We start from the raw sequence: 228107 nt of genomic DNA on the forward strand, positions 1-228107 counted from the left end.
ATATGTACAGGTACACACAGGCAAATATGTGAGTTTCAAAGTGGAAAGTGAGAGAAATCTGAGATGGGCTACTTGGTATAGAAATAGACAGCCTTTTGGGATAGGATTTCCGGAGAAGCAGCTGGATAGACAGTAATCCCTTTTGTGATTTTTAAGAATGTGGAGAGGGCTGGAGGTCAGTTTCTACACTGGTGTTTGGTGGAGGTATCCAGTGTAAAGAGTTCCCATTCCAATTCTGATAATGAGGAAAGCTTTGGAATGTGAGGATTAAAAGGACATTTAGTGTAATTTGCATGCTGAAAAATTGATACTGAGGATTGTAATTGGAAGACTGTTGGTGTGAGGTAATGACTACTCATGGGTTGTGATCAGTTCGGAACAATAACAGAAAAGTCGACTCAGGTTGCCACAGTGGTGATGAGCACTAAGATAGTAATAAAGCTTAGATAAAACCAGAGACCTGTTTCTACTCACAGGGCTTTTCATGGATTACTTGAAACTTGGGCATTCTTAGGAAAGTTGATGCCTAGTATGGATATGGCTCAGACAACATAAAAGTGAGGTTGGCCGTAATGAGCAGTCATAGGAAGCGACTAGAGGAGTCATGTAATATTCTTGGGCAGAGATATTGAACAAGATCAGGGATAATACATTACGAAAGGATGGTTGACTTGCCACCTGTTAAAACTTGAATGTGCTGTATTCTGCTTCCCAATCCAATTAGTTCCCAACTATCACCATTTGTGGCATTGAATGATATTTATTTTGATAGTGATATTTACTGGGTATTTGGAAAATATTTTCAATGCTTCGTACTTCTTAAACTCATTTTGCACCGGGGAACACGTTAAGTTACGAGAATATGTTAAAAGCGAACGCTTCGTTGGGTATCCGAAATAAAAGCATGTTTAAGGCTGTAATGAGTACCATTTTAATTGGCAAGACTCATTGATTGACTTGGCTTTTTTTGCCAGTATTTTTATATGATTTTCTGTCATCAGAGGTTATTTTAAATCACGTGGTAGTGTGATAAAGATTCATTACAATTATTCTCTTACTTCTTGCCAGCAATGATGAGAAATCATCCGTATTGTGTCGCAAATTCACCAAAAAAACTGAAAAATTGCATCTGAAGATTAAATGTACTTCTGTTGCTGTATATATCTGTAAAAATATTTCCAAGTCAGCTGATAAACAATTATTAAAATTACAAGCTGTGGAAATTGATTTAGAGTTGTGTAAAAACTCCAAGCGAGAATAGCAGATAACTTAAGAGATCAATTTAATCTGTCATGTACTGCTTTTTACATGATGCATGTATGTCACTGAAGATACACTACCTAACGAAATCATGGAATGAAAACCTCTTCTTTGTGATCACGAAGTTACGTCCTCACTGGCGAATTCATTATGTAATTAGAATTGGCAAGGGTTATTCTCCTTATAATGAATTAGTTGTCTGTGAAGGTACCTTTGAAGTTGCAATGAGAGGTGGGAAAAAAGTCTGGTTGTTCAACCATGTGTAAAAATTAATGTGTTCAACCTTGTTGGAGATGATGTGAAGAGATGGCCTGCATGAAAACCTTAAATTTTAATTCCTATAATTCTTCCATTATGAGTATAAAATATTGTGCCCTATAGTGAGTCTGCCACTTGTTTGAATCACTTGCCTGACAGATCCATAACCCTGGAGCTCGGAGGCACAGTACTTATGTAGCACCTTGTGTTTTAAGGTCCAAGGCAGTAGGCAGATAAAGCACTTTGAGAGGAAAAGAAAGGTCAAATCATCTCAATCTAAACATGTGGCTACATTGAAATTGTACAAGATAAAAAATAAATGTTTGGTGCCACAGGTATTGATTGCCATTTTCATATATGTAACATTTAACATTAGCTCATGCCTGGTAAACTGATTTTCATGGTTAAAATTTCATCATTTAATGGTACCAACGAAGTGTTTACATTTTCAGATCCAGCTAATCAGTTCAAAGATACTCTCTCTTCAAGAGAAATGCTATAAAGATTCTGGAGATGATATCAGAAATAAAATTGTCAGATTGCCTGCTACTCTGCAAGAGAATGTGTAAGTGTTTTGTTGGCTCCAAGTTAAGAGCCGCAAGGGTTAGCAATACACACTTAACAGGGTTTGAGAATGCCTTCTGCTTAGGATCAAGAGCAGGAAGGCCTATGGACTCCTTTGATTCCACAAGATCTTAACCCTACCCAGAGTAAATACTCTTAGCAGATACATTCGAGGTATGAATTCAAGAGGGCAATTTTCAACTGTTTTAAGAAGTTCCAGGACATAGTCCTCAAAGACACAAGGGATAAAGCAGTGGTAGTAATATGTTCTGTCCATTTTTTGTTGTTGCATACTTTTTTCCTAATATGTGAATTTAATTTTGGTAGGCACTTTTCTTCTTGATGAAATGAGGCTATGTATGTTTTGTTTGACAGGAGCACTGTGGAAGTTAATAGCTTCATAGATATGGGTGACCACACTCCACTGCACCAGAAAAATCAGCAAGGAGACCATGACGTTTCAGCCCATCTGAGGACAAAGGGTGCAAGTCAAGAATTTCGTTCCGGGGGTCCAAACCAGAGGGAAAAATTTATGGAAAATGGGGTACAAAGAGGAGGGTTTTTAACTAATTTTAACACTTTTCATAATCGAAAGGTTTCATTTGTGAAAGAAATCTTTTGTAAATTCATGATTTCTAAGTATTTCCTTTTCTAGTATGAAGGAAAGTAATTATGTTTTTATATTTCTGAGGGGGCTCCAGACCTCCCCCTTTGCTGCGCCACTGGTCAAGGAATTGTCTCAGCCAGGGCCGTAGTCCGAGGGTCGGATGAAAATTCTTCTAGGTTGTGCACTTCCCCATCTGGGAAAATTTCCGTCTCACCCAGACAACTTGAACTGTATGCATTTTACAATTATACATATTCATTATGTCTCCCCTCCAGTAACATATACTTGTTGCCCGACCAGACAATCTGTCTTCCCCCCCTGACCAATAGTATGGCTATGGCTGTGGTCCCTGGAGACCCTGTTGGATTTCAAAAATACCTCCATGTTCTTTGAGAAAGGGATCCGAGGAATGGATGGTAAAGAAGAGCTTACTTAGCCCTTATTAAATCCGAGTAAAAGATAATGTAACACGTTCACCCTTATGTTCTCACAAGCTCTCTCATGAGATTCCTACTTTGCCTCCTCATTCGGATTTCTCCACCTCGTCCATCGTGAAATTATTAGGTCTACAGCTTGATGACACTCTTGACCGGTCAACTCATGTTTTTGAAATGAATAAGAAACTTTCAGTAGGTATTTATATGATAAGGAAACTCTCTCCTCTTGTTTCTATATATGTTCTAAAAGCTGTGTACTTTGCCAAAGTACACTCACTATTGTCATATGGTATCATGTTTTGGGGTAACTCCCCTACTGCAGCTAAAGCCTTCTCTTTACAGAAACAAGCCATTAAGGCCATCTGTAAAGTTCCAATACGAACAAGTGGTCGGCCACTGTTTGTGTCCCTCAAGATCCTCACACTTCCATGTGTTTACATTCTCTCATGTGCCATGTTTGTGAAGTGCTATCCGTATTACTTCCGTGTTAACTCTGATTTTCACAGTCACAACACTAGATCAAAAAGTGACATTCACAGTTATCTGTATTCATTTAGACAATGCCAGAAGGGACCATATCACTCTATTGCTGCAATCTACAATAGGCTTCCCTCTGATATGAAATCCCTTTCCTCAAAAAAGGTTTTTAAGAATAGATTGAGAACTTGCTATGTAACAAAGGTTATTATAGCGTCCAAGAATTTTTTAATGATATTTTATAAATGTTATTAGTGTTCAAGAATTTTTTTTAGATATTTTGTAAGCTGTGTTTTGTGATTCTTTTATGTCTCTCTGTATCTTGACGAAACCCATGGATAATTGTATCCCAACGGAGTTAATAAATATATTATTATTATGTTAAATATTAATAGGCAAACTCCAAGACACTAATCAACGTTAAAAATTGAGGTCAAGAGAAAGGAAAAACTCTAACTATCGGTAGTCTGACCATTTGAAAAAGTGTGGTAGTCCAGGAGACAGCAGGACGATTTGCTAGGTTAAGGTTCGCTACACTTTATATCATATAGCATAATGGTCAATGCGAAACTGTAATTTAGTTTTCTGTTGGTCCCTACTCCCTTCAAAATTATTAGCTCACCCACGTAACCCAGTTAAGTTGTTGAGACTGATAAGGAGGCTCTTGAACTTAAAAATTCAGGAATTAAATTGGTATACTCGACGATTCAGTCATTTATTTTCACTGATGACCACGATTTGATTACTCAAGCAGCGAAGGGTCCTTGGCACCGGTAGAGCTAGGTAAACAGGAGCATTACGGCATGTATAGAGCGATGGCAATAAATCGAAGAAACATGTTTTTTTCCCCCGCATCAAAAGTGAAGACTGTTAGGCTTCATGTTGAGTTGTAGATGACCACAAAATACCGTAATCAATACTATATACCACAGGCGCGGATCCAGGATTTCTCTCTGGGGGGGCACAAGTAAGGCCGTATCCAGAATTTTGTTCTGGGGGGGGGGCACAAGTATACCTCGTAATACAAAACGAACGCAATGATAATGGGACCTCATTAACAATCTTGAATAATTTTTAAGGGTCTGGGGGGGGGGGGGGGGGGGGGCACGTGCCCCCTAGGATATACCATGATTTTGATGATAGATAGTGATAGCAGCTGGCTGTCAGCAATTAACGTTTTCACACTTGATAACCGGTAATTACTCCATGAGCTACCGGCCGTTGCTAATACATCACAAAATTAATTAAATAAGCAGATTATATTGGCATTAAAATACGGGCATGAATCTTAACTTTAGGAAGGTTCGAAAGTTAACATAGCCGCCAAAAAACTGGGTTGATAGTTTTCCCGCCTAACCACTGAAGTTGATCTGGGTTGATAATCCAGGTAATTGGCGACTGCCGGCCGCGATGATTTACTTCAAAGACTTAGAGGGATGTTTATACTGATGAAATCAATATCTTAATGGTATATGACGGTGTAATTCTACAAAAACTCACTTTTTAGTATTATTTCATGCATTATAACGTAGTTTTGACTACAGTTGCCCTCTTTTCCTGTTTCAAGTCACAAAAAATGTGCATGGTAGTGTGGTGGGGTGGTGGTGTGGAAGTGTTTTAGTTCGCGGACTATAGGTGGCAAGTCAACCACACTGCTGCGAAATCGTGGAATGGTACGGAAAGGTGACATGCCATGTGCATGGAATTGTGGCAAAATTGATATTGCGGTCAGTGTTCTCACAATTTTCATTCGTGGTGTTATAATGTAAGCTGTTAAACAATTTCAGCTCGAGTTTTCAGTGTACTTGTTTTATCATGGCAGTCAATAGTTTTAACATGCATCTTACAGTAGTGGAGAAGGAAGGGCCTCTTATTAAGTTATGGGCTCAACTAAATAAGAGTGCAGTTGAATATATTGATAAATGTATAATTGAGTTGGATGAGACTTTTTCAAAGGGATATGGAAAACCACATCCTTCAACGGTTGTCGTAGGATTAATTTGCTGCGCCCAGTACAACGACATATTTTACCGAGCACGAGTTTTGAGCGTGGCGAGTATATCAGTGGGACACGTTGTTGTTCGCTTTATTGATTATGGGAACAGCACTGTTACATCGGTGGAAAATTTGAGATTGCTTGAAGAACAAGTGGCGAGAATACCACCTCAGGCAAGCGAATTCTACCTGCATGGTGTCACTCCATTAACAGGAACTGACTTAGAGGACGTTACTACAGACTACATGAGGCAGCAACTATGTTACAAAGATTTTGATGCCGTTCTTGTGGGTAATAGTAGTGAGAAGAGGTTGATAAAACTATTTCAAAACGGTGTCGATGTTGGGGAGATGATGATAGCTCACAAATTTGCTCTTGCCATTGATCACCAGCACCAGGAGACATTACTTAGAGGAAATGTCAACCCTTCGTTGCACCCATCCGCAGGACAGCCCCAGCGATGGCATGCGCAAGGCAATGCTCCTCCAGCGAAAGTTATGCATAAGACAGCACCCGTTCATAGTTCTATCTATGACGCCCATGGAATTCCTGCAGGAAGAGAATCTCCGATGGCTTACGGCGTTTCTCACAATTCTGTGCTATCACCTGGAGAATTGACCGTGAAAAACTTTACTTCTCCCATTTTGGAGCCTAATTCTCAACATAATATTTACGTGTCAAATGTTGAAGATGGCCCGTTGGCATTTGCTGTTCAGCTCCAGGCAGCCGAGCAAACGCTTATCGCTGTCACTGCTGATATTGCTGCCCACAGGCCTATACCATTGAGAGAACCTCCTGTGCCAGGATCGGTGTGCCTTGCTCGGTGAGTATGAATTTAATTCTATTCCTTAAAACTTTATTGAAGCTCTAGAGAAAAATCAAAGCCAATCATACCATCATACTAAGTTCTATATTAGCTTGATAATCCCTTTTTGATTTCAAATATCGCTTGAAAATGGTTTGCTGGCTGCTTGCTAATGTTCAGGGTCGTGTGTTAACCACGTTACTATTTTCGGTGAATTTTTCTCCCTCCTCAACCTTCGTTATGTAATTCTGTTGTATCCCCATGCCCATACGTGCAGTAATCCTGCCAGCACATCCTTTTACATGTAACATTGACCTTCAATTCATGTATATCATGGAAATTGTTGAAGATCTTTGGATCGGTGGATATTTATCTGTCGAAGAAGTGGAAATGGACGCAATGGAATAAATTTAGTTGTAGGTAATATTGATGGCAGTGTATTTATTCATTTATGGTTAGATACCTTAAGGAACTCATTATAACAGCTACCTTTCATAATGGACGTCCCTCCTCGTCACCCACCGTGGATTTTTTGCAAATTAATGCAGTGAGATTAATTCCCTACTCAGGGATTTGCTCCTGCATTCTCACACCCATTCTTACGATGTGGACATTTTCCTTCGCATGTATGTTCACATTGGGTAGTGCAGCTGAATGTGGGTGCAGTGTGTAATGAACTTAATGGCCAACAAGGTTTTTGTTTGCAACTCTTTCCTGACACATTTCAGTCCCTTCCTTCTGACACACATTAATTCCATTTTTTTTATTTCTTCAAGATTCCCTGATGACACGAAGTTGAGCAGAGCAACCATAATGGAAGTAATGGACAGTACATGTCGACTCTACTATGTAGATTTTGGCAATGTGAGTGACGTACCTTATACAGACATTTTTGAATTACCTGCAAAACTGATAAACCCTAAAGCGATGGCCCTGAGATTTTGTCTTGCTGGTCTTAAAAGAGGTCCGCCACCTACCAACATTGCCAAAGAAGCGTTCAAGGATGTTGTGAGAGGTGTTCTGTTGCAATTACGTGTAGCTCCTAGCCCAGAAGGACCCCCATTAAAGCAGTATGGATATTTATTTAGGGATGGAAGAGATGTTCGTGTATTGTATGAGGAACTTGCTAGAGAAAGATCCAGAAGTATAGCTAGTGTGCCTGCTGTTGTTAACTATCAAGTCCCAGTAACCTATGAACCTCCCAAGGCTGATGCAGTTGTAGATAGAACTTGGGTTATGATATCCCATCTCAACTCTCCGGATGAATTTTGGGTTCAATTGGAAAGTGATCACTCTCATCTAGAGCAAGTTATGGCTCTCCTGGATGAGTACTGCAATCAATGTAACAAAATCCCTACGTCATCTGATATTAGGGTAAAAAATCCAGTGTTTGCTAGATTTTCTGAAGATGACAGGTGGTATCGTGCATCAATTGTTAAGCTTGAGCCTGTAGCAGAAGGGTTGTCAGTACATGTTGATTTTGTTGATTATGGCAACGAGGAAGCCATTACCGATATGAATCGGCTGAGGGTCGCTGAACCATCCATTGTGTTAGCCTTATCAGCTCAAGCTATTAGGTGTCGTTTAAATGGAGCAGCAAGTGTGCGTTGTAAGGTGGAAGCAGAAGTATGGGATCAGATATCAAACAAGTTCTCCGACTTGACCTTGGAAAGCAGGGGTATGGTGAAGCTTGGACCTCGTGGAGTTGGTGATCCTGTTGTTGTGATCGAAGAATTGCGGGATGACTCTCTGTCGCCTCCAGTGGTTATCACAATTGATGCCCTCTACAAGGCTGTTGTGGAACCAGCAAGTCCACCTATCATCAAATCTGTTGCTCCTGCTGTCTACTCAAACTCAACTGCAGGTAATGTATTCTATTCAATCAAGCCTGGATTATAGTTGTTTTTTTTAATAGCTGTGGTTTCATGGCCTTGTTATATCTAATGGAACTATAGTTTTCTGTTATGGAACATGCTGCTTGGAGGAATAATTTTCTGCAACAGGATGGCATTTGGAGCGAATAAGAAAAGTTGGGAATATTTCAGTAGGGAATATTTGTTAGTTGGGTGGTGCTGTCATGCTGGGAATAGTATAGTCAAAGTAGTTGTGGTTTGAAGATGTGCTTCGAAAAAATCACCCATCTTAGTCTTGACACAAACTCGAGCTGAAGCACTTGTTTGCATGAAAAGTAGAGGCAACTGCTAGATTCCTCTACCACTAAAAGTTCCTAAGTTTCCAAATAGAAATTTCATTTTCGGACTTCATTTTCATGAAGTGAAAAAAGGTGTGATATCTGCATTTGCAATCAGTTCACAAAGACATTTTTATGATTTATAATACAGATTTTTTTGTATGAATTTAAAAGTGATGTATTTTTAAGGACGTTATTGTGGGTTGTAATTTTCATTATTATACTTTTGGACACTTTTTTTTCTCCAGGAAGTGTATGCCATGTTCGCACCAGGGGTAAATATTAGAGATGTGCGAATAGTATCCGCGAATACTCGAATACTAGAAAGTATTCGATATTCGAGGTCTCGAATAGTTATGCGAAAAGTACCGCCTCGAATACTCTGAATTTTGCGTCGTACACTGTCACACGCACGTCGTTGGTCGTTGACTCGGAAGAATGTAGAGAACTCTAGTCTTTTAGTGCATGCAGCGCCGTTTTAGGCAAGTTGACGAACTACATCAAATTCGCGGGTTAGAGCGGTGAAAAGAGTTCGACGTGGGGAACCTAAATTGATCCGGGTGAAAAAATCCGAAAATCCCTGGTTTCCCCCACCAGGAAAACCTCAGTGCCGTGGGATAGTAACTACGTAGCACAATTCCCAAAATCCGCTTCCCCCTCCATCCATCAGCCCTCAGCCCCTCCTCCGACGCTTTCTTCCTCTTCGAAATCAAACAAAAGGCCCCAGCTCACGCAGGTTTCGTATGAATGAGACAAAGTGTTTACCATGTGTCATTTATGGCTAATAAGGACAGTCACTTAGTTTGAATCTTTTACAGGAGATGAAACTACCATAGGGAGAAACTCAGTGCCGTGGGACAGTAACATTGGCGCATTTCCCACGATCTGTTATCCCCCTCAATTCAGCACTCGCCTCAACCACTCTGACCCTTTCCCCTTCTCCGAAATCAAACTAAAGGTCCCAGTTTGCGTAGGGATCATATTCTGAAGACCATAGTTTCGAAAAAAATATCAAGTTACACGAGAACAAAGAAACGTGTTTCACGCCCACCCCCCTTTTCTCACCCACTGACCTTTTTCTGGCTACCTGCTTCGAAGTTCTCCATTTCTGGAGGTCAACTGCTGCATGAGTACCGTGGGATAGTTACATTAGCGCATTTCCCAAGATCTATCCCGCTCTATTCAGCACTAGCCCCCCCTCTGAGGCTTTCCTCTTCTTCGAAATAAAAAAAAGGTCCCAGCTCGCGCAGGGATCATATTACAAAGACTCTAGCTTCGAAAAAAATATCAAGTTACACGAGTACAAAAGAAATTGTTTTGCGCCCTCCCCCCTTTTCTCACACTCTGACCTTTTTCGGTCTACCTGCTTCTAAGTTACCAGTTTCTGGGGGTCAACTGCTGCATGAATCACCTATTAGCTCAAAAGGTGTCTAACAATGACTTTCCGCAATTGATATTACACCTTTGTTGGATTGAAATATTAGTTATGTGCGCGTAATTTAAAAAAGAACAAGACCAAACGCGACTCATTTCTGACTTTATTTAAGCATTTTACGCGAGGAAATAAATATCAAAATAGGATGGAGACTTTGCATTCTGGCGAGACTCGATATGAGCAGCAGAGCTTCTCGGAAGTTGATGCCAGACTGTCAGCTAGCACTTGGCAGCAGGAGTGGGGGTAAAGCGATGTTAGTTGAATTAATGATATGCCCAATTGTTTCCATGAAATTAAAATATTCCATTAATCGGCTAAATTCCTGTTCGAATCCTTTTAAGGAAATCAAAATGACTCCCCAAAATCTTGTGTTGCCTGCTGCATAGGCAGCCGAGTCAAACATTCCAGCATTCATTGTTTAGTATTCGAGGTATTCGAAATTCGAGGTATTAGAATATTCGAGCAATGATTTAATATTCGAATTCGATATTAGAGTTCGAGAAATCTGCTATTCGACCCATCTCTAGTAAATATGTACGGGCCATATCATCTCAAATCAGGCAGATAGTGCAAAATCATGACAGGTGGCCATAATCGATTTCTATGAAAGTTGTATATGTGAAATCAGTATCCTTATGATGAATAATGATCACTTTATCTCAGCTCAAAACTGAACCATTTTAAAGTTATCCGTTGAACATTGCCGAGCCAGGCTTCGGAGTAAAACATGAAAAATCACATAAATGCTGATTACTAAGGAACCATGGCCCATTTAGCATTTGTTGTTGTTTCATTTTGAAGAAAATTCATTTCTGCACGTTCTGACAAAACTTGCAATTCGTTTGAAGCACTAATAAACAAATAGGACTTGTTTAAACAATAATAATAATTAGTCATTATTTAACAATTTATGTATTACTAAAAAAGGTCACCTTTTATTTTCTATAAAATTTCTCAGTGGGTATTTTAAATGTTCTGCTATCAATTAAAAAAATTAAAAAGGTATTTTAATGCTTTTTGTTTTGAGGAATGTCAAAGTTAGGCATGTTTTCGACTCCTGTACACCAAGATTGCAAATCTTGGTGGGAGAATGAAGTTTCATTCTACTTAGCATGCATAATGGATAAAAAGTTCATATATGAATGATTGGTTACATCCATTGACTGAAAGCAAGTTCAATCTTGTTTACTTCCACAACATCCAGTGTTTCAAACACCTACTGGTACTGGCTGGAAACTGTGAATGAGTCACAATTTGTACAGAGTATTTTTCAATGGCTTTTCTCATAAGTCTTCTACTTTGGGCAATGTGGAACATGTGAATGCATAAACGAGATACTGTCATTCTCTTTTAAACGCTCTGCAGTGATTTTAGAAATCCACCAGGTTTTTCTGAAACACTATGAAGTCAGTCATGGTGAGATCTTGAGTACTATATGTACGTCTTTATATCTGAACTTGTTAGTGTCACAGCCTGTTTACATGTGTAGTTGGCAGAGCGAGCAATAGTTGTCACCTCCGAGGAAGGAATAGGAATGGAAGGGCAGGATATGGTATACCCTCGCAGCTGTGCAAGTGACCAGGGCCCACTATTAGCGAAACCATAATTGGTTGTGCCAAGAGATCAAATTGTTGGGTTATACATGTGGAGAGTGGAATCCGAAATCCAGCGCAGGCCTGCAAGGGGCACACTCTCAAGGAACGGGAACCAAGTCAGAGACTTAAATTTCCTATGAGGAAGGAAATTTCTATGATTTTCTGTAGATTGTGCATGTGGACATATCATCTACAAATGCCATTGCAATGCGTAATACATTCAGCAGCAAGTAAAACTAATATCCATATATTACAGCCAATTTATCAGATAGCTAGGAGAGTCAAATCATGTTATAAGGTTTTTAATGATTTTGCGTTAACCCTCTTACTGCCAGCCCATTTCAGGTGGGATGTAGGAAGACTGCCAACGTTATTTTCTGGAATTAGCAACGTTTCAGATTAAAAAATTTTCAGCTACTTAATTTTATTTAATAAGTGTATATTTTTTCCCCAATTCTTAAGATTTATTTATATCTTATCACCTAGGATAGATTATGGGGGTTTACATAAATTACAGCCGTTGAAAAGGCCACTATCATGAAAAAAAGTGAAATTATCCGGGCAGAAAATATCTGGAAGGGGTACTGGTGTACGCTGACTGTTTAGAAGGCAGCTTATCTTCGTTGATTTCCGTCCAGAAAAAAATTTAAAAAATAAATGCAGAGCGAAGCACATGGCCCCTTCGCTCAGGACGCTTAGAACTAACGAGGCGAACCAAACACACTTGGGGCTTGAGGTGACGACACACAAGGAGAATATGGAGAAGGCAGTGAGCTTAGAAGATACCGTATCTCAAGCTAAAGTAGCAGACCCTTCTTGATGTCCCACAAGCAGAATAGGTGGCAGTTTTCAAGATAGTACAGTTGAAGGAAGGCGTCGAGTATTTGGACCGAATTCGTCAACGTGCTGGTTAAAAACAGAATTTCATCGAAACATTTAAAAAAATATCTTGAAGGCATAAAGTCGCTATGAATATTTTATTGGAGAGGAAAAAAATTTCTTCAAAAGACTGAGTAATTAGTTGTAATTTAAAATTCAATGTCTGGCGAAGAAAAAATATTATATACAGTAGGTCAGGAAGCGTACTGGGTACGCTTGACGGCGGCATACGAAATTTAAAGGGCGTGTACTGGGTACGCATGACGGCTTTGAGGGGTTAATCAGCGTGTCTTTTTCAAGGGGCTCGGTGGATGGCTAAATAAACATTATACAGTGGAACCTCGTTAAAGCGAGTACGGGCTATAGCGACACTCCCGCTATAACGAGAGATAGCCGATGCACCGTCAATTGACCCTACAATAAGCGTGTTAAAAAATTCGTTTTTACGAGACCCTTTTGGTGTTGGCTCTCGCCATAGCGAGGGTTTCACCGCCGGAAGACTTTCATCAAGACTCCTTAACCTCTGTAATTGCTAGCGATCTGTTAGAAATGAAGTTAATGGAGTGCTCAGTCTCAAATTAATGTGGTAAACTGTCGTTCGATAAATAAGTAGTTAATTTTGGTGAAAATATTGTGGCATTAGCATTCGCGAATGCTTCATCTTCTTTTGCTCCTCGGGCGGCAGAAAGCAGTCGGCAGCATACCCGCACGTCCGTGAGTTGCGTGAATAGTCACCATGGCCAAAAAAACACCAAATACGTCTAAGCGAGAAAATAAAAATAAAGGAGTAATATGAGTGTCGAAATTAATTTATCTTCCTATTCGCTCTGCAAAATTAAAAAAAAAAACAAAAGCGCCCAAGGAATGCAGACGATGAAGAGTTATAAGGAGCTTTGTTCGGGTGGTTTTGCCCATTCAAATCTGCGGGAACTTCTGAGAAAGGGGCTACGCCCAAGCCTGAAGCGGAGTATTTTAGGGATAGATTGCGAATCGAGAATTTTAAGAGTGCGGAAGGTTGATTATACTAATGCGAAGCACCAAAGCGTTATCTCCCCTCACAACTCCCCTGGTGATGCCTGCGGTGTGAACCTGAAGTCGTGGAAGAGAGGACTCCGATCATAAGTATCTTTAGAAGTATTCCCCGCGTCATATAACATAGACGAAACGGAACTTTTTTTTACATACAACTCCCCGACAAAACCCTTGCAGTATGAGGTATTTCTTGCAATGATGCCTCTAAAGGTAGGTAGTGCGCCTTAGCGATGATGTAGGATGTACGAAGCAATGATACTCAGCGTGAATTGTCCGGATGGACATATTTATTCTCCGCTGCGGATTTACAAGGGTGAACTATTCGGGTCATTGGTCGGAGTCGTACTGGCGCTCTCTTTTGTTACGTGGGTAGCCGAGCATCCCCTGGTGGCCGCTGGAAGAACTCACAGAACAACTAACTCTCGTTTGAAGTGCCATGGTAAACTCGGTGTATCATTTCAAATACGTCGCGAGCGTAACACTCAAAAAGAAACTTTTTTTCAACAACGGTAATTTTAATCACGTCATTTTTCAAGCTTAGCAAACTTTTTACCGTAGATGATGAAGATATTACATTATCTGATAGAAAAAGTCTTCCAAGGCGGGAACGTTATACAACCTTCCACCGCTAGAAACAAATGTAATGCGTTATTTCACTTCACTGCCGGTTAACGTACAGAAACAATAAACATACACCAATGGAAACCTTTGAGGCATTAAATAACCGCGATACTGTTTTGTCAGTTAATTTTTGACTTTTCAGTAGAAAATACCAAAATAATAGAATGATCACGTAAATGAACTAATTAAGTGCATAGAAAAATGACTTCGTCGGTTGTGCATTAGCATAATGATTGACGAAACAATGCTTTCCATGATTTTTATTCAGTGCGGCACTTATAAATTGTTTGAATAGTTAGTCGTTGTTCGAGTAAGGAAATTTAGTGATGCAAAAAACATCGCCTTTCGGCTGGATTTATGCTTACGTTTATCGGATAGATGTTTATCTGTCGCCGCACTACTCCTGTTCCTGTATATCTGTCCGCAACAGGTATATTGGCTATTATTTGCTCCACCGCCGGTAAAGCGACAATTCGCTATAGCGAGTGTTTATTAGTGCACCGTGGGGTGTCGTTATATCGAGGTTGCACTGTATGTCTGTAATCAGAGTATTATTTCCTGCGCTGCTGATAAATTAGGGGACCCTGTATACCTTTTAGTTGAATAATTATGCTTGGCACTGAAGAGAGATTTCTTGTAATAACGAGCATATGCCAAGGTTGGGACATCTTGGCGCCTCTATATCTTTATGTTTTTCCAAGTTAATCCTAGTCCTAGGCCTTACGCTTGTAATAATGGTATTCTTTGTATATGCTCTTCTCACTGCAATGGGCTTCCACTGTACCAGTTTTTGTCAAAGTATAAGCTTTGTTGCCTGAATCTTAGTAATCTAACATTTTCTTATATAAACTGCTGTTTGGCTCAGTCTGCTGCGATAAACTAGTTCTTAATTTACTTATTTGTATTACAGGTGATTGGCAAGAGGAGAAGGTCTTCAAAGATCATAATGCTAATCCGTCATCCAGCCAAGATGATTATTCTGGGCGCAACAGGTAAAATATGTATCCATTTTAATATTTGATTGCCTTTCATTAACTACATATATGTTTGGTTGTAAAATAGAATCTAGTGGAAAAAATACAGATATTATAATTAGCCCATCTTCGTAGTTGTATAAAAGTGACTTAAAAATTGAAAATATTGAGTTGACTGTCCTTTGCTTAGTGCCTTTGTATATGTGCAAATATAAGGTCTCATGGTTAGTTTAAAAAATTGTGTAAAGTTGGATTCAGAATAAATATTACAGCAGACTCCAGATTATCCGACTGCGGTTTATCCGTGTTGCGGCTGATCCATGCGTAAGTTTTTTGCTTATTCAATGTTTTCCACCATCTTTATAAAAAATAAATCTGATGCAAAAGCACTTATTATATTTGCATTATAAGGCAAGGCTTCTCCGGGCTTTGTATTTCCATTACAATCCTCTTCGTAAAAGGGAATTATGTTATTTACTTTTTGGCAAGGAATGTTTCAAGTGTACTTCGGACGTCTGCTCTGTCATGCAGGTGACGATTAGGGGTGGGGAAATAAACACTTGATTAATTTTAGAAGATTCTTCAATGGTTTTTACCAATGGCAAATTGAGGGAAATGTTGTCTGCGGCTGATCTCATCGCACTCGATCATATTTATCCTGAGACTATTCAAGGTCAAACTGGAGAGGAAGGGAACAGAAGAAGTGAAGGCAGTGGGGGAAGTGGAAGCAGAGAAAGCATGAGTCATAGCCAGGCACTCGCATGCGTAGAAAAATTGCCAAAAGTCCCGGTCACAGAAGGTCCTTGTTCATGTTATCTGAACATTGCAGTATGCGATTGTGTTCAGTGATTGCGGAACTGCATCCCGCATCAATTGCATACCGGGCAGCTTACGCGAGATGCGAGTATGCAGTGTGGTGCCTGACAGTGTAGTTTCCGACGTTGCGCAGTGGTTTTGAAGCATTCATGCAAGCCAGTTTTCTGAATCCATGATCTTATAGGCACAAGTGCGAGGTTTTCCGAAACCAGGTATTTCATGGAGCAGTAGGAATACGAGTACAATCACGTTTTTGCTGCTAAAAAGATCACGGTCCGGAGAAGATAACTGTGAATGATTCCTGAAAGCAACCTAAAATAACAAACACTGTGCATAAATAATAATAAATTGTTTGATTTACATGAGTTATGAAAAATACTTGGAATTAAAGTGAAATTTTGGATCATTCATGTTTTCCAATTATTCTTGCCGCCTCTCGTTATCATTAGCCCGGATAATCTGGAGTATGCTGTATATAAATATCTATATTCAACACATATCCATGTTTAGCATTGGATTTTTAATTATGAAATTATCTTCAGATTGATGAGTTAGAATCACTCATGAAGTTTTGATAATACTTTTGTTGAAAGAATTTGAGGACAGCTTTTCAAATTGAATTTAGAAGGGCTAAAGAGATCATTTTAATATTTGCAGCCTTCTTAGTATTCTTACAAAGGTAATTTGCATTTCAGGTCTTATGATTTTAACAAAAGAGAAGATGGTGGATCCAAGGGGTGGCAAAGTTCATTTAACAAGAATGATATGAAAGGCCGAAGGGTTGCTGGAAGGAACGGCAATCAGGAGATAGGCAACTGGGGTGATGGAGGAGCCACCATGAAGGAAAGTGATGATGCAGCCCCTCCTTACGGTGGAGGAAGAAAATCGAACACGTCAGATGATGAATGGGACCACAAGGAAGGGAGGGGTGGCCGAAGGAACCAGGATTCTGATGGCTGGGGTGGTGGGAGGCAGGGTGATGGCGGGGAGGGCCGTTACGGTGACCGTGGGGGCCGTCGTGGGGGACGGGGTGGACACGACTCCTATGGCAGGGGAGGCGACAGTGGAGGAGGATACAGAGGGGGCAGTCGTGGGGGCGGCTATGGTGGAAGGAGTCCGAAGAGGGACAGTGGAGATTGGGACAATAAAGATTCCCACGGGCAAAGTGATGGTGAAGGCAGCACTGGTGGCTGGGGAGGTAACCGTGGAGGAAGAGGCGGTCGCAGCTATGGTGGTGATGATAGAGGCGGTCGCAGCTATGGTGGTGATGATAGAGGCAGTCGCAGCTATGGTGGTGATGATAGAGGCAGTCGCAGCTATGGTGGTGGTGATAGAGGCGGTCGCAGCTATGGTGGTGGTGATAGAGGCGGTCGAAGCTGGGGCGGAAGTGATGAGAATGATAGAGGCTCTTGGGGCAGTTACCGTGGGAGTCGCGGAGGTGGTGGTGACTCCTTCCGAAAGAAGGATGATGATGGAGATGGAGGGTACCGAGGAGGTGGAGGGTACCGTGGGGACCGCGATAATGATGGTGGTGATTGGGACAGTGGTAGCCGCTCTGGCAGGGGAGGAAGGGGAGGCAGGCGTGGTGGTGGACGTTTTGGCTCTGATGGTAATGATGATGAGAATTCCTCCTCTGGCTTTGGAGGTGGTTCTGGATGGGATAGGAAGAGGTCGGACAGTGGTGGGGATGGTGACTTCCGAGGTGGTAGAGGAGGGAGAGGCGGAAGAGGTGGTGGACGAGGTGGGGGCAGAGGTGGTCGAGATGGCGGCTTTGGTGGTCGGGATGGCGGCTTTGGTGGTCGGGATGGCGGATTTGGTGGTCGAGATGGTGGCTTTGGAGGCAACTGGAAAAACAAAAGTGGTAAGCTACAATTCTTAGTGAGGTAACACTTTCTCTGCCATTTCGGTCATAATGACCGAAGAATGAGTCACTTTTTTGGCCTCTCATAGCATGCCATTGGTCACAGCGACTTCGGTGCCGCTTATATGATGTGACCAACGTACATAGTGGAATGTACGCAAAAACTGAAATGGGAAGGATCCATGTATGTGAGTGAAAGGTAAAAGAAAAACACGGAATGGGTGAATTCGTCTAAAAATCTTTGGCGGGGAACAAGTTAAGAGTGTAACCCTTTTAACGCTGTACTTCACATGTAGGTCCTAGTGTCATGAAGCAATTGTCTAGAAAGTAATGGGATGTCAGGGAAAAAGGCTGCAAAAGCTGAAAAAGTCTCAACAGTTTCGAAAAATCTTTTTCTTATAAAATTTGACTGACGATTTGTCTTCTTCCTTTTACTCATTGATACATCTTCAAATTTGAACATTCCATTTCCAAAGCAACCTTCAGATTGTGCTCCACAAGTGTTACTATGCATTTTAATGCTGTGAATTTACTTAATTTTCTTTTACAAATAGAAGAAGAAAAATATGTGAAATCATTGATGGTCCAATTGTTTGAACACAATTATGTATAAATGCTATTTTTTGCAAAAAAATTGGTCAATATAATTTTATCCCACTTCTTGGAAGCCTTCTCTTCTAGGTACAATGCTTTTTGATGTAATACTAATATAGTAATAGGTATAATTTATCCATACTCTCATTGCTGAGAATACCAAGAGAAGTCGTGGTGAACCAACTTCCTCCATGTTTTGAGACAAGGTTATTTCCTACTAAAAATGTTCTCATTCCCGACATAAATGATATTTACCTAAAACTATACGTTCATTAATTTCTGCGATAGTTAAAAATGCATAATATGTAACTTCAGATTTATGTATGCATCATTGGAAATATTTGCATGTTTGATATATGTAATGGGGTCACAAAAAAACTTTCAGATTAGAATTCAGTTTTCGATGTTAATGGTCTTTACTTTTTTCCATTTTCAGATGATGATTCCAGCAATAACTTCCAGAATACTTTTTCAGCAGTAAGTATTTTGTTTGCACTTGTGTTTTTAATGTGGTTATTTTTAAGTTATTGTTGTATTAAAGTTTGGATTTGAAAATGTTTTTTGAAAAGGGTATGTGAAAAATATTAACTGTGATTTTCTGAATTAACTACGTATTTTGATAAAACCAAGGGAAGATGATAGACTTATGCACAAAAATATACCATGAATTTATAATGGTATTTATCAACCCACCTCATGTTTTCTTTTAAATGTTGGTGTTAAGATTTTTGAGTCTGTATTTTTCTATTTACTGCTGATATTATGCTCAACCATTGAACACAAAATTAGAAATTTTGATAATAATATTTGATATATAAAATAAATTGAAAAGCTCGGCAGTTACTAAGAGTTTCTGGGGCACTTGATGCAGCTTAATTAACAATACAGCGAAGAATCGGAAGCCTTTCGTTATCATCTAATCGTAATGGGTAAACGTAATTTAAAAAAGAATAAGACCAAACACGGCGTGTTTCTGACTTAATTTAAGAATTTTAACGCAAAGAAATAAATGTCAAAATACGACGGAGACTTAGTATTCTGGCGAAACTCAATATCCTCGCAGCTGAGCTTCTCGGAAGTCGATGCGGTATTATTTTCCAAAAACATATATCAAGTTACAATATTTGAGTTACGCTATAAATCTCTATTGTTACATTCACAGACGAAGGGATATTTTCTCAGGATATTTGGTTTCTCCCTGCTAGCAATTTGAATTCATCTGCTTATCTTGTGAGAACTTCCAAATATGGACTGAAAATAATTGAAGAAAATCCGGTGGAGAAGTGCGGGTATTTTGCAAAATGCCTCAGATTGTCTGCGAGCACTTGTCAGTAGGAGTGGGGGTGAAGCGAGCTACCTCTTGAAAATAAGAAGTTGGATGAAGCCAAGTAGCAGATGAGCGTGCCGCTGAAATGGCGTTTGGTAGATAAGAATGTATACATCAGACAAATCCATCGTAGCAGTGTAAATGCTGAGATGGCATGCAATATTTTTTTCGCAAGGTGGTGTGTCCCCTTACGATATTTGAAAGAGATGCTAGTTGAATCAACTTTATGCCCAAATTGTTTCCATAAAATTAAAATATTCCATTAATCAGCTAAATTCCTGTTTGAATCCTTTAAAGGAAATCACAATGAGGAACTTGCATGGGTCGTAGATTGCTCTAAAAACTATTTTGAATAAGTGAAATGGATACATTAGCTCGCAAAAATACCTTCAGTTTCTCCATTCAACATCAATAGAAATAAAAAAATTGCATTTAAAATCGAGAAAAATTTCTCTGAGCCGACCACTGCGCGAAGACACCCGAGCGTTGCCGAGGCCAGGCGTGACGTCATAGGTGCCTAAACAACCGTAGGGAGTAGGGAAATACGCTGAGCGCATGGTGTAAAATTTGTTTTGAGGGAGTATTAACCCGCTCATCGTCACTTTATTTTGTTGTTATTCTTGGGCAAGTTCTCCTATTGCTATTGTGCCTAGATTATTACTTGGGATATTAATAATGCGGCATCGGGATGATGAAGTACAAGCGTTTCACTTCGTGTGTTTTGGTTATCAGAAAAATGGATGATAACGTTGCCACTCGTTCGAATAGTACACCTGAAATTCATCTACGTCTACATAATACCCCGCAAGTCGCCTAAAAGGCGTGTGGCATGGGGTGTTAGGACACCAGCCTTTTTTTAGGACACCAAAAATTGATGCCACGACCCTCATGGAATTTGTTAAGACAAATTATTGCTATACGTCGGCGGCAAATCGAGTTGTAAAAGAAACTTGTAATACTGGAGGATACAGATCGTAAGCTGTGCTGTTGACATTAGAGTAAGCTGTGCTGTTGAATTTGGCAACGCCGGATTAACGGAGAAGGTAGTCCTATCCGTCCTACGGTACGAATTCACAGCAAAACAGTCTGCACACAATCCACATGTGAGATCGCGAATCGGTTCCGCTGCCAACACACACACAAGCTACAACCTATTTAAATAATGTAGGTAAATCCATAAACAATATACTAGCATATACCATAAAAATATAATGGGAAATAGGCAAATACTCTTATCAAAAACTGGATGTCACTATCACATTCTTATATTCATCACGTACAACTTACAATAACAGAACTCGTTATGATGAATACAACTATTTATTCACTGATTTAAACCCTTAAATTAGCCCACACAGGTGACATTTCTCACTACTATTCGTTGAAATAATGGAATAAGATACTTCACACACAGTTTTTATTTCAATAGCGTGATCGTGAAATGTCATATCTACGGTGAACAACGGAGATTAGCATGCCACTGACAATTTTTACACTACTGTTAGACATTTATCGATAGCGTAATAGCACTTTTTACAATTCAATCACGATGGAACACTGATAACTCTTGGCCGATATTTTTCAACCTTGCCAAACTTTGTGCATTACAACCACTGGCACTGTGATTATTAGCAGTAGCTTAACGGGAGATGTCACGTTGAAAATAACACTATTTTGGTGCAAAAATGTTTCTAGATGTCTCCAATCAGCGAGCAAAAGTTGCATTGACTGGAATTCACACCATAATACAAGCACAGACAGTCCTAAACGACGAATTCTCCGGTACCTACGAATAAACGGATGAAGTTATTGTATATAAAAGCTAAGCGGACATTAGTAAACATCAAAATCGTTCTAATTACATACTTAAATGAATGATATGCCGTCGATAACATCAACTTACAATTAACGTATCCCCCTTCCAATGGCCGTGGCTCAGACTCCTACAACGATGTTATTTAGGTATTATCAAATTTTTGGTTTAACTGCTCCAGTTTTATATTTTATGCCCTTACTCAGATATTAATATTATAAATAATGCAAAATACGAGGGCTTCCAAGCCTCTATCGTCGGATATTTATCTTTAAATATAAAATAATCAACACGTCTAACATACGTAGCACTCACAACTGCTGGAAACTATTACAAACAATCACAACAATAGCTTCGCGTGATGTTTAGGCACCTTTGACGTCATCGAGGCTTCGTCGGCAGTGGCTTGGGGGGTGAGGGAGTTTTTCCCGCGCTTTAAAAATCGTTATATTTATCATTAAATATCTCGCGAAGGAAAACTGAGATTTAAATGCGGTTTTCTTTGTTGTATTCAGAAAATAATTTTCTGTCCGCCTATGAAATAAAAAAAATTCATGCAAGTTCCCCATTACTCGTCAAAATCTTGGGTTTCCTGCTGCATAGGCAACCCAGTAAAACATTCCCGCATTCATCGTTTTTTTTTTTTTTCACCCATCCCCTTGCAAAACGATAGATCAAGATTCTATTACATACCTTTTTATTTATACATTCATCAAGTGAAATAGAAGAAGAATTGTACGTATGCTAGAAGGCAGGTCATAAGTGAGGCATGAGTGGAAGGACATTCGGTTTTAAAGATCGAGATTTGTTGGGAAGACAGTGGGTGGGCTGTGAAGGAAAACCTAATGGAGGGAGTGCCTAGTGGAAATGATATTTTGAATAAAAAACGTTGAAGCCGGAAAATACTGGTGCTTCAGAAATGGAAAAAAGACATTGAAAGTGGATGCACACGCGTCAAAAACCGGGGAACAATTCATGAATAGATGTACAGTCAGTTAATTGATGCGAAGCAGAAGTGTGCATCAGTGCACATTACACGGAAATTCACGTGCAAGTAATTATATGCGTCCTCTAACTCACGTGGTAAGGCACAATTCAGAGTTTCGTTTAAAATCCATAAATTGATATTAAATTTAAAAATTCGCGAACTAACTAAATAAAACTAATGGGGATAAAATGTAATGGCTATTTCAAAAATTAGAAGGGAGAAAAATATTGCCGACACTGGGACTCGAACCCACGAAAGCGACTACAGGTTAGGGGACTAACGCCCTAGACCACACCGCCACGGCCGTAGTTCAGAGGGAGAGCTTACTCAAGGGATGTCATGCTGCACGAAATCTTTACATGCGAATATCTCTCGAACCAGGGCCTATGTGGAAGAATGCCGTGACACTTTTTCTGCCTTACCTAGATATAGTTTTAGAAAATAACATCCGCATCCAGATCCCGAACATCACTTTGGCGATGTCTCCTTGTCAGTAAAAATGAAATGTGGAGAAACTTCAGGGAAAATGTTTTTTATAATCAGGATCTTAAAATATCTATCACTTCATAGAGAAGATGCCCTATTATCATGTCATGATCATCAGTTTTTTATTGATTTTGCTATCTTTTACTTGCGAAATTGAAATTTTATTTGAGATTAAGTTAAACAATATTCATATTTTTTTCAGCAATAACAAACACCCTTCTGAGGGCTTAGAATAATTAGCTTAGATACCTTTTTTACATTAGAAATCACATTCTTTATGCAGCAAAAAACTCTGTAAAACAAAATTTATCTTCTCAAGAAGTTTGTCATAAAAGATATTTCACTTATTACTAACTACAAAGTTAATTATTTCTGTTAGAGAAATCCCGTATGAGGAATAAAAATTTTGAAGGGAGGAGGGTTTCTGCAATTATAGAGAAAAGAAAATTATTCTGTCATTATAAAGATTTATATGTATGTAAATTAAATATTTTATTCCCCTGCTGGACGTATGCGCCCACTGTTTTACCAAAGAGAATATAGGTATGCAGGCAGTAGCTAACCAAAGAATGGGAATTCATTGCAAACAAAAACAAAATCCTCTGACAAGCTCCTTCCCATGCTGAGTAGCACACTACTGCTGCGTAGTGTTTTTGGCTTCGTGAAATATAGTGAAGTGTTGTCAATAGTAACATAGTGGAGGCACTAAGACATTCATACTATGTGGCAATAAGGAATAAAATATAGATGGAATGAGCAGATGAACCTCTGATGAAAGAGAGATCTTTTTGCAGATGAGCCGTCACTAAAGCCAAATTGTTAGTCCTGAAATGGCTGTTAAGTGTGTAAGGAGATAACCTTGACATCCAACGGGATGTAATTTTGTATTTTCTGAGGCTAACAGTGACTTTGAGTAAGCAACATCAACACAAAGTAACTCATGATGTCAATTGGCATCTGGTAGCTTTGCAAATGATAATGGTAGGACGTCAATTGATATCCACAGCAGCGAATGTGTTTATATATGTAATGTAATTTATGATTAAGAAATGCTTTCTAACTGGGTTTTGAGAAAATAATTTCAGTGCCAATTATTTTTGTCTTGGGTATGGGGTGAACCAAAAACTGAATATCCGAATCAACCCATCCCTATCTTCAAGTATGATTGCCTACTTGATACTGTGCTTTTGTATCCAAAAATCTAGGTGGCTGATTCTGGTGATAATTGGGATGATGGTGCTCCGTCAGTGATCCCTGCGCCTAGTATTATCCCCGAGGAGGAAGCTGTCCCCACCACCTCTACTACTGCTCCGTCAGGCCAGATTGAACCGCTCAATATTGAAGTTGGGTCTGCTGAAGAAGTTAGTGTGGTCTTTGTTGAGAGCCGGATTAATTTCTTTGTTCAACTCACAAAACAAACGGAAATAGTGGACACAATATCCCTGCTTTTGTCTGAAAATTATGTTGTTCCTGATGTGGCTGCTGAGGAAAAAGGTACGTGGAGAAATAGGTGCAACATAGCTGCCAAAGCAGCACTTCTTCTTTTCCATAAAATGTCAAATGAATCAATTTTGAGCTCTAGTTTGTGATTAATATTTGATTTAGCTTAAGTTTAGAGAAACAAGTTTAATTTTTATTAATTACCCAATTGTGGCCAACAAGATTCTTTTTTATTCATGGACATCTAAAGCCTCTCCCCAACATTTTGTGTAGGTTTTTGGCTGATGGCACTCCTAAGGGGAGTATAAGTGGCTAACTCAACATACTGATATAATGATGTAGAATATTTATTTAGATTTCAAATAATCCAGATTACATTAGCAAGTGCAATTATGACTTAAGGCTCTAAGTCCCTCCGTTGTGTCCTCTGATTTATTTGTTTTTTGTTTGAGTATTTAACTCTCAGCAGTCACATTTTTTCACCGTCATCTGTAGCCCACTCAGAATATAATTTTCATCAAAAGAAAACCATAAATCATTTATTGCAATATATCAAGGAAGTAATGGCAACATGCATCCACCACACCATTATTTACCAATACACAGCAACTGCTTGGTAGACGACTTGACTCAACAGTTATTACATATTCTGTAAGTGCTGGCTAATACGATCATTAACATTTACTAAAAAAACAATCATAGCAGAAGGCATTGAAAGAGAATAGCCTCCGGCCATTACAGTAAAACTTTGATGATATGTAGTTGGGTAATATTCACACTCATATGTCATATTTCAAACTCAATTCTTGAATGACCTTCAATTTACATGTTTTCTCTGTGCTTATTGTATTTTATTTCAGCTGTTGAAAAGGAAATCGCCCCTGCTAGTGTGGAGACTGAAGCAGCACCCCTCGTCAGTTTATCAGAATTGCATGTTGGCATGCCATGTGCAGCTCTTTATTCAGAAGATGGTGTCTGGTACAGAGCCTGTGTGGACACCGAGGCTACTGAAGATGGGTTGGCTGTGAGTTTCGTGGACTATGGCAACAAGTCTGAGGTGACTGCAGGGAATGTGAGGCAATTGCCGAAGGAGTTATGCTCGCTGCCTGCTCAGGCAATATGCTGCTCTCTGGTGGGGTTGGGAGAAGGCGAGGATGAAGAGAAGGATATGGAATTTGAGACGGAGGTGACGTCTGGGGAGGCGACTTACAGTGTGACCTTTGTGAGGAGGTCTGTGAATGGTGGAGATGAATGTGTGGAAGTGCTGCTGAAGAACAAGGAGACGGAAGAAATTGTGAACAGCCGTTTTGGTGGCTCTGACGAGGAGGTAATCATCTGTGGTGATAGTGATGCGATTAAAGCTTGTGAAATTAATTCTGTAAATATTTCTTGGAAATTCATCAAGTTACATGTTAAAAATTTATGTTTTTGATGTCATCAAATCAAAATTCTTGTCCCTATCAATGATTAGATTATGGCATGCAATCTAATTTTTTTTATTGATTGTGGGATAGCTGTAAGATAACTGCATATACCTGGACTAACTTACTCCCAGTGTAAGAAGGTTAAATGTGATTATGAATTTGGCTATTATTTCAAAGGAAATAGAAAATTTTTTCATGATAAATAGTTTCTTTCAAAAATTCAGTTCTCTGTACATCTTACTTCATAAATTTAATGGGTTGGTTAGCTGTTTTTCTTAAAAAAACATAGTGTATGATTGAACCATGAAAGTGAAAACAATGTCAAAACTACCTATCAAGTGACCATGTGTTGATAAGTTATCCTCCTATTGCCCTTTGTTTCCCCACCCAAAGAAAATTTTTTAAGCTTTGTTAAATCCTTTGATGTGAGTCGAATAATTTCATTAATTGATTTCAATCTTATTTTTTATGGAAGTAGTAGTTATTTTGGTGGAGATATCCAAAAAAAAGTCTAGATAGTGCAAATATGTGTTACAAGTTTCTTTCTACTAACTGCGGCTAACTAGCCTGTGGCATACTTACATCTAGCCTTCCTTTCATTTGCATTTTCCTCTGTTTTTATTAGGTTCCTGTTTTGGCTGGTCACGATGATGGGAACAGCTCTGAATCTCAGGGAGTGGAGACCATACCAAAGCCTGCCATTGAAATAGGTGGTAGCATGGATGTCGATGTCGTGTTTGTGTCTAGCCGTAAAGAGTTCTATTGCCAACCTCGGGGCACAGCTGAGCAACTCACGGCTCTTATGGAGAAATTGGCTTCAATTTGTGCCTCTGGAGGTAATGAAACTTTCTCCATTTCTCAATAATATTACATTCTCTTGTTAAGGGTATAAATTGTGTATACATTTGAGCACCCCAAATCTAGAATTCCTTAATCCCGGAGCACATATAATCCAGCAATATTTCTGTGGCGTTCTTCGTCAATGTCTTGGAAAACACAACTTTTACTGAATAATTGCACACGTCCTCACCTGCTGAAACTGTTTCCTACTTTCAACGTAATTACTCCTTGTTTTATCTGTGGAAAATGGGACCCAAATTGGCAATGTAGATAAAAGTTATCTCAGTGAACTATAGTATATCTGACATGAAATAGATTGTAAAGTAATGATGGAGACTTTTGCGGAGTGGTGTAGCATGTGTATCAAGGTTTTCAGGTTGACTTCTGCATCGATTTATCTTCATGACGACAGTTTCGCCGGCATTGCAGCTGGCATCTTCAGGTTCAAAGTGAAAACGCCAGCTGCAATGGTGGTGAAACTGTCGTCATGAAGATGAATCGACGCAAAGGTCACCTCGAAAACCTTGCTACACAGGATTGCAAGGGACTTTTAATGCTTTAAAAATGTTTTATTAATTTTTTTTACTAATATTAAATATTCGATATTCTGTTATAAATTTATTTATACGCAGCATGTGCATTCTTTTCACTCAGCAGATTTGTGTTACTGTTAGTGGTTGAATAAGGCCGCTTGTAAAATTAGAAACTATTATTTTCCTGTTAGCCGTAAATTATTGGCAAATTAATATCATATTTAAATTTCACGTCATTTTATTGTAACTTATCGATTTCCCCTAAAAAAAGTTGCTGGCCCTCTGATTATACTGGTTACTACCTCGGTTACCACGGAAGTCTGGTGAAATCCAAAATGCGTCATGACCCAATTCCTGAGTCTAGATTTGGTGTGCTCCACTGTAATGGGTCATTCCATGTCAGTTCATCCAGGCATGACACCCACCGACTCGGATTTTGATGAAACTTGCCAATTTTCATCCTTCCATGCTGGAATGAAACAGTGTAAAATATTTCTTGGCTATCTCTAATAGTTTTTTTTTCACGACCATTTGAAGTTTGGGTGAAACTGCAGTTTTTCAATGGATGCGGTCTCCAGAGGCACTTGTGCCTCCAGAGGGAAATAATTTGTCTTAGCCATAGTTTTCATCCGATACTTATGAAAATTTGCAGGTTTACTATAGAAGTCATGAGGATTCCAAAATCTTATTGAAAAATATCCTAAGGAATATTGGAAATTCTCTAAACTCATATGTTTCATAAGATTTTAGAAAATTTTACATCAAAAACATGGTTCTATAAAACATCAAATTTTGACCTGAGGCAATATCTGAATCAAGCTAAATTATTTTTTCTAATATTCCTTAAGGTATGACCCACCACCTGTAAAAATAAAATTCATGGCTTTTTGCTTGCTTTGTTGTTAAAAAAAATTTTATGCAAAAAAAATCCTTTTTCACGACTCTGGTCGTCAGTGTTGGGTCCTCCTCCAAGTGTGATGAAATGCTTGTGTTAACTGCTTTCTATATCTAAGAAAATATTTACAACATGTATCTAGTGCATAATACATTCAAAAATTAAAACATTTTTTTATGTGCAGGTTGTTTTTCTCCCAATACGAAAAATATATTTTTGAAATAGAATATTTTAAGGAATTCATAGCACTTACCCATCATTGCTGGGGATAACTTGATTGTTGCTATATAAAACACATCAAAATACAGGATGCATGTCAATACAAGTCACCTTTCTTCATTTTGTATTGACAAAAAACTTCACGAATGTTTTTTACCTCATTAATGTTGTTCTACTTTGAACAAAAAGGTTTTCAAAGTACTGGATAAAGATTTCCTTCCAGAGCATGATTCAGAAGTTCTTGATAAAGCGAGTGATATGGATGTGCTAGTTGGGTTACTAAAAGAAAAACTGGTGACAGCAGGCATTCAGCGAGAGATAATTCAGCTACTAACACTAGCTCCGACTTCATGGAGTAGGAAAAAAGTAGCCACCAAAATTAATGTTAGTGAATATACAATTCAGCATACTACGGAATTCTAAGAATGAAAGGCATCATATCCATACCAGATCCAAGGAGGGGGAAAAACATAGAACAAACTGCAGTGGACTTAGTTCAGTCATTTTACCAAAATTACGAGTATTCACGCCTTATGCCAGGAATGAAAGATAAGGTGAGTGTGTCCAAAAATGTCCACAAGCAAAAGAGGTTACTTCCAAGTAACCTAAACGAGCTGTATGCAGCTTTTTAATTTGAATTCCCACATGTAAAAATAGGGTTTTCAAAATTTTGTCTGTTGCGGCCTAAATGGTGCGTGTTGGCAGGCTCCTCTGCAACCCATTGTGTGTGTCTGTGCTATCCATCAGAATGCATCACTTCTTCTCCATGGATGGTCTATAGAGGAGACCTACAACGACCTATTTGACTACTTGGTATGTTCCAAAGATAACAGGGATTGCATGGTACGGCACTGTTCAGAATGTATGTATGACAAACGCCTGAAGGAACATCTGAAAAGTAAATATGACGAATAGGACCCTGAAGATGAAGTGACATACAGTGCATGGGTGACAACGTATCGAACCCAACAAATTAGATTAACAGTGACTCTGGATGAATACATCAATAGTCTGGTGAACAATCTGGAAAAACTTCTCCCACATTCCTTCATAAACAAATCCCAGGCGAGATACCTAAAAGAACTAAAAAATAACCTACAGCCAGATGAAGCCATTGTTTTGCTGGATTTCGGTGAAAACTACCATTATGTAATACAAGATGAGGTTCAGGGTCATCACTGGAATCAGGATGGTTGTTCCCTACATCCAGTGGTAATTTATACTCGTGGACAGCTGAAGAAAGATCTGTGTGTGTCAAGTTTGTGTGTATTTTGTGACGATCTAGAACATGATGTAGCTTTCGTATTTGAAACGCAAAAAATAGTCACTCAGTTTTTAAAGGAAAAGTTCCTTGAAATAAAGGAAGTGCAATATTTCAGTGATGGTTGTGCTGGTCAATATAAGTACTGTAAAAACTTTATAAACCTGTGCCATCATCACCAGGACTTTGACTTGCATGCTTCTTGGTCTTTTTTTCAACTAGTCATGGGAAATCTCCATGTGATGGGATAGGTGGAACAGTTAAGTGCATTCTTACAAGAGAAAGCCTTCAGCGGGATCTGGGTAATACCATGACTTCCATTAAAAAGGTGTTTTGAGTTCTGCAAGTACAAAGTGGACAAAATTTCATTTTACGTTTTAAAAAAAGAACAATTATCAATGATTCGGCAACAATAAAAAAACTCGCTGGTACCTTGTAAAAACAATCCCAGGTACTCGTAGCTACCATTCTTCTATACATTATTGCGACAAAAAATTAGCTTTGATACCACATACAGTTCTGTCCACAATTTCTTGATAAAGCCAAGTAGGGAAGAAATTTTGACAAAAACTTGTACTAATTCTTTTGTGGCCTGCTTGTATGAGAATCACTGGTTTTTTGGGCTACTTATGTCGATGTTGATCCATTTGATATAAAAGTGAAATTCTTTATCATTTTACTGGCCAAAAGAGAAAGAAGATATTTACAATGTTCCTGTAAATAATGTCATTTGTTATGAGGAAACTCCTACCACAAGAGGCTCAGGACGAATTTATTACTTCTCAGAGAAAGACATTAAACGTGTGAACCGACGGCTGTTGGATTTAAAAGGAAAACTGGAATTACCAAATGTAACTCTAGTGTAACTGAAATATTAGCTTTCTCAGAGATAGGCCTCAGTGAAGACCTTGGATACTATCATATTTAACTACAAACTGATGCACAGACAAAAGTGACTATATATTGTAATTGTTCATTTATAAGTTGTGCAACATTATTGAAGTAAAACACATTCGTGAAGTTTTTTTGTCAATACAAAATGGAGAAAGGTGACTTGTATTGACATGCATCCTTTATTTTGATGTGTTTTATATAGCAACAATCAAGTTATCCCCAGCAATGATGGGTAAGTGCTATGAATTCCTTAAAATATTCTATTTCAAAAATATATTTTTCGTATTGGGAGAAAAACAACCTGCACATAAAAAAATGTTTTAATTTTTGAATGTATTATGCACTAGATACATGTTGTAAATATTTTTTTAGATATAGAAAGCAGTTAACACAAGCATTTCATCACACTTGGAGGAGGACCCAACACTGACGACCAGAGTCGTGAAAAAGGATTTTTTTTGCATAAAATTTTTTTTAACAACAAAGCAAGCAAAAAGCCATGAATTTTATTTTTACAGGTGGTGGGTCATACCTTAAGGAATATTAGAAAAAATAATTTAGCTTGATTCAGATATTGCCTCAGGTCAAAATTTGATGTTTTTATAGAACCATGTTTTTGACGCAAAATTTTCTAAAATCTTATGAAACATACGAGTTTAGAGAATTTCCAATATTCCTTAGGATATTTTTCAATAAGATTTTGGAATCCTCATGACTTCTATAGTAAACATGCAAATTTTCATAAGAATCGGATGAAAACTATGGCTAAGACAAATTATTTCCCTCTGGAGGCACAAGTGCCTCTGGAGACCGCATCCATTGAAAAACTGCAGTTTCACCCAAACTTCAAATGGTCGTGAAAAAAAACCATTAGAGATAGCCAAGAAATATTTTACACTGTTTCATTCCAGCATGGAAGGATGAAAATTGGCAAGTTTCATCAAAATCCGAGTCGGTGGGTGTCGTGCCTGGATGAACTGACATGGAATGACCCTAATTGGAAAAACTCCTGACAATAATTCTCCTTTTTAATAATTCCAAGATCTATTTAAGAAGTCCAAAATGCTGAATCTTTATTTTTGATGATAATCTCCACAGTCCCAGAAAGATTATTTTTATCACATATCCTTTCTTTTTTAGTTCCATGCAAATCTTTAACGGCTTGAGTTACAAGTTCCAAGCCCCTTACACTTGGGCACAGGCAGTGACAATAGGAATGTGGAAACTTTCTATGGCCAGTGCTAGCACCAAAGCCAGTTATTGTTCTGGCTCTAGTGTTGTGTACAGTAATGGCCTGACAGATTTGCTGGCATGTCTAGTAACTTAATTCTGCGAGTGAAAACACTTATCCCTTGAGTGGAAGTAACTCACTCCACTCAGCCTTGGATATTTTCGTCATATTTCAAACTCAATTCTTGAATGACCTTCAATGTACGTGCTTTCTATGTGCTTATTGTATTTTCTTTCAGCTGTTGAAAAGGAAATCGCCCCTGCTAGTGTGGAGACTGAAGCAGCACCCCTCGTCAGTTTATCAGAATTGCATGTTGGCATGCCATGTGCAGCTCTTTATTCAGAAGATGGTGTCTGGTACAGAGCCTGTGTGGACACCGAGGCTACTGAAGATGGGTTGGCTGTGAGTTTCGTGGACTATGGCAACAAGTCTGAGGTGACTGCAGGGAATGTGAGGCAATTGCCGAAGGAGTTATGCTCGCTGCCTGCTCAGGCAATATGCTGCTCTCTGGTGGGGTTGGGAGAAGGCGAGGATGAAGAGAAGGATGTGGAATTTGAGACGGAGGTGACGTCTGGGGAGGCGACTTACAGTGTGACCTTTGTGAGGAGGTCTGTGAATGGTGGAGATGAATGTGTGGAAGTGCTGCTGAAGAACAAGGAGACGGAAGAAATTGTGAACAGCCGTTTTGGTGGATCTGACGAGGTAATTAATTGCAGGATAGTTATAGATTCATTCATAATAAACACCAGAGGATTTCCTATTTCTCACCACTTGCAGTCTACAGCTGAAAGGTTGCAAATAGCTTGTTATGCGTCAGGAAGTGCCATATGAATTTGAAAAGTAAATACAACTTTGTTTATACCTATTGACATTTCTTTCTGTATTCACAGCCTTAATAAACCAGTAGGAATAGCTGTATAGGTGTAATATTACAATCATAGCTTTGTAGCTAAAAGGCGATTTTTCATCCATGAGATTCTGAAAGTTTGATTGTTTCGCTATAATTGAATGTGAGTTGGTGGCAATTGTGGGCCATAACCTCTTCTTGGCATTGAGAGATTGTGCTCATTGTTCTTTTCACTGCCATCTCAGTGCACTACAGATTGTAGAAATAGCTACCCTAGGTAATTCTACTGAGAACAAACTATTAGAACTCTTGAGAAATCTCCTACTTAGTGTACCTCACTCCTGTTGTAAGGCCTGTAACTGGTGGAGGCTTTTATTCCATACTGTTATGTCTGTAATGAAGTTTTACTAATGTTCAGGTATAATTGCAAAAGGCGTCCAAAAACTGTAGCTGCTTTCATATCTAATGCTATCCCCTGTATTTGCATGTGTTATCAGTGCGAAATCTAGGTGAAGGTTTTCTAGGAAATTTAGGATGACTCTACGAAGGTAGGATCATTGTGAAGTTGGATTGTATTAACATATCCATCCAGGATTTTATTTAAAATTTGGGATAGCTCCAAAGTGCATAGTGGAGAACAATTATTCTTCTTTACTTTAGTAAAAGTATGAATATGACCGCCAAGCGTGATAGAAGCACAGTTACGATTCCTGTATAAAATGTAATATTTTGTGGAGGCTGCAACAAAGACAATTCTAAATGTTATTGCTTACTTTTCTGCAACAGTCGTGCTGGCAGTTATGTTCAGGCTACGTAACTTGAAACATAGGCTTTTGCATCAAGATTCATTAGTATCGGAGGCTTTCGGGAGCAGCTGTGCATAAAGTGCAATATGCAGATGCTCTTGAAAGCCTCCAAAACTAATCCGGGTATATGTATAAGTCTTTTGCCCTTGCCTTTCTTTATCCCTATCAGTTTTCTCATGAAGATTTTTAAAATTGATACTTTCTTAGACTATATTTTGTTATTTAATGGTAGCCATTGGCCAACATAACAAGATCATTGTGTTTAGTTATTTTTAATCCTTTAACCAGTCACCACTTTCATTGAGCTATTAAGTTGATCATAGAAAAAGTGGTTGGCTAGAGTTATTTATTTCAGCGTGACTCAGTTTTGGTGTTTTTTGCATGCCCCCTCCTTATGAGTAGACATTTTGTTCCTCTCTATTTTATTACACCCTCAAAATTTGGAAAATTATTTCATGTCTGTTGAGGGTTTGTATGTCATACTCAAGTGTTTAATTATGTAATTTACGTATTATTACAGCTTCCTGCCTCATCTGACTCTTGTATTTCTGGCGATACTGTACCTGATGGTGCAGAAACCATACCAAAGCCTCTGGTTGAAATTGGCAGCAGTATGGACGTTGATGTTGTGTATGTCGCTAGCCGCAAAGAGTTCTATTGCCAGCCTCGAGGCACAGCTGATCAACTAACATCTCTTATGGAAAAATTAGCTTTGATCTGTGAAGCTGAGGTGGAGAAAGGTTTGTGATTGTTATAAGAGTAGCTGGTAGCATGAAATATTTATTTTTTTTAAAATAACATTGGTCTAATTTCTTTTGGTTTGATTGCTTTCAGCTAAAGGAACCAGTAAAGCAAAGATACCAAAAGCCAGCCAAATAAGTATTACCTCTGTGGAGCCAGGAATGCCCTGTTCTGCACTGTTTTCAGAGGATGGGGTTTGGTATAGGGCTTTGGTAGATGGTGAACCCAGTGAAGCAGGGTTGCCAGTGAAATTTGTGGACTATGGTAACAAGAGTACAGTGGCTGAAGGTTCCTTAAGAGAGCTTCCTGGAGATATGCGTATGCTGCCTTCACAGGCAATTTTCTGTTGTCTTATGGGTGTTGGTAACGATACTGGTGAAGAAGCAGAAGCAATGGATGTAGAGTTCGAAATTCAAGTGACCTCTGGTGAGAACTCGTACACAGCTATGTTTGTGAAGAAGTCATCGGAGCAGAACGAATGCTATGAGGTTATTTTGAAGAACAAGGACACCGGGGAGTGTATAAATTCACTGTTTGGTGGCTCCGATGAGGTGAGAAACATAATAATCATCCTGAGCCTATAATTTATGAATTCCTAACTTTACCTCATGTAATTTACTTTTGAGTTTAATGGAGCATTTTTCTCATTGATAACTATTTTTTTTTATTCGAGAAGAGAAAATTATTGTTTCTTTTCATTATAATTTTATTCTTGCATTATTTTTGCATTCATTGTTCAGCCATTCAATGGAATTCCTATTGTTTGTGTTTTATTGTCCAAGATTTTTGAGTGTTGAAAAAAATCACGTTTTCAGATTTTATAAATCTTAGCTGTTGACATTTCCTTAGATCTTATAATCTTTCTGAACTTAATGTTTTATGTTTTCTTAATACATTCCATTAATTGAAGTAATCTTCATTTCTCAGTGTGCTAAAACTCTTCCTTCCCATACCATATTGTTTTTTCCATTATTCCATCATATTATAATATAATAATTTTTCTAGGCTACCGAGACAGATGCTAATGCATGTAATCAGGATCAATCATCTGCCATTCCCAACCCTGAAATAATTTTGGGCTCAACAATGGATGTGGAGATAGTGTACGTTGCCAGTCGGAAAGAATTTTATTGCCAACCCAAAGATTCAACTGAAGAACTTCAAGCGCTGATGAACAAACTAGCTATAATGTGTACGGAAGAGGAGGAAGAAGAGGAGGGTATGTAGAGTTCTTGGAACTAATGCTTTTTGTGTTAAAGTTAAAGAATTTCGAGGATATAGAGAAATGAATTTGTGAGTACATGGTGGCAACTGCATGGATGAATTTTTATGTCCATTACTAAACAAATATTCTGCACTTTGCCTTAAAAATCTTAGCATTTTATCACCTGAGTTTTCATAGTTCAGTTTTCTTTTTATTGATACAGTAGATTCCGGTTAATTGGCACATATCGTGACTTGTGCACTTTGCCCCAATTAAGCGGCTGCCCCAATTAGGCGAACTATCCTGTATATGGGCATAAACAAACGTTGAAATTATAGAAAGAAGACTAAAGAATGTTTATAATGCAATAGTTTATTAAAATATTGATTTGATTAATAAATCAGTGAGTTTAGTTAATTTATTATAATTTTTAAAAATTAAAACAATTTTGTTAAAAATATTTTTCACAGCCTCGGGCGACGCTGAATGAATGTCTTTTACTAAGTCCTTTTAAATAAAAGTCCTATCCTCTTGCAGATAGTATAACAACAAGATCTTTCAAAAAAGGGCAAGAATAGGAACATTTGTGAAAAATAAGAGTAAATCAAAGGAGGAAAATTAAAAAAAATAGTATTCTGAAAACAAAAAATTTTAATTTCGTCGCTAGTATAGGGTCTTTGTCACCGACTCATGGCTCAATAAAGCGGCATGCTGTCCCAATTAAGCGGAGAATACTCAGGGATATTCCTCTATTGGGTTCTGTTCTTTAAGATCTGCCCCAATTAAGCGGCTGCCCCAAGTAACCGGTGGACCCATTAAACGGAATCTACTGTATCTGGATCGTATAATTCTGTACTTAGTAAGTTCAAGTTAATAATAGTGTAATAATTAGTCATAGCCTGGGAAGATCAAAGCCATCATGTTACATATTTTGTTGATTTGCTACATTTTGGCTAAACTCTGGTTTTTCTAACTTCCCCCTTTTGTCCCCCACTAGTTGCTCCGCCATGCGAAAGCACCCTGAGGATGCTTGGGTTGAGACCAGGCATGTTCTGTGCTGCCCTCTACTCAGAAGATTCAGTGTGGTATAGAGCACAAGTTCTGGATGAACCCAAGGTCAAGGAAACTGGCTCAGGATTTGTGGTTAATGTGAAATTTATTGACTATGGGAATGAAGCTGAAGTGGAAGAGAGTGGTATCAAGGAGTTGATTCCTGCTCTGTTGGAATATCCTGCTCAAGCTATTCCGTGCTCTCTCTTAGGGATGAAAGATGGTTTTGTTCTTGATCCAGATAAAGAGGTTGAATTTGAAACTGCTGTGTCTGAACCAGAGGTGTTGTTGGAAGCTCTGTTTGTTTGCAAAGCAACTGAAAGTGACCACATGGAAATTTTACTGAGGCACAGTGGCAGCCAAGAAAGTATTAACCCACAATTTGGAGGCATTGGCGAGGTTAGTTTCTGCCTCCATTTAGTCATTCTTCAGGCCGTTTTACACGGGGCACGGAATTGCGCTGGTTAGCGCTGCATTAATTTCTAAAATGGCACGGAATTGCGCGAATGCATGAATGAAATTAGAACGGGCTATTTTGACGTCTTGCATCCACGCATTCTCGCATGTGTTCTAGCAATTCACCGCTTTACACGACCCAATTTTGATTGCGCCTTCACACATACGTCAGACTGCGCAATTCCATGTACCGTGTAAAGCAGCCTTTACACTTTCATCTTATAGTTTTCAATGTAAGATTTTATATTTTTAACTTAGTTTTAGTGGAATTCGCAGTGAAACCCATATTTTACGCTCTGAAAAGACTTCTTCTACAATTTTATATTTCAAACTCAGCAAAGTATTTAGGAGCATTGCTCCTTTAAGGTATTTACTCTTGACCAGGAATTAAAAAAAATGCTATATCTGGGAAAACCTAGATCAAAGGAGTGTAAAACAAAAGTTTCGCTGTTTCCAATGTTCCATTTTTTTTATTCTCTCACCAACCTATCAGATTGAAGGTTAGTGATTATGAATTGTGGAAATGAAGACTAAGTATTGTATTACACATGTATTAAGGGAGTATTTTACCCATTATTTTCTTATTATTTCATCTTCAGGTTGTTGGTGGTAATGGTTTTGGTTTAAGAGCTGCAATGTCTGCTGACCAGAGCCTTGATGTGTCAGTGATTTGGTTTGTGAGCCCTTTCCGATTTTATGTACAACCTATTGAGTGGGCGAAAGACCTAATACCATACATGGAATCTCTTCAAAAAGTGAAGAAGCAACCTCTTTCTCCATGGCCACCTGCCATTGGGACACCAGTACTTGCACGATTTGTTCAAGATGGTGGCCTCTACCGAGCAGTTGTTGAGGAAATGTGTGCAAACTCAATGGTGAGTCTTGTATTTTTCTCTTACATTGAATGAGATAATCTTTACTTTTTGCGTTAATAATTACACTATGATATTTCCTCTGTTATCGTGATGCGAGGTAGTTTTTAAATAAAAGATACTTTGTAGAGAAGACTTGAGCAAAGGATTCTTGCGTTCAATTTCTGTTATCACATTGATAACCATTATTCCCTTTATATTATTTGTGAGTCAGCTTGGCATCTTTGTTATTGCTGAATTTATTCTGAAATTATTATCTTATTATTTAACTGAAAGTCAACAGTGTTAAACAAGTTAAATTCCTGTGGGTTAGATGAAATCCATGTTGTAATTCATGTAATATCCTGTCATGGCATAATACGCAATGCAGATGGAATTAAGAAATGTTTAATCTTTCTTTTTGAATTTGATCGAGGGTCATGCTTTGTATTTTTGCACACTTTTCTAAGGACGTGTGTTCTGTAAACAGAGCGTTGGGAAAGGAGAAGCAATAATGGAAAGAATGAGGATTTTTTTAGCACATAATCTCAGATAATTCTTTTTGGGTTTGCCTTTGAGTCAGAGTTAATATTTCTGCCAATGTTTTGTTATGTGTCTCCAGTTGTAACATAATCATATTCTGGGAAGAGGAATTGATTGCAAGAGAGAAGATATTAATCTTTCCAGACATAGCAAGACGAGTGTCTGTTTCAAGTTTTCCCACGGGGTTACACTGCTGATGTTTGCCCCTATCTGTCTTGGGCAGTATTTTTTGTACATCTGCTGCATTGGTGACAATGTAAGATTTATGCCACAAATGCTGAGTGACCAGTGGAAAGTCCTACTAGAAGTCATGAATGTAGAAATGAGTTTTGAAGTCTAGTAACTTGAAGAAATCATTTATGGAGAAGAGGTACTTTCTTGGGTTTTGTGTCGTGAGGATGGAAACTTTATTCTGGGGTTTCCCACCAGGTGAAAGGATGAATGTATGCTAGGTTTGTTTGAGCAGGGATTTTTTTAGTCGAGTCATAATTTGAAAAAATCTACTGCTGCAAGCAATATTCAAGCTCTAGATTCCATATTGTCTCCCTGATTTAAGTTTTTTATCCCCCTGGGGTTTTTGTCTCTTCTATTTTACAATAAAAATATTTTATCCGCTGCGAGTTATTAGTGAATTTATTGCTGAAAACAAGGTGTGAATTATATTTAAGTATATCAACTGCCATGAAGAATGCAATCTAGATAATGTTATCTGGATTAATAAGTACAGATTATGGTAAATAAATGACCAATTAATTTCCCTGTATTTAAGGAATTAAAAGGATTGGAAATGTGAGATACAATTTTTCAAAACATATTTTATGTGAACAATGACTACGGAACTGGGTGACTAACTATAGAATGAGTGCATAATTTTAGGCTGAAAATTTTTATCACCGTATCCTCTATGAGAGGCATGAATTGGAAGCATGGCAAAATAGTTACTATTCTCTTGGGAAATAAATTTGTTTATCATATTTATCTCTTACAGGTCCGAGTGCAATACGTTGACTATGGAAATCGTGAATCTTTGAAGCAGTCTCAAGTTTGGAAGGCTGACCCTTGCTTCAAGACCAAATCTCCTCAAGCAATAGCATGTGCCTTGAAGGGCATAACCCCTGTAGATGGGATATGGCCCTTACCAGGATCCCCAGAGAGCTCTTTGGACAAGTATTTTGCCTATGAAAAATGCACGTGCATCTTCCACTACCGCATTGCTGATGAGTCTAAGGTCATAGATGGAGTGGATGGTGAATCACGTCTTTGGGTTTCACTATTGAAGGCAGATGGAACCAGTATTGCAGATGAATTGGTGGCCGCTGGCCTTGCTATCCATGATGATTCCTTGGCTATCTGCCCAGAAACCATATCTTCTGGTGTTACAGGAGTACCTGAAACAGTGGGAGAGGAAGGTATTAAAGTTGAAGAAGAGGCCCTTCAATCCGGTGTTGTGTTGCACTCCAATCTGATTTCTGGTCCATCTGAAGATTTACCGGAGACTTGTGATGATGAAGTTCTGAGATTAGAAGAAAATGATGTGGCCATTCCTGTTGATAATTGTGTGGAAGGTGAGTCATCATTGAAAGAAGAGATGTTAATGGAGACGAAAGAAAATGGGATTTTGGAGTCAGGAGAAAAACAGGAATCATTAGTATCCCCTGATTCTGATTTAACTGAAGACAAAGAGACTGAGGAAAGTGCCCAGGTAGATGGAGTGGTTGAGAGTGCCGATGTGTTAGTGGAAAAAATGAATGAATTACCGAGCGAGGCTGATGCAGAAGAGTTAAGTAAGCCGTCTCTTGACATTGAGATGGTCGTGGAGAAGCTTGGTGAAATGCACATGGACATCTTGAACCAGCAAAAGACCAGTGATAAGTTAGTTGATGAACAAAGTGAAGGTGGTGAAAGCAGACTAGTCAATGGTGAGGTTTCGGATATCGTTGACTTAGAAGTGTCCAGGCTTAGGAAAGATGAAGAAATTGTAGAGACTGATAGTTTAGTGCATGGTTTAGACAATGGGCCAGAGAGTTTGGACCTAGTAATGGATGAACTTCTACCCTGCAGTGACGTGGGTGAACCATTGAGCCTTGAAGTCGGCCTTGAGCTGTCCACATCAGAAGTCTCCACTGTTGGCCAGAAAGGTTAGTTGATAGATTAACATCTGTATTTTACCGTGCCTTATTATCTTAGTTCAATGTTAATAGGTACATGGACGTAAGATGCATAGGGGTAATGAAGTATTTCTTTCAAACCTTGCATGTATACCCTGATCCCCAATTCTCAGAAGAAAAAAATATTTTCCCAGAAACATTCGCCTTGAGCTCCCAGATCCATAAAACTCCGCATTTTAACAATATGAAAACACTTCAAGGACTTACTTAAATGAAAAATGACAATTTGACAGATTTTTATAAAAATTGACCTCCGCAGCCCTGCCTGGGTAACCACACACATTTGATTCAATTATTAATTTTTAACTGATATTACTTAAATTATTGATGATTTTACCATAGTTATAACAATGGATATTACCGTATTTCTCCGAATATATTCCCCCTCTGAATATAGTCCCCCACCTAATTTTGAGGCCTCAGTTTCGGGAAAAATTAAAAGAATATGCTTGAATATTGCCCCTTCTTTACTTTTCCCACAGGCACTTTTGGAAAAAAAGGGGGGGCTATATTCAGATAAGTACGGTAGTTAAGTTAAATATTTTTTGTATGACGTAAAACAAAAAAATTGTACTGGTGATTTTTTTTTCTTACTTTTGTAAACATGCATTTGCTGTATCAATACACTTGCAGCTGTTTATATGCTGCCTGTTACATTTCTCTTTATTAGGCAATTTGAAGTTAATTTTTAACCTTATCTGGTATTCATCACTGCTTAACAGATGTATCTAAATCATTAAGAATCAAATTATTTCCTATTGCATGGAAATGGAATTCGGATTCATAGTATGAATATTCAATCCTTCAATATTCTTGTTATAGGTAAGGATAGGATTTGAACTATTCAAAATTTGATGGAACCCTTCCAAATCCTTGGAGATGAGGTTCTGCCCATGCCTGATATATTTTTCTTAAACTCCCGCAGTAAGATATGAAAGGGAAATAATTCGATTCTCATATTGCGGCAGGAAAGAAGGCGACCTCCTCCCTAAGGGTGTGGTTTACTTTTTTCTGGTATTTATTTTTAACCTTTTAAAATGTGCGAAAGGGATATCAATAAATATCCTTTTGAAAGTCAGTGAATGTGTAATATTTGTAGTTGCTCAATATGCCTAAAGCAATGACAATAAATTTTCTGTGATAGAGAAAAAAATGCTCCATTTAAAGGGATGAAACTTACATATCTCTTGAGCTATTGTTTTCCTGGGAAATAAATTTAGCATGAAATGCCATCTCTTAGCTCTTGGCATCATACTAGGTTCTTCCAGGCTGAAGTTGGGGTCCTCTAAGGTCCTGAGCCCTGTTCTACATCAGCGTTAGTGAAATCCCAAAAGCAAGAGTCGAGGGAGCTATTAACCTGGAGTAACATTTTCCGGCCTATTGGTCAATACGAACTTAAGGGCCATACCAGCTCAAAATTAGCTCTTTGTTGTATGTTCATATATAAGTCATGCATTGTAACGGTTCGAACCGCGAGAGCCGCCCACTCGACTCCCGTTCGATCTCCACCGGACATGTGATAATAAATTTCTCCAATCCCCAAAATATAATAATGCCCCTACTTTGACTTACCTTTTCAGGGCCCCAAATCAGATCCCCCACTCGAACGCGCCCACGCGCACACTCACTTACAAATGGATTGAAGGCACTTGTGGCAATGGCAAATAATAGCAAATTCCATAAAATCTTTTTTACAACTGATTTTATTGAACTAAATGGCATCGATCCAAAATTTTACACAAGAAAAAATATTACCCCAATCACAACTGACAACTCTTTGTCAATAATTCAACGGCGTCACCTCCGACATGAAATTTAACCACACGTCTTCTCCTTCAAAATATCAATAGCACTTCACAAATAATTATTACACAAAACAATTCTCTTTTCCAATGAACAAATGTGATGGTGTTGCATGAACCTCACAAGAGTTGCGTTTCATGGCAATTATAAAATCAAATACGTTAATTCAAATGGCCACCCGTCTCAATTAGGGCTCAATGATACGCCAAGTAACTACCAAAGATTCACAATTATTGCTCAATCTTCTTAAAGCGAGCACTCGAATCTTGCAGGGCCGTGACGAAAGACCAGTCGTTCGCCCGTCATTTACGGAGCGAAGGTCAACAGCGCATTCACTAGGGCCTTTAGTGGAGAGTTCACTAGGACTTTCGGAGGGGGACAATCTGGATTGCAAAGGAATTTTAGGGCGTTGGGAAATTCCAAGCTTACGTCCTTCCTTGATGTCCAAGCCACCCCTCGCCAGCCGTCCATGTGCGTGCAACTCCGTCCACCTGCCGAAGTTGGGCTGCCACTGCTTGTCACTGCACTCACAATTCAACTTGATTAGTGCCAGCGCGTATGAGAGAGAGAGCTAGACCTCGTGTCTTCGCCTTTTATCACTTCTCTTCTACCCATGAACACCTCCGATTCACCTACTAACACCCTCTTTCACACAATTCAGAGGTGGGTTTTCGAATGCTTTCCGGGAGAGAACCACAACGTCGCCTCTCCCGGAAATCCAACTTAACACTTTTTCACTGCATTTCACTTTTGTAACACAAATATTATGCATTTAAACATAAAATTAACACTCCACACAGATATTTAGTGCCGCATTTCACTCCCGATGCCAAAATGCGAGTGTGCGCGCGGACGTAACCCAGCCGCGATTATATTAATTTGCGCGTCGGGCCGACTCCGATCCGTACCGTTACAGCATTCACTGCATTTTCATTTGCCTGACATTAGGTTCTCATAACTGGGGAATGACAACAAGAAGCATGGTATACTTAATAGAAAAATTTTCTTTGCTCCCTATTGTCAAGAGGGGGGTACTGCCGTTCTACATGACTTGGTGCCAATGCCGAGTCAGCTGAAAAATAGATAATGAATCTCCCAGGGTGTACTCAATACTTGATTGAATAATCAATATTTCATCTTAGTTTTGCATTTTTAATATTTGGAACAATATTTAACTGTGCGTAACCAGTTTGTGCCGTAGAAACCAATCCTGGCTGCGTGCCGCAAAAAATAATCTCTGATGTCAACGCTGTTGGATTTATTAAGTGCACACATCTAATATTTTCGTACTGTTGTAGTTCATCACTCTTTGCTGCTTTGAGTATTAACACAGGTGATCCATGTTTCTTTTGCCAGTTTGGTGGTTAAAATTTTTCTTTCCCAATGTAGTTAGAGGTAACTCGAAGTTAGTATCAACTCTACCCATTCCCCAAATTTTCTGTTACAGGAAAGGTCTCTCATTACCTGTTTTACAACTGAGAGGTCACTTAATATTATATTTCTATTGAATGCAGAACTTGAAGATTGATCAGGTTTACTGTGGTTACTTAATAACATTTTATCAGACTTAAATTTATTAACTTGTTTCAGTGTTCATATAAACATCACGATATTCCCAAAGTCCGGTGGTTTCATTGCTCATGTCAGGTTTCTACTTTGTAACAGCCACTTTGACCACTCTGTTAATATTTTCTCCTAATTCAAACCAACATGTTTTAATTGACTTGAATGCACTCAGTTTGCAGACTCGTCAAATACTGGCCTTAGTTTGGGAAGTTATATTTGCCTAACATCTTTGAACTCAGTTGTGAAATTGATTTCTTCCACTGTTGTTAGATAATGCCCTGATGTGATTTATTGCTTTTCATGAAGATGCATCTTCAGAATTGGAAGTTTTTGAAGATGCTGAAGACACAACGTCTGAACTCGCCAAAGATGTCCTCAAGTCGTCTGTCGATGGTGACAAAGATGCTGCAGCCCGAGTGCAACAAGTGGTTGAGAAATATTACCAGGTTAATTTCCCTTCCTATATTTTAAAGATTAAATTTTTATTTATCATGTTTCTCAGATCATGGTCCGTATGTTATCTGTTTTGTGACTGATCCATTGAACTTCTAAATTCAATGTTATGGTTTTTGCCAGCATTTTGGTTTAACTTAACAAGTTTGGCTGCAGGATGTAAGATTATTATTTTAATAACTTGGTTATCCCATGTGAAGAATTAAAGCTTTTAGGGACAAAGTAAATTCATTAGAAATGGTAATTTATTATATCAGTTAGACTGTTCTCTCTTTAGCAAATTATTTTTTGCTCTTTCTTGTTATAATGACGTCAATTCATTGCATTAATATTTTATGTATGTATATTTTTTATTCGTTAAGTTGAACATAATTTATTATAACTACTCAAGAAATATTTATGCGCTATAATCTGTATTAGCTGATTTGTTAGTGGACTCTATAATGACTGTTGAATGAGTATCCTATGAGGGTCTTGGGCTTCATCACCTGTGCACACTTGTATTTGCTTATATATCTTAGGTCAAGTATATTTGCCAGGATGCAAAATTACTAAGGTAATTTCTATCCTATGTACAGGCTTTTGCAAAATGCTAGATTGCATTCTTGCTGTTTTACGTTGTTTACTTTTGTGATAATTATTTCATTGGCAATGCAAAAAATAATTTCTTTTGTCTTTCACTAATCCCACTACCTTGAACAGCTAATGCAGTACTAACTTTCTAACAAACAATCATAATATTATCTGTCCTTATTAAATCGCATACGTGCAGTTTCCTCTTCCAAATGCTATTCTTGCGGCAGCATGTTTGTAAATATAGCTTTATTTTTTAAACTGCTTTTAATGCTTGGCTATTTTTAATGCTAGTCATAGTGTGCAGCTTTAATGCTTCCTCCATGCTTTATATGAATATTTTGATGTACAACTTTAAAGCTATTTGCAGTATTTTTTATCTGATAATCTTGATTGTTTAAAGATATTGAGGTCTGGATCTTCTCTTGTATATCAGACTTTTATCTGCAGACGTGTTTCAATTTTTTTTTTTTAAACGTTCCGGCAGATTCTTAAGCCTGAACTGCGTATCAAAAAGAAAAAGGTGATTATTTCCCATTGAAGCTATTGGCTTTTCATAATATGTTGAATATTACTTAAAATAATTGTCTAAAAATATTTGGATTGCGAATAGGTAGGCCACCTCTCTCCCTTATATGTTTCTGTGAAATATTACTTGAGGAAACAAACTCATTGTATTCACTGGTCTTAAGTTACTAGTTAGGTTAGTGCAGATTTTGAAATCTTTCTTATAGTCCAAATTTACGCTATTTCATCATGTCTAGCATGAAAGATGGTAGCCATTGGAGTGGAGCAACAATTACATCCATGATCATATAGGTAGAAGGATTAAGAAAAATAGATGGTAAATCTATAATGATCATTTTCGTAGTACACAGTTTCTACCTTGACTTCAGTGTCATGACTTGTGACTTCTGCTCCTATTCTCTATTAGTTGTTATTCTTTTGTATAATTTGGGAAGTTTCTTATTCATTGAAGAGAAAAACCTATCAAGTTGACAAAATGGTGTCAAAATTAGTCTATGGGCAAAATTAACAACTGGGTTGGAGTTTGCTGACAGTCTGGTCAGCAGAAGTTTTTGTGGGCTACAATCCAGTGATCAGTAAATAGAATGCCAGATAATCAGGCTACCACTGTATTCTCAGAGTGGCTATCTGCAGGTTTTCAGCAGTAGGCTCAAATAACCAGGTTGGCATTTGAAAGATAGTCACTCTTGCTATGAAGTAAATTAATTGGTGCTTATTATGTTTAGGATCATCTATTTGTAAAACACTTATTTTGGGACTTGTTAAAGTAGAATGCTTATTAGGCCACTTCTTCGACTTGACATTTTGCCAGCATTCAGGTGACTTTGCAGGATTTTAACCACAAAATATTTTCTGGGAGGAGGTGGTCTCAAGAAAAGGAGTTCTTGATTCTTTTGGATAGTGTTAAGACTTGAAACCCGAAAACATTTTGCAGGTTTTTAACTTGGCTTGACTTTATGCAGGGTAGTATTAAACTCAACTCCTATTTGAAATTTATATTTTTACATGCACAGTTTTTGTGGTATTAAACTGCCCTCTACATTCCAATTCAATGTCTATGTCTTCAGCGTCAAATTGAGTGATATTTATTTTTTAGATAACTATGCTTAGGTGTTCACTTCATGTATAAGAAATTCTGAGTAGCATGGAGAAAGTATCTTGCTGCACATATAGAATTTTTACTTGCTCTAAGTGATAGTCATAATAGCAATATTATATTGGTGTTCATGTCACTTCACAATGCTTAACTAGCTTGCGACTCCATATTAGTAACAAATGCTTTCCTTTCTGTATTATTTCATTCTCCCGAAACTTGCCTCAAACTATTTCAGGAGTCTGCCAAGCCTTTGCCTATTGAAAATATACGAATAGGTGGAGATTACTTTGCGCAGAGCCCTGCTGACTGTGGTCAAGTGGTGCCGGTGAAGGTGTTGGACGTGTCGGGTACTTTGGGTGCTGTGGTGGAGTTTAGAGAAGGATTTGTGGATGAGGTTCCTCTAGACAAGGCAAGGGGAAGATCCCACTGGCAATTACTCTAATAATTTTCTTGAAATCTATCATCCATTTTTCAAATATGCTCCTCTTTGTCTTACTAATGTTTCTTTCAACATTTTCAAGGTATTTTTTAGGTTAGTAAATTACTGTCATTCTCCTTCACTCTTCAATTCTACCCAGCTAATGATTCACATCTTGAATTAATAATTCTTCCATCAGTATTCCCATTTTGCTTTGTTAATGGTTATTAAATAATTGATTTTAAACTCAACCTGTACTAATGTGATCAAGATATGATCAGAATTGCATTGATGGCAATCATTGATCATGTCTATTTGATAAATAGCATTATAAATTTAAATTCTTTGTTCAGGATGGTACATACTTGTACACTTCCGTACATAAAAAGGCAAATATGATGAGAACACAAAGAAATGCCTAAAATAAGGCTTACCTGTTGTGAGCTAATTTTAAAATGTCACAGCCTATATATCTGGTTTAGCAATGCAGAAAAAGTATCTCCATTCTATTTTAGTGTACATATTTTTACCCTACTTACTGAAGTAATCATAAGAAAAATTAGTAACTTTTTGGGTCGGGAGTACTACATGAAGTCAAATTATGTGTAAAAAGAGGTGCAGGTAGCAAAAATAATTTCACCAAAAACTATAAATATTAGATCTTTTTCAGTATTCAATTTGTTCCTCTGTTCTTAAAATCTATTGGCAGTGGTTTCATGCTTAGTCTTTTGGGCACATAGTGGCAGTTTATGTGCTGTGTCTTCATTTTATGTCTATCTTTTTTGCATTTTGAAAAATTCAATGGGGAGCCAGTTACATTATTAGCATAGTAGATGAGATCACATTTCGGGGTGTGGTTTTGGATCCCAGCTTAGGGAAATTGATTTTTTAGCCTAGTTTACATTTTCCAACTTAATGGGCACATCTTCTTTGGATTACTTGGTTAAAGTTATGGTTGTGGTAGTTCCATAGTTTTTTAGTCCTTTTTTCTGGGTTATGGAAAATTTTATGAAAAATATACTTATTAAATTAAAACCTACTGCAGGATATTATCATGATATAGGGTCCAGAAATATTTTTATTTCATCATGTAAATCAGTAAAATTCACTTATATCTTTACTAATCCTGACTGAGTTATAGTTCTGGTGAGGGAAACCTCAATTTTCAATTTTGTCATTCATTTATGGAAATGAGCAAACTTAGGGAAGTTGGGACAGGTCATGAACTCTTCTGGTACAATTTTTCTGATCATAATCTGATAACTACTAAGCTATGAAGAAACCTTTGGATTCTTTTAGTTTATTTAATTTGAAAAATTATCTCTTAAATTTTCCACATCTCTTTTTAAGATCAAGTACCTTACTCACAGACTGACAGGTTATTGATTAAGTCTGTTTTCATTGTTTGTAATCACTCTTCAAGTGAGCTTTGGTAGTCTAGTTTGATAATTAGTACTGTTCGCACTTTAATTTCTGGAGACATGCATTTTTCCACTGAATCCCATTGTCTTTGTCATGCCTGTCTTAGCATTTCCTCATTCAGACCGAAACGGTATTTCTATTTACATCCCTAGTATTCTGCGTGTTTCATTAACCTTTACATACACATCTTATGGCATGATCAGTTCATTCACAGTAGTTTACCTGGTAGTATATCATTTTTTTTATTCATCTGTGTCATTTCTTCACAACAAATATCAACGTAAATACCTAACAAAAAAAAGACTGCAATTATATTCCAAATAATAGACATTAAACGTCTGACAATATGCAGATAGTGAAGTAATGATAGACTATTTCTGATCATGAATTTATTTTGAAGGGCCATTCATGGAAAGGAAACGGTGTAGTGTAAATGTTGAGGAAATAGCTTAGTGTTTCATCAAAATTCGTTGTATAAGGTAAAGGCTCTGCCATCACTGGCTAGAGTAATTCTGCCTCACTCATCTCTCACGGCCCACTATTAGTTGCAGAGTCAGTTTCTGGGACATTAAACTGGCCATTTTGGGCAGTCGTAAACCAACCTTTTTTGAAATGAAAAAATTGGTGCTTAACAAACTTCACCATTTACCAAGTGAGCAACAGGGATGAAAAGACTGCTTAGTTACCTTCTTAAAAAAGCAAATGCAATCTGTTTTCTCTTCAAATGCAATTTGTTTTGTTTTACAGCATCCTCAACAGCCTAAGCCTTCATAAAACCTTTTCTCTTAAATCAAGGGTGAACATAATATTAAGTAAAACTTACTTGCCTCAATCATGCATGGTTAGAGTTAATACCCTTCATAATTAACAGCTTTTGTGAGGTTGTACTTATAGCCAAGAAAGAATTGAACTTGTTGCACATGAAAAATGTTTGAGTGTCACGCGTGTATGATGCATGATTTCTCTGCTAAGTACAGGTTGAAACCTCTCTAGTGTGGCACCCTTGGGACTGGTCCGTTGCCAGATTATGGAAAATTCTGGTTCATAAAATGCATCTCTGATGAATATGAACTTTGATAACATGCTCACTTCCTAGTCGTAGCAGGTCGTACTAAATACTTCAAGGGCTACTTAAATAACATCCAATGCTGAGTGGTATTATCGCAAAGGACATAGCGTTTCAAGTGATATATTCATCAGAGGTTTGTAGGAAAATTCAGAGCTTCAGCTGTATATTGTTTTGATAATTCCTCCACTTTCCCTCTGAAACTTAAAGCCAGGTCAGAGCTTGTGCTTGCCACCCCTCTGTGTGGTTCTATTAGCATTGTCCCAAGCAAAGGAAAGGGACCAGAGTAAGTCTTATAGGGTAAATCCTTACATGAGAGCACATTGTCACAGGGTTGAATTAATGAAGTACAAATGGGAGAGAGGTGCCCTCAACATTACTTTTTAATGAACAATTTGGCTTTGGGTTGAGCTGGAGAACCACGAACAGAACTATTTTGCGTGTTGGATCTAATATAACAGAGTTAGTGTGCCCTAGCCTCTGGCATAAAATAATTCTCAAACCATTCCAGGAACAATTAGAAAGTCATCCATCCCTTCTTATTTCCCCGATAGATCACTAGGAAATTTCCACTCTCTTGAAAGCCCTAAGGTATACACTCTTATCAATGACATTAGCTAATGCCGATGAGTGCCAGCTGCATCACTGCACCCTAGAGGTGTTACTTATTCATTCGACTCCCTCATGCACTTTGCTGCATACTCTGAATCCTAAGCAAGTGTTTTCTGGGGCATTCAATACCAATACTCAGCACTTTCATCTACGTGGTGCTCATGTTCTGGCTATGAATTTTCAGAGGCCACTATTTGGGCAAATTCACCAGTGAAACTGTGGACTCCCTATCAGCACTTCCATTTTCACTACACACACTAGAAATCCCATCCCTGTCGTTAAACATCTGCAGCTAACCTGTGCTTGCTCAATTTGCATCTATGTGGAAATGCTCGCACCATCACTTTGCCATAACTTAAACCACTGAATTAGTTCACTGCCTAAGTCCTTATTTTTCTACTTTTGAAAGTTATGTACTTCTGCAATCTTTTCTGGCTTTATTTCTCCAAAGAAATTTAAAATATTCTCCTTGTATTTCTTCAAGTTGTACACTGCTGAAGTCACAATGCCATAACTTTTGCTTAAAGCTCTGACTGAAAATTGGAATCAAGGAAATAAAACTTTGTAAGGTTCACTGATTGTTTAATTAAGGGCACCAATATGGAGAGGTTTCACAAAGTAAAGCCTGAAGTTATTAGTTATATTCTGACTGAAAAGTTAAGTTTCCCCTTTTTAGCACAATTATTCACACTGCTTGGCATCATGAATACTTGGACATGATCAAATAAATTAGCGGGAAACTTTTTAACTAGGGACGAGTTGGCATGGGTAAATTTTAGCTTCCATGCAATTCCTTGCTGCTAGTCGATATGATCCAAACAGCACCACAGCATGGAAAACCACAAATTAAAAAGCTTGTATTCAAGGTGCACCATATAATAGGGATGCAGGACCATAGAATACTGGACTAAAGAGGTTCAACCTGTGCATACAGTAGAAGATCCAGAACACATTGAAACAGGGATATTTGGGAAGTACGATTTTTCTACTTTCTAGATCACTCTCATTTCAGTGACCAATTCAATTTACATTGTAACTGCCGTCACACCTGGGTTGATGATGAATAAAAATAGCTTCATTCCTGGGACAACCTTTCTTCTTTTTTTTTAGCTCATCAACTAGAATATTCTCATGAAAGTTTTGCAAGAGTAAATTGAATATGCTGGGTTGTGCTTCTTCATCATCATTCGGCAAATGCAGTGCCAGGAGCTTCGGCTCACGAGTGGGGTGACTTATCTTCATGTAACATTTGGCTCCCTCCTTCTGATCCCAACATTGGACACTTTTTTATAAAAATGTATCTAATGGTTCTAAGTCATTACTGAATTACCATAGATTATCTTAGTTTTCACTTTTGAAGTTGGACTTAAAGGATTACGTGACTACTCATGGCATGAGTTATTCTCTGAGAGTAGCTACTACGATGGTTTTCTAGGAATGGTTTTCATTGATGGCTCACCAACCCCTCCCTTTCAATTCTCCTCTTGGTAGGCAGTCCATTGTTAGCCCAACGTCTACCTATGCCACTATTTTCCCTTTTCAAAAGAGAAGGCCCGATATTTTCTGTGTAGTTCACCCAAATATCCTTTCTTAAATCCATTTCAAGTTCAGTTTTATGGATGTTTATTTGATTCGTGAACGAGAATATTCTTTCTCTGCAGGACAACATTATGAGAAAATATTGTCCACATCACTTTTTCCGTATAACACCATGCAGATGGCTATCAGAATCAGTGTTGATCAAAGGATATTTTTTTCTTGTTAGCCTGGTTGTGCTCTTCAAATCCCTCCTTGGCTAATATTTAATGGAATCAAAATCTTCATTTGTTGTGTAATACTCTGAGAGTCGATTAAAATGCCCCAAACCAAACATTAGGAACAAATATGCTTGGTGAGTGCTTGCTAGTTTTTATTTTCATTCCGATGTGCTGCGTAGCTATTACTGAAGAAAAAGATTGCTTTTACAGCATTAGATGGTATTGGCTTAATCTCTTTTACCAAGGCGTCAACTCATCGTTATGAGGCCTACTTTCACTGGCTTGAAAGGAATCCCATTCACTCCCATGGAATGCCCCTCCACGTTGATTATCCACCATTAGCTTAAATGTGCTTGTGGAATTCCCATTTTCACTTGATTGAATTCTTTAAAATATCAGCCTGCAGTGTGTGCAACCAGCAACCCGTACTTTCTCTAAACTGTGAATTTACTAGTCTGAATTTATATTAGTTCTTAATTTGGTATAAGGTAATCCACATTTTGCTTGGAAGGTGTGCAAGAGTGAAGAATTTGTGTTCAAAGGATAAAATCATGTAAATTCCAAGGTTTCATGAATTGGTGTGCACGAATGAATGGTTTCAGATGCACGTATGCCTTTTACCAACATGTATTATAAAAGCTTAGATTCTTCAAGGCTTGTAAGATTGAATTAACTGTTAGATATGGTTGTGAAGATTTCTCGCGCTTCACAGTGGATAAGATTTTCCATATCTCCTTTGAATGTTTCGACGAGCGACTTGCCCATCATCCTCGGGGATCCAATGCCATTCTGTTCGTACATTGAGTTAATATACAATTAACTGCTCCTAATAGTGGTTGATCTTTCACTTTCTCTTGATTGGCTTCCAGTTCCCTTTGAACTTCCAGGAGGTGGGCCCATATTCTGCTTCTGTTGTTGCCGCTCAATTTTTTTATTGTGTTGCCATGCTATGGGACCTTAATAGATTATTTCGCTATGCAATTCCAGTACCCATAGGATCAACAGAAGAGCTTCATTTCTTCCCAGTGAATCTTATGGTTGTGATGTATGCTGTGCTAGGCTACAGCTGATCTTTTAGGCTGCCATAGTTGAAGGTGTCTGCGATGTTTTGTCAGCCTCTTTCCTATTGGCTCCTCTCTCCAGTGTTAGATGTGTAAAATTTGTAGGACTATTTTCTGATCCCATGGATAGTGGGAACTCTGAGTGATAGAATCTATTCACACCTGACGGCATTGCAACATGGTAAAGACAGCGGCTACAACACAAGCAGAATATGAAACATTCTCCTAAAATTCCGAGGGGACTGGCAGCCAGTCAGGAGACATATGCATACATTTAAACCCAATGCACCAACGGAATGACATTGGATTCCCGAATCCCTGAGCAAGAGGGGCCAGTTGCTCATGGAAACGTTGGGAGGAGAAAAGGAAAATATTAGCCGGTGTGAAACCAGAGAAACTTTTATATCCATAAATCTGTGGGAAAAAATCTGGCATTGCTTTACTGTTGGACCTATTTTCCATTTGTGCAGATTGGATGAAAAACACGTCATCCCTATTTCTCTCATGTCAACTAGTAGGTAAAGGCATGATTATATTTTTTTTCCTTAAAATTGGTTTTCATCGAGTAGACTTAGGTAGAGCCAAGATCACTTATAATGGAATCTATAGTTACTGAACCCTTTAAATTGCAATAAAAGAAAATGGACATATATGACTGGATATGCTATCAAGATTAATTACTTTTGACCCTCCGTCGGACGCAATGGATCTGAGAGGCATAGTGCAAGTTTTTTTCATTTCTCCATGTCAATTGGTGGCATGAAGCCTTGATGTTTATAGTAGCTTTTTGTTTTGACAATCTCTATGCAGCCTTTAACTTTTCGCATTTATGCCGACAGATCAGTGGTGTATTATTCAACATAGTTAAGAGAAGTAATGGCACAGTAAAGCAAAATAAAAGCATTAGTAGATGAATAAGATACTGATCTTATAGAATTCACATGCTAAAATACATTACTTATTATAATACTTATCAGCCTAATGAGTGCATTAAATCGCTCCTTGCTGGATTGGTCCGGGGCCGTATGATGGCATCTAAAGGGGTCTATGCTTAGCTCTAAAGACATCATATAAGTGTTCGAGTACACTAATAATGGTGCTTTAAACGTTAAAGGTATTCCACTGAGCTATTCTAAGAGTAAATAATGGTTTTCAAATCTGTGCCTATCACATTCATTCACATTGCACCTGACGAAAGGTTAATGGAGTTATCTTATGTGAGCAAAAGAGTTTCACTGATGGTCACTGATAATGTTTTACATCTCTAGTAATATCTTAGTTCATGTTGCAGTGTTGAATGTCATTTCACTATATCAACTAGAATCTTATATTACCTTTTTTATATTAATCATTACCATAGCTTCAGGAAGATGTCACACTAATCAATTGGTTTTTATAAAAATTTTTGTAGTTTTCTTTGATGGGCTGACACAATTTTCATTGTTGCATGGTTGGTTGTTACAAATTTGATATTATTTTTGTGTGGCATTGGATGTTGTGGCATAAATTCTTGCAAAGAGTAAATGATGGTCGTAAAACCGAACTGCTTGTCAATTCTTACTGGCAATTGATAGAGCGTGTGATTAAGTGTTTGGAATGAATGCTGATTGTAAATTGAGGAGTACCTGTATGTAGGCCTGGGTGATGTTGATAATTCAGTATTGGAATATGATAATTTTTTAATTTCATTAATTTAAATTGCTAATTAATGAATAATTATTGAACAATACTGTATATAGTCTTATAGGACAAAATAAATTGTTGCTCTAGAATGTCATGATATCCTGATAAAATATTTCCTTTTTATGAAAGAGGGCGTTAAATAGTATTTTGTCAGAATATCTTGATATATTTGATGTATCACTCTGGCCTTTACTTATTATATTTTCTCAACTTGGGTTCAACATCAATAGGGCACATAATTGTTGAAGATACAAACTTTTGCTATTTTTAAGCATAATTTGTTTTTACATGATAGTGAGTTTGGCTATTGTGATGATTTTTTCGTGATTTGAAAAGGTGTTTCGACCATCATGGTGCTTAATTAATTTCAAACCACAAATAACCATCACTTTTACCTTTTCTGCGAAGTAAGTTCAAACCACAGAAAAACAAACCTGCGATAAAACTCTAAATCTTGATGCTGCCACATTATGTCATCTTAAAATGTCCATTAAATGAAGAAGCAAAGGCTATAGTTATGCTGTAGTTAGTTATGCCTAGTTTATGCTGCCAATAATGGGTTCAATTTTCTGTACTGAACTTCATGAAGTCGATAAGAATACTCATAGAAATGACTCAGCATTCACTTGGAATACTTGGGGGTGAACACATTCACGATGTAACTGTGCAGCTACCGCTGTAAAGCTCTTTGGGGAATTTCTCATGTCCTCTTGTCTCTGACCTAGGTGCATGTATTTTATCAAATGTTGTGCCCTATTTCTACGATTATTCTGTTTTTAAATTTGCTATTCTATGGAGCCAGCCAGGGATTCTATCGCTATTTTAAACAAGCCAGGGATTGATTAAATTTGATTTTTCACGATGGCCACCATGCTCTACACTTTTCGTTGCTTCCTTTCTGCTGTGCCAGTGATACCTGTCAGGCCTATTCGTGATGTTTTAGCAATCCGTGGGATATTTAGTGGGTTTCAAATGAAAGTTGAACCACAAAGCAAGTATTTTTGTCAGCTGGAATGCTGAAAATCGGTAACATTTTACTTGCCTTGACTGGTGTGTTTGCAATGTGTTGTATGTATTTGGTAAGGAGTAATTTCTGCAATGCTGAGATAGACTGGATTCATAATTGTTCTTTTCTAGCAAAAAAGCCTGTTCGTAGCTATAAACACAAGCAAGAAAGATTCATAAGAAGCTGGACCATGTTATAACAGATGCGATCTTTACAAAAATAAAAAAAATAAACTGTTTCAATAGCAGTAAAACTACAAAATACATGATGTATTTATTTTGGCCAGTATACCACTTGAAAACATAGAAAACCATGCATTAATATGCTTTCTCAAATATTCGTGATGGTGATTTAAAAATCTCATTTTGTTCACAGAAATGTTTTAACATAAGATTATATTTACGGCTTTTATTACGAACTGGTTCTTTATATCATTTTTTATTCTAATTTTTGGCTCTTTTTATATTGCTTTGTGAAGGTTTTATTCACTACAAACCAGGAGCGATAATTGTCAGCCATCAATTTTTATTTGTGCAGAGAGAATTAGTGTTACATTAGAACATAAATTTAAAAGTGTTCTTCGGTTGAAACTTCTAGTGTTTATTTAATTTTTGTCTTTGTATTCTTCAGATTTATGAATGCCCTCCAGATATGGCTGTTTTGCCAAGTCCAGATGCTTCGCCAATGGCCAGCTTGACAGTTGTGGAAGATAAAGTGATCTCTGCATTGGATGATGGGCAGGTGAAATCGCTGAATGACCATGAACCGAAAAGGTTAGACATGTGTTGTTGTGATGATTTTTCACTTTGTTACGGAGCAGTCATTTACATAGTGAAATAAATTAGTTAAAAGTCTTCTCAATGAAACTGGTTTTCCAAATTAAGATTATTTCTGTTCAGATTTTTTCATATTGTTGCCTAAAAGTGTTGTCAAATTTATTGTGATTTTAAAATTTTCATCATACACAATTTTTTCTGTGTCAAGATTGATTTTTCAAAATCACGACACATTTTAAGTCTGAATAATAAAGCCTATGAAAATACATATTTTTACCTATTTGAATGTTTATTTTGGTCCCTATGTATTCGTATACCTGGGTATTCACATCCCAAGCCATTATGATTTGATAAAGATTTTAGTTGACTACAACTTGTAGTTATACATTTAATGAAAAATAAGTCACGTCAAATTGCTTAAGCCAGTCATGCATTGTGACAATGTGGTCACGTTTGTTTTATTTAATCTTTTGTGGAATAATTTAGTGCACATCTGAATACTTAGTATCGATTGATAATTTTCCTTTATTTTTTCAGCGAGTTAGAAGCTAAAAAGAATGATGCTGAGAAAACTTCAGAATCAGATAAACCAGCCATTCCAACTACAAACGAGTAGGATGACCCAGGATATTAAAGTTTCATTCCTAAAGCAACAGAATTAAGGTAATGGTATTATTTTCTACCTGTGTTCTTAGCTTACAAATTTCCCTTAAGAATGTTGCATTTTTGGCAGATTAATTTAACACGAAATGTTGGTCTTAAATTTTTAATGCTTGCATGGAGCATTAACAAAATGTGGCTGATAGATTTCAGCGGAGCTTGGCTGCATGTCAGATAACATACGGACAGTAAATGCTGTGAAATTTTATGTGCCCTAGTTACCCATGAGTCACATACAGTAAAAAAATGTAAAAATGCAACCTGTATTATACAGTTGCTGCCATCACTATGAAATGTGGGAAGCATTTACTGTTTCTGCATAAGACTCTCTCTTTTGGGGGAGAGCCTCTCCTGGTTGATGCCGTTGTGTGGACAGTGCAGTGCGAAGTTTCATTGATAGCTCAATGGGAAGAGTATGAGCTAAATTCTATCTCCTTATTTTAGATATTATTTTGGGCTCTCATCTGGAGACTCAATTATCAGACGGGTAGTTAGTTTGCCAAAGAGTGAACCATGTGAAAGGATTCTTTTCTCCGGCCTCAATGACATACTTGTCAAGCATAATTATCAATGTAAATTCCTCTGCAATGGGCTATCATAGCACCTTCCTTCTCTTGTTTCTGCACTTTTTCTGTTATTAGTGTGTTTGTAATAAATTCTCTCTTTTATTTCTTTAAAATATTAATTTTTAGTTGTGAAGCATTAAAATAGGGTGACATCTTGACTTCCTAAAAATAAATATTTTGGTATGTTTTCCTGAGATTCTCATTTTCCCCTCACTTGTGTGAAGGAGAAATAGTTAAGTGTTCCCGGAATAATTTGTAGGATTGGATATGGCTGGATTAGACTATTGTTAAAATAATTTTCAATTGCTATTTTTGTTAATCTCTATAGTCCTCGGCTCAACTTTGTGGAAGTTCATTCTAACAAATGAAAAGAGAACTATGTACTTATCCACCAATTTATTCTCGTGGTAAAACTAGTTTCGACCCACTGGCGTCATCATCAGGTACTTATCATTAGTACGAGTTGTGATGAGTCACGAGTACCTGATGATGATGCCGCTGCATTGAAACTAGTTGTACCAAGAGAATAAATTGGTGAATAAGTACATGGTTTTCATTTGTTGGTATTATTATCTTATTTGTCCATATGACAAACTACTCTGTGGTTCATACCCACCTCTAAGGTGTGCAAACCCTGACTTGGGCTAAGTTTTGACATTTAACGTACATGCTCAAAATTAAATCAAGAGCTGACTGAGTATCATTATTTTTGTGTAAAAATTGTGTTGTTAGACATGAGATTTTAAAAAAATGTAAAATTTATCAACTGTCTACTAAGCTAAAATATTCCAATTGCCCATTATTTCATTTACAGGTTGAGTTGCCAAGGAGTCCAGAGAAATATGGTGTCTTAAAGAAGATGTTAAAATTAGTAGTTTAGTACAGAGAATTTATTTTGATTACAATACGCTTAGTTTTTTTAAGAGACTATAATGAAGGGAAAGGCTGGTGCTTCTGAAGGATTGGTGTTCTCAATTCTTGGCTGTGGCATAACATTTTTAGCCTTGAGTTCTATTTGTGTTTATTATGTTAGTCCTTCAGTAGTGCTGTTCTCATTTCCTAATTTTTACTGATGTTGAAGTAGTAAGTCATGATAAAAATTTCTTTTAAAGCATACTAAGGCGTCTATTGGTCTCCTAGCTTTTTTGATGGAAAGGGTTCCATTTATTTATCTCTTGTCCATTGAAAGATCATATTTTTGTGAATTATATTTTAATTGGCCTTATGTTGTGATTTTCATGCATTTGAAATGTATTCTCTTTCTCTAGTGCTTGCACTTTCCATAGGTGCTTGTTATTAAGATTGCAGGCTACATCCAAGTGTAATGATTAAATATTTGTTTCTTAGAATGTGTTTGTATTTATTTTTTAAGGTTCTGTTCCTAGTCTTTACGTGTCCTCCTCAGAGAAATTGAAAGATACTCAGCCTTATCATGCTTCATCTTTTTCACAGTTAAAAAAAAATACGAATGATCAGTGATTTTTCAAATTTCAATTTTCAATATGAAGTGAATTAAAATCTTTCTGGTGTTAAAGTCCTGGAGTAAATCTAGGTTGAGGGTAATTTACTTCTATTGTAGTTACTATTTGAGCCCTGAGCTTGGCAGTATTAAACTCCAAAAAGTAATCTGATGGAAATAATTGAAATGATTCACTATTTTTCAATTTCCTAAGTTCTTTAGCAAGTTTTTTTTACATATTCAAGTCATTTTAGTATGTAAACCTCAAATAATTTCAGAGAAAGCTCTTTAAATCAATATTGTACCTATGCATTAGCTCTTTCTTGTCAATACTAGGTATTCAAAATATAAGGCTTTAGTGATGTGTTGGCAAACCACTCACAAATATTTGAGGCTCTATCAGATGAGTTACAAAATGTCAATCCTTAATAAAATCTTGCTGGATGCACATTATTGGAAAGGGCTTATTGAAGTATACTTCAAAAATTAATCTAACCAAATTTTTTTAATCTGTGCGAATTCGTTAAAATGTGAAACAATTTTATGAGGCCTAAAGTTCATCTTGGGGGGTATGGATATTACAATCATGATCTTGGTCGTTGTCATGTACTTGGTTGTAATTGTTCACTAATTATAGCTGAGGTGCATGTTGAAATTCATGTAATTGCATAGATGGAGATTGTATTTAAAGTGGGAGCTTTGAAAGAAAGACCAATGGATGGAATGAGAACTATCACAAACTAGTTAAGATCCTCTTTGACACCATTTATCAATGAGAATTTCTGGCTGCACGACAACTATTTGGTGGATGGAATAGGAGGAGAATTTCAGTTGTGATTCCTCTAATTCTGAAAACCTTTGAGCCAGTTGAGTGCAATGCTCTCAACTGCTTATGAAATTCTTGTGTTGCTGTGGTACATCTTTCATGTTCACAATTAAAGTACTTAATTCCAAAGTCACATTTTGCTGTCACAGCTAGTTGGTGGAATAGAATGGATAACGCATCTTAATTCGGTTGGAAATATCCATTTTTGTGCTTTTAATGGTCACCTATATTTTGAATGATTATGAGCATTTGGAAGATAAAGTTTTGTTTACACAAAAGTCTGCATGTTAAGGAAATTGGTTCGTGATGTAACCCTCAATAATTAATGCCCACACAAAGTAATTAATAGCCCTTACCCAACTTCATGTTTCTTGCTTTTGTTGAAATTTTGAAGGTGTAAGGCTCTTTATGTCAGAAAGTAGCCCGCCTCAAAATGGCCATCTTAATCCATCCCTGTTGAAGAAGAGAAGGCGTATTTGGTGTAGCTAAAGGCTGTTTTACATGGGGCACGTAATTGCACAATCTGACGTGTACGAAAGCGCAGTCAAAATTGCATCGTGTAAATCGGTGAATTGCTAGAACACATGCATGGACGTGAGATGGCAAAATAGCCCCTGTTCTAATTTCGTTCATGCATTCGCGCGATTCCACGCCATTTAAGAAATCAATGCAGTTCTAACCTGCGGAATTCTGTGCCCTGTGTAAAACGGCCTTTAAGATTGGAACCCTGATTTCTCTAATTGCTGATCACGTATTGCTTTGAGTTAAACCCAAGGAGGTTGTAAATATAAAACCTCCTTTGTTAAACCCCTAAGCCAAGTGCTGTAACTGGTGGTATACCTTGTCGGCAATCTGAAGATCTGGCCTCGATTCCTGATAATTTTTTTCTCATGCCAAATTTCATTCCTGAATAACTTTGCACTAATAGTGCGCGTGACTGCGTTCAAATTAACCTGTTTTCACGTAGTGCTTCCTTTTTACCTATAATATAATGCATCGCCAGTGCCGGCAGCCAGTTTTATTTTGAATGTAATCGATGTGATTTATATGCGTCGTGATGGTCTAATGCAGAGAGTCGTCTCGTCTGAAAGCGGCCCGAATTGCACGGCGCCCGGCGAAAAGTCTTTTCGCCTGAAACCGGCCTCAATGTAGCACTGTGACCACTATATTTCGTGAAGTAGACGGCGTACCGTTGGGCTGGATTGAAATGGGCGCCGTGGTGACGTCGCGTCGGCGCCGAGCCACAAAAGATGTGGCGATTCGACTCATTGAAGACATCCAGAGAGAACTTCGGTTGAAAGCATGGCGCCGTGCCCTGGACGGCGGCCGCCCGGCGTCAAGTCGGCTCGTCTGATGGCGGCCGTAGTTGTAGTACGCTTGTGAAAGCATGCATTGTAAAACATTGTAATCCCCAGCCGGTGGTGTTGCCGGCATCCAACTTGCCTATTTTATCGCCGGCTGTCATTGTGGTGTCGCGCTGGACAGTTCGAAATATTCCATTTGATTCCGTTGCATAAGTCGTTAATGCCTACCTCCTGTTAATCTTCCTGTAAACCTTTCTTGCCTGCCAAATTGGGTTGTCCCTTCTGACTCAGGTCTGTAAATTAATGCACAATTTCGTGGCATCCGTGAGAAATAGATTTGGTGAAATGCGCGGCACTCCTCTGCATGAGGTTAATCGCGTGGATAAAAAATGATTCGCATAAAACGAGCGCGATTGACAAGTTCTAAAAACGGAGAACTTAGGAGCAGGGAGGGTCATGCTGCGCAAAGCCCATGCTAATTTAAGGTAATTTTGAAGAGGACAGCTAGTGACGTAGACGGCTCCTTGTAAGGGTTAGACCACGAATATTACAGAGGATCTTCAAGGCGGCTTCATGATGTCGCCTCATGATATAGAAGTCGCTGACGGACAAATTGATCCCGAGTTTCACGGGGCAATTAGGTATAATTAGAGGCGTTAACCAATATTTATTTATATATAATTATGTTATTTATCAACTTCATAGCTCTTCAATGCCATTCCTCGCAATATTAAATATACTACAAAATATTGAAAAAAAAGATGATCGCATTGCACTCATCGACGCACCGTGGTCATTTTTGTAAGCCGATTAAATTACGACCGAAGGGGCAACAGAAATCAACCTTCTGTGGGATGAAAGTGGGCCTCCTCGAATGTAGTCCCCTTGGATTAGACCTTCAACATTTTGACGCAAATAATCAGAGAGGTGAAAGTAATTGGAACCAGGGCCGCCCAGAGATTTCTTGTGGCCCGGGGTAGAGTTTGGGTGTGAGGCCCACCACCCCGAAGAGAAATAGCCCCTTTAACTTTGTGATCCGGGGCAGTCCGCGGGCGGCCCTGCCTGGAACCTGTTGTAGTACCAGTTGATAGATGGGAAGTAAGACCCTAAGCTGATGACGGTATGCCGCTTTTGATCGAAAAATTTTCCTCATTTTGAGGGGGGCATCCCTGACCTAAACGGTGGAGCTCAAAGTCGTGGCGAGTAAAGTTGTGAGGTTTAGGGGCTCAAATCTTATGTTGTAGGCACGTTCATAAGTATAACCTCTGGCACAACTCTCCGATGTTAATATCCTCTCCAAATGATACACCACGAATTTTTTTTCTTGCTACGGCCTTGGTGGAGCTCTTCGCTTGACGGAAGTGATTAACCTATCTTCTATATTATTTCTACTGTATAGATACCTTTTTCTCAACTTATACGCTACCAAACTCTACAAATGAGGTACCAAAATGCACAGAATTCATAAGAGAACATGCGACGGCATATCTTACTTCCTAAATATTGCTATTGTTCCCTAAAATTGGTTTTTAAATAATAAAAGAACTGTAAATATTCCTGACGTTAACGGCGCACTAACTGATGCATTTGTTCATTTGCAACAATATCTTGCATTCTTTAAATAACTTTTATCAAAATGCGGCTACATTCAAGTCTCCTGTTGATACGTAAGTATGAGTCATCATGTGCGTTTAACAGAGGATAATGTAATTACTTCCAATGTTGTGTTTAAAGAGGTCCTCTGACCTCAATTTGTACATGAACATTCCAGTTAAATTTGTACATAAGACCCTGCCTTTTTTTTCTACATTTTAAAATTAGAAACGCGCCAATCCCTCTGTGGACCTGCATTGAAAAGAGCGGGGGAAGCCCGCTGGGAGCGGGCGTAGCACGCTCGTATCTCCTTATTTATCCTCTGCTTAGATGTCAGCTACAACGTCTGAGTGCTTGGTTCATCGGATCCAATTAATAGTAATATAATATTTTTTAATATACTACTGCGCTCTTAACTGAAAAAAATAAAAATATTTTTGGGTGTTAGGAATCTAACTAGTAATGATCATAACGAATTGTAAGCCAAAGTTACACCCTACCAATTGTGATCTGTAACTTTGAATTATTAATTCATCAATTCGTCTTCAATTTAATTGTTGTACTTGGATGCCGTTTAAATACTGAGAAACCGAGTTGCTGTTCTTAATCAACCGATGAAAACATGACAAGGTTTAAGAAAGTGAATAGGGATTGCAAATTTAAATAGATGATTTACGCGAGAAAGGTTCATTATTTAAAGTTAAATTAGTTGTATCTGACTGTCATTAACTGGAGAGTTAAAAATATTACATGACCAAAGGAACGTTGAAGAGATGGGTCCAAGGATCAGGTGTTCCAATGATCAGGTGTCTCATGAGACGTCTGTACAAATTTCATTTGTACAGACCTCTTGAGCTGTAATATATGGATCTATGGATGAAATTAAATCCCTCCTCATCTTATCATTCAGTTCAAAATTTTCTTATTGCCGTACATGGCCGCGTATTTGATTTCAATACGCTTTGTGATTAAACGTCTTCCAGTATGATTTCTCAAATTTACGTTTAATTATGATTGAAATTAAAACTTCCAATAAAATCTGAATTTTTACCTGCGCTTCTTCCGGGGAAATGGTCAATGGCTTTATTAACATATTTCCGTACAATAGTGAGTATATACTTGATGACTGATACAAGACATTTACTCGAACAAATAAATTCTGATAGTTTCCCGGATTTTATTTTACACGTCTCGCATGGAATAAAAAAGCATGCATTTTTTTGCCCTATTACGCCGGTAGTGGGTTTTAACATTGACTTCCTGGTTGTTCTCATCTTCCGGACATTTTTCCAATCTTGTGACATTTCCAGCTGTGTTGGTTAGTTAGTGACGTAAATGTCCTTCTCCCTCGCAGGAAGGTAAATGTTATAGGCTCTTTTGAAATTCCGTTCTGGCGGGGGATGCGGGGGCATTTGTGGCGTGGAATCCCAGGGCACTGGAAGGGACGCGTAAGGGCACATTGTGGGCCAATAGTCTCTGTTGCTCTCCAACACTATCTTCTTAAACCGGTCAATGTAGATCTCTCTCATTTTTTCACCCTGTGGAGAAAGATGGAACGTAGTATAGAGATATTAATGGCAAATCGGGTTAGCGTTATATTGCAGTGGGGTTAGTGGACGAGACGAAGGGAAAAGACGATTTTAGTCCTTAATTGGTCGCATCGGGTCGTATTGACCCGACTGGATTTTCTTAGATATTTTTTTAAATAAAATGATAATAGGAATTTTTTTCTAGTCTATTAATGTATGTAATTCTACCGCTGGGTAAAGTTGGATTTTCAAAGTAATGCTTTGTTTCGCTGCAACCAATGTTTATAGCCGACGCGACCGAGAGCGCATCAGATTTTTTCCGCCTTTTAACCGACGCTTTATTCTGTTTTAGTCTTATATTAGTCTGTTTTATGTAGCAGGCTGATTTCTTGAAATGTTGTAAAGCTCAAACATTTCCCTCTTTTTATTAAATTCATGTTTCTATATATGTTCTCTGTATAAATCTTTATACCGTTTTCTGTGCATCGGCCATAGTTTATGTAATGTTTATTGTGTATCAAACTTCAAATTTTTCAAAAAAATGTATAAAATTTATTCGAACAACTTACTTAGTGAATAGTAGTAAAATGATACCAATATTTTGACAAAAACGTTTTGCAAAAACGCAATGAACTCAACTCGGGTCACAATGATCCGAAAGTTTTTTCGCGTAAGTTTTGGGGTGCGACCGATTAAGGGTTAAGGGCAGTTGCGGTGCGCGACTGGAATAACATGGAAGAAATTCTCTTCAAAGAATGCGCATTTTCCCGTAATTAGAAGCACACCAAAAATGGTTTTAAATAATATGGGTCTAATATAAGGACCTTTATCTCACTTAGGTCCATCTTAAGGAACCTTTCATCGGTGCACAATCCTAGGGCTAAGGACCGTGGAAAAGGACCATTAGGGAAATAAAAATGGGTTTTTCAAGTTCATTCAATGCGTAAATTTTAAAAGCCGTTTTACTCGGGGAACGTACCTACTTGCACAATCTGACGTGTGTACGAACAAGGGCGTACCCAGGATCTTAACTAGAGGGGGGCAAGCCAAGTTGTGACATTTTAGTGTGGAAAAGGTGAATGAAACTAATTAATAAAACTAACTAATGAAACTAAGAAAATTAAGGCAGCGCTTTATTAGTTTGTGAGATTATTTCTTTCAAAAAATAGTTTTAGCTTAGTTACATATCTAATACTAAAACACATCAATTTTCGTGGGTTTATGGAAAATTTGTTGAATACTTTCAATTCAGTACAGATATTGCTGAAAGACTCGTGCGATTTCTGCTTCTAGGGGGGGGGCAGCCCCCCCCCTGCCCCTCGCTGAGCACGCCCATGTGTACGAAGGCGCAGTCAAAATTCCGTCGTGTAAAGCGGTGAATTGCCCCTGTTCTAATTTCGTTCACGCATGCCATTTTAGAAATTAATGCAGTTCTAACCTGCGCAATTCCCTGCCCCGCGTAAAAAGGCCTTAAATGCGGCAGTTGCCTCCCGTACAACTTGTGCGCGACTGCGTGGCGTGGTGCCTGACAAAGTAGTTTCCGACGTCGAACTGTGTTTCTGACGTATCCTTGCAAACCACTTTCCTGGATCCGTGATCACGCCGCCGAGAATCGCGCATCACGCAGTCACGGATGCGTGGTTCATGGAAACTCTCGCCTCATCACCACCTTTCCCAATAATTTACCCTCACCGCAGGGGTGACTGGGGGCCCTCGGCTGGAGATCATGATGATGCCCTTTGTTTAGATGTCACGGCAGTTACAAGGAACGAATTCACTAAACAGATAATAGAACCATTATACTTAAATTTCATATTATAAATTTTATGAGCTGTGAAATTCTTACTTTTCATAGTATTTTTTCTTGCGAAATTGATATTTTATTAACTTCAAATGTCGCAACTTGGCTTGTCCTCCCCTAGACCATGGCTTGCCCCCCAAGACCATGGCTTGCCCCCACCCTAGTTATGATCCTGGGTACGCCCTTGTATCCTGGTTCTATTATCTATTTAGTGGATAAGGTCCTTGAAACTGCACTGAAACCAATAAACACCTTGAGAATTTCATTTTTAATTAACCTTTCAAAAAAGCATCAGGTTATCTTTTATCTTCCTACTCCTTTATTTAATTTATTTCTTTTTGTAATCTTTTTGCACTGAGTATGTTGTAAGCATATCAGCTACTGAAAAGCTTTTTTTTTTTTTTTTTGAATTTTATGATTAAAAAAAAGCTTTCGTTCAAGTAATCTGAGACTTTTAATTGTTACACCTTTCATATGCGCTTCACGATAGACGTGAGCGTTGTGAGGACCCCCTACTAATGTTTGTACGAACGAAAATGTTTAAACTCTATCTAGTCCTACATTTTATCCCCACAGAAAAAATAAAGTTGATAGAAACACTTCCTAATTTATTTGAAAATTTTCTATGATCCGAAAATAAATGATTTTTATGCAGTGTAGATTATATATGGACATTAAAAAATACGCCGAAGCGAACGAATGCTGCGTTGCCACGTGTTGCGCGCGAAACTTTGCTTCCTGGTAACCGGTACTAGCCCCACTCAGCCCCGTTTGGCAACATGACATTGATAAAAGTTAATAACATTCACAAATATAAATATTTTTATAGATTATAGATCATAGAATAATTGCAAATAAATTAAGAAGTGTTTGTATCAACTTTATTTTTTCTGTCGGGATAAAATGTAGGACTAGATAGAGTTTAAACATTTTCGTTATTCTACAACAGAATATGCGTTATAAAAATACGCAAAAGCCATTTTATTAATCTACATTAATGTTTGCAACTCATTGTGGAAGATGAATGTTGTAGACGTAGTAGTTTCCCCTAGGTTGAGTTACGAAGTTCATGAAGTTGACAAAACGGCTAATTTTATGGTGCGCGGAGTCATTTAGTGCACTATCTTGTCTTGATTTTTTGAATGTTTCAGTAAACAAAAAATAAATCAGAATTGAGAATAAAATTTCCTTTTAAATGACATATTATTCATTATTATGGCATGCACTCAAGTCCAGATATAAATTTGCAAAGTACAGCGGCACATCATTTTGACGCCGACATCGGCGCCCTCGGCGATTACCTACCAGCCGACGCGACGTGGCCATGCACACACCTTTCCTAGCACCATCCTATCCTTGTTTCGAATATAAATAACTATTCAAAAATTTGTACGTGTTGATAAAGCATTTGCGTCGAAACTAGTACATATAACAATTAAAAATTATGTCGACCAAGTATATTGAATGATTCAGTAAAATAATTATGTCGTAACGGCAAAATTTTGGTAAATACGAGTCCAAATTAGACAACCGGTTTCCCAATTAGGAACATGAGAATAGTTAGGATATTTCCACTTATCTCTAGGGTGACATTTTGCAAATATAAACCAAATGGATGAAAGGGGAGATAATAAAATATACTATATCAGTGGCGGCGGCTGGTGGTTTTACATCCAGGGTGTGCATTAGAGAAGATGTACGATGATAGAAAAGGGCATGAAGTTCAAATGAATGCTGCTAAATGGCACTGAATGCATTGGCATTGATGGACTAGGATCCTGAGCGCAGGTAATGTAGGTGGCAGCTACACCGCTACACTTCCTACGAGTTACTACAAATATGGGCGTGCGCACTAGCGTCGTGTAGAGTCTGCTCCCAGCACCCATTTGAGCATGGCATGCCCCCCTGGATACCTCTACCTCGTCCCGCCCGAGCACCCACAAGCGATCGCGCCGGCCGCATATTCGGTCTACGCGATCGCTTGTTGGTGCTCGGGCGGAACGAGGTAGAGGGGGGGGCATGCCATGCTCAAATGGGTGCTGGGAGCAGACTCTACACGACGCTAGTGCGCACGCGCATATTTGGTAAGTAACTCTCCCATCGTAATCACGAATCCAAGGATAAATCTTGAATTCCTGGATCAAGCACGTAGCCAGGGAAAGGGGGGGGGGGGGTTCAACTCTAATTTGGGCTCCAGCCACTCGAAATGTTTTCCTTTGTAGCTACTGCCATCTCTAATCTGCTAAGGAGACAACTGGCACTTATCCTCAGATTTTCTCTTAATTATTGAAAGTTGCGGACTGAGATCAGGGTCTCAGATCCGAAATTTTCAAGTTGTTTTTTTTTTTTTTTTTTTTTTTCGAAAAATCAGGCGGATTTCGGTGCAAACGGATATGGAGTCCAAGACACAGTGGCGTAACTATGAGGGGGATGAGGGGATAGATCCCCTCCAAAGCCTCAGAGAAATAAAAAAATATTTAAAACTATTTTGACATGTAATACCTGCATCTACTTAAAGTTAAGTCTTTAGTGCATAAATTATATCAAATGTATTTCCAGACATGTTTTTCAAAAATTTTCCCGTTTCCTGGGGGAGGGGTCGCTACCCTAGGCCATTCCATTCCCCCCGAAACATTTTTCTAGTTACGCCACTACCAAGGCATGAAAACTGCGGCCATTTCCGTAGTGAAAAACAATGAATTTTCTCTTAAGCATTATGAAAACAAAATTTATAAATATATGATTTTCCGATACGTAAAAAATTAGCTGTATACCATCCAAGTAACCTCCGACAGTAGCGCAGCGAGGGGGGATTTGGGGGATAAACCCCCCCCCCCCAGAGCTCATGGAAATTTTTAACATTAATCCATTTTACTTAATTGGATTGATATCGCTAATATAATAGTGTAAGTACTGATAAAATATCCCTCAGAAAGCCGTAAAACTCACCATTTTGAAACATTTATCTTAAAATTCCGAAATTTATTAATCTCGCACCTACCGCTTATCCTGTTGGGTATTCCATACTCCCACACACCCCGGTATTAGTTTCATCTGAACCTCCCCCAGCCTTAATTCCCAGCTGCGCTCCTGACCTCCGAAGCATATTTCTGGTTGCGTGGCTGTCCTGGACCGCTGTATACCTGAACAAGAACTTGAACTGGTGTTAAACCCGAGAGGTTTTCTCGCGTTTAACACCGGGTACGGAAAAATCTGAGTAGTTGCACTGTCTGACGTAAGAATAGATTTAAAATAAAACCGTTTTGTTAATAAGTTGCAACAGATGCTTTTCTTATATGATTTATCTGCGATTTTATCCTAAACATGGTTACTTTCGTACAATTTCGTATGATTTTTTCGTGTTCCAACGTGTTTCCCACCTACTCTGGCTCACATGTAAAATTTACACCGTCCGAGAGAAAGAGACCGACTTCCTTGTACTCACCTGCTTCCTTCCTTTCTTGAAGTGCGCCATGCTGAATCCCTGTATTCTCTCGAGGCTCTTCGGAATTTTAGGCCTCTCCAAATTGTAGGAGTCGACTCTCAAGTAATTCCACTCACTTTTGCTGAATTCTAACATCTTGTCTGGAGAGAAAATTCAGTAAATTTAAATCAGGTTGTTTTATTCACTAGTATACAGATGGATGCAAAAATACATGTCGACGTTATTTTCAGAGTGGGAGCTTCTTAATTTAAAAGGCATGCACTCTTTTTCTGACAATTTGAACTTCTTGGACTTACTCTGGCATAAATCGGCGTGCGTCTCATTCACTTTGTTATGCCATGGGGAGAAACTCCTAGTCGATAAAATGGAGACAGGTACCCAGGGCGGGCCTGCGGAGATACCTACGCCCCTTCTGCCCGGGAGCCAAGTTAGACTTACACGCTCAAGTACCCTGAGAGCAGGGGCGGGGTTAGGGGGTCACAGGGCTCATCGATACCTCCACTGCACAAACAGTCGCCCACCGAATCAAATCCGCTCATCTTGTTGCCCAACAAGACGAGTGCGCTCAGCTGGCTGTAGCCTTACCATAAACGATCACCTCCAATTCTCCAAGCTTCGGAGATGAGCGTTTGTGGTCCGGCTACTGCCAGCTGAGCTCATTCGTATTGTCGGGCTCCTAGAAGAGCGGATTTGATCCGTTGGGCGATTCTTGAGCGTTTGTGCAGTGAAGGTATCGTTGTGATACCACAAAACGCTATCAAATTTAAAAAAAATTATTAGTTTAATAGTTTTTGTATTCTTGTAAAGGGAATGCAAATGTATGACTACAAGTCCCAAACATGATAGGAGTTTGAGTTGTATTCATCGTTGAGCGTAGCACTCCCTACTTCAGAACAGGGGCGCAGCTAAGAATTTAGGCTAGGGGGGGTTTTAGGCGCAACTAATACTTCGTGGTGTGGGGGTATTGCATACCCGTCAGGGTAAGCGGGAGTTACGGGGGCCCTCCTCCAGAAAAGTTTAAGATTAATGGTTCAAAATGAGTAGTTTTACCGCTTTATGAGAGATATTTGATTAATCGTAACACTATTCTATAAGTAATACTAATCCATTAAGTAAAATGGTTTAAACTTAAATATTTCTCTGAGCTCTGGGGGGGAGGACACGCACAATGGTCGCAAATCGAAAAAAGGTGGCCAAAATTAATAACGTCGTTATTTTACCAAAATCATCTACAAAAATGGCAATTTTATATTGAATTCAATAGCCTACATCAGATTTTGACATTGTTTTTACGCTATCTCTTCATTGCAACATTTTTGAGCTATTATTATTTAAATAATTTTTAAAATCTCGATTTAGAAGTCATAGCGATTGGCGATTAACTAGTTATGTATGGAGAACTTTAAACAGTATAATTTTACATCAAAGACATGTAAATTTTAGTTAAAATCGCTGTACATGGTGGGCGAGGATAGAAGACTTTTAAGCCTGAATCACACGATCATTTTTTTTCGTCGCGAAAGTGATCACTATCGCGAGCTCTGCGCAAAATGATCGTCGGCGGCAATTGTTTTTCGCGATCGCGATCGCGATGTGGATTCCCATCGCTATTTTTCATCACTCGTCCGGTCGCTTTTTCCGTCGCTAAAACCGTCACTAAAACCCCATATCAGCCAATCGGAACGCATGACCGTATGGTGTGATTGCAGCGCCACGTTTGACAAATGTGGGAACGGCATAAATAAACAAACACGCTATATAACTTCGTGATGAGGGTCCTATGGCAACGAGCTGTGATATTGGAAATGATGCGAAAAGCGACGGCGGGAGTGACCGTGTGATTCAGAAAAATGATCACAAGAGCGATTGCTTTTCGCGACGGGAAAAGTGATCGCGATAGTGATTACTTTCGCGACGAAAAAAAATGATCGTGTGATTTAGGCTTTAGATGAAACTCGGAGTCGATAGATGGTCTTGATGGAGCGAATTATAAGCGAGAAGAGTATGTTAACCTGTCTTGGAGAGATAAGAGGGGGACGTGGAGGAAGTGAGTCATATTTGTTGATACTCGTATAATAAATGGCAACTTACTGAGGATTGAAAATGAGAGCGATTAGCAAAATTCTCTTTGTAAAACCCACCTCAACCGGTATAATATCTTCAATATCAATAATAAGCTCTTACCTATTTCCATTCGAGTCATTTTTGGCCTAAGGGATGCGAATTGTGGAGCAGATTTTCGCCTTCTTTTGTCAATCCAAAGCCGTAGTCCGGGCAGTTTCCAAGCAAATGGCAAGCACGCAATGGGATCTCCGTGTTCCGTGTGCACTCTTCTCAAAGCCTCCTGGGAATGCCAAAAAGTCAGTTCGTAATGAGAGAAATTCTCCCATTCTCCATAAAAATGGATACCTGGCTGCAATTTTATTCTAAAAAAATAGATTACAACAGAAGAATAAAAAAATAGCAAGAAAATGGAAGATGGCACTAATATGCGATTTGAGGATTTTAAGATGTCTTTCCGTTCCTTGATTTCGCCTTAGTCATTTTTCCTTATATCATACTTTGGTCAGTTTGTTTGCCATAGAATACGTTCGCATTAAAATTTGAGCTGAAAGAATTTATTGAGGCAATGAACTGTATCTCCGCGAGCCCAGCTTGAAAACGTGTATGCGTTCAGGTTCATTTATTATGCCTCTTTGAATTTTCTTATTAAAATGTCAATGTTCATAACGGTAATAGCAAGTCGCTAAATAAATTGTTAAGTTACATTTCGAATCTAGAATCTATTGTTATATTTCTAATGATTAGTTAGCTCTGTACCAGTTTTATGGTGAACAAGGTTGTGAATGAAGATATTTACAACCTCCTTGATGGTGAACACAACATAAAACCTCGGTCATGTCCTCTTAATTTACGGTGCTATTTCTATTGTTCTCATCAAATGTGGGTCCAAGTACATATTTGGATAGGGGAGGGAATTACCGAGAGTATTATTTATATTATTATTATATTTAATATGCGATAAATAAATGGATGTCAAATGAATGTTGTTGTTGCCGCCGGGTGAAAAATTATTTCATATTTTAAAATTAATTAATTCGCCATTGTTTCCGAATTTGAACTTAATTTAGCGGGTCCGCTTAGGTTAAGGATGAGCTCGGTTTCAAGGTGTTAACTCAATAACCTATGCAAAAACTTAATTTGGATTTTGGGATTAATTTTCCTCCTCCCCTACAATCGTCAGTTGTTACCACCTCCATTTAGTATTACTTCAATCAGGTCATGTAGTCCTGATATTCTCTACGTAAAATAAATATGGATACTGTTTCAAACAATAATAAAACAAAGATTACAATTCCGAATGATTTGTTTATTAATGGCGTTCCTTATGTAGGACTTAGGTGAAAATAATTTTGTGAAGTTCTAAAATTGGCATTGAAGTTGGTCTTATCACATACCAAAATTTGGATCAGAATAGCGTCTTCCTTTACTTCTTCGGGAGGCATCTGTCCTTTCGGATGTCTGCATTGCATCTTCTTACCGCTTTCCTTATGTCCAAAGAAATCCACTGATAAATAAAAATTAATCATTAGACCCATAGCTATGAAAAGAATTTAAAATAATTTCAGCATTCACATGAGCAGTCCTTTCAACACGAATGAAAAATTATTCTTTGGAAACTCTTATAAATCGAATTATCCGAGGTAGGGTGTGTGTTAAGCAAGAAATTATTTTTGGTATCCCTGCATTTTTGAAACAACATATCCATGAATTAATGATTCCAGAATATTAATTATTTCCAGGCATTCATCACAGCAACATGTACAATTGTACATATCTAGTCATTTTTGGAGTAAATTTATTTGACAAGAACAATAGTAACCTTTGGCAGGTCAAAAAGTTAAATTTGCTCATGCTTATGATAGCAATATATAAAATCGAAATGTGAGCCGTGGCTAAAATCTAAGGCAAAACTGTTCCGATAACATAGAAAACGTGTTCAAGCGTTGAGAGGAGCCATTTTAAGTTGTTCGATGTAGTATAGTTTATTAAAGTCGTTAAATAAAATGGAGGTAAGAGTGTATGGTTTCTCGATTACATTTGTTCGGTGTTTGAACAATGAAGGCCGGCACTCGGCCTGTAGTTTGCAATTGTTAAGAAGGTGCTCGGTCTAAAATACGACACAACTAGAGGTAAAAGGACCTCTCTCGACTCCTAAGCGCACTCCAAAATTACCAGCTCAGGTCGAAGGAAACCCTTCGCATGGAAGGAAAATCCGCCCTTACCAGCAAACTCCTCTTCGACATCCACTTGGCAGTAAGTTAGATAAGGGGATTTACCAAGTCGTCGCGTCATCCTCTTGCATATTCCTTTCAGTTTTTTTGCTTCGTTTTCAGTCCTTCCTGAAAAGTGGAACTGTACGTTTAGAATGGACCGAATATAAGAGACTCAAGGTTTATACATGTTAGAACGTACTACAAATTATTGTATGTTCTATATATTTTCCTTCCCCAAAAAACATCTATGGTCCCGAGTGATGTAAAAGTAGATGCACTATGAGTAAAGTGGCATGCACACTACATAGGTGCCAACATTTGAGCTCTAGGCAGGTAGCCGTAAATCTGTTTGGCGGAGTTGGATGATGTTCGGGTTGCCTATACTAATGTTTTTCTGACAACTCTCACGCACGGAAAACCCCGCATTTCATTGAGCCAGCGATATATTTCAATTAAGTACTGAAGGTTCAATCATCGGCAGCTATTGGCGTAAATTACGAAATGTTCTTATACCGAAAAAAAGAGTGCCGGAGGATAGGTTCCCTTGGTCTCCTCAGCAAATGTATCGCGTGCAGTCGCCAAGTGGGAAAACATTTCGGGGGTATTGAAGCCCCCCCAAATTCCTGCCCCCTTGCCTTCATTCCTCAAGAACAGTAGACGATGAGACCCAATGTGTTAAACTAGGCATCGATGTTATATTAGTGGTTTGTAAGCCAAGGGGTACAAGTGATTTATTTTTTTCTATACACAGTTAGGTACAGAAATTAGGCATAGAAAACAAACAAGATCAATTAAATATTTGATATAGTACATTTGATTTTCCACTCGATGTCAGCACAGAACAGAGAGTCACTCGTATCCCTTGGCAACCAATTTTTGTGTCTTTCTTTTAACAATTAACTTTACACATTAAAGATACCTAAGTTCGAAAAGTTTCCTTCGTTTGATAGGGGAATAATAATCCTTATTTAAGCCAAGCGCTACCTGCTAGCAGGGTACTCTGCTACCTGCTAGCAGCCAGCATTGAAGCGGCGCACAATACCCTCGCCCCAAGGTGTCCTCACACGGCGGGAGCGGGAATCAGAATGACGTCACACGGGATTTTCCCAGCATTCATATTTAGGGGTCGCGTTTTCGCGCGCTTGAAATTTTTCACTTTTCATTTAACTGTGAGAAATAGATACCGTCATTTAAAAATCTAAAAGCGTGAAATACGTACTCCAGGAGTAATAATATTTCGATTTCGGCAATAAAAAAATAATAGGAAACCACCCTATTCAGAGTTCGATCCAACAGATGGAGTGCTCTGCGTTAAGACGGTACCAACAGTGGCGAGTGGCGCCAGTGGCGTAGCCAGGGGGGTCCAGGGGGTCCCAACCCACCCCGAAATATACAAACACAATTATTTTCCTTTATAAAAGGAAACACAATATTGAAAAATCAGGAATTTATAAAATATTTCTCCAATAAATGAAGGTTTTCCGATTATGAAAAGTGTTAAAATTAGTTAAAAACTCATTACTTAGTATTTTACAAAAATATTCTCCACTGGTTTTGGATTCCCCCCCGAACGAAATTCCTGGCTGCGCTACTGAGTGGCGCAGCGAGGGGGGATTTTGGGGAATAACCCCCCCCCCCCCAGAACTCAGAGAAATTTTAAAGTTTAATCCATTTAACTTAATTGGATTGATATTACGAATAGAATAGTGTAAGGATTGATAAAATATCCCTCAGAAAGCTGTAAATCTCACCATTTTGAACCAATTATCTTAAAATTCCGCAATTTATTAATCTCGCACCTAACGCTTATCCTGGTGGGTATTCCGTACCCCCTCACACCCCGGTATTTGTTGCACCTAAACCCCCTCCCTTCAGCCTTAATTCCTAGCTGCGCCCCTGGGTACCAAGCCTACGAAAGAGTGATTATTTTACTGTAGAGGAACTGGAAGTCATAGGAATGCTGAGTTTTTGTTTTCGTATTCACCCGGTTTTCAATTTTCGGGACCAAAAAGCAGAAAATGTGTGTTGGAAATATCTATTTTGCTGAGAAAAGGATGATGGTAATTTGATTTATTTTCGGTCCTCTTTTCTCTGAAAATCGAAAGTAATCTACTTTACGAGCTATACAGCATGCTGTAGGCGTATGGCGGGAGGTGTTAGAATGCCAGCCGTTAAACTCGACGAGAATACGAAAAAAATTCTCTCATCACCGACTTTTCCTCGTAAAATGCTCTATGAAAATCGAGTTTAAGTCCTTAAAAAAATTCGACAGAATCAAACGAATGTGCTCACATTTACATTGCTGATACGTAGAATGCAGTTAAAGTATAGCGAATCGTTTTTACAATAAAAAGCTAACGTTGCATGTTTTCAAACGCATGAATACTCTACTGTTTGAGCCATTGCCAAATGAATTCTTTCATTGAGTTATGGATTGGAGATAGAATTATGGATTGAAAATAGCTCTGAAGCCAGGTCAAAGAGCAGAGAGAAGTTTAAATATAAAAATATATATTCAATGCAAGCTTTGTGCTCTTAATTTTTATCATCGAAGGCTTTTCTCTCCATGAACGTAGTACATGTTTAACAATGTATTCGAAAAGTTTTGACTCCATCATTTCTTTTGAATCGAGTTCTCGAGGAGAAGCCTCCATCTGAGTGCATTTCATTCACAGGAACCCCCTTCGGGAGACAAGGGTTCAGTGGGAGTCGTGAATATTTATAGCTCTAGGTTTCGATTAACCTGGATTTCCTAAGCTGATTTTGGATGTACACTCAATAGCCTCTTCGACCGTCTTCTCTTTTCTAGCTAAGCCGTCGAGAGCTGATTTAATGAACGATGAACGATGGGATAAGAGGCCCAAGATGTAAGTGTCTGAAAAAAATCGCTCACGGAATTCATAATACCGGCAGCGATAGATATGAAAGGGTGAAAGAACATCTTCTATCTTGATTTCAGGAAGAGAAAAAAGTTGGGGCTCTGTATGTCGACAACCCAGTTTTCTCCCATTTAGAAAACCCAAACCATCCCGAAAATACAAGTCAAAATTGAATAAAATGAATCAAAGATAATCTCTTAATGATTATTTTGCTAGGTAAATATCTGGAAATCGATGGGAAGACCTTGGAATATGTTCATCCTACTACACCGACGACCTTCCTACAAAATCTTATCAAGCGGGAATCACTTCTTGCATAATGTGTGGGGAATGAATCACCGAAGATTGAAAAGTCGCATTGTTCGTATTTCTTATCCAAAACTTCATTTTCAAATAACTATGCTCGCTGGGTTAACGAAAAATACTCGCTAATATTACATAAAAGCTCCTTTGAATTATGATTAAATATCGGTCGCCTGAGATCTCGGAAAAAAGATGACTCAATTTGGTGACTTCTAAACAACTGTGAATTACACTTCCCATTCAGATTGAAACTTTGATCTTTTTTAATAAATGAAAGCAACAATATATCACGCCAGAATAAGGAAATTTTCAACATTCCATTGTCATTATTGTCCTAATAGTAGACATTTGAAAATTTACTTTTCCCCCCCAGCTTGCCAGAATGACCTTTCTTGGTGTTTTTTTTTAATCAATGTCATTGCATGAAAAATTAACTTAGAAAATTAAAATTGAGTGAAATTGCATTCAATTTTTCATTCATTCAATTTCGTGTTAGAAACGCTTAAACGCTGTCTAATCTAATATCTTCTCTGCCGATCTCGTTCGAATTCTACCATCACACATTATCATTTACCGCATGCGTGCTTCCTTTCCTGTAAAAAAGGATTATTTTAAGCAGTTTAGGATGAGGAGTCATATTATTTTGGCATACGTTTTGCAATAGTAACTTATTTAAAAAACTTTTGAACTTTTTTTAAAGCATTTAGGCTCATCAATTGTCCGTCAAAGGTTATAAATCTATTTGAGACCAGTAAGTAAGGGAGTGGAGGCGAATGATACGAAAATATGAGAGGAAAATTGGTTGGGTATCAATTAATGTGGAAAGATAGTTTACCACAAATGCTGGATTCGGATATTTTTAATGCATGGCAGAACAGTTGAGTATTTGTTAATGGTCGATTTTTTGAGAATTTGACTCGGGACAGTATTTATTTTCGTGTTGAAACGAAATCATATGTTGATGGACATGTTGAAGGCTCTTCCACTAAATTTGAGGTGACATAGTTATCACTAAATAATCAATCTCGATTATATTTTAACGTAACTAATGGAATATATTTTAACACTCTGCCAAATAAATCTTTTTATCTTAACGGTCTTCTATGACAACTGAATTTTAACGAATTAGTCACATTCACGGACTTGCTGTAGTTCCATGCGAAGAAAGCTCCGCGTTTATATATTCTAAGTCTAAATAAATGTTATGCTACCGTTCATACCCATATATTTTAAGATAATTAATACAAAGCGTAGTTAAATTTGTCAAACACAAAAATTACATGCTTATTTTTGGATCCAAAAATTTAGATACTCAACACTGCCTATTATGCCGCGAAAATGAAATCATGGAAGGTAAAAGGCGCAGGTATCGTTGTGTTTGTATCTTTCTAAGGCGATTGCGGAAATTACCTTTCAAAATCCTGCCATTGTTTATTTTGTGTACAATTTCTTCATTTCGTGGAAATGATATTCGTTTTATCCCTATAAGTGGCATAAGGATGGTTCGATGACAATAGTCCAGGGATTCATTGTCGCCATTGACTTCACTCATAGTCAAAGAGATAGTGTCTGAAGTTGCTGTTGGAACACGAATCCTGCTAATTCTAACGTTTCTTTGGGAACTGAACTATATTTGTGTTTCTAAAACTTCATTCCAAGCAATTCATCATTTAATTGAACTCGGAAATATCCAAAAATGTTGAGGTTGACAATAACCTCAGGAAGCGGAATAGCGAGGGTTCGTCAAGTCCTAGGCCAGCTATGAATTTTCTGAATTATTAAGGATGAATGCAATTTTTTTTACTGAAATTGGGTTTTCGGCTTTTTATTGATCAGAAAGTAATCACAAAAAGTCGAGTAGCGCGGTAACCGAATTTATAAAAATTACAATATGGACGAAGCGATATTTTTTCCTCGCCTAAACCAGCCCCTTTCACTACGCTCAGAATCGCTTTACTGAATTCAGCTCGTCGGAAGTTCCCGTCCATCACTGTCACTTTTAATGGCGTCCAGTATGTCAACCAAATCTCCTAACCTAACAATGGATCAAGTTGAGGCTTGAATCAATGCGGCAAGGGACCCAGTTTAGGTGCTTCTGCACCGGTGGGTCTGGCCTTCTGATTCCTCTTATTACTCACCCGAATGGATAAGATTCGACCATGGGAAGCTATGTGATTATCTTCTAAGTCATGATAAGCTGATTGGTAGCTAGAATAGCAATCAGCTCTCTAAACTCAATCGATTACGTCTTTCAAACCTGTTACGGTTAACTATAAATTTATATGCTTTCCTGAACGAGTTTTATTAGTATATTTTGTTTCTATATAAGTGTGTTCGGCAGGCCAAATTTACTCACGATAAGTTATTGCAAGCAGGCATAGTCATTCTCAAATTATTATCTCTATATTAACGTTTCTCGATCAATAAAAATATATTATTTATCTCTAAATTTTATTTACTGGTGACAAATATATTGCTGTTGCTTATAAATATTGAAAAAAATTTAATTGAAGATAACATAACTGCAATTTTTTTTGTTTACGTTTTTTGTAAGCCTAATTCTTCATATGTGCTTCTATATATAATGCTTGATAGTGGTATTTTTTTATTTATTACTTTTACTTCTAAAGAGCAGTGACTGACTCCTTTTAAAGTGGAATCTGTGTTGCGGAGATAGATTGAGTGGAGTGAGTATAATGTTTCTTGACTGATGAATATTACCACTTAAATGTAATTGATACAACCACATGTATCCATGATCGGGAATAGAGTTGGTGTTGGAATAGAGTTGGTTTCTTGAAGTAAATTAGAGGTAAATCGTGCCATACGGTGCTTATTGGCGAGGAAATCAATTTAATTTATGAACCATTTTAATTTTGTGCCACTCGAAACGAAAGGAGAAGAAGAATTGAAAATACGAAGAAGGAATTGTCTCTTTTGAGGGCGCACTTAGGCTTTTTAAGGGTGGCTGATGGTTTCGGTCATTTTAAACTACCTTCACTTAATAATAAGTACATCAATGTGAATAAAATAGTGTTTTTTATTGTCAGCTAGCGTCAGCAATTTTTGCCAGTTTCGCCACATTATGGCTTGATTTCATTGGGTGTGAATCACCTTGGCATGTATTTGACACTTGCCTTATCATTTTTAGTTGCTGTTTTAATCTCTCCTTGAAATTATTAGAGCTATAAATATACTAAAAGGTTGTGGCATCGCATTTTGGCGTAATAAATTAATTATCTTCACAGTAATGCCTAAATATCAATACAAAATATAATATGCCTATTATTTTGTGTGGCAGAGCTACCTAATAACAAACTTTCACTGCAAAGCGATTTTTCTGTTGTCACTCTCACTGTTTTAAAATACAGTGTTAAACAAAAAATTTAAAAATGAGAAATTGTTGATAAATACAAAATAGTAAGAAGTGACTTTTGATCAATACACATGTTGTACGTATTATAAATTTAAATCATATTGTCATCGTTTATAAATGCTAAATTTGCACATGCTTAACGCCCATGACATCATTATACTCATATTACCATCAGTTTCCCAACGCGCACAGATACTTCGAAAATATTTTTGGTACGTAAGTATGGTGTACGCTTGGAAGTTAAGTCTACCGAGCTAAGATTATGGAGTTTTAGTGAACCCAATAGAGTAATCATAAAATTAAGATTAAGTGCCATTTACTTTCTCAGAGCATTTATGAAAAGTGTTCAAGGTATACATATGTACCGTATAATCCGATCCCCTCGACGTTCTTGAAGCGAGCTTGGTTACCTGAAGTGTTGTTCAACTCAACGTTTTGGGTGCGGGAAATGTCTTCTGAGGGATCGATCTTGAAGTCATTGATTTTTGGAGGCATCTTAGCCATTCTCTTTCTTTACTCCTTCCCATTTCCATAGCAGCGGAGTACTCTTTGACTACCTTTCTGCTCAAACGGAAGGAGAGGGAGCCACATTCCCCGAACCGTTTGCGATACTCAATTGCTTCCTCAAAATTTTACACTCCCTCAATCGCCCTTTCCTGCCTTAGTATCGGAAACAATCAAAACAGTGGAAATAAACCTCCGTCGGCACCAGAAGCTAATATAGGAGTATTAAGAGTTTTGCCTTGCGATATAAAATATTGATCAATTTATTAAGCAATAGAAGAACGGAAATTTTTATGAATCTAAAGTAATTTGAAGTTCTAGAGTTGGAGAGATTTAATACATAATTAATAAGCAGTTGCTAAAGACTCTACGAGAACGCTTGCCTCCCCAATCAAATTTGGGTGGTCAGTCCGAAAATCGAAGTGTGTGTCATTTTCATGAAAATTTCAAATGTTCTCCACTAATTTTACCTCATGTACTGACAGCCGAAAAATGTGGGCTTTACCAGTTTTTTTCCCTGACATTTTCAGTTGGAAATCCGTATTTTTTTATATATTTTGTCATGGCAATCTAAGAATGCCACTCTAATCTAAGAATGCCAATCTAAGAATCTGAGAAGCAACTCTTCTAAGAATGCTAAAAATATTTATAAATGCTAATATGATTTGTCGCTGGGACGAAATTGATGTAATACTCTATATAGCCTAAAAATAATAATAAAAACAAAACTTAGGCTCGTAACAATATTTAAATGTATTAGCATTTTTTTTGCTGTAATTGACATCAAATCTCATTATTTGCATGAAAAAAACTCGAGTGCCGATCCGGTTGACTTAATTATATACGGATTGGATTATCCACATTCTATGTAGTCAATAATGATGGTCTGCTTCGGTCTGCTGCTGATCTGCTTTTCTAAGTCGATGGATGTCGTCTATGATGGCGAAATATTTTTCGTTACATTTGCAAAAAGTATTTGTTATACATCGCGCAGTCACAAACCTCCTTTAGGATTGGGTGGAATCACCCAGATAAAGGTCGAGGAGCCAGCCAAGAAAACCGGCTGGAATATTTAACTAATTATTTACCAAACGCTGAGAGACGTAAATCTTAGGAGTAGTAGATTTAGATGGAAAGGAATTATTATTTAAGAGCATTATTTAGATGTTGCACGAAAAACTGGCGATATCAACGCTCACCAATGAAATTAGTTAAGAACTGTATTTAACGAGTTACGTTTAAACTGTCACGCACATGAAATGAATGAATGTTTATTTATGCTGTGATGTAACCCATCACAGCAAAAAGGAAAGTAGATTTTAATATTCTGCTCAAAGACTACTAAATAACTTATAAATAAAATATTGTATATAAACAATACCTAAAATATATATTTAATCGTTTTGCAGAAGAAAAAATGCTCAGAAAAAATGACAGCAGCAATTATGAATGTTGAGTTCAATATTTAATTCTACTCCGTGGGTCAAGTGCAAATTTCAAGATTATATTCGCAGAAAGTTAATTGGCCAGACCAGGTTGATAGCGTGATCTCTCGCCTATGGAGTTTCGGACAGACTATCTGGATCGCCGAAGGCTGTAAAACATTTCCGGTGGGAGTATATTTTCCATCACTACCAATATAATGAGTTTGTGTTTTCATGACTGGTGCATCCAAATTTAGATTGTTTTTTGGGTGAAAATTAAATTGCGGGAAAGCCGGGTGTAAATGATTTTTTAGAGACGATTTTCATCGCTGGTGTTAACTGGTCACCATGACTGACAAAAATTATTAACGGTTTTGTTTTCGAAGTAGAAAAAGACCACATCCGTATTATCGAAAGGGTATAAAAATTTCATGGTGAAACAAAACCCAGTGCTATTCCACAAACCTTTATTTTAACTGTCAACTAGTTTCGACGTTTATACCGTCATTATCAACTTATGAATAAAATATTGTATAAATTTATATGTTTGTAATACAGTCTTGATAATGACGGTATAAACATCGAAACTAGTTGACAGTTAAAATAAAAGTTTGTGGAATAGTACTGGGTTTTGTTTCACCATGAACATTTCATCGTTCCACCAAGTAACGCCCAAATCAGTTGATTTTATTCGGGTGTAAAAAGGTTTTTCAGGTGTTAAAATTAAATGCGATAAAAAAGTGCCAAAAAGTGTGACCTAGTTACTCGTCAGTTAGATATGGATTGCCATCCTCAGAAAACGCATGATACTGCCATGTTTCTCCGGAAATTACGTAAGGAACTGTCGGCGTGGAAATGATTCGCTTGACTTGAAAATTTTCTCATCTCACTGCTGCATTTGGGCATAACTATATTATCCACTGATATTCCACGGAGCTTATTCTTTTAGGTTTAAAATATCACCAACTAATTGCATACTGGTCTTTCAAAGACAATAAATCTCACTGGAGAAAATGGCCTTGTCTCATTCCAGCATTGTTCATCGATTACACCGCATCGGGCCCGAAGTAATGCTTGATATTTTGACCTCGGTTTGTGAGCAAAGTGACAGAAACATTTTAAGAACCACATTGATTGTAGTGTCTCATTCATATTTAAATCCTCGCCTGTAAGTCATAAATATAGATATACTGATTAATATTTATCTCCGAACGCCGTAAAGTGAGTGGTTTTCACAACTTTGCCAAATTTTAAACTCTAAAATATCTTTTAAACCTACAAAGGCCTCCCCAGTACGTGTAATTAAACTGGCTTTTCGTTCATGGATGATCTATATTGTTACAATAACTTTCAACTGAGTGAGATGTAAGCTTTCAAAGAGTGGCTTTTGTTCTGACACAGCCAGTAATGCTTATGAATATTGTCCCTCACTTCAACCCGCAAGAATTCAAACAACCAAGACTTTTAAATTACACGTTGAAATGCTAATTATATACAATGATAAAATTGGAATCATATCAGTGATGATACGCGTAAGTAATAGTTCTTCGTTATCAAGACAACAAAAAAGGCGCAGCTGATCCGTTTATCTCTCATTGTGAATCACTGACCGTTGGGCTCAACGAACTTCTGGGTCGTATCTCAAGAGCGCGGAACGAGGTTATGTAATTGCCATTGCATGCCGGTCAGCAATGTTTTTTCGACCGTGCCCAGCGAACCCGGGATCCTACGTCACTGCTTCCCCTTAATTCTTCCCCCCTCCTCCCAATGGCCATGCCAAGGCGTCTGCCTCCCTGTCCTCCCGTCTTGTTAAAATTGATGTCACTTGATTGAGGTGAATCGCATTTAACAGCATTTCATTAGCATTACACTGGCGCGGGGTTCTGTGCAAGCCAACGTGTCTGTGCTCGATTTGCGTCGCATTTTTCGTACAGTTAGCAGGTTATTGAATGTATTGATGTTCTTTGGTCATTTTGATACCATCATCATTGGTGAACAATCTTAAGATTAGTTTGACGCAGCTCTCCATTCAGCTCTCCTATCCGCTAGTCTTTTCATAGTGATGTATTTCTTCTCTTTTACATCCTTTATAACTTGTCCAATGTAATGCATTCGGAGCCGTCCCTTGCACCTGTCCATATACGATTGTTTTCATCAGTGGCGCAGCGAGGGGGGATTTTGGGGAATAACCCCCCCCCCCCAAGAACTCAGAGAAATTTTTAACATTAATCCATTTTACTTAATTGGATTGATATCGCTAATAGAATAGTGCAAGGATTAATAAACCATCCCCCAGAAAGCCGTAAAACTCACCATTTTGAACCAATTATCTTAAAATTCCGCAATTTATTAATCTCGCACCAACCGCTTATCCTGGTGGGTATTCCATACCCCCACACACCCCGGTATTAGTTGCACCTAAACCTCTCCCTTCCTAGCTGCGCCCCTGGTTTTCATCAAGCCTTCATAGCTCAACATGTGGCCGACTAAGTTGTTCCGTCTTCTCCGTAAGGTTTTTAGAACACTTCTCTTTTCTCCCACTGTTCTTAGCACTTCCTCATTACTTATTCGGTCGATCCAATTTATCTTCGTCATTTTTCGGTAGCAAAGTAAAGTAGCCACTTAAGTAGATACCTACTGATAAGTAGAGGTTTAAGATTATGGTATTCAGGAATGTGTGATAATACAATGATAATAATCCATTATTTTATTTTGTTCCTAAAACTGGCATTGCAATCTGAATAGTTTTAAAATTTTAAGTTATTGTTTATAAGACATTTACAGGCCTTTGAATGGAGGAATAATGTTTACAGTCCACGGAGGGACAACTGTGTTTTAATAAGTTCGAGAACTTTAGAACTCTCTTTACTTGCTCTTTTAAATGTGGGGTTTCTACGTCGGAGGGTGTTTATACCCAAATTTCAAATGTATATTGTCGCGATAAATATAGCGGTTAAATTTTTAAGGATTGGCCATTGGCCGAATTAATGTTGACGCTGCCATTTGAAGGGGGTGATCGTTAAAATAAGTGGAATTTGCATTTATTATATGGGAGATACTGTAAAATTCACCCAAGGTTAAACTTGCATGACCGAATTGTGACGGATCGATCAAACCAATATTAATAATTTAAGTGAAATGCAATGCACTGAAAGTTAAGTAGTAATTCCTGTACGTCAGATCATGGCGGAAGACAATTTTTATTTCCAGAAAAATGCCGGAAGACTGCTTAAATTGTTCAGTTTTATAATTAAACTGCCTATCCATGAGTTATGGGATTCCACAGCTATTAGATTTATATGACACATCTTTCAGTAGGCCCTCAACCAAAAAAAAAATAGTTACGAACGAGTAGCTAATAGCATACCTGTATGAAAGACCCTCAGCCATTAATGATGCAGATGTTGGAATATTTTATGCGATTGGATATAAAATAAAATTCCGTTATTATCAATAATTTTTTATCTTATCAGTCTAATTTTGGGAGAAAACTATCAGTCCTCTAGAAATCTATGTGCGAAAAAACCCTTCTAATTGATTCAATAATCCGGAAAACAACAAAATTTATATTATTTAGGAGGCGTAGGACATTCATCCTCTTTTTCCTTTTCTCGTCATTATTTCCCTTCTATTTTTTGTAATCCTGTCATGATCTCAAGCCCCAAAAAAATGGCTCTGTAATGGAACGAATGAATCCGCATTAAGAAAAGCGCAACGTACAGAAATAAATCTGAGCGCAAAAACAAAAATAAATCATATCATGTGACCCACGTAATTGCCAGTTGTCAGCATCCCCTCTCCAATTAATTTTATTCCCAGCCACATGCCTTTTTATTTCGTTTACGCCTCAGGAACATACGTTTAGCCTGGTCCGATAGTTTTCATCACCATTATTCTTCGGATAGCATCATTAATTTTTACCAGCGTTACTATTTCGTTGCATTTGAAGTAAGATTATTCATGGATTCCATTGGAATTTATCAAACTAAAACGCTCTGCCGTGGAAAACGCTTTGCTGAGTATGGGGATAACGATGAATAATAGAGCAAAAGACCGAAAACTTGGTCGGTGGGCCGCATAGGGCTCCCGAAAAATAATCCATTCGGCTCGGGTAACTAGTAGTTATTAAATGTTTATACAGTATTTCGAGGGATAGCATTGCTTAAATGCAATTATTATTTAATTTCAGCTTATGTCGAATTGGTTGCAATAAAAAAATAGCCAACCTATTGCAAAAAAATGTGAATAGCTGGTCGCAGGAAGGCAATTAATGTTTTTTCTTATAGTTCCGTCTTTGCATTTACAAATAGAATGCAATAAAATTACCATCATCATTACCTGATTTATAAAATTACCTTGCAGACATACAGGCATTTCGTCTAGGTAAACGGGCCAGTTTGATCATGAGGCCCGATGGCATGAAAAGACTTCCGATACCTGGTATTGAGGGATTCACTTCCTAGTTAATCCAGTCGCGTTGCTATCATTACCAAAGCACTGCTTCCGACCGTCTCGCTTATGAGTTGATGGGAACGACAATTCCCACTCCACTCCAAGGTTAGTGAGTATTCCGGAAGCTGAGGCTCCATATCTTACTGTATGAAGGCAAAATCACGGTTTATCGTGGTTCACGCGTTGTATATTCAACGTTATTGGTAATTCAATTTGCATGTACTTTTAAACCCACTCATTATGACCCATGGCCTACTACACCTGGGATCGTTTCCATTAATGAAGGCTGTTGGAAACCGGTACCTGACGCCACTGATAGGTTGAATCCAGGTTATCGCTTAATCGTAGGAAAATGTATCGTCTTTGGGTAGAAAACCATCTTTATTCTCCATTAACTACTTCATGAAGAACTTGTCCTTATGGTTTCCGTAGATATGTATTTATTTTCTTGGGTGAGTTGAAATAACGAGACTATAGGAGTCAAAATGCTAGCTATCAATTTATGCCCTACCTACTCCACTTATTCCGGTATTTAGGACTGAATATTAAAATGACGAGTATTATATTGTCAATGCTTGTTTATAAATGCGACTATTGATGGATGGGTCGGCGGGCTTATGAAATCATATTGCATAGATAAAACTTATTAACAGGATCAAAAACTAAGCAAAGCTACCGATCATAATTATTATTTTCTTGATATGATTTTACTTTTAATTGGCGTAGAAATAGTTGAGGCTAACATTATCTGCTGTCAACGAAAATACGTTACCACTACTTTTAGAAAATTTTTATTACGTTTTATTATACCCTTTGGAAAATTATGTCCATGTCCGAATAAAAAATATTACCGAGTAACTTTAAAAGCACTAAAGTTCTCGTTTAGTCTCGTGTGATGTGCAATTTTTTATAGATATTCGTTGGAGTCAGTAAAATTGCCCATCGTCAACGCAGTGTGTGCCTCCATTTTCATTAGCCTATCATAAGAAGAATAAATATATATTTTCTCTTTTCTTTGTTGCTCACCATTCACGAAATGGGTGCTCTTTGTCAAGTTGTTTACCTTTCACAAGGGCGCATTGATGCAGACGGGCTCGGTTTTTCGAATGAATTCAACTTTTATACTGAAAATTTACTATATCCCTCATTTTCATCCTCGAAAAAAAGTAGAGCATAAAATGAAAAATATGTTCTCCTCGTTAAAGCAATTATATTAATTTTATTTTCTGCAATCGGTTAGTAAATTAAGTTTTGGGTTAATGTTTGCGAAAAAATCTTCAAATACATATAATTTCCTTGAATTGTTTTCGTGCATAGAGTTTTGGGATATTAATTATAGTGCCTTTCATTCATAGCTGATGCTTGATGTGAATTCTAGCTGAATTAGTCTCTTCCCACTTTTGCGCTAAGTTTCATGGAAAACATATTCCCTTTTTTCTTATATGTCGGTGAATCTCAAATTTACGCTATCAATTCTAAAAATCTTTTATAATTTCAAATATGTGTTGTCATTTATAATACTAATTTATATTTTGTTCTCTTCATTTAATGTTAATGAACTCTTTGGAGTCTATTATGCATAATATCTCGATTTTTATGCATATTTAACTTTCAAATAGATGACTACATGTGCGACAACCATCTCAACATCGATGACAAGCTAAATTCATTTTCTCTATCCCCGTAGATCGCTTCATTTTTTACATTCATTCGAATATCCTATCAACTCAGAATTTGAATATTTGACAGAGCCACTGCATGTTCAGCTGAAAAACTTAATTATTTCCACGAGTCACGGAGGACCTATGGCATGGTTTTATTTCCTCCCACATGCGCGGCCACATGAACATGGGTTTATGACACTTGAGTTAACTGCAAACCACGGTTTATACGGCACAGTAGGCTTGTATTCTTCGCCTACAAATGAAGTCTTCCCCGGAGTTTATCTATCAAAAGTAGAAACTCAAATGCCTGTAGTAATCATCTCGGTAAATTCCAAGTCTCTCCCGCATCGCAGCTTCTCGGCAAAGATGTGTAGGGTTTGATTGGAGTATCGGTGGAGGGGAAGGATTACCGCTATTAGGGATTGGTCTAACTTTTAGCTTATTTATTTGGTGACTGATTTTTCGATTTCATCATCCGAGATCTAATACACGAATGACTTCATTTCACGCGGAAATAGTAAATATCTATTTAATGGAGATTTCCGTCCGATTGAGAAGTTCATTGAAGTGTCGAATCTGGTGCTTCTAATTGAATTTTGAATAATTTGATATCTATGGATTTAATTACTGATATTGAATGTTTAAGGTAATTGATTTGGTGAATGAAGTGTTTATGCTTTTTGCATAATTTTTTGGATTAATTACACTGATATGCTCGTGTTTTCTTTTGGACATCGCATTGGAGTCGCATCATGTAGAACACATTGCAAATGTATAGTTTTCCTCGACTCCTTATTTTTACCTGGATTAAAAATTACTTTTCATTTGAGTCAGGTTTTTCATGCCCTAGATGATAAGGTCAGTGATGAAGAATTTTTAATTGCCTTATATTTTCGTTATAAAGACATCCAATTTTGACGGAACAATCTCGCGTGAGTATTGATGTATTTCATCAACCATAATTTTGTACTCACAAACTATTAACATTTTGGTACTATTATTACCTTTTAATGCTCACAGTTAAAATACCTATACTTTTTTTCAGCACCTCCCTTGTCTATACGTCATTGGAATTCTTCGGTACATTCCACGGGACGAGAGAGGCTTTTAGCTCCAAACAGCAGTTTGGACATCAGACAAGGGTCAAGAACCCTTGCTAGCCTTTGTGGCTCTAAAATTTCAACCGCTAAGCGTATTTTCATCTTCAAAACCTGGCACCACTCTAACCTAGGTATTCAATAGGTTCTGGACCTAAACTATCACAGATTTCCTTCCTAAAAGAGCTGTAACGTTCCTTATTCCCATGCGAAAAGCGAAAGAATGATAGTTACTTGAAAAATAACCAGGTCCTTGATATTGCCGGGTGACCCTCGGGTGACTCCTTCATGAAATCATCACTCCTCATCACAAATTTATTCAGAATACTCTGCGAGGAGTTTTTTTTTTCACTTTTCCGGCATATTTACTTTCTATTACCTAAGCTCAGGAATTAATTTTATCGCGAGACAAAGAACGATAGCTAAAACGGTCAATTATATTGACCATAAACAATTACTTTGGAGTAAATGGTATTCTACAAAACCTGTAAATATCAAGCAATGTCATGAAATAATGAAATAAATCTCGGATTCGTCACTATCGACGGATTTGAGCGATTTTTTAAATATCGCCCTTCATAGTAGGAACAAGGGGATTTAATTTTTTGAGCCGATAACTATGTATTTTCAACTAATTTAAATGTAGGTGAAATTGGGAACATTCAATGGTCAATTTTAGTTTCATTTTTTAAGCAGAAAAAAATCACGCGGTCGCAAAACCCACATTTTGATATGCTAAAATTACTCCTTTTAGCTGTAATCTTTTCTCAGATCGCTAGGAAGTAGACGATAAAAACTATTTTTCACCTTCTGGGACCTGTATTAGTCACTTGATTAAAATGGCGACTTAAGGGCTGGGTTATACATGAAGATTAAAAGTTTTCAAGAAGGTCCTCTTATAAATTTTATAACTCCCATTTAGATAACTACTGGAGGCTTTTATCATGAGGCCTTTTTCAAAAGTTCGCTAACTTTTTAGATTATGCTTTTCTCAGCAAGACTCTCTTCCTCAAGCAACTCGTAAGAATCATTCACGACAACCACTCTTTAAATACATGGTAAGTTACTCAGGACTCTCAAAGAAGTCTTGTAAGGAAGAGGCTGAAACTTACAATTAGACTAGTCCATGCCTCATGATAAAGTGCGTGCCTGCTCAGTCAATAACCGAGGGCAGAACAACGGTATGTGCTCCAATACCTCGATAAACTAATATGATCTTACGAAGGCGATTTTTTTTGGTCCTAAAGCTGAAACAGTCCTTTTTGGGTTGAGGCCTTAAAATGATAGAAGTGACTGAAGAAAATTTTCTCAAAGGGATAAAAAGAACATGAAACTAAAGGCGATTCCGTCTGAAGCCTTTTGGGACTACTTGTAAAAGTTACGTGTCCGCTACAAAAGTGTATTGTATGGAAAGGTTACAACCTTAAGACATGTTAACTTTTAAATATATAAAAAAAGAATTAAGCTCGCGAGAATTTTCAACAGTTTGGTACACGATAGAGTTATAGTAACTTATAGATTGGGTTACATAGCCTTATTGGTATCGCATTTCAAGTCGCTCAGTGTGTTTTCTAGGAGGAGCAGCGTAACATTGAACTATCATACGGCACAGGAAATCATAATTGAAGTTTTAGCAAGACCTGTAATACCTAATCTACGAACAGAATCAATTTATCATGGCAGAGGGTAAAAAATGTTGTTTTTGAATGACTGGAGACTTGATTTATTGCATTGTCAACAGAGGTAGTCTTTATTATGAGGAAATCCCAAGTCTCTCTCGGGTTTAGTATCAACTTAATGTACATTAAAATATTCTGTCGAATTTTGGTTTTTAGAGCCAGAGCTTTTTGATCAATAGTTACGTCGCAGTGAAACATTCAGGATTCGTCTAAGGCTAGACTCCCTAACAACACCGGATATCCATCGGATATCCGTTTCAGGCCCGCCTCGTCCCATGGTTGTTTCAGGTCCGCTTGCAATCAGGATATTCGTCGGATCTCCGACGGATATCCGAAGCCAGATGATCCGAAAGCCGTCCGATTGGGATCTCGATAGGATATTCTGTTACTGGACTATATAACATTAATTATATATAATTTTTATGATTATTAAATTCATATTTGCACAATAGAAAAGTAGTCACGCCTTTCATTACTGGAAATCACAACTGAATGCAACTACCAATCCTGACAGCACAAATTACTCAAATAGGCACTGGAAATTTTTCCTGCAAGCTTTAGTTTTGGCTCTATATTAGCATGTATTATCTGGAGAATCCAAGTACCTTTAATTTAGAATTAGTGATTATACCATTAAAAATTTTTCTCCACGATAACAATTACGCAGTTTTCCTTTCCAAGAAGAATAATAGTTTTTAACTTTAACCTAAAGGAAATTATAAATTATTTGTAGGGATCCTGTTCTATCTACAATTATAATTAATCTATTTTACCGATGGAGTGCATCGTATTTGAATGCTTATGGTCGAGTTTTTGGGTCGCAGTTTTTGCAGCTGTCAGTGAGTTTTATGAGGATGTAGAGATAAATAAAAACACGAGAATATATTTAATTATATTTTTTTTAAAGTAGAAGTTACTATATTAAAGATCGTAACATTCCCAAGCACGGCTCAAGTTGAAAAGATTTTGCTTCTGACTCTTATTTCACTAGCAAAAGCAAGCATGCAATTTCACATGCAACCAATTACAACCATTGAAGAAGGAGGAGGTCCTCCTTCTCCTACTCCTTCTTCCATGTTACAACTATAGTAAGTCATGGCATATTAATGGTGCTCTCTAGAGGATATTTTCATGAGAAATTCAGCGTTAGTCAAGCATCGGTCTAGCGTTGCGTATATTTGCCCCCAGAATGGGGCAAGACTTGGACCTAAAAATATTTTTTAAGGTTAAAAATGAAAGTTGGCCGACAAATATATGACTGACTGCTTTGCGAAACCACAACGTCTTTAATGTCCTAAGTTAAGACATAAAAATTGGAAAATTCATTGGAAAATCTCTCTGCGCATACGTGCTCCACTCTTACTAAATTAAATTTTCTAGCAAATAATAATTATTAAACGACTGCTGACTTCATGTATGTGAAAAGCTATGTATATCCCATGCAACCTATGAGGCATACTGACTATTCAACTGCATTTTCTACTTTGTTGCTAACTACGTAAGTTCTTGTATCGATATTTTCACCAATTCCTCTATAGGTGCATCCTGAACGTTTAACTTCTACCACCTTGGTGATTAAAAACATTTTTAAACCCACCAGCACCCGCGATAATTTGGAATGAAGAATCCTTCCACCTTGTTAAGGTTGTCTATCATATGAAGGAATCTTTTTGGTGCATACTCTTACAACAATATGCAAAAAATGGTATTAATATCCGTAAGGGGATATCCTATGGATATCGAATTTTGGTACTTATGGATATCGTCGGATATCCGTGGCCCATCCGTAACGTCCGCCTTGGATATCCGTCGGAAATCCGTTGGATGCCCATGGGTTGTTAGGGCTTATCCGATTCTTGCTTTACAACTCTTGACTGCAGTGATGATTAAATCATTGTACCATAATATCATAATTATCTGTCAGCTTTCCAATTTTATAATACACATTGAATTTAGTTTTTTTATAGTTAAACGTCAATTCCTCAACGTATTGCAAACTCAATTAAAAATATGTTCTATAGGTATCATGCTTATAAAACATTCCAAAGTAGATATAATAGGAGTTTGACTCTATAACATTTCCTAAGTTGCACGAGAGAATTGTATTTGGATCATCTGTCTTAGGAGGATACCCTTTCATATCTGTGTAATTTAATCCATGTCTTTCGATTCATTTTGATTCCACTAGAATATTAGGGAACCGTAAGACCTAAATTATTTGGCTATTTGTACGAATATTATAAAAATTTGGCCTCCAGGAATGAGATTTATTTAGACTTTACGTCATTGAATACCACAGAGTAATATTTTAGCACCTTATCAATAGCGAAATTAGTTTTTTCATTGCTAACCAATAATTTCTCTTGACTGATTACATCTTTATCTATTAATATCCATTCTTCACGTTTGGATGGCTTAGAGGAAGCCAATTTTCTCAATCTGGAATCCTGATTTTCCTTTAAAGAGAGTTTTTCTAGCCAAATATTTTTTGGTCAGGGAAGTGGACCTTATATTTGCACAGGTGGGAGCCTGTTGGGGAAGATCAAATCGTTCACAATGTGCTCTCTCGATACTATTGTTCCGTGTCTACTATGTCCAGATGGTTCTGAGGAGATCAATTGCCGATCGGATATCTCTGATTTCTTTACCGGTAGTCATCTTCAGACTTTAGGGCAGCTTACTCATGAACACGTGCCTGGCGATAGCACCTTACACCTTCGATCGTCAAGTGACATATTTGTGGAAGTTAGACATTGCTTTTCCTTTTTGAAACACATCGTCTTTCTTGATGCCAGTGTAATAATATAATCCAGGTTAATAACATATATTGTATTATTACATTGACATCAAGATATATAAGGAGGATATATTAGTGGAACAGCCACCATCATTGGCATTTAAGGAGGTCGAGTGCTTTGAAGTTGCCTATCAATTTCAACGAATAAGAACTTCAAAGCACTCGACAAGCACTATGCAATTCTAACAGACAATTTTTGGATTTTTAAAATTATTTTTGTATTTTGTATAGATATTTTCTTTGTGTTTATGGCAAATTTACGTTTGAAAATATATCAAAGAGGTTTTATGAACTTTATAAAAATTGTAAATTTTGTTGAGGGTGGTGTTCGCTACAATTTACAAAAAATATATAATTCTCAAAATGTTGGTGAATGAGTCAAAATGTATTCAATCACTTTTTTAGCCTCTGAGTAATGATAAACGGTGGCGCAATAAAATATTTTGTTATAATTTACCATTTCAATGCATATTTGGACCACACAGAATCCTAGCCTATGAAAGCAGAAACGTTTTTTTCCAATGCTGCTTTTAAATATTCGATAAAATAACGATGCATTGTGTGTCTCGACACCCTGTTCGTATTCAAAAATATATAACGATATTTAATTTCAAATTTTATTGCGAATTTTAGTTTTTCCTCACATAACGTTATGTTTCGGAAAGTCGTCAGTTTTTCAATGACGCGATGGACTCCAACATGAACTGGGCATCAAATGTGTTTTCAACGCCTCGGGGAGAATTACATTGAAGGAATAGCGTCTCCTATTTTGTCCTGAGCTATGCATTTTTAATTTAAACACTTGTTTCATTCATTTTTTTTCAGCGGCATATTTATAATGTTTGTCATTTCAGGAAATTAACATGACAAAAATTTTCCTAAGACCCTCACCGTGAATGGATGCGAGTTAGAGCCTCCCATAGGACTGCAAGATGTTGGCGCATCTGTCAAATACAGGGTGACCAAATCAAAATTTTCTTAAGCAGGGAATTTAAGGGAAAGAGAAGGAAATTTTGAAAATATGGCTATAAATATATTTAAATCCTGTTCATTTGCTCAAAACTACGAAAAATTCTATGTGATATAAAATGTAAAAATTTAAAAAATGTTTTTCAAATGTTACTTCTTCTTATGGAGGGAAATTTCATTATGCTGCGTTATACTTTATAAAAATGCTGTCAAACCCATGTTTTCGAGAAACTAATAGGCGCGTGCTATCACGGGTTATAACATTGCACTTACGTAAACTAGGGAATGTAGTGCAAATAGGTGTGTAACCCGGAGCAACTGTATCACCAATGTTAATAAGTGATAGGTATAATAGATCCAAAATTTGTTTTTCTTTATTCAGCAAAAATTCCCTTTAAATTGAATATTTTTCATAAAGATACATAATAATACTAAACGGGTCGGATTTTATCTTATGCATTATATTTCATAATAAGGTACATGCATGCCTAATTTATGTATGCGTAATAATCCAAAAAGAAAAATCTAGGAAGTTCGCTCGTGAAAAAAAAACTGGCAAGGCGATTCATTGAAATCAACATCCCATGTGGTCTAGTGGCTAGGATATCTGGCTTTCACCCAGAAGGCCCGGGTTCGATTCCCGGCATGGGAACATTTTTTTGCTGGCCTCAGTGGCGGCGGAGAAAAGTCCTTGCCTGTGAAACCAAAGGTCGCGAGTTCGTGTCCCGCCGGAGTAAGTTAGACAATGCCCTCAAATTTGAGATGGTCCGTCCTTGTTGATTGTTACAATCTTCAGCTTCATAGCCTTCAGCAAACCATAGAATCAACCGACTTGAACCGTTTTCGGAACGACGGCATCAATGGAGACTTTCACCCGGTGGACAACCTGAGTTCATCATTCGCCGGGAAACGACGAGATCATACTTAAATAAGCTGTTTGCGGTGAAGCTGAAGATGAATACTTAGATAGAATGCAGGACGTATCCGGCGAAATCCGGACTCTGGTCACCATGGATGCTTGTCAAGTTTCGTGAGCAGCAACCATTGGTACATCACAGTGGTACTTTAAAGCGAATATTTTCAAGAGTGCAATCATTGAAACCACTACAAGTATTATCACGGGGAATGGAAGTATTTAGGAAATAATTTGAAAGAGATTTTATTTAAATCCTGATACTTCATCTACTTCGTAGGTCTTTACTCAAAAAAGATAATTTTTATTCGAAATATACCATGAGTTAACAGAGGACATCGTCCTGGTCTGCCAATCAGACGAGTTTTGAGTTAATAAAAAATTAAACTTTCAAATATAGCAGCAGGCTTACAGCAAATGCGAATAGTTCGATAAATCCACACGTCTTTGGAAGACGTTTTAGTTTTTTTATTGACTTACGCATATTATGGATGTTCCTTTTTAATTGATTAAAAAAACGGGAAAGGGCAGCATTTCGGAAACTCATTTTTCTTTTTTCAAGTGTTTTATGCATTGTACAAAAAAATCCCTCACCTGATAGCATTGAAAATGAAAGAAATAAATTGCGAAACGTTAAACTTACATTTTAAGAAAACCTACAACCCAAAAATAAGTCACATATATAATGAGAGGTCGAGGAGACATCTCACTCCACAAATTTTAGCATAATATTTAAAATTTATGTTTTTAAATCAATAGAGAATCTTCACTAGATTAACTTCGAAAATATACAATTTCTTCAGACCCATCTCGGATCCAGTGGTATTAAATAGCTACATTTCAATACTGGCCGCAAAAGTCAAAAAATGGTCTTGTTTATCTTTACTCTGAGAACGAAACCGCCTTTTTCTCCAAACTCTACACTGTCCTTGCTAAAAGTCGAGATACCCGAGTTTGAAGTATTGTATTTCGGTAACTACTCGATGGGTTCTAATTAAATAAATAAACAATGTAAGGAAATTATTTCTACGTTTTCTTAACATTATCAGAAACTCATATTTTACCTAACAGGATTGTCATCCATTTTTATGAAGAAAGGTATGGTTTTTTAACGCTCGCAAAATGGTGCTCTCCACTTTTAACACATTTTTTCAAGACCTTATCCATATAGTACATAAGAATCAATGCAATGAATGAAGGTGTATATTCCAGAGAAATTTATAATAATTGGTAACTCAAAAAATGTTGTTACAGAAATATATCCAATTTTCGTTATTTTAAGACTACAAGAAATTATAAAAGCACAGTCGGCACCGAATACGTGGACAGGTGACGAAATACTGTTTTTTACCACATTTTATTTAGTCTTTTTTTGTCTGTTGTTTGTCCTGCCGGTCAAAACATTGCTTCTACAATGTAACCTACTTCGCTATTACCTACCTATCGACTTGAAATTTACGGTACAGATCAGGATCAGCTGGCAATGATCCTTACGCTATTAATAGTTCTCCAGAGATGTTATGAGCCGCCATCTCCGACAGCGTGTGTATTAATCACTCAGCTGCAGAATTAATTTTACGACTGTTCAGAACTGTTTACGGCTATTTGGCTCTGAGCGAATGTAAACAATGGAGTTTAGTAATAATGTAACAATGGACAATAAACAAATACAAAATTCCCACGTTTCCAGTTAAACTTTTAAAAAATATTACGATAAATAAAAACACGTCGTTTACTATATTTTATTTTACATAAATATTCATTAAAAAATGAGTCAACATGTTTCACTGCACTGATGTGTCAATAGGTCTCCCATGCCACTATTACTGCAGCATAATGAGGACTATGCAGTACATTGAAACATGTTGAATCGTTTTAAAATAAATATTTATGCTGAAAATTGCAAAGTATCTTTACTTCATATTCTACAAAGGTTGGGTGGTTTATTTCATTCCTATTAGTTGGAATGAAATTGTGGGTTTTATAATTATTATTTTTAATATTTTATTGAGTGAGAGCGGCTCTCGAAGGGTCGAAGGTCGAAGCGAGGGATCCGCCACGCTCATACAAACTTACCGCCCTTTTTCTCCTTGTCGGCCGTCGTCCGCCTCGCCTCGTTGCAGACTTGGTCGTCAGTGCGCAGGCGCGGCGGCAGCATTTCGTCTATCCTTTGGATCGTTTGCGGCAGTTGGAGGAGTGCGGCCGCGGAGAGGAGCAGCCGGTCTCGCTGAGGGCACGACGACTCCCACACCCGGCCTGCCGAGACGAGGATCATTCATTGACATAGGTCAGAAACCACACCTACACCCTCCCCACCCCTTCTCCCAGCACCGATCTAACAGGTTATCCATTTTCGTGACGAAAAATGTAGCGTGACATTTTTAACTCTAGTCCGAGTGTCAGCGATTACATGTTGCATGCCTCGTATTGTGTAAATTATCCTTTTCCGGGGCCTTATTTTGAGTGCACGTAGAAAAATAATGTTCGCGATTATCGACATTGTTTTGATCGTATGTACTAACACCACAAACCACTGCGTAGCGATTTAAGAGCGAATTCCAATGTTTACCATTTGTTTCCGAGGTTTAGAATTTATGTTCTGCATTCTTCATATTGAGTATTTTACTCTTTTTTTAGCATTTTTAGTTGAGTCCTAGTGTCACATGTTACGTATTGCATGTCTCATATTTTGTGAATTGCCCTTTTCCTTCCCACAATTGTTTATCAGAAAATTCGTGTTGCACGGGATTACAGAAAACGTTTTGAACTTCCTCTCACGATATATCGCAGTTGATTCGGAAGTTTAAAGTGGTTTCTGAGTGTTAGCAGTTGTATGTCCCATGCTTTACATTTGGTACATTTTTATTTTTTCCCTTCAATTAGAAGAGAAATTCGAATAGTAGCCGTTCGAATTTGTCGACATTTCTTACTGCATCGCAGTAAACCTCTCTATAATGGTTTCAGTGTAAATGCCTAAATCAATGTGGATTCAAAGAGTTCGTAATAACTTTTTCTTTTATGTTAGGGACACCGTTCGCTACCGTCTTGCGTGGATTGTTGGTTTAGCAACAATTCGCTGTGGTCGCCGGTTTTGCACAATGTTACATTTACTTTTCTTGTCCAAAATACATGCGGTGGTCAGGTTATCGCGAAGTGTTCTACATTCATCGCAGTTATTATATACTGTGTTTCATGTGCGGTAGCGAATTTTCATTCTCTGAAAAATTTTACACCGCATACACGCTCATCGTTTGTACAATGAAATTCGGATATTTTCCCCCAGATAATTCATTTTTCGTGCGTTAATCAAATAATATTGGAAAGATCATAAGTTTCCAAATATATTTTCTGAATTTTTTTGTACATCCTTTGACTCTGAAGACTTTTCCTACCCCTCCATGCGTCTTTGTTTAGCTTCTTCATTTAATGAAATCAATTTCTATTGAGTAATGAAATATTGAAGCAGTTTCGGACAGATTTATTTTTTATTTCTACCCGGATATATTTTTAATGTAGAGTATGATATATCTGGAATCTTTACTTTTTTTACTTCGTTGAATAAAAGCTAGCTTTTGTGGATAATGAAATACAAAATAAAATTTTCTCTTCTTTGAGTTGCTGTGAATTATAATGATTAAACGTGGTGCAAATTAAAATTTTATGACTCGGATAAACGTTAATTTGGTGGATATGTAGTCAGCTGAGGCATTCACACTTTGACTGCAATGGCAAGCAGGTATTATTCCTATGGATCGCAAAATTGTTTTTAGCGCCAAGGATTTCTTTCTTAATTTAATAAACGCAAAAACAGCAGTATCTGCAACTAGAATAGAAGAATATTGAACCTCATTTTTCCTCTAGAGCTTAGCATAGTCAAATTTTAAATTCTCATATAAATGTAACTAATAACTAACGACTAATTGTAACTAGCGACAATTTTTTAAAAGTCGGAATATCGTACATTATCTGGTGGAAGACACTTAGGCTCATTTAATCTATTGCTTACCTGAAAAGATTTGCATTTACTGACTTAAAACTATGGTGATTTAAAAACATGAATTCCAGTTATGTGTGGTCGAGCGTTTCCTCTGATGAGTAGGAATGAATTCACTCCTTTAATTAAGTCTCTTCTATTGTAATCCAGAAGTTCATGATTCCCTGCAAGATAGCTCTATTTTGTACCCTCGCATCAATGTGCTCCGAATCCTTTTTCAAAATATATTACGGTCGAAGACGAAAACCGACAGTAACTCTGACAAAGATGGTTAAACAAATGCTTTATGTTTACTAAATTTTCACAAATGACAAAACGGCTTCGCTTTGTCATTTGTGAACTTCAACTTTCACAAAGTTGAGCCGGAAACCATTGAATGTGTTACCAAATTTTATTTTTAGATTCCAAGGAAATTCCCATTTTTCGGTCGGTTACTTTTCGTCCGTCCGATCACTTTTATTTTTACTTTACTACATTTTAAGTCGATGTTGTGATTCGTAAGTAGTGCATTAAACATAAAGTAAACATTTGCAAGCTTTAATAATGTGAATATGCAATAAGGTTTTGTATAGTTCGTGGAGACTCGGAAGGAAGAACGAATGTTTGAACACGAGAAAAACCTGGTGCCTTATCTGCGAAAGTCAATCTTATGCGGCTGAAGCATTAATGCGGCAAACTGAAGCTGAGTTTCCGAAAAAAATAAAACGGTTTGTGGGAAAACCAAGATTTTTTTCGTGTTTTTCTGTTAATTTCTTCTCGCCATCAGCTCACTTTGATTATTTTACTACCAAACTATGTCAATTTTAAAACACAAAAAAAAGTGTCTCATTCATGATCAACACGTTGAAAAAATTCTTTCGTATTTATACTGCGGTGCCGCATGATTGGTGGGGATGGATCAGGAGAGAGGAGCGAAAATTCGTTCACGAGATATATCTGATGCAATTCCCGCCAATTTTCTTCTTATTTTTCTAACCAACGCTATAGATTTTTATTTTTTCATTCCCCGTTCAGAATTTTTATGCGTTCACCAATGATTTTCGTATTTTAATGTACTTTTCAACGACTGATTCATATTGTGACTTCTTATTTCAATTTTGTTTGTATATTTATAATTCCTCAAGGACTACAGTAATGAATTGAAATTAAATTAAATGCTATCAATCTGCGAAGGGAAAGAATCTGTTTCTGAAACTTAGTAATTGGCTGAAGACATTGTTTTCTTCTCAGAACGAGTGAAATTTCATTTTTGAGGCGAAGCGAATTGTGTGCATATTCGCGGGTGAATTGCTTTCGGAGCGGAAGGCATTACTGAAATTGACGGATCGCTTCCCATCTCTGCTTGCATTCGCATGCGAACCACGCAAGGTGAGCTCTTGGCAACCAGTCACGGACTCTGCGGGACTATGCGGCCCTCCGTCCCCCCCTCGCCCCCCCAGTCCCTGCACTCGCAAATATTGCCCTCAAAGGTTACCATGCGCCGCAGAAGAACCGGAGAATTTCTTCCAATGCGTTGCTGCTCTCCTCCTTTCCCAATGCAGTTCATTGCTTCGAGTTCCTGATCCGCAGAACGATTGAAATAAAAAGTCTATCAATTGAACGAATGCAGACGTGGGAGCTCTTCATATTTCATAAGAGAAAAAAATTAATTTTTGTCCCATATTATAATAATGCATTCATAATTTGTTAAAATAATCTTAGAGAAATCCCTCGAAAAAATGACCAGCAGTCGGTCACAAAACGTCGGGGCAAAAATCCGATTTATCACGCGCCATACACCCCTATGTCACTCTTTAATCATCATGAGCTTTAACCAAGAAATCTATGCAAAAGTTTATCTGTTACTTTAATAATAAAAATTCAACTTTGTGATGGTCCACTTATTAAGTTATGTACTTACTCACGAACTAGGTTTCATCATTATCTGCTAATTTCAGACCTCAGTCATCAGTGCTGAAACTATTTTCATGAATAAATAACTGATTTGGTGGGCCAATACGAAGTTCGATTTTTATCTCTATTTTGGTGAAGTTAATTATGAATTTTGCTCAGCTGACAATGCCTGTCCTCATCTGTGGACCACAGGAAAATATCCCAGCCATAACTAAGGAACAAAAAAAATGGAACACCAATTCATACTTTCATAATATTGCCACTCTATTCATGCTTTACCATTTCCTGATTCGAATGACAGCTTCCACTATTCAATGGTTGCCGTCCCAGGGAAAAAATCCCAGTTACCATTTTCAACCACGCGGAAAGTTAACCAGCAAGCTACACCGCGTCCGAATCGTTTCTGCATTTATGCTTCAGTATTTCTCTTCATCACAGTAAACGATTCCAAATATCTTTAAAAATATGTTTACAAAATGTGCGAAATCTCAGTGCTTCCTACTTCCATGCATTTTCTTGTGGTTCTAATTGAAGAGATTAAGATTTCGATTTTCAATTCGATTATCTTCCAAACGTTACAGGTAAATCCTTCCCAATTATTTCTTCTCAATGGTAGTCGACCCAAGAAAATGTCCAATTTTTCTTAAAATCGTAAATTATAAACTGCCAAATATGATGCCACAATACTATCTCTTTATTAATTATTAGCTAGCTATTCTTGCGGGTCTGTTAGTCCTCTTAATGCCGTGAGAGATATCATAATTCCGCGGATTGGTTTGCTCCTTTTCACGTCCATTATATAGTAAACTCAGGTTACTTGCGACACATGCAGACTGGGGCACTTTGGACATATTAATCGGCTGCTCATCTTATCCGTAGTTTCCATATGCACGAATATGCATTTAAATGTAAGGTTAAGGTAGGCCGCGAGAATTATTGAGAATTAGAACGCTATTGTAATTCGTAATTTACAAAATCAATTACCTATTAGTGATTTTACTGGTGAAAAAGGTCTACTGGCTGCATGCTTTGAAGAACTCATTGAACGTGTTTGTTTATCACTTAATGATTGCGGCAAGAGAATAATTTTCAACAGTAAATAGCAAGATAGATGTCCATTTTAATTTTTTGATCCAAAGCTGGGGGGATTTATACATTTGAATCGGTTTCAAGCATGTTTCGTATCTTGAAATTTCTGTTGGGCAAATATCACCATGTTTAAACGGATTTATTTCCTTGTTAACTTGACGAAACTATGGATATCTTCATTTGGATTTGAGATTTGTCCCGAAGGATTTATCCTACTGCTTCTAATGTCCGATGGCACCAATAATCGGAATGTGTTGTATTGTATCCTTGAAAGTTCTTAATCTTTCAATTCCAAGTTTCTAATGCTAAACAGGGTCATTTCTAGTCGTCTCTAACGGTACCAAAACGACATAGTCTTGTTCAATGGATTGACTCAATGTGTCGTCCATGATTTTCTCTCACTTTCTCTCTTGGTTGACCTCGGGGCACTTCCTGAACGGGATCTCGTGGTTACTGCTATTATTCTCCTTTGAGTGCTAGTGGGAACTTGGTAAAACAATGGTTTTCTAACTTCCTTGTCCGGAACGTGCCTGACGCTTTTGAGTATCACATGTTCCAATTAGTATCCCCGTAAATGGACACAGATATTTATCCAATTTTCTCCTATTTCCTGTTCACAGTTCGAATGATCGAATTGCTTTTGAACGAAATTTATTATTCGTCATAACAATGAAACACAATGAAAACCCATCAGTAGATATGGTGGTAGGCCTCATCGTCACACATTCAATTTTGGGTTGATTGACAGGTTAGTTCTTTTCTAAATGGATGCATCTATAGATCTGGCCAATTTGGCCCCAGTTTTTTTCTTCATTTTATTCCCAATATCATCAACCGTTTATAGTCCAATGTACCCATTTGGGAACAGATTTATAAAAAATCATGGAAATTATATTTCGCATCTCTGACTACTTTTATAGCTTTTGTTGGGTATATTTATTATGGAAGTATTTTTTTTAAAGTGAATCCCATGACTTGCATATATATTGCTCGTCAATTATACCTTTTCAGAATTGGTTTTGTTTTATCGCCTCTGTAGTGAGTATGAAGTTTATTCGATATTTTTTCCTACACTCGCTTTCCAGTAACAAATGCTCATTTATTCAAAAGATCAATATTTGTATATTACATTGTTAAACTTAGTTTTTTGGTCAAATGTATATCTATTTTTCAAGCAATAGCAAAATTTTGTGGTGTGTTCCGATTTGGCAACATGCTTGAAAACGCATTAAAAATGTTTTTTCGGGTTGTCTTTCATAATATCTCTCAATTAGTTGTAAAATAAATATGATATGCAAAAAAATAATAAAAATCAGTTGGTAAGTTGGTTTGGTCTTTAAAGGGTCAAACGCTATAATTTTCCACACCCCTAATAACGAACGCCGGTTCATTTACATCTGCATACTACCTCGCAAACCGTAATAATAGAAATGCGGCGGGGAACAAGCCGTCTACAAATTAAAAGGAAATTCTACAGCGAATTTCTGCTTGGCTCTTAAAGACCTTTCTTGTTCGGAGGAAAAGCGTATTCCCATTCCTGTTACCGTTCGGTAAAATAACTCTCTTAATTTATCGTTCGTATCGGACCAGGAAATATACTGGGTTTATAATATGATGTTCTCCGTGTCGCTCTGAACGATATATATATATATATTCTCATTTGCTCAAGCAATTAAAACTTAGCGCACACATTTTCGGTGATCCTCGTGCGTTCTTTTGCTTGCTGTCTGACTCACCTCGTCTCACCAAAATACCCATACTAGTACTGTATTTACCCAGGATTATCTCCAAATTCTCCCACTCGGTTCTTTCTGTTTATCGATATAACATAAATCCTATTTTTTCGTATACCTTCCATTGTACCTCTGTCATCGCCTCCAGAGGTGAGTTTGCACAGTTTGTGTGCCCGAGCGATGAGGTGTGCCTGGTTTTCTGAGAGTAGATTTTCTGGAATTTCTAAAGCATTATAAGAATTATGTTTGCGTAAGTTTTCAGGTTTACTCACTGCGAGTTAACTTATTGCGCTTATTGTTTAGGCAGTTAGTTAGCGCAGCTCCTTGTAAAATTAATTATCATTAAATAATCTCAGCATGTTTCATTAAACACATTGTTATTTACCTATGTCGGTAATGATGTATTTCATTATCTCTCATTTGAAACAAACTTAAAAATGGGAGGTGAAAGGGTCTCGTAAGTGGAATAGCCTATGGCCTCTTTTCATCTGCATCCGGCTCTGAATTCATACTAAATATTTTTTCAAAGATTAATTTGCTATCCTAATTAATTAAAAATTTGACAGTGCACTTGCTATTGAGCCCGATTGTATTTTAGAACTATTTTTATAAAATCGCTTTATTGTTTTTCACATTGTCCGGGTCAAACCTCGCAATTCAATTTTTACCCGCTTTCTGATTATCTATCAAGCTGAAATTTTCAGGATAACGCAGAACAGATGATAAAGCAATATTCTAACACCCTTATTATTACTTTAAGTGTATCTCGATTGTTATACAGAATTTAAAATAAAATATGACGTTTAGTTAAAAAAAATGCCACAAAAATCCTATGGCGGCGCTGCGATCAATGAAAGTGTAATTAACAGCAGCGCACTATATTTCGTAGTTTCATTATGTTGTGGTGTTAGTATAAATTGATTGTTATAGTGGAACATGCACCCAACGCTTTTCGTTGCATATGAAGCAATTTTTTAGAGAGGCTCGGGCTTGTAGAAAATTTGTTGTTCTTATTCTTTTTATTTCGCGATAAAAACGTTTTTTTAAATAAGATTTCATTTTTATTTTGTATTATTATTTACTATGTTATTCCTATCACTGGTCATATGTCATTTCGCACTCGCGCGTGCTCCCAGACGCATCCCTGTCTGCTCTCGTCGTGCTGTGGTTTCGTGTGATGAGCATGGCCTGCTTTTTTTGGGATCAAAGTGAGACGATGATCCTCCTCCCCTTCGCTTCGTCATTTCCTTCCACCACGTGGGATGGCATTGCCTGCGCCCCGCCTCGCTCTTCCTCAATATTTCAAATCGTCCGCCCCCTCCCGAGTTCGTCGACCTCGCGGACAGTGCGTACTTCCCCCACTGATTAGCCTCGTGCACCTGGTACACTGCCCTCCTCTTTGATATCACACACCCCTCTCCACGGATTACAACCTATAGGCTCTTCGGCTTAACTGCATTTGTCCGGTTCGATTTTACAACACACCCCCCCTCACGGGCGTACTCAATTATACACGTCTGCATTGTCAGCGAAGCCTGTCACCACGTCTAATGCTTTCGCGAGGCGTAATGGAATGTTAATGCCGATATTATTTTCATGAATGGAAGTTCTTTGTTTTGATGTGGCAATAATTTACTCCTTCTTTCAGAAGGAACAAGCAAATCACTTAGTTTCGCTCGTTTCACAGTACTAAAAGGACATTCGAAGGAAAGGCAACAGGCTTTGTTTGCCTGTACATTCGTTGTTGCTTGTACGAGGTCGTCAAATGCTTGCGCAAAAACTGTTGCTCACTTTTTCTGTGAATTTTGTCTCTGGATTTATTGAGAATTTCTAATTTTAAAGTTCTATTTTCAGAGATTACTAAATATTGTGGAGATTTTATCTTTTAGCGTTTACATAAATTTTCTTTAATTTGTTAGGGTGATAACTTTTTCATTAATCAACGGCTATTACAAAATGTTTTAGAAATTTGATTATTAAATCTATTAGGTATTTTTGTTATGGTAATAACCTTCTGCGAGATTTTAGATTTTATTGATTAGTATGAAGAACCTCTAGTGATGACTGGCAGTTTTAGAGGCGCGTTCAATAGGACATCGAAATTTAATGTCTGGAAGTTACATACGAAATTCAGTTGTCAGGGTAACTTCATCTGTCTTATGAGAAATTTCGTGACTTAGTGCTACGTAAATGGAATGAAGTCTTCGAATGAGTTTGCGAGAATACATTCCCTTTTCACTCAGCACTGGCGCATTAATTGAGATTTCATGTCCAAAATATAATTTTTACATCTGAATACTCTTTTGTGATGCTCACAAGGATTTTCATTTTCTCATTTTGCGAACAGATGAGTTGTTTCATGTATAATTTTTGCTAACTAAAAAACAAATAATTCTGGCGAAGCGTTTTCGTCTATGTATGAATTGCTTTAGGAATTTTTCTGACCGAATGCGCTCATTTCTGTGTCCAAGGACGACATTCTGAAGAATAGGTTTCGATAAGATGAGTTGATGGAGGACATAAAAATATTTTTGGAACTCTACGGTTACGTCCTAACAATTTAATTATCGGATACGTCTAGTATTTACCTGACGCTTGATAACTCTACTTGTTCGAGAAATCAGTTGATGCAATTATTCCTGGGTCATGACTACTTTCTCTCAAGTCATTAATGATTAGGGTTTTTGTCGTGTTATGCCTTGAGTCAATGTTATTTTAGCAGTCGCAATCACCTGCTGTGGACGTAGCGGTCAAATGGTGTGCGCGACGCTTATTGTCTGTCAGGTGTGCTCGATGGTCCACTTCAACTGGTTCGTGAAGTAGCCGTGCACTTACTAGAGCATACATCGAGGTGCGCACGGGTTCTAATCCTCTTGAATAAAAAAAATCAGTTGCATCTCTCTCATACGCGGTTACCTTGAGGAAGAAGCATAAGGGTCCTTCTCCTTCCATAAGTTCGACAATACCGTAGTCTTGCTGAATATGTTTGCCTTAAGTTGAGGCGGTGAGCTTCTACCGCAATTTCAATAGGCCCTCCACTCTTATCCTCTCGGTCTTATCAACAAACTGAAACGATGGACTGACCAGAAATGTGGACTCTGATAACTATACCTAGAAGAAATATGACTAAACTAATATTATCGTAACTTATCGAGTGCCTTTCGCCGAAAGGGAACAAACATTCGTGATAGTAAATGGGACATCCCAAATAAGATCGTCCAGCACCTTGCAGCTCACATGACGGATTTCCTTAAATATTTTAATTGCACTGGCATGAATTACTTTTGCAAAATTAAATTTTTATGAGATTTTAGATGAAAAATGGTGTCCTCATATATATTTTTAAAGCGTATTTGCATGAAAAATGAATGCTTTTAGTTCTTAGTGTGCCAATAATAAATTACTTTCGTCAATTTTCAATATTCATATTGACATAAATGACTTTCACCATTCAACACTGTGAGTTTGATGGTGAGCGAGTTCTAAACTGCCTTCCAAATCTAATTTGCTTGTAGGGAACGTAATAGTGCACCAGACAAACTTCTTGACATTAGTTAAATCAATTATCTACAAATCGTTGCAAACTTGATTGTCGAGTTTTTGAAATGAAAATTTGAGAAAATGTTCACCGATTTGATTCGTGTAGCAGTAGGTATATGCATTCAATGGATAATCAAATTGAGCATACACAGAAATATAAATTATTCAAAAGCTTTCGGAAGGAAACAGTGCTCACCAAATGATGTCCCATATGTATGACTAAGAAAGAATTTTTTAAGCGCTGACGAAGAGGGAGTTGGGAATAAAGAATCGTGAACTCAAGCGATTAGCGTGGATTACAGAGGTATGGGAGACCTAAGTAGATGGATGAAGAGGTTAATAATATTGATTGCTTTCTTATGAAACCGCAGTAATGAATTCCTCTAAAGCTTGAGGACGGATGTTAAGCTGAATTATATGGGTTTTCGGAATCTTTTGACAAGGGCATGTATTTATTGATGTTGACTCTTCTTGTGGAGCTACTGCCTAAATTTTTAAAGCATAATTTAGTGCTCCTCTCTTTAAAATTTTAAAGTCTCAACAAAAGTGCAAGCCTGGATTGTCTTCGGAGTGTCTTTCTTTCATTTCTAAATGGTACTATAATTGTTTGGTGTGTTGTACCACAGTATAGTCGAACTCAGTGGCGGATCTGTGGAGGGGGAGGGGTCTATAGCCCCCCATTTGACATCCAATTTACACTAGATAGAATGGTAACTTCTGTTCGGACCCGAAATACTTCTGGGAGTTTACCCCATACTTAGCCCCCTTTGTCCCTATCCTAGATCCACTGTTGGTCGAACTCAACCCTGATATTCATCGATGATACCTTGAGCTGTTTTGCAAATTCTTCTTTCATTAACCACGGAGACAACTTTATATGACATTCAAAAATAAACAAATCCTTTATAGATGTTGCGGAAGGGTTTTTCTGCTTCCTCATATGTAGTATATACGATAGTACTTTTCCATTATGAAGGCCTTCTTTCCGGTCTCCATAGGTCACTAATTTGTGTATGCATCGCATGAGAACTTTTCCACATCATTTCCTTCTTTTTGGGATTGAAAATTCCCAAAAATCTTATATATTTTACTTATTCGATGACTGTGCCATCCAATTTTATTCTGATCCTTTCCCCTTTTTCACGTTAGTTATGTTTCCAAGAAACTGTTCATTTTTTATTCATTCATTGCCATTCATTGCTCTTTTCCTTTGGTGTTGATGTTTTCCTTCACCTTTATTTTTATCATTACCATCCGGTTCAGTAAATATAAAGTATCCTTATGAATACATTAATAATGGCATTTGGAGTTGGATTGTGCCTAATTGAAGTCGTAAATGAATTTCTCATCGGGCGTAATCTTTTCTTCTCGAGAGCTGTGAGTGGCAGGGGAGCGCGCTAGGGAGTCTGCCCAGCCCCCTCGATATGATGAAGAATGAAATGCGTGTGTTTTCCAGGAAATATATGGATTCGGATGTTTGCCTTCCTAAAAGCGAACTCAACAACACCAAATTCGTTGCTCTCGGTTAAGGCGTCCCTGTCAATGGGGACCGCGTAACTGACGGAGCTCTGGCCTGGGATCTCAAACATGCCGAGTCAAGTCCAGGGTTACAATAACAGTAAGAACGAAGTAATTGAAGCTTTTTTTATGTGAATTTTTCGTGACTTTTGAGTTTCCTCTTCATAATTTATTTGATGTGAACAGTGGCCACACCCGGGGAAGGGTTAACAGTAGGGTGGCTCGAAAAATACTCTTTTTCCGGATCAAATTTATCCTATGCAGGAAAGTGTTTTACCTATCTCAGGGTCTCAGATGCGAATTTTTCTCAACGTTGGATAACATTGACCATTGCTGCCCGACCACTGAAGCTTAAATGTTTGTGAAATTTCCACTCGAATCGGGAGAGAAACACGTATAGAGAAGATATCACTGCAGCCAATCTCACTTCGGCTATGTCCAGTGATGATTATAACTTTAAGCATTATATTTAATAGTGTTTTTTTTTGCTCAACGGGGCACTGCTCCCCCTTAGAAATGTAAACAATCTAAATAAATTAACTGACATTCCATGTTGTTACATCACACTGCCTTCGTCTTGAAAAAATATTGGCTACTCATGTTTGGATACTCAATATATACAATAACTTATATGTGAGCTATACATTTCAAAATGTACTGATTAACGTATTCGCACTTCTTTGCTAAAAATAGGGCACATAGCGCCACCCCGTAAAATTTCTAGGTGTGCTTCTTGTCTTAGAAATGTATTTTATTTTGTGGAACGACTCAAATCTAACCCTTTTTTAGCTAACGCTTTGATTAGGCGTAACACTCATAGCAAATGAAAATCATTCAATACTCAGACGGTGACTTTCTTTGAAATTCGTGATTGCCACCCTCCAGGTATTCAGGTGAACTACCATGCGATTTGAATTGTTCAATAATAATTATTCTGAAAGCGATTCATAATGACTCTCAGGCGTCTCCTTCCTCCGAAGACTTGCATTTTCGATGTACTAATGGCCTGTCATATTTCAGTGCAAAAGTTAGAGCCTATTAGCATCTGCACTAGTCCAAGAAGAAAATAACTCAAAATGATTTTTTTTAATGTTGTGAATTAAACGAAAATGGTTTTTCTGCTGTGTGACATTATTTGTTTCAAGTCAGCTTTTATCAGGCTTAAATATTTTGGGAATGAGGGAAATAAAGTTACTAAGTAGGAAAACGTCTCATTTTCAGTTATCCATCACCTCCTGATGAGTAGCGGAACCGAGGTCGTTTGACTAAAAGTTCCATTGGAGTTGCTGTGTTGTATTTCCTATTCGTAATGATAGAAAAATTTCACCCGGTAACAGTTTTGCACGTTTCGACTGACTTTTGAGTTTTACCTATTAGCGAAAATGATAAAATTTGCATTTTAAGTTTATATGATGAATCGATTTTGATTATAGCATTATATTTGTTACGAATAAATTTCCTTTGTTAATAAATTTGCCATCATTTTACATTAAATAATTCCTCAAAACTGAAGAATAAGGTAAATTATTTTAAAATTACCGTCAACCATGATGACGAGCAACGTACATGTAGAGCTATTACCACAGAGAAATTCAGCCTAAGGTGGAGAAAGTAGTATCTGTATATTCTTAATTTTTTGCTTATTCATAGGCATTGTTTGACCCATAGATTTTGTCAAATAAACTTCAAGTATCAGAATTGTAACCTAAAGATATGAATCCATTATTAAATATTATGTATTATTTCGCATTTGCAACAAATTAGTCTCCATTACCATATGCTTCCGAAAGAAGCCTTATTTTTTCCAAATTTTTAAACTTTACAGTTCGAGCGGCAGTGGTTAGTATTATTCCAATTTTAAAAAATCGTGCGAAATCCTGATATTATTACGTAAATTTTCCGTACATGGCAACGATCCGCAAAAAACGTATTCCACCCATTAAGAGTGATTGAAAAAATATAGAAAAGAAAGAACTATAGCTTATGCACAAGAAAAGACTCACAAACAATGTATCTTGCTCGATTATATGCAATTAGAATTTTATTTCTCATGCCAACATATTTTGGGGAACTATTTTGGTAATTGCAGTTTCATAATCAACCCATCAAAAAAGTAATCAATAGTTATTTATGAAGTATTTGGAATGGTATTCTGGAAGCCCCCTCTGCCTTGTCAATTTCAGAATTTAATGTTTAACTAAATTGATGGGTCGGTTCTTAGTGACTCCATCCCATTGGATGCTGACGCATCTATTTCCTGCTATCTATCACTTTCGAGAAAGACGAGGACGGGACACTACATTCCCGTAACACGGTCCACACGCCTGCTGATGACTCGACTGCTGAAATATGTGCTATGGTTGATACATGGAGGCGAATTATCTCCTGCAATGCGCTGCAACGTAGCTGGTGTTAGAAGATTGAACTCCGATAGGATCGCGAAATCTTCCGAATGATATCCAAATGTTGACCCGTGTGTATTAAATAATTATTAATAAAAAATAAACTGTGGAATTATTTTATGCCTTAAAACCACAGCATTTTAATACCAAATGACGATGAATCATACACATTTTGAAATATACTCAAAAAGTATAATAAAATGGATCAAGAAGAGATGAATTTATCAAATTGACTTGCCGCATCGTCCTATTCACAATGCTTTTCGGCATGCAACGAGAAGAAGAAAATGCTCACGCTTACAGGCAAGTTTAGTGGAACGGAATGTGAAACAAATCAGCAAGAATGCCTTGGAAGATCTACATGCCCAGGAAGAGGAGCTAGACTATGTCATTCAAAGCCAAAGTCAATGGATTGGGCTGCAGTCAATCGACATTATAATAGAAATGCTAGTTTTTAATTCAAAGTTATTTTCCTGCATAATAGAACATTAATTCTAATAGGTGACGGTTTTTATCTCGACAACTACATTTGTAATTGATTGCGAGGATATAATTTTTTATTTATCGAGTCCGATGCTCGGATTACAACCCAGAAAATTATTACACTGTAACTAATTAAATAGCGAAATAAATGATTTTTCATTCATTAATTTCAGGGAAAATATGACCATCCTCAGAGAAAACCAAAAGACATCAATTCTAATCATTATACGGTTCGGAACATTCTCACTGAGAAAATTAATCAAAATCCTTGTAAAGTTAACATCTTTCTAGTTCTGAGGAAGACAGTTGCACAGGATATTTTCAGTAAATGGTGTCACATGGCTGAATAACTAAATAATTTATTGGTTAACTTGAAGCGAATCATTTAGTGCAAATTGGAAAGGATAAAAGTGGATCAAATAAGATTACAGAAGGCTATTGGTGATATTAAGTTCGAAATAGAAAAATATTTTTTCTATTCTTAACTATTATCCTTAAGAGACAATTAAAATCTGTTAAAATATTGTACGAGTAGACCTTTTCGTTGAAATTTCTCGTCACGTTCGAAGCTCAATGCATGCATTTATGTGTCCTATTTTCTGAGAAATAGCCCTCAATAATTCGTGAGAATACCTGATTGAGTGGATGGTTAACATTTTTATGCCACCGGTCGTATTTGCTGAAGCTCTTAATTGCAAGAGGTTTATATAAAAAAAGCTGGCACACATTCCCAATTTATTTCCAATGCTCCTACTTCAGCACGTGTAAGATACCGCTTCTTCTCCTTTTGCGTAAAAACCGGCTATACCCGTGATTAATGTCTACATTACGAGCACGGAGTCGTTCTAATATGGAGGCATCTGGAGTTGATGGGAACTTGACCTCCATCCCAAGTACGTGACTTTCACACGTCTGACAATTTACCGGCCGGCGTGTACAACTTTCTCTTGTCCGTCCCATCTACGGCTGTATACCGGTGACTTTGCTTGATATCCAACAGTTCCTTTCCCTAAGTCGCCTACTATATGTCCGACTCCATCTACGAATACCGTACCGCTACATCGTTATATCAGTGAATTGATGATAGTCTCGCGTTGCTCCCGCCTAGTATGGCTTTTGAATTCATAATCGAATTATTGTGATACAGGAAAATGAAAAAGGAGATCTCTATCTTGGCAGAACATCTACTAAAAGTGAAATATTCTCGTGATTTTGACCCGGAGATAGTCCGCGTGGAAAAGGAAGGCCGAAAACTGGACACTAAAAAAAACTGACCGAAGAAACTGACACTCGAAAAAGTATTTTCTAGATGAACGAACGAAAATTCATGGGCCATTCCCCATTCCTTTCCATCCCATTCCACGAGTGCACTACCCAATGACACATATTCTCACCCTTCCTCAATCTTCCCCTTCCACTCCCCACTCATTCCAACTGTAAAAATGCAGCTTATGATTATGACATAGTGCTTGAGGCTGACCATACGGTGGAAACGCGTGATACATTGTAAAACAAATTTGTGGAAAATTGCCATATCTACAGGGTGTTTCAAAAAGGACTTCACAACTTTGAAAATTCATATAAATTTTATTAAACGAGGTACAGAGCTGGTTTTGGTGTTATTCTAAAGGAAAAAACTTCAAGTTTTTTTTACCTTAAACTAAAGATGTTCTATGTGGCTTCCGTTGGTTATTCTGCAGACATCCCATCGGTAGTCGCTTTCTTCCCAGACTCTCACTAGCATTTCAGTTGTAACTTGCTCAGCAGCAGCGTAAATTCTTGCTCTAATTGTAAGTTCAGCTAGAGTGGCCGGCAAAGGAGGTACGTACACCATATCTTTTATGAAACCCCAGAAGAAAAAATCGAGTGGTGTCAGGCCTGGGGGGGGGCATGCAATTGGCGCATCACGGCCAATCCATTGACCTGGGAAGCGGTCATTTAGAAAATCCCGGACGTCAGTCAGATAGTGTGGTGGTGCGCCATCTTGCGTAAAGAAAACATTTCGTTCTCGGTCATCCTCATCAATCTGTGGTATTAAAAATTGTTGCCATAATATAGTTGTAAAGTCCTTTTTGAAACACCCTGTATTTTTCATCAAAACAGGGAATAAAAGTAGCCGTAGCTACTTTTGTTAATGAGAGAACGTTCTTGCCTCTGTAACAGCCCTGGGCCATATCGCAGCGTATGGTCGAGAAGATAGCAATCCCTACTACTGCTTTCGAACTTGGGTCTGATGGCGGAGGTGGGGGTGATTTAGTGGTGGCCTATTTAGGTTTACTAAGCTATGCGTCAGGCTACAGAATCCCGGTTTCGAATCCAGTGGCAACCACTGGACGATGTAGCGCTGCGGTGTTCGCGGAGCAAGTCGGAAATATAGTGGCGACTCTGAGAAAGGAAAGGCACCCATCCCAAAAATCATAATCCTAATCTATTGAGCCAATTTTCGGGTCCAATCAATTAGTAAGTGGATTTGGGTACCACTTTGAGGCAAGTAGTCTTTTCGTCAATTTAAGCTCTTTGGTGCCTTCGTATAATTTCTTGTCTCGTTTGTCGATTCGCCAGATAATCAATCCGATAACTTCCATTTATTATTCAAGTGTTTACCATCTGGAGAACAGGTGATCAGCGGCCCACAGGTGGCCCCGGGAGTGGTCTGCAGAACATGTGGAAAAGCTGACAATAAAGGTGATGGAAGCTATGTGCTTTGAATGACACGGGGTACATATGAGTCTCGCGTAATATCCATCTTATTATGTTTACTCCAAAATTAGATATGCGGATACTTTCAGACCGTGTGGTCCACAGGCTTCTTTCTTCGAGTTTTTATCCACTGCATTTAAGGTACGACTTGCGAGAATTTCCTCCACCTCTAAAAATACCCAACTTATCACTCTTATCAGCAAAATCCGACACCCAACACTTTCGAGGAAATATACGAATAACTGCTGCCCGCTGCGTGCGATGAGGAAATTCCTTTTCGGCTGAATGCGGTCACCCAGCTTCTTGGTTGAGAAGTGTTCATATAACAGCTGATACAAACAGTTTTTTTTTCCTTTCAGTCATTGCTCTTTGCTCTTGATAAGGGCATTGAGTTGTATGTTGGTCAAGGTCAAGCTCTTCGAAATGCGGAAGGGGAAAGAGTGGTGGCGGCCAGTCAGTGCCGTGGGACACGCGTGCGAAACGGCGCTGTGTGCTCGCTTAAGGTCACGACCCCATTTTTGCCACACCAGCCACAGTGAGTGCCGCTCTGGCTGGCTGGGGGAATATTCGCGCCGCGACCGGATTGGAAAGGCGGAAACAGTGGCGGCTCTGGGCATTACCGAGTTGCAGTGCTGCGTCGCCTACGTCAACGACACCTGAGGGAATAGGCGGAACAAGGGGACTACGAACGAGGAGGCCTCTCACGTGAAATACAAGCGATAGAAACCCGTTGAAATGCTAGGTACGGGATGTGAATACATATTAAATATAGTGTGGCTTTACATTTAAAGAAATCGTATAAGCGTTTTCCTCTTAATAAGTGGTTTAAATGCATGTTTATGTTGCTACGGTTGATTTCAATTGTTGAACTGAGAGAAAAATGGATAAATTTGGACCTAAAAACACAATAATTAGAATAAAATTAAGCGTATTGAAAAACTTGTCTAAACAATTTTTTGATAAAATAATTAGTAGATAGGTATCACATGTATATGATTTTGAACTACCGGTATCGTCGCGTTGTGACCAGATTACGTGGCGTCGAAAATTATATACATGTGAAATTTACAATTTTTTTATTTAAAATAAATACATTCCACCAAGTGACGTTTCAAATTATCGCTAATGGAAAATATGTTTTACGTATTATGATACAAATTTTTAGTGGAAGAGACGAATTAACTACTATTGTTATTCAGGAGAAGTAACATTTTTATGTGATCGAACACATCCGAACTCATTTGACTGCGATACATCTAGCCAAGGTAAATAACAACAACAAAAACATCAGGTTGCCTTCTAACAGGGGAAACAAACAAACAGAAGTAATTTTGTAATAAGTATATATTTTATCAATTTTCAACAATTTTCGACCAATATCTTGTTTAAATATATTTGAAAAAAATCAAAAGAAAATAGTTCTGCACAGATTTCAATGCTATTCTTATGGGAGTCAAAAATTTCATGTTGATGGGGTATAAACAACACCAAAAATTTTTTTCGCGTTAATCCTTTCTTGTAACGGCTATATCTGACACATGAAATATATCCTATAAATCCTCCTGGAATTTACCAATCCCCTCTTAAGTTAGCATTGAATTTACTCATTTTTATTGAAAAAATTAAACTTTGTTTTTCCTTCACAGGTTTGGGCTGTGTGTTGATTATTGAGTGAATCAGTCAGTCAGAACTTTTTATATGAGAGGAGACAGTGGCTTAACTAGGAATATGCTTTGGGGGAATGGGAGGGTCTGGCCCCTGGCCCCTGGGTGAGGCCCCTCCTCCAAGCAATAGGGGGTCCAGGAAAATGTTTGAAAAATAACATGCCTAGAAATAAATTGTAAATCGTTTTAGCACTTAAAATTTCACTTTGAATAAATACAGTAATTATATGTCAAAACTAGACAATAGTTTAAAATATTTTTTTATTTCTCTGAGGCTTTGGGATGGGATCTATCTCCCACCATCCTATCCATAGTTACACCACTGATTGTGAGAGGAGATGTGCTTTTACATACTAACCCGCAAGCCGCTTCAATAAACGTTTGGCGGGAGGTACAAGCTCACAGTCCGTTAACCGGCAAAAGAATGCAAAAAATAATATTTGGTGCTGCATTGTTTTCCGCAACTGATTTGAGTGTCTGAGTTCTAAACCTGTCCGATCGGCATAATATCTCCATTATTTTAATCGCTTTCGGGACCTGGAAATACTGTCTAATAAATGTATAGTGAGTTTTTAATTGCAAGATAATGTTCTCTGCGTCGCTCAAAGATGACGTTCTCTGAAAGATATCTGTTCTTAATTTCTCAATTAATCTAAGCCTAAATCTTAGCCTCCCTCATCTCTAGCGGCTCCTAGCCTAATTTCTGTAAAAGCTAATGCATAGCTCTCCGTGTTTTTCTCGGCCATCTTTCTAATATATAAAGGGTTTTTAATTACATCCGACCAATGGATACTTGCTCTTAAAATGTTCGCGAAAGTGCACTCAAACAGAGATGAGAGCTACTATGAAAATTCTCCATTTGAGGTCCTCTGTCGTGATTGAAGGAAGGAGCTGAGTAATGCGACTTCATTTGCTACAGAACTCCCACTCTTGAGGACACAGGACATTAGGGAATCCGGAGTTCACTGCTCGTCTGCCATTTTCATCTCTAGTGAACATTTTCAAAGCATATTAAGGAAGCTGCTCGAATTTCATCTTCTTCCAAGCCATAGTGATGGTCAAATTAGAACGTGAAAGCATTATTTTCGACGCCATTCTTGACACAAAAATTAAATAGGGTAGTTTCCTTCACCAAAGAAAACAAAAGGCAATAATTGCGATTCGTTACCCACCATTAGTGTATTCATAATATACAAATTATTTCGTTTTATAAATGCCGGTTTAGACGAATGGCAATGGTCCATTTTTATCCTCATTTGAAAAGGGCCAGATTGGCGCCCATGCGATGCCACTCCACGTGACGTCACAGGGACCTAGTTTCTATAGGAGAAGATAGGAGTTATACATCGTCTGAGGTTACCAATGCATGCATGAGTCACAGATCTCAGGGAAACATGTCTTAAAAATCACTTATTAAAACTGGCTAAGGTCGGAAAGTTTTCCTCGTTTGATAAGGTATTAATAATCCTTATTTAAGCCAAGCGCTACCAGGCATCAGGGCACTAGGCTACCCGCTGGCAGCCTGCGACGTATCAGCGCTAAGCCTCGCCTCAAGGTCACCTCACCGGGCGGAGGGGGAACCAGAAATACGACGTACGGAGAGATTTCCCATCATTCCCACTTACGCGTCGCGTTTTCGCGCGCTTGTAAATTTTCACTTTTCATTTAATCGCGAAAAATAGATATTGTCATTTAAAAATCTAAAAGCGTGAAATACGTACTCCAGGAGTAATAATCTTTCGATTTAGGCAATAAAAAAATAATAGGAAACCACCCTATTGTAAATGGGGTTTTGTGCGGTGGATATGTTTCAAGCAGCTTCAGTTTCGTTCTGTAAATATTCACTGCAATTCTCAATCTCGCCAGGCATCTTTTACGTCCTCCCTACATCTATAAATACATCCCATATTATTTTATCTAAGAATCTGCACTCTCAGTGATTCAACCCAAAGGTTGGCATAGGTGAGGGTAGAGCTCACCCCTGGCTTTAGCATTGGAATGTGAATGCCACACATTCAGGGTAGAGGGCCTGTACCTTTCCCTGGGTCACCCCATACCACAAGGATTTTCCTTAGGGGTGTCCGTTGGCATCACCCGGGGTTTGATACCGGGAGTAGCTCTACCCCTAAACTACCACACTCCCTTTATGAATTCTTATCGTCATCATAAGTCAAAAATCCTAAGACTGGTTTGACGCAGCTCTCCATGCCTCTCTCATATTCGTTTATATCAGACATTTCGTGGAGGTGTATTTTGTTCTCTTTTACATCCTTCATCGCCTGTCCTATGTAACTGATTCGGAGCCGTCCCTTGCCCTTCCTCCCTTCCACATGTTCTTCTACGATTGTTTTTATCTGGCCATCGTGTCTTATAATGTGGCCAACTAAGTTGTCCCGTCTTCTGCTTAAGGTCTTTAGAAGACTTCTCTTTTCTCCCACTCTTCTTAGCGCTTCCTCGTTACTTACAAGGTCGATCCGTTTTATCTTCATCATTCCTCAGTAGAACCACATATCAAATGCTTCCACTTTCGACTTCTCTGCTGCTGTCAACGTCCAAGCCTCGCTTCCATAGATAAACATGCTCCAAGATGTGAAAAACTCTTTCACCTCTTCAAGCCTATGCTTCCCCAGGTTAATGTTTGTCTTAGCCTCCTCTCTTTTGCTGCATACTAATATCATAGTCTTCTTTTTGCTGATTTTCAGCTGGTATCTGGGAATAGGGTGGTTTCCTATTATTTTTCTATTGCCTAAATCGAAAGATTATTACTCCTGGAGTACGCATTTCACGCTCTTAGATTTTCGAATGACGTTATCTATTTTTCGCGATTAAACGAAAAGTGAAAATTTTCAAGCGCGCGAAAACGCGACGGCTAAGTAGGAATGCTGGGAAATCTCTCCGTGTGACGTATTTCTGGTTCCCGCTGCCGCCCTTTGAGGTGACCTTGAGGCGAGGCTTGAGCGCTGATACGACGCAGGATGCTAGCAGGTAGCAGAGTACCCTGCTAGCTGGTAGCGCTTGGCTTAAATAAGGATTATTAATACCTTATCAAAAGAAGGAAACTTTCCGACCATAGCCAGGTTTAATAGGTGATTATTAAGACATGTTTCCCTGAGCCCTGTGCCTCATACATGCATTGGTAATCTCAGACGATGTAAAACTCCTATCTACTCGTATAGGAACTAGGACCCTGTGACGTCACGTGGAGTGGCATCGCATGGGCGCCAATCTGGCCTTTTTCAAATGAGGTTAAAATTGACCATTGCAATTCGTTTAAACCGTGATTTTTAAAACCAAATAATTTGTATATTATGAAAACCCTAATGGTGGGTAACGAATAATCAATGCATTTCGTTTTCTTTACCCTATTTTATACCCTAGGAAACTACCCTATTTTCTTTTCCATATTTGTCAAAGTCTTCTTCAAATCCTTCTCTGTCTCGGCTATGACTGCAATGTCGACTGCAAACCGCAGATTTCTATTTTTTCCCTAGATACTGACACCCAAAGCCTTCTCCTCTGATACCAGTAGGATCCAAAATTACTAATGATGAGTTGGTCGAAAACGCACCATTTTTAAACTAGAGTAACTTTGAGCCAAGCGCTCCGATTGGGCGCTAGTTTGCCCTGTTGCCAAATGCTCTGGACAAAGGAAAAGACCAGCAAAACATGCGAAGTCATGAGTTTTACAGAGCATCCGGCAACAGCGCAATCTCGCCGCAAATCGGAGCGCTTGGCTCAAAGTTTCTGTTTAGAAATACTGCGTTTTAGACCGGTCTGCATAATCTGTAATTTTGGTTCCTTACGGCATCAGCTATCCAGGATTAAAATTTCGTGACACAATTGTTCTCCACCCTATATGCTTCCGTCCATTATGTGTATGGTTATGTAAACATATAGCCTATTTAGGGGTGAACGTTGGAAAATTTCCAAATGGTAGTTTAAAACGATTAATCCAGCAAGAAAAAACATATGAAATAATACTGGTCGAGTGGGATTGATAGTTCCTCTGAAGAATATGTAACCTGAACTCTGGGAGACGTTGGTAATTTTTCCTCCCGTTCGTGGTTTGGAGATTCTCCAAAGGAGGCGTTGCGTCCTTCCGGGCTTGAATGGTGGTTTTTCCATCACTTGGCGACTTGGCCATTCAGACGGGTTGGGCCATGACAATGATCGCACCGGAAAAAGGGGCGACGGAAAGTTAAAGGGAATTTCATTCAATGACGTGTCCTTCGCGGATTAAACTGCCGTGGATGAAGCAGCGCGCCATGAAGCTTTTGATCCACACTGCCTCAGACTCCATTTCGCTCCCATTATTCGCCACTTGCGGAAGGTAGAGGATGGGCTATGTGGCACTGATGCACTGGAGAGCATAAAGCCTTATTCACTATGGCTTAACTCGGCTTAGGGTAACTATGGAGTTTCTAACTAGGTAAAAAATTAACTTCCAAAGCAGTTTAAAACGGCGTAACTCGACTTAGGATAGTAATATATTGATATAAGCTCTCTTTAATGCACCTCTTTAAAAATTCCAGTAGCGAAGAAAAGCATAATGTCTATCGACAGTCATATGGGCTATCTAAAATACTCTGAATCCGTTTTCACGATTGTAATTTGGTCCGAGTGATTTTTTTAAACATTTCACGTATTAGTCTACGTGATATTAGCTTAATTTCGTCAATTTAGGGTTTTGAGATCCGGACTTAATACGACCACGATGGACCGCAGCCAATCTTATGAGTTTACAGCGACCATTTTTTTCCCTTGAGCACGCCTGTAGGTATCATCGTTTAGGGCAACCAACTTGGCATGAATTTGGAGTAGCGAATTTGAGATGATTGTTTCCTAAGTCACAGGAACTTGTCATTCATATATTTTTAGAATACAGAAAAGTATGAACCGTAATCTTTTATTAAGTTTTTTGCATGGGAATGGACACTGGCCATAAGTTGGCAACAGAGGACCTGTCTACTCTATTTAAAAATACTCAAGTGTCAGTAAAAATTAAAACGTGTTACGATATCTTCTTACAGAAATGAAATATGTCTTCTTTATTATAATTCGGAACTTGGAGAGTTTGGATACACTGTGCATCAATATAGGCCTTTAAAAATCTTGATTAGATTTTTGGATATAACAGAGGTGTACTGTTTTATGCCTGAAAATTTCGAGGGAATAGTGTAATAAACAAAGAATGTGTGGAACCTGAAGTACTCTAGATTTAGATTTCTGAAAATAAATTAATCATATGCGAAGAAAATTACTCTCTGGTACTTAAAAATATCCATTAAATGTCTTTTTCAAATTCATTACAGAAAAACAGGAAAATACTTCAGGCTTCAACTCGTGAACACGAATTCTTAGGTGCGCGTCGAATTTACTTTTTCTCAAGTGCATCGAAATTAGAGCGCAGGAAACCGTGGAATTAATCTCCAATGACTATTGGAACATCGCGATGGCGGTTAACCGGTGGAGTAGGACACTTAATTGATAAAAATCAGGTCGCCTTCATGGTTTCTTCGCACTGGTGCCTCTGTCGAGCCGGCTCGACAAAACATTGAGGTCAATAGGAATTGTCGTGGTAATAACTACCTCCCGGGAATGCTGGAATTGAGGAGGTTGACTCTTTGAGTTACGTAATTCACCATCCGCCCGGGTGGAATTGGAGGCAAAGGAGTGGACACTTTTACTGCGTCGCAATATTTCTTTCATTATTTACCACTTTTGGCCGCAACCGTGGAACTATTTTCTGGCTACACCCTCGTTGTAACGGGCTATAAACATGATGCCTTGGGTTCATTAACACGAAATGGCTAAGCGGAACGCTCCGAAGTGTATCTTCATACTATTAATACGTGCATTATTTACAATGTCATCTCACCTGCCTATCCCACCGTCGTCGTATCCTAACATTTTATCGGTCGCCTCATATGACACCCAAATTCATCGAGAAACTGTTGGTATAGGGGATTGGGTTGGTGTGGTGGCTAGAGTGTTGGCTTCCCACCCAATCGGTCCAGGTTCAAATCCCGGCGATGGCAGATATGTTTCAGAGGATAGCCAATCCCTGCTTGAGTACTTCGTGGAGGACACTCTAAGAGCAGCACTCCGTCCGTCGGATGGGACGTTAAGCCGTGTTCCCCTAGGCGCCTTTCGTTAAAAGTAGGTTAATCTCTACGCCAGGTTTCTCTCCACCCTTACTTCCCTACACTTCCGTCATGACGCAGATGACCTTATGGCTATCGATCGCTTCCTCCAAATAACATACCATCTGTTGGACTAGATAATATTCACTTTTCAGTCAATTCCAACTTTCTTATGACATTTGACATAGAAGATGGTAGATTAATAAAGCTTGTTCGAATTGACGGTTGGTGTTGCTACCACTTAAATTTCCCATTTGGTATTGTTTACGGTTCAGGTAAATAAATTAAACCATGAATTCCAAAAGAGCTCTAATGAATTCAGAATAGTTTTGAGGCAATCCACTTGTTCGGTAAACCCTTCTTTTCTTTATGTACATTCACACAGCTCTGCGGATAATTAGAGAGGTGCAGGAGAATCGATTTTTATAATTCGAGAGGCTGATTAGATACTGGGCATACGTTGAACATTCTGTATAACCCATAAAACTCTAAAGCAAGGGCTATCTATGACCGCAAGAACCTTGGAGTGTAAATGATTTTTCGAGTCAATTACGCGAAAGCTGTTTACCATCTCAATAAACAGGAAGACGAAGAATGAAGAGGACCATTTATCTGTTCTCCACTTGCCTATGCTGCAGCTCCATTGGACTGAGCGAATCTTATCGTAGTATATCCAAGTGTGGTTCTTGTTGGAGTTGGTATCAGTTCGTACTATTACGCCCGGCATTGATAGGAATCGACTTCGGCTATTTATGGCATTTTTATTTGAAAAGGTGTAAATATAAACGGAAAATATCTTGTTGGATTTTGAGAAACATTATAGCAACTATCCACAACATGAAATATTAGACGATGTTCACGTATAGCAAATGTGATACTAATTCCCTATCGATATAAATGATGACGTCAAAAAAACTGTAAGAAGAGTTTGGCAAACAGTGAGTAGGGCTCAACGATAGTAATATGGTGAATAATTATTATGAAAATAAGAAGCAAATTTGAACTACACCTTCCGCCGCGAAAAATGGTGGCAAAATACGCATGGTTAAGCCTCTATTACTGTAATACATGTGTCGCTTAAATAAACAGATGCTTCGCGCTATATAAACATGTGCATAGTCTTTATTTTATGCCCTGGCCTAATTAAATGCTCTCGTGAAATATATATCTAGCAACATGAATTAATGACTTGGCAAGGGATGTTCATCGCTTCATTTAACTTGCTGAATGTTTTTCTTTACGAATAGTTAAATGTTTAACGATTAGCGTACCGCGTATTTATTGTGGCCGTTGACAGAATGGAGTGAATTGGAAATAGAGCTAACGGTTGTCAGGCAGAAGAGGCGCTTTCCCGCGGGTTCTGTCGCTGTGTCTGGATTTTTTAATCGCATTTTCTTCCATGAGGAAAGCTGAATACTTTCCACACACATTTATCGAGTTGGTAGCTAATTAATATTCTTTCATAGAAAAAAATGCCTTGACCTCCACGCGAAAGTAATCTTCATTTTGGCTCCTTAACAGGTTAGGGAAGCGATAAACCCATTGATTTCATTTAATTTCTAAAGTTCTCATCATCCATCATAAAAAACAGGAGATGATGGTTGCTATCATGCGCCTTGAAGGCCTATTTTTACCCATGCTATTGCTAACCATTTACTACACATGTGTTCAAATCTTATGAGTTTTTTTTTCAATAAAATAAAATGGTTTATTTATCTCAAATTGCCGGTAATCAGTGTGTGATGATTTTTGTTTTCAGAATGAAAAATAGGAGTTCAAACTACGAGAAAGTAATGAGATAATGCGGTCATTATATTGAGATAGCATTTTAAAGTGAACATAATATTTCCACGTGGCGATAAAGTGTGAAATGGCAACACCTGCTTGGGTGTTTGCACAGATTAAGCATACTCTGTTTTATTAATATTGCCTTTATTTCGGGACAATTTTAATGTGATTCTAATATTTTAAATAATATTTCCATGTGGTGATAAAGGGTGAAATGGCAACACCTGTGATGATGTGTTCGCCGATAAATAATACTTGTTTTTTTGTGGTCAAATGATATTTAGTCTAATCATATGATTAAAAGTAATTATTTTCTTGTCAAAAATGGGACACTGATAATCCCCATCACTGAATACCATTGAAACGGAAATGGTTTGTTATGAAACGTCTATATAAACCAAGTATTAGCACTCGAATTGCATACAACTTTTAATGGAAGTTTTTATTTACACATCGTTGATTATTGTTCAACTGTTTTATTTTTATTTTAGAACTGTGCAACGCTGAAAAATTATTTGTTCTGGGCTCCTCTTAGCACTCTAATGTAATCGGTAGAAATTTGTATAGTGATCTATCTGATGGGCAATCCAAGAAGGTAACCAACCATAATTTTCAGCGATAATCTTACCCCAGCAACTGCCTTGAGAAATGAAAACTCGACAAAGTACATTTTCCTGTGAGATTTCCTGTAATCATTCTTTGAGTCTTCAGGAAATGATTTTAGGACCGTAAAAAGAGATACTTCTTCAATTAAATGACAAAAGACGATGTAAATTTGGCTTGTTGCCTAGTACAACTAGTGACATAAGACAATGGAACCCTCGTCAAAGACGCACTTTTGATTCATTTAATATTATCATTTAAGTGAATCCATTTTCATTTTCTTCAGTCTCGTGTTTGGAGGTGGTAATAAACATTCTCTCAAAGAAGTACAAGAAGAACTCTCTTTCTGCACAGAAATCATGTTCACTCGCTTTTGGATTGGGAGAACTAAATAAATAAAAAGGATACAGTGATGGAATCCTTCTATTCATTACATCAATCAATTTTGCGTTTTTCTACACTGAACTTAAATGCAAAAAAGCATTTAATTTGTTTTAATTACAGTTGTAATTAAAAACAAAGCCGATTTTGAGGTAGTTCGAGCCAAGAACCGAGTTTAGCAACTCATAACTCGGAAATAAGTCGTCCCATTCCAAGCAAAATTGAGAACTTGTTTGTTGTTTGCTTATTGTTTTCTATTAATAATTTAAGTTTTATTTACTTATCTTCCGAACAGCCTAGTTTTGTTATGCTTGAGTTTTAAAAATTTGATAAGAGGTCTGTTCCTGCACAAGATAAGCTCGTGTAATCTTCTCTTGTGCAGGAAAGGACCTCTTATCAAATTTTTAAAACTCAAGCGTAACAGAACTGGGCCTTTGTAGAGTATTGTTCTTAGCAGCGTTGCAATTCACCTTCACTCAACGTTACTAAAGTTTTAATATCTACGTCTTCTGCAAGTTTTTATTATGTGTATCGGTACTTGCAAAATTATTTGTATTGTAGAAAACATAATTTCATAGAAGGTACATAGAGCCTTCGGCAATAGAATTTACGATAAAATTATTAAATTTGAGTCGATAAAAGTTAAATTTAGTCTCTAAAGATACAGAATTGAGTAAAGAAAATTATGTTTGAAAATTGTTTTCTGAGTTCAATTTCTATTAAGCAATTCGTAAGCAAACACGATTGATTATAATTTTCGGACCGAGAGTGGATTTAGTCTCCGGTTTGGAAGTCACTAATGCTGGGAAGGTACAAAAATCATTGGTTAATGCAATTAATTATGCTAGGTGAGGGTTATATTGTCGTCCTTATTTGTGGACACTGATACACCCGTTCGCTGATATCCATTCCTTTTTTTATGAATCTATTAATGTTGTTTTATTCTCTCCGCTATCTGGAGTAATTCATGCAATCATTTTGGGTCGTACAAGCGTATTTGCTTTTACGGTGACTTCCTTAAATGAGTCATTATTGATTGCCATTTTTTAAACAACAAATAGTAAGACTAATGAAAAGAGACTCACCTCCAATTCCTCCTGTTGCCATGTAAAGGGCCATCAAAAATTCGACCGCATTCACTTCAATTTCCAGGGGTTTGGGTTTTATTTTACCGGGTTTGAAGGGTAGGATGACTTGCAGCGGGGCTCTCGATCTGTTTAAATTGATTTTTATAACTCCGTTTCACCAACACATCTGCATTGTGACCATAGACGACATGATACTTCAGCTTAAAGAGCAAAATACCCCTCATAATATTCATGCATGACATTATTCTGACATCAATTAATTGTTGGTTACTCGCTCAAGTTTAGATTCAGAACGATTATGGATTATGCGGGATTTTTTTCAATAAGAAAATATCATTGGGCTATTGTTTGAACAAGTTAGATAAAAATCGTGAGAAAAAATTTATTAGGGTAAATTTGCCAGTGAATATGGACTGAATTTAGTTTCAAGCATGCGCAAAATTGGCTAGAAACGTGGGCTTAAGACCTAGTTTGATGACATCACACCAGTAGCCATTATTTGTACTAGTGTTAAAAAAGGAAAAAAGGAACAGTTACTGAATGAGATCCTATGATAAAATATATTTTGCAATATTCAGTGGTTGATTTATTTTAAATATTAACGGACAAGAAATATTTTGATTGCTCTTATATCTTTTCATTAATATGATCTATTCATAAAGATTTAAAGACACGAAAAGGATTACTCTGGCCTCCTATGGAGGCTGAAGAACGGCCTTGACTTCTACCCTCATGATCTCATCTCCCGACTTTCAATGAGGTCCTCGACGGTGTGATTCATAATAAATATTTCATTGAATAATGTTTTATATTATATTAACTACTATTTCATTAAAGATGAAGAATAGAAAATGTCAAAAAGGTATAATTTATCATAAACAACATGCATCGAAGTTAAAAAGCAAAATTAATGTACCAATATTGGGGATAATTCTATCCTTATTTTTCTTAAGTTGACACTAGAATTAATCAACGTTCTCTTTATGCTTAGGCAGGTGTTGCCATAAGAATCAGCTCTCTCTAGACCTATTTAGATATATTTTAGTATATTCTTTGTTAGAGATATATTTTCTGCATTTAAATTAACATTCAGGCCATTCAAAGTGTCCGCGTAGGGTGTGCCATCTTTGAGGTGGTACGTCAATCGTACATCAAAGGAAACAATTTTTTTCTATTTATTTTTATAGCTACCAGTTTTTTTTTTTTGCAAAAATTTGATATCCTAGTAATTTTACCACTTTGATTTGAGTTGAATATTTTCCGGGTGAGCCTAATCTCTCTTGCCTGTGACACGCTATATTGATGTTAAAAGCTCGAAGAAATTCTGTATTATTTCGATGAGGTCGAATTCCCATAATACTAGGTTGCAAATTACACATTGGCGGGCAGAACTCATGGATGTTTCACACTGAAAACATCGCGCTGTACTGGTAATACCTTATGGCTCAGCAATCGGCTAAATGCACATTAACCCATTACAACCCAATGTTGCTTTTTAAGCAACATCAAAAATCTATAAGTTTTCTGCTCTATTTACGAAATACCTAACTTACGCATTATTTTTTGGCGTTAATTGTAATAACGAAATGTTTAGCTCCAACGATAATTGTGATTGGGAGAAAAAATTTCGTATTTTCAAATTGAAAAATCTTGAAATTTAACATCTCCCAGATGCAGCTCTGGGATAGAAAGGGTTAAAGCGCTAGATTGAAACGTCGTATCCAGGAAGAAAATCGTTGGAACTATATGTAGCAGGAGCATCCGCGGTTTTAGCATAAATTTTCACTTACATGGACGAGCTTTTCCCATTGATTAAGTTATTTTTTCAACAAGGACATTTTACCATTGGATATCCTAGCATATAGGATTGTTTTTATCCAGCTAATAAATTTTCTGTGTAGTTTCTTGTCCTTATGAAATAGTCTCTCAGTGACTGCCGATTAATTAACTTTATTACCTATGCAAATATTAGCTATGCATTTTCGCCATTTTTTACAGTCAACTCTTTGCCTTTCATATTGCATAACTCACTTATGCCTCGAGTTTAGTGTCTATCCTCGGGACGGGTGTCTATTTTATCGAAATAAATTTCTGTGGTCACCAACTTCATTGCGAATTCTGGAATCAATACCTTCTCACGTAGGCAACGTGTAATGTGTCTGTCTTCCTCCCGCTATATCTTTTTTTCACAATTAGATCACGGGTTAACAAACCTAATGACGCTCTGTTTGACCACATTGAAGGACTTAATTGCATTGGTTTTAATTTCCAACTTGTATCCGAACCTTGAATTCGGAAACGAATCATTTGTATTCAGAAGGGTCAGTAAATCTTTTCGTGCCCTCGGCCACATATTCTTATTTGGTAAGGCTACTGCGGTGGCATGTAATTTTCATTTTGTCAGATATTTAAAAATAATTTAATATATTCTGAATATAATATGTGGTCTCTTCCTGCAGTTAAAAAATAATTTTTGTACATTAATTAAAAAGAAGAGACTAGAATTTTGACAAAGTAGCTTAGTTACAATCAATAAGCAAATCATATTCATTGCGAAAAGGCATGCAAAAATTCTAGTCTCTTCTCTTTAATTATTTTACGATTGAATTCTTTTTCTTTTTATCGTAAAAACATTGTGATAAATTTTCATGCCTTTATGTATAAAATTAATGTAATCAAGTTAATTCGTAGCCCTGAAGAAGGTATTATATTATTATACCGAAAAAACGGCCAACAAATTTTCATTTAGTTCTTAGAAACGCTAATTAGCGTTTTATTTATCTCTATCTACATTCATTATGACTATTACAGGTCTAAGAAAATGTGGGTAATTTAAAAAAAATCGGAATTTACTCACAATCTTCGCGTTGCTGATACACTGTAACGAAGACTCACATGCTTATAAGTTGGATCCCGGACGGTAATTTTCCTTTCTCTTGTTAAATATTTTGTATCACTGGACCCTTCTGTTGAATCATCGCCATCCTGTCGTGGGAGAGGATTATAGATGCGATTGTAGGGGTGGAAATTGCAACATTATCTGCTCAAGTATTGAAATCTAGGTGATGAATGAAATCTTAAGATTGGAGCTTGATGGAGTGGAATTTTTCCATGTTGAAATAAATACCAGCAATTTTCCATGATTATAAAATTTATTACGACCTAGGTTTCAATGATACTACATAATCTTCTAGGTACAAATGGTCTGTAGCGCATTGAAATTTTAACTGGAGCGGATGAAGTAAGGGGGGAGAGGAGGGTGAGGAGATGGGAAGGTCATAATAAATTTTATAATCGTGGAAAATTGCTAGTATTTATTTCAAATCAGTAGATGATGCTCGGTGGGTATTTGGAGGAGACTCTCGGCAGCGTGTGTCATTTTCATCATAGGGAAGTGTACGAAAAGAAACGAGAAGGGAAAACGGGAGTTGGCATTCGCTTGCTCTTATAATCAATGAAAGGTGCCAAGGGACCGCGGCTTAATGTCCCATCCGACGGACGGAGTGCTGGAAGTATCGTATAAATCTCTGCTACCATCGGGATTGGAACTCGGGCCCACAGGGTGTGAAACTTAAGCTCTAGATACCACACAAACCTGATGCCCTTAAGATAATAATACAGCGTAGAAATCTGTATTAGGAAAACTCTTTTATGGTACTTTTAGTTCTCTCAAAAACTTTGGCAAGAGATCTTTAGGTATGACGTTTCACATTTCTTGTTTCAGTTTCAAAGTTGTCATACCTGTAAGATTTGAACTGAATGTCATCCCTTTATAAAATCGGCTCAAGGACGATTAGTTACATTAGTTACAATATTATCGAGTTTCCAGTTAACTTAATGTTAGGTACTCCACTGCTAGACCTAAGGTCGCGGGTTCGAGCCCTGCCGAGGTAGCTTGCGCCTATCCAGTGCATGGATATTCTTGATCAGACGGTGTTACCTGTTTTCAACTCTCCCCTTATGTATAAGCATTGTTGTGATGTTTTCCGGATAATAAATATAAATAAAAATATGAAATACCTCTCAGTACGTATTATTACATTACGCACAACTTTATCGTTATATATTGAGTTTCATGCGCTTCATAAATTAACGTGTTTGTGTGGTTTTGAATTTGAGGCCGTTTCACCTTCATTTTACCTGCAAGCTTTGTTGTACCTTTGACTACGTCTCCAGAAAACCCGAGATAATACTGCTTCTGTATTTTCGCAATATCCTTTGCCACATGGAACAGGCCAGGGCTATTTTGTGGCGTGCAACTCACGTTTCTCACATCACTGCTTTTGAGAGCAATATAATACTGGGCGACCTCGTTGTTGGCCAGGTTTTTTATTAACGCTTTGATGAAATCATTCACAATATTCCAAAAAGTATTGAACCTTTTGTAACTTCATGTGCAATTAAAGTTGATTTTAAATGTTAATTCACTCTAATCCTAGCAAAATTTAAAAGAACCATCTCAAGAACTTCTACGAAATTCGTAAAATTCCATTCTTTCTCAATTTTTGCGGTAAATATTATCATAATTTTACTTAGCTTCATTTTCAAATGCTTATAAACTACATATTGAAGCGGTCATTTTCGAGTATTTTTTTCGGCACATGGAGTGTTTTTAAATACTCAATATTTTATTTATTGTACTGAAAAGTCATGTATAGGTTGAAAAAAGTTCCGTTGCAATTTTTTTAATTTGACGATATGCCTTTGTTTCTGTGATTTTAATGTATGAATATTAGTGGATTATTACTGGTAAGGCTGTACTAGTCTTTCACTACTTTTGTATTTGTGTACCTTAGATCAGGGGACTCCAAAATATGGCCCGCGGACCGGACCCGACCCGCGCACTCGTTTCAAGTATCGACTGTGTATACTTCAGCAATCGGCAAATTTACTATCCGGCCCGCGGGACGATTCGGAACTTGGAATGTGGCCCTCGTGGCCTAGTAAATTGGAGACCCCTGCCTTAGATCATGAAATTGTGAGGATAAAAGCAAGCTAAACATTTTATTTTTCAAAGTAATTTGATAAAAGTTTTTATTTTTGTAAACATCCCGATTTTTACGCAAATATGAAGGGAATTATGTTTTTTATAATAACAGTTTATGACAGAAAGCGTTACACAATGCGACAATTAGAGTTTGGTTTGTCAAAGATGAAAAAATAAAAAAAATCTTAGTTTTCATTTTACTAACCCATTAGCACAGAGTAAGGCTTTTAAACTTTTTGACTTCTCTGGGGACGCCCCCCACTCCCCTCTCAGTAATAAGACGGTACGAAGTCAAGGGCAAAACTATAGATGAGTCGATTCCAAATTTTGACTCTCGATTCTTACCGATTCTCGGGCACGGAATCGAGAATCTATCACCTAAAGGCGATTTCGATTTCATCGATTCCAGAAAGATAAATATTTTGAACAAAGACTTAAAGCTAGGGGCATAAAGTGCGCCACTCACCTGAGCAATTGTGCTCTGTACATTATCAAGTTTACAATTTATGTCTGAAACGGTTAAATTGCTTATTATTTTATTAAAGCTGAGGATGTATTACTATAATACTAATTCGATATTTTTTTTAATAAATACACCTTTGGGGCCACTTAACTATCTTTGTTATTTTTATCCTTTCAATTCTTAAATTTTAATGACAGCAATGCTACAGACAAATCAATACCCCACTTGTTAGTATGAATAAGAATCGATTTGATATAATCGGAATTGGAATAAAAAAATTGGAATCGACTCATCCCTAATCTAAAACTAAGCTATACAATAATGTCTAAACCAGGGGCGTAGCTAGGAATTAAAGCTGGGGGGAGGGGGGGTTTAGGTGCAACTAATACCGGTGTGTGTGGGGGTATGGAATACCAACCAGGATAAGCGGTAGGTGCGAGATTAAAAATTGCGGAATTTTAAGATAAACGGCTCAAAATGGTGAGTTTTACGGCTTTCTGAGGGATATTTTATTAATCCTTACACTATTCTATTAGTAATATCAATCCAATTAAGCAAAATGGATTAAACTTAAAAATTTCTCTGGGCTCTGGGGGGGGGGGTTTATCACCCAAAACCCTCCCCTCGCTGCGCCACTGGTCTAAACTATCGAAATGATTACGTTAGCTTCAAACAAGCATTTTGTCGCGGAAACATTCAAAATATATAAAATAAGAAACCTTCTGAAGGGGTTACCTGTTTTTCCTCCGCTTCATCGTCGGCATCTTTCTCGTCGTGATCCACGAACACCACGCCTTCTTCGTCCCCCTCCGCTTCGTCCCTCTCTCCTCCCTCCCCCTCCACCTCCTCCCCACCTTCCCCTCCCTCTTCTTCTCCGTCGGTGAGATCCTCCTTGTCTTCCCCTTCCCCCTCACCCTCCTCTTCGCTCTCTTCGCAGACGGTCGAGAGCATCATTGCGGGACAGTGGCCTGTACAATTCCCGCACCAATCACACCTGCAAGTGGAATTAAGCAAAGCCAGCGTGCAATTCAGATTGTCTCATGTCGTAGCACACCTGCCGAGTGGAGACTGGACAAAAGGATGCCATAGTCGAGATAAAATATTGAAAATAATCGTTAAAAATGCAGTTAGATGGTTGATTTGATCGTTACTGTACATGAAAGTTAACTTTTAACCGTTAAAATTTTGTATAAATGAATAAACTCTTCAAATGAATCTTTTCTTGTGTCTTAATCTTCCTAAGTTTATATACTTAATTCATTCAGTTTTACCATCAAAAAACTCTGTTTAATGTGTACAACAAATCTAATGATGCTCATGCATTTTCAATGGAAGTATTTGGGCAATTCCATTTGTGACGGAATTACCTTTAGAGAAAATTATGCAATAGGATAATTCGATTGATTTGTAAAATACAAAAAAATGGAAAACTTGTAACTGTGCATGATCAAGAAACATTTTTGAAGGTGATTTTCATGTACATAAACAAAATTAATTATCGAAATACCTTCTACACAAGCCCATAATTAACATGTGACGGAATTAGTGCGAGGTCAACCTCCAAAGTGCAATGATTTTAAACATCTTCAAAGCTCTGTGAATCGAAGTATAGTTTGAACACTTTTAGCAAGGCTGTGAATAATATTTCAAACATTTATTTTTTGAAATTCAATCAATTAGCTGTTGATTTATAAATATAAAATATTTCTAGCCTAAATTTTAATTTGTGAGAAAAAGTTGACATTTTCATGGAAATGCCCATTTATTAAACAAATTACTCTATAAAAAGTGAGGATTTCATTCCTATTCTCCGACGGGTGGAAAAAGCAAACCGCTCTCCAATTTTACGCTTCAGTAAATTAGGGGTAGCAAAATTTAAATTTCTCTTTTTTTTTGGTAGAACTATTTTGAATTAGTATTTCATGGATATTGAAATTAAATATTTTCAGATAATGTGAAACATGTGTTCTGTTTTTGGGCTCACTTAAGTGCCGTATGTTGACTGAATTGGTCGTCAGCGTTGATGGTCATAAACAAGACAATGAGGAATATGATGAGATTCTTTCCCGGCGTATTAATTGAGTGAAGTCCTCTCGGGATTTCCACCGGTTGATTTGATTTATAGGCACCAACGTTTCAATGAACGCCTCGTTCATCGTCCTCAGGGTGAATAATAAATTTTTTACTGATTAAAGAATGTTTATAAGTAACTATAAACAAATTGCAACAATTAAGTTACCCCTGATCGGTCGGAAAAATCTAAATTTTTATGAAACTTATAAACATTCTTTAATCAGTAAAAATTTATTATTCACACTGAGGACGATGAACGAGGCGTTCATTGAAACGTTGGTGCCTATAAATCAAATCAACCGGTGGAAATCCCGAGAGGACTTCACTCAAGACAATGAGGCTTCCACCCTCTCCTTTACCCACAGACATTTTTTTCCTAGTAGCGATAGCCCGCCATACATCTCCTTAGGAGGCAGTGCTCTGGGGCAGTTATCCTCTTCTTTCTCTCAACTCTTATAAGATATGCCCAGGTATCAGTGTCTCAGATTGGAAATTTTCTCACAATAATAATAATAACTACCGCTAGTGCCCTAAAGTTAAATTTTTTTCGAAAAGACAAGCGGATTTCGTGAGGAAACCTCTAATGAGAACAAGCCTTCATAGCTCCATGCCGTTTAGGTAGAAACCAGGGATTACTATGAAGTTCAGCACTACGCAAAGAAAATTTATGGTATATTTAATCTTGGGCCTACCCAGCGAAGGGCAGGAGGGGGCAGTTACCCCTTAGATGCAAAAATCGCAGATGTCTTTAATAAATATTAGGACTGAATTGAAACGAAAGTTTTCAACAAATTTTCTTTAAAACCACGAAAAATGATATTAGTTCAAGACATGTCGATACCTCCACTGCAAAAGCGCTCAACTATCGCCCACCGAATCAAATCCACTCATCTATGAGCCCTGCAATACGAATACGCTCAGCTGGTAATAGCAGGAGCACAAACTCACCTCCGAAGCTTGGAGAATTGGAGGTGAGCGTTTGTGCTCCGGCGACTGCCAGCTGAGCGGATTCGTATTGTTCGTATTGTATTTGCGGTGGAAGTATCGATGTAACTAGAATAATTTTTTGCTCAAGCAAATAATTTAATTAAAACTAATAATGCTCTGTCATAGTTTTCCTAAAATGCTGGTTTCATTCACCTTTCCCGTGCTAAAATGTTACAACTTGAAAAACCATGGCTTCCCCCCGCCCCCCCAGTTTTGATCCTGGGGTACGCCCTTGTATTTAATGAAATTTATGATTTTACAGTGCGTACCACTGTATGTATGGCTATACCACCCAAGCTAGCCTCTATCTACATCTATGTACTATACCGCAAGCCGCCTCGACAGGCGTGAAGCGGAGGGTTCTAGAACACCAGCCGTTAGTAAATAAAAAGGAAATGCTCTGATGAAGTTCCGCAAACCTTATTAGAGTCCTTTATTGTCCGAGTTAAAAACGAATTCCCACACCTATCCGTTCGGCAAAATATCTCTCTTTTGTTTCTGCCGGACATGTAAATATAATGGGGTTCTGTATCCTCTGTATCAGTGTCCGCATCGCTCAGAAAGATATCTGTTTTCAATTGCTCAAGCAAGGAGATATTTTTCAGCGACGTGCCTAAGGCAACTGGTAACTCATCCTTAGGTAAACAAACCGCTAATGACGGCGTCAGCCTGCGTTCACGCACTGGCGCGCGAGAGACCGACGCAGAAATCTGGTTTGCATGGAGTGAATGGAGCATTAGCGGGAGAGGTTTGAGTGGTGGTTATCATTCCGACATCACCGCTCGGGATGCAGGCGTGTGCGCGTGTGTTGGAGGTCGCGGGCTTCGTCCCTTGCCCTTCCGCATCCACTGACTGGACGTCCCCGATCGCCATGCGGAAATCTTACGCTCGACCGTTTCTCGGAGCCACCGGGTACACGGCTCAGAGGCAAGAAATGGAAACTGCGCGACCTCCACGATGAGAGAGATGATCTGAGGGAGGGAGGGATTCTCTGATTCCAGCATTAACATCAAATAAGATGCGTACATCTATAGCGTTGATTAATGTCTTGGAGTGTAGGTCTTTAGGAATTGAATGCAAAAATTTTGACCAACGTTTCGGCATATATTTTTTTTATACCTTCATCAGGTAATTTTTTTTAGTGTTCACAAACATATCCATTGCAAAAAAAAACCTGCTTAAGGTATGAAGATATTCTGGAACGTTGGCCAAAACTTTCGCACTTAATTCTTAAAGAGACCTGCATTCCAAGACACTTATCCACGACAAATCATATTCATTGCAAAGAAAAAGCCCTGATGAAGGTATATATAAACCTATATACCGAAACGTGGTCCAAACATTTCGTATTTAATTTATAAAGACCTACATTCCAATACACTAATCAACCTTAGAAATTGAGGCATAGAGAAAGAAAAAAATTCAATTTATATCTAGAGCTGAAAAGGTTTCAAAAACGATATTTCCGATTTGTTAATTTAATTATAATTAAATAATTATTAATAAATATATGAATAAATAATTATTAATAGCCGCCCAGTTAGCAATTTATGCTAAGGAATTTCTACTGAACTTTATTAGGAATTCCTTAGATATTCACACCAACTGCTGTAGAATTCTGTATAATTCTACACAAAATGTTAATGCATTCTTTAGAACTTCAGAAACTGCCAATAAATTCTGCAGAACGCTACGTAAACTGCTTACAAAACCTTATGGGCTTGTGCAGAAACTGCAAGGAATTACATGTAAATTACTTATAAAATTGTTTAAATATTTTAAGAATCTTCTGGACGAAAGTCTAGGGAATTCTGACGCAAAAGATTTAAGGAATTTCTTCAAAATATTCTAACTGGGTATGTTGACGGACTGAGATATAATGATTATCTTAGGGGAATGGTTATTTCTTGTGAAAATATATGAGCCCACTCAACGGTTTAACCTTAAGGTTGGTTTGAATAGGTGAGGGTAGAGATCGCCTCGAACTAAGCCACCAGCGTGTGAAACCACACGTTTATGGTGGCGGTTTGGTTTTCAATTGCAGGGTTCAAGTTACCTTTCATGCTGATTTCATCAAAATAAAGGAAGAATTTTCGATTTAAATCTATGTGTGCAGGATCTCATTGTACTGAAAGCCATTGTACGGTCTCATAGAAAAGACTCTCTCCGCCTTCGTTGTAAATTATGCGAGGTAGGGGCATCTCTCTTTGCAATTTACTTTGCTACTTTCCCTAAGGCAGTGAGAGGTGAGGTGTAGGTGTCGTAGTGTGAACAGTTGACGTCTCTTAATGATGACCATAGGATTAGAGGCGTCACTTGAAAGCGTGGAGATGTACTCTTCGTTACCGAATGATTTATCAGTGAAAGTGTTGTCCCTGATGACCTGTTTTGATACTCTATGAGAGGTCGCCATATCTTATAAGATTTAAATGCAACTTATGTTAGCATATACCGTTAGGGTAGTGAGATGCAGTAACCAGATGAGAACAGTCACAAATCTGATTTCTAATTTCTTCCATTATAAAGCTCTGTGAGTACGAGGCAGAAGCAGTACTTTGAAAGTGACTTTCTCTTATTATACTTTCCATTCATCTACGTCCTTACGATTTTATTTTTTCAATTTAAATAGTAAACTCAAAATAGAATGTAAGTATCGCGGAGTATTAATGGATCCTATTACTACAATGCTTGTATTTTCAGTGATTTTTTATTTACATGCTCCAACTAGTGACATAGTGTCTCCTCCTCCACTTTCAGTGCATGAATTTTTTCTCAATAATTTTTATTGAGTGAGTTTATTTTCAGTAGGATATACGGGAATAAGCAGCATATAGAACGTCTTTCCACGTAGTAATCTGTTGCATTATCAACACGAATTTGACAAGTAAGAAACGTACCCAGGCGTATTGTGATATCTGCGTTACTTAAATTAAACTACTTGATGTATATTTTTTTAAATTAGGTGACCGATGAAGAAGTTTCATGTACTTATAAAATTTCTCCTTCTAATAGACTTCCATTTGAGATCTCTATAAGTGTGAAACTCAGAGACTATTCGCCCAACATGGGATGAAACTGTGGTCAAGCTGTGTGTGTAGTATCATGCTCTTCCATCCAGAAATGGCCAAGTAGATACGAAGGTCTGCTGGGTTGTCTTGCGTATCATCTCATCAAATAGACTTTAGCTTATGGCGTGGAGTTGGAGACACTATGTCATGACAAATAATCGGCGTGGAAAACGTGATTCAGCCATTATAACCTGGGAGAGTTATCTTTAAGAGCGTGGCTAGAGAGTTCATACCAGTTTACGGGCAAATACATTTTTTGAGAGATCTTGGCTCAATATCAAATTCTAAAAACAATCTGAATGGTTTTTTCCGAATTTTTCGGCAACATTCTTGTATCCGACGCATTTGTGACATTACTGTAAGTTTCGTCGATCATTAGTATTTTACTATACCTACTACTTCTAATGGTCCTCAACCCTTATCAGACGTCTACATTGCATTATACTCCTTGAAATGGTTGTAAAACAGTGGCAAATATTTGGTGTTTTTATTTAACTTGGAGCGTTTTAGTTTGATGAAGACGACTAGATAAAATAACTCATTTTTTCTGTGTGATATTTTAAGGTTTCTTAGTTGGATAACAATAACTTGTATTTGTACTTATTTTTTAAGTAAAGCGACTCGGGTTTCGGTGAATAATCACCACCATCGTGAGTAAATTATTATCTCTTTATCTTATTACTGTAACCTTAGTAACGTAAGGGAAGAAGAGATAAATTTTGAAACCACGCCAGAACAGGGGAAATGGATGAGTAAGATATTCGTTTATGAGAGTGTTGTCCTGGTTATAATTTTTTTTTAAATTTCTAACTGCTCTCTTGAATCCAATTCTCGGCGTTTTAAAATTTTATTTCAAAATCACTCCCATGTCATTTATATATTAAGTGTTTATCAAAATTACTTTTATCATTTTTTTTATTTCTGCATTGTTTCTTCCTGACACCGAAGCGTCTTCATGTTATGCCCTATTGCCCCAGGTGAGTAACTTCATCAACGGAATAGCTCTTTGCGAGAGATACGATCTTTTTGATCATTTGATTTTATAGGCGCTTCCATATTGAATCCATGGGAATGATTCCCTTCCATCGAAGTTCTGTGAAACCTGCCCATGCCGAAACGACCTCTATACAGCGGCCACTTCCGTGACTGACCATTGTTTCCTGGAACTGAACGAATATCCCGGATGAGCAATGCAAAGTCCACCTCTTTTAAACGGACTCTTCCTTCAACGATCAGCGGCTACATTTTATTCAAACGCGGTTTAATCTTTAAGCGACCAGCTCTCGACCTTTACTTAACAAATACTTTGGAATATCGTTTGGGAATCGATATCCTCTAATCTTGAAACTACTTTCCAAATTTCATAAGGAAAATAACTTGGCTGTAGTCCACAAAAATGTCATAGAATCACCGACCCAGGTTTTCTACACCTAATTCCATCTACTATCAACTGAGAAAGTTTGTTGCTCATTTAATTGATTTTAGTGATATTAATTTTGAAATATTTATACTCCAATGAAAAGGGTGCTAAACTCTTATATATCTTCAATTCCAACCTACATTCATCCTATCCGTTCCACTTTTTAACCGGATAAATTCCGACCACCTTCGGTTCCAGTTGAGGTGGCACTATATTTGCAGTAGGCGACACTACGATCTGAGGCTTGGGTCGGTTTTGTATTTCATTTTTGTGGTCTGAAACAAAAACTTATTTTAATGATTTATATCGCAGAATTCCACGATGTTAAGCGCTAACTTGTTACCTATACTTTCCAATGAGCGTCCAAATAGCGTGCTGAAGAGCTCAAATTTATGGAAAAAAAATTCCCCCGCTACGAGGTCTGCTACCAAAATTGCGTCATTTATACCCTTGGCAATTTCATCTAGGCATAAAATTAGTATTTTGAAACTCTTTCCGGTTTACAGTTCACAAAACTCTTCAATTTTCGGTTTAAAATTAATTAATGGCTCATTATATTATATCCCATTCTTAAAAATCATCCCTATTCAGTTATCACCTCCTTTTGCGGCCTTTTCACTTCAACCCGTTTGTTCCGTTAATTCATTGGCCACCTAAGGTTGGTTTTACTATTCCAGCCTCTTTAAAGGGGCACTACTGCAGATAGTTAGAGATAGTGGCGTGTCTTCTGCGGGTCTATACATTCTCTCAGCCCATGATTATATCTCATGAAATACTTCAAAGTGCTTTTATTGTTATTCTCTTTGCAATATGCTGGAAGAAAGACAAAGGATGGCCCAAGATAGGTTACACTGAACAGCTTATCAATGATATAATATAGAGTAAAAATGTAAATATGATAAGGTTTGCATATATGAGAGCAGAGTCAAGCCAATCTTCGGGATTACAATGATGATGATAATGATGTTAATGTTTTTTTCTTGAGACGGATAATTTATGTCACGAATATATATTTTTTTAACTCTATTTAATCTTAATTGAATTCAATGATCCAGCGCGCGTACTCATGGCTGCCAAGAATATCTTCCTTGTTTCGCAATTGCTATAAAAGTCCAAGTCCAATAGTCACCATAGGAAGTCAAGAGTGAACCTTGAGCAATGAGAGTCCAAGTATTGTGTGAAGTGATTCACGGCATCCTGGCCCAGTCAACGGCGACGGCGGGGTTCGCTTAAGTAGTGTAACCGTCTGACGTAATTCACCAGTGGCTCGAAAAAAAAATGGTCCGGATCGCTGGCCATACGCTCGGTCGGAACAAGTTGAATCAACTGCGGGAAGCAAATTTACCCAGTGAGAGTGCTTTATCTCTTTATATGAAAAGAAATCGGAACTGTTATACAAGCGTGTTAGCTACAGAATAGCAAATAAAGAGGCTATCATTTAATAAAAATGGGAAGAATTCTTTCAGTGCCTAAGCCTTATCTTGGTAGAATTAATGTTTTTCGCTCCCAGTGAGAGTGCGTATATATTTATATGAAAATAAATCGAACTAATAACACAAGTGTGCATACTACAGAATAACAAATGCAGAGGCTACTACGTATGATAATATAATACGTATGATAAAAAACGGAAGATCTCATATTCAGGAAAAAGAAGAAACATAACTACGAAAACGGAGATTAAAATCGTAGGTGAAATATTTTTATCAGTGTCTAAGCCGTATTGCGGTAGAATGATAAGATTTTCTCACATTGTATGCATGCTTGCGGTATTATTTTTTAAAATAAATTACAGCTCAAAATGCAAGATGATAATTCCATTGTGCAAAACTCTATCTGTCATTAATTTTGGCCTGAAGCTAGTTTCTGTGTAGTTAATAATTTCTCTATCTGATTCTTCAACTTATGACTGGCAATATTTGTATGAACTCTTTTTGTGGTAGGAAATAAATCTTTGATACCTAATTTTAATTAATAATCATGATAGATGAGCTTTTTCACTCTTGTAAATTGGTGAACCCGTTTGAAAAATGAATTTGCCATCGGTTTTAAATTTTCCGTTATTCCCTTTACAAATATTACAATTTTTCCCATTGTTACTCAAATATGTTTAAATATTTGAAAATAAATAATCCTTCAGCCTCCTTTAGAAAATATCGACTGATTATTTGTGAAGATCGCTTTTTGGTGGCTTCATGTATCTTCAAAACGGCAATCACTAATTAGAATAGAAATTGGATTTAATTAATATTGTTTTTTTATCAAAAAAGGTAACTAATATGCACAAAAATCGATTTGTGGGAATTTCCTTGGCTAATTGTCTTTCGTCGACCTTCCTATTGTCCCCATCATGTCTTCCTATTGTCCTCTAGCGATGTGGAGTCTTTCGACGGGAGTAATCTCATGTCTCCGTCTTGCCACTCCCAACCTCTCTCGCACCGTTTACAAAATATTGTAGAGACGGCAGAAAAGTTAACACCAATGAAGGTCAGTAGTCAAGTAAAATGAATCGATACGGTAACGATTACTTCGAAAATAAACTTTAATTGCGATCGTTTCTTTTTTTTTTTAAACGTAATATCACTCCTCAATCAAATTTTGTGTGCACGGCTGGTGTCCTGACACCACCCCCTGTCACACGCCTTTTAGGCGGCTTGCGGGGTATTCTGTAGAATCCAATCGAGTAATGAAGTTTAAGTCATCGTTACTATGCAAGGTACATAGTAAATGCAAATGATTTTCTACATAACATAAAATATTGTCTACCTCTCATTTCGAGATTAAAAATTCAGCATACATTCTGCACTGTGTTTAAAGGAAATTCTATTTCAAACTAAGTGCCTAAATATATTTACTATGATGAATGCATATGGTATACATGATAAATACCGTTCTACTTCATGTCGCTTCTGGTACAACGTACCTACCCGTCGTGGCGAAAAAGCGGGATTCAAACAACTCTATTTATAATCCAAAGTAATCTGATTGTAACCTAGTTGCAATCGTAATATTTGAAATAAATGACATTTTACACCGTAAATTGAATCAAGGCCAATCACTTTGTGTTGGCCATAGGGCTATCTATGGAAAAAAACTTAAAAAAGCAAAGTAATCTTCTCAAATTATACTGTTAACCAATTACTTTGTTTGTACTTGATTGAAATAATTACATTGATTGCGTTAAATGTGTCATAAATGGATTCATTCCCAATAATTTTGTTTTTGCCATAGGGCTTTCCTAGGAAAGAAATTAAAAACCAAACAAATCCGCCAAAATCTACTCAAAACCAATTACTTTGTTGATATTTAATTAACTACCTAATGAAATGAATTACATTTTGGGTTACAAATGGAATCGAGTCCAATTACTTTATCTCGGTCATCGGGCCATCGCGAGTGGACACTTACTTGGGAGCGGCGTCCTCTTCCGCCGTCTCTTCCTCTTCTTGCTCGTCTTGGCACGGAGGTGGGAGTGTGCTGGGGCAGTGATCCGAGCATGCACCACACCAGTCGCATCTCTCCAAACATTCGTCGCTGTGAAAGAGTCGAGTTCGATCTTTAGTGGCCCGTGTTTTATATTGATTTCACGTCATATTTTGAATCGAGCCCAATCACTTGTTTTAGCCACAGGGCTTCCCTTGGAAAAAAAAACTTAAAAAACAAAATAATCTGCCCAAATTCTACAATTTACCAATTGCTTTGTTAGTACTTAATTTTTGAAATGCAGCATTCAGACGTCATTATGTTCACAGGACAAATTGTGGAGAGGGTGGAAGAGAAAACACCAATTAAGGCCTGTGTTCAAGTAAAATGAATCGATACGAAATATGTGGTCATTTCTTAAATCCCCTGACTTCAGTAGTTACAGATGATATTACAATTATGGAAAGTAGACTCGAATCATACTTTATTTACAAGTCTTGATTATTTAGCGATTCCGAATATTTTAGTCATAAATATTACAACAGAGGATTCCCCAGTCCGCCTCTAGGTGTTTTTTCATCCAACAGTTTATGGGTTCGCAGAACTTACTCCTGGAGGGAGCGGTGGAAAGGATCAGAAGAAGGGCAAGGAGGAGGTTGAAGTTAATTTGCAATTTAAAGATGGGAGAGTATAGAGACTTCAAAGGAATGGCGGGAAACAGGAAAGAATGGAGACAGCGTTGGCGCAAGGGACCTGCCGACAGGAAGAACACCAGATGATGACAGAAAGTTATATTTTCGAGGAATAGATATATAAAATTTATAAATTTTCAATGATGTTCCTCGCGATTTCAAGAACTCTGTCACGAAGGTTGAAAAGTAATGGATCTACACTCATAACCGTGCTGTGGGAATGTTTGGAAAGCGATTAAAATTCGACCCACGTAGAAATAAATCAAGCTTCAACGGTGCTTCCTCCATGTAGTTCCCTCGATTATTATAGATTATAGTTATAGATTAGAAGTATTTGATTCGCCTTCGAATCACAAGATTGGATGACTATAACCTCACTTACGCGTCGTCTCGGTGGCCAAAATTGGGGGGAGGGTAGTATATAAGGTGCGTTCGGAAAGTAAGTTTAGTTTTGTAATTAGAAAAGAACAAGTACAGATGCTTCAAAGAAATTTATTGTACACATCTCTACCACTCTTAAGTCCGTTTTACACGGGGTACATACTTGCACAATCTGACGTGTGTACGAATGCGCAGTAAAATTGCGTCGTGTAAAGCGGTGAATTGCTAGAACACATGGGAGAATGCGTGGACGTGAGATGGCAAAATAGCCCCTGTTCTAATTTCGTTCTTGCATTCGCGCAATTCCACGCCATTTTAGAAATTAATGTAGTTCTAACCTGCGCAATTCCGTGCTTCGTGCAAAACGGCCTGTACACTATTTTTTACGTAGATCCCGTGATTTTCTAGGTATTTTTCATAGCGTGGCAATAGTTTTTGTGTACCCTCTTCGTAGAATGTTGCCGCCAGTGTAGTCATCCATGAGGCAAGGGCGTACCCAGGATCAAACCTGGAGGGGAGGGGGCAAGCCATGGTTGTTCAAGTTGTAGGTAAGTTTTAAGCATGGAAAAGGTGAATGAAACCAACATTTTAAGGAAACTGTAACAACTCTTGATTAGTTTGTAAAATTATTTGCTCGAAAAAATATTATTTTCCTTGAAGACATTTCCGATTATTGCTTCTAATGGGGGGAAGCTTCCCCCTCCTGCCCCTCGCTGAGTACCCCCATGCCATGAGTTAACATGTTCTTCCAGCTCTTCTTCGCTGTGTGTCGATGTTTTTGACCATCCTCCGTACAGCCCTGACCTCGCTCTAAGCAACATTCACTTATTTCTGCACCAAGTCTTTTTCTTGGCGGTTAGCGGCACCAGTGCGACGCAGAGCTGAAAGAGTGACTTACCTCCTGGATGACTACCCTGGCGGAAATATTCCTCGAAGAGGGTGTACAAAAACTTGTGCCACGCTATGACAAATACCTGGAAAATCACGGGATCTACGTCAAAAATAGTGTAAGAGTGATAGAGATGTGTGCAATACATTTCTTTGAAATATCTATACTTGTTTTTAATTTTATTTCAAAACGGAACTTACTTTCCGAACGTACCTCGCATGTGTGAGGAGTACAGGAAAGAAATGGAGGGGAATTTAAGTAAATGGAAATCAGGATGGGCAATTTAGAAATAGAATTCCGAGTTGTGTTGGGCTATTTATCTCATCAAGACTGACGGAGAGGATACTAAACCAGTCCTTCGTAGTTGTACCGTCAAAGAAAGGACAAAGTTTCCATCATAACTTACTAATGTGATTTGCAGGGGGGCCTTGAAATTCATATAACTTGCACGACAAATTCAGAAGTTGGCGACGAAAATTGTAATTATTATCCCACCGGTGTTCCACCCGCAACCACTGGCTTATAGAAATATACTTTCCAGTCCCCAAATCTTTTACTGCTCATCTCCGTGAACTTTCACGGGAGCTGTTCTAAAATAGGTACTTTATGCCATTTGGGTTAATTTCCCATTATTAATGGGTGTTAATGACGTCTCCTTTATCCCTCGAGGAGTTAGAGCTCGATAAGTTGAGTGCCACTGATATTAATCCTTCTAACTTTCTCGTGGAAGAATCGCATAGTACCACTTATGTTAGTAGCAGTAGGACCTCGTTACTCAAGCACTGAGAGCAGTGCTGTTGTAACTCCATGAGCAATGGATTCAAGGAAAATTAATGAAGGCTGCTTTTACTCAGGTCACCAATCCTGGAGCAATCTTAATGTGGAATGCAGACAAAACTCTCTTTTGACAGCGTCTTCCTCTCAGCTTCATCCTTACGCGGAAGGTCAAATTTAGTACGTACTATCTTCATATTTTTTAGTCCATTTTTTTCTGACTATGGGATGAAAAAGCGCCCTTCATGCTCTAACTTTAAATTAATCCTCTTTCCTGCCTTCTTCGTTAAAAAAAACTTGGCTCCGTCTCAAAAGTGAGAAAGGTTGAACCAAAAGGAACTTTTACCCATTGGAAGATGAATTCTTTGTCTACCATTTCCAATTTGTTGAGAAATGGTACCAGAAGTATTAAATATTTTGCTGAAAATATAATTTTGGTAACACTGAGGTTGTAGCCATTTCAATTGCTGAGTTTTAGCATGATTTTTGCGATGCTTAACTTAAATTCAATGGGTGAAATGGATTGTCTCATTAATCTCGGTAACTAAATTCATTAAGTTGGTTGACTGATGTCTGGTTTTTGTAACCATGCTTTTTCATCTTTCATCGTGTGAAAACATTTGGACCGTTTCGATTTCAATATTTAATGTTTACTCTCCCTCTTATCAGAACCTATTTTAGGTCTTAGATTTAGAGCGTATTCTGCGACAAAGTTAGATTTGAAAATGTATAAAAAATGTTCTCTGCTCACTCCACTTACTACGACATTGCTATGATTGACACATCTACTCCGGTATAAAGTTGTTGCTGCATCGTGTAGAAGGATGACTCGACATCGGATAGGAATATTGGCATAATATACAGGTTCCTTATTCCCACCAAGGTCTTGGCGATGTCAGTTTGTGGACGAGAGCACACACATTGAATTTATTGGACAATCAAAAGATACACCTGGAACTTATCTCTATTCAGTAATCCCTTCCATTTCGGTTACTTTATGGCAGGGGCGGATATATTTCAGGATTAAGGTCGTTGTTTGGTGGGAGGGTGGTTCACAATTTACTATGGCGCCTTGGTGGTATGCAAAGCCTCTCAGGCGATTGCTCATGAGACTGCTAATTGGCAAATGGCTTTTAGATGTTATCCAATTTTCTTTAACATTGTTTGTTGAGTGAAATAAAAACTTGCGTTGGAGGGCAAGTTAAAGTATTACCATCTGTCATATCTTTCCATGGTTTACGGGGATAATCGTAATTCAAAACCAAGTTGCTAAAGATTTTGTAAAACGTTTAATCATAAATAAGCTTATTTTAAGTATACCGGGTCGGAAATCAGGAGATCCAGGTTCCATTCCCGGTCAGAGCGAATGATTTTTTCTCTGTGGATTTTTCGCACATTAAATAGCTTATTTTCATAAAATTAAAGATTTTTTTATGATATGAAACTCTTGCACAAATTTTTACAACTAGGAACAAGCGTTGTTTTATCAGGTAAACTATAAGTCAATCTTCCCTTTTTTTAATAAATATAAATCTTGAGGCTTTGGTCCTTTTTAAAAAAATATATGTGCTGGCTTTACGAAAATTTATTAACAATTTTCAAGATTATTATATGAGGTACATTAAATATAAAAGCAGGTCAAGTATTAAAATTCATTTTGCTACCCCTTAGTCAGTCTTTTATCACTACAAACACTTGTTTACAATCTTCACTGCCCTCTTGAAGTTTTCAAGGCGTATAGAAAAAATCCTGGGCAATATTTTCCTGTATCTCAAATTTGAAAATTTACTTCCGTATTTCAAATGTAATTTTTTATGCTTGAAAAACTGTTCAATTTTGACAAAGGTCTAAAACTTTGCTATAACATTATCAGTGTAGGTAAGTAAGTAAGTAAAAGTGATTGGATAACTTGTAACGATTTCTTTTGCTATAATTTTGGCTTATAACGATTAACTCTTACGAAATGTAATTTTTATTTGTAATTTACCCCTTACGATGAAAGAGGAACCGTTAATTTCGTTGTAATCGTTACTTGCTCGTAAGTGACGGTTACTTTACCCTTTCACAGATATACCTTGGCCTACAGATAACGTCGAGTCCATGGGTACCATTAATTGCTTGTTTAGGTTCAGCTACTCTTATGTTGTGCCTACTTATGATGGGTACAAAATAAAAAAACACCTTGTGTTGTTTCAGCAGTTATAATTGTATGCATCACTATTGCAATTGAAATGAGCAGTTTTTATGACTCAATTATTCCACATTTTTACTGCAATATTCGAATGTTGTCACGTGGTGTCTAGAGTAGACAATCTTACAAGAAGTAATTGTGTTTGTAACCATAATTTTACTGATTACTTTTTAAAATCATTGATTTGTGCTCGTAATTGATTATTTTTTTTACAAAGTAACTGCAATTGGAGCCAGCTAATTTTACTCAGCACTTTTCCCAACACTGAATACTATGCCTCAAATAACGAGTTGATTACGTTAGCTTCATACAAGAATTTTATCGAGAAAATATACAAAGTACGACCAGTCGATCGGAAGTGATACGTCCTCCTAACAACTCCGAGCAGTTTATCTAGTTGTGATTTTTAAAATACGTGTTGGAAACTGTAGACCCTTTAGACGTAGATAATAGAGGTAGCTTGTGATTTTAAGCAGCTCGGGGGAGTAGGAGCACACCCAATGGGTTGATTGGATTATTTCGCGGGATTAAAAGCCTCCCGGCAGCCATAGGGAAGGAATTGGAGTATGTGGGGGTATTAATAGGTTGTGAGGGTATTGCATGGCGAAAGGAATGACCGGAGAGGTAAATCGATAAACTTTTTCAGCACGGAGTGTTTAATAATAACTGCACGTGGTGCAAGCGTCATCACAACGTAATCTATCCCGGCGATACTGATTTGCATCCATATAAGTTTCGAGTGCCTAACGAGGCGTATAACACTCTCGATAACCAGCGAGAGAGGTAGTCTCCCCAAATACTCTCACATATCTGTCCATTCTTCCCTAAAGCCTGTTCCTAGCTGTAAAATATTCGGTAAAGCGTTTGATAAAAATTTGTTTATTTTATGAAAATAAGCTTGATTACAATAAACCGTTTTAAAAAGCCTTTAACAAATTTGTTTTGAATTACGGTTTTATGGTTTAATCGTAAGCCCATTTTCAAAGAATTAATCGGATTAGTGGAATATTGTCACCAAATTTTGCTGCGAGCGATAGTCACAAGGACTGCATTTCATTTGATTCGAAGCATCATTTTGTAGCCATCATGTTGCCATATTTTTTCTACTTTGAATTGCTAGTAGTACACCCAATTATATTTTACTTACAAAACTATTTACTGCGTCTGGCTTGAAACTACTTCAGTGACTGTCAGAAAAATTTAACAGGTGCCAATTTGATATTCATAGTACATAAAAATCTTCACTAAATAATGCATGAAAGTGTTAATTTCAGATTTTATAATTTAGTATTAATATTGTGTTTCCTTGAAATATTCGTGGTGATAAAATTGGATTCAATGCGAAGTATCCCCCATAGTTTTACAACAAAATCCCCCTTAAATTCGCAGCTCACTACCCTGCATTAGTTAACTGTAAGTATTTGGGTCATTCCCTGTCAAGTTACAGCGTACTTGGAGCAACGACGCAATTCTAATCCGAATCATCCTTATTTGACGGAAACAGCTTTCCCTAAAAATTCTGCCAAAGCATTCATGATATAAAATTTATTGATATCTTGAAGCGGGTATCTAGTACGAAGCACCGATTGAATGAATGAACCATAAAAAACTTTGTAAATATGTTACAGGTGTTTACTGACTTCTTGGAATAAAAAGTACATGTGACTACTAAATAGAGCCCACTTTGGTAGACAGAAGGCAGCGTAAACGGTGACAAATTTCCTCATTTCGGACCCCTGCATACACAGCGCCCTTGTATACGGCTCTGAGTTAAAGAACTTGATTTATCGCTTATATATTGTGCAAAGGATAATGACTACAAATAAGAGTTTTTTCCACTGTAAAATGCAATTGTGAACTCCAAACTTATTTCAATATCATGGCAATTTCGGCAGCCCATTACCATTCTAGGTTACTCGGGTCGGTCAACGTTAAAATAAGTGTGCAGTGAAGATGAATATCAACAACTTCCACAAAATATCGCCTCAGACGATTAAAATAAATTAGATGAGGTACATTTTGTGCTTATACAACCAAATAACTTTCTTGATGAATACACCTACCAGAAGTTCCTCCAAGATAGATTCGTAGTGTGCAGATTTTGGGCTAACCGTCGACGGTTAGTAGCCCAATGTGATGTTTTCGTCGCTCGAGAGAATTCCTTAGCTCCAAGGGCAGACGCACTTGCTCCGATCCAATGTTCAGGGTCTCGAGAAATTGTCGCGAAGTCTCCGCGAGGAGCAGCCGTTGGTTCAAGTTCGTTTGATCTAGTTTACACCGGATCTTGGTTTCGAGGTACGAGGCCAGGAGATGAAAGGTTCGTGTTTTTTTTTTGTTTTTTTTTTTGAACGCCGGCTAACAGGCCGTGGTTTGTTTCCACGTGAAGAATCTTTTAATTTTGGCTTAGGCTCTTGAACTCGACGAGGTTTAAATATACCATAGTCGCGACTCGGCCAACCCCGACGATTTTTTGTGATAGGAAGCTCTTTAAAGAGCCTACTTGATTCTTAGTATGGAATTAATGCTAATTTTATGTAATTAAATATTCTTTCCAGATACTGTCATTGATTCCGTACAATTTCAAGATTTCCATAATATTCATGCTATGTTTTGGAAATATTTTGCGTCGCTAGTTTCACTCTGGTAGAATTTTTCACTCTTCCTATCATCATAATCATTAATTCATCTCATGTACATCGTTATGCCGATCTTGCCTAGCAAAATTTGAGAAGTAAAAATAATTCGATGATATTTATCACAACCACATTGCTTCTGTGTGCTGATTTGGATATTTATTTTTGTTCTAATACCCCTTAAAAACCATGCGTTAACTGGATCCACTGCTACCGATTCGAAAATTATAAATAAAATTATGCTATTTGCCTCGCGAAAATTTAGTTCCCATTTTAATTGAAAATAACGTTGAAAAGTGTATCTCTAATGCATGCACCGGATAAAGTGTCTCAATGCATTTCTTTTTATTCCTTATTTAAACCAGATGTCGTTAGCGGCATTTAGAAATATTGTACGCACGAAAACATACATTCGAACAAAAGAAGCTGAGACAGGCGAAATATTGTGGAAAGGCATCTTGAGTTAATGAAAAAGAAATGGCACTTTCCTAAATTTATTGTCTAACGCACGACGCGTTTCGACTGTTACGTCATTCACACTGTACTTGAGAATGACTTAACGTTCGAAACGCGTCGTATGCCGCTCAAATTTAAGGAAAAAAGGTCATCTCTTTTAAATTAACTCATCCTGTAGAACACTGAGGGAGTAAATTATTTGAGCATGGTTGGGAATCCCCGCTCGTTGGCTTCTGTTACACAAGGAAATGTTGAATGAGCATTTTAATTTATTGACTGGACTTAATTCATCATGCTTTTGGATCCGCAGGGATGAATTCACAAAACCTAGGGTCATGTCTCGAAAATTAAATTCTTTTGAAAAGAATTTCACTTAATTTTAAGCATTACAATTTGACATAATTACGGAAAATAATTTGAAATTTATTTCATCCAATTTCAAAATTAATTTTAGGTAATTTTATATATGTATTTTATCGTAATTTTAAAATTATTCGCTCTCTTATTGGTAGAAATTGCTTTGATTTTCAATCCCTTTTTATAATAAAAATACTTGCGAAAATTAATGTATTGTTGTATTCGAAAATGAAATTACTCTAAATGCGCTAGTTATGGAATTTAAATCTTAAAAGGTACCTTTCTTTATCGCCTTCCTCCTTGCTTTCTCCATCTTCTTCCTCGCAGACGGGTGGCGGCAAGAAAGCTGGGCAGTGGGTGTTGCATTCCCCGCACCATTCACACCACCTGACCCAGAACAAAAGCGGTGATTAAAATCAGGGAGGTATGCGGCATTCAAGTTCCTAACGGTTTAATTCCAGTGTGCAAGCGTACTAGGGTACAGAGGCTTTTTACCATTTCGCGCACGCGACCACGAGGGCTGGCTGGTATCTTGATTTGAAGACGCCAGGACAAGACCCAGTGGAAGCGTTTGAACTCGCTACGTATGTGAATACGCAGCGAGCATGTTACTTGGAGGCTACGTGAAAGCTAAAATTGATGTAAGTGGGTAAGTGGGAGTTACGGGGGCCCTCCATCAGAAAAATTTTAAGATTAATGGTTCAAAATGACTAGTTTTACCGCTTTATGAGAGATATTTGATTAACCCTAACACTATTCTATAAGTAATGTTAATCCATTAAGTAAAATGGATTAAACTTAAAAATTTCTCTGAGCTCTGGGGGGGGGGGGGGTTATCCCCCAAACCCCCCCCCTCGCTGCGCCACTGTCTTTCAGAGCAACACGGAGAACATTGCCTTAGAACCTGACAAAATTTCTAGGTCTGACAGAAACGATAAATTAAGAGTGATATTTTGACAAACGGATAGCCATAGGAAATCGCTTTTCTCGAACAATAAAGGACTTAAATAATTACTAGGCATAAATTGGTACTCGTATTTATTTTTTTTGTAAAAGCTGGTGTCAGAACACCCCTACCCCCAACACGCGTATTAAGGCGGTTTGCGGAGTAGAGTGTAGAATTGTAGTATTAATTCCACAAAGGAAAGCCTTGAGTGAGATTTGTTATGCATGCTATGAAGGATGCAAAAGAGAAGACAGTAAAGTTAGCTGATTGGAGAGTTCAGTTGAGTAATGCGTCCAACCAATTGTAGGACTGTTTGGCGATCATGGAACTTAGCACGGAGCTGTAACAACGATTGAGGTATAGGATTGGAAGAGGGCAAAATAATTGAAAGATTTCGGAAGGGTTAAATGCTCTGTGAGAAGTCAAAATGTTGAACCAGCTACATTGCTATGTCTCAAGGGGATGCATCCCCCTCGAATTTTTTACCTCTTGGTTACTTCCCGCGATACATCTGCTGAGGAGACCACTAGACCAGTATCATTTATTCTCTACCACTTCATTTTACGATACAGTTACATCACATAATGACTGCCTTCGAATCACTTAGAGGAAATATATCGATAATTAATCTCCTTCGTAATTCGCCACTATTCGCAGAGCCCTGAAGTTGAAAATGCTTCGAAAAATTTTAAACTTTTATTTTTTTCAGGCAAAATTCAGAAAGAAACGCCGATGCGATCAAGCCATGATAATTATAGCCGTTTTGGTTAAAATGACAGGGATGAACATAAATTTAATAGCTATGCAAAATATTTGTCGAGATTATGTATTGAAATTTATGGTTTGCCGATACATACGCATTGACAAAAATTACTGGTACAGACAGCACGGTAACCACCCAATCACCCCCGCGAAGCAAATTTCAAGCCACGTACCTGCAAAGTACGGTAAATTATTTGAAGATTAGACTTTAGCCCTGTAAATAATTCTATTACTGCATCTTTGTAATATAAGCGGTATAATAACTTTAATTCTACTTTAAAACTACATCAGTATCTTATTGGTCCGTGTAAATATTCCAGGTGGCCTTTCCATTTTTTCATTAGCTTGCGTGGCCTTCATCGCAGCAGTTAGGATATCGCGATCTTCGACTTCGCAGAACGTGTTGTTGCGTGAATTATAGATTTTTACTGGGTTCTTTCTTGGGTGGCTACGTGCTCTCTTGGATTAAGGATAAAGGCCTATAAACGGACATTTTTTATCACATCTGCTTCTTATGTCCTGCCCGTTTTAACTCGCACAAAAAAGCTATTCGCCGCTTTTTTGTCTTACCTTGACGGCTGCTCCAAAAAAGTGGTGATGGATAGGGAAAGATGAAACTGGGGCGAAAAAAGAATATGGATCACCCAATGTCTTGGAGATTACATGGCAAAATAACGCGAAGGCCTGAGACCCTATATTCTGAAACACAAAGGCTTTTTGAATACTCAATGAGAGAGAACGGAATTTTCAAGAGGCGAGCATCTGAAGTCCAGTTATGTGCGTTACAGCGGAAGACTTTTTAGTGGATGGCTTCATGGAGATAAACCTGATAACGGTAAACTAATCAACTCGATATGCATGTACCTACGTAACCATTGATGCAACTCAATGTATGCCACCCATTAGAGGAATACCGTTGCTATGGTGAGTGTTTCATGTGCAATCCGCGCTCATAGATATCCTTTGTGCACACATTTTTGGACGTACTCTAGGGAGAGAATTTTTTACTCATAAAAAATATATTTTATCCTCGATCCTGCCTCATCTGGTTTTTAATTAAAATCGAGTTCGTAGTCGCGTGCAAATTGTGCCCTAGTAGTGTTGCCCCAAGAGGAACGATTTCATTTCCAATAATATGTGGTAATAAGAAAACGTAAACTTGATGAATTATTGGTTGCGGCATTTCCCTTTTAATCTTCGTTTTGGGGAAAAAAAGCCGCACAGTTTTATCCTATATAAACCTAAACCTATATTCTAATCGTTCTCCTTAATTATTAGCGCTCCCGGGATTGATATTTTACACATTTTCTAACTGCTGAGGCTTTTTAATAGCCATCTTTACGTGACTATAATCTGTTAGTCAAATTTCGTTAAAGAACAAGTATCAAAAAAGGTAAACCCGTAATCGTGATCAGCATGCAACTCAGTGAATAGTTATTAAGAAATTTGAATAAGGTAAATATGATAATATAATTAAATAGGATGGTCAATACGAGAATAGAATTTCTATTACAAGGTCGCCGCAGAAAGGGTAGAACGCTGAGCTTTAAGCATTTGTATGAAATTCTGACGAAGCTATATATGGTCGTGTCTTACATCGTTTTCCTCGTTGTTTATTCGACTACAATAATGAATCATTTAACATTCTTTAAACGAAAACGTTTAGCTTTTATAGTCGAAAGAGTGAAGAAGAACACGCGAAAAACTATGAAAATGGCGAAACGGTCGTCTTCTTCATCTCGTCAAGAGGAAAATATTTAATTGGTGCACTTCACTTATTTTTTATAGAGAGAACAATGTATTCGCATTATAAGTAGCTTTAAAAACTAAATTTTACCCATTCCTTGATTTTTAAAATGGCCGAAAGGTAGATTTCAATTTCTGAGATTTATAAGAGTACATGAATATTGAAGTTAGGTATGCTGTATGTAAAAAATATTTCTAAGTTTTTCATGCAAGGAAATGTTTACATTGTTCCTCTCACTGAAAATAAACCAAAAAGACGAAAATCGTCGTTTTGGTAGATTTCATTGCCGCGGGGCATTTATAATCTTGCCATTCTATAATCTATAATGCCATTCATGTTTACCTGTTTTCAATGTCAATAGCGAAAGTCATGATTTACAAAGGATGAGCTATGCGTTGTTGCCTTGTTTTAAATTGTTACTGCTTAACTACTATAAAATAGGTTTTTTAGAAGTTGTCCGACCCTTGCTAGAGTGCCTTATGTGTCGTACTCCGTCCGTCTGATGGGATGCTAAGCCGTGCCCCTTGCCGCCTTTCATTAAGAGTTAGCTAATTCCAACGCCGGGTTTCTCTCCACCCTTCCTTCCCTATTCTTCCCTAATGGAGCAAACGATATCAACTGTTAGTCGCCTCCTCCAAATACCATACTTCTGCTCAAGAATACTACAAAAGAGGATCCTCCAGTCCGCCTTAAAATGTGTTGTCGACCACCGCGCATTTAAATAGGTTACAAAAGTCGCAACTCGCGTCGCTGACGCACAAATTGATCTGAGTTTCACGGGAAAATATAGCATGACGAGGAGTGTCGACCTAAGTTTACATCGGTGATGATGGTACTTATCAAATTCATAGCTCTTCAATGCTATGCTTCGCATTATCACAGACAATACTGCAAAATAATGTGAAAAATTGGATCGCATTGCGCTCGTCACCGCGCCGCGGACATTTTTGGAATTCAATTAAAATGCGATAGAAGTGGCAACAGAAATCAGCCTTCTGTGGGATGGAATTGGTCCTCTTATATTCAGTCTCCTTGCATCTGCTCTTCGTTTCTCGCCCTGTCTACTTTATCTTCAGCACCCTCCTCCTGCACCAGATATCGAATACCTCAACTCATATTCTTTTTTGATTTTTTTCCAATGGCCCAAGTTTCTAAGTCGTAGAGTGCCACTGCCCACATGAATGTTTATCACGAGTGTACTGTTTCTTGGTCACGAGTTTAATGCTCCTACCGCATAGCAGCGGCCTCTTTTTTGCTCATATCTTGAGAATTGTAAATGGAAATGAGGAGATAACCGCACTTTCGTCTATCGTCAGAGGCTCTTCTGCTTCTCCAGACACTGTCCTCTTCCCCAAGCCGAAGGCACACACATTCCTCGTTTCATTTGAGTTTTGATGAGCAAGCATCTTACTACCAGTTCCACTCATACTCCTCTTACGCATTCCGGTTATTATGTAACTTTTCTCCTCATAGTTGAGGCCTCGCATATGATCTCTGGAGACTCCACACCTCATCATACGAAAATGCGATTTGCATTCATCATTTTCCATTCCTTTCGGAAAAGTTGAATTTGAGCCCTAAAGTTTGTGACGCACTCGGATCGACGTGCTTTCGCGTGACCTAATAAGTTGGAAAGTATGAACCTCTCTCTTCGGTTTTTCACGTAAGAAAGATATGGTCGGAGAATTTTCTTTGCAAAGGAAACAAGACAAAATTGTGAAGAGTGGACGAATTCAGGAAGAATGAGGACGCGAGATGACATCGTAAAAAATTTATGATAGGGATCGGGCATGTGAATATCATGTTGACGGTCAATCCCAGGGTTCCCTGATCAAAAGCGTGTCACAAAATGGATTAAATATTCATCAGAATTACTACCTACGCAGTGAAAATATTCTAATGTAATGTTGTTTTAAATTCTTGAGGCCTTCTTGAATGACCGTTTTTGGATGTTAAAGCTTAACTTCTTCTAAATTGCTTAACTTAATAGTTATTTATTTGTAATTAGACATACTCATTAATACAGCAACACATATAAACACTAAAAACTAAAAATATTTTTCTTGATGACTGTTTTTTACAAGTACATCTTCATTTCTTTATACATTTTTTCGGCATATTTCAAGCAAGTGCTGGTTGTAAAATGTGTAAAAAATCAATCTTGCATTTTGACTACTTCGCGTCGTATGCCATAGATAAAAATCCAAACGTTGTCACTCTTTAATATGTGTGTATAATTATAAATAAAAAACTTAAAATTCTACGAAGTAAAATGTTGACTGTTTTTTCAATTAAACTTAAGCTTTCCAGTGATAACATGTTTACTTCTGTGTTGATTATAACAAAAGTGTTAAAAAATGATCAAAAATAGCATTTATTTACACATGTCCAGTCTGTCGTGTCGTATATACCAGGGATATTTTTTCCTCTCGTTGAAGAGATGCGGTGGCAATAATTACTAAGGTACCATCCATGACGAGAAATTTATCAAAAATAAAAAATAGTGCGGTCACTACCATTTATTTACTTACTTGGGATCACTCGTTTGGTACGAAAAAATAACTTGTGGGCGTCGTTCGGTGCATTTACAATGGCTATCCGTGGATTAAAATGATATTCTTGGATCTCCAAAATAGGAATGTTTCCTATTTTTCGGCGACGTTTGGTGTCACAAGAAAAAACTTTTAGCAGGTGAGGGTGCTTTTGTACCTAGTAATAGTGCGATTCTGCGTCCCTCGTTTCCATTATGCGGAGGCAATCTGCTGTAGGTCTTTATGGGCGTGTATTAATTGAGACAGCTGAATGATAAAAATGGATAGGGAAAATATTGGCAGAGAAATCTACCCATGCGACCCATAATTATCATGAAAATTCAAAAGCCCGCAGGGAACATGGATACCCACGCCGGCAAAGTAATCGTTAATGCCTTGGGCTTCGATCAAATGCATAATGGCCTGAAATAATTATTTTCTCTGTAGACAAACGATGCTTTCCTCATATGAGGACCACTAAATTAACTTTTACCTCGTATTTTCTGCGATTGCATCCCAAAATGAGTCGGTGAAGTTGGCGGAGCATTCGGAGTTCAAGGGATAAAACTTTGGTTGATAGAATAAGTCAAGTTGACTCTTAGAATGGCGAGAAAACTTACAATCCAACTAAGTCTTCTGGGAATCAGTACAAACCAATGCACGAGCACAGTATCCACTCTTTTCATGTGAACTGACTTTGGAAAGTCATTTCCCCGGGAGCGGTAATGTATCTTGAGAGGCCTCAAAGCCATCTGAGGTAGGGTCATAATGATGCTCTATATAGTCAGAAGATTGGTTTTATCGTCCAAGAACTGTAAGAGGTCATAGTATTGGTCTGGAAAATAGGGAATATTGTCTGAAAACCTAGAAAAATTAAAGTAATTGTGATTTCAATATTCTTACGCTGTCTCGAAGCTTCATACTCATAACTTTTTAAGAGATTCCCCTGAAAAATGACTCGATCGCCTTCCAGGGACATACTCCATCATTATCCAGTTTATATCTCGTGATCTAAGCCGTTAAATGGGATGGAATGAGATAATATCATAGGTAGATCAAATAGTTTCATATATTTGGTCGTAATTTCTTTCACTGCCAGTAGACGGTAAATATATTGCAGAAGATTAGCGTTATCATTTGTGGAGATTTTCTGTTGAACACTGGTGAGTGTATTGTTTCACTATGATCGAATATGGTCCACCAAGTTAATCCTTGGAATAAGATGCATGTTTTACGCTATTCTGGTGGCTCCTTACCCAGTCCGGATGGGTTGGCAACCCTTACTTAAAAGGTGACTCGGAAGTCCTTTTCTTTCCCCGGGTGATTGTCACCTACTCGCGGTGATTTGAATACCTAAGTGTTTTCGTGGATCAATATGGTCTTCGCGGCGCGAAGCAGTATGTAGTCATTTGCAGTCATTTGTTGCTCTAGTAATGGCCTGCTGTCCGTGGTCGTAGATTTCTTCCTCCTAGTTAGGTGCACTCCTATCTGCACCCATTAGTCTCTCAGTAGTAACGAAATACTATACTATATATACTGTTGAAATTACTGATCAGACTTCGGCCATCAAGTTGTTCGATATATTTTCATCCTTATTTGGGTGATAGAATCGTCTTGGTTTTTTTACGCGCTTTTGTTTATTTCTCCCTAACAAGCGTTTTCACTCATTTATATTATGGCCCATGATACTATGAGTGTCTTCCATCCTACCCCATCCCACACCGTAATTGTGGGCATTTATGTATTTATTTACTAGAGACGTGATACCGCATATCCTCCTCATGACGATCAATCTTTGGAACCCAGGTCGTATTATTTTATGTGGACATCTGGTTTGCGTGGTGGCTAGAGTCTTGCCTTCCAACCCCTTGGGCTCGGGTTCAAATCCCGGCGACGGCAGAGAATTTTCAGATACTGCCCTATTCCTGCTTGAATGTTGTGCGGAGGACATTTCAAGCGCATCACTCCGTCCGTCGGAAGGGACGATAAACCATGGTCCCCTTGGCGCCTATTTTGAAGAGTAGCCTAATGCCGACGCCGGGTTTCTCTCCACCCTTCCTTTCATACGCTTCCCTCATGACGCAAATGACCTCAGCTGTCGATCTCCTCCTTCAGATGCTATACCATGCCTTATTTTATGCCTTAATTTTTCTGTTGTATTGTAAAAGTTCTCTGTCCAATCCTGCACGAGTCTGACCTGACGCGTACCGATCTACGAGGCAGAAAAATGAATTCTAAGGAAGGAAATTCTAAGGAAGGAGGATACTATTATCGTGGTAGTGTTTGGACGTATGAGGGAAGGAAGGGACACTCATTCACGTAAGAACTCATGTTATATGTAATGTACGTTCAAAGGCTTACTTAAAAAGTCTGGTTTTGCGAACCCATTCAACCGTTCTTCGATTGACCGGTAGCGCTATGGTTGAGTGGTTCACACTAGAGGTGGGAATTTTGGTTCATTTGGTGGATTCGGTTCATGGGATTTGATTCGTGGAAATGAATCGGTTCTTTAAATCGTTCATAATGAACTGAATTTTTAATTCTCGGCCGACGATTCGAAAAATTGAATGTCTTCTTCAGAGCTAAGAATGCTAATTATGAGGTTGGGAATTAATCGACCGTCCAGCCTTTGACCTTACATTGCATATAGTGTGAACTCTTGTGTGAATGAGTTACCTTTCCTTCCCCAATACTTCCAAACAATTCCAGGATAATTGTATCCTCCTTTACATTTACATCTTGTATTTGCAGCTCACCTCGTCTCAGGTAGGAAGCATATGTCTGGACACGCCTCGCTGTACTCGCTTTTGGTCGATGCGTCCGTCGGCGGTGTGGTTGAGCCCTTGCAGTGCCACGACGCCTCTTCCTCCGCTACCTCTGGCTCGTCGTACTCGTAAACCGTCAACAAGGTCTCGTCTTGCGCAGCGGCTTGCTCCTCATCCTCCTTCTCCGGCCCTTCCATCACGTGGCATGAACCGTCTTCGTACTTGGACCAATTGCCCAGGCGGCTCTCCTCCTTGGCTTTGATCTGCTTCCTCAATTTCTTCACGTCCTCGATGCAAGCGACCATGGAGGCGTGGACCTGTCCCCTAGTGGGCATTGGGCTAACGCCCAGCTCGCGCAGGGCCTTCAGGGTCCTGACACGCCTCCCCTCCTCGATGTCCATCTTCAAGTCTGTGTTCAGCGACTCCAGCACCTTCACCTGCAAGAGAAGCACTTGCAAATAACTTCACTTTCCAACGTTCCGCAGGAATTTTCATTTGTTTACCGAGGTTTTTACTCTCGCCAGGTCAATAAATATACTTTACTTGAGTTTCCGCAGGGGTAAGAGAATGTAAGAGCGCCGACGTTTCGCGTTCCGTATCGTCACCCATTCTCAAGGCTAAAGAATAAATATTTGAGGTTACCGTTGAAGCTCAGCATCAGGAGGGACGGGATTGGTCGAGTCCTGATTGTTGTGGCGTAGGACCGTGGACCAGCGTAGACTTGGCTCTGGCAATCATAAATCTTTTCAGAGTTCGATTCCAAGAGCTGCTGACCGAAGATCCGGTGTCTCTGTGGACATTTTAATTTTCCAGTCTTATCTCTATAGCCTCTTTAGTTAAGTGATCCCAATATTGGTTTGATCGCCATAAATCTCTACAAGTCATTATTAAGGTTTTTCTCATCTCTTAACATGTCGCTGTCATCATTAACAGTCAGGCTCGTACAGGGGCGCAGCTAGGAATTAAGGCTGGGGGGGGGGGGGGGTTAGGTGCAACAAATACCGGGGTGTGAGGGGGGTATGGAATATCCACCAGGATAAGCGGTAACTGCGAGATTAATAAATTGCGAAATTTTAAGATAAATGGTTCAAAATGATGAGCTTTACGGCTTTCTGAGGGATATTTTATTAATCCTTACATTATTCTATTAGTAATATCAATCCAATTAAGTTAAATGGATTATAATTAAAATTTCTCTGAGCTCTGGGGGGGGGAGGGGTTATCCCCAAACCCCCCCCCCCCCTCGCTGCGCCACTGGGCTCGTAGTTATTATTCAATTATTGCGCATGAATGATGTAAAAATGAAGAAACTAAGCTTAGCTGATCGGAGAGTTCAGTGGAGTGATGCGTCCAACCAATGATGGAGCATAGCGCGAAGCTGTGACAACGATTGAAGTCTAAAAGTGGGCGCGGTAAAAATAATGGAAGGATCAAATGCTCTGTGAGAAGTTAATGCAAAGAACCAGGCACTTTCCAGGGGACTCTGGGGACTTCAGCCCCTTTGAAATTTTTTTTCCATTGTTTCGGCTAACCGCGATACATCTACTGAGGAGACCATTAGCCCCCGGGCAAATATTCTCCCTTCTTCCCTTTTTCGATATCGTTATATTTATTTATTTATTTTCAACTTCCCCGTAAACAGCACATAACGGCCTTTTACAACGAGGGTTTCCAACACTAACAAAGTACAGCACAAACATCCAGGCCCTAGGTGGGGGTCACCTACCCAGGCGGGATTCGAACCCACGACCTACGGTTTGGCAGGCGAAGACTTAACCCCACCCCCACCGATGCCGGCAATTCATTTTATAATTCCATATTTCATAATTTCTGTCAAGAAAGAACGACGAATTTGACATTCAGCATTATGCAAACGAAATGTCTAGTTAACTTAATAAAATGTTAAATTTTCTTATGCGTGCGCCCTGGCAACAAAACAGCATCACAGGCAGCTCGGATACCTTCCAATAACCTCTGGAGCAAATTTATGGGTACTTGCCTGTCAACAGTCATCAATCCGAAGAATGTTTTGTCGCAGCTCTCCATCCTATTATTCCATCAACTTATCTTTTACCACCTACATGATTCCTTTGCTTTGCAACCTTCATCACCTGCATCATCCGGGGCCTTCTTCATCCGTTCTTGGACCCGAAGTATATTTTTGTTGGATCCGAAGACGGTGCGAAGAGCTGGAATGCGCCCGATATTGTCGTGCAACAAAATGAGTCAACGCGGCATTAACCCGAAAAGTAATTACCAATCACTAGTAGGCCACCCGGCGTAGCTCGGAAGGGATAGTACCCAGATATTTGGGAAACTTAGACATGGAATTCATGGTCATAGATCAGGATTTTTATGTTTTCTCTTTGAGCGTGTCAAGAGGCCTACCTGGCAGGATGTCCAACCGCAGAAGTTGTATGACGTGACATAACGAACGGCAATGAGGAAATGACGCAAAGGACCCGTCGTCCGCAACCAAAAGAAGCACCACGAGGTTTGAGAGCATGATGCACCTACCTACTAACTTTTATCGGAATCCGTGCAGCCATATGGTAACGCCGTAGACAATCAGACATCCACTTTTTATACGTATAAGAATAGATAGAAGAATACTTCCACGAGCACATTCGTGCAGGTGATGTGAACTCCTTCCAAGAATGCAGCGCTCCAGGAAAAACTCCATATCAAAATAGTGATATAAAAAGCTAAAATTTTCTAATGGTTAGTATTTAACACAAGCTTTTACATGCAAGGTTAGAACCAAGCATAGGGAATAGCCCATATATTTCTACACTACTTACAATTAGTGTCCTAATGACGGAATGCCAAAGGAATGCCGTTTGAGTTCTAGTGTCAACAAAAAAATCTCTTTGTTTAATAGTATTAAAGAAGCCTTTCATTTGTCTTGCATTAATCAGCCTTCAGCCCTTTATAACCCAATGTTGCTTCTAAGTAACATCAAATAAGTATGTATACTTTTTCAGCTCTATTCAGGAAAGATTTAAATTACGTGTTCTTTTGTGCTATAAATTTTAACCAATGTGGCTGCCATAATAACTATGATTGAATAGAAATTGTTCACCTTTTTTAAATTGAGAAATATTTAAATTTAATTTCTCCCAGAAGCGCTTAATATATTTTTGAAAGGGTTAATTGTAAACCCCTTCTATTCGCCATTCATGAAGATTTTCAGCCGTCGTCGGCGACATGATCATCGTATTCTTGACCATCGTATTCTTCATTTGTTCGTCTTCCCAACTATCCATGTGGTGGAGATTTAAAGGCTGATAATGAATACAAAAATAGTCTGCAAGGTATTTTCGACCCTCTTATCCGCTCTTTCATCTCAAAATGCCTCCTCTACATGTTCTCTCCTCTTTTATCGACTTCAACTCCAACGTAGTGTTTGTGTGCTTCCATGACCTTCCACTCTCACATTGTGAGAAGAAAATAATGTTGATTTCCTCCGGTAGGGCTATCTGTTCGTGGGACCAATAGGAAAAAGTTTGGTGTTGAGTCTTACCTTTCTGCAGCGTTTTCAAATGCGTTTTAATCCAAAAATATATTTTTGTGGTAGCGTCCAATGGTGTCCTAAAACCCAGTTACGTTAATTACAAATTGATCCATTAGTCATGATTGTACACAATATACGTTAGTTTCTTCTTGAATCATTTCTGAAGAACGATTCCGAAGCATGGAATTCAGTTTGTTCGTCGGAAAAGCTCCTCAAATCGATATATTGAACCATGTAAAAACATATTAATTTACTTGTTGGCCAATGATTCTTCGTCTCTATTCGTTCAAGCTTAAATTATAGTATTTTTACATTTTTAGAATCGAGAAACAGATCAGACTTTATATCTCAGAATATTATTATGTATATAATTTATATTCATATTTCAGAATATTATCATCCCCGAATTTTAAAATTTTCCAAGGAAAGTATTTCACTGCACAGCTACGACTGGACTTTTTCCAAGGATCTGTTGAAAAAAGCGAGCGTATAATGTGGGGATTGTTTACATTAAGATCGATTCATAATTAATTTTCCAGGATAAAAGAGAATTTGACGCCGATTATTTTAAATCCCTTATACGAATGCACACAATCGGTAAAAAATGCATCACATAAAACCATGCATAATAATATTGGTAGAGATTGTTTTCATCATTTCCCCAACATTTCATCAGTGTAAAACACACTGCACGTCAAAAACACATTCTAGTTAGCATGTTCAGATTAATACGTTTCTGCATCACCGATAAAGTATTTGAAATCTCAAGTAAGTATATATTTACCTGGACATCGGAGAGTTCAGTGTACCATGGAGGCCCAGTGTACTCCCACCGCATTTCTTCACTCGACTTGGCTGCCAAAGAAAAGAAATATGATGAACATCTCTTTGGTATGTTGTATAATATGATCAAGTTGGTAGATAGGCGGCCGTTTGAATTGCGAATGAAAATTCAAACCCATTGTGAAGAGAGAAAAATCACCTGGACGGGAAAGCCAGGGCCCACCAGTACCGGTCCCGTAAGATGATGAGTGTAATTAGTGTTGACCTAGGTTCGCTTTTCCTCGATGCAATGTGAAAATAACAATAGGTATTGATGGCCTAGAAAGAGCAAGTTATGGGCATAGATTATTGATATTGACGAATTTTGGTATTTACCACGCAGTCGAAGGAAAATGCGTAGGATTTTTCTATCAAAATTTTCTCCTTCAATGGCTTATTTCGGCATAAAAGGCTCCGTAATGCAATAAAGTAATAATAACTGTAAAATAATAAGTAACTGTAAAAATAAATAAAATAAACGCACACCTGTCCTTGCAAACATTTCTTGGCAGCTTAAAAAATAATTTTGTTGGTATTTACGATTATTTTATAGACTTCCCGTAATTACCAGCTTTTCCGTGCTTTTCTTTGGTGAATGGAAAGATTATTTCAAGAGCATTTTCATCAAATTTTAAATTCAGGTTATTACTTGCTTATAGAATGCCTCAATTATGACTAATTATTTTTCTCTTGAAGAGTATGAATATAAGACTAAAAATACTTTTGACCACCCTGCGAATCAAGAGATTTTGCTGTACAAAATGTACTCATTTAACAAATCGTTTTCAGCTGGGAACCTCCGATATTTGGAAACCATCGGAAAGGAACCAAATGCTCTATCCACCTAGCCACCGTGTCCTAGTTGAATATAAAATTCTCACATCAAAATCCCTGTAGTGATCATAGGTTATAAGATTTTCAGCAATGTTGTTATTGTCTTGTAGATGTATTTTAAAGCCTTGGGAAATTTTAATAGGACGGCAATTGCTACAGAGATAGCTAGAGTAAAGAGGGAGAGAAGCACGAATTAAGGGTATCAATTTGGGTATGCATTGGTGATCCTGTGTGGAGGGACCTATCAAACACATTGTAAGGACCTAGTTATTTGACGAGGAAGGATCATAATTTTAAGATAGAGCCTTCGAGGCAGATACTCTCTCAAATACGCAAAAACTTTCCTTCATACATCGGGGAAGAGAAATTTTTCTACCCGAGGAAATATTGAAGCCTTCCCAATTAATTCTCAGGTTTCTACGATGAGGTTGAAAACAATGGAATTGTGAATGTCGTATTGCATTTTTGTAATTAGCTTTTTTATTTTTTATTTTGGACTTCATATGTTTTAGTGTAGTATGTAGCCGCCCCACCACATGGTCTACTCGTTACAATTTGTTTAATAACAATAATAGTCAAATTACTAAAGGTTTCGCGGTCCACGTTTGTATATTTATGGTTTTTTGGGAATATCCCGCGTCAGGTTATTAAAATGGCCGACGTTTCTTCTCCTATGCCGGAGACCTCATCAGGGCAAATGACCGTGTTGTCTTTATTTCGCATCAATTTATAGGTGGTGGGTGGTGGTAGGGAGTTTCCCTACCCTACTCCCTACCACCTAAAACTCCCTACCACCACCCACCACCTATAAATTGATGCGAAATAAAGACAACACGGTCATTTGCCCTGATGAGGTCTCCGGCATAGGAGAAGAAACGTCGGCCATTTTAATAACCTGACGCGGGATATTCCCAAAAAACCATAAATCTACAACAATAATAGTATTTTTTTCGATCCGTTCGTTCAAATTCCTGGCAGTTTTTTCTAAAATTATCTTAACCAGTGGAGTTAACTATGGGACCATCGAGGGAGATAGAACCCACCCCTTCACCCCCAGAATCCTCTCAGAATTCTCGTCTCGCCTACCTATTATGATATTTCAGCTTCATTATGATGAAAAAATGTTACTTTCTGTAAAAAAATATTATATGCAGCCATATTATTTTAAAATAGCCGGCTTCGGTGGTGGAGGGCTAATGTCCTTGCATGCCAAACAAGAGGTCGCGGGTTTCAGTCCCTCCTGAGTAGCTTGCCCCTATCCAGAGCCTGGATGGTCGTGTACGTTTGATTGCTAAGTTCGAAAGCCCCATGCAAAAGGCCAATGATTCTATTTTCGTTGGTACCGGAATAAATAAATGAAATACATTCATTCTATTAAGCAAAATCTCGTGCATTATTACCCGGTATAGTGTGCTTTTCAATTTGTTCCCCACCCTCATCTCCCCAAAGCCAAGTCCTTGTTACGCCACTGAATCGGATATAAAACGTACTAAGTGGTCGGAGGTCGGAGCTAAAGGATGACGACGGCGTCTTCCCTCTTTTTTCCGCACCCCCATATCTGCAAGTCTAGCGATGGGATGACTACCTCGCCGCTAATCCCTAGGCTGCCGATTCGAAAACTGCTTTGGTGGCAATTTTTTGGCAGCCAAGAGCAGTCGGCTACGAAGCGGTCGATAGCCCTGGAGTGGACGTTGGATTTTTGGGGTCGATTCTTTTGTCACCTGTCCTTTTTGGAGGAGCGTAATAGTCAAACAAAGGGGGTCGATGAAGTATCTCAGGAATAGCACCTCAAAAAATACTCAGCAATCCCTGGAAACGTCTTGATTATTATTTAGCTTTCACTTGTCACTTCCATTCCATGGTTTCTTAAATTTAAAATTTTGGTGACTACTTGTTTAAAAGCTGCCTCAATTTTGATTCATTAAATTTTTCTATGAAACGGTATAAATAGAAGATTCAAACTCTTATGAGCAACCAGCGAATCAAGCGCGAACTTGTAAAATACATAATATGGTATTTGGAGAATATATCTAACAAGTTCAATGCATGAGGCGAGATGCAGTGGACATGATGAATTAATTAAATAAAACTTTTTGAATTGTCCACTTTCCTATTGCGGAAGTGAAGTACGCGTTTCGGCGCCATCAGCAATATGATGCGATCATCAGATCGATTAGCTAGTACCTTCACTAGAACGTTGTTTATTTTCGCAATAAAAAGTAAACTACAAGTTTCATTTAATTCTTTCAAGGTACATTGCTCAATGAGGATTGGGTGGGCTTGGGATGGCGAAGAGAAACCCGTCGTCGACACTAATCAAAAATTGCAAGTATATTTGTTTCCCAAAATCTCAAAATGGGTGAGATTGCGCAATTAAAACTATCGTTTAATTTAGGTCTAGCATTAATTGTTTCAGAAAATGGCACATTTTATGTCCTTAAAAATCCAGAGTATTAAATAAAATGTCGGAAAGCCTGGATGCTCAACGTACTTCATATATAAATGCATCGCTTCTTCTCAAGTCCGCCCTCTTCAATGAAACTTATCGAAAACTTGGCGATAATGCGTTTCGTAACTTCTCCCAAATGGCGACATGCCTCCGACCCAAAATTATCAACTTGAGCGCTCCAGGGAAACCTCCGCATACGTAAGCTCCATTCATGATAAACAGCGAGTGATTACTCGAGCATAGTGTGTATCTCGTTATCTACCGCTTTTCTTGGTCACAGTCTTTCGCGTAGCGATATTTCGACTCACAGAGAGAACTCTTAAGAGCGATTTCATCCAAGTAATAAGCTCTGTGTACCGTCTTAATAAATAATGAGAAAAATCTTCGATTACTTGATGGATTCCAGAAAAATTCACTGGCGTTATCGCGTCCAAACGGACTCAATGCATTTCGGAAATGTAAATTAGCTCAATAAGATAAAAACAGCTAGAGTGATTTTCCACTCTATTTTTCTCACTAAACCGGTTTTAGCGTTTACACATCATTTCAAGAGCTCTTGATAATGACTTGTAAAGATGAAACCGGTCGAGCGAATAAAATAGTGTAGAAAATAAAATTACAGCTGTTTGCATCTTAACACAATGAATTTCCACAAAGTGAACTCTTCAACAATCGATCTGGTGAATTACCTTTTTGTGATTATATCTTTAGTTTTTATGTATTAAAAAAGTAAATAACTTTATAGGTAAAATATAGGTGATGGAAATCACGTTTAGCAATTGAAAGAAATAAATCACCCATGATTTCCATTCAGCGTGATTTTCCTAGATTTATATTTTTGTCTATTTCTTTGGTGTGAGTGGGTCACTGGCGTAAGCGGAAGCTTCGCAAACCTGAGTGTGTGGTTGAGACCTACGTGGAAATTTGTTCCTTAGAGCAAATCTGGTAGGTGAGTGAGTGAGCATGCGCGATTGTTTGTTTCATAGTTTTTCAGCTTAATTTTTGTGTATTACCCCACTGTCATCCCTCCAACTTCCCACCCCCCATTATTATTCGGAAGAATCGTTTTCTCATGTAGATAACTTTGATCCCGTGGGTCCATGGGCGCGGGTAGAAAAATTGCCAGTGGGGTTCATTCAGTTCTGCCGTAGGGGAGTTAAAGCGTTATGTTGCAAGGTGTGGCGATGAAGCTTTTGTTTAAACAGAAAAACAACACTACTTTTATTAAAAGAGACTTTTTTAGTTGTTCTTAAATGCAATCTGCTCCTATTCTACATGCACTGTCCCCATTCATATTTCAAAAGTAGTCGGTACATAATTTCTCATTTGTTTTCTTGAGCCAGGGGGTGCAAGTGAGCCCCCTTTCCCCTCCTCCCGTGGCTCACGGCTGGGTTACATATGAGCTTACGTAAACTCCTCTCCAGAAATGGAATACCTGAGTTAGGGGTTTCTGGAAAAGTTTTAGGGCTTATGCTGGAGTAAGCTTTATCTGTCCAAACCAACCTTAAGGTTGAATAATTGAGAGGGTACTTCTTCTCGATTAAGATTCGAATAGCAGATGGAGAGCTGATGGAGAATAGACAAAATGGGGAAGAATATATTTTTTGCCTTTTCTGCGTAAATTTTACGATCCTTCAGTCAGTGATTCAACGCACTGGTTGTTTTGGAAAGATGAGGGTAGAGCTCACCCCAGACTTCGCCAAAGGCGTATGAATTCGAGGATGTTCCTTCCCCTGAGCCATCTCGTATTGCGAGAATTTCATTTAGGTGTGTCCGTTAGCTCACCCGGGATTTGAACCTGGGATTCGTCAATCTATAGCCTTCCGTTTCTTTCTAGAGACAATCCACAACAATTATGTCTACTGGGAGAAGAAGGCTTGCATTAGAAAATGTTCGTCGTAGCCAAATTGTTACCGATCAGGAAGTGTATGAGGTCACCATAATGAGTGATACCGAAAATTACGATAAGTTCATTGTGGCGTACATAGCAAGGTGCGGCTGCCCCAACCCAAAGATACAAAATAATTAATTCAATAGGTATTAAGTTTTGAAATAATTTTCTTCAAACCAAAGAAAAAATATATTAATGAAAGGCATATAATTGGAATAAAATTTGATTTGTTCATCAAATAATTATAATAAATAATAAAGCACTGCTGTATTTATAAAATATTTTCTTAAAATTTTATTTTCATTCGCTATTTCCATTCTGAAATGTCACAACCTATAAAGAATAACTATCCATAGAATGCATACCTTACAGAGCGATACGAAGAACATCTCATTAGAACTTCGCTACGTTTTCAGGTTTGACATAAACGATAAATTAAGAGAGATATTTTTCCGAACGAATGGACATAGGAATTCGTTTTTCGCCGAGCAATAAAGGATTAAAATAAATGCCTAGCGGAACTTAGCGCGCGCATTTCTTTCTTTGTAATGGCCGGTATCCTAGGACCCCCGCTACACGCCTATTCAGGTGGATTGGGGGATAATATATACATTCAGATCAACCTTAACACCATGGCTTGCCCCCCATTGTTTTTATTCTGGCTACGCCCTTTCCGAGGGGTGACTCTGGGGTGATCATGAAAATGTACCCTCAAAATGTACGTAATCGGTAGAAGATAATGGACTCACCCTTTCGCTTCTTGGTTCGTCTTGTGGGAGGTGGTGTCGCGGGTGGTGCTTTCTCTGGGACCACTCTCTTCTCCCCAGCCGAGCATCGCATCATCGCCCGCATGCACCCGTCGCCGTCCCCGCCTCTCCCCACCCCACGCCTCCCTTCTCCTCCTCCATCCCCGCTCTCCGAAGACGTTGTCGCGGTGTGATGCTCATCTTCATCCGGCGGTTTCTCTCTCGGCGGTGGTTTATAAATGCAAGGCAGATCCTTTTGAATGAGAAGTTGTAGTATGGAATTTTGCCATCAAGGTTTTTCTGAATGTTGGGTGTTACATTTATTTATTTTTAAAATTTATTTTCATATCATCGAATATAGCACATATTGGCCATTTTACATCGGGGTATCCAACAAATTTAACAATAACACGTGCACAAACAACCTATACTGTATCTTAGGGATATAATCTGTCGATTAGTTCCTTGGCAGCAAGAAGAAAATAATGTCTAGTCCCATGTGATGAGTTGCTTCATTAATAAAGCGGAATAAGGAATTAACATTAGTTCAACAGGCTATGAAGTACTTCTATGATTTGCTGTCCATCATCTTCCAGGGATATGTCTTTTCCGTCTTTCAAATGAGAATTCCGTCAACCACGTCCAGTTGACCACTTTCTCGGAAGAATATTCTTATTTAGAGCTTCCGTAATGAAAAATTATCGGTATTAAATGTTTCAGATTTGAGGAAAAAAATACTGCTATTGAAAAAAATTAGGAAAACTGCTAAAACAAGAAAAGAATAACCTTTCGTACGCTCGCAAATATTTGGATGTTAAGTAACAATTGTTTCTCATGTCTGGGGAATTAACTTGGTTGTTGGGAGAGGGGAGAGTGGGGTTCATTACTTTCCGTGGCGCCTTCATGGAATACGATATTTCTTCAGTGATAATATGTCTGAGGCCTAATATACGAACACAAGTAGCTTTTAGATATTCAGAAATTTTTATTCACCATTGTTCGTTAAATAAAAGATTTCATTGAAGAGTTTACATAAATTATGGGAGGTTAATCCGCCAGAGTCTCCTGTAGGCAGGCAATACGTCACTCATCGCCAGTTAATTTCGGGGTATAATATAGGTAGATCATAGACGAGTATTACGAGTTGGATTCAAAGTAAGTCGAATTAAACACAGTTCATTCTTTCGTGTCACCTCCTAAAAATCTAGCCTAGAAATTGCCTGTGTCCTATTTTAAAAGCTCATTTTTGCATCATTTCAGAATGCCCTTAACTATCGCCGTACGATACCGCGGATGATATTGGAAAGATTCCCTCTCCCGATGGACCGATATTTTTTCGCGACGAGTGACCTATTTAAAACTTACTACGCCATCTTGAATTATCGCGAAATATAGGGTAAATCCTTTTCAAAATTGACCAGTTTCTTTCATTTTAAATTTTAATCCCAGTATTTTCTAAGTTGTAAAATGTTCATATTCGAGTTGCAGGCAAATATTGCCACAGCCTCCATATGCCTTGAAATTTTCAAGATAATTGCGTTAGTTTGTAAAAAGTAATTCGTCGTGAAAAAAGACAGCTTTCTACTGTTCGAGTGGTAGTGATGCGTCCTCTTAATCCCTTGACAAGTCCAAGTCAAGAATTTTGAGCAACCGAGATCACTTGTGTTTTAAACGTTTATTACCAAGAGATGCTTATCTTCTCCCTATTCGCTTTATGCCATTCAAAAATAATTCGAGCGTATACCACCTTCCCTCATTAATTACTCCCGTTTCTAGTTTTTCCTAGAGCTCACACGGACGCATTTTAAGCATTTTATTCCGTTTATTATGTAAAAACTATTTTAGTTGAGGAAAAGAATATAGCACTTTTTCCGCAAGTTTTACTTTGTTGTCACGCGTTTCAACCGCACAGGCACATACAGGTTTATTTTATGTATTCTTATTTTTATTCATTAATCAGCATGTAATATTTCCACAACATCTCGCCTGCCTCGTTACTAATAAAATTTTCTTCTCCCTCGTATTTATATTAATTTGAGTGTCTGTTATCAAAAAGATTCAGAGCGATTTTATTAATAAAGTAGATATTAATACCCTAGAAGTATGTATAAAAATGACTTGTTTTTCAACAGACGTAACCTGAGTCTGTATTGTAAAATAGGCCAGAATATGTGTTCCAACTTACATAATGCTCTAAAATTAAAAATTTAAATATGTGACTTTTGTAAGTTTTAAGACTGTATCTCACTGTAAATATTTTTTATATTGTTGACAAATTGCTACACATGAAACCAAAGGCATTTCAAGCGTTTAGTCTTTGAATAATCGTAATGCTGGTGATAAAGTGATGGTTCCCTTATCAGGTAATACGATCGTAGGATATCAATTTCGCTGTTCGTATTCCACGAGAAGTATTTGGGTGATTATTATGTGGGTAACTACTTGAGTTATAAGCCGCGCCGAGTTCATGAAACCCATAAAAATTCTCTTTCCATAGTAATTGAACTTGAGTGCAGCTTTCAGTGCCAAAACTCTGCAATCATCTTAGTGTTTCGATGAGAGGCACAGACAAGATTCGAGCCTGCTCGACAAGTTTCTTATCTCGGACAAGTTTCTCGTGGAAAAGTGAACTGAAATTTACGCAATACCCTATAAGTACCCAATACCTAATGCTCAGTATAAGTAATGTGCCTTGGAATTACGGACATAGTGTAAAATTCTCTCTGGCTTGCCAGCTCATCTGTTATTGCCGTTTCATTGACACAACGCCTTTGACTGGTGAGAAGCAGCGTTCTTTTACGCTTTTAGCTTCCTTTGTATAATAATTTTAAAATTTTAAATCTTGATGCAGTGTTAGCCATTTGATTAGTTATTCAGTTCTATTTCTTATTTGAATCCCATCAGCTTCCTCATACTTCCCTAACGTTCTATGTTCAATGGAGTCACAAAATATTTTTCTGTAGCCATTTGCAAGAGTTCATAATAATATTTAACCTTTTTTTAAGATATCCAAATCATCATTCGGGTAGAGGCTCCCCAGTGTATAAAGGTAGATTCATATGTCTTGGTTATTCATCAGAACTTCCCATCGGCATAGTATGTTAGGACTTCACTCCATTGATGACGCGGTCGTAAGTTATTTCTGTAGTTTTGAGATAAATATTTGAAAATTTCCGCGATTATATAATTTAATACGACCTAGGTTTCTATGTCAATAAAGAGATAGATGAAAGGTGATTTTGTAACCTTGAAACATAGGTCATAATAAATTTTATAACCGTGGATTTTATTATTTACGAATATTATATTTCCATTTAGAAAAATTCCACTCCACCACGATTGAATCTTCGGATTTTATTTTTGTAATGCTTTATACGAGGAATTAAGTAATTTATTACGCAATTGCTATATTTTCTAGTTTCTTCATGTTTTTGTGGCACGGCTTGATACCTTCTAATTACCCCGGAACGAGGGCACTTCTGAGATTTATAATTAACTCCTATTTATTGCTCGTTTCGGCAAGAATCGTTTTTTAGTGGGTTTTACACCCAAAATTAACTTATCTTCACTTAGTGCTTCAACCCGAAAGTTGTTTAAGATGCGAGAGGGTTGAGTTCTCCCTACATTAGACCACGGGTTTGTGAATTTTATAAATTCGGAGTGGAGAGACCAGTTTTTTCCCTGGGTCACCTCGCGAGCTGTCTCAAGGTTTTAACCGGGATGTGAACGTGGTACCCTAAGGTAGAAGCCAATCGCCTCTTGGCCACCTCGCTCAAATTATTTAATGCTATGAAATTACCTTATTTGGTGTAAACGGCTCTTTATGCCATTTGAAGTCACCATCCCATCTCTGCCGAAGTTTCTCGCCTCCAATCACACAGGCTTCACTCTGGCTGAAATCAATGTTTACATTTTCTCCATCGATGTTCAGGCTAACTGTATTGCATCCAGGACTTCTTGGGTCGCAGTTTCCGCGGTCTGGACCGCATGGTGGTGGGAAACCGCTAGTCATCGTGATATCAGTTTTAAATATATTAATGTATTTACCTCTTTCGCGTGAATTATTAGAATTAGTAGTGTTAGGTTCTCATAGAAAGTCGGAAACATTAAAATTTTATCGCCTTCTAGCCAGTTATCGTGCCATTAAATTTTGCTTTCAAGTGGCCAAATCAAGTAATGCCATCAAGCCACACCAAACTGAACGTAATCGCGATTTCAAACTAACAAAATTCAACTAAACCAACAATGCCGAATACGCAGAGTATTTTTCGTATATTTTATGTTTTCCCGGTTCCTCTGTGAAACCACGTAACATAACTATTCAAATAAATGATAATCGTTTGGTCCGCTTTCTCAACGCACTCCATAATATTCACGAACTTTTCTTACAAAAGCGGTGGAATTGGTAATTTCTTTCTATGATGTTTCTTGTTTTACTATGATTTACCGTCTGTGTTACCACTGGTGTTACCGTTTGTATAAAAAAAGAATATGTGTTATATTCCGTAATATTCATCGGAAACGTGAAATATCAGCGAATGGACCCCCAAATGGAAATTGTCATCGTCAGAAGGCCGAACGGTGAGTTATCGTAGTTTCGCTGTAGTTGTATTGTGTGCGACCATGAAGCAATGAATACGTCGAGAATTACGAACGGACATATTATCTATTAATGCATTGCTTGATGAGCTTCCCTTATTTCTTTGAAAATGGTCTTCGAAAATTAATAAACGAAGGTAGGAAAGTGAAAGATGCCTCATGCTATAGTTGATTTCTATTTAACGAGGAATATAAATGTCGGACGAAAGTGCGAAAGAAAAGTTGACAAAAGCATGGTGTCACGCACATTGGCGACTTGCCACTTAGGAAGTACTTGAAGTCTTGTACACCGCGCTGATGGAAAGTAGTGAATTCAAATAAAGTAATCTTTATTTGACCCCATCTAATAATTTCTCATGAGGGGACATTTCAAAAGTTAATTAACTCGTGTCTTTAGACGTGATACGGTATAAATTTAGCGGTGGTATCGTATTTAAGTTGCTCGGAGCTTAGCATCATGGGGTCAAACCCATGTTTGGCATTTGGGTCATGGAGGTCATAGGCATGCGTATAAAAGTCGTTGGCGCGATGTCAACGCGCATGTCGAATTGGCCGAGTCTCCAGCCAAATCAGCTGACTAAACAGGCCACAGATGACACATGTCCAAAGAGAGTGGGGAGAAAAGTGAAATCCATGAAATTCCACCATAGTTGATAATAAGAACGAAGTTATATTTGCTTGTGACCCTGCAGCGCTGCCTATAACACGATGTAGGGGCAAATATAAGGGGGTCACGAAAGGGGCTTTATTTGTTATAGAATCGGGGCCAGTGCCCACCCCTATCCGGAATGGGGAAATGTAAATAAAAATTTAAATACCGCAGCGTGAATTAATTTAGTGAATCATGGGCGAGAACATGGACGCGGTATGCCCTGGTATTCCCTCCAATATTTCATTATTCGTGAACTACTTAATTCATTCACACCATTCCATAAGCACAGGGGCGGCATTCAGAATCAAATTTGAGGGGTAGTCATGACCAGGGTCCCGGGATGATGTGATACCCCCAGAGAGAGAAGTGCGTTCTCTCGTGTAATTTTTTAAATTTAATTTATTTTAGCAACAGTTTAAATTGAAAATTTTTAGACATTTAAGTATACAAAAACTAAAATATTTTGATAAAATTTGAGGAGAAGGCATGACCCCCTGAGGCTACTCCCCCCTAAAATCGCCTCTGCATAAGCGTAATCATGCATCTATAGAATTCATATTGATGTGTTATTATTCGTATGAATGTAAATGTAAAATATCATGGGGCTTTCCTGATGAATGAGTTGACCTATTCTTACATTATATTGCCCCCTTGCTTCTACGATCGATCCAATATCTGAAGTTAATAGTAAGTATTACTACCCCGAGTGCGCGCAAAATATAAAAATATGGAGGCAAGCCCTAAGGGCCAAAATTGCATTCGACTAAAATTCCTGAAGTATCGTAATAGACGTCATCACCTCTGGTCAGGGGCGCAACTAGGAATTAAGGCTGGGGGGGGGTGTTCAGGTGCAACTAATACATGTGTGTGTGGGGGTATGGAATACCCACCAGGATAAGCGGTACCTAGGTGCAAGATTAATAAATTGCGGAATTTTAAAGATAAATGGTTCAAAATGGTGAGTTTTACGGCTTTCTGAGGGATGTTTTATTCATCCTTACACTATTCTATTAGTAATATCAATCCAATTAAGTAAAATGGATTACACTTAAAAATTTCTCTGAGCTCTAGGGGGGGTTTTATCCCCCTGCGCCACTGCCTCTGGTCGCGGAGGTGACACCCTGCATAGGGGCCAAAGCAAAGTTTGGAGCGATAAATGGAAGTCCCCTCACGGGTGAACATAAAGGAATGGGCCTCCCCTTCCCCCCCCCCCCCCCCCCCCCCCCCCCGAAATGAGGATATACTGCGCCGCTAAAACGATACCTATGATTCTGTTGAATAATGTGTGATGGATGATGTATCATATCGACGCTAAGATAATAATGTGTTGATAAGTTAGTTCTTGTTTCAGGAGATAAATAATTTTAAGACCTGAGGAATGTGTTCAATTAGGCAAGCATAATAAAGAATTTCTCACAGGTTTTGTGCAGGCACCTATTTCCAACTCATTTTTAGGTCCTGCTGAAAACGTAAAGAAAGCATAGGTAAGAGGAAAGAGAAATTTTGCTCTGAAAAACTAAAAAAAAAGGAATAGCGAACTCTTCAAAAATGGTAAAAGATCTTACGAGCATTGAAATAATATGACGTGCCGATACTTTTGAATTACCATTCCTGTCTCCAATAGGGTTGTTTCCTATTATTTTTTTATTGCCCAAATCGAAAGATTATTACTCCTGGAGTACGTATTTCACGCTTTTAGATTTTTAAATGACGATATCTATTTTTCGCGATTAAATGAAAAGTGAAAATTTTCAAGCGCGCGAAAACGCGACGGCTAAGTATGAATGCTGGGAAAAATCCGTGTGACGTCGTTCTGGTTCCCGCTGCCTCATGTGAGGTGACCTTGGGGCGAGGCTTTGAGCACTGATACGATGCAGGATGCTAGTAGGTAGCAGAGTACCTTACTAGCTGGTAGCGCTTGGCTCAAATAAGGATTATTAATACGTTAGCAAACGAAGAAAACTTTCCGACCTTAGCCAGTTTTAATAGGTGACTATTAAGGCATTTTTCCCTGAGCTCTGTGCCTCATGCATGCATTGGTAATCTCAGACGATGTGAAACTCCTATCTACTCGTATAGAAACTAGGTCCCTGTGACGTCACGTGGAGTGGCATCGCATGGGCGCCAATCTGGCCTTTTTCAAATGAGGATTAAATTGACCATTGCCATTCTTCTAAACCGGTATTTCTAAAACCAAATAATTTGTATATTATGAATATAATATGAATTATATTATGAATGGTGGGTAACGAATCGCAGTCAATGCCTTTCGTTTTCTTTGATGAAGGAAACTACCCTATTCGGTATCCCGAATAGCTCATGGCGTTACGTATTCGATTCGGCTGAAAAGGCAAAAAATAATTCAGTTACTCGGAGGGTAATTCCATTGAAAATGAAGAGTGTTACGAACAGATGCGAGATGTTGATGAAAGTTGCATGTGATACGGTCGAGTAAGTCAGAAAGAAATTGGTGTTCTGCGCGCGAAATCCAAGTTTTGTACGAGCCACGCTGTGATGTTTCGGTCGGTAAAATTACATTGATGTGTGCGATGGTTCCTTTTGCCTTATATATGCTCTAAATCGGTGACCTATGTAAATCGCTTTCCGTAAGATTTCAATTATTATTCTCTGAATTAATTTCATTTCTTGCATTCTAGTAATTTAAATATGTGAGACTCAGCCATGATAACTATCGCTTTATTTGGCTGCCGCTCTTTTGATTTATGCTATTAGTTTTTACTCTAGCACCCCGTGGACTCTAATCAGCTCTCTATACAATTCATGTGCTTGTCCTCCTTCATTTTCAGATTTTATGAATATTCTCGATTCCTATTAACAGCCTCTATTTTGTATACTTGACGCTAAGACCTCTCATAAATATGATGGGATCTGAAGAGAGGTATTCGGGAATCGATAATATGCGATTGATTTTTCAATCACTTTTGGACTCCGATTATCAGTGTCTGTTTGACATAACGATCCATATTTTTTCTCTGTGGAATTTTTTCCCCCAACGATTGCTGTTCATCATTAATTTTTTTGTTTGCGTAAAAATTCTAACGTTATAATAATTCTGTTAAAGAATGAATAATGGTAATTTTTATTACTTTTTTCAGGTTCGCTAAAAGCGCAAGGCCTCGATATGAAGGACTGGAAACGAAGTATCTTGGAATTTGTGTGAGTTAAAATTTTATTTTATCCTTGCCACATGTCAATGTTTTATGGAAAAATATCCTTAGCGCGTAATTTATTTTTTAAATGATTATTTAAATTAAATTGTGATGTCATAAAAATAAATTATTACTAAATCATTAATAAATATTGTTCAATAAATTTAAATCATAGTCCAAACAATTATTTTCGTATTTAACCCCCGGATTTAGGAGCTGTAAATATTTTGCATATAAAACAGTTCAATGGGGCAAATCTTTCTCACTGAGAAAGCCGTGGAGCGCCGATGTTACTTCAAGACTGACCCTTTAATTTCCTTAAATAGGCAGGTTGACTTCATCCATGAGAAGATAGAGAGGTAATCGATTTTTGTGAAGGGTATTTGAATTATAGGATGTATTTCTTTTAAGTGGGATGGGAAATCGCTATATTTAGCTTGCCGGCGAAAACCCATAAGCAGTGATACTTTTAAAACGAGTGGAAGCAAATGTTCTCTTAACGTGGCCTTGCGCCGTATCAATCGCGCATTACGTTATGAGTTCTCACTTCGTGATTATGTGAGCAAAGTTTTAGCTTTTAGCGAGTTATGAATTTAGCTGCGCGACATTCGTTCTGCTAGGCCACCCTGTGGGCTGTGGGCCTGTGGTGCGGAATCGATACCAAAACACTCTGCAGCTGAATAGCATATTGCGTAGGCAAGTATAGGCCAGCAGGTAATGTACCGGTGTGATTTGTTCGTGTGATTTAATTATTTTAACTTAAGTTAATGTGTTCCTTAATGAAATATGGTATTCTATGTAATTTTCCATTATGTATTCATTCTAAGCGGAACACAAGGTTTTCAATCGGCAGTGTATTCCATTTATGATTTTTGTCATTTCGTGCGACATACATTGTAGGTCTAAACATTTGAGAGAGTTCTTTTAGAGATCTTATGCAGTGAGCTCCCTCCTTTAGCGATTTATTTAGCGTAATATGCATGTACTATAATATAATCATGTTTTTTGCCGTTTATTTGATATATTTCAATAGATACCTCGATCATCTCAATTCCTTGCGCATCCACCTTTGGAGAAAACATTATCTGTCTTATTTTGTTCAGTTTCCCTGCAAACGACTACATGAACATATGAAATTTGTCCACGTTTTCTTCTCTTTTATTATAGTTAATATTTATTCCTATCTGATGGTGCCTGATTTAATACAGTAATGATTCTCATTTAAGGGTTTTTGTAAAAGTTCCGCAGTCGTTTGTGTCAAGCGAAAGCGTCGCACAGGGTGATTGCAATTTTTTGTCCTATATTTATGTACTTATATTGATAATGCACTGTGTGGGGTGAAAATATTTTAATTTTAATTCATAATAGTCTCTCCCTTTGTAATTACTCTTTACAGGAGAAAGGGTTTCATGAAAAGTTGTTTTCTTTTCAGGATGCGGGTTATAGGTGTGCTTCGATATGTAGTTTCCACTGTGGTTATGCTTGGTGCTGCTCCTGAGCTCTTCTTTTTATGGTCCATCTGGAAAGGAGTTTCCCTTGTACTTCCACCTTGGGCGTATCAGAATGGGGATGACATCTGTTACTCAATTTATCAACGACTTGTACTCTTCTTTTTTCACCACTGCACGGGATTGCAGGTAATTGTTTCGAGCAAGAAATTTATACCATAGTGCCCGTTCTCGTTTTTATTTCTATCTGCATGGCTTCGTATGATAATAGGAAATACAGTTGCGATTTGCATCATTGAATGATCAATTTGTAGTACTATTGAACTTATTGTCATACTGGTTGGCGTATCGCCCTGTCTTTGAAAACAATGTATATCCCAAAATACCATTAATCAGTGGTTTTATGACGGCTGTGATTCAGTGAAAGAAGGAAATACCTGTTTTGGTACAGTGGAAAACTTATTATGTGAACCAGGCCACCCCTAGACATTTGCGACTTGTGTTTATTATTCCTGTTTCAGCAGTTTTACAGTAAAAGTTTTATAATTTAATTGTATTAAATGAATCTCTTCTAGTTAGGGAATAAAACATCTGGTAATAATATCTGATATATGCATCAAGGTTATATTTTCTTCCACTTTCCAGTAGATTTGCTTCATGTTACAATTATGTTATCCCATGTATTTATGTTTGAAATGACTCTTTTTTTGTCCGGAAATGTGACAGTTGTACGTCATGAGTTATCAGCAGAAATGATGAAGCCTGGTTGAAGTGGCCCTGTAATGAAGGAATCCAGGTGAAGGTGTTTGCCTTCTTCATGACTTCCAGTTGCTGATACTTCTTTGAATCAGAGTAAACTTGCTGTATCTATGAAAACATAGGCTGTGGCAAAGTAATCCATCTCTAAAAGTTAAAAAAAGAAACTTTTGTGTGAAAAAGGGACTCATTTTTAAAGAAACTAAATATCCATTATTTAGGAAATACGTTGAGATATCATCATGAGAATGACTGAAATGTGGTGTAGAAGTTACGTCCATAGAGAAATTTATCCAATTTTTGAAAATGCGAGAACCCTGATAACTCGAATCTCGATATCTGGAGACTCCGGGGAAAATCGACTATAGCCTGACACATTTTTTCCTCACACCTGTAACAAATTTTTGAGGGGGCTCGGGCCCCCTTCAACCCCATGGAGTCGGTGCCACTGATTATTTTGCCATGTATTTGAACCCTCACAATCCCACAGTCTATCAAAGACAAAGGAGGAAAAATAGTAAAAAATGAAATCTGAAAAGTATGTTTTAACTTACCTCATTGGTACTAATATAATATAATTACTAATAAAGCTTTCCATGTATAACTTTCATGTCCCTGGAACATGGCCAAACTTCCAAGTAATATTCCTTTGAGATAGAAATGCTGGGGCAGTTTGGCATTGTCAGTAGATAGTCAAAAAACACTTTTAAAGTTTTTGGACTTTAACTTAGTTTCCAGCCTAGGGTCCTTGTCTGACTGCCTTGGCATAAAATGTCTGGGGTTACATTGATAGGATGATCTTTTTCAAGTTATTATAATGGGTTTGGTAATAAAATCACTTAAGGTTGTTGATGAACATGAATAAACTTTAGTTAGTTGAGTAATTTTTTGTAATGCCCATTACTATTGACTTCTACTGAATCTCTATATATGCAGCAAAGATGATTAAGTCAAAGCCCCTCTCACATATGTAAGTGATCTGTTAACGCTGTGATGGAGTAGTGTATGTATCCAAAGGTAATATGGCTAGATCAGAATGTTTCTGTATTAGATCTTATAGCTGGAAATCCATGATTTAAATGTGTCCTTTAACATTGGGATTCATTTTTAAGCTGTATTTTATGTGGGCTTTCATCTGTAATAGTATCATTAAAACTATTAACTGTATTATATAATGTTTGTGGTTATGTTTTAGGTCTACTTCTATGGAGACACAGAGGAAGTGTTCAAGAAAAAGGAAACCGTCCTTTATGTTGCCAATCACCAGTCCACTGGTTCGTATATATAAATTCAATTATAGTATAGAAGAGTCGTTTGCATCACTGTATTTGCATGGTGTACAGTTATCATTATAAGACTTAGGTAGGGGATTGTGGGATTGTTTTATAGTTCTGCTGCTCTTCCTTTTTTTTTCGCTAAGAAAGGGATCAGATTGGCGATCTGCTGGGATTGCCGAGCAATGCTCAGAAAGTCAACTTGTCCCTTAGCTGGGGGTCTGTTTGATGAGGTGACTCCAGGTCCCTCACTTATAAGTAAATTTTATTCATAGAAACTCCGTGATAATGTGACATAAAATTCAAGGAATTTTGTGTCTTGGGAAGAGTCGGAATATCTGCCTCTGATAATGATGTTTCTTAAAACAGGGTAGGGAATCAAAAGTTTTTTGTCTTTTCTAATTTACTCCATAGATTGATATGACCACTACTATACTAGTGCAATAAGTGTACCTAAACTCCACTACCATGAGCTTAGGTACAATTGCAATGGGAATTCAGGAACCTGGATAGTATAGTGGTCTGCGCAGTGGCCCGGAAAGCTAAAGGTCCGTGGTTTGATTCCTGATCCGGGGGTATTTTTTCTCTTAGCAATTCATGTATATTTCACCATCGTTCATGCAACAGGCTTTAAAATATTGCACGTTATGAGAGTTATTTGTTTATGAATATCTCTACTTGGTTGAAAACATGAAACTCTCTCATCAATGCGACACTGTTCAATTGATTGCAACTTCCAGGATGATGGGCTACTTGCTATTGTAAAATTATGTATAAAAAAATTCTTGTAAATGAAAACTAAACCTTTCATGTTGAGTATTGGGTAAGAAGCATGCACATGATTAATATAGATAAAGAGGAAAATTAGAACACCTAGATTTTACTCAATGGAGATCTGGGAATTTTGAACTTATGGTTTATATTTTATCATTTGATATTGGCCCTCAAGTACTTAATTGAAGATTCTATCATTTTTTCTCCTTCTTTTCTTGAAGTTGATTGGATCCTTACCAACATGGTAGCTGTAGAGCAGGGATCTCTTGGTCATCTTAGATTTGTGATGAAGCATGAGCTACAGATGCTGCCATTGTATGGCTACTACTTCTATCAGCATGGATGTATTTATGTGAAGCGTAGCCATTTCCAGCCCAATAAAATGGTCAAAAGCATTGAGTACCTAAAGGATAAACGCATACCTGTGAGTACACATATATTTTATATAAAATATGTTAAATTTTAATGTCTATATCATTGATTTTTTTATTCCTCTCAAAATAATTTTTTTTTAAGTTTGCCTTTAGCTTAATTGTATCTATTGTGATTCAATTGTATCTTTGGATTTTTCATAGATTATTTACATGCATAAGGTATTTTCATTAAATTCATTGCAGAGGGTGGAATGTGGTTTTAAGTCTCCATGACAATATCCAGATCATTTTTGGGATGGTTTATTTTTATTTTAACTTTTGATCAGCCTTGTGTTTGCATTGTTTAAATTAATACCTGAACCCCGGGCCGTTGGTTCTTACCATCGCAATATGAACTTGCACACCCCGTAAGTGACAAGTGCTGCTCTTACGTTGAAGTGATATTCCCAGTAGCACAAATACAATAATGGAGATGGCATGATCTTCAAATCCCCTCTAGTGGCAGTCATCCGCTTTCTTCTTTATTGGGATTTCCTTTGATGAAGTACTTTCCACCATCATGTTAAGAATTTTTTAATCTTATTATTCCTTTACACCAAGAAGTTTTAATCAAATAGTCTGAATTTACAACTTTTTAAGAATTCCAAAGAGAACTGAGAATCGCCTCACACAAAAAATAAAAAAAATGCCGAAGAAAAAAAATCCATTAATGTCCATTTAATGTGATTCAATGAAATATATTGTTTAATTTGGTCTATAAGTGAACAGTTTTAATCATTTCCCTTTGTACAGACTTGGGTGGTGATATTTCCGGAAGGGACACGCTTTGATCCAGGTGATAAGGAGCGAGCCACTAAGTCTAGGGATGTGGCCATAAAAGCAGGACTTACTCCTTTGGAGCACCACCTAACTCCAAGAGCCAAAGGTGCTTGGCTGGTTACTCGACATCTTCACCAGCGCTTAGATGCTGTCTATGATGTTACCGTTGCATATGCAGGCACATGCAACTCAATTGGATCTAGGACCCGAGCACCACATCTAGTCGGTAAATATTTTGGGCGTGATTAGTTTTCCAGTTTCATGATTTTAGATTCCATAGTGCAGCACGTATATGTCTGTACCCACTGACTGAGATGTGTGGAAGCCATGTGAGTTAACGAGTTGGTTTTGTAGATGTAGTGCTTGACCTACAAAATCCAAAAGTAGGCATCTCTCCAATTCATATACATGAGAGCAATATTTAATTTATTTTTGTAATAGAGAAGATAATAAATTAAATTGGTGTATAGAGTACTATGTAATAGTGGGTTGATAAACCATAAATATTTTTATTCACAGGGTAAAACAATTTCTCCACAAGAAAAGCTGTGAGCATAGGTTTTAAAGGCACTCATGTTTGTCAGGTTTTTACGTGATTTGGCAATTTGTTAAATAAATTTATACCCCTTTCTTTGCGACCAGAGCTAGATGCATTAGTTCTAACTAGGTATTGATGGAGATATTTAGAATAGCAAGTCTGATACTCATGAAAGTCAGAATTTATAGAGAATACAGCAGTAATTTGTTTAGCAAATATTACAAAGCAGATAATAATGTATTGATAAATGCAGAAAAAATCTTGTGTGGAAGAAATCTTCCATTGTCAGACAGCGTAAAGCTTGCGGTGACTAGTTCAATAAGATATATTATTTGAGAACTATACTGTAACATAAGTCTTGTGTGAAAGAAATCTTTTCCCATCTGACTGTAATACGTAGCCTACTTCACTAAAAAATTCTATACATTCAACTGTTCTACACTTTGGTTTTACAGATTTCCTTTTGGGAAAATGCAAAGCTGTACATATTCATGTGCGCCGGATTCCTATGTCCTCTGTTCCTGTTGAAGAATCTCAATTTCATCAATGGATACATTCATTATTCGTTGAAAAAGATCGGTATGTATGAATTTAGCTTTTTGTTCCATACATACCCTCTATGCTCCATGCGTCTGAATTATAAGATTAAATAGTTTGTTCTTGCAGCTGGCTTTGAGTGGAGTTGAACAATGTTATTGACCATACAATTAGACTCATAATTTTAGATCTTAGATGGATGAATATGATGCATGACTGCAATTGAAAATATATGCAAGCTACTTCCACTAATGTTATTTCATTAGTGTAAGTTGCCTATATATTTTTTCAAGAGCATTAGTAATTGATTCAGGACTTAAGGGTGTGCACTTAAATTGTTCAAGATTGATAACAGTGCACAACCAAGGATTCGCCTAATGATTAATTAGATTACCATATTTCTCAGAATATAGTCCCCCCCTAATTTTGAGGCTTCAGTTTCGGGAAAAGTTAAAAAAATGCATTTGAATATAGTCCCCCCCTTTACTTTTGCCACAGGCATTTTTGAAAAAAAAAGGGGGGACTATATTCAGACATATACGGTATTAGTGATTTATTACTATCATTTTTCTTTCAACCAATACTATTTTTAAATAAGGTGTAAATAATATTTTTGGCATGCTCATATTTATGCTGAAATCTCTATTCATCAGCCATAAATTGTGCTATTGTAATTATGTATAATATTGTATAGCTTTCATTTGGTCCCACCTTTAGTGCACTGGCAACCTTTTCAGTTTGAAGTGGTTAATTTATACAATGGCTGGGTCTATTTCCACCTAAAAATTCGTGGTGGCTTATATAGTGGAAGGTTGGTATTATGAGTACTCATAATCCCCTGAAAATTACTCACTGTACAGGGTGCTCGTTATATCTAAAGACAAAGGATAAAACCACTCAATTCCCATATTCACCTTTAATCTCAGCTTTTATTTCAGAGAGGAGTAAGATGTGTAAATATATTAAACTGCCTATTTACTATAATTTTTCAAATGAAATACATATTGGTTGTAATTTCCAAAAACCATGCATCCCTAGCTGCGTGTTGCATGATGCATAGCTACTGTACCTCATCATGGATCTGGTATCATGTGTGGCTGGTATCAATTGTCAAATTTGCTATGTGATGGCCGTATTCCAGACACCGTGTCGAACAGTCACATCGCACGAAGTAGCATCGGGGGCAGTTGTAGAGGGGCAGGTGGTCCAATCCCACCATCTGCAACACTTTGTAACAGCATGAAGCTATCTTGAAGGCTAGTAACTTGCGATCCAGCCATTCCGCATCATGTAGCCACATATGCATGATTCGTGCATACAAACACTTGAAGTCGCAGATATTTTCATGAGTTAGGTTGCTCTTACTTGTTGTCTGTCATTGCAATTAGTCGGTGTTGCTCAATTTTTCTTTTTACTCTTCAAGACTGAGAAAAACCTAGACAATATGGCAAAGAGAAATCTTCTGAAATCAGTACATAGTTCATGATGTGAATGAGTTTGGTAATGTCATAATATGAATTATTATGGGAGTGTGGAGTGGACGGAAGATGGAGAAAAGCCAAATCAATTGACAGTGGAGATTGGTGGTGCAGGGAAGGTGTGGACTGATGTCAACCTGATTCTTTTCTGATCATTCATTTTCCCACCCGTCTCCCCCATGGATGAGCAGCACAAATCCAAGTTAACTCCGCCCCTTACCCATACTGTTGCTCTCTGCTGCTATTAATTGGCTACATGCTTCTCTGTCTACCGCCCATTCCTCACCATGCATTTGGATTACAGAAAAAGAACTTCAAAACACTGCAATCTCATGAAAAATGTGCCAGGAGAGGATGTAAATATTTGTTGATTGAATCACGTGTGCTTGAAGACATATTTTTCACTTCTGATATGGCTCTGTTATATCACCATGGATTTATTCAGTATGAATAATTGATTGAAAGATAAGTTTAGCTTCACAAAATTAGAAGGGGAAAATTAAATTGATGTCTGAGTGATAAGATAACTAAGTAAGAATTTATGATCTAGATTTGCATACTTTAACTCGGTGGCGGTCACGTCGATTTGCAGGCTTGGAGGCCTGGACAAGTTTTCAATACTAAGGCTTTACTCTGACTATTCATTAATTAAACGTGGCGCATTTTGCATTTTAACTTGTAGTTGACTAGCAGTAGTTAGCAATACAGCCAGTCAACTACAGACTAGTGAGATTTCTCCTCAGCTCTGGCACAGCATCAATCAGCCCAGAGCGGGCCACTCTGGCCTTAGTTTTGTGAATCTTTCGTTTTGACTCCTTACTTACAAGTCGATTCATTCCCTTGAATTGTGCCTAGTAATTTAATCAGAATTGTTATACATATAGTGTATGTGATGCTTAAACGTGTAGTGGATGGTGATATACACTTCGCAGAACTATTTTCAGAGTTACATTTCCTCCTTCACCAGTGAAATGAATGACTCCTGTTTACTTTTCATATACCATCAAATTAACTAGTGATGTATTGCTTTGAAGACATATGCCTCTTAATACTGAGCTCATGCCATGGAAGGTACTTTTTAATCTCACTATATCCATATTTATTTATATATATGTATGTGTAAATTGTAAGCTTTGTGGCAGTTCAACGACATTTATTCATTATAATGCTATTATCACTATGTGCTGTATTCGCTAACACTAGCTTCCACTATATCTTGTGCACTGGTCCTTGTCGAAGTGGTAAAAAGCTTTTATAGAGATCTGATTTAGGGGAAAGGCTTAATCATCTCTTCAAAAGTTTGTTGTGTAAAAAAAATTGGGATTTTGTCATTATGTAATAGAGAGAGAAAGACTACTTGCATTTTTGCAGTAAATAGTTATCCAACAGCTTGCTATTGGAAAAACACTATTAGCTCTTACATTTTGATTTTAATAATATATATATTTTTAAAATAATATGTACTCATAAATCAACTGTAAAAATATGTCTGTGGGCTTGATGATCTCTCGCAGTGGTTTCCTGGGTAAAAAAATCCCGCTCACAGTCATCCCCAATTCAAAATAACAAAGGATAGCATAGCATTATTGCAGAAAGAGAATGATTGCTGCATTAAGATATCATATTCTGATAGCTAAAATTGATGCACTCACACCAAATATGTATTTCTTACTCTCGTAGAATTTATTTCAGTTAAGTATCAGCTATTGCTGAAGGATAATGTAACATAATACTTTGGGACACCCTGGTGAAATTTGATTTTGCAACCTCTGTATTTGAAAACTGTATCTACATCTTCAATTTTGAGATTGCTGAATTAGTAATACGACAAACTTATCAGAAAGAGCCGAAAGATAACTCATTCCTCAAGTTTCCAGCAGTTACTGAACCATCATTAAGAAAGATTCTAATCTAGTGCAAGGCTAATTTATGATGAAAGAATACATTCTTTTATGGTGGACCATGCTTTTATAATTTGAACGTAACTGATCTTTCAGTAGGAATTGAGCAATATTATGAGTTTTCAGTTTATGAGAAGTGATTAAAATGGAAGGATATTTTAAGTACCTATATAATATGTAGAAGTGGTATTAGACTGCAATTTACTTTTATATCTTTTAAAAGTCTTATGGAATATCGTTTTCTTATAGTACGTTTTGTGATAGAAAGAATGTATGCATAAAAAGAATTTTGTGCATTGTTCATTTTTTTTGTTCTTTTCGTTACAAAACACATTAAAAATAAAATTGAGTGAACAAAGGATGGAATATATTAAGATTTTTTTTGTTAAGAATTATAAGATTAATCATCAGAAGTTTTCCAGGTATCCAAGAATTTCAGAGGAAACTATTGCAAATTATTTGAAGGAATAATTTTTACCTATCTATGTAATTGACTAATTAATTTCCTTCTTTGAAGTATCAAAGGAGATCCAATTCATAGTAATTGTTATGATCTATCTTATGTAAACTTTTTTACTCTTCCAAAAAAAGGTAGAGCTTCAATTATCTATCCCAATGGAGGGTTAAGCCCAAATGGATAATCAAGAGAACCATTCATTATCTTTGCTATATTTGCAATTTTTCCTTATGTTTCTGTGGCTGCTTTCTCCGAATCCTTCGTGCTCATTAATTGAAAAATGAGTTGTTTTGAAGTTTGGTAAGAAAAGGGGAATAGAGGAGAGTTTGAACGGGAATATTGGGGAATATATTTGGGGGTACTTGCAAGGGAAGTGATAAACAGATAATTCAAGGAATCAGATTGAAGGATGGATAATAGAGGCTCTACCGTTTACTTTTTGCTTTATAAAATTGCTTACTGTAGACTTTTTTTTTCTCTTGTGTGGATTTTTTTCTTTTTCTCTTTATTGCAGATTGCTGAAAAGCTTTTATTCTAGTGACTCTGCCACCAATGCCAAAGTGGGCCCTTCAAATGCACTCCTTTGGGGCTGTGGCGAAAATGGCAACGGCCCCGTGTTCAAGCAGAATTTGGGCCTGCGCTCCACCCTGCCCAGCCTCCTCCTATTCTCCCTCTTCTCGATTCCATTGTTTTTCACACGCTTTGGCCGCTCTGTTTACTTCAACACTCTAGTCGGGGGCACCTTGGGTGGATACGCTTGGCTGGCAATTGCGTCCGTGTGCTGATCACATCCAGCATTTGGTGTTAGACGTTTTGGACTTGTAAGAGTGGGAGCCGTCGTATTTAGTCACTGGCTGTAGGCCTCACTTGCGAGCAATTTGGTGCAGGCCACTTAATTGAACCAACAATGTGGGCCCAAACTTGTTAAACTTGGCAAAAGTGCAGAATTGTTAGACACACAATTTTTATGTGAGGCAAGGCATGACACAATGTGGCTTGACCATTGATGTGAGGGGTTAGTTACCATACTATTATACCGATATGTCCTTGATATTTTCCCCAATGGTGTAAGCTTGCTAAGTTACCAGATGCTAGGAAAAAGTAGGAAATTTTTAGCTTTTGAGTGCTGGATTTAAAAAAAAAAATACATAGTGGCAAAGGCTCACAATCCTTCACTTTTGCTCGACAAGAGTTTTTAAGTTTCAGTTACCATACTTTTTTCCCCATGTTTAAATTAATGTTAAAGGTGGGAAAATGCATTTTAAAGAATGTTGATGGTGGGGTGTGAGTTATGCTAATGTGGCCAAAGTGTATGCTCAGGATGAGTATGAATGAAGTGAGTGCTTTAAAAGCCTTGGTGTCCTCATGGCACTTTGTCAAGTGTGCTTGAATGCCATGTGTTGCCCTTTTGATGATGTTGGCTATCTGGTTATGTTGACTTGATGAGTACCTCTCTTGTTCAAATTTGCCCAGTGTTGCCATTTTTAGTTAATTGTATTTATGATTCAAGTCAAATTGTGATGTAATGAGTCTGACGCATTTGAGAATCGTATAAATGTTCGTATAAGGGTAATGAACTGTTTTGAGTGCCTCCATCGATGAGCATAGGTTAAAAGAAAATACCTGTGTCTACAGTGATGCATGATCCTGCCGAAATATTCATGAATGACATGGACAAATAAGACACAACGGTTAAAAGAATGAATCCCATTATTACCTTACTTTAAGTGATTAAATGAAATTTTTTCCCAAGATAGGGATTGAAGATTTTGATAATCATCGGACAATGTTAAATTTCATATTATTATCTGTCCTTATGCAGTTCTCCTAAGTGAACAATTAGGCGGCTTTAACATGTTTGTCAGAAAGATGTTTACGCAGAAAAAATGTTATTCCTACTCTTATACTGATATTCGAATGGAAGATTATTAAGTACTTGATGTCACTCAAAGTATAGAATTATGTTCTAGGATCTCTTGTGGTGTTTTTGGCCTCACCATGTTACCATTCAGTCGGTCAAAAATTACTGATTGTTGATTCTTTTCAGCAGCCTATTCCATTTCTATGTCTTTATTGAGTTACAATGATCGAACATGAATATTATTTGATATTTAGTGGACCACACAATAATTCCCAAAGATTAGGTGCGTTTTTTTAAAGTCAGAGTTTAAAAATTATGATTATTGTCTCTCTTGTGACAAGCTGAAATTGTTCATCATTTTATGATTTGCAATAACCTTTATAAGGTTGATTTAAAAATATTATTTTTAGGAATTTTGCATTGCCTGGGATTATAAATTATTTTGTAAAATATGATTGCATATGCTCTATAATGAAAATTTATTTTTCTTTTAAAATAACAATGCTGTAGTTATTAAAGTTTACTTGCTATTTTTTTTACCTCATTGAATATGTATATACTGACAGTTGTCCTAGGATAGTAGTTTTTATTGCTATTATGACATAATTAACGGAATTCACCAAATATTTTCAAATGCAGTATTTTATGTTACCAATATTACTTTCATTATAATGCTCTCGCTTGCTTGAGGTATAATTATTTATATCTCCAAAAGGAATTACTCATGTGGACATTCAAGATTTTAATCGACTTGGTTGATAAAAATCTTAAGTCCTCTCTAAGGTTGTGCTACCTAAGGAAGAGCATCTCTATTTGGAACTCAACGGCTGCTAATGATATTGGACATTCTAAAGTGCCTCCTTTAACATCACATGTTTTGTTTTGTATACATATTTTCCATTTTTTGCCTCAGTGCACCTGTCTTTGCTAATTTATACATGTATTTAAAGCATGCTTTCCTATTGTGTCTCTAAATTGTCTGTTACACTTTGTTTTCACTATGATTCTACTTGTTGAGAACAAATATGTAAATAGTTTCTTCAAGTTGGAAAATCATCTCTTGCACAAAGTGGAAGGCCATGTTTTTGTTGGAATTTGATGCTCTCTTACCTTGCCCATGCACAAAAATCCATGCCTTTCATCCTAGTTTGCTATGTTCTAGATATCGAACTAGGATACTGAGTTAGATGTTCACAATTGAAGCCACCTCTCCAGAATGGTTACTTAATAGAATGCATTCCACATGAAACATTCTTAGAGAACTCTGAATGAAGTAGAATACCAAAAATCTAATGTTTTCTTCAATTTTTACTCTTAACTAAAATGCCAAGAGTTGCTTCTCTAAGTCTGCATCATTTTTATTTCCAAATGTTTGTTAGACACGTATTGGTAGAAAAAGCATTCCCTGCAGTGATGTATTAAATTGGTAAGAGTTATTGTTAATAAACCAATTTTCATCTCTAACTTTATCTTATTTATAAACCCAAACTTCATTTAACTTTCCCCTGAAGATTCCTTTTCCAATGACGTGAACACCCAACAGCAATTATGAAAATATTTTTATAATCAGGTGCTCAAGTAAAATAAATAAATAAAAATTTTATTCACGTGCTTGGTCTTACATGATGTAGACATAGGCTTTGTCATATTATATCTACTCCTTAAAATACAGAGATTCAATGTTCACATTCCGTAGGATTTGAAATTTTCACGTTGGCAAATACAAACATGCAAAATTGAAACAAGATACAGTAGTATACAATTTATAAGTAGGTTTACAAGTGTCAGACATTATAAGTGTATTAAGACCAGCGTAAATTTAGTTTTGTAATTGAGATTAATAATTTCACATCCTATACCCTTCTTTAATCGAGCCCACAGCCAGGGAGTGCCTGCAGTGACTTGGGGAGCTTCTCTGAAGAATAATGTTACAGAAGTGTTATCAGAGCTACTTCAAAAGTATTTTACAAATTTATTTTTTATTTTAGAAAGGGAAAATACCAAAAATCAGTATTTGAAATACAAATTACGAATGTATTTCAAAATACTTGTATTTGAAATACTGTCCAGCCCTGGTTGTGATTAAAAAATTACCGGGATTTACAGGTTTTACTGGGGAATTACTTTATTTCTTAGGTCCTATCCTGTCCAAAGCACTAGTTTATTTTGCTAAATAATCCTAATGGAGAAGAAATCACTGACCACAGGAGTATTTTTTAAGCCATTTTAATGCTGAAACATTTTTAGATGATAGAAACTTGTCTACAAGTGCAAGTTACCCAATTAGATGAGGTTCAAGAAACTCACTAAATATTCTGTCCACACATAAAAATATGAGGAAAAACAACAGAAATCGGCACTGAACCCTGCTTTAGGAATAATACCTTAACAGACATTCTTTACTACTTCTTCTACGATATGTCTCCCTTAAATGACTGCGAATTCAACACCATGAATTATCCAAGATAGAAACATTGTGACCTGAAGAATGGAACTGAAGTTCAAACCAAACAGATCTGCAAACTAATTTCAAAACATGATCAGATGATTGAAGAATAGCAAGTAGGCAACTATAGTATCAGCAAATTCAAAAGTTACGTATTAGTGGAGGAGCTTCCATTAAAAGGATTTAGGTTTTTGGAAAAGTCTTAACAAAAATCAAATAAAACTTCTTTTATTTTTTCTATTGCCTTCAAGGCATCATGAGAATTCAACAGATGGGACTAGTTTTCGCAGGATAGTGCTAGTGTAAAACAAAAACTAGCTGAGACTGTTCAAAAACCTTTTTTTCTCAGGACAATCATTAAAATCCGAGATTTTCCAGAAGACCGAAATTCCCTTGGTGTTCTATGTTTTCTAGGTTAGAAAACACCCTGTCCATACTTAAATTTGATTTGCAAAGCAATTTCACTCATAAATCCACTTCGAGTCCCAAAGATATACATATGTAGTGCCATATCTCATCTTTAATTTCTACTTTGTGAAATGGCTCAATGCAGATGATTAATTTTTGGCATACATTGTAAACATGAAATGCTTATTGTTCTTGGAAACCATTATGCAGCGATTTTTTTTTATTATTCTTTCCCAAAATTACTGATAAAGGGTGCAGGGGAAAAATAAGTAATCACATCATTTCGAGACATTTCTGGAAGGTCTCTGATAAAACAAAACTAGCTGCTGAATTCATGGGAAACAAAATTACAAACCATGCATAGAAACATCCAAAACTGATACATCAAATATAAAATTTGATGGAGAGTGTACATCTAACAATTATTATGCAATAAGGTAGTATGAAATGCTGGAATCATAAAATTTTATCTCATTCCCACATGTTCTTAGTGTAAAGTAAAGAAAAAAAAATTACCTAATCATTCACAATGAAAATGAGCTTCTAATATTTTTTGAACATCTCTTTTATTATTTGAGGAAATTGCTATGTAGATCATTTTAGGAGATTCATAGTTGTTTTATTGGTGAAATAGCTCAATGATCCACATTATCCAGGAGATTAACGTCACCGATTGTGCCCAAATTATCAATATCCTCACTTAAGTGAGTTAAGTCTTTGATGCAAAAGTTCGTTTTGCACCTTTTCATTGTATCTTATTCTATTCTTCATGAACAGTTACTTATTAATCATTCATTATTATATTAATATGGGCACGACCCGGGTTTCGTAATGTAGTTACATCTTGATCTTGAAGTAACTACGTTACGAAACCCGGGTCTTGCCCGAATTAACTTATATAATAGTGAATCTGACAAAGTTTTGCTCCTTTATTTCCAATATGGAGAGGTTTCACAAAGTCAGGGTACACAGGATCATAACTGGGGGGGGGGGGGGAGGTAAGCCATGAGATTTATGAGATTTTTTCCTTGAAAAAATAGTTTTATTTTAGTTACATATCTTATACTAATATATATAATTTTTTGTAGGTTTAAAGAAAATTTGTTGAATGCTTTCGTTTCAATTCAGTACTGATTTTGCTTAAAGACTTTTGCTTCTAGGGGGGTCAGCTGCCCCTCGTTGGGTATGCCCATGGTCAAGCCTGAAGTTATCAGTTATATTAATCCTTCGTTTTTTCATTGGCGAGGATGAGGCCATCAGCTGTTAGATGAAATAAATAACTTATCTGCACACTGTTCAACAGATTTGATTCTTTCAGAAACTAATTCGTAATCAATGGCTTCCTCATTATTTCTTAACCCTTTTAGTGCGGCACGCTGATATATCGGCTTTTACGGCTCGGCTGAAAAGTGCGGCGTGCCAATATATCGGCTTTTACGTTATTGTTGTTAAATTTGAGGACATTGAAATACAAAAACTTATTTATCAGTGAACACATAAAAATGTTGTGATTATTGCCCAATTTAATCTCATTAATTAAAAACCGCTTAAAGATATCCAAAAAATTAACTATATAATGTTTATCTTTCCTAGTAGCTACATTTTATTAAAATACCTCCACATTTTTCGACTGTACCCTGAGAAGAAGGATAGCACTAAAAGGGTTAACACATTTTATCCAGCTGCCAGCATGTGAAGTATTCCTTTTGTGCAAAAAAATACAATTTCGTTCAAACATGTCTCATTGCTGCAGTTGTTCAAGTAACTTGAGGTTAAAGTAGATCAATATGAGCAAGCAGAGGCAGAATAACATACTTGGGGTCAAGTAAGATTTCATGCTTTCCTGGTGAATTGCAGCGATGAACTCTTCTCAGATTCCAAATAAGTGACTTCGGTGCTGCCTACATTTCAGTGACTCGTTTCCCATCCTCAAAGGAAAAGTGAGTCAATGTAATCTGATATTTGGGGTCCTGTATGCAGTGCCAGCATGAAGTATCATGGGGTCAAAGGCGAGATATTTAAGATCTTTCTCAAAATGGAATTAACGGAGGAGAGAACACTTGGAGCCTCCTGGTGTCACCAAGGCTTTGGGAACCACAAATAACTCCCTACTTCACCTAATTAGAAAGACGTTTTATTTACCCCAGGCTTATACCATAGTGTTAAAAAGCAGATAAGATGCTTTCACTTTACTCTATTCACTATCCTAATGAACATGCAATGGGAGACGAAAATTGTTGAAAAAAATTAAAAATGCGCAGTCATCATTTCTATTTGTAGGATAGAATAAGTTTTTTCAGCATAACTGGGTAAATCAATAAATACAGAAGCCAATTGCTGGTCATATGCTTAAAGCTCCCTTTGGGTAAATTGGAATTTATTTTTCACACTTCTATGGGAGAATAAAATGAAACAACGTACAGTGGAACCTCGTTAAAGCGAGTACGGGCTATAGCGACACCCCCGCTATTACGAGAGATAGCCGATGCACCGTCAATTGACCCTATAATAAGCGTGTTAAAAATTCGTTTTTACGAGACCCTTTCGGTGTTGGCTCTCGCCATAGCAAGGGCTTCACCGCCGGAAGACTTTCATCAAGACTCCTTAACCTCTGTAACTGCTAGCGATCTGTTAGAAATGAACTTAATGGAGTGCTCAGTCTCAAATTTATGTGGTAAACTGTCGTTCGATAAATATAATGATTGACAAAACAATGCTTTGCATGATTTTTATTCACTGCAGCGCTTATAAATTGTTTGAATACTTAGTCGTTATTTGAGTAAGGAAATTTAGTGATGCAAAAAAACATCGCCTTTCGTCTGGATTTATGCTCACGTTTATCGGATAGATGTTTATCTGGCGCCGCACCACTCCTGTTCCTGTGTATCTGTTCGCAACAGGTATATTGGCTATTATTTGCTCCACCTCCGGTAAAGCGACAATTCGCTATAGCGAGTGTTTATTAGTGCACCGTGGGGTGTCGTTATATCGAGGTTTCACTGTAGACCAGACCAGGTAATCCAAAAGTGAACAATAAAGATTGTAGCAGTTATTGTACAGAATTATGGCTTTTCATGACTTATCTGTTGGTTCACCTACAAACAGTTTTCATCAAACATTTGAGCGTGACCTTAAGTCCCAATTTGAGTTCTCTTGCATGCAAGAATTGGCTGACATGGATGTGTGAGCTAAATTATTTAATACATTTGTTTTTGTAAATGCTTCTGGTATCTTTGGTATATCTGCTAGGGGGCATGCATTAATTATGTGAGGTGATTATGACAATTTTTGGATCCCCTCCCTTTCCGCCCTCAGTGAGATTTGGCTCGACCCTCTCCCTCTAATCTCACATGAGATTGTTCAAAATGCATATTTTCAGTGTAAATACATTAATCTAGGCTTCATTGCATTTTATTTGTTATTGATTGTTTAATTATTTTAATTTACGACAAGTTAAAGACTAGTATTTAAGATTACCAAAGGCCTGTTTACACAATACATAAACACGTAAAAGTTAATGTATGTTTGCGTGAATGATTTTGATGGACTGGAATATGTAGGAATGCATGAACCAAAACGGAACAGGTTCTATTTTCTGTTTATGCACTCGCACAAGTTAAGTGATTACATTGTACATTTTCGTGCTCATTCTAGTGTTCAAACATTTAAAGATTAACTTTAACTTCTTTCGGAAAAAGAATTAAGTGATACTTGCCCGGACCCCTCTCTCTCCCACATGAGTCTGAGTGAGATTTGACTTAACCCCCTCCACTGTAAACGCCTCACGTAATTAATAGATGCCCCCTAATATATTAAGATAGGAAAAAGCAAAGAAGCTACACAATTCAGATGACCCTACACCAGGGGTCTCCAATTTACTAGGCCACGAGAGCCACATTCCAAGTTCCGAATCGCCCCATGGGCCGGATAGCAAATTTGCCGATTACTGAAGTATATGATATTCGATACTTGAAACGAGAGCACGGGCCGGATGAAAGCCCTCCACGGGACGGATCCGTATTTTGAGACCCCTGCCCTACACAATTCAATGAAGATTGGTAGTTTTTTACGTTGATGAGTTTATTGTAGTTTTTTTAAAGTTGATGAAGAGGTAAACAATTGAAAAAAAATTGGACTTAATTGGAATAAGTGGCATAGGATTTGGAGTTGTAATAAGCTGCTGTCTCCATATGCCCATCAATTAGGTAACACATTGAAAACACAAATACCCAAAGAAACAAATGATGCATGCTGGTAAAATGTGTCATAATTTGTTTCATTGAGGATTTTCACCTTGACTATGCTCGAGTTAAAGATAATGTTTTCCTGATTTATAAAAACATGACACATTATGAGGTATCATCAAAACAATTAATCAAAGGAGACTATTGATCAGTACCTCCAGCCCACATAAGAAAAATAGGAGAGTCACCGAATGAAGGCTATAGAGCCCGTGAACATTTTAATTCGTTTTTAAACTGTGACAACAAATCTGTTTTTGCTAAGCATTTAGGTGACACAAGACATTTGTTGCACAAGACTAATTTTGATCCTTATATTTTACACACCTGTGACTAGGGATCAAAACTGGACTTTTTAGAAAATTTCGACACTGTGTCATATTCAAAGCTATGCGATAATAATTTGCTCAATGATATTGTACCTACCCAATTGCCACCCCTCCTCAGTGTTAACCTCCCCACCCCCCATCAATACCTCCCAATTCCACACCCGGATCCCAATAGTACATGACCTTCACCACTCAAACCACCAACCTTCACCTGACCTCCTGTCCACATTACCTACTTCTCCCTCCCCCACCTTGCAGTATAAAATGAACTTTGGCTTGTTTGGAGATGGCAGTCTAGCTTGAAAATGTCGTAGAACACGTTGAAACCGGTCTCAAAACATTAAAAATTGTATGGGAAGCTCAAAGTGATTTTATTTTTTCTTTATTTTATTAAGCTGCAGAATATGCAATAATGCCACATCTTCTACATAAGATGGTGGTGACAACAATTGAAACTCTGCAATACAATAACTCTATATACATAAGAATTTACACTTTCCCAGTGAAAAACGTGTATAAATTCTTCTTGGGATACCGCGAGGGTAAGATTATGTAAGAGTGCCGACACAATTTAAACTTAGCCATATTTTAGTAGCCTTGAGAATGGGTGACGAGTCGGTACTCGAAACTTCGGCCCTCTTGCATAATCTTACCCGCATGGCATCCCTAGAAGAATAACTCTATAGCTTGTGATATTAATAGGCAGAATGAGTTAGTAGATGAAGACAAGAGGTTTTGCTGATGCCAGACTAAACTGCTTTTTTGCAATTGTGTATTGACAGCAACAGAGGAGTTAAAATTTGCTAATATCGATTGAGTCTCTATAGCTCTCAAGGGATCTCATCACACTCAATCTATTATTTTTAATAAACTTCCCTCTGAATTTAAAAGTTTTCCCCCTTTCCCATTCAAAATTAAATTGCGCAATTCTTTAGCAGGTAAAGCCTATTATGATATAAGCGACTATTTAAATGAATTTATGTAATTTGTATTATAGTATTCACTTTGATTTTTGTGACAAATCCATGCCATGTATATTGCCAGTTCAGTGAATAAAAATTATTATTATTATTATTATTTTCTGAATGACACTCTGGAGAGAATTATGAAATGCAACATTTCAATGCCACATACTTGCCATCACCATCAAGGATATGATACGTGTGCTCTTTTTATTTATGATATCACAATTCTTACTCAGCTGTCATCCCATAATCCATTCCTTTGTCATGCTCTGATTGTGAGGACCAGTAAAGGGGGTATGTTTGGACTGCCCAAAAATTATAGGAAAACCAAGGATGAGAAACCTTAGGGGACCCCATGGCTGAATGTGCCCAATACAAAACCCATGTAGCTCATCTGGTCCTGCAATCTCAGGCAGGCTTGAGATAATAAGTTTACTTGAGCTCTTCATGTTTTTTTCATGCCATTCAGCATAACATAGGCTGAATGTTACCCTCACCTACTTATTCGGCCATAAGTTGTCACAGTATATATAAATTTTTGGAAATTACAGCACAAATACTCAGTTAATTTAAATGATCTACCAGCAATTTAGCATCTCCCATCCAGTTCTAAACGATATTACATTCCAAATTGTCTTTTATACCAACAACCGAGCCTAAACCTTCCTATTAATCAACCAAAAGGTTGTAATAAATTCAGACTACCATGGAAAAGCTATTTTTTGTTAATAAATTTCACTTGACAATGTTGAGGAAGAGATTTCAGATTGTGTACAGAGCAGATGTGTGATTAAGAGTACTTAATAACTTACTCCCTAACTTCAACCTAGGTCCACAATTATTAACGTTAATAGTGTTTTATGGATCATGGCTCTATACACATATTCAGTGACGTCTAAAAACAATTTTTTGGAACTCTGATTAAAAACATGCAATCTGATGAAAAAATACCAAGGCTCAGAACACCTTTCAAGCATCACAAGTGTAATTCAGTATGACCAGGCCAAAAATTTTCACCATAAACATTCAATGTTAGTAAAAAAATACCAGGTAAAAGTTCTGAATAACAACCGATTCTGGAGATACCTCAGTATGAGAAACGGTGGCTAATTTTTAATGCAATATTCAATTCTAAAAAATCCGCTCCACCCTATGATAACATGCAAGAAATAAAATAGATGGAATGAACGGCGGACACGATGTGAGGTATCACTAGGTATGAAATAGGGTAATACTTAATGTTGCCCCACTTGTGGGGAATATTACTATCTATCAAACACTTTGAGAAAATTCTTCCCCTCAGGATTTCTCTATAGGAAGAGGACTTTTGCAAAGCATATAACTCGAGAGATTCCACTGGTCGGTCCAAATAAGAATAGTGGATACTAGATCTGTAATTCACACCGTGAACCTTTTTGTATGCAATTGCCATGCGAGTGACGCCGAACCATACGTACTAAAATAAAAAAACGGCAAGTTCTTTGGTTCTGGATGACATTAAATTGATCTTCTACAATTGATCCTTTACAATTAAGAAGTCACCACGAAAGACATTTGGAAGACTCTCCAGTTGGAAGAAGACTTTTACATGTACCGTCATCCAGAGGCAAAAATTTACCGAAACATTGATAATAGGTACTAGAATTTATTTTCTTTCGTGGGGAGTATATTTACAAACTTAGATTTGCCTACATAAATTATAACTATGAATGGCTTATTCATCATCAGCGAAGTCAGCAGGGTTCTTGCGCATTAAATGATTATGCTTCTTCTCCACTTGATCGTACACCAGATACCCCAGGATAAGAGCTATAAAGGATATGATACACATGAAATAAATCCGCATAAAAAACGTGACAACCATCAACAAGGGCAATTGAAATTGAGAGATTAAGGCACTTACGGGGAGCTACACGAAATATATTGCTTCTAAATCTCCTGATCATATTTGGAACACCATGACTAAGAGCTCCAGCAAACGCTTTCTGCTCAAATGGTGAAATTCGGAACTGAATGATTCCTCTAATCTTGGCGAGTTCTCCAAAATGCCTTCCCATTCTGAAATTTGGAAATTTACCATGGTGAGAGGTCATATATTACTTCCGACTGTTACATTTGAGGTTCAGTAAAAATGCTTCAGTATTATAAACAATCCATTGAACTAATAAAATGCAAACACTGCCAAGAAATGCATAAATTCAAGACTCACTTTGCTGAATCTTCTTATCCACAGACTCCGCAGAAATACAGGACAAATGAAAGGGAACCAAAGGGAACAAATGAGTAACTAAATGTAAAATGGAGCTGACTAACGACGAGCGTTCACTGCAATATCAATGGTGATTATGTGTGTTTTGGAGTGATCGGTGAAGATTGATGAATGAAAAAGATCTTTAGCCGTGGTACAGTACAAATATTTACTTGAATTATGTCTACAAGATGGTAAGTATGCCATTATCTATGACTATTGTCCACTATATCACAAATAAGTATATTTTGTTCTCTATGTACATATCTTAGGTACCCTCTTTACCAGAAAGGGAACCCGCAGCTACGGGTTTTTCTGCCAAATTTTTGGATGAAATTAGTAAAACCGAAGTTTAGTCAACCTCCTAACGTCGTCAAGTTCAAGGTTTCAATGGAAATGACCAAAAGGGATGTCAGAAATTATTTAGAAAAAATTTATAAAATCCCTGTGGTCGAAGTACGAACGCAGATTGAGCTTGGTGAATATTCATTTCCTATATTATTATTCTCATGGTTAAATTTTTTTAACGAGTGAATAATTTCCTTTTTTGATTTAATTTTCACTAGGTCCAACTAAACGAGAGCCCCTTAAAGGATACATTGTCAAAGACGAAGACGTGAAAGTTGCGTATGTGGTGTTGGTGAGTTTAATTTCTGTTGTATACATCGTACGTCGTGATTAGGGTTGTGAATCAAGAAATTGAACAGTAGCGTAGCCAGAAATTTCGTTCGGGGGGAGGAGGGGTCCAAAACCAGGGGAAAATATTTTGAAAAACAGGGTACTATAAGTAATGGGTTTAAACTAATTTGACACGTTTCATAGCAAAAAAAAAACTTCATTTCTTAAAGAAATATTTTTTAAATTCATGATTTTTCAATATTTTATTTTATTTATTAAAATATAACTATTTTTATGCTTCGGAAGGGGGGAGGGTCTGGATCCCCCGGACCTCCTCCCTGGCTACGCCACTGAAATTGAGGATTCTCTTTTGTTCTGTCGCTTTCAAAATTTTAGTCTCAAAATGCTCAAGATGTATTCGAGGAAAGTTTTATATGCCACCTTTCCAACTAAACCGGGTTAAGTATACCACATCCCAATAAAGTAATCTGGTAACACCTTTGCTGTTCCACTACTTGCAAGTCGACAAATGCAGCCGGTTTGGAATGAGTTTCCTACTGGTTGCGAGTGATTGGGCCTATATACTTGCTAAAATCTTTCAATCGCATCATTACATAAGCAATATAAGTTTTCTAGCTTTGACTCCGCATATTTTAACAATCTATGTTGTATGGCAAGCAAAATGATCATGTCGAGGTCTGGTCGGTTTTGTGTGGTATATTCCCATCCCAATAGCCTTGGTTCAATTCTTTTCTTATCATATGGAACCTAATCCTTACTTGAGCTATGTGAGGTGCTGTTTGAAGGATATCTATTTCAAATTTAGGGTTCCATCTATTGGATAAGGCTTGGTTTCTTTGCTTTTTGCTCTAAAGACTCGGTTTCACTGCTAGGGGGCTCTGCCCTACCCCCACAACCCACCCGGAAAAGGCCTGTGGCTTTTTCTGCTCACTCTGCCAGTTCTTACAATTTTTGTCTGCCATGTGTTCCTTAAATGGAATCCAAGGAATAGCAAACAGTTCTTGGCCTCCAGGATTTCTGACTGCTACAAGGTATAGATTAATGGCTGCCACAATGACTGCGGTGCTATTATCAAGCTTCTCCACAATATTCAAGTTCGTCATTGCCTTCAATTTTTAGCCCCTGAGTGCCACCAAAAAGCAGACGCAAAGAGCTAATACAGATAGAAAATTTAGCGTTTCGACGATTCTTCCTAAGGTTTCAGACGATTTTTGAGGGGCTTGATTTTATGACTTTTTTCCTTATCTCATCTTATTCACAAACATTTGTATGAATCAGTCAGTCAATGTTCGGAAGTGGGTTTATAGAATGTATGTATTAGGCTAATTATGGGGTTTTCTCCTACCTTAATCTACTATCAGTTGTGATCAGGGATAGCAGAATAATCCTCAGATATTTGTGTTTGGGAAAGGGGAGACTTATCTTAAAGAGTAATCTTTATTTGCTCTCATTTGATGATTTGATCCAATGGTTAGGATAGATAAGTGTAGAACTTACTCCTGAGCCACAGGCATGTGGATTTAACTCATTCAGGGTACTAGAACCATTTTTTTCCCTAGCCATCTGAAAATATTAGATTTTTTTATGGAAATGTTCATAAATTTCAACCAGTATGTGAACCTAGAGCCCTATGATCAGTAGCCACATACTCTACCCACTACTCTTTCCCTCTAAAAAGCATTGCGAGCTGCTAAAGATGCATTTCAAATACTTATCTCAAAGGTCCTAGTTGCAAATTTATTGATCACTACGATAGATCTACTTTTTTTTTATAATCACATTTTTGTCATTTGCATGTGCTTGATTGAACATAGCTTCTATTATGTTCATCTTTAGATCTCAATTGAAATGAAATCTCATCGAAATGCCAATTGTTTTGGGGAAAGGGTGGATAGTGGGGAGGAGGGGAGTGTTTTTGGGAGCTGGCTACAGAAGTGATGGGCTTATAATAAAAAAGTGATAAATCAAATGATGGACGATCGAGGCCTTTTCGTATAGGAGTGGCCTCCCTGACTAATCTCAGCTGTTTATTGCCTCCTTCAAATGCCACACAATACATCCTTGGAGTTGACTGAAACAGTTGAAAAGTTTTCTTCCATGTTCCTTCTCTCTGGGACTTCCTACCTTGCCATTCTTATTCACAGGATCATATAAGCTTCAGTCACCTCTGATAACCTGCCTGTTGCTATATTTTGGCTATATTGTATAAAGATTTGCATTATAGCTATGGCCTTTCAGATTTTTTCTTCCATTTTCATCTAACAAAAATTCTCCCTTCCTGCCTTTCAAATTCTTTCTCATGTAAATTTTTTCCTCCGAGAATAATTATATTTTTAATGTGCAATAAATTTTAAAGTATTGCATCAAATATCTATGGATTATTTTCATGTTTTTGATTGACTTCAAGTCAGTAGCTTGTTATATTGTATTTTTGCAAATGAGATTAACATTTGGTGGAAGATATTAATTTTTAAGTCAAACAACTGCATTATATTTAATAAAAAGCTAAAGAATTACAGTAGAAAATCATTTGACTTGACTGATATTAGAGCGTTATACTCATGATTTTTTTCAGGTAAACTACCAGTTACTCCACGAGTCATTTTTACCCATAACTAATTTGTTAGACAATTTAAGCCATTACATTGTTATGTCACCAGTCCATATTATGCCTTATTATATCTATTGAAGATGTGGTCATGTGTCATGAGCCAATTTTAATGGAGTAAACACATCCACTACTATTGCTATGTGTTTCTTAGCTTATTAATTCCGTTGTTACCTTAATGTGCACCTTGCTGTATTCATAGTAATGTTTTCATGTGGTACTTCATATTCCACTGAATAGCTAATGTTTGATGCTATATATGCAACCAGTATCATTCCCGACTTTTTTCATGATCTAAGAGGAAAGCTTTTGTAGAATTCTTTTATCCCTTAATAAGTTGTATTGGGGTGTATGACTTGTATCGTGAAGGTGAAATTTGTAATTCTCTATTTTTTTCAGCCCCGTGAGGTTAAATTTGAGTTTCCGAATATTTTCCCAAAAAGTGAAGAGGAAAAAAGGGATGAAGAGTTGAAGAAGATTGGGGATCTTAAAGATGGTTACAATAAATTTATTAAGAGGAACGAAGAGAGGAAAGACCTTCCTGGATGGTTTTCAATATAAATTACATGTAGTTGTTTATTTTGTACATATTAAAGCTTTAATAATATATCAAATTTGCATTTATTTAAATGCATTATGTGGAAAGTTTCTCATTATTTCTCCCAAAATACTATACAGGTCAATCTGGTTTCGGGAAAAATTTCCCTGCTCTAAGTTAAGTCTTAGAATTACAATGAGCTGAAAACAATGGATGTACGATAATTAGGTAGGAGGAATTGCATGATTCAAGGAACGGATGTTGGTACATAAATATACATACATATGAAAAATAAAAATGTGCACGAAATGCACAATTTTTTTCTCACAAAATCTATTTGGGGGTATTTAGTTTCAGGTGAATATACCTCTATTCATAAATTTTGAACAAAATGTAAAACCTAATGGGCCAAAAGTTGAGTTGAGGAGAAACGACCCCTTTATATGTAGCCCCCTGGATCTCTTTGCTCCATTTCACGTCTTTTTCACAATCCATTTTTGACATGGTAGGGTTCGTCTTCCTATTGATCCTCATTGTCGGCCTCGGTGGTGGCGGGGACAAGTCCTTGCCTGCCATACCGAAGGTCGCTGGTTCGAGTCCGGCCTGGATAGGTTGCCTCTTCCAGGACATAGGTGTGTGTGATCATCTGTTGTTGATTGTTGAAACTCCCGATGTAAAGGCCACATTGTTCTGTTTTCAGGGGTAATTGATGTGAATTTAAAATAATATTGCATCCTTAAAGTACTTGTAATAGTATTTTCTTCAAGAATTCTTAGATGTCATATAGTTTCTGTCTTTTGTAAGGTTATCTGCAAGGGTACAATAGCAAATTTTCAAGCTATGTGTTTTGATTCCATAGCTTTAAATTTTTCTCAGAATTTCATCAAAAAATTAATTTTCCACATGCTCGAGGCAGTTAGAAAGCTGCAAATTATGTTAAATTTTAGAACTAATCCATCTTAAATGTAGTCAAGTTTCAAAACTCAACTGACTAATTTAATGGAAAAAGCTATCAATTTGTGGTGACACTTGACCTTAGGGTATTAAACCACACTAATGAAGGTGAATTATATTCAGGTAAAATCTCCTAATTTGGGAAAAATCAATGTCTAGCCATTTTTTGAAAGAGTGAAATACATATGTTGTATTCGCTGATTTACCTAAAATTATGAATTTGAAAAAAAACTATAGCTCCTCTAACTGGTACCTGTTAAAATTCATGTAATATATGGTAAAAGGATGGCAATTTCAGAAAGTGGAGGAAAATGAATTTTGAGCTGTTTTCTAACGTCAGTATTTAATTCATCCTAGAAGGTATGCCTGGCATCTGAGATACCAAATGCTCCCAAATCTATCAATTTATCAAAAAATTCTTTGAACGAAACTTGGAGTCAATGAACTTTCCTATTAATTGATATAATAATTAAGTTTCTAAAGCCAATGGTTTTTTTTTCGTTCAAAAAATTTAATTATTTTGAAGAAAATCTTTAATTTGCCAAACTTCAGCCTCAACCGTCTCATTTTTAGTCAAGTAAGCTACTTTTATGGGTGTACCCCGGAAAATAATCAAAGCTTTGATTTTTTTACCACCCTAGTGAACACTTTGCTGGACGTCATAATTTAATGGAGGTGTATGATTCACTGATACACTCTGAAATTATGGCACAGAAACTTCAAAGGAAGCGAGATGAAAGCATTGTTGCTGGTCAGAGGAGTGTAAAAATAAGAATCAAATAATACATCCAAGTAGGTGAAATTGAACATGACATTATTTAAGAAAGAGTCGAGAGAATCATGAATAGTTTTCACTTGCAGTTAACGCATGAAAGGAGTTGAAAACTTGCTTGAAAATTATATTTGCGACTGTTTGTGCCAAGTTATTTGCGTAATGTATTGGGATACCTTTTAGCAGTTTCCAGTGAAATGAAGGGATATTTTGTCAAACATTGAATTTCCTGTGTTTCTCATGTGAATTTTTTAGCATTTCCTACAAAAGGAATGTTTCTGCTATCTATAAAGGAAAACTTCGAATCCTCCATTCGAAGGATCCAATTCCGGAAGATTTAGTTCTCACAACCCTTTATGCTGCCAGATTTGCATTCAAAATGTCAATTATCACTAAACAAAACGTCTTGGAGCAAAATGGAAATAAAATGAGTACTATTTATTCAAGTAACTTTTTTATTATTTTATCACACGTACTATTTGATATAAGACACGGTCTCAGGCATTACTTTGTGGAACTGCTTTATCATAGAATAAAATAACTTTGTTCTATTCTGCACTTTATTTTAAATAGCAATAGAACAAAGTAATTTTATTTTATTCTACTTACTATTTGAGAAAATTTAATTAACATTTGTGAGCACTTAAATTTAGCAGTATTAAGAAAGGGAATTTAATGAAAATTTTAGTTCATTCAGAGTCTTCGCAAAGTCCTCTCTTTAATATATGTCATATATCATGGCTATATGGCAATTTGGTGGAGAAACATAAGGAATTATTTAATTCAAGGCATTTTTTTTGTCAAAAATGCGTAACTATGGGGGGGGGGGGGTGAGGGGATGTATCCCCCCCAAAGCGTCAGAGAAATCAAAAATTTCTTTAAAAATCTTGTCTGCGTTTGATACATAATAACTGCCCCTAATTTAAGTTAAATTATAAGTCCAAAATGATGTGAAATACATTTTCGGGCATGTTATTTTTCAAAAATTTACCTGAACTCCCCATTTTCTGGGGGGGGGGTTGCGCCCACTAATCCACCTCATCCCCCCCAAAGTCCCCTCATCACCCCCAAAGTCCCCTCATCCCCACCCCAAAGCCCCCTCAACCCCCTAAAGCATATCTCTAGTAACGCCATTGCGTAACAATAAGCATACGCGCACGTAAACGCACAATAGGGTGGTTTCCTTTTATTTTTTTATTGCCTAAATCGAAAGATTATTTCTCCTGGAGTACGTATTTCACGCTTTTAGATTTTTAAATGACAATATCTATTTTTCGCGATTAAATGTAAAGTGAAGATTTTCAAGCGCGCGAAAACGCGACGGCTAAGTAGGAATGATGGGAAAAGTCCGTGTGACGTATTTCTGGTTCCCGCTGCCGCTCTGTGAGGTGACCTTGAGGCGAGGCTGATACGACGCAGGCTGCTAGCGGGTAGCTGAGTACCCTGCTGGCTGGTAGCGCTAGGCTTAAATAAGGATTACTAATACCTTATCAAATGAAGAAAACTATCCGACCTTAGCCAGTTTTAATAAGTGATTATTAAGACATGTTTCCCTGAGCTCTGCGCCTCATGCATGCATTGGTAACCTCAGACGATGTATAACTCTTATCTTCTCGTACAGAAACTAGGTCCCTGTGACGTCACGTGGAGTGGCATCGCATGGGCGCCAATCTGCCCCTTTTCAAATGAGGATAAAAATTGACCATTGCCATTCGTCTAAACCGGTATTTCTAAAACGAAATAATTTGTATATTATGAATACAGTAATGGTGGGTAACGAATCGCAATCAATGCCTTTCGTTTTCTTTGATGAGGGAAACTACCCTATTTGTTTTTCGAAAATGGTCTCACGGTAAATAGTTGACTATAGTCCCATGCAGAAATTTTCACGGAAATCCGCGGCCCTGAAGGACAAACGCTTGTTCAATGGAGGTAGGATGCAGGGATGGCAAGTGAAACGAAAATGTTTCATTTCGACGCGGAGGGAAACGAAAATACGAGGCCTAGGTTTAGTTCTGTTCCCACACGAAATGTAAATCACCAGGAGTTTAATTTAGACCCGGGACGATACTTTACCTCCGGGAATGAAACAAAATTAATCGAATTTCCGCTGCTCATACTTAAGTTTCCATCCCAAAAGTTGAGTGGGGGATAAGAGAGATAAGTTTCGATCCATTAAGTTTGACATGTGTGTAGAGATGTCTAAACATTCTGCTTGAAAATCAAATGGCCAGTTTGCGTTCACCATTCTTCCGTTAGTGTTTAAAATATGAGTACCTCATGCATCTAATGACGGTAGGCTGAACCTCTACTTCATTCAATCATACTTCGTACTCGGTGTGTGGGTCGAAACCGTACTCGAATGTGAAGCACGTGGTCCCTCCGGTGCGAAGCATTATCTGCTTTTAGTTTCGTCCCAGACTTTTACTTTAGTTCCGACCCGAAGTAGTTTTAGACTCCGATTTCGTTTCGACCCTAAGATTAGCTGAGCCCCGGTTTTAAATCCATTTCGTTTCGTTTCTTCATTTCGCTCCCGGGAACGAAACCATTGAAATTTTACTGTTTTTGACTTTCGTTTAGTTTCTATTAACATCCCTGGTAATGACTATCTTGCAATTCTCTACGGTGTGATTGTGAAACTATAGGTGATACCATTCTTCAGCCAATCAGAAGGTTCGACTGCTAACAGCGATTATAATGCCACAATATTAATTGTATTACGGTTGTAAATACCGAAAAATATGGAATAAGGGAAGGAAAAGGGGAGGGTGGTAATGACCGAATGATTCAGAAAACCTTTGGTTGAGCGTCGAGTTCTTTTGGCCCTTAAAAACCTATCGCTGGAGCTGTAACTCTGAGGGACTGAAATGTAATAATCCTTTTATTCAGGCTTAATCTTGAAAATCTCACCCTTCCGAACATCACTGTTTAAGGAATAAAACGGAAATTTTCGACGAATAGCCACAGTTATGAAAGAGGGTCTCAATATCTCAGCGAGGAGGGGTGGGGGTTTCCCCCCAAAACCCCCCTCCTCGCTGCGCCACTGCTCCGACTGACTGATTCGTTCGTTCATGTATTTCGTCGCCTGGTAATGGTGTATTTTTCACGCGCACAAGAGTGAGCGCGGGTCGTCTATACACAAGGATGAAAGCCATTTCCCAATTCAATTCCTTTTATCACATTTTCCCTCCTGCGCCCAAAAATGTAAAAAGAAGTTTGTGAGGGGACGACTTATTAATTTTCTTATCACTCTTTTCTAACATCTGAGTATCACTAGTTTGACTTTTCTTACAGATTCGTCTCTATTATTTCATATACTTGTTGCACTAAAAATTATCCTTTTTTGTGTGACCTGTTTGCAACGAAATATAAACTCATTAAACCTAGACCTGTGAAAAGTCAAAATAAATTCTTTTAACATACACAAATCAATATGTGGTCATTATACCGATTCCAAATGAAAATATTCATGTTACTCACCAGTTTTCAATGCTACGCTAAGGAAAAATGTAATTCTAGGCATAATTAATTCCGATTTCATCTTTAATAGTAAGACTAATCATATTTAATCAGTTATATAATTCATTATAATCATTCGAATCAAAATATTTAAGTAGTGAGAACATAGTTGTAATTAAGTATTGAGAATATTGTGACGGAACTGGCCATCACATATGTGATATGACGAGGGGAACTCCGGCCGTCCCGCGCAGGAAATGATCGAATAAAAATTTGTCTGCTAAAATTCACCAAAATATATTTCACAATGCCTTATCACGTACAAAATTCACGAAAATACCCTGATGTAAATGAGAATGAGTGTCGCCAGCCTCGGTGGCGGTGGGGAAAAGTCCTCGCCTGCCAAACCAGAGGTCACGGGTTCGAGTGCCGCCTGGGTAAGTTACCCTTATCCAGGGTTGTGCACGATGGATCATTTACTGTTATCAACCCCAAAGTAAAGGCCGAACAGTGCTGTTTTCGGTGGTGTGTGAAATAAATGATAATGAAAATTCAGATGAAGATAAGCAAAGCGAAATAAAAACATGCATGAAACAAAAAAATGAAAAAAGCGACATTTGCCCCCGTCAAAAATATAACTCCAGTTACTGAATACTGAAAATAATTAGGGCTTACTTTCACACGTGCCCTTAAATGAAAGTTTTGATAGTTCAGGAATAGTTCACTGTCTAGTTTTTTAGCACTTTATCCAAAGTTCGTGGAGGACAGAATGCACAGGGGCCAAAAAGGAATAGAGATTCTGACTCCATGACTATGGAAGTGAGGGCGTATCTGGATAACCAGATCGTTGGACGGGTCGCAAACAGCGACCTTCTTGCTGATTTCTGTTGAAACAGGAATTGTTGGAGCTGTCAATGGAGTTATGGAATTTCATCTCATTGTTGAAGCTGAAACATTTCCATAAGCGAACTAAGTTTACAAATCTTGGTCATTGAGCAATAAATTTAAACGATTTGGAATATCAGGCCGTTGAATGTTTACTTGAGTAACAAATGTCACGTTATCCACCGTGAAAACTGGTTTCTAATGACAGGGAAGATAAATGTAAAGAGACAGCGTTAAATATCATTTAGGTATTCCCTCGGTTAAGACAGTTTTACATGGAGCATCTAAGTACTACTCCGGCCATCTCCCCTCCCATCATGGATATCCCTCGTCAGTTCACAGTAAGACATTCCATCTTTGAAATTACTCATATGATACCAAATCCCCCCATTTACAGAAATCGGCTTGGAAATTTATGCAAGGGTGCGCAGGATAGCTGCGCAGTAACCAAAAGCTGAGGCCAGCATTGGAAAACCTACTTCTGTTTTATAAATTATAAGAAATAGAAATAGATAACTTAAGTACTTAGAAATTTTGTTAAATCCTAATATTTCTCCTCCTCCATTAGTATTAACATAGCATAAAGAAATAGACATTTGAATCGAAACATACAACATGAAAGTACACGTCATGGTCATAATCATTCAACCACATCCACCTCGTGATCTCATCCATTATCCACTAGCAGCAGATGAGCGGTTTTGTTTATATATCCTCGAAGGTACAAACTCAGGGGTGTTTATGAAAAACTCGAAGTAAATCGTGTATATTCGGTAACGTATCTTTAAGTCAGGACAGAATGGAACACGGCAAGGGGGCTGTTACGCCTGCTGAGTAGGCAACACTCCACACTCCCCTCGCCATCCTAGAGATTGTGTACTTACGCTGCTGCGCTTCTCTTCTGGCCGTTGCTCGCGGTGCCAACTAACTTTCAAGAAAGCCTAACAGTCGCGGCTAGGCAGGATGCTCGACGTGGGCGTTTCCAATGAATTTCCAAAGGCACTCGGTGGATCATGAACACCCCCAATGAGGTGGCCAAAAGGTTGTAAATAAAATTAACATTCTAGGAGTCTTTATTTTCGGATGGGACAGGTCTATTTAAGCATTCATTTGCTAACATCTCAATGATTAGGATGCTTAAATGCAAAATTCAGACTTGGACGTCGCGTTTTCGCGCGCTTGAAATTTTTCACTTTTCATATTTAATCGCGAAAAATAGATATCGTCATTTAAAAATCTAAAAGCGTGAAATACGTACTCCAGGAATTAATAATCTTTCAATTTAGGCAATTAAAAAAATACTCTTTGCATAAATTAATAATAGAACCTTGCTTCTTTACATCGAATAATAAATGAAATTTCCGAATTTTAGATTCGCTGATTTATTCTCTCATAAAACAATAAGGGTGTTTGTCACCGATTTGCACCCTGCAAAAGTAGCAAAGTGCACTCTGTCTTTAAGGTTTCACCATTTGACCTCATTTGAAAAAGGCCAGATTGGCGCCCATGCGAAGCCACTCCACGTAACGTCACAGGGACCCAGATGGTATACGAGTCGTCAGGAGTTTTACATCGTCTGAGATTGCCTAAGGTCGGAAAGTTTCCTTCGTCTGACAATCCTTATTTAATCCGACCGCTACCTGCTAGCAGGGTACTCTGCTACTTGCTAGCAGCCTGCATCGTGGCGGCGCTCATAGCCTCGCACCAAGGAGGCGTCACACGGCGGCAGCTGGAACCAGAATGACGTCCCAAGGGCTTTTCCCAGCATTCATTCTTAGCCGTCGCGTTTTCGCGCGCTTGAAAATATTCACTTTTCATTTAATCGCGAAAAATAGCTATCGTCATTTAAAAATCTAAAAGCGTAAAATGCGTTCTCCAGGAGTAATAATCTTTCAATTTAGGCAATAAAAAATAACAGGAAACCACCCTATTCGGATTTTATACTCTTTGCATACATTAATAATATATATCAGGAATTTGAGTTTACCGTAACCCCAAGTTTATGTAACTTAGTGATTATGCTTCAATTTATATGCTAATAACTCAAAAGTTAGCGGATTAGGATGCTTAAATGTAAAATTCAGAAATTTTAGAAAACCTAGTAATTATTTGTGTCCGTTCGTCGAAGTGCAAAGGGGAGAGTATTTTCACATTAAATAAGTATTTTTTTTATACCATCGTCTTTAATCAACGCATTCGAATGCTGTTATAAAGTTTATGAAAACTAGCACTTCTTTTCTAACATAAATTATAGTGAAATAAAATTTCCGTAATAGCACAAAAGCAAGAGCTATCCTAGGAGAGAGCCAATCAGACTGATTGGTCAAATGGAGCCCTGAAATATGAAGACCAAATTGACTTATGCCGAGTCAGGTGAGTTTCGGGAATTGGTGGACTCTCTCATGTAGAATCTAAAAAAATCTTAACTTTGACAAAGGAATACACCACGGACCGCTATTTTTCAAGTGATACTACTATTGGTGCAAAAAAGGTAGAATGCCGAACTTTAAGCATTTGTACGAAATTCTGCCGAAGCTCCATAATGTCGTGTCGTCTATCGTACACTCATTTTTTATTTGACTACAACAATGCATCTACTAAGCATTTACGTTTAAACATTGTTTCTACGGTCGAAAGAGTGAAAAAGAACACGCGAAGAACTAAGAAAACGGCGAAACGGTCGTCTTCATCACCTCGTCACAGGCAAAATATTTGATTGGTGCATTTATTTTTATTTTTTATAGACAGAACGACATCGTTCGCCTTACAATAAGATTTTTTTAAATTAAATTTTACCCATTCCTTTATTTTTAAAATGGCCGAAAGTTAGATTTCAATTTCCGAGGTTTGGAAGGGTACGTAAATGTTGAAGATACGTATGCTAGGTATATGTAAAACATATTTCTAAACTTTTCACGCAAAGAAATGTTTATAATGTTCCTCTTACTTAAATTAAACCAAAAAGACGAAAATCGTCGTTTTGATAGAGTGCATTGCCGCGGGGCGTTTTTCGTCTCTATGGATTGTACCACTTCAAGGTGATGGAAATTACCTACTCCTGAACATCCTGCGAAACAGTAATCCTCAACTAATCGGTCATTAATCCAGTCAATCCTTGTCTTAAGATAAGGTCAACGTCCATCGCGCCCGCTATTCTTACGACCGGCTTCGCACATGTCGAGTTGGAAAGTTTGCAGATGGTGGCGACACCATCGTAGATTCCATCCGCGGGATTACAAAAGCAAAAAGTTTAAGTTCACACGTCGCTTCACAAACATTTACCCAATTCGAGCCAAATATTTTAGTATATATGAACGTTTAGAAATGCAAGCGTGCCTTTTAATCACTATTTTAAAGAATATCTGTGAAAATGTTGTACATAACTTAATATTTTTACTTTAATTAATCTAGGACACAGAGTGATGACGCTGATTAAGTTCCATTGTCCACTCGGATAATATGAGTTCTAAAGTATCACCAGTGTTTAATTAATTTTATCTAAGATGCTGAATGTCCTAAGATGTTCTCCCAGTGTCACTGTTGACACAAATGATAATAGATTCTTGAATAATGAACAAGGGAAAATTGAATGGGAGATAACAAATTTTTCCAGGCTTTATTATTTCTTAACTTAATAAAACATAATTACTTTTCTTATACTAAGCAATTGCACTTAAGTATTGCATCTTCAGAGCTTGACGAAAATTTGAGGTGATAAGATGATAAATTGTTTAAAGATTATATATCTTGTAATTTTAACATCAGTTTCAAGGAGAATGTGTTTTTGTGACGTTTATTTATCAAAATGTCCCTAAAATCGTAAAAATGCGCATATAATGGTAATGATTAATCATTGATTGACTACATGGCAAAATGCTAATGAAATTTGTCAATCAATTAGTCAATAAATGAAATGCTTTTTTTACTATTCCACATAGCTATTTTTTTATTTAACATTTTAACAATACAAATATAAGTAATACAATATCAGTCTTAAAGGTAATAAATAACGTTTCATACAAACATTCCTCAGTAGTCATCAAAATACTACACAATCACATTACAATAATTGAAAATAAATCCTGGCTGGCATTTATCTTTCTTTCAATAGAATTTGAGTAACAATTTGTGTAACCTTGCAAGAATTTCGTGCAACTTTTTATCAAATTAAATATGAAAAATGTGCTGTCTTGTCCAATAATGATATTAAGTTGGATTTAACCCAATTATATTTCTTCAATCAATTGCAAAATTTCAGTGCAAATTTTCACGAAATAATGAAATGAATGATGAAGATCCCGAGTCAGTTTTTCATTGTATTAGACATTGACCCCAAATTCATTGCGCAGCCAAGGATATACCTGTGGACAATCTGTGCATGTATACAGATACCTCTCTCCACCCAGATCTCTACTTTGGAGTCTACATGTCTTGGGAAGGTTACATGCCACTTCCAATGGTGTAAACTCCTGAAAGACAATTTCAAATAAATAATATAATTTAATTCCTTAGCCTTTAGAGGAATAATTAAAATGTATAATGCATCCTCAAGGTTGGAAATTTATAGTCTAAAGTGCAAAGTTAAAGTAACATTTTATTTTAATTAAGAAAGCTCAAATACCACTAGCAATATTCTGATTAAACAAAATGTATCAACTCTAACCCTAGAGCCTGGGGCCTTTTTAGTGCCAATGAAAATATCTCCCTCAATACCAGAAAGGAAAGAGGTGATCAGCTGCCTTGAAACAAACTGTATCACTGGGAACGAGTCATTCTGCCTAGGCACTTGAATATATAATTAATTTCTGGTTTCATGTGGGACTTCACAGTTTAGTGGACACTTAACTTTTCTGAGCATGAGCTAAATACTTATATTAAAGAAATGTTTAGCTTGAATGCCTTATCGTTATGCATTTGATATGGAAGGTGTTTATATACTTCTTTATTGAAAATTTTGTATGTTGTTTAGGGAAGTAATTGAGAGAATCGTCTCTTACAGGATTACATAGTATACCCCTGCAGGCTAATTCCTCAACAGTGTTCTAGAGAATTTATTTTCATTGGTGATTTAATGCATACAAGCTGAAGCTCTGCATGAAGCAAGTTACTTTGTATGTTCTCGTGCTCATAGATGCAGAAGTACGCCAATGGTGAAATTTGCCATGAAAAAATCATTGGATTTACTGGGATTTGAGGTAGTATACCTGACTGGAAACTCATTGCAAACTGTTGCTACTCTCACAAAAATTTAGTGTACTCACCCTTCTTTTACAACCCCAGGGCTTGAATTGTTCCACTTGTCCTAATGGTACAGGGTTTCTCATCCACTGCACAGCTTGCCAATTGGTGACGAACCAAACATCAGGGCGTTTCCCCATTTCATCCAAGAATTTCTGTTATGTAGTTGGAGGAAGAAATAAGATTATAACTCACACTGAGATTTCATGGAGTGAATGCAGTCACAGCGTTAATTATAATTTATAAGCAACTTCATTTCTTTAATTCTCACCTGAAAAGCTGTGAGAAAGTCTGGCTTTTTGAACCAAGTGGAATGGAAATATAGGCCGAAGGGGGCCCTATTGCTGTCATAATGACGGTGGAAATTCTTCATAAGTCCATTAAATATTTCTTTACTGGTAAGATGCTGAGGACAACTGTCCACCATGGCACATTGATAACCCTGGAAAAATGAAATAAGTTTTACATGTAGGTAGAGAACTTGCTATATTTTATGACACCTCACCGCATGCAATTCAGGAAATCTAGTTTAGTTTCACTTCTCTGTTTTCCAATTATAATTTATAGCTCTGAGCTGTATCTTGACGACTTGGTGAAAATGAAAAACTGAGGAGCAATTTTACGGCATTCTTGTAACCTATATTGTAGTGTATTGAAGGCAGTAAAAATGTATTTACAATTCCTCTTAATTTATTGCTATTGATTAGTTTCAATGCTTAAAAAATAATTTTCAAGACCAAACGGAAGAAAAATACTAAATAGGATATATGTACAACAAACAAAATTAATATGAGAGGCTTTGTGCATAGAAAAGGATTGAGGTAGGACAATGAGTGATTTTTATAGAATGAGAGGATACCTGAGTTATTATGTTGTGCATATATGTATTGTGTATACACTCAGTGGCGCAGCCAGGGGGGAGGTCCGGGGGGTCCGGACCCCCCCCAAAATATAAAAACAATGTTTTCATTTCATAAAAGAAAACGAAGTATTGAAAAATCATGAATTAAAGAAATATTTCTTTAACAAATGAAGTTTTTTCGATTATGAAAAGTGTTAAAATTAGTTCAAAACCCATTACTTAGTACCCTGTTTTTCAAAAATTTCCCCCTTATTTTTTCCCCCCCCCCCAATCGAATTTCCTGGCTATGCCACTGCATACACTCTTTTAATTGGAGTTGAGAAGGAGGCATGAGAAGAGCGGAAAAGGGACCAAGTCAATGGATTTTGCACAGCTTGGGGAGTGGACAACTCCCCTGCCGGACTTGTGAAGCCTGATATTAATAATAATTTTGAGGTTACAACAAAATTTTATGAATTTCCCAAACATAATTATGGACAAATGTTTTCTTCATGGTACGACATCATCTGGTTGATGTTGCCATTTGATGAATCCAGTCGTCCAAGTTATATACATGTGAAATTTGCTAAATTTTGTATTTAAAACAAACCAATTTCATCAATTGAGGCCTCAAACCATTTATTGAAAATTTATCCCATGCCCTTATCTTAATAGCATTAGCTACAAAATCAAATTTCAGAATCTTGGTAATTTTAATCAACCAATCGACAAAGCAAAAGAGGGAGACAGATTTAGAACCCTGTATGTATTGCCTTCAAAATGCTGGAGCAATTTCCACATGAAATGTGATTCGAATGAAAATATTTATTTCTACCTCAAATTCCAGCTGATTCATGACCATTTCCCAGATGCCTGGTTGTGACCTCGTTGGGCATCGTTGTCCTCCACTTCCACCCACACAAACATGCGGCATGCGATGATCTAGGGTGTATGGCCAGAGGGGTGGGTCAGAGAAGGGGGCCGCAATAGATGCATCATAGACAAAGCCAAACTCACGCATCATGGCAAATTGTCGATTCCACCCAACACGAAGGAAAGGGACTCGAAGACCTGCGTTGCAGAAAAGAAACAATAAATCAGTTTCACATCGTAGAAAACAATGAAATATTCGGTAGCATATATAATAATTATATCTGGAGGGGGTGTGATATCAATGTTAGGTTAGATTTATCAATTTCAATAAGAGCACCCCTTGATATTTAATGCTTCAAAAATAGTAAAATTGAAAGGTTATTGGAAACCTGAAATTGTCCTGTTTGAACCTGTTTATGAGTACAAACTCCTGTAGTAGATGGAAGGTGCCACATTCAGTTACTGAGGTCGTATCTTGCAGCGATACTTTTTATTTTTCATAAATCTTTTTAGCAAGCTAAAACTTTTCTGTATTGTTTCTGGTAAAGTAAGGCTTTTCTGCTGTCTTTTGACCTAACTGAAGTACACCAAAGCCACAGACTAGTACCCCTTCCCTGCTATATATATATTACAGATTACCTCTTATATCTTCCATCCGCACATTAGAGAAACGGTTGATGATGTTTGCTTGTCCGACCATTTCATCAAACCAATCTTCAACGGTTGCATTGTTTGTCCACCACTGTTCTGGGCCTCTGTGCCTGTGAGAAAAATAGACACTTTGAATTTTTATCTGGCTTTAGTTAATACTATAATGCTTTATGTACTCATTCATATTAACACATAATTCTAAGACTCATTTGCCATTAAAACTTTCTCACTTCTCTATGGTTTCTGAATTAAATTGAGACTCAAATTGCATTTACTGTGGCTGATGTAGGCTGTGGTTATTGGGGGCAGCCACTCCCCCTTAAATTTATAAAAAAATTAAAAAGATGTTAATTTTAAATATGGCTCTATTATATACGTTTTTATTTCACCAGCTTCACTTGAAAGCCACTTGTCTACGCATATGATACATCAGATGAATTACTGCCGCAAGGTATTGCACAATATGGCTGTAAGTATCCCCCCAGACCAATGACCTTAATCTGCCCCTGTGAGTGCATCCTTCCATAGTTGAAATGAAAACCTTCTTTTAGAACTAAGAGAAAGTATGATCACTGAAACTTATCAGAAACCTGGCAGTACAAAATGTGAAAAGGACTTATCAGTTATAAAGATACAGTCAAATTGGGCAATTTGTCCCTCAAAAGTTATCCCAAATTTATCCCAAATATTGCCTTCTACTTATGAGGAAATTAATGAGGGAAAAAAAAACTTGTGTCAAGGATGCGGCCAATATTTAATTGTAATAATGCAATGAAAACACTTGAAAAAACATCCAAATCATCTTGTAATTTTTCAATAACTGTGAATGAGAACTTACGTTATAGAATGGACAGCAATTTCATGACCTTGATTCCACAATTTTTGAACTTGCTGATAATTTGTGTACTGATGCGATATATAGAAAGTGGCATGTATAGGGCACCCATTAGGATTGACTCGTGTTGCTCCTTTATGTGTTGACGGCCCAAGGTACAAAGGAACTGGGGCTCCACTGGCCGGAGGTGCTTCAGTTTCACTGGTTGTGCTCTGAGTTGGGAACAGCTTGTCTTGGAAAAGTTCCCAATTGTCAGCATTTACAGCATCATCAAAGGTCAGGATAATCATTTGTGGAATCTAAAATAAATCACATTTCTTCGAATTAAAATCGTCCATGGAATGGTATAAATGAATGAGTTTCCTGGGTTTACTTCTGTGTGCATTCATCTTTGATAATGGCATGTTTTGCTGGCATTAAAGTCACCTTCTTCAGGTTAAAACACCATCACAGATGAATGTAAACAAAAGATGACTGAGAAAGCCTGATTCATCTACTCGTATATATTTTTACCTTATCTTCAACTTCAAGAGAATTTACACTCACATTTCCCCAGAATTTTAATAATGATTTGAATAATTTTACATTTTCTGTACTCCAAGTTTATTCATGAGCGAGCCGACAAATTTCCAATCGGTAGAATTTGTAATTTGAAGACAATTAGCAGCTATATCATACCATCCATCGGAGAAAAATAGGCATTTAGGATGCTGGAAACATTTTTCACAAGACCTTTTTTTCTATCATTTTGTAAGAAACTACAATGCTACTTAAAATAAATATATATGCATGCAACCGTTAATATTTTCCAAGCTTTGAACCTAAATCATACCTGGCTAGGCAGCATATTTCCAGGCACAGCCGTTCCATCAACTGAACAAAAGCAGTCTGGTAATTTGCAGGTAATTGGATTGCATGGACTTGCTGCATTTGGATCATTATTTACATCTGCACAAAATGGAAAGAATCATGAGATAAGGGGAGCCTACATACACTCATCTTCTGAATTTATCTATCAAAAGATTATTCATAAACTTTGATATAGGTTAAAAATTTATTCAGGCATTAGAATCGCCCTTGAATATAGATAGGTAATCCATGTACATTACTGGATAAAAAAGAGTAATTGATGAATAATTTTACAAACCACACCATCCTTCATCCGAATCATCTTCACAGTCAGGAGTTCCATCACAGAACATGTCACGTGGAATGCAAGTACCATCAGCACACCCCAGTTCGTCCTCAGGACAATCTGCTCTTTCTAGCAAAGGTTTAGGTGATTTCAGCTCTGTAAAAATAAATTTACTTATGCAAAAAATGGAGCTATTTTCTTAACCTTCAATAGTAGGCAAGGCCATAATGACGAGGGGGTGTCAATGGGTTCAAATCCCAGCAAATTATTTTGAAGATAGAGGCAGAAGTGTACCTCCTCCAACCAAACCATCCTGAAATATATAACCTCCTCTCCATATGAAAAAAATATTACCTCCTAAAGCCCCTAAAATGTTATCCTGGTCAGTGGCATAATACTAGGTTGGTGAATTTGACTCTAAAGTTGAATTTGAATTATGACTCTAAAGTATCATGCTAAAATCTTATTGCCAAGGGCGTACCCAGGATCAAAAGCAGAGGGGGGAACATGCTGTGGTTGTTCAAGTTGTGATAAAGAGAAGGTGAAAGAAACAAAAAATTCAGGAAAACTATAACAGCGCTTTATTAGTTAAAAAAATTCTATTTTAAGTATATATTTTATACTAATATCACTTTTCTTGGATTTATAGAAAATTTGTGCAAAACTTCCGTGTTGAACTTAATTTACTTTTGCCTCTAGGGGGAGGAAGCTGCACTGCGCTGGGTACGCCCATGCTTATTGCTAAGTATTATCATCATGTTGAAGAGAAGTTCTCTTTTCAAATTATATTTTTGCAAATAAAAATACAAATTCTTGACTTAAAAAGAAGCTGAGAATCAAACCTCATGTAATACCTGCTGTGATGTGGCAGTTGTCTATATTCAGCTTGAAGTCACATATTTGCCGGTTAACATCGAAGAGAAGGCCAGTTGAACACCTGAACTCAAAAACCTCTCCATCTTTAGAAGCACATTCCATTTGTAAGGTTTAAGATGTGTAAGTGAAGTAGGAGACAAGAAAAATTAATTAAGATTTTTTTAGCTAAATTACAATCTAAATAAAAAATTTTAGTCATGAGAATTGAGTTATTTCATGCATTTTTAGCAGTCTCGTAATATTTTTTAAATTATTATTTATTGCTTAAAGTTTATGCCAAATTTATGCAGTGGTTCAAAAAATATATATTTTTAATACGATGCATTACAATGGCTTACCCAAGCACAAGTAATATTTCGAGCATTCCGTGTTAGACCAAATCCTGTTAGGTTTTCGGTTGGGGTTCCTGTAGAATTTATCTTCAACCAAGCAAGGAACCCTGTTTGGTCTTTGTCGCTGGCGACCCCATACTGAGTTGGTATTATTCTTCCTCGAGTTACTGTAGCTCGAAGGATTTGGATTTCCCCGGAAGTTCTGGTTTTCGGGGATGTCATAATTGTAGCTTTCACTTCCCTCGTAATCTCCTAAAACTTGAGAATAAATAAAGAAGTGTGATAAATGCCCAAAAGCCTCTTGTCCACGCATTATTATAACAGGCAAATAAACGCTTAGTGGTATTGCATACCACCACGGGCGCTGGTGGAAGCATTGTCAGAGAGGTGTATTTAGGCGTCGCTGCGGCGTTTATAAATACACTTCTTATTCAAATTACAAAAAGGAGAGGGTGCAATCTTTTCCAAAAACTTTTTTATGAGCTAGGAGGATGCAAGTGCATTCCCTTCCGGCGGCCACACATACCACCAGGACGCCGCAGAAAGTTATAATGAGCTCCCAAAAAAGCGACCTTTAATTCCCTTGCTAGGGATCTCCACCGCAACAGGTCTGATAATTGCTTAAACATAAAAACCGAAATATGAGGAAAATTTCCAAAACTATATAACATTTATACGGCATGAAACTGCCAGTAGAAACAACCAATGAAACTTGTTTTTCCCCTGAGACCCTCGTTGTCAGAGCGGCATACCCCCTCCGTTTCTTCCGTAGTGTCTGCTGCAAAAGCCACGGAAGTATTGCCATTATATACATGTTTTTTCTGGTTTAACAGGCTGACGATATGAGAAAAAATTAAATGTGGGGCACTAGTTAAAGATATTTTTAACCCGTTCTATTGGTGATGAACAATTTCACACTTCAATCAAATTGGCTGAAACACGCCGAGTAAAAATTCGAAACAGTGGTTTCCGTGGGTTCCTACGTACCTACTTAACACAATCTGCTAATTGGAAGGCATATGTATTCCTTTCACTTAAATTTATTTGGTGATCTAAAAAGCTAGGTTTTCGAAAAATAATAGCCCAGGATTTTATTTTTCTCTTCACATTTAAAAATGCTCACGTTTCGATTACACGAAATTTATAATTTGCGCTTTCCGCAATGAAAATTGAAGCACTTAGCATATTTTTGAAAACTTATGTATTTAAATATTAATGCAACATTTTTATACCTGTAAGATCATTGAAAGTAAATTCATAATTTATAAGCAAGATAAATCAGTGCGGATCCAAAAATAGCGCCGACGGGACTGAAGCGTACGCGTGGCGTGAAAATGGAATATTGCCACCGACGAATGATTTTCTAGGGACTAAACACGCATATTTTCTTACACAGTTGTGATAATATTCACACGGAGATTGCACTATTTCGATTGGAATGCGTAGTACTATCGTGGGAGAGCGCAGCTAAGAATTTTGAGGTCAACCTTGAACTCTCGTAAAGGCTGTCCCACTTAATTTCAATTTGGAATAGCGGGGCAACGACCGCGACGATTGAGGTAAAAAGGGATAAAGAAAGAGAAATTGTGGGATGGGAAGGCAAATGGCAATTTACTCGCTCGTGTGAGAACGGATCGTTCGACGCGCTTTGAAATATTAAGGCAAGGAGAACCGTTTCGAAAAGGAAAGCGAGTTAGAAAGAAAAACCGATCCGTGGAAAAAAAATGCGAAGTTATCTCAGCCCTCGGGGGTTTTACTGTTGCTCCACAAACCCAGAAAAAAAGGGCTGTCGGACTCTATCAACGGGTCGTTGTCAAGGCCTTCTGAGAGACCGTTTTGCAGATGTTGTCTCCGATTGAGAATGGAGCGGAGAAAGTGGAGGGAAAATACGTTATTACTCGGTGGTCATTCATTCCTAAGGCTGAGGACGAATTTGAGACTGCACTTCCAGCAGCGTACTTGACCTCGCCGCCTCGGCGCTTAGCAGCTGGCATAAGAATCCCAGTAATTGGACGGAGAGGGAATAAAGGGAAGTAATTAAAGGGCCAGTGGCGGATTAAGAGTAGTGAGACCCGCAATTTATTTTTTTTAAACTGAAATGATAATCTTTGCGGTGTCTCTCCAAATAAAGGTTTTATTTCACCAGCTTAACAAACAATGTTTAAAAATGATTGCAGCACGTCCCAACGCAATGTGCTATTTGGTACTTCAATCAAATTTATATGCTGATTTTTAAAGCTAGATTAATGTAAAATAAGAGCCTACGATTTCAAACTGGCAACTAAGCATCGTAAACACCTTTAATGGTCACTAGCTTAATCCTAATCTTTAGACACCAACTTTCGGTAGAGCTCACCATAGAGGGAGTTTAATTTCTGAGTGACTGACCATGAAAGGTGTTCACGTCATTGAAATAGTGAGAAAATGTGTAAAAATAATTGATCAATATCTAATAGCATCATTTCTACGCATACCTGACCTCGGTGTAAAACCGATAAGTGGTGTTACATACCACCAAGGAGCCACGGAAATTAAACAACGACCTTAATCTACCCGTGTAAGGTGCTCCTTATCTCATGCTGCAGCAAAATTCTGCACCGCATTCGCAGCATCATTCGCATGCGAACATCCTTTCTTCTATACAGATGTTGATGAGAGCCTTTTAAGTTTTCGGTATATTCTTAAGGAGAGGCGGATCTGTACAATCATTACGAGATATTGTTCATTTCAGAGTTAAATAATGAGGGAAGGAGTACGTGATAGCATAGAGAGTGGATCTCGTGGCGACTTGCTCGAAGATCACGGGTTCAAATCCCGGATAGTCATGAGGTACCCCCAATTAAAAATCCTTCAAGTGCGACGCGGCCCAGGGGAAGGAACTGCCTCCCCATATTGAATACGTGAAATTCACACCCCTGTGGCTTAGTCCGGTACGGCCTATCCTCACCTATCCCGAGCAGGGGCGCAGCTAAGAATTAAGGCTGGGGGGGTTTTAGGCGCAACCGGCGCAACTAATACTTAGGGGTGTGTGGGGTATTGCATACCCGCCAGGGTAAGCGGGATTTGCGGGGACCCTCCTCCAGAAAAATTTTAAGATTATTCGTTCAAAATTGCGAGTTTTACGGCTTTCTTTGGGATATTTGATTAGTCCTAAAACTATTCTATAAGTGATCCTAATCCAATTAAGTAAAATGGATTTAATTTAAATATTTCTCCGAGCTCTGGGGGGGGCTTATCCCCCAAAATCCCCCCTCGCTGCGCCCCTGATCCTGAGCACCCTTCGGAATCACGGAGAAATCATACTTGAAGCAAACTGCTATCATGTATAGATAGTGCATCGATGTGTATTTAAGAAAACAATAATTTCATACGCAAATGTCGAGCTATACAAGAAAGGAAATTCCAATTTACGAAAATGTCTGGCAGCAATTCAAAGTTCAGATAAATAATTTTTCTCTTTAAAGTAGGTTTCACATCATTATTTAAGGTGAAAAGATCATTTTAGTTCAGAAAAATGCTGTGGGAATCCGGTCGTTCTATGCAATATTTCACTGATTCGTGGAATCAAAATTTTTCGGTCATTAAGGCAGAAATCCTGGCGAGCACCTGGTGTTTACTCAAAGTAAACATCCCCTTTCCGGACGGCAAGCCTTTGAATTTTGAAAAACACGCGATCATTTTTCCCGTTTCCATTCAAGGGGAAATGCAAACACTACGCCATATGATCGCTCGAAAGTTCAGAATAGATCAACAAGGGGAAAATGTTAATCATTGGTAAACTAACCTCTTTTTTAGCTACTTACGAAAGGCCCTTTGAAAGATCCGTTGGAAGCAAAATTAATTAAAACACTCAGTCGGAGTAGCAACATTTATGGCAATAGGAATCTCGATGTAAGGTACCGAAGTAATAAGGGCAGATTCCTTCTTCTTCTATAGTACCGAAGTGCAATGAAATAAACGATACACTTTATGAAACACAGTTCTTCATGATTTAAAATTCGTTTGCGTCAAGATTTGGTCATGTATAATACAGGTTTTGCCATCACCGTAAGAAAAGCCTTTAACATGTTGGCTATCGGGGTATTTAAATGTGGAGGAACGACGTACCTGGATAGAGATGTAGAGATATTGATAATACGTGGCAATTTGGGCGAATTTCCTTTAGTTTAAAAATGATTAAAAAGCTAATATTTAAAATATAACTTTACCTTACAAAACATTCAGATACGTCCATTCATAATAAGTAACAAACAACAACTGAAAACGTACTACCAAATACTTATTACATTTATAGTGTGCTTTAACATTTACCAAATACTTATTACATTATATAGTGTGCTTTAACATTGTTTAATTTGACGCGTCTACATGATGAAAATCACCAAGGGGTCTTCATTTGAACGCCCCTTTCGACAGCCTTGGCGCATGGTCGCACAGTGACTGTACCACTAGTTGTCAATTCCAATGTTGAGTTTCTATATGGTTGATAATTGCTTTAAACTGGAGATCCAGTATAAAATTAACGATCACATTTCAGTCATAAACAATATTTTTAATGCGTTCTTAGCGTAGCTGCCGTAAATTATTCTCTGCTCACTTTAAGACGTTACTAGGTACACACAAACTAGAACACAATATGTAATTGATAGCATGACAGGTGGAGTGATTTTAAAGGGTAGAGCATTGGTTACTGAACGAAGAGTCCCGGGTTCAAATCCCGGGCGAAGCCGTTGGACAGCCCAGCATAAACTCTCGCTGAGTGAGGTGGCCCAGGAAAAGGAACTTACGCCTCTATCCTGATTGTATGACTTTCACACGCATGTGGCTAGGTCTAGGGTGAACTATAACTCACACCAACCTTCAATAGAACTCACCCTAAAAAGAGTTTAATTTCTGAGTGAGGGATCATGAAAGGTGTTTACGCCATAGATATACTTATAAACAAGGTAAAACGAATATGATAGTTCCCAGAAAGTACAGAAAGGTTGGAAACTATAGATTGATCCGATGATAACTCCACCGCTGGCGGACTTTGAATCCGGTTCTTCATCGTGAGAATTTCCTCCAATAAGTCCATTTCCTACATTAAATGTCATAATTTTGTATTATAAATATCATAGATTGGAAATCGGTGAGGGAGCCGCAATAATCCGCTCGCCAAGTGGGATACAAAAATAGAGATATTGCTTGAGCTCTAAGAATTTTTCTGTAATAACGACAGAACTACTGTTACGCCTTGTTACATCTAGTTATATCCATCAATTATATATACATTAAGTTATAGCCAACCTCACAAGCAAGATATCCTGGGCGATTGCGGAAGAAACCACTTGATACGCTGAGGAACCGTAGGCCATGAACTTCATGAAAAACAATATCCCGATGGTCCCCAGTGACAGTCTCCATCATTTTTCGTGGCACATTTTTCCTATCGATATTTTTTACCAGCATGGATAGCAAGGGTTGAATAGATATTTATATCAATAAAAGTAGCAGTTTAGCATGATCCCACACAGTTTCAATTAAACACATTCCATTCAACGTGTATCTCTTGATTTCTTGCAGACGCGATAACACGATACATGAATCCGATCGGAAAATTTACTCTTATCGGGCTCAA

The 228107-nt window shown here is 37.6% G+C and overlaps 6 protein-coding genes, 1 long non-coding RNA gene and 1 other non-coding gene across 13 annotated transcripts in view; 5 read left to right on the forward strand and 3 right to left on the reverse strand.

The window, feature by feature from the left end:
- The first annotated feature begins 5212 nt into the window (after positions 1 to 5212).
- On the forward strand, positions 5213 to 58814 carry LOC124164376 (tudor domain-containing 6-like). 3 transcript variants are annotated; one of them, XM_046541684.1, is made up of 21 exons: positions 5213 to 6422; positions 7181 to 8268; positions 15068 to 15149; positions 16643 to 17283; positions 17314 to 17808; positions 18839 to 18879; positions 24222 to 24510; positions 25317 to 25783; positions 26506 to 26716; positions 31992 to 32455; positions 33927 to 34146; positions 34241 to 34698; positions 35153 to 35366; positions 36349 to 36800; positions 37457 to 37732; positions 39240 to 40389; positions 44095 to 44234; positions 46674 to 46847; positions 56094 to 56236; positions 56777 to 56902; positions 58280 to 58814. In XM_046541684.1, the coding sequence occupies exons 1-20, from the start codon at positions 5419 to 5421 to the stop codon at positions 56853 to 56855; spliced, it is 8088 nt and encodes a 2695-aa protein (XP_046397640.1). In that variant the 5' UTR covers positions 5213 to 5418; the 3' UTR covers positions 56856 to 56902; positions 58280 to 58814. The 3 variants fall into 3 exon arrangements, with proteins under 3 accessions (XP_046397640.1, XP_046397639.1, XP_046397641.1); XM_046541683.1 differs by having other exon boundaries at positions 16643 to 17808; XM_046541685.1 differs by lacking the exon at positions 46674 to 46847 and having other exon boundaries at positions 16643 to 17808.
- A 4866-nt stretch (positions 58815 to 63680) lies between these two features.
- On the reverse strand, positions 63681 to 174814 carry LOC124164288. Of its 2 annotated transcripts, XM_046541534.1 has the most exons (15): positions 174376 to 174814; positions 170580 to 170829; positions 164619 to 164689; positions 160312 to 160757; positions 151849 to 151956; positions 143182 to 143307; positions 132961 to 133219; positions 129633 to 129760; positions 126773 to 126900; positions 97833 to 98012; positions 73709 to 73825; positions 72881 to 72990; positions 71607 to 71766; positions 69423 to 69562; positions 63681 to 64185 (listed from the first exon to the last, which is right to left on the reverse strand). In XM_046541534.1, the coding sequence occupies exons 1-15, from the start codon at positions 174586 to 174588 to the stop codon at positions 63967 to 63969; spliced, it is 2655 nt and encodes an 884-aa protein (XP_046397490.1). In that variant the 5' UTR covers positions 174589 to 174814; the 3' UTR covers positions 63681 to 63966. The 2 variants fall into 2 exon arrangements, with proteins under 2 accessions (XP_046397490.1, XP_046397491.1); XM_046541535.1 differs by lacking the exon at positions 97833 to 98012.
- Positions 95424 to 95495, forward strand: Trnae-uuc. Its single transcript has one exon. It is a non-coding gene; the product is annotated as a tRNA-Glu (tRNA).
- Positions 97960 to 133287, forward strand: LOC124164291. Its single transcript, XR_006866018.1, has 2 exons — positions 97960 to 98043; positions 133163 to 133287. It is a non-coding gene; the product is annotated as an uncharacterized LOC124164291 (long non-coding RNA).
- Positions 174815 to 174929: 115 nt separating the features above from the next.
- Positions 174930 to 192678, forward strand: LOC124164290 (1-acyl-sn-glycerol-3-phosphate acyltransferase epsilon-like). Of its 2 annotated transcripts, XM_046541536.1 has the most exons (8): positions 174930 to 175157; positions 178944 to 179004; positions 180430 to 180634; positions 182397 to 182475; positions 183471 to 183673; positions 184416 to 184668; positions 185436 to 185559; positions 189868 to 192678. In XM_046541536.1, the coding sequence occupies exons 1-8, from the start codon at positions 175115 to 175117 to the stop codon at positions 190136 to 190138; spliced, it is 1239 nt and encodes a 412-aa protein (XP_046397492.1). In that variant the 5' UTR covers positions 174930 to 175114; the 3' UTR covers positions 190139 to 192678. The 2 variants fall into 2 exon arrangements, with proteins under 2 accessions (XP_046397492.1, XP_046397493.1); XM_046541537.1 differs by lacking the exons at positions 174930 to 175157; positions 178944 to 179004 and adding an exon at positions 179497 to 179711.
- An 8554-nt stretch (positions 192679 to 201232) lies between these two features.
- Positions 201233 to 201902, reverse strand: LOC124164293 (cytochrome b-c1 complex subunit 8). The gene is made up of 3 exons (XM_046541541.1): positions 201813 to 201902; positions 201507 to 201661; positions 201233 to 201412 (listed from the first exon to the last, which is right to left on the reverse strand). Exons 2-3 carry the CDS (start codon positions 201658 to 201660, stop codon positions 201318 to 201320), a joined length of 249 nt encoding a protein of 82 aa, XP_046397497.1. The 5' UTR covers position 201661; positions 201813 to 201902; the 3' UTR covers positions 201233 to 201317.
- An 8-nt stretch (positions 201903 to 201910) lies between these two features.
- Positions 201911 to 205743, forward strand: LOC124164292 (39S ribosomal protein L23, mitochondrial). Of its 2 annotated transcripts, none has more exons than XM_046541540.1 (4): positions 201911 to 202045; positions 202124 to 202329; positions 202418 to 202491; positions 205066 to 205548. In XM_046541540.1, exons 1-4 carry the CDS (start codon positions 202032 to 202034, stop codon positions 205177 to 205179), a joined length of 408 nt encoding a protein of 135 aa, XP_046397496.1. In that variant the 5' UTR covers positions 201911 to 202031; the 3' UTR covers positions 205180 to 205548. The 2 variants fall into 2 exon arrangements, with proteins under 2 accessions (XP_046397496.1, XP_046397495.1); XM_046541539.1 differs by having other exon boundaries at positions 201915 to 202045; positions 205498 to 205743.
- A 9912-nt stretch (positions 205744 to 215655) lies between these two features.
- The window catches only part of LOC124164294 (chitin deacetylase 1), a 13636-nt gene continuing 1184 nt past the window's right edge, over positions 215656 to 228107 (reverse strand). Inside the window, exons 2-11 of the mRNA XM_046541542.1 lie at positions 222494 to 222745; positions 222134 to 222238; positions 221292 to 221435; positions 220977 to 221092; positions 220148 to 220443; positions 219298 to 219419; positions 218621 to 218856; positions 217216 to 217386; positions 216968 to 217099; positions 215656 to 216175 (exon numbers count right to left, since the gene is read on the reverse strand). Of these exons, the coding sequence (XP_046397498.1) occupies positions 216026 to 216175; positions 216968 to 217099; positions 217216 to 217386; positions 218621 to 218856; positions 219298 to 219419; positions 220148 to 220443; positions 220977 to 221092; positions 221292 to 221435; positions 222134 to 222238; positions 222494 to 222745 (1724 nt within the window). The 3' untranslated portion in view covers positions 215656 to 216025. The remainder of the gene's footprint in view (positions 216176 to 216967; positions 217100 to 217215; positions 217387 to 218620; positions 218857 to 219297; positions 219420 to 220147; positions 220444 to 220976; positions 221093 to 221291; positions 221436 to 222133; positions 222239 to 222493; positions 222746 to 228107) is intronic.

Source organism: Ischnura elegans, chromosome 8 (assembly GCF_921293095.1).
Source record: "Ischnura elegans chromosome 8, ioIscEleg1.1, whole genome shotgun sequence".
Classification (NCBI taxonomy): Eukaryota; Metazoa; Arthropoda; class Insecta; order Odonata; family Coenagrionidae; genus Ischnura; species Ischnura elegans.

Coding starts and splice junctions, on each gene's coding strand:
- LOC124164376 (XM_046541683.1), top strand. CDS start 5,419: ATGGCAGTCAATAGTTTTAACATGCATCTTACAGTAGTGGAGAAGGAA. Junction 35,367..36,348: donor AGAGGAGGAAGAAGAGGAGG/GTATGTAGAGTT, acceptor GTCCCCCACTAG/TTGCTCCGCCATGCGAAAGC. Junction 56,237..56,776: donor AATGACCATGAACCGAAAAG/GTTAGACATGTG, acceptor TTATTTTTTCAG/CGAGTTAGAAGCTAAAAAGA.
- LOC124164288 (XM_046541534.1), bottom strand. CDS start 174,588: ATGACTAGCGGTTTCCCACCACCATGCGGTCCAGACCGCGGAAACTGC. Junction 143,308..151,848: donor GAGGAAGGCGATAAAGAAAG/GTACCTTTTAAG, acceptor ACTCTTTCACAG/CGACGAATGTTTGGAGAGAT. Junction 64,186..69,422: donor TCAAGAAAGGAAGGAAGCAG/GTGAGTACAAGG, acceptor CTTTCTCCACAG/GGTGAAAAAATGAGAGAGAT.
- LOC124164290 (XM_046541536.1), top strand. CDS start 175,115: ATGGACCCCCAAATGGAAATTGTCATCGTCAGAAGGCCGAACG. Junction 182,476..183,470: donor TGCCAATCACCAGTCCACTG/GTTCGTATATAT, acceptor CTTTTCTTGAAG/TTGATTGGATCCTTACCAAC. Junction 185,560..189,867: donor TTATTCGTTGAAAAAGATCG/GTATGTATGAAT, acceptor TCTTTATTGCAG/ATTGCTGAAAAGCTTTTATT.
- LOC124164293 (XM_046541541.1), bottom strand. CDS start 201,660: ATGGGAAGGCATTTTGGAGAACTCGCCAAGATTAGAGGAATCATTCAG. Junction 201,413..201,506: donor TATATTTCGTGTAGCTCCCC/GTAAGTGCCTTA, acceptor TATCCTTTATAG/CTCTTATCCTGGGGTATCTG.
- LOC124164292 (XM_046541539.1), top strand. Junction 202,330..202,417: donor ACGAACGCAGATTGAGCTTG/GTGAATATTCAT, acceptor AATTTTCACTAG/GTCCAACTAAACGAGAGCCC. Junction 202,492..205,497: donor AAGTTGCGTATGTGGTGTTG/GTGAGTTTAATT, acceptor TATTTTTTTCAG/CCCCGTGAGGTTAAATTTGA.